Consider the following 226441-nt stretch of genomic DNA (forward strand, 5'->3'; position numbering starts at 1 on the left):
AATGTGTGTGTGTGATTGCATATCAGCCAAGAGTAGAGAAAGGACCCTTTTCCATTTCAAGAAAAGAAATTCTGATGACCAGAGTGTTGTGTTAAAGAAAGACCTTTAATTTCAAGCTTTGGCAGTGAGCACCTTAAAATGGTCCCTTTATGGTGAAAAACCCATTTATTGTTTTGTGAAAATACCGCCATGATTTGTAAATGAAGGAGCCCTTTAAGGAGTGTAAAGTTGAATCATTTTGTCTATGGCCAGCCACCATCATCCCCTGTAAAATAAGTTTTCTACTTGAGGAGCGTTTTTTGCTGACTTTACCCCAGAGTTTCTGTGCACTGTGTTCAAATAATTTGAAATCTGACCTTTCAAAGAACCTCTGTTCAGATTAAATGTTAAACTGACATATGTGGATAGTTTTAATGCTTTAACTTTAATTGAAGGATTACAAGTTCCTCCATTAATTGGGGTCATTTTCAGTCTTATGAAACCATTGTCTGTCATGTGAACCAGTTCAATTCTGAACAGTCAGACCCAAAATAGAAAGAAAAATGCATTTTTACACAAGTATTTTATGCAGCAAAATGGGTGAGGATATTGTGTTGGAGAGAGGGGAATTTTTTTACATTAAGGTCAATATTTTTATCCTTTAAGACTCTAAATCAGTTATTGTACACCAATAGTCTGTTGCAATTTACTCAATGTTGACCAAACAAAAGAGTGTTTGCAACAAGTACCGTGCAGTGTAAAAGCTAACCTTAAACTCAACTTATGAAGCCACTCAGTAGGAAATGTTAATTCAACTAGCCTGATCTTCAATGAAGGCAAACCTTTGGAGACATTTCAGATTTTATAATTTCCCAGGGAAGCAGGAGTGAAGAAGGACTCAGGCAATACATTTTAAAAAATGTAAAACATAACCTGCGGACTGGTCAAAGAAAAATCTGCACAGAGAAGAGAGGGAAAATGTTTTAATAGATATTGATATAGCACCACAAAACCTGCCACAATCCAAAAGAAACATGATGCTATGGCAACGGCGGTGCATGCAGATGCAAGAGGTGAAGACTCTGTGTTTACAACATTGATGCTTGGTGCTCACACGCAGTCAAAGATGATGGACAGTATTCCCCAGAAGTCGAATTTTGTTGTGTCAACATGCCGACCTACATTATCATCCCCGTCTTGTTGCTGCGATGATGCACTTTGTTGTTTAGGTTCCAGGACTTGTTGAGTACAACATATGCCTTGTCCTTGGTAAAACATCACTGTGACTGACACACACACACACACACACACACACACACACACACACACACACACACATACTCACAGTATTCACACATGCAACCAAAGAAAGGCCGCAAGAGAGATGAGATCGCTGCTTGGACCAGGCAGACATCAAAACAAGCATCAGTACAGAGCAGGAGGGGCAGCCAGATAGGATTGTGGGAAGGAAGATGAGAAGGCAAGGAGTAGAAAGGAGAACAGAGGGAGAGCATGCAGCAGAAGGAGGTGATGTGGCTCACAAGAGTCCAAAACTCCTCAGGGGGTTGTAACAATACAGACCCAGTTTCAGACGTAGACTCAGAACCTGTGGAATTGAAGTTTCATCTCACCAACAATTCAACACATGTGTATGTGTGTCTTTCATCAGGTCCAAAAGACGACCTGATGAAAGACAAAACTTTAGGTAAAAATTGGATTTTAATCACAAACACTGTAGTTTAACCATGTATGTATTTTAACTTATTTTAACGTAGAAGAATAATCTGCAGGTAATTTGTGTGTTTTTTTTTGTTGTTTTTAACCATTTTTGAAGAGCACATCTGGGATGACACAAATATTGAACATACTGCATTTTTTTCAGGGCTGAGTTTAGACTATACATCTTAGATTTTCCCAAAACAGAATACATTAGAATTAAAGGGATCTAGTGATAGAAGATGCAGCAGATCCTGTATAGATGGGATTGAAAGCATATTAAGACCAAAATGTCCTGAGATAACATTTCCACAAAATATTATTGGACAAGGAGATGAATAAATAATATTAGAATTTTTCTGATTGTGTTTTTAAATACCTAGAGAAGCCTTTATATTTCTCCTACCTCTGCATTCTTTTTAAAGTTTTTGTAAGTTTTATGACTTGCTTGAGCAGAAAAAAAGCTACAACTCACAGACCAACATGAAAGGCCTCGCTTGGTGACAGAAACACACACTTCTCCTTGTCCTTGCTTTCACAATCAAATCACCTCTGCTTGACTGTACAGTAGACATGTTCAAAGAAAAAAAACAGCTCCATAGTTTCAGCCGGTTTTACATTACAGGCTTTGTTTGTGCAATACATGCAGTAGATAGGGAGGAACAAAGAAAGATGTGAAATTGAGTGAGATCAAGGGAAACTCGGAGAAAGCAGCACAAATGAAAATAAAAAATAGGAGGGTGGAGCAGAGTGATATCTCATTATCGACAGAGGGGACATGCAGAGATAATTGGATACGGAGGAAGCGGACCGCCTCCAAGCCGCCTGTCCAGGGGTTCAGATGAAGTTGCATAACATCAGGAAAGAATAAAGAAAACAGAGAAAATGTGAAAAGAAAATACTTTCATGCTGTGATTTCCAAATCTCAAATATTTTAGGATATTTCTAGTAATGCTACAGTCGAATCTGTTCCATGTCTTCCAGAGAGACTAAAGGATGTTGGGGAGATAAATTAACCTTCTGCTTGGAGTTGAAGATGGGTTTTGTGCCATATTATACAGATGGTTTATTTAGCAGGTCATGAATATTCTGATTGTGATTGCAGTGATTCATGAACACAAGTCTTGCAGCTTCATTGCACCCTGATCTGCTGCCGCTGCCATTGGTGGAGAAAGTTTTATCTCAGTCGCTCATATGTGAAGTGTTGAATTTCAAAACAACAACAATGAGGTGGGAGGAGATTTTTTTGGCTTGCGGCGCTGATAAGAAAATTAGTGAGTAAACCTGGCTGCCCCTGTGGACAAAAACTGAATGAGCACCATCACCCTGTGTCTAAAATTCTTGATCTGGCTAGTGCATTTGTTTTTGAAGCAAGTGACGAAAATAAGAAAAATACTTTAATACTGTTTTTGTAAAACACAGCTGTTTGCAGGATACATGCCGATGATGTAACGTGGCTAAGTGTGGCTATGTAAGATTAATAACCGTTTTAGCTTTAGTTCTGTACCACCAGACTACAGAGCAGCTTCCTCAGGCTGTGAGATACCTCAATTCATCCTCAGCACTCCGCTATAAAAACTAGTTTTAATTTCATGACTGGATAGGTCAGAATCCAACTCTGTGACCGTCATTAAGAATAACCAAAGTCCTTTTAAGCAAGTCCGGCCACTCCGCAGTCATCTTGGCAACGCCCCCCAGGCAGTTACAGTTACTAACAAAAAAGGCCCAAGTGTAAATTAATGAGGAGAGAGCCATAACTTCACTTTTAAAGGTCAGTGGCACATAAAAACCGCATTACAGAATCACCAATCAAAAATGATAAAAAACACTTTAAAAAATAACAAATGCAAGTTTAATGTCTAATATTTGCACCTCACCTTTCCTGTGCATTAACCTGATATCCTCCTCTGCCATATGAGAAGTCTGTGTGCAGCGCATCAGATCGGTTGCAGCTGCCGAGAATCTCAACGGCACTGGCGTCAGTGCAACAACACGATTGGCTATGTTGGATACGTTTCCAGGTTGGCTGTGATAAAGCAGATGATTGGCTTCCAGAGGGAAGGGGACGGATATGCATCGTATAACTGCTATCTCTGACGTAACCAACAACGTAGGAGGGTGCTTTATGTTTGGTGTGATAAAGACACAGTCAGTGTTCAGATGCAGCGATGCATCATTTGTTGTATGCCATCTGGTCTGCTCAGAACCCTCCAGAACTATATATGAATCAACATATATGAACCTTGTTATTATCACTTCTTTATCTATTAGCATACAGTATCAGCATTGATCAGTTTTTTGGTATATGATCACTTTAAACAGGCTTTTTGCATTTCAATATGAAAAAACACACAATGAAAGCTTTCCTTTAGAGTTCGTAACTGTATTTTGGCCTTGTAACATGAACATACGGCTACAATATTTAGCAAGTACTGTACCGAGGTCCTACTTACCTACTTAGCCAGCAGATGGTGGCAGCAGGACGTGGACTATTAAATTACCTTACCATTTTGGCAGGCATGGCAAAGCCAGCACTTTGTGAACTAGAGTGGCAATCTTTTCAAATATTCAGCCAACGCCAATCTAACCAGGCAAGCCAACGTCAATATAGCCTATTATGCTGAGAGAAACATGTTTGTTAACCCTCCATAGATGCTAACGTTAATGCTCACTACTGCCCTTGTGAAACGGGAGGGAGGAAATGACGGTCAGCTCGCCAGACTTATCATATATCATGATATTCTAGTTTCAAATTATATTCAGATATAAGCATTCACAAGAGATACAAATATATATGTAGAAATACAATCACTGTGTTTTATGTTTGACATTTATGAGGAGCAGAAAAACACTGAAGCATGTACTGAAAACAATTAGTTTCGTTCATTGATAGATGGATTCCTTCGTCATTTAAAGACGAAATAACATTAATTAAATGCAACTTTTACATAAAACCACAAAAGCAGCATCAAAACAGGGGGTCAAATTAGCTCAGACTAATTTGGTTTCAATTAATTTTAAGACAAACACAGTTTTACAGGTGTCCTGCTTTGATGGTTTCATTCAGTACTGAGTGCTAGAGTGAGGGAACAACAGCAGAAAGAAAGAGACATAAAAGAAAAACGGGAATGGAATGAAGAGGAGAAGAAAGGATAAATAGATTAAAAGACAGACCAAGGGGAGTATCGCTTTGTATCTTTTAGTGACGACGACTCCATTCAGCATACTAACGACGCCGCCCCTCTGAGGGTCGGCGTCGTTAGCAGCGTGACATTGGCTGAAAGTCACCATGGAAATCAGGCCTGTGGGCGGTGTGTGTCTGTGTGTGTGCAGGTGTTTGTGTGTCTTACAGGGATTGCAGGGTCCTCATTTATGCCCTCCAGGCCACCAGTGTTAAATCAGATGTTTGGCCTCCCCTGAGCCGACTGTCAGCCCTGTGTTTACCACAGTGACAGAACCTGGCTTTAGATACAGAAGGTGAAGAAACACACATCCTCACACCTTCACACATACGCCCTTCATTTATGTTATTCAGCAGGTGGCTCAGTCTCAGTCTTTAAAAATAATAGAAATCAACCAGCAGAGGGGAAAGAAAGACAGTCTATAAATATTAAACTGTTCATCTGGATGTGGTAGATAAGAGTCTGAAGTGTCTGAGGAAAAATAAATATCTCTCAAAACGAAACAATTCTTTTACCTGTGTTCTTATAACATATACCACATTTTAAATGCTTCAGTGAATGATATTATTCTGGTCAACAGCAGGATGTCACATTTATTTGTCTGCTGTGCCAGCCCCTGTAGCAGATAACCATCAGTTTCTATCCTATTCGAAAAGGCCATTTGTGTATTCAGTATATGAAAGTGGCCGTTAAATTTTGCGTTTCATGGACAGTGCAGCTGGTGGATGAAAGGGTTCCTCTCCTGCTAACAACCAGTTTTGTGCGTGAGATGACTGTACTCAGAGGGATTTAACAGCTTTTTATATAGAAGCTGTAGTTCTGATATCTGTTCTTCATTATGTCTGTTGGAAAGATTCATGAAAGACCTGGGAATTGAAGAGGGAAACATTTAATCCCTTGTGTTTGCATTGTCGGAATGATCTTGTTAGCATCTAATCTTGTATCGTCTACAAAATGTTTACTTTTTAAATTTGTTTTAACATATTGGAAGTGTCCTCTCATGACCATGTTCATGAGCAACAGGGCAGAAAAGATTGCATGTTAATCAACCAATAACGTAATCAAGAATGTTCATTCATTTCCATTTACTGTCAGTCGAGCAGTTCTGGATATCTAACTAGTTGTCTGACTTGTTCAGCATAGCAGAGCTTTGTCTTCCTCGGAAGAAAAACAACTGTCTGATTGTTGTTTTGACCTTTTCTGTTTTCTTTCAGAAACATGAACATTTTTACAACTAGTATTAGCAGTTTAGATCAGGGGTTCTCAAACTAACTTGTAGGGTCTGCATCTCATTTTAACTTAAGGTCAGGAGTCTGAAACAATTAGCAATAATAAAACAACATTTAATTTTCTATTAATAAACGTTGCATCTGCAAGAATTTAAATATATTTTTTTTAATCTATGTAGAAATGAATAGGATATTATTATTATTGTAACATCTAATCATAAAAGTATTGTAGTAAAAGAACAAGAAAGATATACATATATATATATATATATATATATATATATATATATATATATATATATATATATATATATATATATATATATATATATATGTATGTATATATATATCATATAAAAGAAAAAAATTGAATCTTTTCCCAATTTAACATGACTTCTCTGTCGGCGCACCTTTGCCGCATGAAGTGCTGTAGATTTTTAAATAGGTATTTGTTAAAAGAAAGTCAGTGTTCTGTCTCAGTACAGAGCCTGTCATCAGACTGCACTGTCAGTGAAATGCTCTGCAGTACCATAATAGAGTTGCACCTGTATTTTTTAACAATTATGCCAATGTTGTTTCTAAAATATGGCAGTGGTGAAGACATTTTAAAACTGAATGTATGAAATTCATAAAAATGTGATCCCAGTGGCCTTGTTTCCTGTGTGCATATAAAAAAAGGGAGTGATGCTAGGGAGAAAATCCTAACCAATCGACACTTTTATAACCACAATGACCCGAAACATAAAGTGACTATTCTGCAACAAGTTACCTTCTGTTATGTAGGAGGAGGATTGTGGTGGGAGAGTGAGGTGATGCTTAATTGTTAAAAAAAAAACAAAAAAACAACTGTTTAAAACTGAAGTTCCTTGAAAGGACTGGAAGAATCACTAAACAAAATACTCCCAATACATATGTGCTAACATACCTGCTAAAGCTTAAATGCGTGCTGGCAGTGTCTCTTCAGGTAATCCACAGCTCTTGTGTGCTCTGGCTGAGCGCATGTTTACTCCTTCAAAGCATTGAACATTATGCAAAAAATGGTGGCACAAACATTCCAGCACTCAGAACAAAGGCCTGTCAGAGAACGTATAAGTAAAAAGTAGAAAGTATGGAGCTGTTTCCATGAGTTATGAGGGCCCTACCTCCATAGTGGATGAATGACAACCAAAGGTGTTATCGCCTCTCCCTCATTAATCCTTTTCCTCACTTTTCCAGCACAGTTTGAACACCCAGCCTCTGCAAAAGAAGTTTTTTGTCATCACATAGGAAAATGTGCTAATTATATGAGCTTCTGCCTATTTTCTTCATTGAAATGGTGTATTTTGATCACATCTGTGATCACTTTATAGCATGACGGCCCTTAATTTCATCTGTGGAATAGTATGTGATGTACAGTAGTCAATGTTAACAAGGATCAGTTGTGGCTTTGGTAGTTAAATGTGCTTAATGCTCGATGTTGTTCAATCATGCTTTTCCATGTCTCATTACAGCAGCATCATATTAGTTATTAGTACAATGGGTTTCGGCTGATGGCCTCGTCATGGCCCAAAGGCTGTGTAGCCACTGGCCTTGGCTTTGATCCTCTATTGTACTAATAGCTTTTTAATGAGCCATAAGTCACGTCCCAATCCAATTGCTCCAAAGCATTTTGTGCCTGCATCTCAGCCAAAACAAAGGGGAAGTCTTCATGCTTCAAAGCAGACGTTTCCACAGCATATAGACAGTAGAATACATTATCATAATATTGACAGGAAGTATTTTGTTATTTAGCAGATTGTGAAGATGAGCACTCACAGGCATTACGTTTGAGAGATACTGAAAGTGTGATATAGTACATTTATATCATTTCACCTCCACTGACATTCATTTAAAGCTGTTATGAACCATAGCAAGTAATTAGTTTAGTCTTTTCTCTACGTATACTTAACATTGTGTATACATGTATGTTTCAAATGCAGAGTGCTCTGTTTTCCAAAGGACCATATTAGTAATTTTGCATGTTTTAGCCCAATTACTGCACATACTTACAGACACACTGTACATCATCACTAACCATTTGGCCATGCTTGAAAAATGTTGGATCTGCTTCTGTCTTCTATTCCAGGCAGCCATCAGTTTCCATTCATTTCCAGCAGATCATTTATACTTAACATTTTTGCCAACGAACTACAAGGTTTTAGATTTTCTGGCTACTTCAAACAATTAGTAAATTAAACGAGTAGTCAATCAGTGGAAAGTTGATTGCCAACTATTTTCAGAATCAATCGATTAATCATTCCTAGTTCCAGCCTCTCAAACGCAAGGCTTTATTGTTTTCCTGTTAATGGAATTTCTAACACAGACTAAAAAATATATATATAAATAGAAAAAAATATAATGATCGCTAATGAAACTAATCATTAGTTGGAGAGTCATACTTCCAGCATAGCTACAACATAAAAACTGTTCACAAAACCAAAGCACGTTTCAATAATCAAGTTCAAGTTCTGCTTGATTTGCCCCCAAAAGGGCAAGCTGGTTTTTGGCAGCATAAAGTGCAACATTTAAAGAGACAAAACAAACATGAAGTAACAGCACTGCATTAATGAACACGCATATAATCATCAGGAGTGTAATTTGATTTTCATAGTTGCGAAGTAATAAATGAAAATCAATGGCTGCCTGGAATGGTACTACACCAAAACATCTATCAATCAATACATTAGTCAACCATTCAGAAATGAATTGATAATTTTGATAACTGGTCATTTTCAAGTTATTTTCCCTTTTACAAAATGTCATACCCTCAAAAAGGGTATTGTGTCATATCGTAATTTGAATATCTTTGATTTTTGGACTCTTGGACTCAAGATGTCACCTCTTCAAAATTGTGATGACAATTTTTCACTTAATTTGGCGAATTAAATGATATGTTGATAATGATTAATTGAAAAAAGATGGAATAATTACATGTACCCCCAGACAGGCTGCATTTCAAATTGGTCAGTAAAAATATTAAGTTAAAGCAGTAAAAACTGTACTCTATTAGCCCTAAAAATATCTTATGCACTGAGGGCATGTGCAGACTGTGCTGTAGCTGAATAGCATACGTGTGGCTGTTGGAGTACCGGAGTGTGTGAAAAGTGAAATAATGTGAGAAAGAGAGCGGCAGAGGTGGGTGATGAAGAGGGAGAGAGCGAGAGAGAGACAGAGAGAAGAGAAGAGTGAGCGCACGAGAAGTGGAGCGTCGGTGCCGCGCAACAAGCTGCGATCAGTAGAGATATTGGGAGGGAGGAGGGCAGAAGGAAAACCCTGGAAGGAATTAAGATCAACCAGGAGATGTGAGGATGTGAAATAGAGAGAGGCAGGAAGAAAGAGAGATGTAGTGAAAGAGAGGGAGAGAGGAGGAGGAGACTGTGGCGAGTAAAGGCTGAGAGGGGAAGTGGAATAGACCGCTGGGATGCGACTCAGTGAGCGCTCTGATCAAGACAGAGAGGAGTACAGGACATACAGGGAAAGTGACAGAGAGTGCTTTGATTGACACGCCGGTCATGAGAAAAGAAAAGAAGAACCTGGCAAATGTCATTCCTTTTTGATTCATGTTTGATCCGCTGATATCTTCTGATTTACTGTAGAGCTGAGTGAATTAATTGGTTTTCCTCGTCACTTCAAAGCTTTTTGTCTTGCATAGCTTAAAAAATGACGTAAAGAGGTGCAATCGATCTCTGAATGCTCTTTGGGGATTGTCAGTTGGATTGTGCCGTCAAACTTGTTGTTTTACCGCCTTGGCTCAGCTTCTTTGCTCCGTGAGGTAGGTTTTCTGTTTTCACTTGAGAAATCAGAATAGAGATATTGATAAGATGACAGATACATTGTTTTAAGTATGCTGTAAAAAGATGAAGACATTTGAGGAATTCTCTAGAGGTTGGAGTTGATAATGAAATCACGCGTATGCAATAAATCAGGGAATTTTTCCTCATGCGAGGAGCTCTAATGTGCTTATTGGCCCCTCGGGATCTGAGAGGACCCCGTGATGAACCTCTTATCTTTATGGTGTAAGATCCGATGTGTCTGTGTGATCTAAAGTGTCGGAGTAAGTGCTGAAAAAAGAAACACATTTCCTCTCTTTTCCCACATTGCACCGTCAGAAATGTCAGAAATTCTATTTTTAGACAGCTACTGAAACAATATCAGAGTAATTGTGCACTTTTCTCTCCTTCTTCCCCTTGAGCTTTCATTTTTATTCCATCTGCTGAGTGAGCATTTTTGTGCATACCATAAAATATATCTGCCTCTTGTTCCCTACCCCTGCCAATCTGGCCTGGCATATAAAAAACAAACAAAAAAAAAAACATACTTTATCCTCTAGCTCAGTGCATCCTCTCCAAAACAGCTGACTGTGTGGGTACACCAGTCGTGATCCCCACTCGTGGTGTGTGGAGGGTGTGAGTGTGTGGAGGTGTTGGAGCTCCTGGGCGTCTCCAGAAGCTCCACGCTGCAGCTCCAATCAGTAATAATTAATTAAGTAGCATCCTTGCATCATTACATTCATTCTCAATCTGCAAGTCAGAGACTCCAGTAGGTTGTGTGATAACACTGGAGGAGTGATTTATGTAATATGGATAATTATATTTATAATTTCAAAGTGTTTAATCATCCTTTTTAATCTTTGTGGTAAATGCATTTTTCATGTGAGATGCTAACTAGCCTTTAGGGTGTCTTTCATCAATTAAAAGTAAGTAAAAGTTTAATAAGCAGTAAAGGAAAGGCAGTAAAGTTCATCATCTTTATGTTTAAGGCTTCCTTTTGTAAAGAGTCACTGGGCTTCTAGTAATTGATTAAAAAGCTGGCATCTACAGATCAGAAATAGTGAGCTTGTGACTGAGGGGTTGAGTACAAATCCCAGCCCCCAGATGTGGGCAGAGGGATGTGAACAAGTATAGATGTAGGTCTGGGGATGGTGTGGGTAAAAAAGCATTAGGAATATATCATTGAAATGACGGAGAGAGGAGAAACATGCAGGGAAGAAGCTTCCTTGCTCTGTTGCCTACAGTGTGACACATCCCAAAACTCTTAACTGTGTTTTAACTGTTTTATCAACTTTATGTGAGTAGATCAGTCTGAATGGAATACATTCGCCTAATGCCAGCTGGGATCAGTTCCAGCTCCCTGCAACCCTTCAGACCATTAGTGGTTATAGATAATAGATGGATGGATGGATTATTGAGGTAGACTAAGATATCTATTGGATTTCATAATGTTGCTTTAAGTTTCTGTAGGTGGAGCTTTTTTTTCTTGTGTGCTCAATGTTGTTACATAATTTCATACGTGCCAGATGTTTTTTCTGGAAGGATCTTCAGGGAGTCAGCATAGACTGAATCACTATTTTTCTGTATCAATCAGCCCGCAGCCAGTTAAATGAGTATGGAAATGTCAGGGTTTAGGCTATTCTTTTAAACTCATGAACTCATAAACTCATCGTCAAGTTTGAGACCAGATTGCATACTTATAGATTGTGTACAATTTTTACTTGACATTTGACATTTCTGTCTGGCTGCTAAAACCCTCTGGGTCTTGACCTCTTCACATGCTCTCCTCTGACTGACAGATGATGAATATTATCTCCAGCTCGCACACCAATTCTGACCTCGCTAATTGTTTGTGGCCATGCATGAGGAGCTGCTGGCCTGGTGAAAGACCACAGTGATTTGGATGCTGTCAATCAAGCAACATGTGCTTGAACTGTAGGGCAGGCCGAGGGTTGTGGAGGTGGCAGGGTTTACCTTGCACGGGCATTTAAAGAGTGGACACATTGACATTTATGCATGCAAACGAGTAGAGACTGGTTTACAAAATCTGCATCCTGTGAGTGCCTCGCCTGTGGAGTTCATGTTCATCAAAACTTGTGAGAAACCATTCAACTTTCAGACATTTGGGAATGAAGACAGATTTGCAGAGTGTTATTAATTGAGCCAGAGGCTCTGAAGGTTGTAGAGCTGGATTCGAAGGTTGAAATGAGAATTCAGACTACAGGGGAGGGATTTAAGTAATGTTTTCCATCACAAACAAGCACTGCTTTTGTCTTGCATTGCTGCAGTGGGTGCTGGTGGGCTAGATGAATTTCAGTTTATTTTGACATTGTTGCATTTGACATCCCTCAGCTCTTTTCGAGACTACAGCCTGTGAAGATTCAGTCAGGCTGGTAAGGAACTCCGATGCATAACCTGGAGACATGTAGGTAAGGTGTCTCAATGATTCAAGACTTTTTAGAGCTGGACAGTCAGAACAGAAAAAGCAACGAAAAAAGGGCAAAGCAGAAAGTCCAAGAAGACGGAGAAAAGTGAGTGAAATCACTGGAGGCATTATATCAGATTGCATTTAGCTTCCTGTGGAGCCACAAAAGGCTTTTTACAACTTGTTTTCACATATGCAGTAGTACTTCCCAAGACCTGTAAACACACTTTAATGTGTCAAATGGTCGAGTTACCTTTTAAAGACTGAAACATTAGTAAGCACTGCAGGGTGAGAGGGAATAGCAGGCTCTAAAATGACAAAGAGAGTGATTGCCAGGAAAAACCTGAAGAAATGATGCAAACATAGTGAGTTGTAGCTATGACTCTGCGAGAAGTTAATGAAAGGTAGGAACTTTGTGCAGAACATGTACAAGAACTGCTGATAAAAGTTATGTCTGCTAACAAGATTCAATTGAAAGTCCTCGTAAAGATAGAAATAAAAGGAGGTGTGTTTTCAGTGGGAGAATATCTAGTCCTTCCCAGACATGACAGGTGATAAATGGGTTGGATGCTTTTGAAGCAGATACAGCAAGGAAATAGAGACAACAAGGGTCAGTGCGTACGGTGAGACCTTAGCATTAAATGAGATGAGGGATGGAGGGACGGCTCTGTTTCCTGTAGGGACAGAGGCAACGAGAATAAGAAGGAGGCAGAAGTGGTTGAGAAATGGCAGTATGGGACTACCTTTACATGTGAGGGGTGGTTTGACGCAAAAGATTACAGGTAGTATCGTCTGTATCCAGGCAACATTCAGTACAACTTCACATGTCTTCTATTACATGAAACGTTTAATGAAAAACATGGGATTTACAAAGTAATGTGAAACCCACAGCTCCTCAAGGAGACCTGTATGTATTTATGCATGTGCATATGAATACAAATGATATAATATTATAAATCAGTGCTATCAAATACAGGGAAGGATCAAGCATTTGATGCGAAGCTATAGCACAAAATCTTCTCTTTGGGAGGTCACGCTTTATTTTAGGTAGTAAATAGCTCTAAACTGATTTTCAATCAGTTACTGCCTCTGTGTTGGAATAGCATAATAATAATAATATCATGTGCAAATACATAAGAACTTGTGCGTGTCGAGCTTGAGATACAAGCAAAATGGGAAAAACAATAGCTGCGTTTACATGGGGCCTAATATTCAGATTAAAATCAGTTTAAAAGCCCTAACAGACTGAAATGCTTCAACACCTCAATCAGAATAAACAGGCCCTAGCTGAACTAAATTTCAAGCTGTAGCTGAGCTTAATTCTTTCATAAACCGAAATAAAATATTGAAATAGAAACTGTCCCATGTAAATAATATAACCTGATGATTTTTCTGGCATGCCCAGTGTCTTGTTGTAAATGTATAGTGACGTATATTCCTCCACTTACCAAAGATGCCAACGTCTGAAGTGTACTGCTGAGAGTTTGCTTTCAATACAAACTCTTATCTTAGAGAACTTAACATAGCCAATGATAGGAATGTATAGGAAATATTCTCCATGTAAACATAGCTAATGTCAAGCTGCTTCCCCCTTCAAATGCAAATGGCCACATGTCACTTTAATGCAAAATGTAAACACTCACCATTTCAGTTTCACTTTTTAACAAAGTTTATATTACATAGCTGCAGTGTTTATACCGATTCTTAATAGCTATATTTGAAGGCATGGCAGAAAGCCTGCTGTTAAGCCTCCTCCTGAAACTTTTTCAAAAACTCTATCCCTCTAGGCGATGATTCATACAAATAGGGATAACGGTTACCAGTCTCGGACAGTCTCATCATAGGTATTCATGTTTTTGCACTCAACTGTAGGAAATTCAAATCCTGCCTTCTTTCTCAACTTCCCACATTTGGCCAATGTGCCTTATGATTGTTAAACTGTCAGTTTCAGAAAGTTACAAAGATTGTCAGATGTAGCCTCCCAAAAATTTTGACTTCAGAAAGATGTGTTTTTCAGACGGGATCGCCAATCCGAGAAGCAGTTTAAATCATACTGAACCCTTAGAACAAACAACCACTGTTTTTCTTATGAAGACAATGTTTGATTGGTACAACAGAATTTAGTGCTAGTGTAGGCCTGATTGGCTTCAAGCAAAGGATGCTGTAAGTCAAAACAACTTCAATTTTAATCAAAAAACCAAAATGAAATACACAAAGACAAAGCAAACACTATGTGAAATAGGTTTGAAACATTGACTGAGCAGCAGCTGAAGCTGCAGGCAACATTCTCCAAAACCATCACTTTATCACAGCCAGCTGAAAAGAAAAAGCTTTCTGTTCAGAATGGAGGTTTTCTTCTGAAAGCCAAGGACAGCAAGCAGCATCATTGTTTGGGATCTCTGAAATGGCTGAGAGAAAGCTCAATCAATTAGCCTCAGGAGGACGCGCATTGTCATTCGCATCGGGTTACCGGTGGCGGGCAGCCAGCAGCGGCCCATGGAACTCGCTCAAGGAAACAGGGAGGAAAGGATGGAGATGGAACAGGCCCAGCTTATTGGATTTGCTCAGGAAAGTGATTACACCTTCCGCTTCGCAACAACCCTCCCTCCCTCTCTGCATGTTAGCTGCTAAGTGACAGTGACACACCTTGCCAGGGCGTTCCTCCTGGCTGCTTTTACAGCTTTGCTTGAGAGCCCCTGAGAGCCTTCAAGTGCAAACACTTTACCTTGTATAGCAATCTGTTTATGCTGCAAACTGGATTTCCTTGTAGTGCCTGTACTGAATATATACTGTACTGAATGTGTGTGTGTGTGAGAGAGAGAGAGCACATGTGTACAGTTTGAGCTGTGTGTTTGAGAAATGACTGACGGAATTGGATGGAGTTGGAGTGGCGATGATAAATCAATTAGAGCGGCAGGAGAATTAGTCTAATGAAGGTGACAGCAGGGCCAGAGTCCCACTCAGCCATGACTCCGTCCTTTGGATGGATGTGTGTACTGGTGCACATATGTGTTATACTGGATCCTACTCTGGAGTAATAGCACACTTTGCCTGTTTTCTGGGTAAAAAACCTTAAGCAGACAGTGGATAAAACACTACCATTCCCCTGGATTTCTTGGCAAGATGGTATACAACCTCCTTGAGACAAGGGAGAGCATTGGTCATTTGTTCAAATGCCTTATAACTTTGTTTATGTTTGCCTGACCAGGGTCTGTGATTTATGACTGTTGTGTCACAGAACCAAAGGTGGAAGTAGTTTGATGTTTTTTGTAGTACCTCAAACACTATTATGTAATAAGGTTACTTAATGGTTGAGCCAGGAAAGAAGGCAGCTCTGAAACTGGACACGTCTGTACAGTAGTGTCTCATTTCCTAAAGACATCTCTGATATGTCCTAATTTTAACCAAGTAGATCTTCTGTCTCCCTTCCTAGAAGCAGAGACATCACTACCATGCGGAAACTAATGGCCTAGCTTGAAAGACTTCTCGTCTTGGTCTGCTTTTCCTTTTCGTTTTATTTCCCTTTTCTTGTTTTTATCTTGCATATTAACCTGCTGTACCATGAAGCTGCTATGAACTGCTGTTTCATTGGCTTTAATGCCATTGGTTATTCAGCCCTGATTGCACTCTCTTAGACGTTGTTCGCCTGCGTAGTACAGACCCACTCGACCGAACTCACTTCTTTTCTTTTTTTTTTTACATTGTGGTCAATACCTAGCACCTGGCCCTTTTTTGTTATCAACTCGGACGAGATTCCAAGCAAGCTGAGCCGAAACTAAAAGGTTACATGAATATCAGTGGCGTGCAGTGATTGATTAATATCCTCTGTCATAAGAATAATTTAGATTCTTTGTGTGCTCAGTGAATGTGTAGCTGAGCCAGATAGAGAGTGAGCAGCAGAGAGTGATGGTGAATGCAAGAGGAGCAGAGGAAAAGGTTAGCAGTCTATGTGACAGTAAATGTACAGTGTAGGTTACAGTTTCTCAGTGAGTAACGGCTGCAGTTTCTCAAGTAATGTGCAGGAGAAAGGACACAATTAATACTGCTTAGAAGCCAGCTGAGGCTATATCCTTGCTAATGATTAGCCAGCGCTGGTAACTGAGAGGTCAGTACATTACAAAATAATAAAAGCTTTATAGTTATACCAATGTCGCTAGCCGAGGAACAGTATTTATTGTACCAGCCGAGGAAAGCTTATATCTAGTCGAGGCAGTAGCTGATCCAGTGGGTTGATAGGTTACACCACCTTAGTCGAATGCATAGCCAGATCCTTATTCCCCACTGCCAGCCTCTCAGTTACGAGCGCTGGCTTAACGTCGGCCAGATCAGTAGCTGGCTTTGGCAAGAATATAGCCTCTGCCGGCTTCTCAGTAGTAATAATTTTGTCCTTATCCTATCCTATCCTATCCCTATCCGGTGCCATATGTCTACTATGTAACGGTACTTTCTTCAGTGGAAGACAAAAAGCAGAGAAAAGTACCTGCTACAAATAGCGAGTACAGTCGACCCGTGACTCTTGTTGCAATACAGTTTATTTCATCCGGTTTTAAACCGCAGTTGCACTTGTGTATACTGTGAAATACATTAGTGTAAAGTTGGCCATATTGTGGATGGCGAATTGATGACCATGGAGGAATGTGGAAAGTTAGGTGAGATCAATAAACATGGTTAAAAAGAATTTGTGACCTGAGGATTGGAGCTTTTCCTGCTTTCCCCCTCATTTTCTTTTTTACATGAAATCATGAACAGTTCCACTCTCAAAACAATATTGCCTGGACATTATTGTCCTCTCATCTATTTACTCTCCAAAATTACCCCTGTCGTTGCTATCTGTTTTGTCGCTCTTTCAAACAGCTGTTATCCTGCTTTTCTTTTTGGCTCTTTCTCTTTCAAACTATCTCTCTTTCTCAGCCAGCTGCCCGCTATTCTTCCAGCTGTCATTCTTTTCTTCGGGATTCAAACCCCCCCCCCTAATAGTGGTATTTATTTTCTGTCAGCCACTCTTTGTCCTAGACAGAATAGCATGCTCATTACACACACGTTCACACTTTCAAGATGCCTGTGAGTATTTTCCTTCTTGCATAGAGACGCACTCAAATCCCCCTTTAAAAGTGTAACCAATCAGCTGTAGTTATGTACTTTTCTAGGTCCATTGTGTATTTTTCTTATACTTGTGGAGAAGTGGCTGGGTTCATATTATATATTTTATTGAACCATTTCCAGACAAGCTCGTAGAAGTTTCCAGTTTTCTTGACACTGAGCAGTGGTTTGCTATTTATCATGACATTCTTTGTAAATTACAATGGAGTCAATGTTTGTCATAGAATAAACATAATCAAGCAGCTCATTTTCAACATAAAGGGTAAGGTTGAAAAAGAAAAATGTTTTCAGGTCTTGCTACTGGTGAATTTATTTCTCGTGCTTCAGAGATAAAAAAAAAAAAAGAAAAAAAGAAAGAAAGAATCCTCTTTATTTATTTATTTGTTTTTGCTCAAGATGAAAAAACAGAAACTCTGATTATTCAGCATTGATAAGCAGTCTATAAACAATTAATTACTTGTTTATAACAGACTTTGTTAAGCAAAGGCTCAATTTATTTAATTATCTCTCCCCCCTTGAAGTATCAGTGACTGGTGGACACAGAGAATTAATAACTAATATAATCATTTTAATATGAATATTAAATATTAGGTATTTGTGTTAACATGGTCTCATTCTGAATCACCCATCTTTGAACTTGCCCTCATTTTGATCTCAACTACACACCTGTGAAATTCATGGCTGCATTATTATGAGAGAAAATTATCACGATGACAAAAATCTGTCCACAAACGGACATTTAAACACCTGGAAAACTGCTCAAAACTGCTTCTGCAGTAGTTCCTGCTATGAGTGTGTCTCTCCAGGACCATATTCCCCATAATGACACACACACACACAGACTTACCAGCTGTAGCCGTTGCAGCTGGTAATCAAGTATTTAGTTATCAGCATCTTCATTCACTAATACAGCTAAGCTTCATACATGCACACCAGCAGGCCATGAGATGCCTTTGAAAGGCAATCCAATTTGCTAAATTCCTTCAGAAATCCAACTCTTGACCTTCTGGATCTTCCAGAAGGTCAAGAGTCTTACTATAAAGGTAGATTTACATGAAACACTAAAGTTACAGACATGCCTCGAAGAGAAACAGTCATTCTGTCATGGTCAGAGGTCATGTTTATAATTGATTGTGTGCAGGTATATGCTGTTTTTATTATAAGCTTGTGCCCTTTGTGGCTGTTTTCTTCACGGTTGTAGTGCTTGTAATATTTATTAATAGATAGGTTTTTCTTTTGCAACATTATTTATTGGTGTTATGTGTGTCCCATTGTAAAACCTCCTCCATGCATCTATCCTACATTACGACTACAACTGACACAAGTGCTTATGAGTCGTAGAAAAACCAGACCAATCCTTCTAACTGTTAGCTGTATATGTCACTTGGTCATTTTCTGTAACTTGTAACTTCATGCAAGGTATCATGGAAACACATGTTGTTTGTTAATGCTGCTCTTTGATTGATCGTCTGCATGTGACATTGGCAGGAGGGCAGGACTGTTTGCCTGGTTACAGGAGAGCATTTAAGATGCTGATCAATAACTTTACAGCCTTTGAAAAGGAAACGTGCTGAGGAGCTTTTACAAGGCCCTCGGACCAGTCAAGAAGAAAGCCATTTACCAAGAGCTCTTTCACTAAACTGATGAGCTCAGTCAGATTCCTGGCAGAACAATAGCAGCGCCCATCATTCAGAATATAAATTCATTCAACTCTCGTCTGGCTGATAAGCCATGCTGACTGTTATGTGTCAATACAGGCGAGATAAACAAAGGAGCATTTTGACATTGTCAATGTAAAAGACAAATTATGGAAGAAAAGATTCACTTCACAAAATGATGTTATGCTTTCATTAGGATTACACTAAATGGAACAGATCAGGTTCTGTTCAAGTCTTTGTGCACATAGGGAGATTCTGGAGATTAATCGAGAATATGATTTTCTTTGGTTTTTAAGAAGGTAGATCATTACCCACCTAAGCTTTGTAAATAGTACCAAAGTGTATGTTTTTATGAATGGATGATGTTCCACATGGGTTTGTGTATTAAGGGATAAAGCATTTATCCACGCTTCGGGAAGTCTGGCATAACAAAATAAGAGACTATCCTCTTCAAATACACAACAGCATTGGTCATTTGTTAAGAAAAAAAAAAGAAAAAGAAAACCTGTAAATTACCTAAACTATTGTTTATCTCACAAGTGATGATGATGATGGTGGATGGTTGACATACAAGTAGGCATGGGACCATATGAAAATGTAATGTCGCGATTACTAATCGCGATTAATCACAAAAAATGCGATTCACAATATTATCATCAAATTATCATCAACATTATCATATATAGATAAGACATAGATGATTATCTGGATAATGAAAATTCACCAAGATCAACTTATTGTGGATGTTTTTATCGCAGCCTGCAATAAAATCTTTTATCATCCTATCACTACATACAAATGTGATTTTAACATCAGAAACCCTTTGTTCACGTCAACACAAGCTTCTTTAACAATGAAGACAATCTTTCTCTAACCATAATGAAGTATGTCCATTGCCTAAACTCAATCAAACATTAACCATTTAGCTGGGGGATCATTATATGTTCATGGGTCATTTGTAGAAGAGCTCCATGCATTGTTTGGCACTGACAAATTGCCTATTTAGTCTCTTATGTATGAGGACTTGTTTAAACATCAAATTGCACAAGCTAATATTCAGCTATGGGTTTCCATGTGTTATCGCTTCTGGAAGCACAGAATTGTTAAATTATAGCAAAATATGTCGCAAGGACATTGTGCTCAACTAAACCCATTCAAGTCTGTGTCATAATTAGTTTGAACACCTCTGTTAACCACGTAACAAACTCTGTAACATCACAGAATGACAGCATACTAAACCTTTGTCCAGTAAACAAAACTAAGGTCAGTCGGCAAACCAAATACAAAACTGCAGCTAGTCAAAATGGTCAACAATTTTTAGACCAAAAAAGTTAACTGTGGCTGTGTCCAGCTGCTGCTCAATCCTCAAATGGGAAGTTGTCCCAGAGCCAGGCAAATTTCTCTTCAATTTTAGCCATTTCATGGACTGAGGCGGGGAGGAAGAAGTCCAACAAACTTGGAAGCCAAATCTACGACTTGTTCCAAACTTTGCCCCTGATTTAATTTTCATATTACCCCAAATTTACTGCCACAAGCTTCAAATCATAAACTTTTAATGCACTTAGAAGTCACAGCAAGGTAACAGAGAAAGTAGTTTTATGTTCAAATGTGAGACACTGCTGTTTCATGCCTCAAATTTAGTGTGAAATATGAGGTGCTGACAGTTGAAAATCACCTTGTGGCTAATTGAGTCAAGGCATCCAATTCTTTTTTGAATATGTAAATCTCTCTGACTTGTGGGCCAATGCAGGTAACAAAATAGTGAATCAACCAATTCTGATGCCTTTCCCACTTATTTATCTTTCAGGAAAGCATAATGACATTGTTTTATTGAAAATTACCTTCTGAAAACAAGAAGTAATCAACCTTAACCACTGTCGTTTTAGGTGTGGCCATTCCAAAGACTTAGACATGGACATTTCGAAGTGGTATACAAGTTGACGTCCCATTCTTCAATTTTTTTTTCTGCTGTGACATGAATGCAAGCTGCAGCATTAATCACCAGAGAGGAAGAAGTAAATCTCTAAAGTAATCCTTGTCATTTGCTGGCACTGAAGCAGACACTCAGAAAATCTCCCCTTTTGGCTGGAGCATGAGTTTCTCCCTTGGGTCGTGTCCAATGTGAAATGACAGAGAAAGAAAGCAAGGGAGCGTTGCCAACAAGAAGACATAAATAATAAGAATGATCTAAAGGAGACCAAGGAGCAGGAGACAGGGAAATCAGTAAACTAAATAATATAAAGGAGCTATCTTGTGTACTGTGATTATATGTAAATTGTAGGTTTTGATAATAAGAGCTTTGACCATGAATGGGACGCACAAAGAAACAGAACAAGCATCATATTTATAGTCTTGACATGGTTAAGAGAGGCTTGCACCTGCCCAGAGCTTCCTCCGATCCTCCCCGCAGCTCACTAATCAGTAGGGCTGGATGGGGATGATGGGGCTTCCTAACCTGCCATCAGCCAGCTGCTCTCCACCAGGCTCCCAGGAAACAAAAAAACAACCAGTGTGAAGCAGTCGTGGTGATGCTGCCAGTAAGCAAAAACATCACCATATTTTTCTGCTGTAGGAAAAGTTTAAAGGAACGTCACTCTGTTCTCAGAGCAGCTTGTTGACAGTTTGTCAGGTGAAGCTCCTGAGAACATGGTTTCATATCAAACATTCATTATTAATGACCAAAATAAGCAATATTTAAGTTTACAAAAATAAACTACATAAAACCTCCAATGATCAGAATCAGAATCAGAATCAGAATCAGCTTTATTGGCCAAGTATGTGAAACACAAACAAGGAATTTGACTTGGTTTTTCTTCGCACACAATGTACATAGACATAAACATGAACATAAACAGACATAACAACATTCAACTAGAAGGAACAAGAACAACAAAGAACAATGATCTGCTTCTATACAACTGTGTGGGTGTGGTTTGGTCAGATTTGATTGACAGTGGCATCAACAAAGAGACAGAAGCCACACAAGTGTTCTTACTTTCCCATTTCAGTGCCCCTCCACATAGAAACACTCAGCAGCACTACTGCAGTGTTATATGACTTATGTTATGGTCATCGATTTGTGTCAGAGAAATACGTTGTTTTTTTTTCCCGTGTAACTGGTGTGATGAACAGCTCCAAATACTAAAATACCCATGAGCCTCAGTTGCTGTGCAGAAGAGACTAGAAGAAGCCAATAAGAGCATATTTTTGGATGCTCTGTCATTGGGATTTGGAACAAAAATATAGTTGCTAGACCTGATCCAGAATGTGAAAGTAAATTGATTTAAACTAATGAATGGTTTTTTCAATGCATAATCTTTATCTTCACAATTAACTGCCCATGTAACACAGTTTTCAACCCAATTGCTGGAATAATGTTATGTGTTGAAATCTTGTATGTTGAAGTAAACATGTATGTAACGCTGTGATCCTACCCTCTCACTGAAGTTACATAGTGCTGAGACAAGTGATAGACACCATTCACCCTCTTACAAGGCACTGTACCATCAACATGATTTCAAATCTGTTGTTTTGAGATAAAAAAAAGTTACATAATGTTGCTTTAAGATCAATGAGTGTCCCTTACAGAAATTATCCTTGAGGGTCCTACTAGACTCATGTTTTGTTTATGTCTACATGCTTGTACTTTTGACTTTGTATCAAAGGAGCAGATTTTTTTTTTGGACACAGTCTCAAGCAGGAGAGTTTCATGCCAATCCAAGTCTTGGAAGTGCGCCAACTTTCAGTCACATAACATTGCTTATGTAGAAAATTAATTAGACTTTCACATCCTAAACCAAGGGCACCCAAAAGAACTCCTTCAACTTTGCAACTGCATTGTTTTCAGATTCTCAATAGAGCACTGTCTGCTTCTTGTTTGACTGGTGCAGTGAAATATCTGACATCACCTTTTTCTTAAGTGAAATGATCAGTTAGTTTTAACTTTGGCAAATAATAGCATTCTCATACCTCTTTGTTAGAAGCAGATTGAGAAAACAGATTGTCAGGGCCTTTAATTTATTCATACTTCGAGAATAAGTAAGCGACAGCCTCATGTGTGCTTGTCTGCGGCTTCTGTACTTTAGTGCAAAAGTTTCTTCAGTGCAGGAACTTATGTAAGCTGAGTCAGAACAGATCTGCCTTAATGTAGCGGCTGGTTTGCCCTCAAGGCGGGATTGATTTAGGTTTGACTGCATTACAATTTCCATCCTACTTCCCTATTCACAACCCCCTATTCACTAGCTTTCCAAGCACTGAGTATCTCCAGTACAGCTCCCAAAGTCTTTTGTAATCTCCTTAAATGAAATAAAGAATACTTACTTTTTATTATTTCCTTTATTAGGACTTAGTAGGGTGCAGTGGCAGGGGGGGGTAAGGACTAAGACTGTATGTGATATATCCAAGCTCAACTACAGTATAAACTTTTTACAGCCCAAAGTATTAATTTTACGTATCTAGTATAAATAATTTACCATGCTGCGGCTTTTAATATTAAATAATACGGGAAAAAAATCCAGCCTCCTTTGTATTAAAAAAGTATAAAATCCTTTTATTCTACAAAGAGCAAGGGTCAGAGTTACAGTTCCTCTATGACTACAGAAAGATCACATTAAAATGAATTTAAAACATGAGCTCACGAAGGACAAAGTTACCATTTTTACAAGCAATAAGAACACAATAGAAAAGGGAGGGGAGAAGGTGATGTGAGCAGTTTCTCATATTGAGCTTACCTTGTGTGAGAAGATCCGTCGTCTGCATGAAGCCATTTAAGTTGTAGTCATTATTCATTCTGTATCAGTCCTCCCCTACTACAACGGGCTGTATATTCTTTAAGGTGGCACATTAGAGTCACAAACAGAATGTTATAAACATTTCACAGGATATTTAAAATCCATTTGTACAGTTCATGTAATTAACTAACTGTAGCGCTATGGTGCTGGGATTTCTCTTTCATTATAAAGCAGTCATCAGGCTCTAATGAGCCTAATAGTGACACCTTCAATTGAATCAGATGTGTTGGAGCAAGGAAACATCTAAAACATGCTGGGCAGGGGGCCACCAGAACCAGGACCAGGATTTAATGCCAATAGTAACCCTATCCTGTTGTACGTATTCACCTAACCCATGTCAAAATAAGTAGTTACACAAGGTATGTATTACTAGATTGAAAGCATTTTAGGCACAATTTGTTTCCACTGGTCTGCAGGTTTTTGAGTGTGACGCTCATTATGACAATTTTACACTGTCTGTAAACTCAAAGGATCTGTGCCAGTTGGCCTTTTCTAAATCCAGTCCTAGCTCCAGCAGAGAGGATTTTCTGCTGTGTGTTTATTGAGACTGAAATTGCCCATGTGTGTCCTCACATATTCAACCATAATGATCTCTAATTAAGCTGTAATGCTCTCTGAAGTTGATTTACTAGTTTAATTCAATGCTCTACATCATCACAGGAATTGTCCTTCTCCCTGAACACAAAGTTTTGTACAGGTCACTTATCTCGGCGTGCTTCTTGAGACCCTTGTTGGTGGTTGCGTCCAGTCATATTGTTGCTTGTTTAATAGAAAATGTATTGTTATCGGAATTTTTGACAATGTGCTCAAAGCTCCAATAAGGTTGCAACTGACTTATCAGGTAATAACCCTATACACCAGTATAGTCACAGGGAAAGACCATCATGGTCGAGTTATTTAATGAAAATAAATGTTTATAACTATGGTTAAATAACTCAACTTACATGTTTAAAGCAGGTAAACACTGACTCTTCTTTTCTTTCCAATGTGAATGAGATCACTGATATACAGTAGTGCTACTGGTCTACAATGAGAAGTCTACTAAGTGTACTTTTCACCCTGACATTGCTTTTGCCCCAGTTGCAGCTAATGGTTTTAGACATCACATCTGGTTCAAGAGGGTGTCAAACCGGTCAATAAGTAAATCAATGAGCATGATTTAGCCTATTGTGCGAGTGTAAGGGGTCCAAGTCTCTCTCGCTGTTTAAACCCACAAGACACAAACCGTTCATTCCTCCTCTCTTATTTTTTCCATGTGATTATAGATGTTAATGCATGTCGGTTTGTGACTTATGAAGTGCTGGCGTCAAATACTTCTTGACCTGATCAAATGTAAGAGAACGGTTAATCTGATTTCTCTCTCTCTCTCTGTGTGTGTGTGTGTGTGTGTGTGTGTGTGTGTGTGTGTGTGTGTGTGTGTGTGTGTGTGAGTGAAAGTGCATGATGTCCGGTTGTAGTGATTTAAAGAGATTAGGAAAGAGTGTCTAGTGTATCATCCACTGCAACCACATGCGCCATATGTATCCAAGAATCTTTACAGTTCTAAATTAACAGCAAAAAAATAATTTCATTATTGGATTTGATGAAACTCCTGAGAGCTACTTTGCCTTCTGATGAACTGGAACATGAGTCACTATGATGTGATCTCCATTTCCTGTTGAACCTCAAGATGCATGACATTCTCAGTATCTGGATATTCCTTTCATTAAGTATCAGTAAGTAAGCAACAAATAGAAACAGCCAGAATTCGGTTTATTCATTTGCAGTCACAGAATAAATAGTTCCTACCTAGAAATTGACATTAAAAATATACATTTAACATTTACTAACACAAACTTCAAGCTCTGCAAGATAAGTTTGGACAACAGCATATATTAATTTGTATGCTCATGTCATGTAATTATATACAAAATATATAACTTCTGCTTTCTGGGCAAGGAGAGGAAATGAGTTTGAGAACATGTACTCACTTTTCTGATCTATATTTATGTGAATGAGTGCTAGGGGTAGGTACTGTAAGTAGTACGGCTTCTTTGATGATTGCAAAAACGTTTATCCTTATTAAAGAGAGTGTAATTCCTCAAATGTCTTCTTCTTTTTCCCTGTTTTCAATTGACTTTGATGTAAACACTTACACACTGTGACAAGTATTTTATGTGTGTCTCCCCATTTTAGTCATGGACCAGTGACATTAAGTGGTTGAGTTGAAGTTGAGCTTTCATCAGGCTTGATTAATGAACTATGAAACCGAGGGCAATTTGATAGTAACTCCCACTGACGATGTGGGGAATTAGATGAGGACGGACTGCTCTCTTAAGAATATGTTCTCCAGGAATCGCTTCAATGGACAACATGGAGCAGGTGTTGCCCCTAAAGGAGGCACAAAGGCAAAAGTCCATTCGCCCAAAAAGAGGGCACCAAACCCCAGGGTAGCGCTGGTCATTCGGGGTAAAATACATCGTCTCTTGCAAGGTTCCGCAGACCATCATGTCCCAGATTCCCACCTCTACTATGCAGGTATTGAGGAGGAGGAGGGGGAAACACAGGAGGGCAGGAAGGAGCACAGAAGTGTCTATCCAAAGGTTATCCCCAGGGCTGAAGCCTATTCACCAAAAGTGTCAAATGGTAAAGGACATGGAGCCCCAACAGGGCCACCATGTGTGGGAGAGGTGGAGCTGAACAGAGAGGGATGTATAAGAATACCCTGCACCTTGCAACATAAAAGCCGCAGATCTCCAGCAAATGTTAAACGAATCTCCTTTGAGGGTGAAATTCGGGCAACTCCTGAGCAGATGGGACCACCCCAACACTACAGTCCAATAGGCTCAGACATGAATGGTACTAAATTTGCAGGAGAAGCTCGCAGGGATTTTGCTTCACCCTGTATTCGGCCAAAGAGACCCTACTCCACTGGGGACTGTGTTGACTACAACTTCAACAGAGCTCTCCCAGGTACTCTGCTGGAAGAGGATGAAGATAAAGAAGAGGAGTCAAGTGCTGTCATTGAGCACATTCTAAAAGAGCTGAGAGGGATCAACAAGATCCAGGAGGAAATCTCTGACCTCAGGGATTACCTGACCTCAGTTCGTGGGTCAGTTGAGGAAGTATCATCCTGTGTGGATGCTGTATTGATGGAGATTGAGGGCATTCGTTCCAGCAACAAGGCTGGTTCAGGGGTACATGCAGGTACCTGGTCAGGGGTAGGGTGCAAAGATGGACAATCCCCCCGCCGAAGGCCCGCTAGTGCTTATGGCAGTTTGGGGAGTGCAATGCCAAAGTCTCGTTCAAATTTTTTCCCCCAAGTCTCCAATGAGCGCCATAGCATCCACGGAGAATTACTGTTACCCAGGCCAGAAGAATCTACTGTGTCCCCAATAGCTGAATCAGTGGATCATCAGGAGCTGGAAGAACAAGAGGATACTTCTGACCATAGCTCAGATATTCCAGAAGGCGCCATGGCAAGAAAACTCAGCTTTGGCTACCTTGAAAGGCAGGATGGCCAAGACTGTCCAAGCACCAGCTCCTTGTCTTCTGGTCATAGTTCTAAGTCTGAGTCAGATCTAGAGAGACCATCATGTAGTCATGGAAGGAAGCAGCAAAGAGCTGATGATGGGGAGGAACATTGGACTAGCACTGGACCACCACACAGTGCCACTGGGGAATCTGTGTGGCATAGGGAAGCTGCTTACCTCAGCAGCAGAGGTCTAGGGGAGCATGAAGGTGAGAGCCCTCTTTGCTGTGAGGGAGCTGGTAGCTGGGATCATTACAGAGGCGCAGGAGGATATAGTACATCTGGGCAGTGCTCCACGGAAAGTTCAGAACATCTTTCTGTTCGTTCTGGGAAACATTACAACTCACCTGCCAGCACTTCTAGCAGGGACGAGTGGCAGTCACGGAGGAGAAGGCCTCAAACCAAATCTGGGATTCATGTTCCAACAGATACCAACCTTGAAAACCCTACTGTAGGATATGAGTGTGCTGCAGATTTTTCCTACCCTCAAAGCTCTGGTTACCATTCAGTTGATGGGCATGATGGAGATGCAGAGGAATTTGATTACAGGCAATCAAATGACCTGAGCTACAGGACAGACTGTCAAGTTGACAGTTATCAGGAAAATTACATAGCCTACGAAGAGTCATCAACAGTGACATGGACTGAGACATCTTTATATACCACTGTAGCTGATGTTGATCAACCATATATCCAAGAGACTGAAGCCAGTAACCAAAGCTTAGAAAACCGACTCCCTCTCTCTGACAATCCAGATGTCCAAGCTGGTGGATTCAATGTCAAGCGTATAGGCCGAGCTGTACTTGATTTTAGCTCTGCCCTGCGGGGAGCATTGCGCAAACTTGATGTACCTGGACCACAGAATCCTGGAGAGGAAACAGACTTTGAAATATCAATGCCTTCTGATCTGCCTACAGCTGAGTTTACTTCAAAACCTTTATGTTATGAACCACAATTTGAACAAACATCTGACAAAACACCAAAAGGTGATGTGGTAGATCATAGGAATGTTATAGGGGAATTGAGCAAAAACAATACTCTAGACAAGTTAGATCTTTTCTCTGTGGAACCTATGCTTGAAGAAGCCACCAACAGCCTTACATTGGAGTCCAAAGACACCTGCCACTATCCCACTTCTTCGGACAAGGTCCCCCCATGCACAGAAGAACCTTCAATCTGCCCTGACCCAATTTCCAGTCACACTGCGGCACTGCCTCCACCTGATGGCCTTACAGAACAACCTGCAGAAGGCCATGCAGATGTTCCTGCAGATCTGACCGTTGAAGCCCAGCTTTCGCAATTCACACCTGCAGAATCCCTCTCAGTGTCCCTCTTGGCTGGTGAACCTGCAGCACCAGAGGAGCAGGGAGAAAATGAGGTACCACAGCCACAACAATCCACCACAGACACTGTGGCCCTAGTGGGCAAAGCAGAAGGAGATGCAGCGGAGCAACCCACAGAGATAAGCCAGATGGATGAACGCAGACTAAAGTGCCTGAGGACCTTTCAGCAGATTCTGCGGGAGAAGAGGGAGACCAGGCGCAACCTCACCAGTATGACCATGTCCACCTTCTCTCAAGAAGACTTTGAACCAGGTAGTCATCATTGGATTTTGAGTCGGAATCATCTTTTGTTTCATTCTGCACATTTCGTCTTGTTTTATTCAAGTAAATGCGTTTTCATTCATTTTGAGTCACTGATTTTCCATTTTTTTTATTTTACTAATTCCCATTCACCTCATGCAACCATTAGGGTTAAACGACACTGCTATGTTATTTATTTTTTGTATACTTGAAGTTGAAGTTGAAGTTTTTGTAAACTTGAGTTATTTGAATTTCTTTTCATCATTGTATGTTGAAACTAATACATGCCATTTAACTTTTAATAATCATAAAGTATTGGCTTTGTTTACTTAAAAACTTTCCTTTTCAACCCCACCCTTTGGTCCTCACGGTGTCTCACTGTTGCCAAAACTCTTTGGTCTGTCATGGTTGCAGTGCAACGTGTACATTGATAAAAGGATATTTTCTTCCGGTATGTTCACTCAGCAAATTTAAATAAGCCCCTTTACCAAAAGGTCCCTTGGGTATTTACTATACCAAATGGTCTCTGCTGATACCATAATTTTTTACTCCCTTGAGAGTAATGTATCACCTGCCATTCACGAGTCCCTTAGTCTTTTCCAAGGCTCCAGCAGTAGCCATTTGCTGAATTAGAAAACATTAATTATCTCCTTGGAAAGCAAGCCTGACATTTAAGAGGAAGGAGAAGGGAAATATTAAGAGTCATTTTCACAATAAATTATACATGTTAATGAAACATTTATTACCTCAGACCCCCTTCTATCTGAAAACTCAATGGCGGCACTGCTTTTAACATTGCCCAAGCTTTTGTAACAGTATGAATAAACCAGGGTGTGTCTTGTTATTTCGCATGATAAGTCAGAACTGTCTGTGACTGTTTGTGTTTTCTGATTCTGTTTTCTTCTTATGCTGTTTTACAGACGGAAGTCAAGATGGAGATCAGGTTACCTTTTTTGTGGTTTCTCTCCCGTCAACATTATTTTCATGACATCTTAAAAGATGTTGTCCTTTCTGTATATACTTTTGACATTTTCTCATGTCCGTTTCTCTTGATTTAATTTTCCTTTTTGTTGTGTTTATATTGTGTTCTGTCAGTTTCTGGCAAATGCTAATGAAATTGTTTTAGGTTTTATTATATGTCAGCCTCGATGCATCTGAGCCCTATTAAGAATATGTGTTTTTTCAATCATAAATATAAGAATGCCGTACAGTAATAGGTCAGTATTGATTAGGACACAATATTGATGAAAAATAATTTTGATGTCAGGTCTGTCAAGCTATGGTGTTTGTATGTCACTGTGGTATTTTCTTTACTAGCTGTCAGACAAAAAAAACATGCTGTCAGGAAGCAAAAGTCAATATTCAGGGTGCGTTTACTGGGAGTATGTGTGGTTTGTTAGGTGTTTTCTTTATTAGGTGAAACCAGATTTATGAAGCTCATATATATAGGGGGACAACATGATTGATTGAATCATCCTATTTGGCATGCAGTACTGAAACTCAACCAACCCAGTTCAGTCCCAGTGCTTATCTCCTGTTTTTTCTTCTCACTTTGTTGTTTTTTCTCGTGCTTGCGAGTGTGCATGCTCCAGTGCCATGAAACCAATAACGTCTGTCAGCCTTCAAAAGGTTAATTTTGTGACCTTTGACTTTCTATTTCAGAGCCGAGATCAAGATAACGACCCCAGCAAGCACCCATGGGCCAAGCCAGGGTCAGTAAACACATTTTGATGTGTATGTGTGTGTGTGAACGAGAATAAGATTACCTGATGCAGTGTTTGCACCTGGACTTTCGTTATTCAAATACTGATCAGTGAAATGTGGTGTTTGTTTGTTTGTACAGGGGAAACGCGCCCTTTGGTATTGACAGCATGCCAGACCTCCGCAAGAGGAGGCCCATTCCCCTTGTTAGTGAACTGGTGAGTATGCATCACTCAATATCTGCCTCCTGATTGAGAATTTTTGACCTTCACAGAACTTTAACTTTTTCACGATTTAAACTTTGATAGCCTCAGAAATATTTTTCTTATTATTTTAGTAAATTGAACAGTATTTAAATTTAAAATAAGAAAATTAAGAAATAAGTAAAAGCAATAACAGAAGTGAGTATGTTGTTAACTGAGCCCAAAATAAATCCACTCACCATATCAAAAACAATCAAACCCTATATTGAGGATTAAACAGGCGCACTCAAGTTTCTGTGCATAACTAAAATGATCTTAAAGCAACATTATGTAACTATTTCACCTTAAAATAACAGGTTCAAAATCATTTTGATGGTACAGTGTCAGGGCGCGCCAAATTGCACAACATGCCAATTTCCACATAATGTTGCTTTAAGTTTCTGAAGCTGGAGCCTTTTTCTTGTCTCCTCAGTATCTTACCTAATATCTCGTGTGCCAGGTGTTAGTTTTCTGAGAGGATTTTCAGGGAGTCAGCCTAGAGTGAATCAATATTGTGCTGTATCATTCATTAACAGCAGCAAAATCAATGGATATGGACATGTCAGGGTTGCTTTAAGTCACCAATTCCTGATGGTGGTAGTGGTGCTAAAAAAAATTGTTACTTGGTAAACATATTTACCTAGCTACTGTGGCCACAGATACAGTCCATACAATACAATTGCTAATGTACTTTCAGTGAGGATGCCTGATTAGTTGATAATAACAAATTCAGAAATGACAGCTTAATTCAAGTTTCAAGTGTCTAGCTGCTGGTGACATGTGACGATCTGTCTAAGCCAAGTGATATTTTTTAATTTTGTCTCATCATACTTTAACAGAGAAAATCAAACCAAACCACTTAAAACTTTATATTGGAGGAAACATTTGAGTCATGGGCTCCTGGTTGTTGCTCTCAGAAGAGCTTCAATGTAAACATCTAGCTGGAAAGTTGCATATCATATCATATTAATTCTCCTATTTTCACATGTTTTTATCTTCAGCGATAAAGTCCTCCATAATATATACAGTAAACACTAATATCTCTAGAACAACCACCAACCAAATTATGGCTTTCATTTCATCTTAACATGATTCTTTTTTTTTTTTCATTTGTTTCATATAACAGTAACAATAGTGTACATGGTGTTGCTTTTGTTTGTCTTTGCAACTGCTTTCACCAGATGCTGTTTCACTTTTGGTTTTAATGACCGTTAGCTTTTTCTTTAGCATTGAAAGTAGCAGAGTAAAGTCATGTTAACAGGCTGTCTGATTGACACCATGTCACAAGATTTACAGAGCACTTTAAGAGCATTTTTTTGGAATAGCTGGATTAAAGGTGGAAGCTGCTGATCCCTTCAGCTGAGAACCTGTTTGTTTGTCTCTAACCTGTGTTTCTTTCTTGTTCTCTCTCCTTGCACATGTTGTCTCCCTCCCTTTGTTGGCCCTAAGGCTATGGTGAGTAAAATAGAGAGATTTCAGCTGCTGTGCTTTTGTTTGATGGGCTTGTTTCAAACTCTCAGATGGTCCTGATCGTAGGAAACAATTTTGTTCTGCTCTGTGTGAAGTTTTCTTTTGTGCGTTTGGAGAAAACTGTTGTGCACATGTACACGCATGCACGAGCACACCCTCGTACCAAAATCCGTGATTGTTCCCCAGTATTCCAAAAAGTTCTGACAAACGCAAGAAAAATCAATTCCTTCTTGTGAATGCTTTCAGCTTCCCCTCAGCTGATCGGTGCTCAGGGGGGCAAGAAGCTTTTCCTCTGATAGTTTTTTAACCACAGGTCCCTTAATTAACGGTTCTGTTTTGCAGCGATTCATCAAGTCAACAAATAAATAACACACCTGCCTCTCTAAACAAACAATGCTAATAAATGTTGTGGTAAATTGTGTCTTACTCTCTTCAGTCTCGCATTTACTTTGAAGTACTTGAGGGAGACATAACTAGAGTGGCAAGAGCTGCAAATATTCAGCCACTGAGATCTGAGAGAGTTGACTCATCTGATGAAAGAAACTTTGACTTGAAATGGATCCAGAGTGGAGGTCACAGCAGAAGTCTGAGAACAAAAGGACCCGTGAGGTTTGAAGAGATAAAAAGGCTCTGGGACAATCTAGTCTGACTTCATTTAGTTTAGCATGTCAACTTTCAAAAATCATGAAGAGAGAGACAAACAGACTGAAGAGAGATGAACAAACTTTATGCAGATGAGACCGACATATGTACATAAAAGTTCTTTGGGCTTGTTTTGCCTTTATTGTGCAGTGACAATGAAGAGGCAGACAGGAAACGAGGGAGAAACCAAACCGGCAACGGTTCACACTATGTAGCATTCGCTTTTTACCGCTCGGCTAATTTAGAGAAGAAAGAAGAAGAGAAAAGGGCAAACTAGAATGGCACCTCTGCAAAAGCCTAACAGTCTAAGTCTAACTCCTTAATTCAAGCCTTATCCAATATCAAACAAAATATATTTGAGTCCACTAGATCCACATTTTTATTCAGGGCTGCATCAAATTGGACTCACTCATAGATACCAACCACCTACATACGCCTGATTTTTTTTCATCAAGAATTTCCTGAGATACTATATAAATGAGTATGTGAAATACTCACCTGCGGTATGTCGCTTCAAAACTATCCTCCAATATGTGATTTTGCAACAAAAATGAAACTGACTGCGGAGCAAGCAGTGCGAATATTCACTCGAAAAAAAAATGCCTCCAGTGTGTAAAGGCCTTAAGGACTTTCGGATCATATGTCGTCACATAACTAAAAAATATGTGCATAGGGATTGTGGTATGACATTTCCAAAGTCCGTCTTTAATGTCACTTAAAGGAAACTAAACAAGGTACACCAGCGATCAAAAACGCCACCTTGCACATACTGCTGTAGCAAATAATGACAGTAATCAGTTAGACTTAATGATAACTGACAGCATGTGTCAGTGAGAAGGTGTAACCAGAGCCACTCTGGATTTGAAAAAAAAAACAGCTGTGCACCTATTTCAAGGACATTTCTCAGGTGTAGAACAGCTTGAAAATGTTACTGTAGGATGAAAACTGCATTTGATCTTCAGTATTTTGTTTAAGCTGGAGATGAAGGAAGACTTTCCAAATCCTGTCCAAACCATCCTCCTGCAGCACATCTACAGTGACACTCTTAAAGGGATATTTCAGCATTTTGGGAAATACACTTGCTCACTTTCTGACGGAGAGTTAGGTGAGTTGATTGATATCGCTCTCATATTTGTCCATTAAATTTAAGGCCGCAGCTAGCAGGTAATTAGCTTAGCTTAGCACAAAGACTGGAAACAGGGTAAAGTAAAAAAAGGATCCCCCTGATATAATTGTTGGCCACCCCCCTCATCGCAAGTGCCCACCCCCTTCAAGAGTGCCACCTCCTTCCCGAGTGAGATGCATATGCATAATATGCTTCTCAGTAAGTAGTACTGTATGCATAATAGGCTTCTATCTGATATTGAGTATTGAGTAAGAAATGCATAGCCCAAACCCCAACATTTTCAGTGGCTCCTTCTGGCCACCCCCAATAACAAAATTCTGGGGGCGTCTCTGAATCACAAAGCTTCTGCTAGTATTGCTCTAGTACTCAAGACTGCAAACACCAGCGTGTGTCTTTTATTAGAGCACTAGTCTGCTAATTGTCTCAATCGGCCACATGGTGTTTGCTGTGGGTTGCCATGAGAGCCAGGAGGAGGGAGAGTGCTGGTGATTGGGTACAAGCAGGTACTGAGATGAAACATTATTTCACTGTACCCCTTATAAAGTCGCCTAATTTGAAGAAGAAAAAAAAAACACGATGAGGAAAAAAAAGGGGGGCTAATACTGCGCACCATGCTGTTAGGAAACCCTGATTCACCTAAGGGGAAATTCCTTCACTCCGAAAGGAAATTATTTTGATTTCATTTATAGTTTTACGGTTTGTACAGATCAAGTAACAAGATATAAAATGTCACTTTATACACAGCCAGGCAAGCTGTTTCTCCCTATATTTGAGTTTTTGCTAACCAAAGCTAACCACCTGTTGCATCGTAATTAGCTTATAGATATGACAGCGGCACTGATCTTCTCATCAAACTCTCAGGAAGAGAGCAAATAAGCATATTTCCCAACAATATTGAACTGCTTATTTAGTGCAACATCTCTCTAATGAGCTTTAATTAGGATCAATTCAGATTTGAGTATTAAACTGTTTATGATTCTACAAAGGCTATTGAAGTATCCAAATCTGAAGCTGTGGCCAAAAAACTTGAATCATTGCTACATTCAGTGTAGATCCTCACAAATGTAGTAAACCAAACGTGTTACAGTCTGCCCTCAAGAAGTTAGTAGAGGAGAGTTGTGTGGCGTGTTTTCGAAAGTGTGTGGTCAAAAGTGTTTGTTCAAAGACAGGAGTTTCCACGACATTGAAAGTTGAAAGAGCCCAACATCACACAGAGAAATGATTTCCTCGCCTTCTTAACCGAAAACTTTCCTCGGCTTGTTCTTTTCTCTTTACCTTGTTTGTTTCTTCTCTCTGTGGCTGTTTATGACTGATCCTTTTTCTCTCTCTCTCTCTTGTTTCCAGTCTATGATACAGTCCAGGAAAGCTGGACTCGCCCACACACTGGCCACACGGACCTCCCTGAAAGACGAAGAGCTTGTGAGTGGCCAAATACATATGCCACACACACACACACACACACCCACACACACAAACCGCACACATTTTACAGTGATGTACAGGAAAACTCGCTGTCGACTCAGTGCCAGCTAACGGGCGTCCACACAACCACTCACACACACTTTTTTCACACTTTTTTCGCCAACTGAATTCCTGTTTTTTTGTTTGCTGAGGAGCCAATATACTCTATGCTCTGAATTTTGCTGAGTCAGCGTTAGGCAGTGTCAGGTTTTAATGGAGGTAAGAGAGCAGCAAGTCGTTACTGACTGGATGAGGTTATATTATTGTTTTATTATTGTTTGTTTTCTGCCTTTCCGGCTTCACTGTGTCGAGTCATGCTGGTTATTACAGTATATGAAGTGAAACATTAATTATTCAAGTGGATAAAGTAGGTCAGCGAAAAGTGATACAGAGTGAGAACAAGGCACCTGCCAATTTTAAAATAAAAAAAAGTTTTACTGTGTGATTACACAGTAGAAGCCATAGTGGAAATCTCACTATCTAGAATTTTTTTTTTTTTTTTAGTTACAGGATTCTTTACAGTGACAAGGAAGTAAATCAGATGTAATAGAACCTGGTAAAAGCACAGGACCAAAAAATAAATAAAAAAAGGCACAAACAATTCTAACAGGATAAATACATAAAGCTTGTTACAACAAGACTGAGTGAAACAAGGGGGAGGGGTGACAGAAGATTAAAGTAAGTGAAGACAAAAGCAATAAAACCCAAAAAGGAAGGATACCATTCATACTACTCTATTGCTATTTCTACTATATAATGATAAGAAGAATAACAATCAGCCTGATGATAAGGACTCACATACCCCACTATACAAATACTGTGTTTACCAAATCAAACTGGGCTCCCAGTCAAGGTGTCCTCTCATCCAGTGGAGATGTGTTCACCTCCTCCCACACTCCTCCTACACTGGACAACAGCAGAATTTAGTTCATCAGTAAAGAAGCCAAGAATTATAAAAACACAAATTAACACTGTCATACACAACCACACACTATTATTTCAGCGGTAGCCACCGTCTAATGACCCTTTTGTGAAATTTTCCATCATCTGTCCTGCATTGATGCTACACACAATTGTTTCACCAAATTAGCATGTCCAGGAGCAAACTACTGTAGCGTATATAGTTGCTAAGTCATTCTCTTTCCATTGTTGTTTTTCTCATTGTTGTTTTTGCTTCCTGTACCACCGATCTCTTGTGCCACCTCTCCTGCTGTCTACTGCCAACACTTTCTCCGTGCTTTGTTGTATTTGTGTCACTCACCTTGTTGTCCTTTGTCTTGCCTTTTTCACACTTCATCCCACGCTTCTGGTTTCCTTGCACAACTTCTTAAAAAATCTGGCATGCCCTTTTTCTCTTATCCTGCTTCTTTTCTTACACCCTCCTCCTCTGTCTCACCCCTCCTCCTCCTGCTTCAACAGAAGAACCATGTATACAAGAAGACCCTCCAAGCTCTGATCTACCCCATCTCCTGCACCACGCCTCACAATTTTGAGGTGTGGACGGCCACCACGCCCACCTACTGCTACGAGTGTGAGGGTCTGCTGTGGGGCATCGCCCGGCAGGGTATGCGTTGTGCGGAGTGCGGGGTCAAAGTGCATGAGAAATGCCAAGAGCTGCTGAACGCTGACTGTCTGCAGAGTGAGTAAAATTCTTAAACTACAGAAAAACAGAAACCCAAAAGAGATGAACCACAAACCAAAACATATATTTGTAGGTACCTATGGACAGTTGATTTTTGCATGAAACGTCGGAGCAAAATGTTGCTACAGGATACAAAGTAGACATTGCTGTGAGTGTGAGATGTGACGAAGGGTTATGCCAGAAAACCTAGTGAATCTGCAAAAAAACGATCATAAACCTAAAAGTAAAAACATGTAGAACTCTCTGGAACTCATCGTACGACCTTTTCTCTCCTCCGTTTCCTTCCACCTTCGTCCTCTTCAGGAGCGGCAGAGAAGAGCTCCAAGACTGGGGCAGAGGACCGGACGCAGCACATCATCATGGCTATGAAAGACAGGATGAAGATCCGCGAGAGGAACAAGCCCGAGATCTTTGAGGAGATACGGAAGCTGTTCAGCGTCACCAAGATGATTCACGTCCAGCACATGAAGAGCATCAAGCAGAGTGTCCTGGACGGCACCTCCAAGTGGTCGGCCAAGATCACCATCAACAGTACGTCCAGTGACTTTTTTACTTTAAAAAGAAAGACATGTATGCTGTTAAATACTCAATATGAAACATTTACCTTCTTGATATTGTTTAAGTGACAGAAAGCTTGAATGTACTGCAGTAGTCTTTACACTGTCCTTTCCTGAGCTTTCAGTACAAGGTCTCTTTTAATCTCTTCTGTCTCTCTTTGTCTACCAGCTATTGACACTTTAAGTACTTTTTCTTCTGGCCATTCAAAGACACACAAAATAGGAATAAAAACTAACTTTTCAGAACTCTTCAGTGAAACCCTGACATTTACGTTTAGATAAATGCCTTCACATACACAAATAATGAAGGAAAAACATTGTGTGATGATATAAACACTGAAGTACAGTGAGAGAGACAGGAAAAGCTTATCCAACCTGTCTGTCCTTTTCTTTTTCTCCTACCACGCTCTCTTCTCCAGTCTCTCCATTATTACTAATGCACCTACACAATCTGAACAGTGTCCACAAGGCAACAGGATACTGTGTGTACATGTATCCACACTTGTACGGTGTGGATGACACTCATATTTCTGTGTGAAGTCAATCTGCAGAGTGAACTCAAGGCTACATTCTCACCGTTGGTCAGTTTTCTGAGCCCGCTGGTGCATTCATTCTTTAGTGTACATTTCATGTCATGATTATTGTGGCCAGAATAATTGTCATTCATGACATTATTCTAATCATAATTTTTTTTTTTTATTTTACTTACATTTAGTTAATAAATAAATAATTTTAATTTTAGTGAACATCCTTTTTAGTGAAAAACAAACCTGCATAAATAAAGGATATGTGCATGGTAGGCACCTCATCTTTCTGTTGCATGGGCGCCCCCAGAAATGGGGGCCACTGAAAATCTTGGGGTGGCCACCAAAATGTATTTATTATTTTCATCTTATTTGTATTATTTATTTACTGTAAATAAATAGGACCAAATGTTAAATATCTGATAGAAACATTTTATTACGTATTCAGTTGTCATCACTGAGAAGCATATAATACATTTGCAACTCAGCAGGGGAAGGGGGGCACTTGCAAAGGGGCCCCCCCCCCCTCCTGCCCTTGTTAGGAAGTTGTTTGGTATTGGATGCAGTGGGCAAGCCGAAGTGTCAGCCATGGTGACAGGCATTGGATTTTAGAATGGCTGAAAATATCCAGGCTCCCCCTAGTGGAGGATTCAAAATACATGAGTAAATCAATTTACGACTGTATGTTAGTAAGTTAGGCAGCTTTTTTAAGTTACTCATGTGAGGACATTTTCTCTCATCCTAATTCATGAGCAAAATTCACCACATTCAACTCATCCTGAGTGTTTTTTATCGGGATCCATGATAAAATCATGAATTGTCGCATCCATATAAGTGAAGTTAACCAAGTTATTGCTTAACAGCTTTTTATAAATTGTTAATGGAAAGACAGGAGTTGAGACATTGACTGGAGCTGACCTCAAAACACTTCCCAGGCACAGTGTGTGACAGTGGTAGACAGTTAGGAAGGCTGTTTTGTGACGCATCCAAATCCCACGACAGTGTATGAAACCTGGATCGTAAAACTCATCAACAGTCTAAGTGTGCCCTCAAGAACCCTGAAGAACATGGCACAGACATCTGTGAAATGTGTGAATGTGAAACAGAGTGTCGCTGCACAAGAGCATGTCAGGTTTCCCCAGATAAATACCCAAAAAAAGAAACTACCCCACATTTATGAATGTTTTCATCTGTTATCTGACAGTCTTGTTCTGAACTGTGGAGAAACTTTGTTTATCTACAAGCTTCACTAATTTGAACAGACATGCCCCCCCACCCCCACCTCCTCCACTTCTCCTCCCCTTGCCAAACGTCATCTGGATTGCCGCTGTTACCAGAGCAACCAGACACATCACACCATATAGTGGCAGCAGTGTTGCCATGGCAGCCATCACACCTTGTCCTCCCAATCACCAGTGATGAGCTTCATTAAAGAGGAGATACAGGGACAGGCTTTTTTCTTTAAATTCATTCATGGTCAGGTGCTAATTGACATCACTCACTTTTATGCTGATCAAGGTCAGATCACATAATCACAGATTCTGAAAACTATCAGGGGCGTTTTGATATGCAAGTAAAAGATTTTTACAACATCCTAGAAACAGAATTACCATTGCTGCTTAAAGCATCAAACCTTTTTTATAATAGACAGAACATTTGCAAAGTTGTCTATCATCCAGTGTGGCTGCACATAACTCTAGTATCTACAGCAAAGATAAAATCCCTGATATGGTTCATATATAATGTTTGTATACTCGTCATATAGCTTTAGCCAATGCTGTCATCCCAGCCATAGTGGTGAAAAGTCTACAAACATTCTTTTAAACACATCTATAAATCATTCAGTTTTTTCATTTCACATTAATCAATCATGTCCTCAAAAAAACTCACTTTAACTCAAACTCAACCCAAGTTGTGATTGAACTTGATGGTGAACTGACAGGAGAGGCTCCACAGAGAGTTCTTTGAAGAATTCATCGATTTCATTAGGGAATATCTCAGCCAATTAATATTAAAAATTCCCTTTAGCGCAGATAAAAATGGATCAGTCGGTGACACTGAATGAATCGTTAGCAAAGGTATTTCAGGGACTGATGTGGACTGGGGGGATGTTGACTTTGAAGTGCAGTGGAAATCAAAACACTTGGTGTTGTTTCCAAATTATGAAAAAGATATAGATTTTGGGCTTGAGAATATGGTTTTCACTGGGACGATATTGGCCATAATTAACCAATCCACATGAAGCAGACCCTGACCTGCTGTTAACTTACACAATCAGTTCCGCTCAGTGTGGCACACACAGATTTAACATTTAGGATAAAGAAAGCACGGGTATTGAATGTGGAACTGGTATCTGGAGAGTAAAAAGTTCGGTTATTTAAAGAAGTATTTCAATATTTGGGGAAATGTGCTTTGTTGCTCTCTTATCTTTATTTTAATATCTTTCTTTCCTGGAAATGAGCTGTTGCCAGTCAGGCTCCCGATCAAGAAATAGTCCCACACATAACCCCCATTGAAATGGCCATGTCATTTTAACATAAGATACATATTAACTAGTGAGCTTTAAAGGTGCTGGGAGGCAAATGTTATTATCATTGGATGGAGCCAGAGTAACTATTTCCAGTATTTGTGCTAAGCTAAGCTAACTGGACAAAAAAGCCATTAACATGTGACTTATGTCTTCAATGTGAATGTGTATAATCGGCAGACCAGAGTGAACATGCTAATATTCACCCCTCTTAAGGCACAATGCTACGGCGTGTGTTGACGTTAAGGCCGTTGTTCATCCGTCTGTTGAAGCAGCAGTTGAACATCGTTCAGTCGGCACTGAGTTTGAAAGACAGACTGAAGTAAAAGATATTAAATACACAGTATATAGAAACGCACAGCACACAGTAGAAACACAGTAAAAATACACAGCACACAGTCGAAATACACAATGGAAATATAAAGCACACAGTAGAAATACACAGTTGAAATACACAGAAAACAGTAGAAATACACAGCATACAGTGGAAGTACACATTAGAAACACACAACACACAGTAGAAATACACAGTTGGAATACACAGCACACAGTAGAAATACACAGTAGAAATAAACAGAACACAGTAGAAATACACAGTTTAAATACACAGTAGAAACGCACAGCACATGGTCGAAATACACAGTTGGAATACACAGCACACAGTAGAAATACACAGTAGACATAAATAGCACACAGTATAGAAATACACAGCACACAGTAGAAATACACAGTAGAAATAAACAGAACACAGTAGAAATACACAGTAGAAATACACAGCAAACAGTAGAAATACACAGTAGAAATACATAGCACACAGTAAAAATATACTGTTGAAATACACAGTAGAAATACACAGCAGAAATACACAGTAGAAATACACAGCACACAGTAGAAATACACAGTAGAAATAAACAGAACACAGTAGAAATACACAGTAGAAATACACAGCAAACAGTAGAAATACACAGTAGAAATACACAGCACACAGTAGAAATATACTGTTTAAATACACAGTAGAAATAAACAGAACACAGTAGAAATATACAGTTTAAATACACAGTAGAAATACACAGCAGAAGTACACATCAGAAATACACAATAGAAATACACAGTACACGTAGAAATACAGAGCACACAGCAGAAATACACATCAGAAATACACATTAGCAATACACAGTAGTAATACACAGCAGAAATACACAGTAGAAATACACATACCACAGTAGAAATAGACAGTAGAAATACACATCACACAGTAGAAATACACAATAGAAATACACAGTACACAGTAGAAATACACAGCACACAGCAGAAATACACAGCACACAGTAGAAATACACTGTTGAAATACACAATAGAAATAAACAGAACACAGTAGAAATACACAGTAGAAATACACAGCACACAGTAGAAATACACAGTAGAAATACACTGTTGAAATACACAGTAGAAATAAACAGAACACAGTAGAAATACACAGTAGAAATACACAGTACACAGTAGAAATACACAGCACACAGCAGAAATACACATCAGAAATACACAGTAGCAATACACAGTAGAAATACACAGCACACAGTAGAAATACACAGTAGAAATACACATACCACAGTAGAAATAGACAGTAGAAATACACATCACACAGTAGAAATACATTATAGAAATACACAGTGCACAGTAGAAATACACAGCACACAGCAGAAATACACATCAGAAATGCACTTCAGAAATACACAGTAGCAATACACAGTAGAAATACACAGCACACAGTAGAAATACACTGTTGAAATACACAGTAGAAATAAACAGAACACAGTAGAAATACACAGTAGAAATACACAGCACACAGTAGAAATACACAGTTTAAATACACAGTAGAAATAAACAGAACACAGTAGAAATACACAGTAGAAATACACAGCAAACAGTAGAAATACACAGCACACAGTAGAAATACACTGTTGAAATACACAGTAGAAATAAACAGAACACAGTAGAAATACACAGTAGAAATATACAGTTTAAATACACAATAGAAATACACAATAGAAATACACAGTACACAGTAGAAATACACAGCACACAGCAGAAATACACAGTAGCAATACACAGTAGAAATACACAGCACACAGTAGACATACACATCACACAGTAGAAATAGACAGTAGAAATACACATCACACAATAGAAATACACAATAGAAATACACAGTACACAGTAGAAATACACAGCACACAGCAGAAATACACAGCACACAGTAGAAATACACTGTTGAAATACACAGTAGAAATAAACAAAACACAGTAGAAATACACTGTTGAAATACACAGTAGAAATAAACAGAACACAGTAGAAATACATAGTAGAAATACACAGCACACAGTAGAAATACACAGTAGAAATACACAGTAGAAATACACAGTTTAAATACACAGTAGAAATACAGAGTAGAAATAAACAGTAGAAATACACTGTTGAAATACACAGTAGAAATAAACAGAACACAGTAGAAATACACAGTAGAAATATACAGTTTAAATACACAATAGAAATACACAGCACACAGTAGAAATACACAGCAGAACTACACAATAGAAAGACACAGTACACAGTAGAAATACACAGCACACAGCAGAAATACACATCAGAAATACACAGTAGCAATACACAGTAGAAATACACAGCACACAGTAGAAATACACATCACACAGTAGAAATAGACAGTAGAAATACACATCACACAATAGAAATACACAATAAAAATACACAGTACACAGTAGAAATACACAGCACACAGCAGAAATACACAGCAGAACTACACAATAGAAAGACACAGTACACAGTAGAAATACACATCACACAGTAGAAATAGACAGTAGAAATACACATCACACAATAGAAATACACAATAAAAATACACAGTACACAGTAGAAATACACAGCACACAGCAGAAATACACAGCACACAGTAGAAATACACTATTGAAATACACAGTAGAAATACACAGCACACAGTAGAATACACTATTGAAATACACTATTGAAATACACAGTAGAAATACACAGCACACAGTAGAAATACACAGTAGAAATAAACAGAACACAGTAGAAATACACAGTAGAAATACACAGCAAACAGTAGAAATACACAGTAGAAATACACAGCACACAGTAGAAATACACTGTTGAAATACACAATAGAAATAAACAGAACACAGTAGAAATATACAGTTTAAATACACAATAGAAATACACAGCACACAGTAGAAATACACAGCAGAAATACACAATAGAAAGACAGTACACAGTAGAAATACACAGCAGAAATACACATCAGAAATACACAGTAGCAATACACAGTAGAAATACACAGCACACAGTAGAAATACACAGTAGAAATGCACATCACACAGTAGAAATAGACAGTAGAAATACACATCACACAGTAGAAATACACAATAGAAATACACAGTACACAGTAGAAATACACAGCACACAGTAGAAATACACTGTTGAAATACACAGTAGAAATAAACAGAACACAGTAGAAATACACAGCACACAGTAGAAATACACAGTAGAAATACACAGTTTAAAAAACTATCTTATCGGCTACCGTGCTTCTCAGCTTCCTAGTCGGTACTGGGCATGTGCAGCTCTCAACAGAGAAGCAAAATGTCTCACTCCTTCCCAACTTCCGTTGTCAGCTCCAGAAAAACGATGTGTCTAATTCAGAATTCTATTAAGATGACTTTTTCAAACACGTCTTTCTGGTTGTAGTGTTGTGAGGTATATGATCTGCTGCTTTCTACTGTTTTAGCAGTGCATTCTTGAGAACGAACATGATACACAAGGAATAACAATAGGGCAAACTCCTCTAATGGCAATGTCAAAAGTCAAACGCCTTTTTAGTTGGTTTATCTGCACTTAAAAAACCCTGCAAATACAACTTTGGTGTAAAATTGCAGGGGTATTTGACATAGAAGGGTAGATGAGGACGCTCCCACTCACTCTTCCTGGTTAAATCAGTCACCTTATGTTCTTCTAAGGGCAACACTCTTCAGTGGTGTAAAGCCTTGTTTACTGAGCAAGGCCAGAAAGCTCATGTCAACCGTCCTTCAGTTAAACAACCTCCTTGGTACCTGTTGACCTTTTACTTCAAAGAAATGTCTCCAGACTCGTTTCATGAGCCTTTAATCTCCATCTCTCAAACAGTTTTCTGTAACTTGGATACAAGTGAAGCCAGACAGACGGTCTTCAAGGCAAACACTTTGTATGGATTGTGTTGACGCTGTTCGAGCCAATGTGTCACAGACACTGCTTCTTATTGAATGTGCTGCTTTGTTATCTTGACAGCCTGGTACAGAAACAATATGCGCAATACAAAGGGCGATAATTAAATTGTAAATACAACAGATATGCATGTTGACATTACTCTCAAATCGAACTCTGTGTCTGCTCTGTGTTTGTTTTTCCTTGAAAGCCAGGAGTCTTAAACTTTTACAACTTGTTGCACAGAACAGCAGAACAGCGGGTGACAACAGTTGTTTAAGTAATATGGTGTGAAATGTTGTTACCCAACATCTGCCTGTGAGTCGTGAGTATTGTGTTACGAGGCTTTGCATAACTGTGTGGGTGATATCTTGTGTTTTGTTGTGTGTGTGTGAATGAGACAGAAAGATGAGGGTAACGAGTAGGTGTTTGTTGTTCTTATGCAATTTTCATAGTCATTCCCTCTGTTTATGTGTTTATCTGTGTGTGTTTTATCAGTTGTCAGTGCACAGGGTCTCCAGGCCAAGGACAGGACGGGCTCCAGTGACCCGTATGTCACGATCCAAGTTGGGAAGACCAAGAAGAGAACAAAGACCATCTACGGCAACCTGAACCCAGTCTGGGAGGAAAAGTTCAGCTTGTAAGTTCAGCCTGTTATTTTCCTTCCTGGTTGTAAAGCACAGCTGGAGCTCAGCTGTCTGGCAAAGTGCATGAAAACAACCCCACAGTGACAATCACCTTGCACTGGTAGAAAGGAGGTTTCAGATGGTAAACCCACTCAGGTTTTTTTTTTCTGATTTCACTTATTATTGTTTGTTAGAGCTCTTCTCAGCACTGACTCTTCTGTTAGCATTGGTGTGCCTGATTGTTACTCTTACGAGTCTTATGAACCAGCTGTGAGGTAGAAAACACCACACTGTAAAAAATGTATGTTATCAGCAAAAGTCGTGCATTCAAAATCATACCTAACTATCATATCATAAGTTATATAGTATGTTGTATTTGTGTTTTAGACCTTCACTTTTTAACCACATTTAGCCCAGATGCTGAAACATTTTTCCTCGCCAATCAACACATAATGATAATGAGGTGCCCAACTTTTTAAGTATTTTTGAACATATGTTTGTTAGCCCCTTGCATGCAAACCTTCGACCTTAGCCTTCTGCTTCTACATTTATTAAGGCAACACCCCAAACCCTCCTGTTCCCCCTGTCTCCACAGCGAGTGCCACAACTCATCAGATCGTATCAAGTTGCGAGTTTGGGACGAAGACGATGACATCAAGTCACGAGTGAAGCAGCGTCTGAAGAGGGAATCTGATGACTTCTTGGGTCAGAGCATCATCGAGGTCCGAACTCTTAGCGGAGAGATGGACGTCTGGTACAACTTGGGTATGTCGTCACTCACAGCCACTGAAATAGGGGAAACGTAATGTATGTGTGTGTGTACATTTCTGTGATTGTCCGTGTGTGTGTGTGTTTTGCTTATTGGCACAGATTTTGGAGCACTGAGTGTTTTAGTTGTCATCATAGATCCAAAGTTCAACTTAAGTTCAGCTGTGAGCGATGCATCATTGCAGAGTAACTGTGTGTATGTGTGTGCATGTGTGGGTCTGTGTGTGTTTGCATGTGTGTGTGTGTGTGTGTGTGTGTGTGTGCGTCTTTACAGAAAAGAGAACAGACAAGTCGGCGGTGTCTGGTGCCATTCGTCTTCAGATCAGCGTGGAGATCGAGGGAGAGGAGAAGGTGGCACCCTACCACGTACAGTACACGTGCCTTCATGAGGTAGCACACACACGCACACATAAATACACACAAAAACACACACAAATGTACCCTCATAATGAGGAAACTGACAGGAATAAGCTGAAGTAGGAAGTCTGGGTGTAACTGCAGTCATGCTCATGCTTGTCACTGCCAGCACTGTACATGTGCAATTCTCAACAGAGATGACAAGGAAGCCGCCGTCAGCTCCGGAAAAATCAACGTGTTTGATCAGAATATTTGGATTCAGACTTTTTTGTCTTCTTGATGCAGTCTGGTGATATAAGTATGTATGGTGACTTATATATACGTCACATCTACAAGCATATAATGTATGTGTAAGGCATACATAGCCATTATACATGGTGTTTACATATTTTGTCAAATATAATTTTTATTTTTTGAGATTGTCAAATTGTGCATCATGCAACTTGCACTACCAAGGCCGACCGCTGAGCCCTTACAGAAGACGTGAACATTTGTTTTATAAAGTCAATAAAATGCTCAATTAAAGGAGACCTATTATGTTTTTTCCTATTTTCCTCTCCTTCTCTGTTTAATGTAGGTTCTTGTGCATGTAAAAGATCTTGTAAGTTAAAAAGGTCAAAGTCAGCGCCAACAGGAGCTCCTCTCCCCCCCAGACAAACATTGCTCCTGAAGTGCCTGAAACGCCTCGTCAGTAGTCCAAGCTACGACGCTACGTTGCACAATCTTGTAATAATATGCCTTTATTCATGGTAGAAGTGAACCTAATTGGAAGCTGAATACAGGACAGTATGGGTGACAGTAGTGCTGGATCAGGCATGTGTGAGCTGACCAATCAGAGCGGACTGGATATTCAGGAGGGGTGGCCTTAAAGAGACAGGCACATCTCAGACAGAGGGAGATACAATGCTGCCGCCCTGGACAGTGTGAGAAAATTGATGGGGTTCTAAAGCATTAAAGCACATAAACCTATTCTAGTAGTAAACAAAAATAAAATTCTGAATCTGTATTTTCCGGAGATGATGATGTAAGTAGCCAACAATTGAGATATCTACTTTCTTCTCATCTCTGTTGAGAGACTTGTACGCACTCATTAATAATCAGGCAGGAAGGGTTAGGACTAATCTTTCAATAGCAAACTGTTAAGCACTAAACGAAATCAATAACAAAACAGGAAATGAATCATGTTAGGAGTTTATTATTAGAGACGTCGATCTGATGTTTGACTCAAAGGTTTTTCATTTTTGTCAAATCGTTTCTCATGCTCAAGGCTGCTCACATGAACAGGCAAATCATGTAAACTTTTAATAGCGCAAACTTTTAAAGAAGAAAAATGACTTCATCATGATCCCAAATTTCAAAATTGTGTCCGATTGTGATGATTTTTCAATAACTTTTAAAGCCACATCTCAGCTCACTACTGAACGTTAGTTGTTTCTGTAAATAACTGCTGACAGTTGTTTACTTTTTTGAGCACTGCTGATGTTTTCTTGGTTACTCAACCTTTTTCTTTGTAGAACATCTTCCACTACTCAACGGATGTGGAGGGAGGCGGCGTGGTGAAGATCCCGTCGGCTCAAGGAGACGATGCATGGAAGGTTTACTTTGATGAGCTGCAGCAGGACATCGTGGATGAGTTCGCCATGCGCTACGGCATTGAGTCCATATACCAAGCTATGACGTAAGTTCAGTGTAAAAATGTGTGTGTGTGTGTGTGCGTGTGTGTGTGTGTGTGTGAGTGTATTTATGAATATAAGTTTGCCAGGCACTTCCCATTCAATTTATCCAACGGGGCATGATGTCAGCTGATTGAGTGCATGTGTGGGTAAATCAAATCAGGAAATACTTGAAATTAGTGTGTGCGTGGACAGTATTTATAGTCCTGTGTGTGTGTGTGTGTGTGTGTGTGTGTGTGTGTGTGTGTGTGTGTGTGTGTGTGTGTGTGTGTGTGTGTGTGTGTTTGTGTGCGTTGATGTGATGAGCGGTGGGCGGGGTTGTCATGAACTATAAACAGCATGCAAATTAGTTTATCTCATCTAATGAGAAAAGATGACCTGTCACCTCAGACATTTCCAGGCTATTTGATTGGATCACTGCAGGCAGGTGGAGACTCAATGAGTGCAGACACACACACACACACACACACACACACACATTTACACACAGTTTTAATTACATTAATAATGTTATAATTTGACCTTAAAGGAACAGGGAGGGTCTATATGTTTGTTTAACGTCTCAAAGGAGCACCATCACATAACATAATAATCATACTGGGAAGCATTGAGTAAGTTGAAGTGGTATTGAGAAGGGGATATAAGCCAATCCAAAACACAGCCAAATGAAAATGGTGATTGAAATACACAGACGCACTGTTGCACATTATAGAAGAGTCTCACTTTTCACTGAAAGCTCACTTAACTTCAGCTATATGTTGGCTCCTTCACTAGAAAAAAAATAAATAAATAAAATGTATTCCCTTTCCTCCCTCCATCAATCTATCTATACATCTAATACAATATCCTCCTTCTCTGTAATTTATTTCTCTGGCCTCTATCTTCGTCTCAACCCCTCCTTTCTTCTGTCCCCACCTGTCTTATCCTCCTTCCCTCCCTCTCCATGTCCATCCTGCCCTTTTATTTAACCTCTCACTGCTTTTAAACCCTCAATCTTCCTCCTTTGAAACCTGCCAACCTCCCATAATCCCTACTTCCCTTTTCTCTGTCTCCCCTTCGTTTCTTTTCCTCCACAGCCATTTCTCTTGCCTGTCCTCCAAGTACATGCTGTCAGGGGTGCCGGCAGTGATGAGCACCCTGCTGGCCAACATCAATGCCTTCTACGCCCACCCCACCGCCTCCACCAACGTCTCTGCTCCAGCCAGATTTGCAGCCTCCAACTTCGGGGTAGGTGACCACACCACACAATAGAATAAACACAGATAAACACTGATCTTTTATTGCAGTGGACAGGGAACAGGTGATTTCATAATCATTGAGCTAAAAACAGCCTTGGACATCTACACACAAACTTTATCTTCTCTGACTAAAAACTTTTCTAAATTTATAGACATTGAATTATGTAAAATTAAGTTATACCTTAGCCATCTAGTGTAAAAACTACTGGTCTATAGCTGGACGGCTAATACTGCAGCGGTCATCTAAAATTTGCAGTTGAGTGGTTTCTCTATGCTTGTGGCTCATTATTGAATTGTTTTATCAATGGTATATTTAAATTAAAGGTACAACATTGTAGTCAGCAAACTCAGACTGATTTGAAATCAATACTCTACAACACCCTATACTTAACAGTGGCTCTTCGTTGCATGTTGCCAAATAGAAAAAATACTTGAATAATATGTGCACTAAAGAGAAGTCCTTAAAGAGGCAAACAGATACGAGATTAAAGATGACTTAGAGAAAGTATGAAAATAGTCACATCAACACATCCTCATGCCTAAACAGCTGAATAGGTCATTTACCAGTGACTCCCAAAACAACATATATCACTGCTGTGGCATACCAGTGGGACCTTTGGTGTACGCTCACTGTTTGGTTCAGTGGAGACACTAAAACTACTCGGTTATGTTTAGGAAAAGACATTGATTGGGCTTAAAAGAAGTACATTACTTTGGAAACTCAAGTAATGCACACATACATAATTTAGGTTACATTATGTAGGTGATATAACATACATTAAAATAAATCATGTTGACATTTGGTTTCTCACAGCACACGGTCTCCTTGGTGTAACCCATCCACCCCACCCTCCTCACTTTGCAGACCTTGTGGGTCTTTATTCTACGCCACCGGACTTCCTCCTTTGCTGCTGTAATAATCACTACGGCCACTAGAGGTTGCGTCCTAACAAATATTATGGATCGGAATAAGCTACTTGCACAGACAACCTATATGGTTGTTTTTCCATGAAGACTGGTTGTAACACCAGTTTTTTGAACTATCTTGTTGACTAACGTGCCTCTACAGCCAAGGTTTACAAAGCCAAAAACAACCTACCTGATCAAACTTCCACATTTACGCTAATTATTCTTTAGGGCACGGCTTATATAAGACTCAATATTGCAACATTTTTCACCTATCATTTTCTGACCTTGTAGCTGCCACATTGCTAACTTCTTCAGATTGTCTTAATGGTAGTGCATCTACATATGTCATACTTGTTATGGACTTTGGATGCTCAAATTCTAACATACATTACCGTTTGAAATCATCTTTGTATTGGTGTTTTTCTTCTTTCCTTCAATAATGGCTATTGGCTATATATTTGCTAGAGAAAAACAGTTAAATTAGTTCTGCCCACAAAAGAAGTAAATGGTTAAATTTAACCGATGTCCCAATCCCCCAAATACCCTTTAATTTGGATTTTTTTTCTCCAGTCCAGAAAAGAGTAAGTGACCCTAGATCATTATTGAACCACAATGGTGTAATTGGGCTATAAATATTTTTGAAACCCATTTTTCTTTTGGCCCTCTGCAGTCTACTTAGTGTTTAGATTGAATTGGTTTAAACAGCGATTTGTCAGTCCATGTTCAGCTGATATTTGATGCTCGATCCAATTCCAAGTTTGCTGACACTAGACTAACCTACTTTTATTTTGAAGTTTTAAGAGTAGCTTTGCTAAGCAACATATCTGTTATTTAAGCATTATTGTGCACTTGGCACTGAAACAGGAACCTGTTCCTATATAAACCTGAACAGATTTTGATGCTAAGTGTCCAATTTCCTCACCAGTGACTGGTGATTTCTTGTATTCTTATTTAACTGTTGCTCATCTCTGTGTCTGTCTGCCCGTTTAGTTGTCAGTCTGGTTGAACAATTGTACAGTGTTTGTTCTCCATGTACAAAACAAGACTTTTTTGCAAACCCATCATACAAAATCTATTTATAAAGAGGACTTTCTACAACCTTAAAGCTTGAAATACTATCCAAAGCTGTAGTCGTCTCAGCCATCTGACTGTACTGAATCTAACTTTTGTGGCAGGTGATTCCAAACTTTAGTGTACATCTGAGTGCCAAATATTGGCTTGCTAAAAGTAGAAGTCTCATGCTTTCCCAGTAATTCTCTGAAGGGTTATGGGCTGACTCGTTCTCCGTCTGTTTCTCTATTCACTGCATGTTTGTTTGATTTCTCAGACACTGATGTGATTCTGATGAAGCCTGGGAAATCATACATTCACAACAACAAGCAATCAGTCTTAAAAATGCCCTGACATGGGTATCGGTTGCACTGCAATTACAGGTCAAGACAATGACAGTGACACATGGTTGTTCGTCCTCCCAGAGCATTGTAGATACATAAAATCATTAGGATATTGAGGGCATGTTGAGATTCAGCTTTTGGCCCAAGCAGAAAACGTTTTTATTTTATTCTTCACTTAATTAATTCTACTTTCAAGATGCTTCCACCCAAACCCTCACCAAAAAACACAATCCTCTTTTCTTCTTGATATGATTATTTAGGATTATACAAATAGCCTTCAGCCGCTGTATTGACACTGATTTAAGAAACTGCTTTTCTCTACAAAGAGCTTTCAGGGCTGGGATCAAGTTTAAAACCGGACTGCCACAGCCACCAAAAAGAGTAAAAATACACAGTTACACAAAAAATCAACTTTTCTGAAAGAAAACCGAACTGACTTCTCTCCTCTCTCTCTGACCTTATTCCGCAAGTTAAGGCAACCAAAGGGAACATACCATTACCTGGAGTACACTAAGTGCAGAAGATCAAAACATAGCAATGGTCCAGTCGTTTATGGACATTTAATGCGGAAATCTTGCATATTATATCTCTTAAGCCACAGTTCTTTAGCTAAAGTAGGCATCTTTCTAAAGAAGGTGACCTGGTTTGTCAGTAATAATTTGCAATGACCTATAAAGAGCCAGTAGGTGGTGTTCCTTTATGCTGCTAATAATCTTCTTCATTAAAAGGTAATGTCTCATCACTGTGGGATCTTTGGAAAGACTCTGAACCTTGCAGTGACCCAAATTCAGCCCGCGGGCCCCACATGAGCCACAGATGCTGGGGACAATGACAGCTAGAGGCCGAGCTTAATGACTCCTGGGATCTTTGCCAACAGTGCTGGCTTGAGTTCTCCTACTGGTTGCACTCAGACTCCGGTGATATACGAGCGACTGCAAGCAGCATATTCTTGCCCTAATGGGTCACGGGATGCAGGCAGACTTACTCTCACCGTGGGCTACAAATGTGTTCGTCTGCTTCTTGGTTTGCCAGCTTGATAATAAGCCCTGTAGGATAGGTGGATAAGTGTATTTGATATGAATTATATCTAATTAAATTTCACTGAATTGAGGCATTTTTTATGTGGGTATCCGGGTAATTCATTCGTCTTAATTAAGCTGTTCTCTACTTCCCTGTTTGCTCGTAGAGAACATCGGTAACACTCGAGTGACTTCACAGTAATTAATGCATGAATTAATGAATGAGCCGATGCCTGTTATATCATACATTCTAGCATGGAGTACAATATTAGCTAATGTTGTGGCTTCACACATAAAAAGTAATGATCCTACACTGACTACGTTTTAATACATTGATTAACCTGTGACCACTACAACATTTATCGAGGTATTACTTACTAATAGAGAGTGCAAGGCAAGTTTATTTATCAACAAGGCAAAATGCTCTACGTAAGACCAACCACAGCTTAATTGAATACACTGTTGGTACCACAAACCTCTCTATTAAAGGTGAAGTAGCCTCTGAGAAACTACTTCCAAAGTATATTGGAAGCTAACTCCTCCAAGTCGAAGGCAATTACTCAGCCATAAACAATTGTAGAAAAAAACAAAGTTAGTTGGTTGAAACTGATTCGATAACCAAGATGAGCAATAGCTGGTTAGAATCCCATTCCAGTTGCAGTCTTTAGTTGCATGATAGTGATCAGTTATTTATCCATCAGTAAATATTAAATTGAAGCTAAATTGAATTGTATTGTATCAAGTTAGTAACACAGTACAACTACTGTGTATTACTCTAATCAATTACTGTGTAATTTTTTAATGTGAGTAACTAATTTGATTAAGTCCCATGAACCCCATTAATGACACTGCAAAGAGCAAAACAATAAAACCAATGACAATTGTTTGTTTGTAATAACTTACAGGTAGCAATCCCTGCATCACGCACTAGCATACATCAAATTGAATTGTCTTTTTTTGTGATGTAACTTCAAAGTATATCCATCTAATGAATCTACAATACAATATGTGACGCTTTAACATCTCATTAATAACACAACTTTAACCAACGGCCACAAACTAAGGAAGATGACAGCTTGAATTTACCCCCAAACTAGCAGTTAGTCCGTAAGATGTCACTGTTGTGTAGATATCAAAAATGCAAGCGAAGCAACACGAAAATTAGAAAACTGAAATTTCACATCTTCGCAATACAAATCAACTGCCAGTTGTTCACCTGGAGGAGACTGTGATTAAGTGATTGTTGTTATTAGGGCGACGTCATGGCGATTCGGTCTATAGAGCGCACAAATCTAACAGGGATTGTTTTTTTTGTAACAATTTCAAATAATTTGTCTCTTCTCTTTATTGATTTATCATTTTTGGTCTCAGACTGTACAACACACAGGCAGCAGGGAGGTTGTTTTTTACCCTCTGCTTGGCCACACTCTGTCTTTCTGTCTCTGTTCATTTGTCGGAGCTTTTTTCACTCTCTCTGTCTCTCTCTGCTGTGCATCCTCCCAGACAGACCAATCGAAGATCACACACATTATTTCCCTCCTTCCTCCCTTTTTCTGGTTGTTTGTTACTTTTTTTTGTTTTTGTTCAAATGTTCAGCCAAGCCAATTTCAGTGTACCTGTTCCCATGGTAATAAGGTGATTTTATAATCTGTAAAACATCAGCCTTTCCTTTCCTCCCTGTCCTCTGTCTCTGTCTTCTCTCACCCCCCTGCTCTGCCCAGCCCGGTGAAAGATGCTGTCATATCGATCTGCTCTTCCTCGCCTCTGCTCTTCATAATTCATGTCTGAAATCATGTCATCAGCTGACAGTTTTAGTGAAACTGTCTGTTGTGTTGTACAGGTGTGTGGGTGTATTTGTATGCCTGCAGCCTGTGTGTGTGTGTGTGTGTGTGTGTGTGTGTGTGTGTGTGTGTGTGTGTGTGTGTGTGTGTGTGTGTGTGTTTGTGTGTGTGTGTGTGTGTGTGTGTGTGTGTGTGTGTGTGTGTGTGTGTGTGTGTGTGTGTGTGTGTGTGTGTGAAAGAACAAGGAGACTACAGACATGCCAGCATCTCACACCTCCTGTGTTTTTTTTGCTGGGAAGCTGTGGATACTACAGTAAATTTCGCCAGTGGAAACAAACACTATTCACTTTTTGCTTGTTTTCATCATAAATTACCTTCCTGAGGAATAGTTTCTGAGTGAGTACAGTGTGCTGCAATGCCCATTATCCATTATACACCTTCACACCTGAGAGCTCTCTGGTTGTCAGCCATAGGCAGTAATGATGGCTGCTGTGAGAATGTCTAGTTGCTTAACTTTTCTTGAGCTGCTTATCTGAAAAACAATCTGAGCAGCAGCAACAGCTCTCATAGAGTTCTTTAAATGCTCCCTGTTCATGAGCAATGGCTGCTCTTTCGAAGTTTATTATTAAAAAGTTCACTGAAGATTTTGCAGCAGAGCAGGTCCGTAGGTTAACTTCATTACTGTTAATGTTTCATGCGTACGTTTTTTTTTTTTTTTCTAACATCAAAAACCAAATGTGCTCTTTTGAAGTGACACCTCCATCAGGGGTGCCTATTTTTCTGTCTCATCTTTGCCCATTTTGTACTTACGTGACTTGCCTTGAATGTGACTGCACCTGAGTGGGAGAAGAGGGACAGTAGCAGTGGGTGTCAATAATGACTAAGCTGCTCAGTGCAATTTTGCTATAAAGAATTTAAAAGGGTTTAAATTTACACTTGTTCTGGCTGCCTGCAGTCAAAAGCATAAGCCATTAGATTTAAACATTTTGTGCAGAAGGAAATGTGCTTAGAAGCTCACTGCAGTCTGTGCATGAAGTATAATTTATTTGCAGTTGTTCAAGTTGTATTGTGAAATATACCAGTTTAGGGGTTATGTCCTAATTTCATTGGCCTACTTGTGCTAATACAATTGTATTTTGAAGCCTGTGTTTCTCGTCTGTTCGCTGTCCTGTCTTCCCCTTGTGTTTGACTTCGATTTGGTTTGTACTTTAGTTTTTGCTCGATCATTATTTTTTGCCTGCCTTTTGTTGCTTGTGTTTTGTATGGTGGACTTTGGACATTAGCTTTCGTTGAAGCTCGCTTTTAGTTTTTTAACCTGACATGTATTGCTTTGAAGACAACTACTTGTAAAGTCAACCCAGCTTACTAAATGTAGGACTTTGTCTCTGTTTTTTCTTTAATTAGTACCCGATTAGATAGTTCTTTACAGGAAACCTCCTATGGGATTATAAAGAAATAACAGTACCTGTCAGAAAAATGGTTGCCTGTTTCCTTCCATGTTTCTGTTGTTAGTGATTTTCATCTAAAATTAAGTCATCAGAATCAACACTGAAACATATTAAAAGTGAGCTGAGACCTTGCCCTGTAGCTAAATTACCCCAACAGTTTGTCACCAGCTTCTGTTCCGCTCTAGGACTCGCTTATTGAATTGTTTCCTGCTTCGGGCAGCACTTCCTCTGGGACAAGAGCAAAACATGCTGTTTGATCCCAAGAGAATTTAATGTCACCTGCCCTCAGCAACTTATTTAAGGCAACTTTTATTAGCGTGTGGGGATTCAGCACCTGCTCCACAAGGAAAACTGAGTCGCTTTGGTGCTGAAACCAGCATCAGTTGTCAGTACTGTGACACAGAATTTGTTCCGGCTGGAGGGAAAATGTGATTTGGTTGGACTCAGTGCACCCACAATGGGATATTCCAGCCCTATTTACTGTGCTTCAGTGTCAGAAAAGAGGCATATTGTAGCTTGTTCTGAGCATCACTGAACAATTAGGTAATGTCTTGTGGATGAGGCTGCTTGTCATAGACGGTCTATAGGTCAGGACAAAAGAGAAATCAAGGACAGGAAGGCAGTAAAATTTAGTAATATTATATGAAATACAAAATAATCTAATTCAGTACAAAAATGAATGAATTAAAATATGCCAATAATAGCTGAATGATTTTAACGTATTAAAAACCCACAAAATACAGAAAAAGGCTACTGAAGGTGTATTTAATGGTGATGAAAACTGAGTTAGTAACTCAGCTCAGTTCTCTCTGAGAATAATGAACCTGATTGCAGACTTAGATGCAAAAAAGTTATTAAGTTCAGCTCCAAATTATCATTTTCATTTTCCCCTTCAGGCTACTTATTTCAATTGTGAGAAGAAACCTTTAGGCTTGTAATATGAATTATTCCCACATTTATCACAAATCTGATTAATCGAATTTGGCATATGCCAAATGATTTTATAGTCACATAAATTGTGTCACAACAGCAGAGGACAGCGATCTTCATGCACCCCGTGACGAGAGTCACTGCAGTAAACCTGAAGGGAGCAACCTGCCCATCAGTAACAAGGAGAGTGGAGAGCCAATTACAATTATTACCGGCTAGTGTGTGTGTGTGTGTGTGTGCGTGTGTGTGTGTGTGTGTGTGTGCGTGTGCGTGTGCGTGTGTGTGTGTGTGTGTGTGTGTGTGTGTGTGTGTGTGTGTGTGTGTGTGTGTGTGTGCGTGTGTGTGTGTGTGTGTGTGTGGCCTTGCTTTAGGGAAGGACAATGTGACAATGTGTTATTTTTTAAAGGTCAAATCTGATCTGTTATCCTTATCTCAGTCTTTTTAGGTCATGTGTGTGTGTGTGTGTGTGTGTGTGTGTGTGTGTGTGTGTGTGTGTGTGTGTGTGTGTGTGTGTGTGTTCTTGAGTTTTAAACATTGAGAATGAGGACAAGTTTTGAAAAGGGAGGACATTGTGTCTGGCTCTCACTTGTTCAAAGGGCTGTTTGAAGATTAAGGTTAAGACTTGGTTCTAGAGGTGAGGTTAAGGTTAGCCTGGCGATGTCGTATATTTTTCTTATTGTCAACAAATCCCATCAGAAGACCAAAACCTCACTGCCCTTCACTGCCATATCTATGACATTCAGACCCAAAGCAATTGGTTCCTACAAAAGACATAAAAAAGTAAGGATTAACAAAAACGATCCAGTGGATTGGTATCAGAACCGATACTGACTTTCAAAGCTGAATATGGATAATCGGATATTGGCTGAGTGATCCGACTGATGTTGATCCGTATTCATCAGTATCCTTAAATGCGATCTAATCTAATCTAATCGATATCGTAGAGAATAAGTCAGAAAGGTGCATCCCTTTCAACAAAAGGGTTACTAATGTCATGAAACAGCTGTGTGTGTTTGTGGTAATAAAGGAACATGTCACCCAATTACTCATTAAAGGTCCAAATTGTAAGAAAGTTGATTGTTGAGTCTCTTTCCCAACTTGTCAAATACAAAATGGCGTTGTGGTTTGGTAGGTCGGGTCAGCCACCAACACAAAGCTTCAGTATTTGATGAGTTGGGAAACAAAGTAAACCTTTAATATTTTGGTAATAGATTTTGGAGACTGAAAATAGTTTCTTCTTAGGGTTTGTTGACAATAAGTACGTAGAATAAAACTAGCCTCATCCTTTATGGTTAGAGCTGAGCTTTGGCATGTAGTTGTGCAGGTTAGTGTTTGGGGATTTCTCCTTCCCTCCACTTCATTTTCTCTCTTCCGAAACCAAACTCGCCCCTCAGTTTCTTAACTCTCACTACTCACATATGTAACACTATGTATTTCCACTTTCTCCCCCATAATTAATGGCTACTTGCATTGTCCCCACCACCATGAGATGCACAGATAGACACAAACAAAACAAGAGTTGAAAGAGTCTCTCAAGGGCTTATTAGAATTTGGCTTTTTTTTTTTGTTGTTGTTGCTTTTCAGTGCCAGTTAATGTTGGCCAGTGTTCATACTTTCATCCAAAGATAAAAACAAAGGGAAACCCTTTCCAACATACTAACAGTGCACAAACTAATTGCTATGCATTCATGACTGGCTACTTTTCTAAGGAAGTAAAAGGTATGGCAGATGTCCAACTGTTTAGCTTTTTAACTGTCATGTATCAAATTGCACCAATGTGGGATTCACCGGTGTTTTTGCCTACTAGATAAATGTATTTCTCCTGCAAGTTTTTGCAGACCGGTGAATGACATTTGCCAGTTTCTAGTGAGACTGGAAACCTTGCTTCTCTTTCTTCCTCCCCCTCGTTGTCTCTGTCAGACAAAACTCATTTTATCTTGTTAGTTTGTCAGCCATGTCGTGACTCCCACTACGCCAGAGTCCTCTCTTTCTCTCTTTCTCTTTCTGTGCTTCTCATTTTCTGTTGTTTTCTTGGCATGACATGTAAATACATTTGCGATGCCAAAACATATGAAGGAGAGTAGTGGATAAATGACAAAAATAAGCATTGGGGATACCGCTACTGGCTGGCAGCTCAGGTACTCGAGCTGTTTGGCCATTGATCATAGGGTGCTTCAGTCCCTTGCTCCTCCTGTCCATGTGTTTCCATGTATTTAAGCAAAACACAAATTGCTCCCAATGAGCAGGCCCCGCATGTTAGTGTCCAAGTCACTGCACAAAAGAATCTGTTATATGAATTTAACATAGAGAATTGTGAAAAGTGAACATTAAAGTTTTAATCAAATATTTCTGTCCTGGTTGGTTTGGCAACGCCTCTGGTTACTGCATTTAAAGTTGAAACAGACAATGCGTAACACTTGGTGGTATTAATAACCAGGCAGGTTTTGTTACTTACTGATCTAGTAGAGGGAATGCCAACTGAATGTCAGTTTTGAATCATCTCAAGTCAGACTAGTTGGGGGAAATACATATCAGCTTGTTTTACATTAGTGTCAATCACTCTTTCTCTTCGCCTTCTTTGCCTCCTCTATCAGCTGGGTCGACTTGAGCCAAGCTGAGACGTACCATGCAGTGGAAACAAGGCCTACAAACAACTAGTGTATGTTTATAGCACAGCCAAACAAACTGAAAGGAGGCTGAAAGGATTCATTGAAAATTCAAAAAAGAAGACAAAAGACAGTCAACAGTTACATCTGACATGTTAATACTGAACTTTCCACATGCACAGCCACATCTTTTACCTCACATCTACTACATGCATGCAGCGCTTCCTGGATACACAATGAGAATCAGCAAAACCAACGCATTGAATGGCTTCCAAATACAAAATGAATGCAGCGGCTGTGTTAGTTCCACATGCAGTCCTGGTCTACATTCAGCGTTTCTCACCAGAGCGTGTGTGTATCCTTGAGGTCTAACAAGAGTGTTCAGTGCATCTTCTTACTCATAAAACATTTGCAAAGCTGATCTTTTTTGTCACTAAGTGGATTATATGAAACTGACAGCAGATTGTGAAATTAAATCCACCCGTGTGGTTTCATGCATCCTCAATGGGGTTAGCAGCAGTCAAAATATACAAGAAAAGAAGAAGAAAGGAAGGAAGGAAGAAAGAAGGAAAGTAAGAAAGAAAGAAAGAAAGAAAGAAAGAAAGAAAGAAAGAAAGAAAGAAAGAAAGAGTTTCATCAACATCAATGGGAAGACTTCTGTCTACATTTTGATATACTCCTAACACAAAAGACATTCTGTCTTCCCTGGTAGTCTCCGTAGTGCCAGCCTACACACATATTCAGGCGGAGACATACACTCAGACATATTCAAACATGTACAGGCTGCAAATTGCTCATGTCTGTGTCTTCCCCGCTGTCTGAACTCTGAACAAGTGCAAGATTTTGAGAAAAAAAACCCTCTTTGCTCTTTCCAACAGAGAGATCGTTTTGTGAAGCTCCTCGATCAGCTGCACAACTCCCTGCGTATCGACCTCTCCATGTACAGAGTGAGTCTCAGCTCTCAGCTGCTGTTATTCTTTTCTTCATACACATACATATCTATAGCTGCAGTTCCATCCCAGTGACATTTAAATTTGTCCTCCTCATTCCCAAAAAAAAGGATGGTAGGTGTTTTGCCATCTTCTGCTGGCATTTGACTTAATAAACCAATAAGAAAAATATTTTCTTCACAGCTACTCAGACGTTGTTTATTTTTTCTATCTCTTGAGTTTATTCTGGGATCACAGCAGGTTTTTCATATAGTTTTTTGTCTGGATGGTGTGCTTCTGTCTTTTCAAATTAATTATGACTGCTTGTAATCAGTTATGCAGAGATAAATTGAAAGCTGAGTAAATTGGAAGCTCGATATTATGAACATTTTAAAGGCAAACAAAAAGAAATCAGTCATAGAAAAAAATGGAAGATTGACTTTGCAATGCAGAGAAATAAATGGTTAACTGAGCTCTATTACAAGTGTATGTGTGTGTGTTTTTTTCCACAGAACAACTTCCCAGCCAGCAACAAGGCTCGCCTCAATGACCTCAAGTCAACGGTGGACCTTCTCACGAGCATCACCTTCTTCAGGATGAAGGTAGAAACAAAATACCAGCTCAATAACCACCAAATGCTGAAACCAGACATCAGATACATGCAACGCTGCTTGACTGATTTCACTATGGAAGACATTATATATTTTTAAAACCTGTATTTTTTATTTTATGTTTTTTTTTGTTTCAAAACAGGTGAAAAAACTATAATAATAATAATAATGATAATGTCTCTCAGAGCTTTTGCTGTTGAATCCAGTCTGTTATGGGAAGATTGATCCCACAGTGGAGTACAGAGGAAAGATCATGGATCTCTGTGTGTTTGTGTGTTCATGTTTTCATGTATCCATGCATGCATATTTGTTTTCTATTCCGGCTTGAAATGAAGCAAAAAATGTGGAAAATTATATTTCTGTTTATAATATATTTCCATTTGTACATATTGGTAATGACCCTCCTACACCTTGGGATTATGTACATATTCTGGATATCAAAAGAAAACCATAAGCTTCAATTTTGAGGATGTTTGTGTTTTGACTTTTTATGCTTTCCTCAAAACCTCATATGAGACGCTCAAAAATATCTGGTGATCACAGCTTCTTGATTGTATGACTATCTTGAGTGTTTCTGTACAAGGTTTCTGACTTATCTTCCCACTCCAACGTCCGGTCTCGTGTAGGTCTTGGAGCTGCAGAGTCCCCCCAGGGCCGCCAACGTGGTGCGGGACTGCGTCAAGGCCTGCCTGAACTCCACCTACGAGTACATCTTCAACAACTGTCTGGAGCTCTTCAACCGGCAGTTCCAGCCAGCCGTGCAGCCAGTGAGTTGCTAAGCATCTGCATGTTTTGAGCTTTAGCCCTCTGGACAAATGGGTCTGAGAGAAATGATAATACTGGATATGTGTTTAAGATTGTATCTTCTTGCTTTGGGAATTTTATACTGTAAAAGTTGTTGATTCCCTCCCTACACAACGTTGGTCGATCTTCATACTGCATTTGTCCTTTAATTAATGGTACATATATGCTCACATATACATAACTTAACGTAACCATAAGCAAAACACTTATTTTAACCCAACACAATAATATTTTCCTTAACCTAACTAGGTAGTTTTGGTCCCTAAACTTAATCAACCTGTGACAATTTGACATCATTAGACGCCACTTATTGGAAAGAAAAGTTCACAAAAAAAAAAAAAAAAATTCAGTCATTATCTCCTCACTCCAATGCTGATGGACAGTCAGTGAAGTTTGGAGCGCCACAGCAAAACAGCATTGTAGCATTCTCCTACTGAAGTAAATGAGGACTTCTTTTAAAAGATTTTTTTAAAAGACGTTATTTACAGACATTTATTTAGTTAGATTACACAAAGCAGTTTTAGGGTCTTGGAATATTTCTGTAACCTGGAAAAAGACTGACTCAGTGGCTCATATTAATCTCAGTACCGCACATGCTGGCTTAGCCCTAATTGGTGCACTAATTAACTGAGTCTCCCTCAGCTGAAAAACACTGAATATTTTTAACCATGCTTGGAAAGATTCATGTCTTAATGTGTCTAAACTCATTAAACCAGCCTGTGCTCAGTATAAATTATCAATACTTTGCATTATAATCAAGTAAAGTCTCCTTTTCAACTTTATGGAGTGTGCAGAACCTTGTCACATAAACATGCAGCCAAAATATTTGATAATAAATGGTGTCAGAGCAGTGGAGGAATAATATTGTAATTATTGTTGTAAATTATTCAGGGCAGATAAATCATCGAAACACAACTGCTGAGCTCTCAAACTTGTTTTTGTTCTGTGTTGTGACTCTTCTCATAACAGCACGTGTTTCTTTTTGCATGTTCTGGAAATTTGGTTTTGGATTTTTCTTCTTCTCATAGGTGTATAAACAAATCATGTCAGCCAACTAAATACTTACATTTTTACATCTTCTGTCTTTTTCCCTCGCGCAGCCGGAGCCAGAGAAGAAAAAGAAGAAGAAGAAGAAGAAGGAAAAAGTGGAAGGAGAGGAGGGGGAGGGGGAGGAGGAGGAGGAGGATGAAGATGAAGACGAGGAGGAGGAAGAGGAAGAGGAGGAGAAGAAAGAGGAGAGCCAGCAGGAGGAGCAGGGTCCGAGCATCCAGAATCTGGACTTCTGGCCTAAACTCATCACGCTCATCGTGTCCATCATCGAGGAGGACAAGAACTCCTACACGCCCATCATTAACCAGTCAGTACTGAGCTTTGTTCTGTGTCCTATACCAATAAGTTGTTGTCTTTTTGAAATATTGCTCATACATGTAATGTAAATCCATCCAACTTACTTAACATGAGATGTGTTTACAGGTCTTTGGGAGTACTACTGCATACAGTATGTGGAAAAAGTAGCATAAAGCATTTTGTTGCTCCAGAAGAAGCTGCGTGTAATCTAATAAATTGCCTCCAGTGATGTCGCTCTGTGGCAGTTGCATTGTGGGTAATGTCAGCACCAGGTTTTAAAAAGCAGTCCACCAGTCTAGCATTGCAGTCCTATAACACTTATTTTGGATAGTTTAAAAAGGAAAGATCAGCAGAATCAGAAATCGCCTTTTTATTCCACACATTCTTCTTCCTTTTCAAAACCTGCCACCTACATTACCCACAATGCCACTGAGTAACATCACTGGAGGCAATTTATCAGACTAAATGCAGCTTCCTCTGGAGCCACAAACAACTTTATACTACTTTTTCCACATATGCAGTAGTACTCCCCAAGACCTGTAAACACACTTTAATGTGTAAAACTGGTGAAGTTGCCATTTAAAGATGCTCGGTTTATGTGTTTACCTGTTGTCGTACTTCTGATCAAATACACACAAAGCATCTGTTAGCAAGCCGAATGGCTAGCAGAATATTAACAAACAGACATAACTACGAAGAGGATAACTAAAGCTACTAACTGCTATTTGTCTTGTCCTGACTCCTGACTTCTTCTTCACTTCTAGGTTTCCTCAGGAACTTAATGTGGGTAAAGTCAGCGCTGAGGTCATGTGGATGCTGTTCGCTCAGGACATGAAATATGCCCTGGAGGGTAAGACTATGTGTGTCTGTATACAGTGTGTGTGTGTATCTAAGTGTGCGTGTGTGTGTGTGTGTGTGTGTGAGAAAGAGTAACAACTCAGACAGTCTTGCTGTTTTGCCATCAACTCTTTCCTCTCTTTGCCACCATGTCTTCCAGTTTTGCATAAAATCGACCACTACAGCTGGAACAATGGTGAGATCGTAGACACACATGATGTAGTGGATCACAAGATACAGTCAGAACAAACAGTAGAGGCACAGCTGCTTTATTTTTTGCCTGGTTGTCTATATTGGATCACAAATTAGAGTTATGGAGTCCAAAAAAGCACATTTGATCAAACGTCAGCAGGTGTCAATGGAAAGCAGACTCGCCTATAGGCAGAGTTATCGTAGTTTTGTGTTTTTCATTAGTTTTTATTTTTGTTTTAAGTGCAGTTTTGTCTCCAGAGTATTGTTAAAAATGATTTGTTTAGCTTAGTTTTCATTAGTTTAAGTATTAGCTTTAAGGGTTTTTTTTATATAATGGGGGATGTTGTGCAGGGGCAGGGGGTTTAGCTATTAGTTTGATTTGATAACAAACTTAAATAATGAATAACTTCAGCAGTGAGATGGGCCTCAGATATGAGGCTCTCCACATTATACTGTAAGCTGTTTTCAACATATATGCACATGCAACTGTTTCAAGTGAGCCATCAACATCAGATGACTGTGACACACTGTCTATCTGTCTCAATGGAAACCTGCTCAACTACTCAATATTCCAGCTTTTGAGTGTGTCTCGTAGAAACTGTAGTATCCTGAAACTCTCTCTAGCACACTGAGGCATGTCAAACCTAGCTCCCTCGATTTTAGATTTGTTTTTTAGTTTTAGTGAAAATGTCAAGTCTGCTCACAACAGAACACCAAAACCCGTAGAGATGCTGAGTTTTGTAGCCGAGTCAGTACACTGTCCAAAAAGTTTTTTCTAAGACGCTTTCTGACTGAAATCACAAGTTTGATCGCTGACAAGTCCTGCAGTGAGACCCATCTCGAGTGTCTACTCTACCTTCCAGCTGCACTAGTGTTGTCATCTAACTTGATTTTTATTTATGATCATTGCTTCATCAAACTTTCTTCTCTGTTTTCCCTTAACTTTTATTGGTTTGTTTTCCACCGCTGTCACCATCCCAGCTCCCACCACATTCCGCATCCGCAAAGTTGATTTCTATGCTGGTAAGACTGTGTGTGTATGTATGAGGATGTGTAGGCATGGTGTGTGTATTTCTAATATGTCATCCAAAGCAGAGATTCCCAACCTTTTGTGCACTGTAGAATGATTTCATATGGACCAGAGAACGGGAGGGCGGGTTCTCCAAACCCTGTCAGCAGGTCCACTGAAACATAAAGTTTTGACACAAAGTCTACCATTAGATTTTTGGGGGACTACTTTCCTGTTCACAAGATATTTATATTTGACCTCTGCATGTACTGCTACATGCTTAAATACAGCATATAAACAGATGTGGTGTGGCATCGGTTTACACTACATACTTGTCCCTATACAAATAAACATTAAATAAATAAATAGATACAAATATATACCTAACTATATTAATGAGCATGATAACAATCATATGGCAGTTATATTAAAATAGTTATTTTATTTGTTTACCAAATATCAAAATGCATTCTGTCCACTTGTATCTTTTTATGTAATCCGGCCCTGGTACTGGTACACTCATTACCATGTGAACTGATCATCCACTTTACTAAAATATCAGTATATTGTTGTCTGGGGCGTGACAGGCAAGAATGCAGCTGAGACAGGTGCACCGTGTTCTGTTTGCAAATCATCTCTGAGGGTTAGGAAACACTTTATAGTAACCATCTTAAATAAATTGACAATTTATACTTAATTAGATTTTAGTTAATAGTAGTTTTGCTGTTTAAAAACAGTGGAATGTTTTATAAACCATTGATTAAGCAATTGTAAAGGTTTATAAACATCAGTTGCAACTTTACAATATACAATTGCTTAGTAAATGGTTTATGAAGTATTTTATTGTTTGTTGACAGTAAACTAAAGTTTTTGAAAAGACATTCAAACACAGAAAGGTAATATTTACATTATTAATAATGTAATAATACAAACTCATATTTATTTGATGAATCTATGTCGATAACCTAAAAAAACTAGCTCTCTTCAGAAGATGATAAGGTCCCTATAAAGGTGGCTACTTAGAAGGATCCTGCAAATATAAACAAAGTAATACAGTATGAAATTGTGCTATCCATAACATTTCTTCCCCAAAACTACATAGTGCACCTTTACCTAAAGTTTAATTGACTATACATTTACCATTTATTAATGATAGTGTTACCAGAACCTTTGATCTGTAGGATTTTTTAATTATTTATTTATACTATTATTTATTGTAAGAAATGAAAAGGAAAAGGAAATACACACTTAGACATATTAGCTTCCTTATCACATATCATTCCTGTTTATCTGATATCACATATATGGTATTAATTATAGATTATAATGTTACAATTACATAAACACCTCCAATTTCCACTTGCTTTTCTGTCTTATAATATCATTTAAGGACTACAGAAATACTTTTGACAAATACTTGGTGCACTGTGGCGCTGACTCTTCGACTTCTTACTAGCTTTTCTTTGTAATGTGGGAGTGATCCAATAATTGAAGCCTGAAATGAAATCAGACTTGCTCTCCAGGATTGCTGTTATTCTTCCAATTGCTTCTTTGTTTGTTGGTTCATAGTACACAGAGAACACTGATTGGATCTCACTACTGTGTTGAACCTTTTCAAAATTACAACTGGCCCAAGCAGGTCACTGTGTTGCTCTACTGTAGGGGTATATTATTTGTCTGACTCCCTGTAAAGTCCAAAGAACCTTTGGATTCTTTCATATTCTTGTTGTTCCCCACAATGAATTTAAAGGGACATCAAAGATCGATTTATTTATCAGTTCGACCATCTGTTACCTTTGATAGATGATGTAATGCTACTTGGAAAGTAGTCCAAACTTGGATAACAGCTGTATCTCAGGCTGTGGTTTGATGTTATGCTCAATATATGAAGCATCTCTGATCAGAGTTTGATGAAAAGTGAGGAAACGACAGGCCCAAACAGGATGCAATCTGTTTCTTGTTAGGCAGGGACATGTATACATAATGATTAACTGGCTAAGAACATGTGCAGGAAATTTCACTACAATAGGGTGAAGATCTTTACCGAGTAACTGTACAGCAGCAGCTGATGCAACAGAACTCAAGAGATGAATTGTGTTGGTGTGTGTGTTCATTTCAGTGTGTTTATTTGTGTGCGTGGTCGTCATTTTTACAGAACACGAGAAGCACAAGCTCTGTAAGACTGCCGACTACATGAACCTGCACTTCAAGGTCAAGTGGCTTTACAACGAGTATGTTATGGACCTGCCCACCTTCACAGACGCTGTGCCTGAGTACCCTGCGTAAGACACACACACACACACACATCCAGTAGATATTGAAAAGATATGTTTTCGCAAGATGGTGTTAAAGGTTTCTGAATCTACAAGCTTTGGAACTAAAGAACAAAACATTTGGGTTCTTCTTTTTCTGTCGTGTTTCATGCATCGACGTCATGGTTCATGGAAGAGAAGGTTAACAATGTAGTTCTGCGTGTGTGTCTTTTTCTTTCTCCAGGTGGTTTCTTCAGTTTGTCCTGGCCTGGCTGGCTGAGAACGAGGAGGTGTCGATGGAGTTCATGCACGGAGCGCTGGAGAGAGACAAGAGAGAAGGGGTGAGTCAAAGAAACAAGAATGAGGAGGGCCTCGTGGTCGTCTGTGTCTTTCTGCTCAGCATGCACATCATTATTTAAGGCTCAAATGCCTGTTTATTTGCTTTAAAATTCTAGGATTTAATGAGTCCTTATTTAGTATAATACAAAAATCCAAGTGAAAAGGCGGTTTCAAAAAATGCCATTAGCAGCACAGACGATTTATTGGCCGTCGAAACTGTGAGACGAACCATTATGCTTTTCTTGTGGCAATGTTCAGCATCTCCCTGTTTCTAGGCAACACATCACAGCTGTTTCCTTGGGCGCCAGCAAACTACACAAAACTAACGGCAGTGGCTCAAAAAGAAAATGTGATTAAAGACAAACATTTCTCAAAACTTGCCAATTCCATCACTCATATAATCTTCCGGTTGTAAGGAAGGCATATGTTGCTATGGAGTTAGTTTGCTGTGGGCTACAAGTAGGACCTAATATTTGTGGCTTATATTTGTTTATATTTTGGCAAATCACCACCATTAAAAGTATGCTGAATAAACTGTTAGATGTTCCTGTTCGCAGTGGATGTACAGACATATATCACTGGATTCCTTTGATACTGAAGAAAACCTAAACATTTTATGATTCTCAGGCAAGTTCTGGAGTCATTTGGAGGGTTTATTTTTCTATGATCTCAACACGTATCTCGGATAAGAAATGATATTATCCTTGAGAAGTTACACTGAATTTCAAAATCATTGTATCATATCTGTGTGTTCAGATTTTTCTGAGTTATGACTCAGAGAAGATGGAGTGTGAAGGGTCAAACTACAGTAACTATCTCTTCTAGTTTTCAGAACATCTGTCCCTTTCACCTCACCCTTTATGTTTGCTTCACATCTCTCCTTCTGGTTTGAAATGCCACTGTTTAAGTGTTATTCACTTCAGTCAGTAACTATATAAAGCCTGCCTTTGTTTATCAATTTTACCAGTAATATCTTGTTGCAGAAGTCTCAGCAGTCTGCCTGTTGGAAGTAAACTGAATATTTCATTCTGCAGTTTCAATCATCTTATTTCCTGTAGACGGAAAAATTTAAACCATCAGGAACATTTTGCAGGCTTCTTAGTTTGTGTAGATGAGACAATGTGTTTGTGATCTAAGCTACTGTGGCTTGCATAAATATAATACATTCATATTTGTTCTATTTTTATTTACAAACTCTGAAGAACTGCGACTCGGGTCACAGTACTTATTACCAGGAGGAAATTGAAGAGAGGTGACTCACGTCCTAAAAATATTAGGAAACAAATGTAAAGGAACACAAAGCAATTCACTGTTCACTACTTGTGATGGAAAACTGACGGGAGTGTTTTGTTTTATGTTAAGCCTGCTTGGTAACGCAGCAGAAGTACATCTAGTGTCTTTCTACTTCCTGCCCATTTGCTGCTGCCAGCAGCTGAAAGCACAGTGAAACCGTATTTTTCTGAAAGATGAGAGAGAGTGAAACAGCAGTAGAAAAACTGAGCAGTAAAATGATAGCTTTCTACAGCACTGACATCCTCAACGGAATGAAAGACCACTTCAGCCTTGTGACCTTTTGTTCAACGACTTTTTGAGGCATGCTTCAATTCATTCAGGTGTAGCAGAGTTCCACTTCTGGCCAGCCAGTCTCAGATCATCAGAATGATGGACAAGAGTTGTCTCTTGACCTCCTGATGGTCCCCAAGGTGCACTTTATCTTCAGGGACCTGCTGCGCGGGGACTTTGAGAGGCTTGTAGGTCGGGGCTGGCACTGAACGCTGTTAAAAGTATGCTTTTGAGGCACTCCAAATATCATCATTGGTCGTGAGAGAAGAGCTGCTTTTTACTGTACAGTGGGGACACAAACTGATCTGGTTCTCCATCACTGAGAGCAATTAGACCAGCAATCCCTCAACAACAGACAATGACAATGAAATCTAATGAAAGGACTGCATTTTTTCAGGCTAACAGCGACGGAAACAATCAAATTTGGGACCTAAACAAACAATCCCAATAAATCCCAATCTTTAGTTGAAGTTAAGTAAGCTCACATGGAATTTATCAGTATGTTAATGTCTAATGAGTACAACACTCGCTCAGGAGGCAGCGGGGGGGGGGTTGAGTCAGAGCCGACAGGTGGATGCAGGGGTGGAAGTTGGGCTTTTTAAATTATATATGAACAACAGCAGCAGAGGTGGCAGCAAAAGTGTGAGCAAAGCACTGAGGGATATCTAATACATCCCAAATAATTCAGGAATGTCAGAGAATACTTCGGGCAGATATTATTTTAATCAGCACACATATTCTGTAACTCTTTACTCTCTTAAGTAGCCTGATGTCACAATTCTTTCAACTCCATTAGAGACAGATTTTATTGAGGAACTGTTAAGTGCTTATCGGCCCCTTTGGCTTTTAAAGAACCGGTTATGGATCCGTACACTGCAGGTTTCTGAGAGTAAGAGAGACGGACCACAGCGTACAACAGGACTCAGTCACTCAGGAAATATGTGGCATGGTTCTCTTGACAACTGCAAACTATCACACCAACCCTCTGGGCACCATTTCCATTTCTATTTTAACCATTTAGCTGATGAATTTATCTGCAGGAACGTATGATCAGTGCAAGAGTTCAATAAGCTCTCTATTCCCAGACCAGGCCCAACATTTCAACTGAATGATAATGATTGTAATGGGCAGAGAGCCCTGAAATCTGTGGTGTAATTACATAAGAACAGCTACGGTAGCTAGAAAAAGAAATAAGAATAGTTTCTAAGAGTAATTATTTGATCACAGGAGGGAAGAGAAGGAGAGGAAGTATGAGTCAGTAAGAAGGGACAGTACTTCTTGAAAAAAGCAGAGAGAAAATGGAGAGAGATTAAACATTAAACAACAAAATGCTCTAAAATTCTGTTTTTGTTCTTATCCCTCCACCTGCAGTTCCAGCAGACGTCTGAGCACGCTCTGTTCTCCAGCTCGGTGGTGGACATCTTCACTCAGCTCAACCAGAGCTTTGAGATCATCAAGAAGCTGGACTGCCCCGACCCAACCGTGGTGGGACATTATAACCGACGCTTCGCCAAGGTGAGACGCAGGCTGCTGCATGAACATAAACAACATGCGTCATGTCACCCGTATATATTATGAGCTCATAAAAAACTTGTTTCTTTCTAAAAAGTACTGTTGTTGTCAGGTCACCCAATTTACAGAAAGTATATATTCTCCTTTGGCTGTAGTGGTATCTACATTAACATGCAGATAGTTGTGGTCTTATTTGGCCATGTCTTAAAGAGTAACTCCACCAATTTTACACATTAAAGTGTGTTTAAGATGTATGTTTCTGTCTTGGCTCTACATCAGTACAATCAACATGAATAAAAACAGTTCCCCTAAGAAAGGATCGGACTAGGAACAAAATTCACTTCTGCCAATATTGGTCTGGGTAGGGGCTGATGCCACTTCCTGCACCAGCCTATTGACAAACAGAAGGGCTCTTTCTTCCAACAGCAGTGGGCTGCAGCCAGCAGGTCAATTTTTTCTCCTCAGTTCTTTTTCCTACATTGCACTAGGCGGGCTGTGCCCATCTGGCATTTTCCAGAGTTGCAAGATTGCCAGTCCGAACCTGCCTGTTGAGCTGGAGCAGAAACATTAGTTCACCAGTAGATTAATCATTTAAGGATTTTTACAGGCAAAAATGCCGTTTACATGTTCCAACTTGTCAAATCTGCTGCTTTTCCTCATATCATAGTCATTTTAATATCTTCCATTTTAGGCTGAGAGTTAATTTTTTTAAAAAAAGCTATTTTATGAAATTTTTAATGAACAGTTTTGAACTATTTTCTGATGTTTTTACAGCAAAAGACATGAATTAATTGAACAGTTAACCAGGGAACTAATCAGCAGACTAATCAATAATGAACATAACTGTTAGTTTCGGCCTTCCTCAGAACCCACAGGTGATGGTTTTTATTTAAGTATGTCTTTAGTATCCATTGGTTCCTGTCCTGTAACATGAATTCAGACTTTTAAACTTTCATCGTCTTTAAACTTTGGTTTTCAAGACATGACAGACTTCAGCCGTGGTTTGTGAGTTTGAACTCTTTCTCCACCAATTTGCTTGTGTGTTCGAAACAATATGTAGCAATTCATCGCTCCCTGCATACAAATAGAGTTTACTGTCTATGATGAAACTATAGCATAAATATGTGTTTGCTTCGTAAGAGAAGATAAAGTGTTTTTCATAACTGATCATTTTCCCTGGTGTAGCTTTAAATCATCTTAATCTTAAGAGCTTTGCTAACATGAGTCTCTTGAATCCTTTGTGCCTTTGAGGTGTAGACTGATGAGTTTCAGGTACAAAACGTACACAGCGTAGTGTTTCGTTGTTGGATCTCTGTGATCATATTTCTTCTACAAATTTAATGTAAGGCAGTTGCTTTTAGGCATAGCAATTAAACCTAACAAACCTTTCTCTGCAGAAGACTTGTGCATTTATATTTGAGTGTGTGTGTGTGTGTGTGTATGTGTGTGTGTGTGTGTGTGTGTGTGTGTGTGTGTGTGTGTGTGTGTGTGTGTGTGTGTGTGTGTTGTGTGCGTGTGGTTGGTGAAGTGTTATGGCTCAATCAATAAGGGACTCATTAAATAAAGAACGGCTAATGTAAGCCATCACTCTGTGCTGTCCATCTCTCCGTCCCCAAGCCTTGACTCCCTTTTCATTTTCTGCCACTCCACTCATGTTAATCTCTCTCCACCTTTTCATCTCCTCCCTGTCTTATCTTTAGTTTGTTTTTCATCTTCCCCTCTACCGTCCTTCCGCCTCAGTCATCTATGCACTCTCCATCTTGTCTTTTCGATCTATATTTTACCTCAATTTCTCCCCATATATCGACCATTTTCTCTCTATTCTGCTTCATCTATTCCCCTCTCTCACCTTTTTTTCTTTCTCTTCTCTACCAGTATAGTTCATTTTGGAAAGGTGTGAGATGACAGTAAAGGCAGAGACAGCAAGAGAAGAGGGTAAAAAGAGAGACAGAGTCATACAATATGAGGAAAATGTACTAAGTAATGCATCAGCCACAGGCTGCATGTTTAATGGATGAGTGTAAGAGGGCCGTCTGGCTGACTCAGCAGAAAGTAGGGAAATCTCTCACAGCAGGCCTGAGACGCTGTGAGCTAACAGGCACAGTTTTTGTCATTTAGACCGATGAATTAACTTGCTGATTATTTCAAAGTACCCCATGGGTTTTCTTATTGTAAACAAACATTACATTCATTGTTTCTCACCAAAAGGCATTGTGTGTGTCCTAACAAACGCGTCAGATAGGTGATTTGCTACCTTATTAATCATTTGAAAATACTTCTTCTTGGAATTTTTTGAGACCTGCATTTTTTCTGTCTTTTATTTGTGCATTGCTACATTACATTAAACTAAATAGTTTAAAGCTGAGGGATGTCATATAGATGCTATCTCTTTCATGAGTTTTTGAGGTAAACACCTCATATGATCAACATGGACACATTTGGATAGACCTACAACCAATCAGAGCACGAAACGTGTGATGTGGCACTTCTTGGTTGTCTAGAAAAAAACCTCAGCAGCACTCCTCTACAGTCGTCGCCCCATATTAGATACGGAGATTGGCTCAGCACAGGCCAGATCAGCTGGAAATCTGTCTGAACGAAAGGGACACCAGACACCAGATCTGCCAAAGCAAATAAAACATGAGCTTGGAGATGCATCTGACTCCCAGGCTAGCATGCAGGTGTTGTTAGCAACTGATGATATACAGTATCTCCTGCAGTGAGATAAGTCTAAGATATAATACAGTATACTGAGTGACAAAGCTCAGTCATTTTGCCTATTTCTGAGTTTAACTGCTTGATGAAGTGCTGGTCAGCCTGATTTATATCACACCACATCACAGTCACCAGTGTTGGGGAAGCTACTTAGAAAGCATAATTTCGTGAGTTTCCAATGACCTTACACTGGAAGCTACCCAAGGAAGAAATCTAGTTCGGTTAAAGGTCATATTGAACAGAGTAAACAAATCATTAAAAGTTTGTAGAAAGGTGCAGAATAAAAGTGTCTCTTTTCCTTAAAAACATCTTTATGATTGTGGATTACTAATTTTGAAATTTTTGTCAGGTCCAAAATTATTGTTTTGTTTATGTCTGTGTAAGACTTCTGTTAAGTGCCAAAAAATAAATATTAAATACCCTACAATTCAACTTCTAGTTTAATTAAATGTAGTTCACTACTCCCTAAACGCTGTCAGTCACATGTATGGCTTGTTATGTACAGAACAATTTGTGGAAGTTTGCCTACTGAACTGGAAACGACATACTGTGTGGAAAGTAAGGCAATGAATTGTTTTGGACGCTTCACAATTTAGAAAAAAAAATATGATCAGTTTTATTCTCCTGGCAACTAGAACAGTGCTTTATTTAAAATAGAAACAGAATTGGCTTGCTACATGTGAGGGCTAGTAGCCACCATGGCTGAACAAGCTGTGTAGACAGAGCCTAGAGATTGCTCATCAAGAGAGATCTGAGGGAAAAACATGTCCCTCGAGTGCCGCCTACAGTCTGTGATTGGCAGGAGGGTCACAGCAAAAACAAAAATTTTCACATAACACCTTAAATATGTTGCCAAATCAGAGAACACGTAATTCTCAGTGCATTCTGTAAACACTGTCACACAAACAAACCCAGTTTCATCCCTTGTCACTCTGGCTAAACACACTGGACACGGCTGCCAACTGGGAACACTGATTTGTTTGATTTGTTCTGCTACTTTTCTATCCATGAGGAATGTTTATCAGACATAAATATCCATTTCCTCATATGCATTGCTCCTTCACCTCAGTGGTAGCCAGCTGAGATTTGAAACCATAGCTGTATAGTTAAGAGATTGACTCCCCTAAGACTTGAAAAGAAAAACATCCAAGTCTCAAGAGTCAGACATGCAAAAGACAGACACACACACACAAACGGCCTCAGAGTTAATATTTGATGCCTGATGTTTGAACAGCATTGTCTTCACCTGACCGAACAAATCAAACATAGAAAACTGTGTTCAGATTCACTACCCACCACTAAACATGCCCTACATGTGTGTGATCTTGTTTCCACAGACGATCACCAAAGTGCTGCTGCAGTACTCTGCCCTGCTGGCCAAGAGCTTCCCCTCCTACTGTGAGAAGGAGAAGATAGTGAGTACTGCTGCGTCACCACTTCACTCTGAGCTCATCTCTGATTTAGAGAGAGACCCAGAGCTTTGAAAGCCTGTGAGCTTTCTGTGGACTGGATTCATATTTTAGATGCTGCTGCCCACTTCTGTAACTCTTTATCTTCTGTCTATCCCTGTGTTTGTGTTTGGTTCTTTCATCATTCTGTCATCGTCTTTTCTTTCTTTGCCTGACTTTCATTCGTTTGCTCTTGTATTTTTGCTTTCTGTGACTTTCTTGACTTTCCACTTGTCTCTCTGTCTCCCTCCTCTCATGTTCTCTTGTTCACTCGCGCCTGTTTTCTCCCTCATCCATCTTGCACCAGCCCTGCGTGCTGATGAACAACATCCAGCAGATGAGGGTCCTGTTGGAGAAGATGTTTGAGTCGATGGGAGCAAAACAGGTCAGCATTAACGGTTTCCCACACACACACACGCACATAGACGCACGCACACACTTCCGAACACTTTTCCTGCACCATTGGTTTTTAATCATCTGCCACAGAGACCTGAGAGTCTGACATTTCTCATTTCACCTCACTGTCAGTGATTTCTCTGATGAGGTGTTTCTTTGTGGTTCAAACTCAGAAAAACTTTAAATGAAAACTTGCAGCGTATAGGGGTCTTTATAGTACGAGACAGAAAACTGCAAGATTTCAACATTATCTTCTTTATTCACAAGGTGCTTTAACATAAAAGTTGTGGGAAAAGTCTGGTTGAAAGGATTTTTTTTACAGACCAGAGAAAGTTTTATAAAAAAAAAAAAAATCTGTTCTACATTGCTGCCACGTCAGAGAAAGAGAATGTATCAGTAGCACCTTATAACGTGAAATGTTTGATGTTACAACAAGATATTTCCAGTTATTACGTAATAAGAACTTATATAACGTTATAACAAGGAACTTCTACTTCTACAAAGTATTTTCACATTATGTTATTTACAGTTTACATTATAACAAGATATAGATACTATAGCCTATTGTATTAACAAGAAAAGTTTCTTTCTATGTCGTACATTTATACCAGAGAGAGGAAAACTAATGGGGGACACAAGTAGCTCTGCTGAGAAAACCATTTATTTCAAATGGAAACATGCTGTGAACCTCCTGTTCTAAAGACTTGATACGAGTGAAAGCAGAGAACATTGAGGATAAAGTTTTAACACATGTGTAATGCGGCAAAATGCACTGATGTTGTTTGGGACACTATAGTGTGTTTTCTACATCGTCGCTCACACTGTGGATGTTCCGATTTTCAACCCAACACACCCAACAAATGAAAGGAAACAGATCTTAGACGCTGTTCAACAAGTTGTGATCAGGAATGCAAACGGGTGACGAACGTTTTCGAGGTCAGTGCTTTTAAAAAATCTGAGCTAATCCAGAAAACTGCTTCTAGATTTTTAAATATCCAGTTGTCCAGATATTTATTTAGTGGATTGATTTGATTTAAACTTTATTTTACTCATCTGATGCAGAAAAAGCTGCTCTAGCCAATGAAATCACAGACACGAAGCGCATTTGTGCACGCAAAACTTCCCTGTCCACTCTTTTAGTGGCTGTCGGTATTGGACATAGACCTAAACTTATTTGGGTCAGCTCATTGCCCTCCAGGTGTGACCTAATTTTTGTGATAAAACCATTTTGTATGTATTTGGGTTCACTATGAGGAGAAGCAGCAGGTTTTTGTGTGGAAATAAATCGACAGTACATCTTCAGCCTTATAGCCTTCTAGCCACTAATTCTAGTGGAGAAATCTCTCTAACAAAAGCTCACCTTGTTTTGGTCATTTGTTTGCAGATGAAGGTGTAAAAGGTGCAGCAGGTGTTCAGAAAAAAATGTAACTTCCATGTGGCTGCAAGTTAATTTATGTAACATGACATTGAGTGTGTGTGCTTTTCTCTCTGCAGATAACTGCTGAGGAGGACAGGGTATGTCTAGGTTTCTGTTTTGCCCTCGCTCCTCTTTCCCCCGTAGAACACAAAAATCCATAATAAACAAGTTTATTAGAGCAACAAACACCACCCTGTACCTCTTGCCAACTGTCAAACCTTCTTTTTAACAAGTAGTGTGTCTGTGTGTGTGTGTCTATTTTTAGGTTGATCCCAATTCACCCATAAACAAGAGATAGACTTGATCTCTTTCTCCTCCTCCTCCTCCTCCTCCTCCTTAGTCGACTCCCAGTTTTCACTCCCAGAAACAAACTTTGCTTTTCTTTTCCACTGAATTTAATGTATTTGAAAACATACTGTGCTCTCTACCACGTTGCTGCTTCTCTCCAAAAGCTTGAGAACGAGGAGGAACCTGAGGATTTTGATGAGGAGGTGGGTCAACAACCACAGAGCTCATTGTTCAGTTTGGATAAGATAAAACGACTGGTTGTCACAGACGGCTGCACCTAATAGCAAAAGTCATGGCTGCTGAGCCTTGTTGTGTTGTTATTGGTTACACCGCTTTCCAAGTCCAAGTCCAAATATTTGCTGCAAGAAAAGGCTTGTTAGAGATTCTGAAAGCTTAAGAATTTACAAAAGACTCTTTGTGATCAATTGCTTTTCTCTTTAAATAGCAAATACATTGAATAGCAGAAAGTATGTGGACACCCACACATTACAACAGTATTTCAGACATTTAATCCCAAAATATGGGTACTAATCTGGATTAATAATTTTGGAACCTGGGGATCTGCTCCCAATTAGCACGAGAGTATCAGTGACGTCCAACACTGATGTTGACATGGCTCGTAATCTGCATTCCAGTTCATCCCAAAGATGTTGGATGGGGGTGAATTTGAGACTTTGTGCAGACCAGTCAAGTTCCTCCACACCAAACTGGGAAAAGCATTTCCTGATGAAGTTGGCTTTCAGCACAGGGGCATTGTCATGTTGAAACCAACCTCAGAATCCATCAGCTATAATTCGACAAAGATTTGGCCTCTGGGGCTAGCCAGCGGATCCTGATATCAGATATATGGGGCAGTATTTGCTTTGCCATGTGCCAGTCACTGTTTACAGACTGATTAGCAACTTGAGACTTGAGATTCAATTTGAAGTTGAGAGACGACTAATCTCTACAAACAAATATTTGCATATGAATCCAGATACATTTCTGAAAAGCTAATTAAAAGCTAAATCATTATCAGACGATAGCCGATGCGCTCCAGGATTGCATATCGGCCAATGCATTCTGCCTCTTTTGCTCTCCACACAGACTGTTTGCATGTAATCAAAGCCTGTTATGTTTGCCACACCAAAATATTGTCCTTTGTTGACGTATGCTGCATTTATATGCAAATATTTGTTTTCAGAGATCATGTTGAAACAGGAAATGGACAAATTATATTTGTGGTTCTTCCAGTTACTTTCAAAGTAAAATCTTTCAGGTCAGATAGTAAAAAATAATTTACTGGTTGATGTAATTCTGAGTGTGGTGTGATGGCAGATCACATTTAATTTTTCGGGTCTTGACTCAATGAAAGCTTGAGCTTGTAGCCAGCAGTATTATCATTATCATGAATTAGTGTCTCATTGAGTGAATTGTTTTATAATCTAACACTAAAACCTACATACTTTTGTCATGTCCTTACAAAATCTGAGCAGATTTCTTAAAACATTATAAGACTCTCTATCATGCAATTGTTATTTTTTTCTTTATACCATTGTTTTTTTGCCCTACATATTATATAATTTTCTTTTTTTAAATTTCCATATCATCTCCACCAGGCCGTCAGTGACAATGAAGGGGAGGATGACATGGTGGGTAGGCTGCATCAGCAAAAGCTGCCAGCAAAAACACAAAAATCACAAATATTTATGCTCACCACGTCTTTATGTTTTAATAACTGTCATTTGTTTTGGGGGTTGGGGACAATCTTTATGGCCACCAGTCAGAGGACTCCAAGGTGAGACAGGGATTCTAGGTCATTCCCACTGAGTTCTTATTCCATATATTTTCTTAAATCTCATTTATTATTTTTTTTCTAATTATTTTCTCATTGTTTTGTCCATTTCAACACCAGTCTGGTTGCTCAGACTCGGAGGGATCTGAGGTAAGAGTATTTTTAGGGGATATGTACATTCATTGTATTATAGTTAGTTTGGACTTCTGGCAAGTAGAAATTTACAAGTGAATCATCCATTATTATATATGAGTGTCTTGTTTAGTGAATATGGATTGGTCGCATGGATAGCAGTATAATCTGAGAATGTTTTTGAAACTGCCTGTGGCTGTGACCTTACCAAATGTCATTTCAACATTAAATGTCGATGTGAAGGGAGGGAAGAGGAAATCATTTTATAATCATAATCATTTTCCCTTTCAAGAGTTCTTTGATCACACATTTAGACATGTCCTACAAAAAGAAACAAATGATTTTGGACATGGATAATCACAGATTGGATAATAGTCAATGTGTTCTCAGCTTTTATTACAAGACTAAACAAAACAAAAATGTGCAGACTCAAAAAAAACAAAAAAACCCTGTGTGTTATGTAGCATGGAGGTTTAAACATTTGGTTGTCTAATTGTTCTGCTTTAGGAAAAGTGTCCAAAATCACAGGGAAGCATTTTATATACATTTCACATGATTTAAGATGAATTTAAAGTGACTCCCCATCTGCTCCGCCTTAAACTCTCTCCATGCCAAAGCGTCCATATAGCCTCTGGTACCACATGCTAGCATAGCCCTGAACACATTTACAGCTGGGTGCTAACACAGCCTCCCTCCTCTAGTGAGTGCTTAATAGACTAGACAGTGGGCTGCCAGATAATTGAATTTGATTGTGCATAAAAATGTTGTATTTAGCCGCCACTAAATGGCCTCTTGAAATGGCTTAGTTTGTTAGCTGACTGTGGGGGAGGAGGAGGAGGAGGAAAGACAGATTTGGAGCAGAGGATGAAGAAAGTGTGGCAGAGTTTCAACCATGCTGCTTAATGGCCAAAGTTACCGTTGTCTTAACAGATGTTGAATGGGATGTTAGAGTGAAAGTACACATAGTGTTACGGTGAGCTTAATGTGGTGCTCCTTTGCAGGAGAAGAGATTGTGTGTGTGTACTGTATATAGTGTGTGTAATTGGTCATAAAAATTGGCCTGAGAACAAACGTTTAAGCTCGAACCCGACAATGAATAATTTTAAACCTTTTATGCTCCTGAATTGATGCTGTCCTCTTGTGTTAGTTGAAAAAATTTAAATTAGCAGTGTGCGAAATTAGAGGTGTTTTTGATATATATTTCTTGGGGACTTTCTTCATAAAAAGGGAACCTCAAGTCACCTGAATGCACCCTGAGTTTTTGTGTTTTTATTCCTCTGCGCTGGCAACAGCCGTAGCTTGAGGCGTCACGTTTTCAGATTGTGCGAAGCTCATTAGTTTTGCGGATATTGAGCTGAGGTGATTATTGTTGCACCGTTTGACAAAGCTCTATATCAGTCGTCTGTACTGTAAATATAGTCTCTACTGTAAGTGAAGACAGCTTGTTTCTCACTGGTAATTATTCACGGGAATCATACATGTCATTATAGTGATGACTACCATTTCGCCTCAAAATAAACCAGAGGTGTCTCTCCACAGATGAATTAAATTAGTTTACATTTTAACAATACGTGCTATTTCACGTCCAGATTACATGTATGTGAGCTGACTTTCATGTGAGGAAGAGGGGTTGATGTTCAGCAGTACAGTTCCACCCATTAAGTTTGTTAAAAAATGATCTTCATACAACTTTTCACTGCTGGTTTTACCATCTGTGAAGTTCTGAAACATGTTGGATTTTAAGGGCTGCCTTGTAAGAAAACACAGTACTTTCTTATTTTGCTAATGCTGTCCTGTCCATTCCTATCTCTCCTATCCTCTCCCGTCTTGAATTGTCCCATATGCCCATAGGTTGACAACAAAGAGAAGGAGAAAAAGGTTGGTTGGTCAGGCCCAGTAATTAGGCATTTGTGCAACCAGGACTTGTGTTTTGTGTGCCGTGCTGTATTTGTGAACTAGACCCACCTGTGTATGTTTATGTTCTGTTTTTTTACCATAATTAAGTAGTGTCTAATAGAATATTAACAATTATGATGTAATATTATAGATTAAGATCAAACTTTACTGATCCTCAAGGGGAAAACAAGCTGCCAAGCAGACAAACGATAAAAAGTAGTGAAACCACCTTTACCAGCTTCAACGATGTAAGTGATGACCACATTAATCAATAATCTTAATCCAATATTATAATATTATTGCTGCATAATGAGTACTGTGGTACTCTAAGTATATTTTGATGCCAACAGTTTCTGTTCTTTTACTTAAAAATTAAAATGCAAAACTTGTAACTGAGTATTTCTACTCTGTGGCACTGCTGTTTTTTATTTAAGTACAAGATCTGAGTGCTTCTTCCACCTCTGGGGAAGAGTTCTGCATTTGTCGCCTTATGACAATAAAGATTAGCATCTCGTTAAATGCCTCCTTATACAGCTAGCAGCAGTAAAAGGATGCTCCAGGGAAATGCTGGGTGCTACATGGCTCCTGCTATTACTCTGAGAAGATTGGAAATGTAGTTGAAGTGAGGAACAAAAACATGATATATTTTTAACTTACGCTAAAAGAAAATGCTGAGCCCACACAGCTGTTGAGAACTCGCGACTCACAAAGAGACAACAAAGGGAGGTGTTGGGTAGACACACTGGCACAATCACATGGAGTATTCATCACTAACTGATATTTTCTCCTAAAACTTAGGATAAAAAATAGAGTTCTGTTATTGTGATGCTGAAGTTTAGTTTGTGCCCATGTTAAGCCGTTGTTTACCATCCGTCTTCCTGTAGGATGATTCCTCAGCCTATGATGACAGTGAGGATGAGCAGGAGAAGGTTTGCTCTCTACAATAGGTTCCTCCAACATTTCCATTACTAACCTCTCCTCTCCTGCTGGCTGCCACCTCAGAGCTGATAAAAACCTCATATTGTGGTTATCTAGATCTTCCATGAACTTTACTATTCTCTCGTGAGACAGTGTCTCAGTTTGTTTGTGTGTGTGTGTGTGTGTGAGCAGATATACTGTATGTGTGCACATTTCCACAGTTGTTTTCCGTCATTTCCATCAACATTTTCTTATTGTCTTCCTCATGCCTCCTATTTGTTGTTTTCTTTCTTTTAATACGTCTTTGTTTCGTTCCTTTTGTCGTCCAGAAGGTTGATAAGGAAAAGGTGAGCCAGAAGCCAAAGACTTCCATGTACACTTTTAATCTTAAGGATTACTTGTGTTGAACATTTATGTCATTTGTCTTTCTCTTTCTTGTTTTCACATCTTTCTTGTCTCAATCCAAGAAGGAGAAGGTGTGTTTGCATCTACACTGTATTTGCGCAGACACATTTTTTTAGCATTTAGAGAACATGTGTGTGTAGTATGAATGTATGAAATGACAATGTGAAAACGATCCCAGTGGGAAAGCTTTTGCTCATGTTGATGAACATACATGGAATAATCACCTGAATCTGCAGCTAACTTCAGCTTTATAGAGAGCATCAGCTCATTGTCTAGCTGTCCGACCCTCATCTTTACTTTCTTGGTTCACTCTTACTGCTCTTATTGTATTATTTTGGGCTGCAGCAGAAAGGTGGCCTTAACTGCTGGTTGTGTTAATAACAACACATGCTCATACCTAAATGACCTGACTTCCTCCTTTGCTCCTGTCATAATTACTCCTGCCACTAGAGGTTGCTAAACACAGTGTATGGCTCCTAATAAGCTGCTTGTACAGACTTATACAGTGACATCACTGGTGAGGACGGGCTTGTAAATAAGTAACTGTTTGCCATATCTACTAAAAAGGTGCTTTTTTAAAATTAGAAGAAAATGTATAATATAGTTTATAAATAATAGCGTTGGGTATGGCACTTAGCTTAAATTTGCAGTTACATTACAGTCACTTGAAAGAAGAGGCAGGAGCTTGTGTGTAATGACAAAGACCCCAGTGTGAGAGGTAATGAGTGTTTTAAATAGGGAAAACAAATGCTTTTGAAACTTACCATGCTCTAAATTATTGATACTGAAATGATCAGAGGTCCAACAGAGCGATAGCACTCTGGCTAAAGTGAAGGATGGACAGATAGATTTGCCTTTATCGCTGACAACATGAGGCCAAAGTGTAAACTGTCTCGCATCAATAAGTTGTTTTTGTCCAAAGGAGATCTCAGTCAACTAGCAGGGACAAGACTCCGCTGTTTTCCTTTCAGCTGTTTTCACGATATCATATCTTTGAGCACAGATGGAGCAAGTCATTAGTGACATGATTTGGTGGTAGAAAGGACAGACAGACTCTAAATAGCTTTTGACATTTAAGTGCGTTTAAATCCCAACTGTTAATGATCCTAATCCTGTTGAAAGTAGCTAAAATCATGCATCTTGTCTCATATCTGAAGGTGTAAATCCTGTGTGTGCTTTATGCAGAGAAAAACCTTGAACCCTTTAAATGTCAAAGCTTGTTTTAAGCTATGTTTTAATCATCCCTCAGAGGAGGGATGTGAACCTCCAAGCTTGATATAAAACCTGTGAATCAGCAAAACTGCTCCAATGAGGGTCTCACCTGAAAGCAACAATAAGCTTTATGAATATGTGAGTCACTGTCTGGAGGGAACGAAAGGCTAACAGGAAGGCTGAACTTAAAAGAAAGTGCTGAAAAGAGTGCGCCTGTTATGATGTGTGAATGTGAACATTTGTTCATACTAGTGCTTCTTGCATCTAAGCGTATAGCTCACTGACAAATGTGTGTCCTTGCAGGCTGAAAAGAAAGACAAGGAGAAGCAGGTTGGTTTGTAATCACTCTGCCTTTCACCTCCCCTCTCTGCTCAATTCAGCTTTTCGTATTTGCTCTCCTTCCTGTGTAATACTCCCTGAACCTCTGATCTTTTTAGTCATTTTGAATGCACTCATGTATTGACTTCATTGACGCGCCATAATTGCTGTTCAGATACATATTTTTTTAAAGCTAGCTCATTAGGAGGAGTTTGTTAGTGGAAAAAAAGGGATTAATGGTGCTGGATTTCTTTTTGAACATTTCTTTTCTTTTTTCCCCACAAGGAGGATAATAAGAGCAAACAGGTGGGTGCTTAAAACACACTTTACAAAGACAAATGGGGATTTGCAAATATTTGTTTTAAAAAAAAAGAAAAAAAAAAGGCCCTGCAATGCCCTGTAATATGCATCTTTCTCAAGTTTTTGTTCTGAAATTCATAATCTGCCCACTTTGACTGAAGGCTGAATGATCACTTTGGATGTACTGACTCATTTTTGAAAACATTGTCAAAGGAAGTTAAGGAAGCTTCACATCAGTCAGCATAGGCATCAAATATCAAAAGTAACAGTAAGAAGCTGATACAAACATTTTTTTAAAACTAAACAAAACACACTGACAAACTGCAGGCAAGAAAACTATCCGGCATGATTTGGAGCAAAGCCAGTGGCTGGTGCTGGCACGGTGTAAGCTAACAATACATCTGGGTTGTAAACAGCAGCAAGGGCACTTTATCACGTGTTAAAGCACTTCAGTTAAGTGTGTATGTGTGTGTATGACTTCCACTTTGTGTCTGCTGCCCCTGTTGACTCAGACTTTTCCCAGAATTCAATTCAAAGGATCATTTCTAATTGCCAAAACACTTGGATTTGGCCTTCGGCAGAGGCTGCACTGTTTGATTCAATTGAAGGCGATATTTGCCTGAGAATGAAGCTTATTCTCTCTGAACTTATAGGCATGCTGTTTTGTGTTGTATTGCAGTAAAATTGTTGGCTCATCGTTCCCTTTGGAATATTTTGTACTTGTGGGGAAGGTGAAAAACATGACTATAGACCGCTGCTGTCTAATGTTTTATTTTGTTTTGTTTTTTTCCTCACCAGTCAAAGGAGGAAGTAAACAAGGTTTGTTTTAGCAGTCACAGTCCTTTTTTTCCTTTGTAGAGTTTCTCCCTTTGATCCACCTCTTTCATGCCACTCCTGAATTTAGACTATTAAGCTGGTAGCCATGGTACAACAAACATCCCTGTCTTCCAGTTAACCTGATAAACATTATTACTGCAGGTTGTTATTGTAAAATGGTAGAATCAGTCTTATAAAACAGAGCTGGCCTCAAGAATAAGCAGACTAAGCAGCTGTTGAGGGGCCCTCAGCGACCCCAGACAAAATGAAAATGTGAAAAGAAAAAAGGGAGGGTGTTTTTTCTTTATGTCTATATATTTCATATATTTGTATGGGATGGGAAAGAGTGAGAAGTTCTTCTAAAGTATGCCTTGACTGACTTACTTTTAACTGAATGTTTGTATGTGCATGTGTGCAATCATCCATGGACAATTGATAGGAAATTGTGAGAATATACACTTACCCGCTCTGTAATGAACATGTACTCTGCTGGGACCAGAAACTCATTAGTCATTAGGATTTCTTTGCTGCCCCATTCTTTCTAGTTGAGGGAAATTGTGTGTGTGCTTTCAACAACCCAGTTGAGTGCCCAGCAATAGTCGCACTTCAATCAGGGCCGAGCTTAATTGTGCAAGTGTGTTGCTTACCTTACTGAACTGTACAGTATATATTTTTTGTTTATATTTTTATGTATGTTGGGGCTGGTTTGTAAGCATTTTACTGCCAGTACCGCCACATCACAAAATTGAGCGATTTTATAAGGGAGTCTGGGGAATTTCTTCCCCTCTTCATCTCCATGCTGTTCCAGACTGTAGTTGCTGTGGCTGCTTTGACCTATAGTATGTTGATGTTCCAGTTTACCCCCAGCTGTAGTCCAAAACGTCCTCAAATTGTTGTTAATAACTTTTAGATATATATTTTATCTTGGCCATTCAAATTAATTAAAAAAAAATGTTTAAATGAATGTTGTGCACCATTTACGGTGACGTCATTATATAGACTGAACCCTCAGCAGTAACTGACTTCCTGTATCCCTGCTACAGTCCATATTTATTTATTCCTCCAGGCACATTAAGTACCCAGGAGAGTATATGAACAGGTTTGCTTGCGTTGCTTAGATGCTTGTCTAAGCGTATATTCGCGACATTTACGCAAGTAGTCATTGACTAACCCCCAAAATTGCAGGTGATTCATCATGCTAAAACCACAGATGAATGATTAGTACAGCGATGCACAGTGAAGACTACTGGTTTAGATATTGGATCGTAAAAAAAGCTTTGGCCAGCATGAAACATCTGCTTCAATTACATCTGATCATTCGTTCTATACATGAGGCTATCTTCCAAATAATTCTTGTTTTGGATGACGTCAGCGTGCAGCAGTGTCATATCAGACAGCAGTGAAATGTTTTTCATCAGGTGATGTCAGTTTTCCCTTTTGTCTTGTATCATCTCAATAAACCTGGGGCAATAAACAAAAATCTTTTATTAAAATCACCCACTCACCATTACCCAATCCACCAGACAATATCACAGAAACTCCCCCAAAATAAACCCTGACGCTATTTTCACCTGCCGTATACCATAATGTACAACCCTGTGTGTGTGTGAGTGTGTGTGTATGTTACAATTTATTTAAATCATCAATGTTCCTCACAGTATTGTGTGACTTTACGTTCTCTTTTTACTTTTGTGTCTTTTCTCGTTTTTTCCTTTCTGTCTCTCCGGGAAGACTGAAGCCACAGCTGCCACAAAGAAGGTACAGTTGGGTGGTAGAGTGCGATAAGATAGTCGAACAAACACTTGTATTACTTATAAAGGACACTTCTAATTTCAGGCTGTGTTTCTAGTGAAGAGAGTGTGTACATGCAGGCTTGTGCGTGCGTGTCCTTTTGTTCTTAAAAGTACTTCTTTGTAGTCATTCCCACTCACATCACTTTCCTTCTCACAAGGTCTTGAAGAATTGCAGTCTGTAGTATCTCTACAGTTGGTGTTTTAAAGGCTTGGTAGTTTTAGCTATGAAAGAGATTATATTAAATCAAACATGATGTAAAATTGTAAGCTCATCTGTCACGAGCTTAGAACAAACACCAGAAGCTCGGGGACCAGGGGAGCGTTACTCCAATGTTTCCAGCCCGAGCACAGGAGCTTCAGACTAGGAGGGGCCAGGGCTAGCTGGTTAGCATGCTAACTTCAGTAGATATCACTGCAAGAAAAATTCATAGACATCATAATGTCAAAACTGATATTTATTCACATTCTGGTGAAATGATCAATGATCACTTACAGCAGCTTTCAGTTGCTGTTTTGGCTTACAGTGAGTAACATAGTTGCTGATTTGAATCTCAAATACAGAATTGTAAGTGCTGAATTAATCTATGTACTATTCCACTTTTAGGCTTGACTAGGTCTCAATACATCTACACTCACACTTCTCTTGATTCACCTTCCTTTCTAATACTGAAGAGGATGTCGTCTATTTTCACTCATTTCTCAAGGACACCTCACACACTCATGTGCGCACTCACCTCCAAATGCCTGTAAAGATGCTTGAATCTTGAACACTTGCAGCCCACATAAACACAGCTGTACATTTCATTTTTGGATCCAGACCAAGAGCAGACTTGGTCTGACGGTGCAGAGTGGACACTCCCGCCTCTCACTTCACTCATTGCAACATTTCCCAATTAAATTCCAAGATACTAAAACACTGTCACTTGAAAGTCATGGCCTCCTTTTAGTCCAATTATATGTTATGGCAGTTTGCCCAACGTCCTCTATCTAATAACACAGTTATCGATGGCACACTTTCTATGAAGACACTATAGGATGCCTTATCTTGCAATCGTCTAGCCACTTGGCTTGTGTAACATGTGATGCATACTTGAGGTCCAGCATACTCATGAGCTTCAGGCTTAATTTTACAGGTTTATCGAAGGTCTGCTACTAGACACTTTAAGGCCAATCTTTCCTGCTGGCTGCAGAACCACTAAAAGCTGCACTTTGCAGTGATAGTTTCTTAATAGTAGCTGACAAATGAAAAAAGACTGATTACTAGTGCCATGTTCAGCATCGTGGGCATTGCTTGGTGTGTCAAGCTGTCAAAACTGCAATTTGATATTTTTAATAATTGTTTTGTTTTTTATCTCTAGTGCTTAGATTCATGGCATGTATTGAAAAATCTTTAAAAGCCTGCTTTAGCATCACTCAAGATGTTGCCGACATTTCTTTGCACCTGAATTTACGTGAGTCTAAATGTGAAACATTCAAAAGGTATTGGAGAAACATTGATCACACACTAATATTAGCTAAAACATGTCATAAGGTATATGGGAAATTGACCAATCTAAACTCAAAAGTTGGATTTCCTTGCCTAAAACCACTTCGATGTGTAACAAAAACACAAAGCCCAACGTTGTGATTTCACTCAGTTGCAAAAGTGCTGTTTTCTGTGTCCATTGCATGTCATTTCCAAGTAAACTTAAACTTGTATTATTGGCTGAATCATCACGCCTGCAACTACAAACCTCCACTCCCTCCCACTTTACAAAAAATGACACCAAAATATCCTAGCTATACTACAGGTGCCGCCATCTTGTGCTGTCGACATCACTTGACCTATACTGCAGCCAGTCACCAGGAGGCAATTTGGATGTTTTGGCTTCACTTTTGGGGAGCTGTCATGTTGTCCATCTTAAATCATCAATGCCTGCAACACACAGGACTTACAACGCGATCAAGCCTTTAAAATTATACCACAAAGGTCAGAGGACTGTCTGTAGTGCATTTCAGCCCTGGGGTGATTGCAGTCAGGTGGATCTGGCAGCCATTTGGTGTCCTACTCAGGTTTACTTCCATCCTAGGTAGGACACCAAATGGCTGCCAGATCCAGGGCTGCTCTCAAGAATCCATATTGCACCTGTGGTTAAACCACAACCAGTCAGTGTCCAGTGAAAAACTACTGAGAACCACAAGCATGTTTTAGGTGTGACGACTGGTGGTAGAAGCGTTTTTGAAAAAACGGTTGTGGCTCTTCAAGAGGTTAGGGTAGATGTTGCTTTGTATCAGCTCAGTTATATCAGAACTGGAGAGTTTATTTTATTAAAGACAACCAAAGGAAGATGTTTTCGCTCTACCCTCAACTGGCTTCATAAGAGTTTGATTACCAACTGGCTCTGCCTGCAGTAGAAGCTGATAGAGAGATGGTTTGTCCAATCACCTGCCAAGTTTCCAGGACGAGGATGTGCGAGATGGTTCTGTGTAAAAAAAGTTATCTGAGCCTGACCTCTTGGCTTGAAGTTAACTTTTATTATTACAGCTATTTAGACTTAATCTGCCAAATTTTGCATCCAAAAATGAGTTCAGGTTTCCCTGGTTTGCAATATTTGCGAAGCACAGGTCTCATTTAAACATGAGCTACTGGTTGCTGAAAAAGCCTACAGAAACAAATCTCATGAAAATGTTTGTAAGAGTCAGCTAATTTTAGATCACTCTTTGAGTAGCTTCCTCCTTCTTCTTTCTACTCTGAACATCAGCCTCACTGTGCTTCCCACCAGTTTTATTATATGTCATTTTATTCACCAGATTCAGCTTTCTACTCTCAAGAAGTCTGTTAACTGAGGATAGAGTGACAGCCTCCTGTCGTCAAACGAGTTCCACTAAATGGACTCACTTCACCTCCTGTGGTATATTTTTGAAGGCCTTGAGTTTGTGCTTGTGTTCTTTATAACTTGAAGCGCGCTTTTCACACGCTGTTGAATGGTTTTGAAAAGGCATGAATGAACTCCTCATCTGTTTCTACCGTTACATCTACAAACTCCTCCCAGCTGAACTCGTCACAACCTTTTTCGATTTGTATCTGAGTCAGCATTTCTTTCCTGTTCTGTGTACATTCGTCATCCAGCTGCATCATTAAACACACAAAATATGCCCATACTGTAACTCCTGGTGCGTGTCTGACTGATACTCTCATTGTATTCACAATCGGTGACACTGAGAATTGAATGCGGTGTTATTCATCTCCTCTGCACACTCCAAATATATTCCTGCACTAGAATTTATATATACATACTGTACAATTTTCGAATCCGCTTCATACAAATTTATGTTGCTGCAAACTTTGTGCACAGTTCTGCTCAAACATCCAGAAAATCACAGAGGAGAAACCAACCAGATGTTCATATTGATTTTGGCACTTCAGAGTGAGTTTGTGGAAAAGTTTTCAACTCACAGCACAGAAATAGATCTTACACGAAAGACAACCACCTTTGGTTTTGGTTGTTTCATCTTACTGTTACTTCAAAGCGCTTCCATCACTTGATCCAGAACCGTAAATAGAGACATTACCTGAAGTCTTATTACACTTAAGTTGGACTGTAACCTTCTAATGTTCAATGGACGCAGCTGTCACATATTTTTGCTCAATGCTCCTGCTCCTGTCATACCTGCACTTCTTTTTCCCAAAATCTTTACAACCCTTCTGCCTTTATCAAACCATGTTCCTATGCACAAAAAATATGTTATTTATTAAACATGCGTACGCACACCTGCATGCAGTGAACAAGAATAAATCCTACCTATTCTGTGCATCCACAAGCTTATTCACCAAAACCTGCAGCCTCAAAGTGTTATACAGTAAACATCCCTTTCAGGCGGACTACTTGTTGTGGGGAAAATACTAAAATTAATAGTAAAAGCAACTCAGGAAGATCACTGACGAGGATGTTCAGCTAAACCAAAATGTTTTATTTGGCACTTTCAGAAGCGGTTTGTCAAAAAAATGCTGTAACAGCATTTTTGCATGTGTTAACGCCTGTATTTATTCACATTTGACATTACGCTTATGTTTAATGTCATTTTTCATTGGTTAGCCTCTATAAAGATAGAGAATTACAGTTTTCAATATTTTTTCCCATTCATACAAGCAGTCTTTCTTTGTCATGTTTATATTAAATGTAGTCTATTCACATTAGTGTACAAATACCTAAAACTACATTTCATTTTGGCTTGTTCTCACATTAAAATCATATCAGTGGGTGTCACTGAGCTACAGTTAGGTATTTTTGGTCTTCCTTATTGATAAATGATTGTTTTCAAAGGTGCAATATGTAAGACTTGGCCACTTGTTGAATTTATACAATTGGGGGCAGCATATCCCATCACCAGAGTAACTACTAACTTCTGCTTACTGTATTTTATACATACGTACATGGCTTCTGTTAGCTTTAAGCTCAGTTAGCCGTGCAGATAGTCGGACTACTGGGGGAGCTGGTTAGCATGCTAATTCATTACATATCTGCAACAAACGTCTTTGACATAGCGTCAAAACTGTTATTTCTTAAAATTCTGTTGCTGATTTTAGTCGATTTTTTAATGTTTAAAACTAAAATTTGATGGCTTTAATTTTAATTTATTTTAATTTAATGTGAAGTTTCTTTAATAGTGAGAGAGAAGGAGAGAAGAAAATACAAATACATACAGAAAGAGGAATAAAACTCACAAAAAGGGAGAACTGAACTCACTGAATCTGCCATAAGAATGCAGAATTTTGGGTTTTAACAATCTAGATGTGGCTGTATAACTCAGAAAAGACTTTAAGTCACCTGATCTCACCTGTCCACTGTTCATTTATATGTGTGTTGTAGCTGGATACAGAGGCAGCTGACATCCTCAATGAACTGCAGGTGAAGCTCAACACTGTCCTGGACAACTTCAGCACTGTATTTGCCAAGAGGTAACACACACACACACACACACACACACACACCCACACACAAATATAGTATTGCAATATGGCCCAGAAACACTCCTCCACCAGCGTTGCAGAGGTTTTCTTCTTTAAGTTTGTCTCTGTCTTCCTCTCCCTTCAGTTTCCAGGCTCGTATTAACGGCTGCATGCGTCAGATGGCTGAGATCCTCTACCAGATCAAAGGCCCACCCAACCACAACACTGCAGAGGCAGATGCTGACACCATGCTGAGGCCCCTCATGGAGTTCCTGGATGGAAAGTAAGAAAGCATGACACACACGGTGGCTCCTATTATATTTTTTATATTGCTTTTGGAATATTTACCGGCTATAAAACATGTATGTGGTATGTGTCACAGTCTGTTATTGTGAGAGATTGGTGTATCGGTTGCAGTTTTGAATGCGACATTGTTTAATTCCCCTAACAATACATTTGTGATTGGAAAAACTTAAGCTTTTAATGTGTAGCACATGACCATGATGTAGTTTGATCAAAGCCAAGAGTAATACATGAAAAAAAACACAAACTCCAGGTCAAAACATCCCCTTTTGAGCTGGGTAAAAGTGGTATATTAACCCAGACTGGATCAATTTTAGTGTGTAAATACTGAAATTCCTTAGATTCCACTTCTTCCTAATTGAGTTCAGGAGCACCGGAGGGCAATTTAATGAGGCACGCTAACACAGCATGAAGTTGACACTTATCCCAAAATCTTGTCCAATGTCGAGTTAACACTTGGCTGTTGAGGCTGTAGTTGTTGCAAATTTCATTATTAATAAGGTTAAAACATCAAAATTAATTTAATAATTCTACAGTCCTTGACAACTTTCTTGGGGCATTAAGGTGCAGCTGATTAGCAGCCCAAACTGAAACCGAACATAGCTGTGAATGAATCAGTGTGAAAAGCAAAAGACGAATGAAAATGGTCAAATGGATTAAAGGGGGGGGAAATAGTTTTTAAATTGCAGTACACACCTTGCTGCATCACAAAGGAGAGAAACATATTTTATCTAATCATGTCATTCACAATAATCATTTTGTCCTTCGAGCATTTTGTCCTGTTGTTAAGGTGCAGGAGGCTGTTATCTAGCAAAACCAAACAAAACCATCATCATAGTACTGGAAAGTACAGAAAGAGAGTTTTTTCTGTGGAAACAGACATTTTGTCTCGACTGTTACAAACAGCCATGTCTGGCCAAAAACTTCTCCTTCTCTCCCATGCAGATTTATTAAGATTTACGATGCTATGACCGCATGATATTCAAGAAAGAAGTATTATTATTTTAACTTGTTTATTTAGGACACACACTGAGGGTTCTCCTGTGAGCATGCAAACATATTTTATTTTGTATTCATCTAACTAGTATTAACACTGGCTTTAAAAAAAAAACATAATCACTGTTCTGTTTTGTTTTGTATGTATTCATTGTTCTGTATAACCCTTATCATGTCATTGACAAATCACTCTTTGTACAGTACTTAGGTCACAAACTGACCTCTACAGAGACAAGTTTGAGCTCACAGTTTTGGTGTTTGTTTGTGATTCAGCCTCAGTATCTTTGCTGACATCTGTGAGAAGACAGTGCTGAAGAGAATCCTGAAGGATCTGTGGAAGATCGTACTGAGCAGCCTGGAGAAGACCATCGTCCTGCCTCAGAGCAATGACAGCTTAGTAAGTACAATCCTAACTCTTGCTCCAACCCAAACTTCAACTACACAGCGTTGCACTCCTATAACACGTTTGGACTCACTCAGGACAGTGAGTATCAAACGTATCAAAATCAATGCAGCTATACTAGATAACGTCTTTTTGTTGCACATGTTCTTCCTTGTCAAAACCTGATTGCTTATATTACCCACAATGCAATAGTTCAGTCAGAGATTTAAGGGTTTTATGCTTGTAGCGGCTAATGTAGCCTAGAGCCGCTAGCCACTAGAGATGAGGAGTGGGCTGGTATGCTCACTTCTTTCTAACTCCAAACCTCAGATTCCTTCTGTTTTCCAACTGTTGGTTGGATCTAAAGACTACAAGTTCAATTTTATCACATCACATACAAATCACATACCACACTATACTTATTGCCAACAATGGATAATTGTAGGAACCCAGCTGAGATCAGCAGCTGTGCTCTGCTGCCACCTAGTGGTGTATCTCAGCAGGTGTGTTTCTATAATTCAAAACATTGGAATAATCTTTACATGAGTCTGTTCTAGTTAGATTTTCTTCTGTGAATCATGTTGAATTAATTCGTTTTGTCTTTTGTACTGATAATTATGACAATATCACATGAAGTCTCCCCCTCCTCTCCCTCTGCAGGGTGCCCAGCTCCTCACAGCCGCTAAAGGACTGTCTAATCTCAAGGTAACACACACAGGCTTTGTTTGTAAAGGAACATTTGAAACCCTGAATGTTGGTTGAAACATTCATAAAAAGAAGTCAAATTAGCTACAGAGAGCACAAGTTCTTGCAGATTTTCCTGGTGACTTTGAAGTTTCCCACAGCCACAGTCATAGATGTTTAAGTAATTGCATCTAAAAGCATTTGTACATGGATATCAAAAGTCGCTGGTGGATGCTTGTTAATGCAGCATGCAGGAGGTTGCATAAAGCTTGCAGTTTAAAGACTAAACAGGTAAATCAAACATTTTCCCCTACCTCAGCAGTTACTGTTGAGCACTCAACTACTGCTCACAGAGCTGAAGTCTCTGAAATTTGTTTGCCACTTAACTATTCAATCGATTAAAGAAAGAGGCTCATGATGATGTACACAGTCAGTGTAGACGTACTGATGAGGGTTCATTGGTCTGTTAAAATGATTCATATTCATATGGAATTAATATCCAACCGGATTTATGAGCAACACTTTTTAGTGAGACTAAATATCAACACTATGTGATACATAACAAAGGCCTGGATCTTCTGTTTTGTTTTTTATTCACTTTATAAAATGTGTCTAAATCTGTGAACTGTTGTTATTGTAGGGAGGTGGTGAAGCCAAAACCTTGACGCCCAAACAGTGTGTGATTATCGATGCAGGGCTGGAGTCCATCAAGGTAGGTGAAGAACATTCACATGTCTGAAAGTCACATGTCAAGCAAAAACTGGTCAATTTCAAACTAAAGAGAAATTGATACAATTTCTCGGCATTAAAAACATGCAAGATAATAGTAAAAAGTTAAGAAATGCTTTTCAGTACTATTTATTTCTGGTAGCCAACAACATTAGCCAAGACAAACGCAGACAATAACAAAAACAATAAAGGAACTCTGACAATCCCAAAATACACTGAAATATCTTTGTTACAAGTATTACAAAAGTACACAAAATTAACAAGAAATAAAAGATTAACACCTCCAGACAAAATAACATTATGTCAAAGAACTGAGTCTACCTATCAAGAAAAAAGGTCAATCATAAACAAGAACAAATTCTCAAAGTCATGAAAAGTAACTCAATCTGAGTGACTCTCTTTTACTTTTTTTATTTATTTCTTATCTATTTTTTTGGATGTCCTTATCTTAAGTGTGATTTGGCTACTGAAAGAGTGCAACTTCTTTAATGTTATCATGAATAAAGCACTCTGATGTAAAATGATATATTTCTCCCCTTAACCACGCTGCTCTCTCTTCCGTCAGCAATACTTCCACGCAGGAGGAAACGGGCTGAAGAAGGCGTTTGTCGAGAAAAGCCCTGAACTGGCTTCACTGCGTTACGCCCTCTCCCTCTACTCCCAGAGCACCGATGCTCTCATCAAGACCTTTGTCACCACACAACACTCTCAAGGTGGTCATACACACACACACACACACACAAGTACTGTAGACGCATTTACAGTATGGGCTTTGGGGGGTTGGATGTCGCTCATGTGGTTCAAATTAACTAAAATGTTCCTCTCTGCTCATCCCTGTCTTCTCAGTGCATGATGGGATGGGCATCAGAATCACTGGCAATGAGAAGATTCGACCTGACAGGGGTAAGTTCACCGCTCTCTGAAATAAGGGCTTTTCACAGGGAACCGTTGAGCTTCTTTGTAGACTTTCACACTTCAGTGAAACAATAGAGGTCAAAGAAATTGAACTGAAGCGCTTATTGGATCACCTGTCACCAAAAAGGTGCTTTACTCTATTAACTAATGAGTCACCATGTTGCATTATATTTCACGTCTCCTTGTTAATGAAAACGTGTGTCAAACTGTAATGTAATTAAAATGGAGAGCTATTTTAAGCACTACCTGCTGCAATGCTGAATTTCCATTGGCATGGCTGAGTACTCTCAGTCTGTGGGTTGTACAGTTTTTAAATGATGCTGAAAATTAGAAAATGATCACTTAATCAAAGACTAACCAAAAGTTTAAGATATGGTGGAGTGTCTTTAGTGTTACCTAGTTTTCTGATTATTATCATCACCCTCTATAGTCGTATAGTAAAAGCATTTTTTAACAAGTTTGACCAAAGCTGAACTGTAAGATAAGAAAGTCGGCGCAGCAGCAGTAATATCAAGATAAGACTAAAGAGGGAAAGGAAAACATTGGGAGTGAGCTTTAAAGATGTTAATCATGTTAATGTGCCATGTGGTGTTTGTGTCCTGCAGGCGCCGGGATAGAGAAGCCTATCGGAGAGGCTGTTCTTCAGATCGACATGATGCTCGGGAAGGAACGCAAAATCACTGTCAGAGGTGAGACCTCCTAAATTCAGAATACACAAACATTTAGAATTATATCCTGATGTTTTAACGACATCTTTAAATCTGTCAACTGCATAGACTACTATACCAAACCTGACCTCTTCCTCATTCAAATCTTAACTTTAATCCAGGACAAAATCCTGGATTAATATTGTTCTATAACAAATAGTGATGTAAATAGGGCACATCAAAACAAAACAAAATATATAAAATGGGAAAATCAAAATACAGTGTGTACAAACACACATGAATGTATCATCAACATTGAATCTCAGTCCGTTTCATGTGCTCTCCCTCTGTTTTCCACATTTCTCCATCCAGTCATCGCAGCAAACGATATGAAGTGGCAGACATCCGGGATGTTCCGGCCTTTCGTCGAAGTCTCCATGGTTGGTCCCTTCCTGGCCGACAAGAAGCGCAAGTTCACCACGAAGTCCAAGAACAACAGCTGGTCGGCAAAGTTCAACGAGGCTTTCCAATTGTGAGTTTGAAATCTGTACTCTGACACCTACAAATGAACTAAACGAGCAGTAAATTAGTGGCTGATGTTTTTTAATTCCCTTTTCTGCCATGTAGTGTCCTGGGTAAGGAGTCCCCAGACTGCTATGAGCTCCAGCTGACAGTGAAGGACTACTGTTTCGGCCGGGCGGACCGGGTGGTCGGCATGGCCGTGGTTCAGCTGCGTGACATCGCTGACCGCAAGACCTGCGTGTGCTGGTGTCCGCTGGGGCCGCGCATTCAAACTGACGAGACGGGCATGACGGTGATGCGTATCCTGTCCCAGCGGTCTGCTGACGAGGTGGCCAAGGAGTTTGTCAAGCTGAAATCTGAAACTCGTCCTGTGGAGGAGGGCAGATGAGCAGCAGAAACACAGTGACTCGAGATGGGAGATAGTTGGAAAAGGTGAAAATAAGAAATTGACATGGATAATAGTCAGAGTTTAGAGTCAGGGGAACGCGTTGATCACAGCTTTGTCTGATGTTTATGAGTACTGTCATCTTCATCCTGAGACTTTGAGATTCTGACTGATAGTATTCAACATGGATGAGATCCTCCAAAAGAAACCGTACAAACAAGCAAGCTGTCGTAGTTTGGTGAGAACGAAAGTACGTTTTGGAAGGACATGGTCTCTCAAAATGTTGAAAAAGAAGAACACATAGCATTACAATCAAGCAACATATGTGTTTAAATCACCAACTCTGTGGTCAAACATAGTTTTAGTTCATCTCTTGATCTTCTAAGGGAATGACTATGACTATTTTGGTCATCTGTAGCAAAATCGAACATATGTGTCACATGTTGGCCTTCAGAGCTGACCTCGCATCGCTAATCCACAGCTTTTTACCAAACATCCATTCACTGGAAAGAGTGGATTTGTGTCTCTGTCTAACAGACAGTGTGGGAAGATGTTGACAAGGTTAACAAGGTGTTAGTTTTTTAAAAGTGAATGGATCTTATTGCTAATAAACGACTGTTTACCGAATTAAAGTAACTATGACATGACATGATAAATTGGAGGAAGAAGTTATTAACCAGTTAATTTATGTCCCAAAAAACCCATTAAAATAAGAACATGTCATTCTCAAAAATTCAAAAACATGGGAATTTAGTAACCGACAATGATTCCCAAAACTGAGCAAAAGAACAAAAAAAAATAAGCTCATGGTTCGTTTGTCATGTAGCCGCACCATATGTAATTCCTGCCACTAGAGGTCTCCTCAACCAAAACACAATAACAGACATAAGTAGCATGGGATTGTGGGAGTTGTTGTCCGCAATTTTAAAAAACCATCGCAGATTAAACTCTTTTTAAGTCTTGTTCACTGGCTTCCTTCCTCACGCTCTGACTTTCTCCCGTGCATTTAGTGACAGGCGACCAAATGAAACTCATCAATAAAATGCTTTAAAGTCTGGTAAGTTTAGAAAATGACATCACTTTACTTAAATGCAGTCTTTAAAAACAGGAAAAGATAAAAACCTATGCCATGTCATGATAAATGACATCCAAATCTAAGATGATACAGAGTCTAATGTCACGGTAAAGATAGAATTTCGATATATTGCTCAGCACTAGACTGAATATACTTTATAAAACCTTGAAAAGACAGAAAATTATGAAATACATCGCCTTAAAATACGCTGGCTAGCTAACATAGCTAGCTCACACACTCAGTGGGATTCAGGGAGATTTGTGTAGTAAAAAGTATTGATTTTTTCAGGAGCAAAGAATTATGGGAATAATAGTTTAAAGTGTGCGACTGACTGACCTCTGGACTGTGGCCTGTCGAACAAAGCGCAGCTTCCCTGCACTGAGAAGAAACAGTGTCAGAGGTTTTTAATTTAGCTCTTCTGTTTTTGCCAAGTGTCAACCTGTGACTGTGAGCACTGTTTACCTGTCTCCCTGCTCTGAATGGAAACGACCAAAAGCTGACAACCTGTTTTGGTTAACACCTTTTATGCAGGACCAGAAATGGACCTCTATTTTTTTTCTGTCTACTTTTACAGTTTGAAATTGGATGAGAACAAAGGTTTTTAAAACGCCACAGCCTTGCCATGCATGCACAGTCACTGGACCAATCGTATGTTTCTGAATGCCAGATTGGTCTTTCGCATTAGGCGCACTACAAACTTGGACTATGATGGAAACGATATCATGCAGGCAGGTTGTTCATTTGACCGAAGTGAGACTGGGTTTGATCCACACTCTTGTCTGTTTACTACGTGCCAAGGAACGCAACTGTTCAGCCAGCCATGTTGAACTAGCTCCCTCCATGTATTTTGGGTTGTTCGCTGACAGATGTGGCCACTGTGGACGTCCCACTTTTTTGCTTACGATTTGCCAAAACTAGCTGCACTTAGGCTCTAAACTGAACAGGATTTGTTTTGTAGAATTTAGATGAGATGTCCGAAGTTGTGTTGTTGGTTCTGCTGTTGGAAAATGAACAAATATTGGTCTGCAGCAGGGAATATAAGTGCATAAAAGGGGATTTTTTTACAATGGCCACAGCTGTAGTGACGACTGAACTCTTGCACTCTGTTTAAAATAACTGTAAGTTTGTAAAAAAAATAATTAAATACAAATAAAAGCCTACGACCAGAGCATGTATTTATTGTATACAAAGTCAGCTAGAATTGTGATCTTTTTCATGTATGTAGTGTGAAATATGAAGACTGATCAAATGTATGTAAAGTAGTTATCATTATTCTAATGTGACATATGTTGAATATACTTGTAACAATATTTTGTATATAAAATATTTATGAATCAAAACAGTGGCTCCTGTTCTTCGTGAGTATGTGTGTGTGTGTGTGTGTGTGTGTGTGTGTGTGTGTGTGTGTCAGAAAAACTTGTAGCCTGCACTATAATGTTCTCTTCAGTGTCCTTGAGCAAGGAGCTAAACCCTGTTTACTCACTGTCATCTACATTAATTTAAGTTTTACAGTATAAACAATGAGTGGATATATTGTAGGCTGTCTTCCAATACTCATACAACCAGTAAAGTATTTAGTATGCAAGGAAAGCTCATTCATCTGTGCTCCAAATCACATATTTTTTTCCTTTTAATTAAAATTTTACAGACAGCGGCGGGTGTATGAGCAAGAGGGTCAAACTTTAAAGGCGCAATGTTATAACAAAGTAGTATGTCCCAATTACATGCATACTGCATGTAAAGAAAAAGAGAAATATCCATCAGAAACTGATAAGAGGTGGTGCTGTTGATCAACCTGTGCAGCTAACAATAATATTCATGTCAATAAGTGACAGAAAGTGGAAATAAAATGTTCAGAGTTCAAAATGAGCAGGCTGTGAACAAAATGTCTTCTTTGTCTCCATCTTGTGGCGTTTACAGGAAGTAAAATGTGTCCATGCACTCACATCCTGTCTACATACTGTACATTCAATAATGTTGATGACATCATGCACATGTGAGCATGTTGTCCCGGAAAACTGCATTTAGTCTGTTACAACATGAATCAAATGTAACAGTGAAACCGTTTCTTAAACTATGTTGTCTTCTTGTAAATGTTGATCATTTCTACAGCCTTCATACACTGTGTTAGCATCATACAGTCCTGCTGACTGACTCAACTTGTTTAAAGAAGCAAATCTTTAGTGACAATCTGAATTCTCCTTCAGAGCAAATAATGTCAGACACCATCACTACATCTGTGTCTGTACAAGCCTCAGTACTCCCTCTCTTCAATGAGGCTGTCTGTAACAGAGCTGAGGAGCAACACACTGTCACAACTTCACTTTACAAACTTTATCAACAACTGGAAAGTTTCTGCAGGTGTTTTTTTATTAACACAAAGTCTAAAAGGGAAATAAATATATATTTCATACGAAGATTGTTGTAAATTATTGTTATTTTTAAATGTTGAAATGCCATTTTTAGAGTTTATAATCCTGCAGTGAAGTTGTAGGAGAGTAAAGTTTAACCCTCTTTTAAATTAGGTGCTAACCAGCGTGACAATCAATAAAACTCCATCAGTATTAAACGAGCTGCACAACTCTTCTCCAGTATGACATGACAGATGTGTGTCAAGAAAATTAAAACAACCTCATTGACACAATTTTGTATCAAAGCTGTGATTTAATGTCACATCATGTGAAGCTGCATCCATCTGATTTACATTTTATAAACATGTAAATGATTAAGAAAGACACATTAAACTAAACTGCACTGTTGGTATTTCCTTTATGTTTAATCAAAAACTGAACATTTTCCATTTCCACTCATGTAATTGATCAAGTTTACACTACAACAGATGTCACATACAGCACAAAGAAGCACTGTGAGAGTTAGAGACTTAAATAAAACAAAATTAAATTAAAACAAGTTTCCTCAATAACTCATCAGAAATCCTGAAAATATCAAAAACTAAAACTGATGACATGACGCTGTTTGACTCAAAACAAGATAATAATGACAAGGCGTTTTAACGGCTTTGAGTTGTAAAGTTTGTCTCCTGATGATGTGACACAGTTTCAACATTTTGCAGTCACAATTTTTTTATGGTTTAAACATAAAAAAACGCAATAAATCTTCTTTTGTTTACGGCTTTTTTAATAAACAAATATTTTGTTGACATACATGAAAAGTAAACAGTTTATAAACAGCAGGAGTTACCACCTTTATACATGCAGGCTAAATAAAATATAATTAAACACTTAACAAATCAACATCTTTAAAATGATGATTTTCAGCTGAAACTAATGAATTAAGTGTGAATATTGTCACAGTGAGTTTCCATGGAAACGTTCAAAGAAGATCAAAACCACTTTTCATAGTTTGTTGCAAACAGTAGAGACACTTAAGACAAACATGTGACTCGACAACAGATGATAAAAATTTACAATCAATCAGAGTCAGAATGTGTGTTGATCCTCTGAACCACTGAGAGTCTGAGTGTAAAGAGTAAAAACTGAATTAAAACATGATCAGAACTAAAAGATCATCAGAAGATCCAGAAATCTGACAAACAAAAACTGATGTCTGATGATGATAAAAGTTAAAGAATCACACAACATATTTGGTTCAGTGGATACAGTTTATGTTATATTGTGATCTGATTTAAGACAAGATGCTTCTGAGCAGGATATCCAGTTATAATCTAAAATAATTAATTAGTATCATGTTTAAGAATGGATAATATAACACTGTCTCAGTATAGTTTTAATCTAATTCAAACTTTATTTACTCTGATTTTTTTATGTGATCTAGGTTGGCGTAAAATCTTAATTGTCTTTCAAAAGTGACAATTAACTTTTTAATTGAAAGCAGTGAGGTTAAAATGTTTTCAGTTTTGTGCATAAAAACCACTTTGGATCATTTATGTCAGACAACAGAAACAGTTAAAAAAAACATTTCTGTGACCTTCAACATCAAATCAGATCTGCTTCAGACTTAATAATAAGTGTGATGATGATTTTAGTGATGAATTAATTAATCTCAAACGATCATGATACAGTGACACTGAATGTAAAAGTTGGAACAATTAATTCACATTCCTGAACATCACAGAGAAATATCAGTCTGACAGATTTTGAGATCAGCAGTTTTAGCATCATCAGCATTTCCAATACTGAAATATGGGAAGAGTTTCTCAGTGAAAGTGTCTCTGTGAGTGTAGATGTGAGTCGTGTCTTCAGGGTCGTTGAAGGACACCTCCCCCCTGTCATAGTCCAGCTGGACTCTGATCCTCTGGAGACTCTTCTTCACTGTGACAGTCTCACCAGCACCATTAGTGTATTTTCCACTGCGATGCAATAAACACCAGATTCCATATTCTGGTGTCAAACATATCTCTCCCTTCCTGTCAACTGACTCTTTAACCACACCTACATTCCAGTCAGGATGATCTCCCACCTCCACCTCCCAGCTGTGTTTCCCTGAGCTGAAGCCCTCAGAGCCATGAACATCTGCAAAGAACTCACATCTCTCTGGATTGTCAGGAAGCTGCTGCTTTGTGTCTCCATATCTCACACTGATCAGATCATCAGACAGATGGAGCCAGGGGTATGCAGTGTTTGGGTCCAGAATGACAGGACTGAAGTGGACCCTGTCCTTCATCTTCTCCCAGACTCTGAAGGACAGGTTGCCCAGGTGTTTGGCCACATCTATCAGCGCTCCTGAGACCAGCTGTGGATCTGACAGTGAGCACTGGACTCTGGCTCTGGTCTGAGTGGCTTTATAACTGCTGAGGAATGGCACATTGTGTTTCTGCAGCTCTTCTTCAACAGCACAGATACTGTCTGACAGAGAGGAGATCTGCTCCTCCATCATCTTCATCTCTCTGCTGATAGTCTTCCCCTTCTGCTCCTCTTCCTCCCTCAGAGCTGCCAGTCTGGACTCCTCTTCGTCTTTCAGGAACTGGTGGAGCTTGTTGAACTCTGCTCTGATCTGCCTCTCTGTGGACGACAGCTGCTTCTTGGAGTGTTCAATCACTTCATTGTATGTTTTCTTCACATGTTTGTATTTGTTCCTCTTGTCCTGTAGAGACTTGAGGTCAGATGTCAGCTGCTCCTTCAGCTCACTGACTGCTTGTTCTACAGGAACCACCTTGTGACTCTGGTGGAGAGAAAACTCACAGACAGGACACACAGCTCTCTGCTCGTCCTCACAGTAGAGAAATGTCTCTTCTGGATGTTTACTACACACCACCTCCACCTTCTTCTCTCCTTTTTCTGCCTCAGATGATCCAGATTTCCGTCTCCCAGCAAAGGAGTCAGCCAGTTCCTTCAGAGCAAAGTTCAATGGTGGAAATTCCTTTGAGGATCTTCTTTCACAAATGGGACAGTTTTTGTTTTTAGCTTGTTCCCAGAATTTTTGCAGGCAGCTTGAACAGAAGCTGTGGTTGCAGCACAGAGACACAGGATCTCTGAAAGTCTCTGAACACACATGGCAGCTCAGGTAACTTTCAAGAAGAGCAGAACTTTTCTCAGCCATTTGTTACTGAAGTTATTTTTCACTGCAGGACTCACCAAGTTACTGTCTCTTCTCTTGATTGCTTCAAATACTCCGAACGAGTGTTTTTCAGCAGAGAACTCACACCCTGTAATGGCGTCTCAGCTCTGTTCAACAATGTCAAATCTACTTTCACTTTCTTTTACATGACTCACAGGTTAAATTATTAACAGAAGGAAATGCTGTCATGTCATGTTGTCACCAGCAGATGGAGGAGTCAGGATGTCATTCCTCTTGATTCAGAACAAATTTCACTGTATAGCATTTGCTTACCAGACAAAAACAAAAATGAAAGACAACATGTATAAAAAATGACAACCTTTCATGTTTTCTTTTTACTAAATAAAGAACAGAAATGATCACAAACAAGGAGAGGATTGAACATTTCAACAGGCTGACTGACACTAAACCAGTTTTACAACATTTTTATTTTTCAGCCACTGTAACAGGAAACATGTTCTGCTGATAAGTCTGAATGACTGTGTTCATTTCATCCTGTTGGACTAAATATAAAACACTCAGTTAACAAGCAGAGGGAAACTTTTATTTAAATGTATTTAGTTTATCTCTTTATGTCCCAGTTTGAATTATGCTTGTGAGATTCTCAACTACAACTGAAATAACAAATTATCAAGTTTTTGGTTTTAAAACATCATATAAATGTCAATGCTTTAAAGACGTTTTGAATTATAAATATGACAATGAAGCAGTCTGTGAAAGTTACTCTTCCTCAAGTGCAAACTAAACCTCAGAATCAAAGTTTATATGATGTTGATTCAGACACAAATCTATGACAAAACATTGTAAGAAAACATGTAACTCAGGCAGGAACAGATGTTGTTTAATAGTAACATTTTCCATAAACCTGCTCACTGAAAGACCGACTCCTACAAGATGTCCTGGATTCAGAAGCACTCCACTGATGTCATCACACCACTGCTGCTGTTGCACATGATGATGTCACTGATTTGTAGTTTAACAGTAAGATGTCTGTGTGTAAAGTGTTTGGTGGGAGGAAAGAAAAACTGGACTAATACAGATACTTCTGTTGATCAACCTGTGCAGCTAACAATAATATTCATGTCAATAAGTGACAGAAAGTGGAAATAAAATGTTCAGAGTTCAAAATAAGCAGGCTGTGAACAAAATGTCTTCTTTGTCTCCATCTTGTGGCGTTTACAGGAAGTAAAATGTGTCCATGCAGTCACATCCTGTATACATACTGTACATTCAATAATGTTGATGACATCGTGCACATGTGAGCATGTTGTCCCTGAAAACTGCATTAAGTCTGTTACAACATGAATCAAATGTAACAGTGAAACCGTTTCTTAAACTACGTTGTCTTCTTGTAAATGTTGATCATTTCTACAGCCTTCATACACTGTGTTAGCATCATACAGTCCTGCTGACTGACTCAACTTGTTTAAAGAAGCAAATCTTTAGTGACAATCTGAATTCTCCTTCAGAGCAAATAATGTCAGACACCATCACTACATCTGTGTGTGTACAAGCCTCAGTACTCCCTCTCTTCAATGAGGCTGTCTGTAAGAGAGCTGAGGAGCAACACACTGTCACAACTTCACTTTACAAACTTTATCAACAACTGGAAAGTTTCTGCTGCTGTTTGTTTTTTTATTAACACAAAGTCTGAGTTAAAATATATATATATTTCATGCAAAGATAGTTGCAAATCTTGTTGTTTTAAATGTTGAACTGCCATTTTTAGAGTTTATAATCCCGCAGTGAAGTTGTAGGAGGGTAAAGTTTAACCATCTTTTAAATTAGACACTAACCAGCATGACAATCAATAAAACTCCATCAGTATTAAACAAGCTGCACAACTCTTCTCCAGTATGACATGTTTTATTCCTCACATTTTCAGCTGTTCAGCTTCATCAGGGTGGTATGAGGCTGATTCAGGTTTCTTTATATACAATCAGTTCATGAGTCATGTGACTTTATAAAACAAATGTTAACTAAATGAGTTGGTCTGTCCATAAATGTTGATGTTGAAAGAGTTTCACTGAGGAATTTGTTGTTTTGAAGATTAAAAAATGGAGATTGAACCTTTAATGAGTTCAGATGAAACACTGGATTCTTGTAATAGTTGTTGTCTAATTTTCTTTTATGATTTGTGTTTATTGTAATTTGTAGTTTTTCACACGATCATTTGACAGATGTGTGTCAAGAAAATGGAAACAACCTCATTGACACAATTTTGTATCAAAGCTGTGATTTAATGTCACATCATGTTAAGCTGCATCCATCTGATTTACATTTTATAAACATGTAAATGATTAAAAAAGACACATTAAACTAAATTGGATGTCAGTATTTCCTTTATGTTTAATCAAAAACTGAACATTTTCCATTTCCACTCGTGTTATTGATCATGTTTACACTACAACAGATGTCACATACAGCATGAAGAAGCTCTGTGAGAGTTAGAGACTTAAATAAAACAACATTAAATTAAAACAAGTTTCCTCAATAACTCATCAGAAGATCTGAAAATATCAAAACTAAAACTGATGACATGATGCTGTTTGACTCAAAACAAGATAATAATGACAAGGAGAATTAACGGCTTTGATTTGTAAAGTTTGTCTCCTGAGGATGTGACACAGTTTCAACATTTTGGAGTCACATTTTTTTTACTGGTTTAAACGTTATTCTAAGAGCTGGCTCAATTTACACAATAAATCTTTTTTTTATAAACAAATATTTTGTTGACATCCATGAAAAGTAAACAGTTTATAAACAGCAGGAGTAACCACCTTTTTACATGCAGGCTGAATAAAATATAATTAAACACTTAATGAATCGACATCTTTAAAATTATGATTTTCAGCTGAAACTAATGAATTAAGTGTGAATATTGTCACAGTGAGTTTCCATGGAAACGTTCAAAGAAGATCAAAACCACTTTTCATAATTCACTGCAGACAGTAGAGACACTAAAGATAAACAACATGTGACTCGACAAGATGATAAAAATTTACAATCAATCAGAGTCAGAATGTGTGTTGATCCTCTGAACCACTGAGACTCTGAGTGTAAAGAGTAAAAACTGAAATTAAAACATGATCAAAACTAAAAGATCATCAGAAGATCCAGAAATCTGACAAACAAAAACTGATGTCTGATGATGATAAAAGTTAAAGTATCACACAACATATTTGGTTCAGTGGATACAGTTCATGTTATATTGTGATCTGATTAAAGACAAGATGCTTCTGAGCAGGATATCCAGTTATAATCTAAAATAATTAATTAGTATCATATTTAAGAATGGATAATATAACACTGTCTCAGTACATTTTTAATCTAATTCACTCTGATTTTTTTTATGTGATCTAGGTCGGCGTAAAATCTTAATTGTCTTTCAAAAGTGACAATTAAATTTTCAATTGAAAGCAGTGAGGTTTAAATGTTTTCAGTTTTGTGCATAAAAACCACTTTGGATCATTTACAACAGACAACAGAAACAGTTAAAAAAAAAACATTTCTGTGACCTTCAACATCAAGTCAGATCTGCCTCAGACTTAATAAGTGTGATGATGATTTTAGAGTCTAATTAATCTCAAACGATCATGATACAGTGACACTGAATGTAAAAGTTGGAACAATTAATTCACATTCCTGAACATCACAGAGAAATATCAGTCTGACATATTTTGATATCAGCAGTTTTAGCATCACCAGCCTTTGCAACACTGAAATATGGGAAGAGTTTCTCAGTGAAAGTGTCTCTGTGAGTGTAGATGTGAGTCATGTCTTCAGGGTCGTAGAAGGACACCTCCCCCCTGTCATAGTCCAGCTGGACTCTGAACCTCTGGAGACTCTTCTTCACTCTGATAGTCTTACCAAGACCATTAGAGTATTTTCCATTAGCATGCTTCAAACACCAGATTCCATATTCTTGTGCATCAAATATCTTTCCCTTCCTGTCAACTGACTCTTTAACCAAACCTACATTCCAGTCAGGATGATCTCCCACCTCCACCTCCCAGCTGTGTTTCCCTGAGCTGAAGCCCTCAGAGCCATGGACATCTGCAAAGAAGTCAAATCTCTCTGGATTGTCAGGAAGCTGCTGCTTTGTGTCTCCATGTCTCACACTGGTCAGATCATCAGACAGATGGAGCCAGCGGTTTGCAGTGTTTGGGTCCAGAATGACAGGACTGAAGTGGACCTTGTCCTTCATCTTCTCCCAGACTCTGAAGGACAGGTTGCCCAGGTGTTTGGCCACATCTATCAGCGCTCCTGAGACCAGCTGTGGATCTGGCAGTGAGCACTGGACTCTGGCTCTGGTCTGAGTGGCTTTATAACTGCTGAGGAATGGCACGTTGTGTTTCTGCAGCTCTTCTTCAACAGCACAGATACTGTCTGACAGAGAGGAGATCTGCTCCTCCATCATCTTCATCTCTCTGCTGATAGTCTTCCCCTTCTGCTCCTCTTCCTCCCTCAGAGCTGCCAGTCTGGACTCCTCTTCCTCTTTCAGGAACTGGTGGAGCTTGTTGAACTCTGCTCTGATCTGCCTCTCTGTGGACAACAGCTGCTTCTTGGAGTGTTGAATCACTTCATTGTATGTTTCCTCCACATGTTTGTATTTGTTCCTCTTGTCCTGTAGAGACTTGAGGTCAGATGTCAGCTGCTCCTTCAGCTCACTGACTGCTTGTTCTACAGGAACCACCTTGTGACCAACATGGTGAGGAAAGTCACACACATGACACACAGCTCTATCTTCATCCTCACAGAATAACTTAGGCTCTTCTTGATGTTTACTACACACCACCTCCACCTTCTTCTCTCCTTTTTCTGCCTCAGATGATCCAGATTTCTGTCTCCCAGCAAAGGAGTCAGCCAGTTCCTTCAGAGTAAAGTCCACTCCTGGATTTTCATTTGAGGATCTTCTTTTACAAATGGGACAGTTTTTGTTTGCAGCTTGTTCCCAGAATTTTTGCAGGCAGCTTGAACAGAATCTGTGGCTGCAGCTCAGAGACACAGGATCTCTGAAAGTCTCTGAACACACATGGCAGCTCAGGAAACTTTCAAGAAGAGCTCTCTCAGCCATTTGTTATTCAAGTTTTAGTTTTCACAGCAGGACTCACCGAGTTACTGTCTCTTCTCTTGATTACTTCAAATACTCCAAACAGGTGTTTTTCAGCAGAGATCTCACCCTGTAATGGCGTCTCAGCTCTGTTCAACAACGTAAAATCTACTTTCACTTTCTTTTATGACTCACAGGTTAAATTATTAACGGCATTAAATGCTGTCATGTCATGTTGTCACCAGCAGATGGAGGAGTCAGGATGTCATTCCTCCTGATTCAGAACAAAACTTTCACTGTATAGGAAATTGTTTTACAACACTACATTTTTATTTTTCAGTCACTTTAACAGGAAACATGTTCTGCTGATAAGTCTGAATGACTGTGTTCATTTCATCCAGTTGGATATAATATAAAACACTCAGTTAACAAGCAGAGGGAAACTTTTATTTAGATGTTATTAAGTTTATCTCTTTATGTCCCAGTTTGAATGATTCTTGTGAGATTAACAACTACAATTGAAATAAATGATCAAGTTTTTGGTTTTAAAACATCATATACATGTTCTGTCAATACTTTAAAGATGTTTTGAATTATAAATATGACAATGAAAGCAGTCTGTCAAAGATACTCTTCCTCAAGTGCAAACTAAATGTAAAAATCAAAGATTATATGAAGTTGATTCAGACACAAATCTTTGACAAAACATTGTAAGAAAACATGTAATTCAGGCAGGAACAGATGTTGTTTAATAGTAACATTTTCCATAAACCTGCTCACTGAAAGACCGACTCCTACAAGATGTCCTGGATTCAGAAGCACTCCACTGATGTCATCACACCGCTGCTGCTGTCGCTCATGATGATGTCACTGATTTGTAGTTTAACAGTGAGGTGTTTGTGTCTTTGACATCAACATCAAATCAGATCTGTTTCAGATACAAAAATAAGTGTGATGATGATTTTAGAGTCTATTTAGCCTCAAACGATCATGATACAGTGACACTGAAGGTAAAAGTTGGCACAATTAAATCACATTCCTGAACATCACAGAGAAATATCAGTCTGACAGATTTTGATATCAGCAGTTTTAGCATCACCAACATTTCCAATACTGAAATATGGGAAGAGTTTCTCAGTGAAAGTGTCTCTGTGAGTGTAGATGTGAGTCATGTCGTCAGGGTCGTAGAAGGACACCTCCCCCCTCTGAAAGTCTCTGAACACACATGGCTGCTCAGGAAACTTTCAAAGAGAGCTATTTTCTCAGCCATTTGTCATCACCCAGTTTCTGTCTCTTCTCTTGATTGCTTCAAATACTCCGAACGAGTGCTTTTCAGCAGAGATCTCACCCTGTAATGGCGTCTCAGCTCTCAGCACACAGCAGGAAATGCTGTCAAGTCATGTTATCACCAGCAGGGGGTTGGAACCTTCACTGTACAGGAAGTTGTTTAAAGACGGAGACAAAAAACAAAGAACAACGACCTTTGACCAGGAAGTTGCTCGGCAGTCAGTGTGACAACTAAAAGTGCACATCTGCTGCCGACTCTGAGACAAAAGCTGCACAGGCTGTTTATCTCCTGTACAACACCTTTCCACTGTCAGTACAACATGAATTATTGTAACTAAATCAAGACGTTGTCTCTCAACTTGCATCACATGTTGACAACAAGGTGTAAACTGAGCATGTTGATAAATGTTAATCTACAATAAGAGACTTTCCCAGGTGACCAGGGTTCGAGTTCTGTTGGAGCCAGAGAGATCACAGCTACCATATGAAGGGATCTGAGTTCCCATGAAAGCAGTAATATACTACACCTGTTGGGGTCATTAATATATTACCAAAAACCATTACTGTAATCACAAATAATGCATAGTTTTATTTATATATATTCCCATGGTAAGGCATAATTATGAGATAAAAGCTGAAATTATGACAAGAAAGTCACAAAAGGTACATTTTGAGTTTTATCTCAAAATTATTAAGATTGTAACTCAAACTCTGCAGGTGGCCACAAACTCCAATGAATACTAATTTCCTCTCTGTCTGTTTTGCTAACTTGTTAGCTATATTGTGAGTATATATTGTGCTAGTAATCGATAGGCAGGGCTGAGTGTAATGCTTCTATCAGGCACTTCAGATCTCTCCATGTAATGTGTTTGTAATTTGTGTAACACACCACACACACACACACACACACACACACACACACACACACTGCATGTCCTGATGAAACAAAGCTTTGACAGTTAAAATAAGACAGAGAGGTTGAAGAGACGTTTCATGCAAAACCTGCAATTAAAAAAAACATTCAGCTGGCACTCTGAGTACTTTTCAACAGATTTATTTACTTCTCTTATAACTGTTTCAAGTTTATGTCATCTTCATCACATGTGAAAAAGATTTTTATCAACACTGTTTGGACAATCCAGACAGCATGACCATGACAGCAGGCTTATTTTGTTTCACTCGTACTTATCAGGTTGTTGCAGAAGTCTCTCAATGCTGCTGCAATATAAATATGAAAATAACTTCTGCCTCAAGTCTACATTCAGTAATTGTCTGGTGAGTGAGTAACATACTTTATATTCACTGCAAATGAGTTGACATGACTATTGTTATTAACACTTGTTACTTAAATACTGAATATTTGTGAAAATCTGAAAATCTTTGCCATTATAAAATGACAATTGATTGAATGAATGAGGAAATAAATATTTAAAGATATGTTATCTGAATATGTCAAGGGGAAAGAGACAACCATGAGAGGCACATCCACTGAGTAATAAATGTAAATGGGGCATTAAAACTTAACTTTTTATAAAAAATTATTCGTTAAGCTTCCATGTGTAATTATGACATAAAGGAATGTTCAGTGTGGAAACCTGTGATCAAATTTGCATTAAGGCAGAAGAAGTGAGAGACGATTTCTTCTTTCCTTAAGTCTTGAAACGTATTCTATATAAATTAACTGAAATGCTTACACTGTTATTGACATGGCAAATTAATCTATAAAACATTTATCCTCTGTTTTGTACGTAGAGGATTAAAAACTCTGTCACTCTGTGCTACTTTTATTTGATTTTTAAAGTGTGGTGGCCTACTTTACATATCATACCATTAAAGCAGGCTACGGTAGCACTAACATAACTCATTTGGTGCCTATTTGAAACATTTTTACACGAGAGACATATACATATACATATACATATACATACATAAAACTGGAAAATGTCAACACATAAGTGAGGATAGTCCACCAATTTTAATGTGCGTTGCAATCCTATAACATTGACAGATATCGTTGTTTTTATTCCACACATTCTTCTTCCTTGGCCACCTCCAGATGTGGCTCAAACCTGACTCATGTGACATCACTTGAGGCAATTTCTCAGACTCCCATCCAACCCATATGTGAGCGGATTGTAACGTGGTGTGAAAAGTGTCTTACTTGGTTGCCTATACAAGCCTGTGGGCGATTAGTTTTATTTGTTTAATGCTCCTGGACTGTGGATTTCTTCGTGAAGGATGTGACTCTATGAACGTTCTCGAGTGCCTCTTGTCAGTGTCTCTCTATGTAGCTAACGTTAGCTTAGAAATGGAGTCCGCTAACATAAACAAACGACCGGCTACCAGCACAACACTGAAGTTCCACAGAGCCCCGTTAACATCTGTGTCCAGGGGTCCTCATGTCTCAAACATGTCAACCAAACATTAAATGTTAAGCTACACCATATGGACAGAAGTATGTGGACAACACTTGTGGACACTTATGATTGCCAAACATCTCATAGCAACAACTCGACTCGTTTCGATTTAGGCTTTCCACCAGATGTTGGAACCTGGCTGCAGGGAGTTGTCTTATATATCGCTGTATGTCATAGCATTAATATTTCTACTACTATTTAGACACTAAGACGCCTCGGACCAAAAGTGCACAAAATATGTCCACATACTTTTGGCCATGTTTCCAAATGGAACAGGTCATCCTTAGAGATGATTCAATGGTCAAACCATCCGATCTTTACACGAGTCAAATACTTTTAATTTTTGCTTTCTGACAGCATGTTGGGGTTCCTGTTCAAATCAAGTCTCTCAGGCTGTGCTTACTAATTACATTACAGATCCGACAACATGGAAGTGGCACATTGTGTCAACTTCTTGGTTATGATTGGCTGTTGCCCTCAGCTTGTACATGGTTTTTGGACCCCCCGTTGGTTTGTGGGGACTGTAAGTGGTCTGGGAGCAGGACCTCAACGGAGAAGCTGATTCTTTTGGCCTGGAAAATGCTGTAAGTGTTGTCAAATCTGAGAACATCTGTGGAAGACAAACAGAACAGAATATTTACTACACGGCTGAATTCGATCTAATGCTGCACTGACACTTCTGCATACTGAGCACGAGTCTATGCTGAGTGTTGTAGGTTACTCACAGACTCCTGGGCGCTCACAGGTCAGTGATCCGTCCTCGGGCACTAAGTGGGCGTTGTAGCGTTGGCTGGGCACGACCTCCTGCATCTGAGCTGCCTTCTTCCATTCGCCCTTTCTAGCCTTCAGAAACACCCCAAAGCCAATGTCTGCACTCTCAGTGGCAAATTGCCATCTGCCCACATTGAAGAAAAAATTTTTAAATTAGTTCAACTTTGCTTTTATAACTTTCAATAAATCTTATTTAAAAAACTACATTACTATGTGAAATGTATCTGTTAATGTGATTAGGCTACTGAGATTAGTGTTGAAACGGTTGGCCTTTAAATAAACCCTTACTTTTTTTATACTTTGATTAAAGTTAAAAAGGACATGGAATAAGTAACTTTGAGAGGGAAAAAAACTGAATTTAATCCTTAACAGACCTAATTATTGTTTATACTCCTTATTCTACTCTTATATTGATAATTAACAGTTTTAATAAATGTTTGGTTTTTGTTTATCACCTAAAACTTATTTTGTCACTTCATTTTAATTATGTCTGCAAATTATGGCCACAAACCTCCTTTTTTCTTTGTATGAAAAGAGCACTGTCCACAACTCAAAGATATACTCAATTAACAATGATATAAAACAGCGAATGAAACAAATCCTCACATCTAACAAGCTGGAATCAGTGAATCTTTCCTTGACTTTAAAATGACTTGATAACTTTATATTTCTGCCACTGTGAGAAAACTTGCGGTGCACCACTGACCTGAGAACGCAGCCCGGGAACAGGATATCATATTCCAGCTGTTGGGAGGAACCTCGGCTGACGCTCATACACTGCTCGTAGTCCACCTTAACATGGTCCCGCACGTAGTAGGAGGAGGGAACTGGGCCGACATGGTTTATCTGCAGCCGAGACCATGCATGAACAGAGTTAGGATATGGGTGTCAAAAACCTTAAAATATGAAATGTTGAAAGTTTGAGGGTAGGAGAAATGGGGAAAGACCCATCACTTACTGTGATTTTGTGACATGTCTGAGTGCTTGTTATTTTACAGGTTTTGCACAAAAGGGAGAAAATGTTTCTCTAGTTCCACTTTTCCTTTTATTCACATAAATAAAATAAATATAAGACCAATCAACTTCTGTGGTTTTCCAGTACTGTACAATGCAGCACATGATTCAACCAACAGAGGGTAGTAATGTGGACAAGTTTAATCCAGAGTGTCAGTTAAATCTAACATTATGTATACTACAGATGACAGACACACATACACACAAATAAACCGAAGAAAATGTAAGAACAGCCTGTCAGCTATCAAGAATAATTTCCTGGAAACATTCAGAAAGACCTATCTCGGAAATTAACATTATTATAAGGGCAGTCAAACTCATCTGAAACCACAAAATCTAGGAAGTGTGAGAAAAAACTCAAATGCAAAATGTATAAGGCTCAAAAGTTTTCCTCCTATGACATTAAAGGTGCAATGCGTAAGAATTTTAGTTTAAAACTGTACTTAAACTTTCAACAGAATGTGAATAAATTACAGTTTTGACATTATGTTGAGGACATATATGTATTGTGTTGCAGAGACATCTACTGAAGTTTGCATGCTAACCTGCTTGCCCCTAGCCAGATATCTACCTCTAGAGGTGACAGCCCAATAGAAAATAACACCAACAATGTCCCAGTGCTCCAAACTCCCAGTCAGAGTCTGATAGCAGCAGTTAACTGCTACCCTGGTGATATGCCGCCCCCTATTTTTTTGGATGAATTCGATGGGTGGGCAATTCTTACATATTGCACCTTTAACCGCTCAGAAAATGTAAAAACAATAAATCCAGTTTTTAGAAATGAATAAATTAAAATAATTTAACTCTCAGATTGAAATAATAACTGACTATAATGAGCCGTAATGATGCAGAAAACGCACACACACAGACTGGATCGACGTTTCTTTGAACTCTACCAAAAAGTTTTATTTACATACAATTTGTATAAAATTGTATGCTATAAGTGCATTATTTCAGCCCCATATATGATGCCCAATTCATAAAGGAATAGTTCAAAATTTTGGGGGATACACAATGTTACCTTAGCACGGAGACTGGAAACAGGGGGAAACTAACAAAATCCAACTACCAACAAACCAAAGTATCAAGATGATGAATTGTAGGAGGAGATATGGGCGTAGTTACTTCCTGACTAACAGGCTAGCTGTTTCCACCCACTTGCAGTCTTTATGCTAAGCTAAGCCAGTTATCTCCTGGAGTTAGCTTCATATTTATTGTACAGACATTATAGTGGTGTCAATCTTCTCATCTAACTCTTGGCAAGAAAGCAAATAAGTGTACTTCCGAAAATGTCAAACTATTCCTTTAATAAGATAATTCAGCTCCTATGACCTAATCAAAATAATACAGTACAATGTCAAGAACACACAGCTAGCTAACTAAAAAAGTGTATTTAAAAAAAAAAGTAGAAAAAAGAAAACACTTTGAGCCTGAGCATGATAATTCCTTGAATCTTGAACGTAGCCGAAATGAATTTCTCTCTTCCTGTTCCTCATCTTTCCTGGGCCCAATTATTTATCTACAGAAACAGTGACAAACTCACAGTCAGTCTAGAGTATTATCTATAAATGTGACTACTCAAGCTGCTTTTCTCTGTGCTTGCTGCTCGATACTACGCTGCCCACTAAAGCATGCTCACGTTTGACTGCATCTCTTGTGCTGAGGCTGTTTCTACGCAGCGAGGCAGGGTTGAAGCGTGGATGAAGTCGTATTTCTTGAGTCATTAAGTAATTCATTTCTTATTTGTAATTTCTTGTTGATTGTCTCTAATCGCAGAAACATTTCCTCTATTGTTACCTGTTATAATTCACATAGCACACCATCTGCTCGGTACAACCCACAAATTGCATCCTTTATGCGTCAGTTCCTTGTTACATTCAGTGGTCAAAATGGCCACGGCTTGCTAGGAGATTTGTTGGGGGGAGGGGGAAAACTTAAGATGTTTTTACATAGACAGAAACAAATAAATCTTACTCATTACCACTCATTACAAAAGTCTTCCCCTGACAGACTTGAAATGCAATTGCAAATCATAATTAATTTAGTTTTTTCTATTGAACCTTTAAGAAACACATTTGATGTTTCCCTTGTTTTTGTTTGTTTAGATAACATGTATAACATGTAGCAGCAAACAATGAGTAATGGCATCCTGACCAGAGAATATAGTCACACTTCCTGTTTATGTTGTGATCAAAGCTTCTCTGTTCTTTGTTTTGGTAGCCGGGCTGGTCAAGTTAGCTCATGTGAGTTATGTGCTACAAGCTGCTGAAGGGCTCCAACGTACATAACTTTACAGGCTAGAGAAGCATGAAAGTTAGCTGTGAATATGAATTTTAGTTTTGCAAATGTTGAAATGGCTAGATGTCGCTGAATGTTATATATAGCACCTTTAAGCTTGCTCTTTTTATATTTACTCACTTTATATTTTGAAATTATCATTTTACATTTTAAAATGTGCTTTTTCAGTTCCCTTTATCGTTTTAAGTTTAATTACAGCCCGAGTATTCCTCATAGTATACTCAAATATTAATCTTTTATTATATCTCTTTTCAATTTTCTATTTGGACTTTTCATTTTTAATAAAGATGAAAAATATCGTCACTACAGAGGCCCAAAGCACTCTGACTGAATTTATAAATGCACCCATATTTATAGCTAAATAATCAGTGGGCTCATGGTTTCCTTTAATCATTAACCTATGTTTAGTTAACTCCGCCACACACTCGATATGGATGGTGAAAGGAGAAATTAATGTCAAGCTTCTCCACCTGTATGCCTGTATGCCAGACACATATTGTCTGTGTCGACTCTAGTGAAGTTTAACCAGACGTCTGAGCTCATTTTCATCAGGGCAGGGTCTCTGTATCTGTGTCAGCTGTATTGATTCATTCTGCTGTGGACAGCCGGTCCAGAATAGCCCCTTGCATTGTCACTGACCCGCTGTGATCAAACTGGCTCGTTCATGTGTAACAGGAGCCTTCCTGTGCTGGTGTTAGCAGCATTTTATGATCCGGTGTTTTAGAAAATATCTTTTCTACTGTTTTCCCTTTGTGGCCTGGAGGTGGTATTGCATTTTTCCTGTTAAAGCAAACTATTTATTTATATTTCTAGGGGAAGGGGAACTCCAATAAAACATAGTTTGCCAGTCAAATTTCAGGTGCACAGTATGCATATTAGCCAGCCGGTCTCTCAGCAGAGCAAAGCTGTAAGCTGCCAAACTAAATGAGCACAGTATGCAAACCAGTGAAAGAACTACAGGGCAGGACTCACAACTCTATGAAAACAAAGTCGATATATGTTAGTAGTACACAGCAAGCAGACTGCAGTGGCTGTGATTGTACAGGAGGGCTGATCAGCTGCTGTTGGAAACAGACTCGGCTCTGTTGCAGGACTGTTGTGTAAGTTGCCTCATAGCCTGTTCCTCATATTAAACCGTCCATAGAACTGGGCAATAATAACTGTACATTGACCTTTGGTGTAATTGTACTGTGACAATAAAATCATCATTTTCTTTGACTGAAGTGACTGATTCCTAGAAAACTGTAACATAGTTTATTGCATTGAAGCTTAGTTTTATCATGTTATGTGATTTTCATTGACATTTATCAATACCAGATAATTATGTTTACACTCACAGACAGAGTTCACCGTGCAGGAGTTAAAAAATGATACCGAGTTAGGAAAAACTGCTTTCTGTAAACTTTAAGTTGACCTCTGAGTCAATTTAAAGGTTTAATTGTGACTTTTTCTAACTGTGAATGTTACTGTCTTTAATCTTTTAATTGTTTTAGTTATCAGTCTCATTATCAACATCTGCACCTTTACCTTTTTACATTTCTATCCTGTCTTAAACATGCATTCTTCCTTTATGGCTCCCTCCAAGGTTCTTTAATGATTTGAGCATTTGCTTTATAGTATGTGTTTTCTGAGTATTATAATATATAAATGGATGATGAAATAAACTGTTGGATTTGGTAAATATACATTTGTATAATACTACTGTATTATTACTTTGGTTCTCATTTTTGCTTTTGCTCAAAGTAATTTTAGGATTAATATCCTGACACCTTCCTCCATCTGAGAAATATTCATCAAGGTAGCACTTTAACAACACAATAACACTAAAAAATATTAACTAAATTAAAATAATAAAAAAATAGTATCAATCTAAGCACACACCAATTGCACAGTTAATGCAATCAGTGAATCAGTGTAACCGTAAAATGGTCGCTGTTAAAACCGGAGCAGCTGTTATTAACAGGGGAAAACTTTACAGTTTATCAGTCACATCATACTAAAAAGGGAATCAGTTTCTATAAAGAGGAAATTGGAAAACTCTTACTGGAGCATTTCCTGGTGAATTATTGTTTATTTAACAGCTTCGGTCTTCAGTTTTATTAATTACCTCAGAAACAAGTTGTTTGAGGCCACCTACAATAAATATAAGGGAATATATCCTGATGAATCTGCAACAGAGACTTGTCTCTTCCAACTCATCATCAGCCCACCTCAGTACCAAAAACACACATCACCCTTGGGTGTGGAGTTTGGCTTGTCAGTCACTGACTCACCCTGGTCCGACAGCGAGGATCTCCATCAGGATCTGTCAGTTTGCCCCCGTATATCGCCGGCAGCTCCTCTGCATCAATGTACTTCAGTAAAACCTCCTGCCAGTTAGCTGTCAAACCAGAGAAACAACAGCACTTGTATCATCAGGAAGTCAAAGTGTTTTGATTGGACTGAATGTGGTATTTGGGTGAAATATGACAAAGGTACAGTGTCTCACCCCCGAGGATATGGATCTTTTGTCTTGTGTTCTCACTCAGAAAGTGCTTGACGAGGTTGTAGGCCACAGGAAAGAGTTTGGGGGCTACAGGAGAAAAGCTTACAGGTGTTAAAACAAAAACGAGCAATGATAGAAAGTCTGGCTCTTCAAAAGCAGCATATAATAATAAAAAAGAACAAAGACAAATGATAAATCATTTGTTTACTGAAACATGCTTTCATGGAGGAAGAACAAATTCACCTTTAATGACAAACAGCCTTTTCAAGCCTTCTGGGTAGTTGTCTTCAAACATCTGGAGGATCTGGTGACACAGAGAAACATTATTTGGAGATGTCGACCAACCTAATAGTCAATAGTCTGCGACATCTATGATTAAACTGTATGTGTTTCTGTACCTCTCCGTATGTTTCTATAGCAGGTTTCCATAAGTGTTTCAGACCCAAGCCTTCAACATCATAGATCATGGTGATTGACTCCACGTTCCTCCCAAGCTGGTTGACAATAGAGACAAAAAGACAGGAAAACTTAAATCTGTGAAACTATAAAAAGGTTTACATACTGTTTATATACAAGGTGGTAGCGCAGGTTGATACAAAACTTTGATAGAAAATGTACATGTAATGACAAAAGTCATTGCTGTAGACATAATAAATAATACAGTTTTTCACTGTATTTCTCTGAGCTAAATAATCTCACTCTGTTCCGATATACACTGCTAAGTGTTGTCTCTGCTCGCCTCTCACCCTCTGTGACTGCAGGTTACACTCCTTCTGCAGGACCTCACAGTCTCTGATCTTGGACTTGATGAAGTCTTGCTTGGAGGCAGACAGGAAGAGGCCTTTAGGATCCACAGGTCCGATGACATCGTACCAGATGGGACTGCCTTCACGGTCATAACCACACATCCCACCTGACAGATACTTTTCTATCACCTGCAAACAGCAGTCATTTTAGATGTCAAACCACTGGTTTCTTTAGTCGTGTACAGGATTATTTGTCAAGAGGAGAATTCAGAGACATTTATTTGATTACACTGAACTTACAGTAAAATATGGTTTATAGGGTTGTTTTATTTTTACCTCTGGTGGACGCCAGTCGGTGATTATCATGTCTACTTTCATGTGTTTCCTGAACTCCAAATGCTGGAAGAAAAGATGGGTGCCTGTTAATCATTTGATTATTAATATACAGTAAGTAGGGGAACATTAAAACTTGTTTTTTACTTCCTCCGTGATAGACTGCTTGTACAGTGGCAGATCCGCCCAAGCACAATCTAGTGATTTAAGTGGATTATGAGGTTTCAGACAGTAGGCTAGGTGATGTAAAACTAGCCCCGTCAGCAGGAGGGGGATCAATTATGAAGCGCTGTGGAAACAGACACATGCCAACACATGATCACAAGCACAAGCACCACCAGCCACCAACTGAGGGGACAGAAATGAAAGAACATTTTCTAGATACCTTAAAAAGGTGGTTGTGGCGAAGGTGTAGTCCAAATACATTGTAAGCAAATCAGTTTGATAAGGTTTGTTCAAGAATATAAGCAACCACAACACAGTAAACGTTGTCTGTGAGAGGCAGCTCAGTAACCTGAGCAAACAACTACTGTAGCTGTCGGCTTTGGCTAACAAGCAGCCTTGTGCTAGTTCAGGAAAGTGACAATGTTATTGCTTACCACGTAGTTCGACTCATTTGTAGATTATTAGATTAATTTGTTATGTAGAAATTGGCATTTTGTGCAATTCAGCGCCCCCCCCCCCCCCCAGTTTTTGAGTGCAACACCACGGTCGTCAATACAAATCCCAGGTCTATAACAATTTGTCAGATGTAATGTAGGTGCTAACTACAAACATGGTTATTTTAAGGTAAAAAAGTTACATAATGTTGCTTTAAAAAATAGGGTGCGTGGCTACATCAATATGTTAATGCTTTGTCTGCCCCCTAGTGGACAGAAATCAGTTTGTGCAGCTTTAAGTGAGGTGATTGTAAATCGTACTCTGTCATCTTAAGTAATCATTTAATCCCTGCTATCTATATCTTATCTCCCCAGGCTGCCATGATGACTCAGTTTCACCACAGCGAACCTTTACAACACAGCCCCACTCTAATCTGCGGCCAGTACTGAGCTGATGGTCTGAACAGTCTTTCCTAGTGCTAACTGCACTTTCACACGCAACACCAATTAGTCACAGGAAGGGAGGACATTGTGGTTGTTGTACCTCGATTTTTAATCCAGTACATGATTTGTAATATATTGCATCTCTACAAGAGAATGACACATGTGGGGACTAAAAAAGAAAGTTCTGCTGAACGAGATACCTTTCGCAGCATGGCCTCAGACTTCTGGATATTGAAGTTTCTGGCTGAAAAAGAAAAAAGAAGGATGATAAATATCATTGTCATTAACATTAGTGTTAAATGATAAATGACATTTCACAAGAATGCATCTACTCATGGATGAAAGGCTCATGCTCATGACAACACGGGATGTAAACATTAACAGCGTCCTCTTTTCGCTGAACTGTACAGATATCTAGCTCACTGTAGCTAACTTAGCTAGCTAGCCTCTCATCCATGAGTAGGTGTTGTAGCAGATGGCTGGTGGTTGTAGTTCTGTCGAAAGAAAATAGTTGCCACGTGAAACTGCTCACAACAAGGTCTGGGGATTATCTTGAGTAACCGGTTGGTGATTTCTGGAAAAGAAACATTGCTGTTCAGTATTTCAAAAATGTATTTTTATTTTTGTGCTTTGAGCTTTGGCGTGAACTGTCCCTTTAAACTCTTTTAAACGGCTAAAACAGGTCAGTCATTCAGTCAGGAAAGCAGAGGAGGAGGTGTTGGGGAGATTTTTGGAAATCTCGCTGATTTTATATCCAAACCTGCTTAAAGAGAAAATGCCTGAAACGCCAATAACTACAAATAAAAGCAAGGTTTGAAGCACATCGTTTGAGTTTAAGGTTTTAGGTAAGTAATGCATCCTACCAGAGCCTGTCCTGTCACGGCTGTAGTTTGAGCCTACTTGGTCTAACAAGGGCAGCATCAAAAACATTATGTCAAAGTCTTAGACAACCAACAGAATAGGTGTCTATGGAAGCAACCAGTTATTGACTAAAATGTGGTCTTGTGTCTCTACAATTACACAAGAGATCTTCAAAGGTTTCTGTTCCATCCAATGACATGCATCAAACCAAGACTAAAATATGAAAGAATCTCTTAAACTGTAACCTTTTTATTGATGCCCTCTGGGAATAAACTTGTATAACCTCCTCCTCTTTAACACGGTCAGTATTAAAACCACTGTGTCAGTATGACGCTCCAGGAGAGAGTTGACACTCTATATAAGCTGCATCTAAGGTGATTAGCTCTGCTGCTGACAGTCTGGTGGAAAAGCACAACAGTTCTGCTGCGGACGAGAAGTGAGACTTACAACTTACTCCAACAGTGGATTACGCTGCACCTAATGCTCCATCCTGGCACCTTAACTAGGACATTGAGGGACTTAAATTTACAAAAGCACAAAGCAGATTCTGGCTCATGACCAGGCCATGTATCATTTTGAATTACTAATAAGTGTTATGCTCCGAATGCCTCAGGCTGCTGGATAATTACAGGGATTTTGCAACTTTTAACGACTAACATGCAGAGCCATGGATGGCGCCAAGGGTGGCTCTCCTGCAGCTTCTCAACATAGAAACGGATCTCCTATTAATTCTAATCAAAAAATGCCAGGTGATTTTCTTTAAGAGTGTGTGTGAAACAATCTGGGGGTGCAGAACAGGACAGTGCTATGTTTTTAAGGTGATGTCAGAGTCAGTGTTCCTCCTCAGATCTCTGAACGAACAGTGATGTTTTATGATCTGAAATAAGGTTATCTCAAGCTGTGATAGAGGCTCCTGGTACGAGTACAACCCATTCAGCTCATTGTCTGATAACATTTGATGATACTGCCATTATAAAATGGGATAGGAGGGACTTTGTGACCATGTTGTGGTCTGTTAATACATCACTCTAAAAGCCCTACTGGAGGAGGAGGAAGAAGAAGAAGAGGAAGAAGAGGAAGATTTTTTGTCATCACAACATTGAGACTGAGACAATCAGGGTCACAGTCTACTCATGTGACTTGTGACTAAAACTGGACAGCAGTGTTCAGAAGTTTCTGTCCATTTCACTGAACTCTGGTACAAAATGTAGCTTTAACTCCAGAGTAATACTTTGTCTTCACATACTGCAGTACAACTGATAAACTGACTGAACTATCATCTACCCCGGCTCCTTTATCTCTTAAGGTGGAGCTCCTCAGAGATAAATACTGCTCCACTCAAAGCTGTGAATCATCTGACAGCAGACACGGAAAACATGCATTTGGTTGGAAGAAGAGGAGGTGGGTTGTTTGGGGAGGGAGAAGCTGGGTCTGCCTGGATCTTTCACATAATTTACTGCCTTAATTTCCAGGAATATGGCATATATGTCATGATATTTTATGTACTAATTTCCTCTTTCCTTCCGTCAGCTAGTCTAAAAGCAGTTCCTGAAATCTTTTATGTTTTTGGTGTTACAAGCAGTTCTTTCATGGACAAAAAGTAGCTACTGTACAAGAAGTGATGGATTTTATATCTCTTGAAAAAAACAGAACAACTAAAGAGACCTTAGCTCTAACTGCGACCTATGTTTTACTGTGTGTAAACTGGTAAATTCTAACTTCAATCTCATTTTGAACTTGCAAAACCCCGCAAAAGCCCAGTTAGGCTCTATTCTATGATTCTGTTATAAGGTCAATCATTAGTGCTCACTGAGTGCCACCTCGGGCAATTTGCTTTAAATCAATGAACTAGACTGAGCTATCCTCACTCTTCCCACAGCTTGAATGGGATCATCTTTACATTCATATTAAAAGGGAAATAACTTGAATCATTCAGAGCGTATACAAACAGGCCAAACAGACCCTCATTGTCCGTGTTTGGAGCTGTGACGCTAATCTTCTGAGAGGCGTTTGGCAATGACCGTTTAGTAAGACTTCGTTAAAGAGGACGACGTGCCTCCTAGCTCTTGTTGTGAAACGACTTTGGAGGGAAATACGGCGGCAGAGTGTCTCCTGGCAGATGGGCTGTCGTCCATCGTAGTGCACCTTTAATGCGATTAGCCCTGGATTAGCCAGATACACGGAGTGCTAGACCTCTGCTCCAGAACTAATCAGCACAAGGGCTCCTTTAATCAATGCTTCCCATTTCTTCGAGTGTCTGAACATGAAACCACAGCGTGGGTTTCTGCAGGGTCCACCAAGTTACAAGACTTTTTAATACCACATTGCATTCAATTTAATACCTGTTGTATTGTTCATGCTGGCCATAGTATGAAAAAACGGAAAATATTTCACATGCCCTATCCACCAGTGTGTCCTGAAAGCCCGCAACCAAATACAAAAATATATTTCAAATTAAATTAAAGACTTTTTGATAACTTTTTCAAGGCTTTTTGTGAGGAAACTGAATTCTCTGACTTTTCAAGACCTGCAAATAAGATGTCTCAGCCTACCCGAGGAAAATCAGAGTCAAGGAATCGATTAACTTTAGTCTGAAAAGTTCAATCCTGGTTTGGTTTGGTTTAGCCGCTGCTGAATAGGAACCTTGGTTTGTCAGCTGTGGTTTGAGCATCGTGCGCTGGAGTGAAAATCACGTGAGTCTCTTTCTCAACCACTGCTAATAGGGATGCTTACATCATGTCATTTTATGTAATAAACCACTGCAGTTTCTGCTTGTTGCACAAGCACAACAGCTCCGTCAGATTTCACCCTCGAATAGGAATGATTACAGGCTAATTATCACAAATTTACCATAACAGCACAGGATTATGTGAGGGTTTTTTTCTGAGAGGTAGGCTTTGGTAAGGTTAAAGGAGCAGGTGCATCATGATTTTCAACTCACCTCTGAGCCAACGTAACAGGAAGTGGTCATGCTGTGCAGGAAGTTGAGGAAGAATGTCTTGTATCCTCTCTCGAAACTGTGACCAGAGGAAGGAGAGAAGAAGAGACACATGATCGACAAGTTTTCAGGGAAGCCTTTAACTAATATGTTATAGTTCTTACCCTGGAGGTAAAAAAACAGTCTTGAGAAATACAGTACTTTTCTTTGTTGAAAGGTATTTATAGTTTCACTCATTCATTTCAGATTAGTAGGTTTCATTTCCCAGTGCTGCTGAAACTTGTGACTCGGTGACTAATTATTTTACACACTTTAATGCCAACGTTCAACAATGAGTATCTGTAAACATGTTTTGCATGGGTAGAAAAACAGCCAGGACACAAAACGTGTGTTAGAATATTTTAGGTTTCAACTGGGATACATGGCCAATAGTATGTGGACACTTGAGCAAAAATCTATTTTCTTGATTGATCTACCTATTTGCTTATAAAATGTGAGAAAGTATTTCATAAATAAAGATTTTTTAAAAATCTAATTTGCTGATATAACAGTCTTCTCCACTCTTCTGGTTTCCACAAGATTTTGAAATATGTTTGCAGGGATTTTCTCCCAAGAACATTAGTGAGATGTTGTGCAGGAAAGCCTGGGTCTCCACCAACATTCAAATTTATCGCAAAGGTGTTGGATGAGGTTAAAGTCAGAGCTCCGTGCAGGACAGTCAAGCTCTCCAACCCCAAACTGGGAAAGCCAAACTTAAAATAAAAAGTGGCACTAACACTGAACATTTAGTTAAGTTTCATTGAAAGAAAACTGAGCCTGAGAGAAGTCCACCACAAAAACAAAATACAACAAATGAAAACAAATAAAGCATGTCAAGAAACTTTGACTGACGTATATCTTTACTCACCAAAAATCAGTTATTGTTTCAGGAACACTGTGCTTTGCTGCCTTAGCTTTGATTGATATAAAATTGGAGCATATTTATATTGGAATAATATAACTAGAGCTTCAAAAATGTATTAATCTATCCATTAGTCGACTGAAAGAAAAGTAATCAACAATTTTGATTATCTGCTGATCATTTAAATCATTAGCCAAGCAAAAGTGCCAAAATATCACTGGTTCGAATGTCTTGACGATTCACTTTCCTTACATCACAGTAAATATCTTTGGGTTTGTGCTCGGACATAATCAGAAATTTGGGGACATCATGTTGAATATTGTCACTTATAATTAAAGTATGACTACATCCCCCCTCCCCCTGACTTCTCACTGTGTGCTTCCTGGAAAATATTTCTGAGAAGGCAAAGCATTTATAGTTTTTACCGATGCTTTGCATAACAGTTATATGGTGTTAAAAATAACAGGTGAGAGTTGAGAGCTGCAGCATCTAACTAACTGGTTGATCATTTTGATAATTGATAAATCATTTTAGTAATTTTTCAAGTAAAAATGCCAAATATTTGTTGGTTCCAGCTACTCAAATGTCAGGTTGTGATGCTTCTCTTTGTCATATATGATAGAAATTGAACATTTTGGGAGGTTTGGGCTGTTGGTCTGGCAAAACAAGACATTGAAATAGATAATCTTGGGCTTTGGGACATTGTACTAATAGTTTTTTTTTCTCTCTCTTCATTTATTTATTCATTTTATTTATTTATTTCACATTTTATAGAGAAAATGAGTAACACATATATATATAATACATTTTTTCCCTTCATTTTTCATAACCTGGCAAGATAAATTGTTCTTAACAATGGCTGACAACTGATCTATAAAAAATAAATAAATGAGCAACACTTACCTGCTCCAGTGCTTCAGCCTGTTTAGGACTGAGGTCTCCTACTCTTCCGCTCATGTCTGCAACCACAAGAAGCGAGATAAAGACAGAGCTGCTTCAAAGTCAGATTAACAGACAGAGAGACAGAAACAGAAACAGAAACAGCACCGTCACCGTTAACCGTGACAGGCGGATTTCAGTCTCTGACGCCTCCCCGTGATGCTCATCCACGGCTTCAGTAGCCAGTTATCCTCGCTGTCAGCTGCCTGCAGCTGAAAAGGCAGCTAGGGGAAGAAAAAATGTAAACAGGAGAGTCGCACCGCCTGTTAGAGATCCAGTCCACCCAGCTGACTTGGCCAAAGATAAGAGAAAATGACAGGAGGATTACTCGCTTTAAGAAAGAGGAACGACACAGGAGCCCCCTTTGCCAAGCTAGCTCCTGTTCCACTAGCATCACCATTCTTACAGACTTGAACCAATATTTGTGAAAAATAAAGGGGAGACACATTCACTGCGTGTGAATCTACTATTTTAAGGGCTGAAAAGGTTTGTCATTTAAACAGAGACAAAAACAAACAAACAAACAAACAAAAAACACAGCACGCATGAAGCTTTGAAAGCACATAGAGGCCCCTGTCTAAGAAATATGAACCCCAGTGTATAGAGATAGTTGGTATGGTTGAAATCACAATATTAATAAAGGATATTTTCTAATATCAATGGGCTATATTTAGACCTATATGGAAAATGTACCAAATGTGTGCAGGGCCACATACAAGGTAATCATACAGATGTTCAAAGCACTGAACATTTGACTAAATGAACAAGTTGATTAACTTTGACAACAGAAATCTGATAAATGTTAAAATGATAATATGATCATAGCATCACAATATGATTTCGCTGAAGGCTGATTAACAAAGAACGTTTTGAAAAATGTTAATTTCCTGTCTTTATTTTTTGGGGGAAATCAGATTAAAACTTGCTGCAAAGTCGAACATGTGTGTTTTTGCACAAAAAATGTGGCAAAGGAGGTGGATCATGTTTTTAAAAAACTATTGAGTGACTCATCTCCAATTACATGGAATATACAATCTTTGGTGGTAATCCGAAAACCTCGAACGTGCGCACATACACAAGAAAAGATACTAAAAACTGTTTGTTTGTTTTTTCCTGCAGCGATTTAGTTAATCAAATCATTTAGGCTACTATTGCCATTATTTGAGAGTAAGACTGTTTTCCACATTTTAGCCAATTTTATTAAATACTAGACGCCACGATGACGTCACACTGCGCAAATGCAAAGTGGAACAGGTGCAGCTTCCTCGATTTCTGACTTTCAGAGCTCACTCACACAAAATGTCGGACTACGGCAATGAAAATAAAGTACCCATCGTGTTAACAGAAGTGAAACATCGGTCTGAGGTTTTGTACTAGTACTAGTTGTAGCGGTTTGGAGTCACGGCTTTAAAGCAAAGAAGGAAGTATGGGGATCTCACTCTCGACTTACTACATTCTTCTCTGGTTGTATAACCTCAATTGTCACAACACTGTAAATTAACGGAAGAACAGTTAAGTTTTTTTTTCAATCTCAGTACGGAGTCAAGTCATGGGTGAAGTTATAAAAAAAAAATCTTGTTCAGTTTAATTTCAACCTCTTAGCTGCCTTGTATACGTGGATACAAGATAATAATCCTCACGCCTCTTCCGGTCGGAGCCGGAAGCTGCCTTCGCTTGTTTACATTCTCCGAGGGGTCTAGCTAACTGGCGAACAAAACCGCTAGCAGCTTTTCCAACATAATGGGTAACAGGTGATTAGGCTTGTGTGTTTAGAGCAGTTTTCAGCTGTAGTTTCGCTCTGTGGTTCCTCGGGACATGGCTACAGCTCGCTGCTGGTGCTTTCTCCGGGTAACGTTACCGCTCCTCTTGCTGCGGTGGCCGGGGCTGCTGGTCGCGGCGGAGCAGGTCGCTCAGGTGGAGGTGTTCCTGGAGCAGCGGCCCGGTGTCAGCGCTGTGCTGCAAGGGGAGGTGGTGGAGCCCAGCAAGAGCTCCGAGCACCCGGACGAGGACCAAGAAGAGCTAGAGGGAGAGCTGGTCCTGGTGAGTCGGACACAGGGCTGTGAGTTTTGGTGAAAAGTATACGTTGATTTCTGTACCGTTAGAAAAATAGCAAATATGTGTGAAAACAGGAGATATGAGACTTCAAGAAAGTACCAGGGCTGTCGGGGTTGTCATAAACAGTTCATTTTTTAATCATCCAACAGTCACCAGAGCCCGAAGACCTCTGTTTAATTTGAACATTCGAGTCATATATGCATGTTAACCACAGTCACAGTTTGTTGCATGGTCATTACACTTTCGGAGGGATTTTAAAGAGGCACTATGTAGTTTTTAAGAAGGAATTCAAACTCAGAATTTTAATATTTATAATATAAATGAGCTAATAATGCAAACTCAGAAATATTTATCTTGTCCATAACTGAATAAACAAGCTGTTCTCAGAGGAAAATAAGGTCCCCAGAACACTGTTTGAGCTAGAAAGGTGGCAGGGTCCGCCACAGATAAACAAAGTAAAACAGTATGAAATTGTGTTGTCCTTTAAGGTCAGTGAAGTCAATGAAGATCTTTCTTTTCTGATTAAAATTTCTTTCCCAAAACCACAAAGTTAATCACATCCTTTAAGGAGAAGTTATGTCTGATAAAATCTAAGAATTTCCAACATGCAGTTCAAACTTCTAGCCTGGTTTTCTCCTCAGGTTCAGGATGAGGAGACGCAGGTGAGAGGAGGAAAAAGTGAGGACGACACCAAAGAGCAGGAGCTGTGGATTGGGGTGGTGCCTGTGGAGATGGACGACAGCAAAGCCACAACCGGAAACCAGGAGTCCTTTGCCGATGCAGTGGTCAATAAAGTAAGAAGCTGAATTCACTCTAAATATCTAGGGAATTTTGTTCGTTCTAGTATAGACTTGCGCGTGAAACTAAACATGCAACCTCTCTGTTAAAGATGAAGCGAGCATTGGTCCTCGGAGCGTCTGCGCTCATCATCCTGGCTCTCAACCAAAACACCGTCAGTGAGGTAAATCTTCACAAACTCACTATCCAACCTGGACCCTATTTCCTGGACCCAAAGTTGAGGCTGAAAATGAAAGCTCAAAAGACACTGTGTTGTATTTATCACCTAAAAAATCTGGCTCTTTCTGGTGTAGATGGATCTGTCTCAGGTGCTGTCAAAGCCCATCATTGTGATCCAGACGTCTGAAAATGTCACCAAGCTAATCGGAGCTCTGCTCAGGTACAGAACACCCTATTGGGGTCACATGCATCTCTCCCTGATATCATTGATAAAAGTTGCAAAACACAGTTTGTATTTGAATCAAATAACCTATGACATGTCATGCTTCCTCAGTTTGATGGCGGAAATTAGACAGTGCTTTCACATACAAGCAATCTATGATGGTAATTTAACTAAACCAGTTTAGACAAGCTCCAACCTCATTACTATATGAATAGTGTCCATATTGTCACAGAAATAAAACATGTAAGCATAATTTCATTCATTGTTTCCTTTAAGTGGATATTCACTGTTGTCTCTCTACAGGGGTCTTCAAGCGACAGCAAAAATCACATACAGGACGATCCTACAGGACAACCTGGTGAGCTCAATCTATCAGCTGACAGTGTGTTTCTCAGTTGTTAGCACCCTCCAGTGGTGTTTGAGTGATGGCAGGCTGAGCTGACAGTGAGCACATGCTGCTGTGTGTTCGGGCAGGGTGCCACGCTCACGCTGTGGTCCAGCTGCGGTCGATCGCGAGGAGGTCGCTACGGGGAGTGGCAGGGGGTCATCTGCACGGGAGAGACCAACTCTCAGGTCCAGGTGGGGGAGCAGAATGAACGCACTATTGGCCCTGTTGAAACATTTTTTTAAAGTTGCTGTAAGACATAAAGAACATAGTGTGTGAGAAGTACTACTGCATATGTGAAGCTGTCGAATGCTTTGATGAAGTCTGATAAATTACCTTATGTTAGTGACTTGAGTCAGCGTCAGTTAAAGAGTTTGAAAATAAGAAAAATCTGAGAGACATCAGATCTCTGGAGCCCACTCCTCATTCTCTCAAAATAACCCTTTTAGCTATAAATATACAACAAAATCACTATTATCACTTCAATTGGCTCATTTTTCAGTGTTTATTTTGATTATTACAGATATTACAAAAGCCAGTATTTAAACAATTTGCACTGCAAATATAGTTTAACTGTATTTTTAAGTCATGCATACTCAGAAGATCATTTGCATTTTCTCTTTTTCACTACTGCCGGAAGCATTTTCTGAGTTGCACAGTGTTATAGAAAGGAAACAGATAAAGTAAAGTGACTCTGCCCTGTCTGTTTGTAGAAGTACCTGCAGCAGCTGTGGGACACCGTCCTCCTGGTGGCTTTGATCCTCAGCACTGGAGTCATCGTTCAGGCTCGCTGGCAGTACCAGGACCACCAGTTGAATGACGACATGGAGGTACTTACAGGTCTTTACTGCTGACATTATCACAGGTTGTTCTTTGATTTTGCTTAACAGTTTTCACTTTTACAAACATATCCTTGGCAATGCTGCACTGCAGTTTCTTTTTTCTTATCAGCAGATATATGTGATGATAAAGATGTATTGGTTGGGTTGTATTTTTTTTTGTATGCCCGCCCTCACAGCTATTTTTCTCTGTTTTCTCCTTTGTTGTAGCCCTGATTTCAAAAATATTTGCATCTTTTTACTGCATGGACTGCTCAGTTCTATGAAAAGACCATATCACCAGCATTGTAATACTTCTTTAATAGTAACTTCATGAAAATCTGTAAAAGAAAATGTTGCACACATCAAACTCATCACATCTTCCATAAGAACAACGTGTCCTCTATGTATTGCCTCTGTCATGTGTTGTGTAGTTATTGTGTCCACCTGGAGACATGGTGGAAGGTCAAAAACTAAACAAAAACACAGTCAAACATGTTGCTTGATGTTCTGCTGTGTTGCATTCTTCAGCTCCTACCTAAACAGGATGTCCTCAAGAGAATGTCGTCCCTCAAGACCAAAACATATCGTCAGCCCAAACCGTGGTGTGACCCGTCCCAACCAGTCGAGACAGACAACTGTGCTGTCTGTCTGGAGCCGTTCAACAACAACCAGGTCAGACAATACACCTACACTCTCTTAGCTGAAATTTTAAGGATTTAGAAAAGTTAGAAATGCAGCTGATTCTGCAGCAGTTTGTTAGAAACTGTCGGTGTGTGGTGTGTTTTTCTCTCAGTGTCTGCGGGTGCTGCCGTGTCTTCATGAGTACCACAGAGATTGTGTTGACCCATGGCTGCTGCTGCAGCACACCTGTCCCCTGTGCAAACGCAGCATCCTCAGTGAGTTCCCATTACAGTATCAGGCACAGTTGCACAACACTATCTGTTGGCGTTTGACTTGTGCAGGTTTTTAAATAGTCAATAAACAGCAGGCTGCAACGCAAGTGTTTTCAGCTCGCTCTGGTTTTCAGCCACTGTCACTGACGGGTGTGGTCAGAGATATGCTCTTTTGCATTTGTAACCACACACACCAGTGATGTCACCATGTCCTGTGTACACCTGTACATCACTGCAACAAGGTGAGACATTAAATAATTTGAGGCCAGCATAAACGCCAACATCAAGAGTTCTGTGTTGAAGCTCTGTTGTATCTGTATGTGGTGACTTCATGTAAATGTTAATAATAGGTAACCCTTATTCACTTCAAGGCCATTTAGGAGAGATGCTTTATAGCATTGCTTCAGAAAATGTAATTGTGTACTTTCACTGATTTTAGCACTAAGGTTTTATTCTCATGTTTAATGACTGTAACTGCCTGCCAAGAAAAAGTGTGGCTTTTGACAATTTTAATCCCTCCAATCCCACCCTCACCTTTTTTTAATATACAGTCTTTCAGCTGTAATATAGACACTTCTTTGAACAAAGTAGGTGTTGATCAAAGCCTGAGCCTCACAAGGGTTGAAGGTGTGATATATAAGAATTTGGCATCTGTGGAATTCATACTCCACCAGAAAGTTGTTTTTTTTTTTTTTTCTTTTCTTTTTCAACAAACAACTTAGCAAACTTATTAACACCGTCAGTAATGTTGTACGATTAGCTACCTTTATAAGCTAGTTCAAAATAGCAAACATTAGCAACTGGTGCTTACCAGTCTAGAAGAAACATTGCCAATGTTAGCTGGTAAGCATGCTTATTTATGTGGATATCTCCGCAAAACAGTAGACATCCTTGATATAATATCAAAACTGTTATTTCTTCACATTCTGTAGATACTTTTAGGTAATTGTTACATGCTCCCCCTCTGCTGGCCAGGATGTGCCACTGTGGCTGACGCTTGGCCTCCTGCCTTTCCAGGTGATAGCGGTCTGGCTGATTATGAATAACCAATAAAAGGGGGTAAGGTAGATATTTAGTGTTATATTTGACTCTAAAAAAGTCAGTGGCTGTTCACCTCTATACAATCGGCTTTCCAATATAAGGTTTAAAAAAACAATCTACACTAATCCAGTAAATCATTCATTGTTTCTGCTCTTGATTCAAATGTTTCTCTTTTCCAACCCTCTCCAGGCAGCGTCTGCAAGGACAGTTAACGGTCACCTCACCTCCACCGCTGCCACCATCGCAGCAGCTCTGGGAATCAAGTCTCTTCTCTTCCTCGGTGACACTCCAGTAGCCGTTTTTTTTTCCACTGACCTCAAGCTCCCTCCTTCCCAAGGTGGATCGTGGGAGCAAATACAAACTTTTTAGAGCAACTAGCCGTCCGTCTGGACTGTGGAGCAGTCCAATTTTGACGTCTGACCCTCGGGTGGGTGCAGCAGGTCTCACAGACATGCAGTCGCAGTGTAAACACAATACTATGAAGTACTTTACCGGTACTGTTGTGTGTGAACAGTACTTCCTGGGATCATGTTACTGTACATTTGTTGAAATATTTGTTTGTATGTGTGATATACACCAGTGAAGATTTGGCTCATGAGGGAGTTTGTGCTCAATGTGACTCTTCACATAAACACCTTCTGCTCTGTATTGGTACAAACAGCTGAAGAACAATACAGAGAGAATTTGTGAGTCAGTAGTAGCTGCATGGACATTCAATGCTTTATGGTTTTTAGCATGGAGTCCAAATGATGTCAATAACTCACTTATTAAGTGGACTAACAAGAGTTTAAACGTGACTGATTTCATCTAGTGTCCAAACTCCTAATTTGCTATTACATGTTAGTAGTAGAGGTTCTGTAGTTGTAGTCCAGTAGTTACTGTGCTACAGTCGGTAGACATTGAAAAAGTGTTTGCACTTGTCCTTAACATGCCTTATGACTTCACTGCAGAGTGAGAGAAACCCAAACCACAAACACACTTCCTGAATTATGCTTTAAAACTTGAACTGTGTATGCTATAGTATCTGATTTTGACCCTTATTTGGTCATTTTCATTCCTTTTAGGTCTGTGTGAAGAGGTCAAAGTCAGTTCTGCCCACCAAACTCAAACAGACATAACTATCCTAACAGAAGTTCATCTCATACATTATGTTAAAAACATGTCATTACTACGTATAGCTGCACAGTTAAATCCTAATGAATGCAGTTACAATATTGTACTTGAACACAACATCTTGGATCTGCTGCAGTGATAATTGTGTTAAGAAAAGTGTCTAATTTCAGTGTTATTTGAAGGATTAGTTCAACACTTTGGGTAGTGTTTATTTGCCTTGTTGTTGAGCTAGACCACAAGATACCACTCTTGGTAAATATGGAGCTACAGCTGGCAGCTGATCAGTGTAGCTTTGCATAAAGAATGACAACAGGCGGAAACAGCAAGCCTGGTAACAAAATCTGTCTACCGGCACCTCTTAAGCTCACAAATTACTGTGTTGTATCTTTGTTGTTTAATCTGTACTAAAACCAAAGTTTAAAACTGACAAGTTGTGGCTTTAATGGGGATATGTGCTGAACTATTTCTTGATCGGGACCATTAACTTCCTGAAGTCTCCACTGGTACAGACATACAAGTGATAATAATCTTCTCACCTAACTCTTGGCAAGAAATAAAAAAATTCTTCTCACAATGTCAAACCATCTCTTACAGATCTAAGAAATTACGGAAAATTGTACCGTAAAAACAAAATTTAACTGTACAGCCATACTCTGCAACATCTCCAACACATTGTACTGTGAAAGAAAAAAGTCAAATCCAATCGATGTTGGCATTTTTTCAGTGACGACTCAAACTCGAAGGATGTTGAAAACAGTATTATTGTATTTATTTTATGTTTATTTGCAATGTCAACTCCAAAAAGCGATTACATGTGCTTTTTTGTTACAAAATGCTCTTATAGATCTGTTCTCTTTATAGAAAATAGTGTGTGCATGGCAACATCTAGGAGGCTTCTCCACAGCTAGTGTGAGAGATGCGAGGCCTCTCTGTACAGCACGTGCTTCCAAAACACATCAGCATCACTATGAGATGGTCATAGAGTTGATTTTTTTTTTTTACTAGACTTATTTGTTATAATTTTACAAAGGCTGGACAACAGTGGTGTGAACTGGGTGGATGACATTGCATGCATGCACTTGAACGTTACATGCAAGCAGCTTTCACACAAGCTTCTCGTACAGGACGAGAGGTGAGAGCAACACAGTCTGCCACTGATGTCCAGACTTGATCACCGGGTCAGTAAATTGTTCTCCCAGCTACAGAAGGGACCACAGTCTCTCCAAAACGCTGGATGTCGCTTCCTTTTATTCCTATGTTGTCTATTTCATAATGATGATGTCAAAGATCAATCACTCTGGATCTTAATAAACTGATTTGTTACTTGGCAAAAATGAAGGTCTTATTCTTTGTCCTCGGTCTCTGGCTCACACTCGGGACTTTGGTATTTAATGAGCTATAAAAGAAAATCATTTGGGCCAAAGAGCTGAACGTCCTTTAGGCTCAAACACTAAAAGAAGATGTTCATATTCTCAAACATTTCAGCAAGCTGCTTGGCAACTTCTGATCACAAGAGGCCAAAATGTGGCCAAAGAAAGTCGGTAAACTAAAGCAACTTTTCAACCTTTCATCTGTCAGCAACTGAAAAACCTTCTGTGGCTTTCCCTTTGAGCAAAGACAGCGACTTCATGGCTAAGGTGTGATTGTGGGGACACATTGTGGGTACTACATTCACAACTTTTAACCCAGAACAACAATTAGGCCCCAGTTTCTCTTTCCCTTCACTGACTCACACCTCAGTCGCCTCCCTGCCGTCCATCCTGCCCTCCTATCATCTGTCTGTTTGGTTCCAGCAGCAGGTCGTCATCACAGGGGTCAGGAAGGGATCATGCCTTTGTTCCTCTTGCGGTCGGCCATTGTGCGCCGGTTGTGGTTTGACGTGCGGCTCTTATTGGCCTCCTTTTTGCGTCGGTCCAGGAATGTCTCCATGGTTTGTCCTTGGCCTTTGGGTTTGCCCACCACGTTACTGGTACGCTCCGGTCGGAAACTGGAAGAGAAGGATGAAGGTAGGTCAACAGAGGTTTTATCAGGGCTTAAGTGTGAGACAGGGCGGTGTTAAGCATGTTTAAAAGGAACATTTTAGCAAGATGTTTTTTTTTCTTCGGAAATTTCTCTGACTTAATCATTTGATAGTCAACTTTATTTATGTTATACATTTGTATGAAACAAATCCCATAATTTTCTCAGAGCTTTACAATCTGAACTAAATACAATACTTTCTATCCAGAGGAGGAAAAACATCTTTACGAAGAGAAAAAAGGGTAGAAAAGAAGAAAATCCTTGGAGGGAAACTTTGGAGAGCGAGTTGACAAAGTGAATCGACCTTACCCTTTCCTTTGCTGCGTGGTGGCTCTCCTAGCTTCAGCCCTCTCCCTCAGCAGAGCCGGGTCCTGCACAAACTGGTCCCTGTTAACGTTATTCTGAAATAAGATGGATTCACATGTAAACACACAGTTCGAAAGTCACAAAAGAAAGGAAATAACAAAACATACAAATGTGGTGACGACACATTTGCAGCTAAATATCTAATTTCAAGAGACTAAAACATTTAGGAATATAAAGCAAAAATATACATTTGACGTTAGGAATAAAATACCGGTAAAGTCTCCTCCTCCTCTTCGTCTTCACCCTCCTCATCATCCTGTGCTTTGTTTCCTTTTCTCAGTACCTGTGGGACCGTGAACGGCCTGTAGAAAAATCACAAAGTGAATTTGACTGCAACCTATTTCCAATTTAGAAAGCATCCTGTCAAAATTAAAAGGTGCTTTTTAGATTTTTGACTCTGTATCTACTCCATTGTGACCAAAAAACAACTCTACATTACCTTCTGTTGAGTAAACTGTCTCCATCAAGGTCATTAGCTCCCACTTGGTTCATGTCGTAGGTGTCGTCGTACTCATCGTCGTAATCATCCAGGCCGTAGGTTTCTGCACTTTCACCAGGTTCGATGACGACCTCATCCACCACCGTCTCGTAGGCCTGATAACGAGCTCTTTGCTCCGCTACATGCTGCTTGTCGTTTAGCATCTCTCGAGCGCTCTCGCCTTTCCTGCAAGAGTGAGAAAACACAACTAGATGAACTTGACCTCAGGCAGTCTGAGTTTTTAAGTGCAGCCTTACAAAAAGAGGCAGTAACGTCTGGGTCAGGTAAAAGGCTCAGTATAAATTAGCAGTTTTAATTATTCAAATTACTACATATATAAGGAGTACAGGGATTTTTAACTTTTGATTAGCCAGCGTCTCACCTCCTGCCCTTCCAGATACGGGACATGTCCACCTTGTCCCTGCGGAAGACGTCAAACTCGTCATCATCAAACACGTTGGATCTGCTGTCCACAACATTTGGAAGCGCCTCCTTCACTGGCCTGAAAGGACAGAAGCGGATCGAGGTCAAACACGACAAATATTCTGAACTCTTCAACTATTTTTGGATTTCTACAGTATATTGTAAACAAGCATCAACAACACTCTTGATTATGGATTAACTGAATATATAATTAATAAAGCTAAAAAGCCAAACATTCACACATTTTAGCTTCTGAAGTGAGAGAAAGTGCTGCTTTTCTCCATTTCATATATTTATTCAATTAATGTATTTGTAAAATGGCTTTCTTTGAGTTTTGGACTTGTAGTCAGCCAAAACAAACTGTTTTAAAGCGTCACGTTGTGCTCTGGGTTACTGGGAAAGCCATTATTAAATTTTTCTTTGAACAATTAGTACATACTAAACAGTAATCTATCAGTAAATCCATAAAGATAATAATCATTATATAGCAGCCATTTAGCAGATACTGCTAATCATGCACATTGTACTGATTATATTAGAATACATTTATTATACATTACAAAGAGGCTAACATACTCAAATACTGATCCTTAAAATCTAACACAAACCTTCTTTTGGTTTTGAACAACATATGACAATCTCAGCAGCATGACCCACATGGTAGAAACATGTTAGATGTAAAGGCCGTCCCAGTGTGTGGTGTTACCTTGGCATGGCTCGGTCCAGTATGTCCAGGTTGGGGGCCAAGCGGTCCTCCAGGATGTTGTTGATGACCAGCTCTGAGTTGTAGTCGTACTCTTGCAGGCAGGCCAGCAGGAAGCCTTCGCCCAAATCAGGCAGCAGGTCCCTGATACACGACAGCAGAGACTCCAGCTCCGCCTCGCTCACCGGACACACTGCACCCTGATGACACACAGACAATCGCGAATATAAGAAAATACACTAAGTCAGGTCGGGTCATCGCTCTGTTTTTCCCCCCAGATTTGTAGCCATTTAGAAATCCAGACTTTTATCATGCAGCTGCAATTAATGGCTATTTATTTCTACACTGTAATACACTGAAACTCCACTTTAACTTGTATTTTTAATCACTTTTTGCTTCGTGTTTGAAAAATGCTCCACAAAGAAACTTGCCTGAATTACACACCAGTGCTCACAGTGGTCCCATTTGTTTTATTCCTTTAATCAATTTTGTCTCCTCGCCTAATAGCAACTTAAATTACTTGTTTGCTTGTTTAATTTCGTTCTGAATTAAAACCAAGTCTGCAGCTATCTTGATGACCGAATAATAGTTTAAGATAACATTTTCCTCCTTTAGCTTCTCAAATATCAGGATGCTTTTATGCTGTTGACGCTTTTCATTGTCATATATGATAGTTGACTGAATTTCATGGGTTTTTGGACTGTAGCTCATATAATAAGACATTTGAAGACATCACCTTGTGCTGTAGGGATCAAGTTTTTCACTATTTTGTGATTTATGGACAAACGATGAATCAAGGAAGCAATGGTATAACAATTCTTGAGATATTACATTAACTGTGAACACTCCTTAAGATGGTTACCGGTGATGATGAAGTACTAAGCTGTAATAATAACACAACTCACATTGTTTCCTTTCAGGGGAACATCCAACATGGCCTCTGCTCCCCTCATGCTGTTTCCTTCTCCTCCCTCTGCATCTCTGTCCTCCTGAAGTCTAAAGCCAGCACCGCCCGCTGCTCCCTGATAGGCTGAAGCTGACGGTATTTTGTGCTGAATCTGGCTCTGTGGTTTCCGTCGTCCCACACTTTCCCAGGCACTCTCCACCCCCTGGAGCAGGTAGGACATCCGGGTCTCATCACTGGGAGAAGCGGGCAGTCAAGGAAATGAAATAACCTGAGGCAACTAGCTGTTAAATCAATGAGGGCTGCACCTAGTGACTGATATTGTTATTGATTAATCTGCTCATTGTTTTGTGAATTAATCTATTAACCATTTAGTTTATTAAAAAAAGGAAAAAAAGTGAAAAATGCTCATCACAATAGATGATTTGGAAATTGTAGTTCCAACCGACTTTCCCAATATTTAATTTAGTATAATGTAAGGCCAAGAAAAGCAATTGAAATCTTAAAAAAATCTGAAATTACTGATTTTTAAAATAGATATTTGTAACTGTAAAATCAATTGCTCTGAGGTATAAAGCTGATAAGGATACATGACAGGGAGGGCCTGTTGTAGGAGGCTGACGTCGTCTGCGATGGGGAACTGCTCATCATAGTCCGACAAGAACCTGAAAGGACAAAGAAATAAAATGGCAAACCTTTTCATACACTTTGTCACCATACCTAAAGAGAAAAAAAGTGAAAAAAACAACCACATCTGAGATTTAATGGGAACTAACTAAGCCTGCTTTGAAGGTGACCCCTGATCTCAACCAGTAATTTTACCTTTTCTCAGTTAAAAAAGATGTGAAATGTTGTAGGAGCTCCTCTGCAAATGTTAGCATGTTTTCTCCCCTGTAAGGCAACAAATATCAGCAGAATTAATATGTGCTTCTGTAATGCTAATTCTGCCAAGATGCATTTTGAGAGTTTGGACGTCTCACCCCTCCAGGATTGGCTGTAAACAGGTGTGGTGAAGCAGCAGGTGAGCCGTCTCCACCATCTTACGACAAGAGTGGGACAACCTTTTCCACAAGTCCTCCTGAAGACTAAAGCAGAGGACATAATTCATGACTTTCATTGACTTATTCAGTACGTTGGTCTCAGTCTTTTGGCTTAACTCACCTTTTATCATCAAAGTTTCTCTTCCTAACTGCCTTCTCAAGGTCAGGCACAGCGGTCTCATAAAATGAGGTCAGTCTGCCAGGAGAGAAAACAAAATGATCTTGAAAACTTTTGCAAAGGTGTGGCTCGCCATGAGCAGAGAAACCACCAGGCTACTCCATTCGTCTACCTGCTGAGGAAACTGTGGGAGTGGAAGCTGGAGCAGGCGGCAGGGAAGATGTCCAGGAAGGCATGGATGGTGGTGGTGGAGTCACACAGGTACAGAATAAGATCTACAAGTTCCTAAAACAGAAAAGCTAACAGATTATCAATAGCGTGTAGCAGTAGTGTCACTCTCTGCATGTCTAATCTGTCATACTCAGGTTGAAGTCTTATCCCAGTTAACATTGTTAACATGAAACACCTGCTGCTTCTGACTAAGCCTTGCTGTCCCCATTGGTAAACCACTTAACTGAACATTGAACAGTCCAATTTTCCTCAACACCAATTTTTGTGTCAGTTAAAACTGAAGTCTGTATGACTGATATATATGTCATCAGCACAAGTAACCTACAACCACTAATTTCAATTAAATCAAATATCAGACATACAAATGCCAGATTCAACTGTATTCAAACACTTGCAGACAAACTATACTTCTAATACAGAGAAATAAGATTATTATCTTTGGAGTAAAAGATAGTACTGCTGTCTGCCATATTATCTTGTTGACAGGTTTTGAATGTAAAAACAGTTTTCCCAATCAGACTAATTTGCCTAGCTTGTAAGGAGTGCCGGATTTATCTACTGAGGCTTTCAGCAGTTGAAGTATCTTCAGCATTTTGTAAAAAAGTACAACTAAAGATGTTTAATCAATTTATATGTTCCTATGCCAGAACAGCCATTTAAGTGCTGTATGATGTTTATATTAGAGAATGTTAGAACTTAAAGTAGTAGTAGTTAGTTAAAGTGCCACATGCAGTGTTGAGATGAGATGTGATTGTCTGACCTGCTGGCTCATGGTCATGGCAGTGGGCTGTTTGTGTGCACCTAGCTTCATTGGCTCCATGGCTGTGGCTCCTTCACAGTGGAGGCCACACTTACCCAGGATGGTGTCAAACACCTGAAGGTGACAGAGAGTGAAAAAGGTGAGAAGGTTTTATTTTTGCAACAGAGTTATCTTGAATTCAGCTTTTTGGAAAACCTAAAGAAACTAAAACATTTTTGTACCGATCTTACACTTTCCATATAATTTAAAAATATATTTTATCTTACCTGTAACACAGTGGGCACCGTCTCATCCAGGTCACTGTAGTAAGATGGCTGCTGTGTAAAGATGTTCTCTGAAGAAAGAAAAAAGACATCACAATAAAGTTAAGAAAGACTGACAAATGGATTCAAACTGCAAAACTCAATTACAAATCTTAATCTAATGGAAACATTCTCCATCTAAATGCAGGTAGATTTTCTAAGATGACCCTTAAAAAACAGCTCACCTATCATCTTATGCAGCAGCTGGCTGTTGCCCTTCCCAAAGAGCACACATAGATCCAGAATTTTGGGAATGTCAAACAGGAAGTTCTCATAGATAATTTCTCCAAACACAGCCGGGGTGATGAAGTTCTCCTGTGGAAGAGGAGCGCAAGGCAAACACAAGGAAACAGGTTAAATAGTATGACAAGGCTTTGATATGGCAGCGTACAGAATTGTGACTAGTTTACTAATCAAGCTATAATCTCTATTTCTACTGATGTTTATATCATTATTCCCTCTCTGGAGTTCATATATGGGTGCTGCTCTTACCTTGGACTCTTTATGTGTGGCCATCCTCAGGAAGGTCAAGAAGACCGCCCTGTGGACAGAGCGCTGCATGTCGGCCACCGCTGGGGAGGAGGGCAGTGTTGCAGGGTCGAGGCCGCGAGGAGCGTGATGCAGGTATGAATCTAGGCACCTCTGCAGAGACTCATCAAACACCACCTGATGGAGGAGACAGACCACAGCAGAAGAAGGAGAGGAAATTTAAGAGACAGAAAAATCTCAGCTGCTGTCACTTAATCAACAGTGTACTTTACATTGTTTCCAGCTGCTATACACCTTTGTGGCTAAGTGAATAAAAAGAGAGATGTTTACATGTTAGCAGTCAATCACCTGACACCAGAACTTGTCATGGGGCAGTGCGAGCAGCCACTCAAGGTCCTCTGTGATGAATTTGGCATGTTCCAAAAACTCCTCCACCTCAGCAGGAGAGCCGTCTTCTGGCGGAGACTTGTAAGGCACAAAACAGCGCTCCTCCTTCCTGACCGGGTGCTGACGTGGAACAGGAAGCACAGGGTTAGATTCCTGACAGCATTTTGAGTGGATGTCTGTATAAAATGAGGCAATATGACTCACCAGTGCAGGCAGTGTATGCTCTTTTCCCAGCGGGCCAGGCTCAGTCACCTGTTGCTCATCTAGTGGCACTCGGGCACAGGCCATGGCTTTTCCCTCTCTAGTTTTTTCTATCAAACCAACATAAAGAAATAATAGTTTTTGCTTGTGCCTTTCTGTCATTTCACATACTTGTAGGTATACTACTGTATATTTACAGTTTAATACTCAAGTGCTTTACCTGTTCAATTTATAGGATTGTTGCATTAATATAATAAGAGTATGATTTGATTTTGAAGGTATACTGCTCATCAGGTTAGTCAAAAACAGACACTGCCATCCAATTATTACTTTCATAGTTTCTCAATTGAATACCCATGAAGTATGCTATATACCCAAGAAGTAGACTGTAATGTACTGTAAAAATACATGTAGTAATTGAAGATTTAATTCACAACACATTCACCTAAAAGGCTATCAAGTTGAACTGTCTCTCATAACTTTCGTGTTCCCTTGTATCAAAAACTGTGCAAGTCACTTTACCATCCTTTATTAATTACCACCTAATTAGCCTTTGCCTGTACTGAAATACTCAATCTTCCAACATGAATAGGGATGCACGATATATATCGTCCTGAACACTTATCAACCCAATATTGGTAAATTTATATTGTTGGCTAGATATCGTGTCGGTAAAATTAAAGCCAATAAATGGAGTGGGTAATATGAAGTGTAGACTCGAGAGCCAAACATGTTGTTGTCTGAGTGGACTTTTTTTTGTAGTTTCAGAAGAAGACAACAGGATTGCAAATGTGCAACACATGTTCTGCAGGGGTTGAGAGAGGAGGGGTAAAGTCTCCGAGCTTTAACACAGCAAATCTTATTAGACTTGTGAGATATTATATATTCCATCTTTGCCTTTCTTACCCCCACTTGTGACTAACTAGACTATAAATTATTATCTTCTTCTTTTTTTAAATCAGCCAGGAGAAGAAGGTAATTTATTAGTTATTGACATAGGGTGGAAAAAAAACATATTGTACAACTCTAAATATAAACCATTACAACATAAAGCTGTGCAGAGAAGTGTTGAATCTAGATCAAAAGACATATGCACAAAATGACGAGTCATGAAGAATATGAACATCTCATTCAATGCTGTAGCTATTAAATAAAATACTGCCTTTGTAAGTGCAGTATTTGCTTTTGTCTATAAAAGGTCAAACAAACAGACGGATGGTGAACACAGCAAAAGGAGCATCTATAAAATATATTGTTAAAACACAGCTGTTATGGTGAACAAGTGTAGCTGTTAGCTGTTGTGTTTACTATATATGTGTGTACTGTTGACAGTGTGAGAAAACTATCAATATGGAAACATTAAGATTTATGTTTGTGTTTATCAACGCTTCTAATCGCCAAAGATGTAGCTCTAAATTAGCTTATTATAGCAGGCTACTTCTCACACCCTTTACGCCCTGCTGACAGATGTCATTTAAAAAGCAAAGGCACCTAAGTTACTGTTAAATAGCTCACATCAGCACTAAATTCAGCGAACCAGCCAGTAAAACTACAGCTACAACACTAACAGTAACTAAGCTAGCTAAGTTGACGTTAACGGGTTAAATTAACGTAAATGACCACTGCCAATGAAAAATATTGACCTGTTAACCACTAAGCTAACCCTACAGCACCACAGCTACCACTCGATGTATTTAATTAGCTAACTTCTGACTGATGAACGACACAGTCCGGTTAGGTAACTTGCTAGCTGTCTGCTATTTACCAAGTTTAACAGAACTGACAGCACGTCAATGAATGGAGAGAGGCTAACATTATTGTAACGTGGCTAACCAGCCGGTGACTTTATAACCTTCCTCTTGTGGCTCGTACTGTAATAATTGTACACGGAACACGTTAATAACTCTGCTCACCTCTTAACGTGACTGTCCGTGACTCTTTTCAAGCCATTTCATCAAAGTCGTCACGGCTTTCGACAGTTTCAGTTTCCAAACGCGTTGTAATCACCTGTGTTGGGCCAGGAAGTGACATACTTTGTTATTTTAGTATGACGCATGCGCAATAAAAAAATAAAAAAACTATACGTGGCCGTCTTTACCGCCCCCTTGTGGGCCCCAGAGTGAAGCGCATAGAGATAAAACACTGACGTCATCTAGTGCACGCTTCAATAAATAATTGTCTCTCCTTACTGAACTGTGGATGGTCCAACAGTGTTATAGGAGTGCAATATTAGACAAGTGGACTGCTTTTGAAAAACCTACATTACCCATCATGCAACTTAGCCACTGAGTGATATCACTGGAGGCAATGTGTAAAATGGTGGGGTCATACTTATAGTACTACAAAGAACAAAAAACCCTGAATATTTAAGCTTGGCGTTAACCAAGCACTGTGGTAAAAGCACTTTATTTCAACGAATGCATATAATAAACATCTAATCTGCATTTAAGTGACGAGTAAGATGATTAACAAAGACAATATCATTCAAAAAAGGACCCAACACATGACTTTCTTGGAAAAAGATGTTTATAAAAAAAAAAAGGAGAAAAAAAAAAACTATGATACAGAGCGAAGGCGGATGAGGATTCTCATTAACCACATCTGGTACAATATTTTTCATAATGATGCAATAAAAGTCTGAAAGCACATCCATAAATTATTTAAATCTCCAGAAAGTCGATCATTGGTTGGTTTGTTGTGTGACTTTTTTTGAAGAGTTTTTACACAAATAAAGCTTCTTGTTGTTTGTGTGCTCCTGAAGTTATTGGTTTGTGTTTGACCTTAACACCATCACGTTTAGATTACCATAACTGACCATAAATACCAGACTATATGCTCTGGCATACAGTTCAAATGTGCAACGCAATAAGAGTTTATGTATTCCAGCAGGTGTCCCATTTATAACATAAAATATTAAAGCAAAGATAAACAAACAAACAGACAAACAAACAAAGAGACTGCTTTCATGGCTTGTGGTGTAAAGCTCAACGGAATATGTTATCTTGGGTGTAAACATGAAATAAACATTTATGGCTCAAACAACAATAAATAATCTTCATCTTACATTTCAAGCAGCAGTAATACTGTACCTTATGGTACCCGTTTTAATGGCTTGCCCTCTCCATCCAGGATTAACACATTATTTATAGCAGACCTACAGTATAAAATGTGACATACGATAATGGCTTCCTGTTTCTATCTCTAATAAATAATAAACTACAGCTCTATTCTACAGTAATATAGAATTACAAAAAAGTATGCTTCTGGTAATGGATCATTATTCTGCGTTGAATTTGAAATATTTTATGGAGAATAATCTGTGCACTGCTGCACTCTGAATACCACTGTAAGATCTCAGTAAATATGGATCAACAGAGACCCACTGAACTCGCACAGATTTGTAGAGTACACAGTAGCACATAGGATCGTGTTACAGTATGAACTGAATTGTCCTTAACAATACTACAGTTTGTTCAAGTGAAACCAGTCAAATTACAGTATGACAAACTGGTCCCCTGAACCCTCTGATAAATAATTAACATTACAGATCATAAACCATTTTTCGCTGGTTCCCCTCACATTTGAATTACTCTACATGGTCAAAAGTATGTGGAAACCCAACATTGCACTTATAGGTCAGTGTTAAACATCTTGTCATTTGAGAGGCTGGAACCAGTGACTTTTTGCTTACAAAAACATTACATAAACATTTAATCCATTACCAAAATAGCAGTTGTTAAATTTAATGTCGATCTGCTTATGGATTCATCAAATAATTGTCACAGCTCTTAAGATTATTCTTCATTGGAACCTGGGCCCCAGTTCAGCTGCAACTTGGGAAACTGGTTAATAACCTTTTTATTTTCTTCATTAAATCTTGCAGCAGACAATATTTTTTATGTAGCTGGTTAGAAGAGTCTTTCAGGAGAGCTTAAGAACAGCGGTAAGTGTTGATCAGTTATCCTCTTGGTCTTTCAAAGATGTCTCTATTTGAGAGGGAGCATCGCGAACGATGAAAATAAGAATGGAAACAAGCCTGTCCAAATACTTTTGACCATATGATGTAACTCAGACAAAGGTTTTTTTTTTATAACCTAAGTAGACACAGTATATTATTTAATTATGTGTGATTAATATGGATAAGGTCACAGACCGGTAGGCAAAGTGTGCATGTTTATATGATTCAGCTTACAGTATGCTGTTAAAACCGTTACTGTGCAGTAAAAGAATAATTCATTCTGGGAAAAATAGTCTATGGGATGTGTGAAGACCAGAGATTTGCACTTTGTTTTCAAGACATTAAAAAAAACAACTATTGAATGCAATATTAATGAAGGGCACAGATGGTAAACTATGTGGAGAAATGCAGCTGTGCATGTTGAGTGTTGATGCGTCTAATCTGGATAAAGCCACTATTATCAAATTCTGCACGTTACACAACTGACCCAGGATCAATGAGGAAATTCTAACTGCCTGTCAAGGATGCAGACTCGAGTCCTTGCTGAGGAAAAAAAACTGTTTCCTTTCCAAACACCACCATGTAGCCCTTCACCGTTCTCAATGGTCGGCCCGTATTTGGTCTGATCATTTTTCATGTTTTTTCCACGTATAAAAAAATAGAACATCGACACACAAACACCAAAGTCCAGCTGGAAGTCAGTTTGATGTCGACACTTGATTAAAGTTCCAGTTCAGGTCCGAGTTGTTTTTGGTATGGAATGAAAAAAGGGAAGAGAGGGAGTGGGGTATATTCTCAATGGTGTCGATAATACAGCTGCTGCTACCTGATTGTGCTTCTCCGACCTCCTGAGGGAGGGTTGCAGGCATAGAGGATTAGTGATATAAATACTCTGTATCCACTAAATCTCAACAGTTGAGGCTCAATAACATTCACTGAGGGAAGGACAAGAGGAGAAAAAAATAAGAGCAATGAGTCAAAATGGCTGATCAGTAGTCTGGGGAATAGAGAAATGTTTGAGCGACTGGGTGAGTATTGCACGTCAGTTCATGTTCAGCCAGGGAGTCACACTTCTTTAACTCGTCTCTGAAGACTGAACGCTGCTTCTGTTGATATTTCTAGACTTAGAGGGAGCAGCTGTAAGAAAAAGTTTAATAAAACTTAAAAAAGAAGGCTGCCACCCCTTCTGCCTGGGATCTACTGCATCTGGGAACTGCGCTACTCAAATATTTTTGACAGAGGACTGTGCGTACCTGCCGCACAACAGCAAAACTCCCAAAACTCCAGGGTCCTACAAACTGACGATGGGAGGACGATAAAGAGAAAAAAATAGTTCTCCTTTTGGGTCAGTTTACACCAGCTGACTGAGATCTCAGTTTCATTTCACACTGGTCATACAGCTGGGTGTCGGTCCAGAGGAGTCTGGTGCTAGCCCAGCTGTATCTGTCCAGAGTAGGTGGTGAGGAGGAGCATGATGGAGAAGCCCGTCAGCAGGCCAGCATTCTGGATGGCAAAGGTAAGGAGGAAGCTGCTGCCGCCTGCGTCCTCTTCCTCACGACTCACCTCATTCATCTCTGGAAACTGAGACACAAAAAACAGAGAGTAAGGTCTTTATTAACTGGTATTAGCTGCAATTATTATTATTATTTTTTTTATATATCTTATGTTTTGGATTGTACTCAATATTATTCCCAGCTTTTACACCTTTTCCATAGTCAAATGCAGCATAAAAGCATTTTTAAGGTGAATATTCAAGCTTTTGCAACAACTTAAATCTGTGGTATATACACTCACTCAAAATGATTACCATCTTTCATTCGCCATACTCCAATGAGGCATTGGGTTATAAAAACACCTGTTCTAGTAAATCAGTTCTTTTAATCTTGTGAATAAATGGATTTCCAATACATGTTAATAATAAATATAGTAACTTCTGATTAATCTATATCAATTTCAGGCTTTTTTAACAACTACAATTGTTTTAGATTAAATTGAAGATCTTCTTGTAATATCATCTTCAAAAGGAGTCTGTCCCTTACAAGGACACATCCACCCTTACAACACATGGATGTACGTTGACCTCCTCTCTTTGTGCCGAACACTGACCATGTCTGCCAAAGCGATGTAGAGGAACATTCCCCCTGCCAGGGCAAAGATCCAGTTGGGGGAGAAGCTGTTGCCCGCCAGGATGCCAAAGCCCATACCCAGGTAACAGCAGCAAGCTGACAGGAAATTAAAGAACAGTGCCTGCTGTATGCTCATGCCAGCGTTCAGCAGGATCACAAAGTCTCCTAGTAACAGAAAGAGAAGGAGAACGACAAAAAGAGACGATGTAGAGTCGAAGAAATCGAAGAAGACCAATTTCTCATACTAAAAACACACTATGAAAGTAACTTGAATGATTAAGAAGGTTGACTTCAGGTGAGACTTGCAGCCTGGTAGAGGTTCAAACAGGCAACATGACATTAGGGAAACATCTGGTGGCTCAAAATCCCATCCCAACTCACCCAGCTCGTGGGGGAACTCCTCACACAGGATGGCCACGGAGGTGCTGATGCCCTGGAAGACGGAGGCGGTGAAGGAGGCGCCGATGGCCAAGCCGTCGATGAAGTTGTGCAGGCCATCGCTCAACGTGATCATCCAGGCCAGCGTGCCGATGTCAGAGTAGGATGTCCCCTTCAGCCAATAGCAGCCCCCGCCACTGCTGCCGGACCGCCCCGCGCTGTCTGGGCTCTGGGAGTCCTGGGAGGAACAGAGTGAGGGACAAGTGGATTGAAGTGGAACTATAAGTAAGCTTCTTAACAAAAAAGTTATTTTTTAAAGTAAGTACTTTTAAATTTTTTAAATTCATAAATGCATCATTTTGTGGCCGTTGGAAACAACTGTCTGAAAAAAACATTAAAATAGTTGCACCAACTTACAGTTACACTTTTAAAATCTATGGATGAACCACTTTTTAACTTCTTCTGTATTCTCCTCCTTCCTCAGCCTCCACCCTCACCTGTGGTGTCTGTGCAGGACTGAGCATGAGTTCACCCTCCCCTGCGTCCACCTTGCCCAGAGCCAGACTGCTGGCTTCTCCGTTCTGCTGCAGCTTCTCCTTCTCCCCCTCCTCCACATCCCCGTCGGGTGTTGAGTAACGATCTACACCGGGGTAATGGCTGTGACCGTGGCTCTGAGAGAACAAAGAGAAAACAGATATCGTGATCAATAAAGAAGAGATTTTGACAAACAAAATAACCTTGAAGTTTGGTCAATTAATGGCTCAACTTGACATTTAAGAATATGAGTGTAAATGTAACCAATCAGAACCACAGAGCCCAGGCCAAGTGAAATATCTGGTTGAACTTTCGCTCCTTAGGGATTTTATCGCCCTGAACAGAGCCCCTCAGGCAGCATTTACTCCAAGACTTATTTCTTGCAACAAAAACTCAAGAGATTCTCTGTGACATTTCATTAAAGTTTGCAAGGACAGCTAAGGGTCTGTTGGAAACAACACTCCTGGAATCAGAACAAATTCAGTGTTTGCTCAAGGACACTACACTGACATTCTAGTGGACAAAATTACACCCCGCCCTCCAAAACAATTTAATAATGAGTTCACACCGACAGACTTTGGAGTTTTTAATGGGCTTTTTTGACTATTTCCTTGCAGTGAAAAGAAAAACCTGTCAGCAGCATCGCAGGTACCAATTTAGGTCAAAGTGCTTCTGTAATTGGATCAGCAGGTCGATGTGTTAGTTGTTAATTAGGTTGGCTGGACCATATGGCTCCAAGCGGAGCAACCACACGGTGGAGCAACTGTCCCACAATCATCCCCCTACATGTCCTGATGCTTTCTGAGAATTAAATCAGCAGCAGTAGGAAGCATACGAACTTCAGCAGCTCATCATTTGGTTTTAGAATTTGATTTTAATTTTGCAATTTGGAACAGGGCTGTATGTTTCCCAAACTGACCTATAGGTCTGTATTTCAGAGGTAAACTGTGAAAACAACTGCCACATACATGACTACTGTACTTCAGCAAATAATCAGGGAAGGAGCAGTTGCCAAGTGGCCGAGAGCCAAACCCAAGCCACATCTGCACCGTTCACAGTCAACACCAACATATGTCAACTAACCACATCACATAACAATCGTGAATGCAATACTCCGGGTATACGGAGGAGTCAGGACTTTTTAAAATCTCTTGTATTTTTTAGCAGGTTAACTGTGTAGCATTATCATGAATTGATAATGAGACAAAGGAGCATAATGAAGCTTAGTGATAATTTAGTATTATCATTTATTGATTGGGAAGAGTCATTTTGTTATTAACTGATCATTTAAAAAAATGTTTTATAAAACTCTGTTGTCCCAACAATTCCAAGCAAAATGCAATTAAAAGTTGAGATACTGAAGATTTTATTTTACATCTAGGGGGAGTTTTGTCTGATGTAATACACAACAGTGGAAAACTGTTTGTTGCAATAAACACCAATCTGTTTTAAACACCGACTTGTCTTGACTTTATGTGTGATTCTTGTGCATATTTACGATATTCATGACATATACTGATATCTGAAAGATATTCTCAGCAAAATCTTTTTCTGCTTCCTGCTTTGACAGTTTTTTCAAGAAACAATTAAAAACAGTCTTCTCACTTAACTTCTCCATGATCTGACAAACTAGTGAGTTTAGAATGCGATTTTATCATATTTCTTCATGATCACAGGAGAATGATGCAAAAGTCAAGAAACCAAACTACTTTCTCTTTTGCTTTGGACTCCTGGTTTTTTGCTCGTCATGCTAGGTTGTGTCTTTGTGTGCTGACCTCGGATAATTGTAACCCTCCATAAATAGCAGCTCAAAAACTGCTTTGTTGAGAATGCTTCATAGCTGTTGATTCAGTGCTACTCCTCTTCATTTCTTCTGTCTCAGTCCATCAGTATTTGTCAGATTTTCTTCATGACTTTCGAGTATGTCGCCTTCTCATTTTAAAGAGTTTTTGGGACTTGGGCACATAAATTTGGGTTTGATCACCAATTTTTTGGCTTCTTTGGTCTTAAGCTGCCTCCTGCTTTGACAACTTAGATTTAAAAAGTAATCATTTCTCAATTTCCCACCACCCTTATATAACAAAAAAAACAATATAAAAAGGGAATTCCAGGTCATTCTTGCTTTGTACTCACACTGTGTCTCTGTTTGAGAAGCACTCTGAGGACCTTTTCAGTGAAGAAGAAGAGGTAAAAGCCTCCGAACACCACCGCAGACTTGGACACGTACAAATCCACCATGGGGTCAAAACCAAAGGCCTACCATGAAGGGGAGAGAAGATGATGTTAGCTTGTGATAAATATTCATAGTAGCTGTTGTGACATCATTACTGCCTGACCTCACTCACTGTGCATATCTTTGAAATGAGGTGTTGTTTGAAACAAGTATCACATATAACGAGTATGATCTAGCAGGGCTCTTGTGTGGAACTCTGAGTGAGTCTATGCTGTGTAGTCAGCTGTCTGAAGACGAGAGTGAAATTTCGTTTCTGGCAAACGGTGAAATAACCTTTTTCCTTTTATAGTCGCCATCAGAGCCAGCTGCTTTTATCTCTGTGATCACCTTCACATTGCTACATGTCTTTGGATGGCTCTACTTTTGTCCACCGTTATATGAACATGTGAACAATTACATGACCTTGAGCTTTTAAGATATTGCAAAGATATTTCACAGCAGCCTCTGATCAGAGAGACAGGTTGAATTATGTAAGCAGTTGTCTCCCCTTTCAATAGACACAAACTTCTCATAAATCAAACCACTTCAGCTCTGAGGTAAACACATGTATTTTTTATTACTTTTCATTCAGTTTGGCACATCAGCTGTAAATTGGGCCATGATGGGTGTGTGCACTGTCTAGACGGGATTTAAAAACGTAATGGAAAATTGCTCATGGTTGTGGGTTATGCCACTCTGACTTTGACACTGGATTATAGCCATATTTACTTTGAAACAGGCAAGGGTATACAAAGACTTCAGAGACACTTACTGCCACATATCTCTTATGTGCATGTAAATGTAGTCAGTGTTTCTATTTTGACCCTTGTCTCTATTCTGTGGGTTTGGACTCAAGTATTCATCGTGGCTGATGAATGAAACATTGCTGTTTTAGCTATTGTTGGAGATGGACAGTCCTTCCAGAATTACAGTATGCTTTACTCCTATATAAGCGCTAGATTTAGGACATCCCTTTGGATTGTGGCATTGATCAACAGCTGGAATTCAATCAACTGATTATTTAGTCCAAGAAATCCTATGAGTGGTACTATTGGGCAATATGATGATGTTTATTTGTGTACTGACTGAGATCTTGCTTCAGCGTTTCTAAAACTATCCCTTTAATATCTGGTTGTTATCAATATTACATGCAATGCTGCGAATAGTATTGAGCATCTTTATGGAGTTTATCAGTGTTTAGATTGATGCATTATTACTATTATTACTTTGATTTGTCAGGTATTTTGTTTAGTTATTTTACATATTATCATTATCTTTCATAATCTTGAAAATTTACACTGAGCTAAAACTATTGCAGTGTATTATAACAGTGCAGGCAAAAATCCTCCCGTCAAGAGGTTATTCAGTTTTTTTGAAACTGTTTTAGAGAGGCGTTGATTCAACTTCATGATCATTCTTGGAACTACAGTTTGTGCTGCTGTTGAATTGTATTGCATTATATTGACTATATTATACTATAACCTTCATGAAGGTAAGAGTTATGGCAGGGCTGCTGTATCAGACTGCATCACTTTTAGATAGTATTTTATTTCATTTCACCAAAGATACTTTACTAATTTTAACAATAAATGTGAAATAATTTTAATTTCTCGTGCATTTGCTTTGTAAATACTTCTTTTAAAAATAATCTGATTTGACATGTAAAGAGTAGAGTGGTTAGTCTATAGGTTACGTACGTTTCATCAGTCCAAAATATAATCTTCTTCCAGAGAGAAGGATTACTGCAGTTCCCATTTCAAAATTTAAACATCTCTTTTTTAATTTTGTGCGTTGGTGAATCCAAGATGGTGGCCGGGCAAGACGACTGCCGAATAATATCATACTCAACAACAACTCATCCTATTTACTGTAATATTTACATTACATTAAGTGAAATAAGAGAACTACAGTGATGGAGGTATTGTGACAATTAAATCAAATATTCTATGGAATATTCTACGTAAAATTCATATTCGATGCTCTTTCCTGACTCTATATAGCAACCCTGCACTGAGGCTCTGAAGGAGCTGCAGCTAAGTGAGTCACAGCAGCATCAACACTACCTCTGGGATGAGCTGAAACAGGGCGTTGGAGTAGAGCGTGCCAATGGCCAGGGCTATGAAGTAGAGCAGCAGTCGCTTGTAAAAGGTTTTCTTCATGAAGGGCACCACGCTGGCCCCGACCAGCGAACACAGAGAGATCAGTGTCACACACAGGATCCCATAACCCCACACTGATCATTGGAGAGGAGGCAGAGGAAAGAAGGGGGAAGGTGAGAAGAAAAAGAGAGGGAGGTAGTTAGTTGAGGACGAATTTTATCAGATTAATCACCAGGGTAAGGGCATAAAATAATTAGAGAACACCAACCAGTTAAAACCCTGAAAGACAGAAGGAATTGAATGAAATCAACCTGAGGGAAAAAAAAGAGATTTCAAAGATACTTGCAAGTCTTCCCAGAGACAGCAGGATCATTTGTCCATTGAAAACAGATCAACAGAAGTAACACCACCGTTCATTTGCATTTTGAAGACAGTAGTTGTTTTGTCCTTTGAAGAAGTCCTCAAACCCCCATGCATTTCTTTTGATTGAGAAGAGGAGGTAATTAAGGTAAAATTACAGGAAACCTTGTGCACACACACACAGACACACACACAGACACACACACGTACTTTGTCCTCGTCCACTCAGGTGCATCTCTACCACTGTCCTAGCCTCAGGGTACATACAAGCTATCACTGCAGACACAAAAGGGGGCAAATGAACTTTAAATAGCCCGACAGCAGCAGAAGAAGCACTGCTAACAAGGGGTCACATTTCAATTTGAGGGACACTTAAAGGATGTCGTGCTCCCATTTCTCCAGTATTGTCTTACACAAACTGAATTTTATGATTCTCAAAGCCAAAAAACAGAGTGAGTGAAACACTGATATCAAGTCTGTTTTGCGGTTCTACATGCTGCAGTGTTGAAGAGAGAGCTGAACTATCTATCCAAGAAAAGCCTCATAGCTGGCCTAGATCTCAATGCAAGGGAAGGTGCAGACACAGATACAAACACACAGTGCAAACAAATATAAAAAGTCACCCCCAGATGACCGGTGATGCAGTGAGGGCAGAGTAAAAACAACAAGCTTTCCAGAGTGCTTATTAGAACCCAAGAAAACAAAGACAGGAAGGAAAGGAAACCAGAGTACTGACAAAGGAGCGCTTGGCCAAAGGTGCACTAGTTTTGCAAAACAGCCAGTGAACTTAAGAGCATTTGGCGTTTGTGTTTTTGAAAAGCAAAAAAGGTTTATTTCATGTGAAAAAAAACGTATAGATAAAAAGGTGTGGACAGAAGAATGTATGGATGGATGGCAAACCTCTGGCAGGAGCTGCAGGATGGCAGTGGAGTACAGCGTGCCAATGGCAAGAGCGACGAAAAAGACCAGCACGTACTTCATATAGCGAGTCTTCATGAGAGGCACGATGAAGACTCCAGTGAGGGAGAAGGCATTGATCACTGTCACACTCAGGAAAGAAAAGCCCCACACTGGCAGTTCGAGTGATGGGAGGATTGGATAGAAGAGGAAGGTGTAACATTAAAAACACACTGCATAATGTGTGGTAATGCAGCTGTAAATTCAGCTTAAGCTCTGCATCATCAATCAAACAATTTCTTTTTAAATACAATCATGATGTTATCAAATGTATGCAATGCAATTACTTTAAATCATGTTGGAAATCAAATATTGAGCTCACATTTTATCTGTCTGCTGTATCGAAATGCAAGTAAATAAAATTGCATTTCCCTGCATTTTAATGCAACAAATCTACTAGTAGTTGATATCATAATAATTTGATTTATACAGTGTAACTCAGTTCTGTTGATTAAAAAACATTGTGTGAAGACACACTTTGGGAGTGGACAAGTACCCCAACTCAGTGGTTCTGAAACTAGGTTTTGGGACCCTGGACCCTTAACTAGATAGAAAATAATTTTATTTTACTGTAAAATACTGGATCGTTTTACCTTGTCCAGCCTCCAACCATAATTCAAATGAAGCAATTTAGAAAGGAAATATAATTTCTTGGTTGAACTGGCGGTCCAGTCTGGCGGTCCAGTCAGGCTGGCAGCCTGGGACCATTTCGATCTACGTCTCCATTATTGACTAAACAAATGAAAGCACTGACATTTTGTCCAGAGTCGTTGACATTTACTAATCTGAGGAAAGGAAAGCAATCGTTGTCTTTGCAACAGCAACATCAACATCAATAATACAACTTGGAAACACTAGGGGGGAGGGAGGTGTCTGTAACCACTTTAAGTCAGCTTTTAGGCTAGGCATCAAGGGTACAAGTAGCAGACTTGAGAAAATACTACTATTAGCATGAATGATTTTAAAACTGGTAAGAAAAAAAAAAGGTTCTGGTTAGGAGAGGAATAAGTGTGACTTCAATATGCCTAGTGATGTGTTTTGATATTTATGATGTTTATTTGATTCAAATAGAGACATTCACTCTCTGAAAAAAGCTAAATGGCATCAAAATTAGACAATGAGAAAAAGATCAGCGTATATCAGTCAGTGAAATCAGCAGTAGAGATGAATTTCCATGGCATCTGCCTCCCTGCTGCTGGCAGATCTCCACAGCCTAGGCAAAGAAAAACAGCTCTCAAGCCAAAATAAGCTGCCTACAGGGGCAAGTGTGAGGCGAGCGGAGGCCATATGAGTGGATGATAAGGGAAAACAAATTTGTCAGTGGAGAGGGAGAGATAGAGCTAGAGGCCACTAAACCATTTCTCCTCTACTTGCCAAGGATAAGTTAAACTGGGTTAAAGGTATGAACTGGAATTTGTGAGCTGGCTCAGCAAGGCTACAGCACAATGTGATAATGAAAGCTGTCATTTCTCTTTTAGCTGAAAATAAGGAAGCACTATGAAAATTCCTGAAGCGTTGCTGCTATCGGGCGTGAGTTCTGTTGCAGACTTGAGGGCAGAACATCACACAAGTTGACCAAATTCTCCAAGTCTGTCATTAGCTAGCTTTTTATACCAGCCACACATTCCCATGCCAATTTAGCTTCATTCAGCAAGGACTCAAAATTTTTTTTAATCATCAGCCTACGCTGCACTCCGCATTTCTGAGTACTTCAGATTGCATGCAGAAGCCAAAATGACTTCCAGGGCTCTCAAGGACGTCCTCGTGGGTGTGTACAGTCTGTAGCCTGTATGGAGCTACAGTGGGTCAGCAGCCAAGGAAAAGAGAGGAGTTTGTAGCTTTGATGCTTTCCCTGTCTGACTGTCTTTACCTGGATGAGATCTGGTTATGCTGACTGTGGCAAGTGAGAAGTCTAACGGATCTGTGGGTTTTTAAGCCAAACTGAGAAATGCAATCTGAGCCTTGGCTAACTGCGCATGCTTATTTTGGCTTTCATCTCCTTTGAGGACATCACGATATCACTATCTCTAGGCAACAAAACACACATTGGGATCTCAGATCTGATGAAGAAACGTGGTTATTCGAGGTCTCACTGCATTGGGTTGTCATCGGTTATATTTTTACTGGAAACACAGTTGTAAAAAAAAGTAACAGAGCAGAAGAATGAGCTTGTAATGGAGTTAGTCATTGACAGAGATGATGATGTACACACTCAGTAAAATACGTATAGACAGATAAAGTAAAACAGCCAACTGCAAAGTTTGACCAACATGCACAAAACAATACATACGAAATAGGTAGAGGTAAATGATAAGGCTGGTGATGTTCTATATTTTTGTTATTGTAGTTCAACCTTCTATAACTAACTAAATAACCACTATTATTAGGTTGGAAGGAACCAAACACTGAACTACTACAGTGGCCAAATTCATTGTATTAAAACATCCGATGTAACCGTGTGGCTCAATAAAGTGTTTTACTAGTCATGACAGTTTTTGACTTTAAAATAGAGTGAAACCTGATGGTCATTAAAGGGGAATTTGAAGAATATTCAGTGTTACGACAAATGGACTGGTAGCTAACAGTTTATATTATTGATCCGTAACAAGTGCTCACCTTCAGCATCCGAGGGCCTGGGGGAAGGGTCACCGCTCTGCTCCTCCTTATTTTGCGCCTTGCAGGTGCCAGCGTCCAACTGCTGCAGCATGGTTGGGCACAGCTCCTGTAAGCCCTGCCCATCCAGCCGTGACTGCTCACTGATGCTGTAAATAGCCAGCGTGTCTGCAGGCAAGCACTGGAAATGAAAATATACCTGTCAGTCAGTTGGCCAATGAAGTTACAATTTCACGTTAAGCAACTAAATTGGCTAGGATGTATATTCAGTGACAGGTCAGGATGCTCTCCTTTTTAACCAAAAACATGGAGGGCTGCCACACAGTGGCTTTAAAAAAAGTGGATATAGGAAAGAGATGTAGACTTAATTGGATTTAGAGTGATTTTGTGCCAATGTGACAAATAGCTTGTTTAAGCTAGAACAAACCAGTGAAACATGCTCCACTGAATCCACAATAATGAATTTGTCGCAAAATGAACAGCTCTTTCAGACAAGGGGACCAGCCTCACATATTCATTTCAGAAGAAACTCTGTCATATATCACTGCATATGAGATTGCATTGCATTTTAAATACAGACACTAGACCAAGTTACCATTGATTGAAGTGATTTGTTACAGGAAAAAAAAAGTTAAGGACATTATTAGTTGTCATTTCAGCTTCTCAGATGTTTGCTGCTATTCTCTGTTTAATATCTTAAGTTGAATATCTTTTGGTTTTGGACTGTTTGTTGGACAAAAGAAAGACATGTGAACATGTCACCTTAGGATTTATTAAATTTTGGTAATTTTTGACAAATTTACGTTTTATTTTATCAATCTTTATTCCCTTACCATCCAGTATTTTACAGAAAAACAGAATTACTTTCTATCTAGTTCATAATCTCTCCAATCTTTATTAAGCTTTTTTTTAATCAAATCATTCAATAATACTGCAAAGATTTGTAACTTACTGCCCAAAACCTTCTACGAAAAATATACGGTCTAAAGGTGTCTAAATACAGTGATTAAGATCAAGGCCATTACCATTAGGGCTTTATCCTTTCTAATAAAATTACTGACCCTACAATTAGACGCGATTTGAAAGAGATATGAAATATATATGTATGAATAGGTTTGCCATGAGATTGCTTGGGATTAAAACCAAAATGATAATCATAGGGCATCAAAAAGTTAACAATGTAGAACAGGACAAATGCAGACAGTGGGATGCCTGGCAGCCGATAAAAGCCTAACAGGAGACATGCAGTAATGTCAACTTGTGAAATCTAACCGAGGTATCAAACTTCAAAAGTCACATTGAAAAGTCAAGAAACTGAATCTATGGTAAATATTTCATTTCTATACTGGGTGACAGACGTCACTTGGAATTTTAATCTGAGTGGATACTAAAATGAAGCTGAATCAAACACAAGTGGGCTTCTGGTCGTGACTCACAACATAATTAAAGTGCATGAATCACTTTCGAGTTCATCATAACAGCAGGAAATACATTCAGTATTCCATTCAATGATCGTCTAAACTCTTCTCAGCACAAACAACAAATCACTCTTCCCATTGTGGCAGCCGAGAACATTTGAATGCAACGTGTTCAGTGACGAAGAGGTGCCTCTGAAAGGTGTTTAACACCATGCAGGTGACATGTGACTAAACACGTTACTGAGAGGCATGCACTTCAATGACTGGAGAGAGCAGTGACAGTCATTTACCAAGGCTTCCAGCTTTACTTTTGTCCTCTGAGTCACACACGTGTACAAGACAGGCCCGTTTCTATTGCTATATCAAAATGCTGCGTTGCCTGTCTGACATCTGAAGTTCGTCTAACCAGAATCTCTTGTTGGTTTAATTTCTCACGTGGTTGTTGATAACTTTGTCACCATTAGTCAGGGTAAATCTATTCGAAAGCAGATCAGCAGGTGAGTCAATCATCCACAACACTAAGCATGGGAAATATGCTAAATATTTCAGCTATGTGGCACCGGTGGCTCCTGCTTCTCCCAGACAGGACTAAAGCTGGATTTACCCTTTGGAGTGTCTGAGGCTCTGCCAGAGGCATTGCTACCACCGATGTGAACCTCCTCAAAAGGGCTGAGGTGAGACTACAGGGAGACCACAACACCACTCCTACATGATTGTGTTGCTGGTAGAAAGGGAGCCACTTGGCACTCATGCTTGATTTCTTTGGTTGGTAATGGTTGGTTTACCCACTGTTAGTACGACGTGTGTTAGCACATACAGTTCACTTAACAGCTCACTGACAAGTTATTACACACACCCATGACGTGCAAATGGTGAACCTCCCTTGTTTGTTAACACCTGAAGGAGCCAGGTGTAACAGTAGCAACACCCATTTTTACTGTAAGTCCTCTTTGATCCACTTAAGTATAGGCCTGCAACTAAGGATTATCTTCATTATTGATAAATTTGCTGATTATTTTTACACTTAATGAATAAATCATGTCAAGTTTCTTAAAATGTTCATCCCAATTTCTAAAAGTGATGCGTTCTTTTGTCCAACAAACTGTTTAAAACCCAAAGGCTCTTCATTTACTATCATAAAAGACAAAGAAAAAAAGCAAATCCTTTCATTTAGAGAGGCTGGAACCAGCAAATGTTTGACATTTCTGCTTGAAAAATGACTGAAACGATAAATTCATTATCAAAATAGTTGGTGGCCAATTTTCTTTGAACTGACTAATCAATTTATCATCGCAGATTTGCTCAAGTTATTGCTGGTTTTCAAATGTAATGATGTGGTGCTTTTCTCTCTTATAATAGTGTATAAAATTTCTGGGTTTGGACTGCTGGTCAGGAAAAACTTGAAATTTCAGACAAGACGTCAACTTGATTGACAGGATATGAGGGATGGGGAATGGCATTCAATAAAAGGTTCCCAACTGGACTCAAACAAAGGATGTTGTGATATGAGGTAAATGACTTAAAGTAAAGTACATTATTTTCCACAGTGGTGACTGCAAAATACTTCCTTTATGGATTTACATTGAACATAAATAGTCATCAGATGTTACAAGCCAATCACCTACAGTATATCATCCTTTCAGAGTTTCCCAAATCCTCTACATCATTTATGTCACAATACAGTAGCTGTGCATCAAGTCTACAGTAACATATTATTTTGTATCCTTAATAACACTTGTAGCACAAACATAACCTAAGGTCATAGCAAAATGTGGTTGCTACATGTGCAATTGCCACCTGTCATACAAACCACAATTGAGAAACCTATCAACTCAAAGAGCTAACACAAGATAAGAAAATGTTTTTGTTCTCACCTTGGAGCTGTTGGATTTTGGAGGTGTAGTTGTAGTCGTCTCCGACCCTTTGCTGCTGTCGCCGTCACCTTCACCCTGACCCTTGCTAAGGAGTGCCAACAGGGCACGAAGCTGGGGGACCGTGATAGTGCTGTTGTCTCCATGGCGGGCCAGCAGGTCCTGGAGCACCTGGGCTGGGGACTGTGTCTCACTGTCCCCCTGTGCTATCACTCGGCCCAAGGGGCAGAGAAGCACAGCCAGGGCCAGAACAAACATCAGCTGGGACTGGAGGAGGGTGATGGTCATAGTGGCACGGCCATGAGGGTCGCCGATAAGCATGGCTTGTTCACTGGCTGGCGGACGTTAATCTGTGGGGGAAAACGAGAATAAAATAAATATTTGAACCAAACTTTTTAAACTATGACAAAAACACTGCTATTTAAACTATGTACTCTGCCATATAACTAACTGTTGACTCCAAAAGGCAGAGACATGTATCTGTTGTCACAAACAGTGCTCCAAATGTGTGACATTAAAAGGAAGACAGGTCAAGATCAAGTGCAAATAAATGCTTTATCTTAAAAGAAACAAATTTAAGCTATCTATGGACTACTTAAAAAGGAGAAAGGTGTCATTTTTATGTTTGTAATGTGATTAATCACAATACGTCTGTACAACATACCTAATTTTACCAGCCTGGCTGATAAATCACAACTTACTACTTTTAACAAAAGTATGTCAAAATGGAAAAGAAAGGGCGAAGATCTTAAAAGGGCCAGTGTGTACTATTTAGGGTGATCTATTGGCGGATATGGAATATAATATTCATAATTGTTTTCATTAGTGGAGAATCACCTGAAACTAATAACTGTTGTTTTACAATGAACCATTTATATCTACAGAGGGAGCAGGCCCTTCTCTATGGAGCCACGTTGCACTGCCATGTTTCTACAGTAGCCCAGAACTGACAAACCAAACACTGATTTTACAGAGGGCCGTTTGTTAATGTTTTAACAGCCACCATAGGAGAGGGTGAGGTGAGGGGTTTTTAGTTGGTTGCAATCTATAAACCACAATGCTAGATGCCACTAAATCCTGCATGCTGGACCTCAGGACTTAGGACTTAGAAAAGTTTGTATTTATGTATGAAACTACTCAGCAACGTGACAAATATAAAGATGTTCAAAATAGTTAATGTTGATTGTAAGATTTTGCGGAATTTACCAAGATAAAATCTGCTTGTGTATGTGATTTACAAAATCCAAAAATCAAGAATCTCAACTTAAATAGGATTTGTCCATTTCCTCTAAATAAGATTCATATGATTGCGCTGTTAAATGAATAAGTTAAATGAATGCGCCATGCGTGTGACACAATACACACTCCGGACAATGTTTTTACGCGATTCCACTCAACAGGCGGTGACAGGAAAAGAAGCAATGTACCAGAACAGACATCCATGTTTGCTCGCAGGCAAATGCAGGCAAATGTTCTACAAGGAAAGAAATGCACGTAACATGTTTATTAGGCCTTGAGGACACAACACAATGTGTTTGGGTGACAAGCACTAAGTGTACGCATAACTGTGGTACAAAATTAAAAATACAAGTACCTTGAAAAAGCCAAACATTTCAAAATTGAAATTAAAATGCAAAAAAAGAGGACTGATATTGAAACCTAGTGGGGACTGAACTTCTTTTGCATGCCGCAGCTTTAGGTATGTGAATACCTTATTGTTTAGGAGGCAAGAAACCAAACCCTAATGGCAAATGAAGCACTGAACACACAAGGAAACCAAAGGGCCTGCTGTTAGCACCAAGCACCAGGAGGGAGCAGGAAACCAGTAGGATAAACACAGCCTCCAATTATATACAATTACAGACAATATAGCACATGTCCACCACATACACCTCACACACACACATATCAATGACAGTGTCACCAGTGTAACAAACCAGCAAATGAATAAAGTAACACTCACAACCCAAACATGCACTGATTAATCAAAAACTACTCTTTAAGTCTCAGCATTAGTATCAGCTTATAGCATAATGTGCTGCCTGTTTTCAGCCAATGGTGCGATTTGATGATATTTTTCCTTGTGGAAGTATCCCTTTTAACTCAACCCATGATGTGTGTGGACAAAAAAGTATATAAGCATTTTGACTACATAATTTCAGAGTGTATCTACTTTTTCCATCCCTGATTCAAACTTTCTTACACACACGCACAAACAGGGCAAACTGTAATGTCCCGTCCCCCTGCTCCAACACACAGACCACTGATTCATTTCCATGCACCCTACAGGTCCACATGCACAGTTGGGCTGAATACACAGACCCATTCATTTTTTGCAAAGAAACCCTCACCTTTTCCCACAGAGCCTCTAATGATAGCTGGTGCGTGAAAGCGCCTGAGTCAGTCTGTCCGTCCTGAGGCTCCGAACGTGCTGAGTGATGCCCACAGGTTACAGAGATGGAGTCGGGGGAAGGCAGAAACGCCTGAAGAGAGCAGCGGGCTGCTCGGGAATGCAGCAGGCTGTGGAGGAGAGAGATAAAATGAAGGTTACGACTCACCGGTGAGGAAGAAAGAAACAGGAAAAGATGGAAAGGTAGAAAAGAGGCAGTGAAGAAGAAAAGAAACCAGCTTCAATTTTTTTTGCTATTCGCTCTACACATCAACTTGCCTTCTTCAAATTCCAAACAAACACTCTGTGCCACAAAGGCCAGCACCGAGCCAAACCCACATCATTCCTTTTTTGAAGCTGCAATGAGCATTCCTTGTTGATTGCTATTCTGCTATATGAATATGATTCAGTCCTTCAGCCCTGTTAGAATCGGCGAGGGAAATACATCCAATCCAGCCACTGTGGAGTAACTCAGCACACTGCCAGCCAATTGAGTTTCTTTCACTAACAGACGACCAGAAAACTTAAAACGCCACAGGCCAAGAGAGACAAAATAAAGAGACAATCTCCCCTCTCTTTATATATACACTGCTGAGATGCCCTTGAGCAAAAGCACTACACACTACAGTGTATATCTGTATCCCTGCTGGGCAGCTGTAGAAATGTGAGCCTCTATGAATGTAAAGCAGAACATTTGTCAAAAAGTGCAACCATGCTTGGTCGACTTCCCCCAGATAAAATACAACTTTTCCAAAAAGGTCAGTCTGTCTGCTTTCTCCTACTTCTAATTTGCGTTCCGTCACCAACTTTTTCACTTCATGTCTCTCTCCCTTGGTCGCTGAGCTGAAGAGGCAAAGAGAAGACTCTCCTCTTCTATAAGTCACCCCCTTCCTGATGAGCTGCACCCTCTCTCCCAAGTCTTCCTCCATGAATTTCTCTAATGAGGCCTCATTCTGAAGTGGTGGGGGAAAAGAGGAGGAAACAAGGTGCGGAAAATCAGACACTCTTTCATAAGTCTCTTTAGCTCCAATTTTTCATTTCTCTCACCAGCACTTCTCTCTTACACAATGCTTGTAAAAGCTGTAGGAGCTCTGAACCTTGCCCTCCTTATTGCTGGCTGCTATTGTAAGTGAAACTCTGGTTGAAACCAGGAGTGGGAAATAGTTCTGAAAGGATTAGCTGAGTGACAGAAAGTAGACTGCCAACAATTCTGATTTTCGCTGATTCTAATATTTCTGACTTTGTCTTATATGATTGAAAATTAAACATCTTTGGGCTTTTAACTGTTTGTTGGAACAAACCAGGAATCTGTCTGGGCGCAAGGAAAATGTGATGGACATAGCTCTCTATTTTTTGGACTTTTGATTCGCAGGATTTGACAGGTGAAATGAAACAATGTACAAAAAGGTACATAAAGTCTGACATAGTGCCTCTGTAGCACATTGACTGCAACTTCTCCATGTCCGCCTGTGCCATCATTCAAATGTTAAAAAGTCATAAATTGGCTGAACTGCCACAGTTCAAGATACAACTATGCAACAACTATCTGATACAACTATACTTACTAAATTCTTTTCAACTTATAAATCAAGTCTACACGACAAGGGTTTGTGAAGTTGGGACTCTGGAAAGTCAAATTGTCAGGGGAATATATTCAGAGCACTTTGCATGCTTTGATAAAAACTACTGATATTTGGCACTACATAAGGTATAACAAGAGGAAGCAATAAAGTGTATTTCCGTATTAATAAGGCCTGCTCTTCTCAGTTGCAGGAACTATGCAGGTAAGCAGCCTGAGGTAAACTGATACCTCTCTCCTCTTCCACATTTATTTTTTATCAAGAGAGAGGGAAAAGGCACGCTGTGTGAAGAAATGTTTAGGAGTGGCTAAGGGCAGCAGCACATGGGTGAAAGACAAAAACAGACATGCCCTAGATGAACATTAGCATTCTTAATGTGTTTACATTTGGGAACAACTATGTTGCAATCTTATTTCTGGCAACGCACACGGGTTAAGTGCAGAACACATGTGGTATTTAAGTGTCAACAAATAAGCACTACATCATTTTAATGACTTTTAAACAATGGATGTTAATAACTAAGACAATGGCGCATTAGGAGTGCAATCAATTTGCATTTGGAAACGACAGCTTTATAGGAAATGTGTTCTTCATTTTGGGAAAATAAAGCAATTACAATAGCAGTGGGAAGAAGCAATAAACAATACGCCATCTGATTATAATCTCCCTAGATTCAGTTTATGACTCCACCCTAAGAGTTGTTACTGGTGACAGTTATTCTACTCATCATTGCATCATGTATGAGAGGGTTGGATGGGCATCTCTAGCAGTAAGACATGCACTAGTTTCTATTTATACAAAACTTCCTTATTAAACTGGTCTCATAGTCATTATATGACCTGTTCAAGTGATTGGCTAATGCTAGAAGACCCGTGTGCAAACACAACATTTGGGAAAGCTGCTTTTAGTTTTTGTGCTGCACACACTGAACATTTTTAAACATACGTACATTAAAACTTAACACAATTGTACCGGTAGGTCAATTTAAAACCATGATTTTAAAATACTCCTAAATGCAACTGTTTTTTAACTTTGATCTGTTTGTTTCATGTTCGTGCATCTACTCTGATTTCAGAGTACTCTTGACATCACTGAATTAGATTTTAAACCAGATTTAAATTCAAGGTTGAATGAATGAATTGATAAATGTTATTACATGATTCATTACATGAATGCGCCACAATAAGTCTACCACTGATATGTCAGTGGTAGACGAATATGTCAGTTAGGTGTGCAAATAAAATACTAAGTAATGGACATCTCCCATATGTTAATCCACTAAGCTAACTTTGTGGGCCAAGAAAGGGTTATACAGTGACACACAGGTATTTAAATATACACTGTATATCCCAGTTATTCCCATCAATAATGCCAAGACATCCTCGTGGCTGAATTTTCATATATTTCACTATTATCAATGAACTCAAGTGTTTATTGATATTGTATAATTGGTGTTTATGCCAATATGAATTATAATTTGATTGAAGTTTCCAATTGTAAAATATTAGTACTCAGTACGTGTCTTTTCAAAAGGACAAAAAAAGTTAAGTGAAAGTTTCATTCTTATGCGTTCGCTCAAAATGAAACTTAAAACTCTCAAATAATGATACCATCCTCAAAACTCCTCTTTCAGCTGTGTTCTATCTGAAATATAGCATGATAACCAATGACGCAGAATAGCTGTCACCTTGTTTGCCTATGATAATAACTTAAATATACACATGCGCTCCTGCCCTTACACTTGTGCTCTTTTTGCTCCGGAGAGCATACAGGTCCAAACAGCTAGGTTACAATAAACACTGTAGGAGCAGAAGGTTTCTTTGCTGGCAGGCCTTCGCCTTGGTCTGAGTGTGGCTACAGTCCAATCTAAACAACACAAAAGCTGCTTTAAAATGTCAGCATGTCGGGTCGGACCAATGTCACTGCACACTCACAGAATCACCACATCTGTTCTTGTGGTACGTGTGCATTTAGAGTCCAAGGCCTATTTGGAGCTGTGGAGATAAAGGGTGGTGTGGGAACAGACAGGAAGTCTGCAGCAGAGACTTTAGTCCTTCAACGGGACTCTGAATGCCTCTGCCTTGATGTTAAATACGAGTTTTACGAGACATCCAGCAGCAGAGGAGAAAGGAGGAAAGAGCAGGATGGCAAAATGTTTAGTCACAGTCTGCTGGACTCAAATCCCAAAGGCATGCAGCTGATTCTAGTCTGCTCATCCTTTAAAATCTTTCTCTCTTCTAAGAAAGTCACCAGTTTGTCCTGCCTGGTATTTCACTTCCCTCTCATGGAGTTTTCTTGTCAGATTAGAAACCAAAAACAAATTGGCACAAACAAGCGGCTAACAGTCAAGCTACATGCAAACATGTAATAAATAAAGAAAACGGATAAAGTGCTAAATACAAACAAATATCTCGATATGAGACTATATATCCTCTTAGATGTTGGATATCGTAATGTAATGAGTGCTGTCATTTCGTGAATGTACAAATATTCATCTCTACAACATTGTGATCTTTCATTTTGTCACCCAGTCTTAGCATTTATAAAGTGCTTTTGAGAAGATTTCTAAATATCAAGATATATATTGTGTATTGCGATACAGCAATTTATAGGTAAAATATTGCAATAGTACTTTTAAATAATTTTCATTACCTTTGCAACTTGACAATCTAAGAACTGGGAGTGAGTAAATGAGCACATATGGTGATCAGACTTCATCAGCCAACCACATTAAACAGTCGTATCAGCTCCTAGGGCCATGTGTAAACACAGCTTGGTGAGAAGTTTCCCTTGTCATCATCAATTTCACCAGCTGACTAAGAAGTAATGAAATCTCCGGCTGGTCTAACAAGAGGAGACGCAGCCAATTCAAACACCTTATCTACCAACTGCACTCGGAAAGAGCGACGTCTGAACGCAGAATGGCACATGAGCGTTCCCTTACTGTTTTGCCAGGATTCATATAACCGAGCAAACTATTCGAATGGAAAAGTGTTGCTTTAATCAGTGTTGGTTATCAGCAAACCATACTTCTTCAAGAGGAACAACAAACTCAACCAAGGTTGATTAATATCATGACTGATAAAAGTGCTGATGGAAACTTTATGTTTGCATTTGTCCCACCCAAATTTTCGCAACAATGCAAGGGCATACTTCCTACTTTCAACTATGGTTACATATTTTCACAATTACTTGTGTACTCCACTCTCCTGAAATTAAATAGTCAATCTTCCGTATAATTAAGTGGCAACTACAACTGGATGCAGAGGTACACACAGCTGTATTGTCACATCACATACTGTAGTAATATTGTTTTGATCCAAGATTTTTAAGTGGACTGTGTGTACATCTCCAACAGTTTTGCTTGTATTCAAAAGCAGTTATTGTACTGCAGTCCATCGATTCTAGAAACTGCTGTATGTTCTGGCTACTTAATAATCCCTTTTTGCTGCAAGAAAAGAAAAGGACTGGTGCAAGGCAGATACTGTACAGTAACACTAACAAATAAACAAGAAGTCCTTCGGGGACACGAATTGCATCAAATAGCATACCACATAGTAATTTAATTTATGTAAATACTCAGCACAGTAAAATATTATTGACATTTTGATTTATTCACAAATCAGTGAAATCAATCATAAGCTAAGAAACAATTCACCTTGGCGTTGCTCTCAGTTTAAAAAAACCTCAACTCTGCTAATCCTAAAGCATAAAACACACAGTACCTTTTGTGAATGAATGGCGACACAAAGACAGCCACTGCCCCTCGCCAGTTCCTTCTTAATTCAAAGCAGGTTGTTCCTCAAAGCAGACTCTGGTTTGTTCTGTGTCATCCTCGGTCACTTTATATACTGTTGGAGCGAAGGGCAGGTTAAGGTGTACATCAGCTCATCAACCTTTGCCCATGCCCGTAATTACTGTTTCGCTCCATCTTCAGGCTGATATCATCAACCAAGACTGTCATTAGATGAGAGAGTGAAGGCTGTGGGCAGGATGTTGGTCCACTGAACACATTGTATGTGTGCTCCACTCATCCAACAAAGGACCATTCACCTTAAAATTAAAGGGTTTGGAGATGACCTGGTCAGGCTCAAACCGTCACATTAACCCAGAGGCAAGCTTAGAGGTCAGAGATTGCGAGGTAGAAAGCCACAGAGCACATACAGCAAGTCCTGCACCTGTGGACAACTTTTAGGGGTCATCGTCAATATTTTTCTATTTTTAAGAGAAATTTCAAGAATACATGCCGGTCGTACAGGCTACATTTATTTAACAGCTGCAGTTCCAGTTACATAGCACAATACTATCTTTGAGGGAAAACATAAGATATTCAGCTTTTTGCGATTATGCTGACAAAATAATCTAATTTAAAAATGTGCTAATGCAGCATCCTCTCAAACAAAGTCCTGTCTACAACAGTATCTGGTTGATAACATGTCACAATTAATAGCTTATAAACACTGAATAAACTGAATCTGCAAAGTAACTAGTAACTAACTGTATCAAATAAATGCAGTGGAGACAAAGTATAAAGTAGCAGAAAAAGGAAATACTCAAGTAAAGTACTTGAGTATATTGTACTTAAGAACAATACTTGGGTATATTGTACTTAAGAACAACAATACTTATTAAGATTTTCATTTTTACTGCAAATGAATATCAGTCCCACATATCATTTCTTTCCCAGTGTCCTTTTCATTGGCCCTGAAAAAGCCATATCGGTCGACCCATAAATAACATGCTGACATGCCTATATTATTTAGTATTTAGAAGAGTTACTGCATTAAAAAAACAACCTTTTAAAGATTAACTCAGAACTGATTTAACACCCTTAACGTCTTGAAATGTGAGCACTTTTGCATGTGCAGCACCTACTTTTCATTAAGTTGTCTATTTCCATTAGAGCATTGATGAGTTTACACACCACTGAATGAATTTCAATGGTTCTTCCATGACCACTAAACACAGAAGGATGCTGAAAGAAACCAAAAGTAAAAAAGTCATCTAGTCATTCTATGCTACGACTGGACGATCGCACCATTTCCTATATCTACGTTTACATTCAAGCTCTTTACACCCATCTCCTTGATTCTGAGATGAATGAACAAGTCAACGACTCACAGCATTTAGTCCAACTTGATCTAGCTAAATTAGGTTAGCTTCTCTAGCAGCCCCTTGATTCAACTACTCTGCCGTACTTGTAAGCTCACCCGGTACGTGAAATCCTTAACGCGTAAATTAAAGTCTTCAGGGTTAATTGTGAGCCGGTTTCAGTGGCTAGCTAATGTATAGTCGGGTGTATTAGCCAGCTTCTTATTAGCCTTGACAGTTAGCTTACCCGGTGATGCTGTTGGGGGCTTTGACGTCAACTCCTCTCAACAGCGTCCCTTCGGATCCTCTGACATACAGGAGGTATCACGGTCGGGCAAAGAAAATGTCAGATGTGGGCGGCGGGTTGTCTGCGGCGAGTCCAGTCATTCACAGAAGGTGAGGGGGGGTATTTTCCTACGTTGTCCACCCATTCAAACAAATCGTACAGCAGCGGCAGCAGCGCGTGGCGGTGGAGGATCTGGTGGGGTAGCTGTCAGCGGTGACGTCGACGTCGACGTTTTTCAAGATGGCCGTGTCTCCCTCGTGCGGTCAGAAGCGGGTACTGCAGGACTACACACACACTGATGTGATGAGGCTGTGGGGTGGATATATACTTTAATCATTTAATCATTTTGTTAGTAGTCTAATTAGCCCATTCATTAGTTATGTCTGTTGCTAAGCAAAAAAATACTTTTTTCTTAAAAAGGTTTTAACCCAGGCTTTTAAAGCAGAGGGATATATAGACGAAAATGTAGCTGACAGCCTACGTCTATGATTAAAAAGGTGCTTTGTTTTTTGTTTTTCTGTACTTTTTTTCTTTTTCGATTGTGAAAACCAAGAAAGTGCATTGTTTTAACACATTTAAATTACAAGCTTTAAAGGGCAGATACAGGGAATGTAAAAGTCCGGGCCCTCAGCACTTCACTTTTTTCAGATCTGGCCCTTCTGCAAAAGAAGTTGAATAGGCCTGCTGTATACTAAATATGCTGTGAATTGAAAGAGGAGTTTAAGTTTAAGTTTAAGTATCTACTTTGTGAGAATAGGCAGTACGCCCAGACTATATGAAATCTCACAGTTTCTAATAACAGAATTCCTAAAATATCAGGAAGAACGTCTGGAAAGGAATAAAAGATTTTGTACTTTATGTGGCGATAATTGCCTGGGGGATGAATCATGTTTTGTCTGAGTGTGAAAAACACTCACTACTCAGAAGTGGTAAGTACTTATAAGTGCTTAAGAGCAATAAAAAAAAAAAATTAAATCTGAAATCTGGAAGTATTCAGGTCATTTAACTCAAGTAGAACTAAAATACTTAAGTACTAATACCATATTATACAATAAGATATTATATCATTACATTATTATTACTCATTCATTAATGCAGTAACAGGATTTTACAGTTGTAGTTGGTTGAGGAAGCTCATATTTAACTACTTTGTATAGGACTCCAACTAATGATTATTTTCATTTTGTGTTATTTGCTGATTATTTACTCCATTAATAGATCGATTGTTTGGTTCCTAACAGTTCTGAGAATGGTGACTGAGACATTGAATCACAAGAGAACAAAGTGACACCTTGACAATGCTCCATTGTCCAAACCTCAAAAATATCCCTTTTTTTCATGTATTTGTTTTTTGCCAAGCCTACTACAATGACATGACTTTGGTGTCCATATTTTGCAGCGATGGCCCTGTAAACATTGGTCTTTTTACATTTGTTTGACAGGAAAATAGTTCAAATTAGCTCTGCCTTGAACAGTTTCAAGTTTCGAGTTTCAATGCTGCTATAAATAACAGCAATCTAAGAGGGTTGACGTTAACATTAGCAGGATCAAACTGTTTTCTTACTTTGCATTGTATTAATGTTAATGTAAGTGTTTTAACGTAATTAACTTCCTCTGAGATTACGAACCATGCTTTTAGGCCAGAGATGTTTTTACACAGATGTCTGCCTGTCTGTTTAGCTCTCTACATAATGAATACACAGATAGAAAAGACTGACAGGCTCATACTTCCCAATGCAAATCACTGACACATACAGTAGCACGGGGAATGTTCAGCACTCGCTTGAGCCTTGGACAGGTACTACCAGTTTTACTTCTGCTGTCACTGTATGAACTCAGCTTTGTTATTACCGCGTGATGAATGGTATTAACAAATACTATGTAAATAACAGATATGTTGACATTTTTACATAATTTCTGCGAAAGAGAGGGCTCGTCCGGGATTTGAACCCGGGACCTCTCGCACCCAAAGCGAGAATCATACCCCTAGACCAACGAGCCGCTTGGTAATGAAGTTTACGTTTGGTATATTGTCACAGATCGCGTTTATCCATCTCAATAATCGACGCTGGTTTATAAAATCAAATATTCAAATAATCAAATAAAATATTCCATGACGTCACAGACACCAGACTTGAAAAGCCCCCGGCAGAGATCGTATATGAAGATGATAACTCACCGAACGTAAAAGAAGACAGCGCATGCTTCCTGCTCGAAACAAAATGCCTAATGTCTAAAACACTTAAAGCTTGTGTTTCAGACCAGATGTAATGCGTAAAACGCATAGAAACTTAATGAACTAGCTGGATAAATAAGTAATTTTAAAAAAAATCACCCCCACATCAAAGCAAAACCAGATCATTGAATAAGAAATCTTGTTTTGTGCAAATGTACCTACCTATGATTATTTATTTTCTCATTGATAACGTGTTGCAGATATAATAATATAAGGATAGGATAATATAATAATATCCTATCGATTTGACAGATATCCTTCTGTGCTGGCGTGATGCTTCGTCAGGCGGAAGTTGTTTTGATTGCGGAAGTGTACAGATGCTGTAGGCGCAGCCCACCGAAGCAGTCTGGTCTATAGGACCTTAATAATTTGATCGTGTTTTGATCTGGCTGTATGTAGGCCTCTGAGGGCGTCGGTTTACAGCTCGATCAGGTAAGGATGAAGATAAAGTTCCTCGATGGTTTTCAGCTGCTGAACCATTTTAAACTCCTCCTGTAAACAGCCCTGGCTTTGCTAAGTTAGCTAAGTCAGCGCGGCTAACGCGACGTACGTTGGGAGACGTCGATCACTTTGGTGACAGGACGAGCGAGATATCAAGAGCCCGTGGAGGGAAAACATGTCTTTATTACACCCAGAGCATGCCGGTCGAGTAATTAGCCAAGGACTGTGTTAATGAGGTGAAACGTAATGTAGTGTCTCTTACTACTTGAGCTAAAAAGGGCCCACATTTTCGGCGTTTTGTTTTTTCTGCACCATGAATGTTACTGAGTGCCAGGACGAAGCCTCGATGGTTTTCATGTTAATACTGACACGAAATGTTCAGTCAGTTTATAGATGTACACGAGTTCATGTGATCAGCTGTGGTTTACGACAGTCGTACGGTTAATTTCCCCTTTGTTTACATTTTTTTAAACACTCATAAGCAGCTATAGAGTAAGTGCTAACATGCTTTACATTAGTGAAATAAGCAATGTAGTCAAGCATTTTCAATCTTACTCGAGTAAAAGTAAATGAATGTTTTTAGAGTTTCTGAATTAAATTGATCTTTACATCCAATGGCTCCTTTTAGACTGCTATACTATTATATTTTGGATTATCATTATCGAGATGCATTCATGTGTAAGCAGCATTTAAATGTTATAACTACATTATATTCTGTATCAGTGGATCATGTTCTGAGTATAAAATCTTGATCCTCAAAAAAAACAACTAACAACCTAATGTAACCTTTCCCACGTTTAACAAACTACTTTACCTTGGCAGCAGCAGTGACATTAATTAGATTAATGTTACAAGCATTGCTGGCTTATTTTTTCCTAAACATAGCGCCATAGATGTCCAGTTTCTGATCATTTCATTCGCTGGACTGATGGTACAGCACTTTAGACTAAAATCACTTGCATACAAGTGAAATTAGTTTATCTACATTTCCAGATCTTAAGCTTCTAAGTGCCTCCTCCTCTCTTCTTATCAAAGCTGCACCTCTTTAGCTGAACTGTTAACACTTGGTCCTCTACTGACAGGCTAGCCAAGAAGCCTTCATGACTGAATCAATACAGGCCGCCTGACTGTTAGTCAGCATGCTGATGAAGTGATCCCACGTTTTTTATTTGATCAATAAGGAATAGAAAAACCTCAAGTCATACAAACTGGACTCTCCCAGCAGAGTCATTGCTTCTTTTCTAAATATACTTGTGTATAATTGTGGCCTCAGTACAGGGTGTGAGAAGGGGAAACACTGCTTCTTTGTGCTAGTTTATACAGGATATTGTGTGATCTTGCACACTTGCTGAATGGATTTACTAAAAGCACACGTGCATACTTAAGAATCAGTAAAGAAGTCAGATGAGATCATCAATCACATCGTGCCCATATTGAGATTGCTATTTTTAAACACCAGTATTTGTCAGGTTTTCAACAATAAAAGTGAGAATTCAAAATAAATACCGTGTGTTGAAGAAAATAACCAAAATCCAACTGGAAACACCCTCAACTATTGTGCTATGTTTTGAAGAATTGGAGTATTAACTTCTCATAAAGCATCAGAGGACTGGAGTGCTTTCTCATTCATATGTCATCCTTACATGTCACGAAGGAAGGAAAATGTTTGTTCACAACAGAGGAAATGCAAGCTATTATTATTTAAAGGAACTACAATAGCCTTACAGAGAATGCAAATATTCTGTAGCACTGTGGCTCATGGAAAATGGAAGAAAAAGTGTCTGTCCACAGTGTGTACAGTGTACATAACTAACGTACTTGTTTCATGTTCATCAGCACAGTGGTTTACACTGAACAGAGTAATAAGTCTTCATCGTGTCCTCTCAGCGTTCCAGGTTGAGCTGTCGGGATGGCAGACCACAATGACGTCAGTCTGCCGCCGGAGGAGAGAGTCCGCGCTCTGACCAAGAAGGGAAGCTCAGTGGAAGTTAATGATGATGTGCCCCCGCGCCGCTACTTCCGCTCTGGCATGGAGATGGTCCGCATGGCGAACGTCTACACAGAGGAGGGCAACATCGAGCACGCCTTCGTCCTTTACAATAAATACATCACGTGAGTGTTGACAGCGATGGGCTGGACTGACTGAGCTTGTAGTGAGCTTTTATTTGTTTGATTGTTTTTACATTAATTTAAGCAGCTTGAGTGGAAATGCGCAGGAAGGAGAAGAAAATTAAAACAGAGATCTTTCTCAGGATATGGTTCAATTCTTTCCCAAACAAGGCTGATGAATTTCACCACATAACTCAGAACAGAGTGACTGTAACATGTCCTCTCGTGTAAATTTATTCTACATACTTCAGATGACCGATGAGTAGTTTTGTGATGATGTTGTTGTCAGAAAGCCAACCAGAGTCTACAAAGTCTGTCATTTGGGTCACAATTTCTAGTTGATTGACTGTTTAATGCAATTATTCCAAATATTCATCAATTAATAACATCTTTTTTTTTCGTTTAACTCAGACTCTTCATAGAAAAACTTCCCAAGCATCGGGATTACAAGACAGCTAACATTCCTGAGAAGAAGGACACACTAAAAGTATGCATACAATATTTATACTGGCTTATATAACAGATTTGAAATGTTTTTAAGAAATTGTTTAAGCTTTTAAAACTCAATTGTAAAACATTTTGGGAAATTTTCTTTCTTCTCCAGAAACTGAAGGATGTTGCCTTTCCTCAAGCAGAGATTCTGAAAAAAGCTCTTTTGAGGAGATTTGACCAGGAGTATGCCCAGTATCTTGTCAAAAAGGTAAACTCTTTGTAAACTCCTTTCACTCCAAAATGTGTTAATTGCGTTTTTTGAGATTAAAATATTCGTATTACTATTCTATAACATAATAAACAAAATTATCCAATACACATTTACAATATAACAAGGACGGATTTTACAATGGGTTGTGTAAACCCTGAATGGAGTTAATCATTAATCAGCTACACAGCAGCTACAAGCCATGGTTGTAATAAAAGAAGGCATTTGTTGATTAACAAAGGCAAAACAATGATATTGACCTTGAATAATCACATTTAGTTTCACAGTTATTGAGACTGATATGATCTCATGATCAGAAAATCACAAGTCAGATTTTTTACAAAAAAGTCAAAAAAAAGACTGCCTGCTGAATCTTTGCTGTATGTTCAGAAAGCGGAGGAGGAGGCCTTGGCGCGGGAGCAGTCCAAGCAGCGGGCGCTCGACGCCGAGCGAGAGCGTGTGGCCCAGATGCAGCGGCGGCAGCGGGAGCAGGAGCAGTTCAGTGCCTTTGAGGAGATGATCCGCCGCCAGGAGCTGGAGAAGGAACGCCAGCGCGTGCTCCTGGAGTTCGCCACGCCTGCTACACCTTCCCCCGACACTCCCCTCATTCCAGGCATCCAAGGCCCCTCACCTGTCTCCCCCACCGCCCCGCAGAGCCCAGGGGACATGTCCGGCGGCATCAACCACCAACACAATCGCCCCCCTGCAACCATTGGCACACCTGCCACAGGCCTGCCCTCCTTCGACCGCTCGCTCAAGCCTGGATCTTTGGTCAGCCCCGGGAACAACAGTGAGTTAATCTTTCTCTGACACGAGGGGCCGGCCTTCAGAGGATTTAAATACTGCCCTACTCCTGCTTTAAAGTATTTGTTCTTCTGAGCTGAATTCTTTCCCCCTGACCTACTTCATTTGCTGTCAACACCATGCCTTGTTTCAGAACATCACAAGAATCAAACTTTTGCGTTCAGCTTTGGTTTATTCCTCTGCATGGTTTTGGCAGATACGATGGTGGATGCCCTTCGGCAGTTGGCCGTGCCTGCTGAGCTGTGCCGGAGCTTTCTGAGGTTGGCCGAGGCCAACACAAGCCGAGCTGTAGAAACTTGTGGCATCCTGTGTGGCAAACTGGTAAGACTGGAACAGGACGGCCGTGTTGAAGCCCATTGTGAATAGATCGGTTACAGGAAGCACAAAAGCTTGTTTGAATAACATGTTAATAAATGTTTTTTCTTTAAATTATCATAGAGGTAGTTAAACTAAGAAACTCCCTATTTCCGGTCCATTCTCCAGTGATTGTGTAACAAATGTGGGGTTTTTTATATTTTAAATGACACCGAGACATCAGCTGACCTCCCACAGATCTGCTGTGGCTTTTCTTTGAATTGTGTCATTCGCTGTTCGGGTTAACTTCAAGCTCTTTTTTGACAAGCATGACCGAGCCTTTTTGCCAGCAGCAAACCAATCAACGCTCTGTTAATTTTATCCAGACAGAGTCCTTGGATAGCTTTTTGGCAGACAGTGGCTGACTTTGCATAATTCAAAAGAATATAATAGCAGGACGCTTTTTTGTGTTTGTTCCAGACCAGGAATGCGTTTACCGTGACCCACGTCATCGTACCAAAACAATGTGGCGGGCCAGACTATTGTGACACGGAAAATGAGGAGGAACTCTTCCTCATACAGGACCAGTACGATCTCATCACCCTGGGCTGGATACATGTGAGTAAAGATAGGCAAATTCTGACCAGTGCTGTCAATAATCACCGTCCCACTGTGAGTAAAGTATGAGGTAACCCTGCTGTACCTTAAGCCGACATACACACATTTTCTGCAATGATCCCAAAGATGTGATTATCAAACACTTGTGACAAAGATATGTAATGGAAGCAGGATATTTTACAGTTAAACAATATCATTTAGTGCACTGAAACAGTTAACTTCACCTGGAATTTGGTCATTATAAATCACTCCAGGTGTATTTTTCTGCAGAAAAATATTACATTATAATTGGTGGATAATATCGGCCAACTGATACTGTATATCGGTCCGGCTCTAATATCGCGATAGGGCAGATGCCAACAACTTAAATAGTAGTGGTGAGTAAATCATACTGTCTACAGAGCACAAAAAAGACAAACTTGTGTAATTTATGGTTTGGTAATTCAGCAGCTCACAAGAATTAGAAGTCACAGTGATTTGTCCAGTGAATGAATCATACAGTATGTGTGTGTGTGTACACTCACAACATGGTTAAACTGACTTGTGTGACTCACTGTGTTTCCAAGACTCACCCCACACAGACGGCCTTCCTGTCCAGCGTCGACCTCCACACACACTGCTCCTACCAGATGATGATGCCCGAGGCCATTGCCATCGTCTGCTCGCCTAAGTTCAATGAGTGAGTCTGAAAAGTGCCAGTGTCCTGTCATTACATGTTGGAGGGAAGATTTTTAAAAGCAGCTGATTTTAGCTGGATCTCATTATATTGTTACGAGTTAATCAGCATACAGCCAGTGTATTTCCCTATGTCTCTCCACGCTGAGGTGTGACTGTGTGTGTTTGTATTCGTCCCAGAATCGGCTACTTCAGGTTGACAGATCGAGGAACGGAGGAGATCTCAACATGTAAACAGAAAGGCTTTCACCCTCACAGCAAAGACCCCCCTCTATTTACAGTGAGTCAACCTCTACTGTGAGGCCACAAGTGCAAATACATATTTGTTTCTTACAACAAGTGCGAAATACATATGTCATTATTAAGAGTGTTCACTGTTTCTAATAGAAATGTGATTATTTAAACAATTTACTAGAGTCAAGTTTCATTTTCTTGATAATAGTGCACAGTTTGCCTGATCCAGTCTGGTTTCAAGGAAATTTCAGAGACATTGCTCTAGATGTGGTCCAAGTTTGGAGATAGTACAATATAACGACGGTGTATTAAAATTAAAAATGCCTTTTTAACCCTTTTCAGATCACATCCCTGGTCATTTTGTGCACCTATTTAACAATGTATGCCAAAAAAAATCAATGTCTTTGGTCTTCTCTATCAAAATACATCCATTTTCCCTTTCTGGACAAATAAATATGACGTGTTTATGTAGGCTTTACCCAACCAATAATATCCTGGCATCCATCCATTAACCTGCAACTTTTAGAGGCACAGAACTACGATTCAGAGTTAGCTAGCTAGCAACAGCATTGTACACCAGTGTGCCTTTGGGTGTTTCACTACCTCAGTCCTTGTTCTGTTTCCCCAAAATACCGTGGTTACAGACCAGCTGGCTAAAATGTATTTACTTTGGGGAAAGTGGTATCCGTAGCAGCATTTTACAATGGACTGCTGAATCAACTACATGGGGCATATAATGGGCTTTGTCCCTCTTATGACACACTTAATTTTTAAGTCATTTAATCTGTTGTTAAACAGCTTGTCCTAATGTCACCAAAAAAAACAGTCTGTTTGTTAGGTAGTTTCTTACTAAAAAAATGTGGATTTAATTTTTTTCTATATTTTCTATTTCTGTTTCTAAGGTATCATTTCAATAATGGATTGTGTTAATTGTAAAAAATGTTCTTTTTTGTAAGCAGCACTGCATTGAAGCTTGTTTTCTTGATCATGTGAGCAGACTCTAACTCAAATCTGTTTCTCCCTGTCAGCACGCGGGACATGTCACTATCACCGATGACACTGTGTCCATGGTGGATTTGCGGTGATTTTCCTTTTTCACCACAACACTCACAGACTGTTTTATCAGACTGTAGACATTTTACCGAAGGAAACACTCATCTTACTTTCAGGACGGTACTGAGCAAATGCCGGCCACGAGTTTACCATTGACAGAGACTTCAATTGTTCTCAAAGGGAACATCGTTGTGAACTGTTTTTTTTTTTCTTTCTTTTTTTTTCTTTTGCTCTTTGAGAAAAAATCTGCATATTATTGCACTTTCCAAGCAAACAACTACTATCCGCTTACTGGACTGAAAAACCTCTGGCTCGTCATCCCATCTGTTTTTGTCAGTACGTGCTCTAGCTCCTTACTGTTTGACTTTTGTTTATTTGCCATGAATAAAAATGTCTGTTTGTCAGTGAAGTGTCCAGAAACCCAGCCTTTGTTTCATAATTGTAATCAAAGTTTGGTTCTGTCTGACAGATAAAGTGCCAAGGACGAGAACATTCACTAGTTGAGCTGTTCATTGTGCATCGTGAAGTTCAGTGTGGAGTCTGTACTTTGTAGTCGCGTCTTTGTTCTTCTGACTTGGGTTTCCTTCACAAGCTGTTGAAGTGCTATTAGTGATGAGAGAAAGGAAAGCCAGTCGTAACTCAGGTATGCAGGCAGCATTGCTGTTGCTGCTCTGTATTATATTTTTATATACAAACACTATCACTCCACAGTATCCTTTATCTATCAAGGGTTTTGTTTGCTATTTGATTCATGCTTATAATGGATCCACCTTCTACCACTTTTATTTCCTCATCCTATGTATTTTTGTTCTGTGGAAAGGGGTTGGTCGTCCCTGTATAATGTGTCCAAGATTTAGAGGACATGCGTGCAACAGGCAATCTGAATGTACCTTCTGCTACACATTACTACGCAAGACTAACCACCTGGCCATGGTTCATGCCTCTAACCGTTTGTGTTTGCTCCCTTCTCTTGTTAGAAGAAGTAAATGATTAGCCATAATTGTGAGAATACCTTCAATGAATTAAATGCCAAGGTAAAATAAACTCATTGTAGATGAATTCAGTCTGCATTGTTTTGTTTGTCATTTTTGATCATGGTACAAATTTAAAGCATATTCCAGAACAGAAAAATGTATTACTTTGCACCCAGTGTAGAAGATTAGGGTGAAAATTGATTTAATAACATATCCCACATCTGTTTTCAGTATAATTTGCATACTTGAAAATGAACAAGAGAAAGAGCCAAGAGTTTTTCATGAAGTGAATGGATTCCTTCAGATGATCGATGGTAAATGTGCATGTCATATGGTGTATAAGATTGATTTTATGATTTACAGTGATCATAACTCATTTTAAGGATGTAGAAATGAGAGCTGCAAAAGTTCTGATTTATGATTTTGGTTTGGCTGGAGAGGAAACATAACTCTGAGGCACTCAGTTTCAGGAAAACTGTCAAAAAATGATTGGAATATTTTAGTGTTCCATTTTTTGTTTATTCTGTGACATATCTGAAATTTTGTGAATATTTCCCCCCCAAAATAGTGCAACACCTTCCATTTGACTTGTATTGCATATCCATGCACATGCATATATGCACCCTTATCACAATATCCCTGACTAATTTTGAGTAGTTGATTTGTTTTTGGAAAATATATATCATTTTAGAAAGCATGAAATACAAAATAAGGCGAGGACACACAACGTGTTCTGAGTTTTTTCACTGGTGGTTACATGCACATTCATACAGATGGTTAGACTGGACCAGTTTAAGCTTAAACGTTTTGGGATATTTTTCTGTATCAGAATTTTAAAAAATGTAGAATACTTAACACTTATTAAACTTTTTTCTTTATATAATGATGACACACCTAAGAAACGTGCGGTTTAAATAAATAACAGTGTTGGAGGAGTGACGATGTAGTGTTGTTGTCCTTTCTTCCAGTGGGGGCGGTAGAGGGCCGCTCTTATAAGCGCTATGCCGTCAATAACGACGACGAACAAGAACATAAACAGGAAGCCACAAAAGGCGAGCAGGTTGTGTGTTTCTTATTTGGCGAAGTCTGTCGTTTTCTCTTAAATAGTCTTTCAGACCCAAACAAAACCTCAAAATGGGGAAGCGACAGCACCAAAAAGACAAAATGTAAGTATTAAAATGATCGTGAACAATACAACACACTTCTGAACCGTGCTTGTTGTTGTTAGCTTAGCTAGCTGCTGATAGTGATCGCTAACGAGCTTATGTGAGCTACCTAACTTATCGTAGTTTTAGCTTTTTCCTACATTTATTTAATTATTTGTGTGTGTTTTCTCCTCACAGGTACATCACGTGTACAGAGTACACACACTTTTACGGAGGAAAGCGAGCAGGTAAGTTGTATTCAATTCAACTATAACGTTACCTGGTTAAACAAACGCTAGTAGTTATAGATATGAACTTAGTGTTTTTTACACACTGCTACACTGAAGGCTGTAATGAGTCCATATTTAGTTGGCACTTTATTAGTTCTACCTAACTTAAACTTAAGAAAGTAGGTATGTTCACAGGCTTTGAAAAAGTCTATAATAATCAAGTATATGTATGGAAACGAATGTTATTTGATGTTTTATTTTAATTGTGCTTTATGTTTTCACGTTTCAGAAATCCCAAAGGCAAATTTCAGACGACTTCCATTTGACCACTGCAGGTTTTTACAGCAATATATTTCATCTAAGCAGTAAAATCTGTCAGAATCTGGCTAGTCATTTGTTTTTGTCGTTGTCTCTTTAAGACTAAACTGTTCTCTGATATTTCAGCTTGTCCCTTCAACCATTTGAGTATCCCATGTGTACCGAGGAGGGAGTGGTCTTTGACCTGCTGTAAGTAGATGATGTTGATGCACACTTAAAAAAAAAAATAAAAAAAAGAATAGGCATGTTTTACAACATGTAAAATAGTTAAATAACAGGGGGGCAAAAGCCATTATCAGATAATACAGGCGGATTGAAATAGCATCAGTATTCAGTGTTTATTGTTGGTGTAATACTGAACACAATAATAGAACAGATTGCTGAGGGCCAAGAATATGATGAGGATGAGGGATGTTTGTTGTTGAAAACACATTGTAGCTTGTATTGCGTTTATTGTGGCAGCTACATGTGTCTGGTTTGACCTTCAGTAAAGATCACTTCCTTTCTACCTCGCGTTTCAGGAGCATTGTCCCATGGATCAAGAAATATGGTACTAATCCGGCCACTGGAGAGGTAAGCAACAAACACGTATCATGTTAAACAGCATTTTTAGTCAGCACGCTGCTCCCCCTGCTATTTTCAGTATCATCTCCCTGGTGGTTGAAATATTAACCTTCATATTTGAGTTTATTTGGGTACATTTACATGTCAGTGACCATGTACAAAGCATTAAATCTCATATAAAGAGAAGAGAGGCATTGTACTAGATTCAGCTACTAGCTACTTCTTATCTGCAGGTAGACACAAACGCTACTACTACCAGGACAATTACTACAGCTACAAGTAATAAATGTAATATACCAAATTCAGTCATATATCCAAACATACAGTACATACAAAATTCAGTACATCCCACAAAATGAAACCATAGGCAATATAAATGTTCATTCCCAGTCAGCCCTCCTCCCTCTCAGTGTAGCTTTGGAGCGCTGCAACAATTTGTGATCTGGGAAATAATCATCAACAGTTCTGATAATTGATCAAGTCATTTATCAAACAAAAAATGTAACATTTGCCACCTTGAATGCTGGGAAATCGTAACAGTCATTTTTCACCATTTCTTGACATTTTATAAACTAATCAACTGATTAAATGAACAATTCGATAGTATTGCCAAATATTTTTCTTTTGCAAAAGCTACAAAAATTAAACGAGACTTGTTGTCAGATATGTGTCAAAACGTGAATTTTAGATGCCCCACAGAACTTTCTGTTTACTACAAGTGTTTGTTATGTGTTGTTCCAGTGAGGAGCTTGTCTTCCTAATTCATTGTCTTTAGTAGTGTAGTTGTATGTACAGTTATTGTGCTTTAATTGTTGAATAACTGAAAATAAAAGCTGAAAATTGCTTGAAAAACATATCAGTACTTGTTCACAGTAAATACTTGAATAATTCCACAAAGATGATATCCCTGAGAGTTTTGTAAAAATGTCTTCATCACCTTTTAAAGAAATTGATTGTACATAATTTTTTATGATTTCTCACTGACATCTCAGTTTTTCTTCTGTCCCACAGAAGCTGGAGGCAAAGTCCCTCATCAAACTGAACTTTGCCAAGAACAGCGATGGTAAATATGCATGTGTTCAATGTGCTTTAACCTTAAAGGATTCATGTAGAAACTAGGGGCTAAATAGACTGATGCTGTCCTTTTTAGAGCTGAATAAACGCAGCTGTTTGCATGATGCACTGTGATGAGATAATGTATCTGTTTGTGGCTTTGTAAGGTTGATAACTGTAATATGATGATGGTGAAACAAAGTATACTTTTACTTGTTTTGTGCTGGTCATCATACATCAAGGTTACATGTAGGCTTACAGCCAACAGATTCATTTGCCCGGTATTAGTAATTTTGTTGAGAAAACTAAAGTAATCAACATACCCCAGTAATGTTCGGGGTTTTCCCCTACCATTATAAGGCTTAGACATGGCACCCAAGCTGTTTTGGGCACCATCTAAGCAATACATTTAAAATCATTGTGGAGAGTTTCAAAACTAACTAAATTAATTTTTCCCAGAACTTATAGTTGTAGTTATTCCCCAGTGGACTTTATTAGCAAGCTTTATCATAAAGCTTTTTGGGTGTTTTGTTTATTTATTATCTGCTCTTGCTTTTCAAACTCTTTATACACAAATATGTTTAATAATGGCCCAAATTGAATTTTGCAGGGAATCCGAAATAAGTAAAATAACACTAAAGAAATAGTCTATCTTCTCACTGATGGTCGCTTATACTTATATAGGTCATATAAAGGTGCTAGTATTACATTAAGACTGTTTCATAACCAGTTAAAAGTTCCTTGTAGCTGCTTTAATTTCCCGATTCTAATCACCAAACTCAGCCAGTAGTTAGGAATAAAAGGGTCAAAGCCACACTTGTCTTATTGCACTGCTGTGTGTGTGTGTGAGGGCAGCTTGAAAAAGAAAATTTAACTTAAAGAGTGTTAAAGGGTAATTTCTGGGAAGGGGATAAGAGCAAATTAAAGCAAGTGGAATAGGACGGTGTGGTAGAGATGATATAATTCAGTGGGGAGAACATTACATGAGGTACTTCTTGACTTCTGGAGGAGACGAGTTTTCAGCCTGTGGCAGCAGATTGAGAGTGACTCTACTGCTCGGCCTCCTGCTGACTTTTCTTTTCATTTGGTTCCAGGAAAATATCACTGCCCTGTTCTGTACAACGTCTTCACAAATAATTCTCACATCGTTGCCAACAAGGTCACCGGCAACGTGTTTTCTAATGAGGTAGGTGAACTCGCACACTCTCCCTGCATTGATTCTCATACAAAAGGCAGCAGCTCAACCCACAAGGTCTCACAAGATGTGGCCTTACATCACACCGAATGAGCTCCGTGCAACAATTGTTTTTCCAAACACTATTGAAGAGTTCTCACTGAACAGGACAAGAGTTGACAACGTAGAATCTGCCTTTTTTCAGCGTGTTTTTCACATTTGTCCAATCAAGAGGAAACAAGCATGGCATATTGATATTGAATGACGATTTAAAAATAAAAAAAATATTTTTCCCTTCACTCAAATCACTAACTTTAGTGTGTGCCAAGAGAGGCTTTTGTTTTCTTAAAGGAGACCTACTTTGCTGTTTTTTCTTTTCCTTTCCTTTCAGTGTTTTATATATATTCTTGTGCATGTACAAGATGTTGAAAATTAAAAAAGGTCAAAGTCCACACCAACAGAAGCTCCTCTCTCCCACAGAAAACACTGCTTCTGAAACACCTTGTCAGTAGTCCCACCTTTAATTCTGTGACTTTGTGACATCACACTATGTCACCATGTCACACAATTGCATAATTTTATACCAAGTGGCTAGTTTGGCTCATAAGAATTGATTTCGCACAGCTGCTCTGTTTGTGTTTAGCGGTGCTGGCTCAGGAGTGTGGGAGCTGACCAATCAGAGCAGACTGGGTAATCGGAGGGGGGACCTTAAAGAGACAGGAGCTAAAACAGAGCGTTTCAGACAGGGGGAATACAGAGCTGCAGCACTGGACAGTATGAGAGAACTGATGTGTTTTTTGAGCATTAAAGCATGTAAACCTATTCAAGTGTTAACCCAAAATAAAATTATGACCTAGAAAATGAGTGTAACATGTCCTCTTTAAATATTTCTGTTTCCACTCAGGCTGTTGAGCAACTAAACATTAAGACCAAAAGTTTTAAAGATCTGCTAACCGATGAACCCTTCACCAGAAAGGACATCATAACTCTTCAGGTTGGTTGTTGCTTTATTTTTGCTTTGCAGAGTTGAAAGCACATTGTTTTGGGAAAAAAAGTAATCTGACGGTGTTTTTACATTTTTAATTTTTTTTTATCATTATTAATGTCTCTGTAGGACCCTACAAACCTTGATAAATTCAACGTTTCCAACTTCTTCCACGTAAAAAACAACTTGAAAGTGTTGGATCCAGGTGAGTTGTCAAACTGTTACCTGTCATTTGTAAATGAACTATTTGTGAGGGGGAATTGTGCTTTTTTTGTTCGGTTGTAATCGAGAATCATCTTAAACTTCTGTGTGTTTTGGTCAAACCATTTCCCCCCAATCTTGCTCTCCTTTCCCCGGCATGGTTCAGATGAGGAAAAGGCCAAGTTGGACCCAGCTTACCACCTGAAGAGCACTAACCTCGAGACCAGGGAGACCTTAGCTGAGCTCTACAAAGACTATAAGGGGGATCAGCTCCTGGCTTCCACTTCGAAAGAGCCACAGGCCAAGAAGACAGACAAATTAAATGCTGTAAGCAAAAACATAAAGCTAAGTAAAATAAATGGTGAACATCTCCTATGAAAACCACCAAAGACCATGAAGACATTAGTCTTTGTATCTAAAATCCTTACTTATGAAATATTTCAATTAACAAATCCAATTACAATTTCATGGGAGCCTAACGCTCAACAGCTGCTTGTTGAAATCCCCAGACTGTCTGGGATAATCAATTAGCTACAGATAGTAAAAATTTCCAGCTTGGATACTGCACATTTAAATGATTGTGATTATCTGTGTCCGGCAGAAAATAAGAGCTTCCTGGCATGCAAAGGTGAAGTCTTTACAGAGAGCTCATCATTAATCTCATCTTTATCATCTTTAATCCAACGATTACTCAAAACTATCAGCTCCTTTTGGCTTTGATGAGATGCTAGCTTAGTAGCTGTTATGGTGTCATCAACAGCACTTCCTAGTTCATGTTGGTTTAAAACTTAAGCATTTAAAGTCCATCTCGCTCTCACTTTTGACAAAACAGTCCCAACTTAAGGTCCACTTACTGTCTTTTTCTGGAGCATTCGGTCATACCACACAGGGTCCGGGCTTCTTATATGTAGAACCTGAAAAAATATGGGAAAGTTCCAGCATTTAGACAGTTTCCAAGGTTAATGTGATCTTTAATACAAAGAAATTGTAGACTCTTTTTTATTTATTTGCTTATTTTAGGAATAATTGATCAAATGTGGTTAATCAGATTATCAATTAATGCTCCTGTTGTGTCGCCAAAGCCTTTCAAGATGGCATTAATTTGATCAGGCAGGTGTAATTTTTGCTTTGTACACTGGGGGGCGTCAAAAACACAGTAATGCAGCACCAGGACAGTGGGCAGTAAGATAAACAACTGCATCCAGAAACGGAACAAAGCGTGTTTAAAGAGCTGTGAAGAAAGATAATATTTTATACTTATATTACTGGAATTTCAGCAAATATTAAAAAGACTCAGCCAGTACAAACATGTGAAGGTGTAAAATATTAACCTGAGTGAGACATCAAATTGGCACAAAAGCCTCTTTAGATATGCAGCTTGTTTATTGTCTTCATTTTAAAATACCGTCTGGATACTTTCTGTAACCTTCCTACTGCTATACCCTCTGTTATTACGAACTAGGTTTTACTGCCTGGGAATTAAACGCACAGATGTGTAACAAAAAAGGTCAAATGCGGTCACCACTGTAAACCGTGTCCTTGAATAACCAGGGGGATGAAGCCTGATTCAATTTGAACAGCATCAACACCTCGTCATCAGTCATCCTTTGATACCACGCCATGTCTCGTTTTTACGCCAGAGCTTCTCCTTGGTTGCTCTTCGTCTCGAGTTCACAGTCGAGGTGATGCTCTGACAGCATCTGAGAGAACAGGGAATATAGGTCAGACGGAGCACACAAGGTAAAGTCTGTGCTTTCATGCGCCTTCACAAGAACTAGAGCAGAAGAATGCTAAGCCAGGACTATAGAGTCGGCTTACACTTCTGAAATCCATTTTCACTTCTCTGCCTTCATCTTCCTGAGTTGTTATTCCACTGACTTAAATAACTCCTTCAACCTCACTGCATTGTTTGTGGTATTTTTGGATGTTCAGATATTCAGCAAATGTATTCTACTATAATTTAAGCTCAAATAACCTCAAAGCATCTCCAGTGCCACGTTTAATTGTGACACTTTAGACATCTCTCATAGATGAGGAGGTGGTGCTCTTAATCATACAGAAGCTGCAGAGGCTGTCATTAAGCTAGTTTGCACTTGATGCGCCACTTAACGCAAAAGAGGGAAGAGGCAGGGCAGGAAAAAGGGGTGGGAACAATTATTATTCTACTGAAGGATGAAGGTTCAAACTCCTTAATGAGAAAGCGTCTGCCGTGATGGAGTTCCTTTGTGCATTTCAACATTACATACAGCTGTTTTTTACATACTTATCCCTGGATATGTAATATGTAATGTGTGTCATTATTGGTTTAGCTATCAATTTGTCAATCAAATGTTATAAAATAGTGAAACATATCCATCACATTTTCCTGGAGCCACAGGGTGTGACGTCTTTTAGATTGTAGTCCAAAACCCAAAGTTGTTGAATTTATAGTGATAGAAGACTAAGAAAAACAACATTCTTCACAATTAAGAAGTTGCAATCTGTCAATGTTGACCTTAACAATTAAATGTCTGATTATCTCTAAATAATTTTATTTTCTTTACCAATCAATTTAAGACTCCTGGACCCTGATTTGAGATTTTTTTTCCCGTCACTAAATGCTGGATATCCATTTTGGTGTTGATGCTGATTCGCAAAAAGTCCTTCATGGATCTTTATTGTCCAAGAGGCTTTTTTGTGGAGTATTTCAAGTCAATCGATGTACGGTACAAGGTGCGTGGCCTTTCCAAAATTGCATTCTTGGGCCTTTATTATAGCGCCACCATCTGGCCGATTGGGCTCATATATCTTAGGAAGCACTTGCAAATTATTTAATTCATTAATCATCATTATTGGGCCATATTTCAGGTTGCGAACTCATTCCAGCTCACTGCAGTTTGAGCCGATACAGCAGAAAAATAATAACAATAATAAACAGCATGTGAACAATAAAGATCTGAAGATAAAGATCAAGTTGACAAACAATATTATAGTAGTATAAGTATACATAAACAGGAGAAGTAGTTTTCAAAGAATAGTGTTGTAAAAACATGACATAATAGCTTTTATTTATTTATTTTTTTAATCATTTGTCTCTTTTTTTTCCCCAGGCCCACTATTCCACAGGCAGAGTCTGCGCTTCCTTCACATCCACGGCCATGACTCCTGTAACAACACACGAAGCAGGCAAGTGAACATCTCGCACACAAAACAAAAAAAACACTGCAGATTCCCAGCAGACAGAAACATTCACCCCGTCTGTCTTTTGTTACTTTAATCTTTATTTATCCAGGGAAGACTGGCTAGTCACGCCTGGCCTTGTGCAGCAAAGTGCAGCTTCATGCTTACACAGTTGAACGTAGCTGCAAGTGAGAGCTGCTCAGTTTGACTGTGTTTTCTTCTCCTGTCAGCCTCTGAGCTGCTCCATGGGAGAGATTTGCTGTTATGCAACTGTATAGTAGGTTCAGTACACTTCAGAAGAGGAGAACAATGTTTGGATTTTGTGACCTAGTTCAGGATTCTGAAAAAGGTTGACATGCAATGTATTTTTATGGATGTGTGCCTTAGTCTAACTTGCAATGAAGACTGAGACGTGATTTATTTTATTTTTTACATTTTTTATTTTTCAGTGTATATGTATATCGAAGCGTGGTCGTCGTGTTTAATGCTGGAAAGGATTTACATTTCAGGACCCATGTTGCTGTTTTACTTTTTGCCACTTCTTTGTACAGGAGTGTCTTTTGAGAGACTGAAGTTAATGTCTTGTATATGGGCTATGTATATTGTTCGTAAGAGAATAGCACTTGCATCTAAATAACAACCTGCACTGCAGAGAGTCTGAGGGTTTTTAAAGGTCAGAGATCTTAGCTACAGCAACATCAAGCTGAGACCCATAACATAACAATTTTGTAATTTTATGTTACAGATGCCATCGCAGACGACACCGTGCGTTACCAGTATGTGAAGAAAAAAGGCTACGTCCGTCTGCACACAAACAAGGGAGACCTGAATGTCGAGTTGCATTGTGATAAGGTAATAAGATGCATTTTCACACATACACACCAAACATAAAATCACAAACCAAACAATTGGGAGCAACAGTGCTACATTTTGTTGTGTTATTCAGGAAAAATGCTTCCAGAGCCTTGGTTTCTGTGTCCTCACAACTAAAGAAAAGATAAAGAAAGAATTCTTGTCAGGAACCTTCTTTGTTACTGAAATGACTGAGCTCTCATAGTTACTCGATACTTCCCATCCTTTGCAGGTAGTGTTGGAGGCATATTGAAAAGATAAAATGTATAAATGTATCATTATCATGTATCCAATACTTCAAGACCTAAGGAGCTGATATAGTGTTTATTGAAAAGGTAAATGTTTGAGATTATCATGTATGGTTTTATAAATGAGGCCTGATGTTTTTGATACTGAGGATTTGACCCAGGCTTTGTTGTTTTGAATTTTCTAAATAATGTTGTCGTGACGCAGGTTTGGCCTAAGCAGGTGGTTTGGTCGTATTTAAGGTGACTCATTCAAAACACAGGAATCAGCCTTCTGCAGAGTCTCTCCCTCGGGTTGCCAAGTTTACATCTTGGCAAAAATGTGTTTCTTGTGTGTCTCGTTTTTAAGGTTAGGTGTGGGGCTCCAGAGAGACAGCATGAGTTCCAGGAATGCATTTCTGCCCCGGTAACCAGGCGCTCCATGTGCTTGGTTTTTATTGGCTTCTGAGCTGTCGAATCAGAATAATGAGGGGAAAGTTGCAGCGGTTAGACAACCTGCCCCCGGTGCCCCACATCCTCCTCCTCCCTACCTTCCTCCCCAGTGGTTTTCACACAAGATTGCAGCTCTATTCGTGGCCTGCTGTTTATGAATTAATGAGTGCTGTTTCCCTGTCACATACACTCAGTCACACAGATCCAAAGCCCTCCTCCCTGTAAAGTTCCCATTTGCTCACCCAGCTTTGGATGTTTCGGTTCCCCTTGCCCTTGTTGTCTCCATCTTAGGTGAAATGTGAACGGGCAGAGTTTGGAGACACAGCTTTCTTATATTCAAGAGCACTGTTGATGTGGTTGATAGGCTTCGCCTGAGTGGGATAAAATTGGATGACTGTTCGATTTAAAAATAGTTGTGGATGACTAAAATGTAAATTTAGATGCAGACATAAATCCAAATAAACCAGTCATTTTCTTTGAGTCGAGTTTCAGGTTCAAATCAAACAAAAATTCCTCAAAAGAGCCCATTTAGTACCACTACCTAAATGATACAAAAGAAATTCATACTGTTGTATGTTATGACATAGAAAGGTTAAGGAATAAAACATGAACTTTAAGTTACTAAATAGGCTGTTAGAATGCTGATTACATTCACCCAATTCTGTCAGAAAAATAGTGTAGAAAAAGTTATAAGAAAGTTATGTAATTGAAATTAATGAAATTAGATATTTTAAGTTGATTGCCTGGGAACTACTTTAAAAAGCCTGTGAGCATACATGATTTAGGTTTTTTATTTTTTCTGTCTGCGTCAGCAAACATTGTTTCCATGCTGACATCAGTGATTGCTGACAATTTTAGGCACCTAAGCATGTTTCTAAATTGGGTTGCATTTTAAACATTCCCAGGCTCAAACGAACACAAAAGAATGCATGCAGACACGCTAAATTAACCCCCATTACAGGGCAGCGCCAGTGTCTAGAGGCAGAAGAAGCCAAGCGTTACAGATACAGATCTCTGACGTGAATGTGTGTGCTTAAAACTCCATAAAAAGGAAATGCGTGTATATATTGACCATGGATTTCATACATGTACTTGTAATCTGTAACAGTTATCTGTTTTTAGGTCTTCTTTTCCATTGCAAAAATCAATTTTGTGGCTAAAATGTTTAAAGTCACTCCACTTTTTTTTATCTAGTGGTTTAAAACAATAAGCCTCTTTGTACCAGAGAGCTTTGAAAATCTGGGATTTAAAATAGAGGGAAAAAGAGGCAGAGCTTTGAACCCCAGCAGCAAAATTGAGACATGGGGGAAATAAGACCAGTAGGGCGTAGAAGTACCTGTTGCACTGAGAAAGCCCAATGAATAAAAATAGGTTTTTGCGAAAGCATCTGTTGATTCTTGGAAACCACCAACCATTGTTGCCAAGGGGAAAAAGTTTCTCATGCAAGGACACACACGCATGCGCGTGCACACACACACACACACACACACACACACACACACACACACACAAATTGTACCTCAAGGCTGTTGATGTTAATAACAGTAGACCTGACCAGTATCACAGTCAAAACCACGCCTCCCAATTTAGGGAATGCCAGCATTATTTCACAGAGTGCCAATCAGTCAAAGTTTGCTCCTGTCAGTGAGTGTTTGTAATGATTACAAGATCCCCAGAAGTTTTTATGACCCATGATGTACCTTTTTAGCCACAGGAAAAATCCAGATGTCAGTTTTTTTAACCCCAACAAAATAGAGCTTTGTGGGAGAGAACTGAGCCTGGCTTCTAGCTATATAGATACGCCTCAGGCAACAGTTGAACTCCACTTTTCTGCAGATTTATGTGTAAAACAAACACTTTCAAACAGGTCAGACTGAGTTATGACTTTGTTTGTTTATGTGGATGCAAAGCTTTGTGCTGTCTGACAGCTTTACCTTGTAGTTGAAATATAACCTGCCTCTGTAGCTCGACACCTGTCCACTGTCCTCTGACACTCCCGTCGCTACAGACAGCTATACAAAGACAGTGGAGTCAAATTGCTTTGTCCTCCCTCCTTCGTGTGGGTACATGTGTTCTGTGATTATGTGCAGTGGTTCCCTGTTTAATTTTTATACATGTTGTTAATTATGTGAGTGAGAAATTACTTGGAGATTTAATCGGGTATGAAGAATTGTCATGATATTAATGCCTCTGGCCATCATACGGCCTTGTTTACCCAGCGTTTGTTTATCAGGGGTAGGTTGAAAGCAGTCAGGAAGACAAATTATGTTAATTTGTTAGAATTGCTGTAATGCTGATGGTAAGTTGTCCCCAGCAGTGGGAATGGATAAAGTGTCAGGCTGCTTTGTGTGTGTTCCAGGTCACTTTGCTTAGTTGATATTACTGAACAAACAGCACTTAGGCTTGTTGAACATATAAACATGTCAAATGTAGGGTGGAAATTCTGTTACAATGTGATTATAAAACATCTGTTAATGCATCAAAACGTTTTAATTCTACACTATTTATTTTTTGTCAATTTGTGACTATGTGCTACGTTTAAAACATAGCATATTTGTAATGATCCATTATGTAAATAAACAGATAAATATGTTTTTATTCTCTTTGATCATGCTCATTCTTCCTCACCAAAATGCAAGAAGTAGTTAACTTAGAATGTAAACACGACCACATTTATGTCCATTGCATTTCACAGTCATGCCAGTCTTACAAAACTGACAGGCGAAAATAAGGTCAATAATTTGATTTTAAATTTCCGATTATGACTCTTGGGCTTCGATACATTCTCTTTTAAGAGAATGCATCCCCACCACAGTTGAATGACAACAACCCATTCCTGAGGTTAGAGGTTTGGATAGTATCTTGCATGTATATTGAATTGGCATATAGGATCAGATTAGGCTGTTTTAAATGTAAACAGGCATTAGACATCCACCATCCAGTGTATATGTTACATGGTTGAATGTGGGTGTGTTACTGGGTTTATCAAAAGGTCTCCTCCTGTCACAGACATTTGATTGATTCTTGACACACAGCACTTTCTGAAGGCTCAACAGTGATTTCTGATAACACTGTGGTTCTGCACTGTGCTGCCTGTGTCTGTTTTACTAATTTTACAACTCACTAGTGGTTTTTTAATGAAACAATCTCTGCATAATCTTTCCTCCAGATTCCCAAAGCTGGAGAGAATTTCATCCGTCTGTGTAAAAAAGGCTACTATGATGGGACAGTCTTCCACAGGTCCATCCGGAATTTCATGGTAAGGTCGCTTTCCTCCACTACAGGCACCACTGTACTTACCAGTGTACTGTGAATTACTTTGGCACATTTGCATATGCACAGTGGCAGGTTTACGACCAAAACTAAGTGCCTAAATGTGTCCACTAATTAGGACTGAACGATTTGGGAAAAAATCGAATTGTAATTTTTATGACCAATTTGGGCCCTGGATTTTATTTTATTTTATTATATATATATTTTTTTAAAGTCGATCTTCAGTTCAATATTCACTGTGTAATAGATTTAAAACGTGATGCAGCATTACCACATTGATATACTGTTACAATATTAACTGATCTATATTCAAATGAAAAGATGAGAATTGCTGTGTTATTATTTTTTTTCAATTGGCATGGAACATATAACAATCAAACATACAGTTATCACAGAAGTTGTGACTTAAGTTATATAAATAAACTAATAATAATACAAATAACAAAGAAATTCCAATAAGAGAATAATAGAACATATCTGTAAACAATTTCTGACACTGAAATGTGTCAGGCAGCTCAGGAGCAGTGTCTAAATATTGCACATTCTGCAATCAAGTTAAATAAAGTACTAATGAAACATTTATAGAAAATTCCAATAAGAAAATTCCATATCACGGAAGTGCCGCCTTTCTTTGTTACTAAGTCGTCAAAGGTTGCTGCTGGATCAGAGGACGCCATTTTTCGGCACCACAAATCTAAAGTTTTACTTGGGTTTCACGTGTTGTTTGTAGGCATATATGCAGTCGCCTTGGGCCATGTCTGATTGGTTAGCATGACTGCCACACTAGGAAGACAGCATGAATTTGAAAAACCATTGACACATGTTTAAACATGGGTCAGACGCGCATCCTGCAGCGAAATTAATCACTGCTAATCGCATTGTTTCAGTTGCGATTTCGATTTAAAATTGATTAATAATTCAGCGCCACCACTAAATGTGAGGGTACTTAAATTGAGGGTCTATGCAGCTCCCTGTGGGAGCTTTTATAAAATCTGACTGCACTGTTTGGACAGATTAAATTGGATTAAATATGAATACAGACATTAAGGAGTGCAAGTCACTCACTGTCTGAACATCTGTAACCCAAAATATAAATTAATAACAATTCTGCACGGTTTTATTAGCATGTCTTTTCATTGAAATATGAATATATTTTAGTGTAGAGTACTGCTTTAGAGATGAGTGAACACTTTTTCCACAACCTTTTTATCCCTACTTGTTCTCCAACTGCAGTGTCTCAAACCCAGACTGAGAATTTGAAAGGACAGGTCTCTGATCAGCCGCTTGTCTGTTTATTTCAAAGCTGCCGCTCCCATAATTAAAGTGGCTCTGAGTGGGCATCTGGTCTCAAGAGGACCCTTACCTGTTTCATTCAGTCCCTTGGCTTTCATACACAGTGGCAATCTATGAATTGTTTATCCATAATTACTGTGCCACTTCAGCTTATCCTCCGCAGCTTAAAAGAAGAGGAGGGTGGCCTCGGAGAGAGTAATGTCATAGCAACAAACCCTTTTAAAGCAGTGTGTTAATGGGAACAGAATTTTGGGCCTCACTTCCTTTAAAGCAGTTGATCAGATCTTTGCGAGTGTACTGAACATCTTGAGATTATACTTTTTGCTTTCACATGTGAGATGCCCACCAGGCTGCTTACCTTCAGGCTCAAACAGTGAGAAGAATTGTTCAACACCGATATGATGCAGGTGTTACACACGTGAGTCTGCCATAGTACATGGGACTCTGACACATTATACTGCAACGTTGCAGTTTCCATATATATGCCGTCTCCACTCAGTCAGGGAACATAAATGCAGTGATGGGCTTTGAAAAGTGTTCGCCGCAACAATCTAAAAATATCATCAAAGCACATTTTTGTGAAAATGAAAGAATTGGACTGCCATTCATTTAAGTATGTGAAACACAACTATATAGACATAAAAGTGTTGTACCCTCCTGTTCTATTGATGGTAGGCTGTAGAGTTTTTGTAGTAACTAGCTACGATGTACTATAAGTAATAATCAACTTTTCAGCTTTTATGGCTATTTGTCTTCCTCTTCTTATTCTTATTCTTTGTCTTCTTCTTCCTCAAGTCAACCAGTGGAGTACTGTACAGTATTTTACCTTCCCTCCTGGACTGTTGTTGCACAGAAACAGTACAGGGACACACTCATGAAAACTTTACTCCACAGCAGCACTATAGTCAAACCCCCTAGTGTATATTTAAACAAGACGTCTAAAGAAATCCACACAGCATATATATTTTACTCTGCAATATAAACAATAATAGGAAAGTTGAGCCTTAACAATGAACAATAGAGGCCTGTATCCTGGAAAGCTTTGCCAGTGGCCTCTAGTGTTTACCGGGAACAAGCCTGCAGGTTGAGATGTGACAAATTAAAGTATTTTAAAGTTACTTGAAAGTCTCATTTGAACACTTCACAGACATTTTCTTATGCTAAGTATTTGACTTTCAGTATGTAGCAGCTAAGGTCAGCCACACTCAAGTTTTTTTTATTTTTTTTGTTGTTGTTTCCAGATTCAAGGAGGGGACCCCACTGGCACAGGCACAGGTAAGATGAGCACTGCACTTCAACCACATTTTCAATTACATAACTCCTCTCTGTTGAATTATTAATAGTTCCTTTTTGGAAGCTTTGCGTAAATACGGCTTGCAACTCAAGATGCAAGTCAAGAGTGTTACTAAATATAATCTATGAAGGCACATGGGAGCACTGAAGACGCTTACGTGCGCACACACACAAATGACAGAGAAATGATGTAGATGGAAGAGGGCTGAGTGTAGGGTACAGACCGGGGGTGTGGTGAGCAACCAGTCAACCAGCATTTGGTGTAATTTTCCTGTTTTGAAAAGGCAGTTTAAAAGGCAGCACAGTGTAATTGACTGCTAGGCCTCATGCAGTTAATTTCCTGCTTACATGTCATCTGTGCTGCTCTGAGAGTTTGCAGCACAAAGTGTGCTTTGTATCTGTGGGCGTCTCTGAACACTACGCAAAATGCGTCCACCATGACAGATTTATGAAGGTGCAGAATTCCTGGCCTGTGGGTAAAATTCTCCTCATCACCTGGACTGACCGTGTGCTCACAACCCTTGAACAGACCCCTAAATGGCTTTTAAAGGAGGATTTCTCCCAAGTGTTTAACAGTCCTAGCATGTAATTAAGTGTATGTTTAAGAACTCTGCACAGGCAGCTGCTGTGATGCTTTGTCAGACCAAAGCAGGGGTTACCTATTTAATCTTTTGTTTGATTGTTTTGTCTTTTTAAGAGGTAATATGTCTGCTCCAGTTTTTGTGTTGATTGTAGCAACAGCAAAATGAGAGATTTAGCCATGATGTGCTATATTTTTAACACTTGGACTTTGAGAAACACGTGTCAAGAAAACCCTACAGAAATTGCCCATACCTTTTTGAGCAAATCCCTCTATTTCACTGCCAGTACATAAATTGGAAAGAGACAAATCCGGCAAACTGCTCACTGTAGCGTTAACTCTTTCCACAAGTTCAGAAAAGCCTCATTAAACTAAAACCCTTCAGAACCAGATGCTTTGGAGAAGGAAATCTTTTAAACATTGACTTGTAGATGAAATCCTAGACATGTATTCAGGATATGATATGAGAAGAACATGCTCCTGTATTTTGAAATGCCCAAATAATGCTTTCATTAGTGTAGATGCTTCACAGCTGTCAGTCAGTGGGGGATATTTTCATATACCTCTTTTCTGTCCTGTTAAACCTTTTCAGTAAGTTTGAGGTTGTACTGTTGATGTAAATTAGGGGAATTTTCGTATTAACATGAGGGGGAATGCTGTTCGATTTATTGGTTAACTCTTTGGTGAGAATGAATTTCTCTCCTCATCCTGCCCTCTCGCTCTCCATTCATTTATGAACCAGTCGTACTGAGGTAAAATGTCAGCTACTTGATAAATTATGTAAAAATGTCACTAGGGGTAGTTGGCGGCTGCATCAAGCCTCAGAAGAGTTGATTGGATGGTAGTATGCATTTGAACTCCAGTATAAACGCACACCCCTACAGTACATTCTGTACCTATATATGCACACACTGTTTTATGCACGTACACCAGCTGGCAGGTCGCAGGATAGTGAAACACACCTCAGGGCGACAGATCCTCTGCCCCTGTTGGGAGCCAATAAGCTCCTGCAGTGTGTATTCCTGTATGCTCATCATGATGATTCTTAATGATGAAGTCAGTCTGAATAATGATTCACAGCTGAAGGCTCTCGACATGGCTCCATGTTCAAGGGCAAACAGGTCTTTTGCATCTTATGAAAATACATGGTGCCTCATTTCTGTTTGTCTAGTGCTGCAGTAATCTTAATAAATGGTACAGATAAAGCCAGGTATTAGTGTCATACAAACGTAAAACATTTTAAGAGGTTAACACTTTTTACGATATAAAAATGACATATGCATTTTGGAGTTGAAAATTTAAACGCTATCGTCTTATCAGTTTCACTCCCCAAAGTGTATTAATTTGTGTTTGGTTATATTACACTCAGTTTGTAATTTCTGTTGCTCGGGGTCTCGCATTCAAAACAATGACAAAAGACGTAGTTTGGTGTTGTTTTGGAGTAGCATGGGATCATGGGAGTTGTTGTCTTCCTCGTTAAACAACCAATTTGCCGGTGAAAGTATATCTGCTGATAAATGTTCATGGACAAGGTTATGTAATATGCACATTATGTTTAGTCATGTTGCCAACTTCCCTCCTGACTCTCTGAGGTTAAAGCAACTGGCAGTGGTGAAGGGGATATGATGCCATTGACGGGCAAATTAATGAAACGCACCATTACCTCAAATAAAACAGAAATGTTACAATCCCAGATGGTGCAAGTAAGAGACACATTAACAATGCACTGTTGTCCTGCCAGCAACATTAACTCAGTTTCTCAGATGATGTTTGATCTGCGTTTCATTGGTAACAATTGCGAAGAGTTTTTCAAACCTAGTTTCAGGTTTTCCTTTTTCTTAAAAAGGATGTTTTTGTTTCATACATTGTTGGTACCCTGTGGAGGTTTTTAGTTATTTTTACATTCAGTGTTTCTCACCAAAACACATTTTGTTGCCTCGAGGCCTGACATGTTTAATACATTTCCTTCTGTTATAAACATTTGCTCAGCATCACATTTTAGGATTTTTTAAATCTACATTCTCTTCAGTCATGTTTGTATGGTCTAGTAGCCCATAACCAGCATGCATAATACCAGGGCTCTGAAACCAAAATGGACTGCAGCCATTATTAATGCAATTAATTACACCTATACTTTCAAAATGTCTTTTGGGCAAGCTTCATCTGTAGATCTTATTAAGTGTATTAAGATCATGACAAAAACATGTGATGTTTCCGAGGATGTTGATATGCCTGTCTGCAGTCATACCTGCAGTAATAATTGGATAAAATGTTTTCACTTTCTTGTCTTCCCCTGTGTCTTTGTCTGTCTCTCCCCCATTGTGTTTTTCCTTCCCCCCTCACCCACTTTCTCCATTCCCAGGAGGGGAATCCTTCTGGGGAAAACCTTTCAAGGATGAGTTTAAGCCTAACCTGTCTCATACTGGCCGTGGGGTTCTGAGCATGGCAAACTCGGGCCCAAACACCAACAAATCCCAGTTGTAAGAAATGTTTCTTAAAAGCAGTCTTTCTTAAACTTTGAACAGTTGTTCTATGCTGGAAAGTCAGCCAACAGAGGATTATATTTTGTTTCTTTTTGCCTCTTCCTCCTTTTGATTTTTTTGCTGAGCCCCCACAGGTGAATAATACAGGAAAAATGCAGTGCTGTTAGAATAAAATGCCATTTATTAAAAGCACAATAGTTTATGTACGAAACTGTCGGAGATTGTTTTTTTATTGTTTTTTTAGTTGATTTTGTCCTTGGTAGAACTTTATTTCCCCCCCTTATTTTGCATTTCTAAGTGTTTATTGATGTAGTTGTCAGTTTAATGCCTCCTTTTGATTCTGACGTTACATAAAAAATAATTGTCAATTTAATAACAGTTGTAATAATATAAATGCCTTCATAGAAGCTGAAATTGCTGAAAAACAGTTTGTTAGTAAAGACTCAAAATGTCCTTTAAGTTTATGCTTAAAACCACATTATAATATTGTTTTAATGTAATTTGTTATGTAGGGCTGAACGATATGAAAAAGATCATATTGTGATTCTTTTGACAAATGTTGCAATTGCGATATAAGTCATTGTTTTTGTGGGAGTGATCATTTTTGCGTTTCTTATTGTTTCTGAAGGTTATTCTGTATATTTGGTAAAAGTAAAGTAGTTCTGTGAACACACATGGCTTCTGCATTGACCGTAAAGGCAAAGCTCTCTCTCTTAGATTTCTTGTTTTGTTTCCAATACTTTTCACATTTTTATTTACTAAACCTTAAATCTTTTGGAGGTTTTTACTAATGTTTGTCATTTTTTATCTGCTTTCTCTCAGCTTCATCACATTCCGATCGTGCACCTACCTCGACAGGAAGCACACAGTTTTTGGAAGGTAAACCTTTTATTTTTTAAGTGTGTGTACACTTGATTGTTTTTTTATAGAGGTGTGGAAATTTCTCAATTTGACATGTCGCCATGCAGACATGGAAGATTCTACATTGATGAGGTGGCGAAACATAATCGAGAATAGGCAGCCGACACAAAATTATACCTTCTAATGGTGATCGTAGATTTTGCTGCGTCATCTAGACAATTAAGTTGTTAAGTGACATTGCACTGTTGCTCTCATGCATTGAATTCTCTGCAATTATTCTCTGCTTATTGTAATGTTGGGAGATATCACAGATGGAGGCAGTGATAAAACATGCACTCCGTATTTTGAAGGTGACGTCTGGGCACATTTGGTATTTTATGATCTCACTAAGAGCACAAAATAGGCAAGATGCACGCTGTGTATAACTTCTGCCTCACAATTACAGCTACATTAGCCAGTTTCACCCTGTACTAACTCTGAGGGGTATGCACAGCAGAGTCATGTTTGTGATGTTTGCCACATTCAGGAAATACCCTTTCTTAGAGCTGCTATGTGAATATGATGTTTTTGTAGATTACAGCCCACTTGCTACAGATTGACTTTTGTTTTGTTTTTTATGTTTCTGTGCTGAGGTGGGTGATACAGATGCTGGTATTGAAAAGATGCAGCTTTTTTACATTGTAGAGTCTGTTGAAGTCTGACTTTTGAAAGGGGTTTCAAATAAAACGAGGTTAGATTTAGGTAACTGCTTGTATTAATTGATGAAAAAGTAGCTATGTCCAATAATATGACATAGGAATCATGAGGCCAGTGAAGATATACCTCTAATGTTAATCATGTTTTTATAAATTGACTCCACTGTGCCATCGTGACAGTGTTGGCTTTGAAAGGTGACAACCTTGATAGACACTTGCCTAATGCTCAGTCATTTACGCAAACAGCAAATAGCAAACAGCCACATCTTCTTTATCTCTTCTTTACCTTTCTTGTCCTCTTCGTCTTAGACTTCTCCTCCTCACCCTCTGTCTCTCTTAGTCACACAGTCATTCTTTAATGCATATGTGGGTCCTTTGGAGCTCCAGACAGTACAGACAGTATTGTGTCTTCCAGTCTGACTCCTGGCCGACAGCAGTGAAAAATTTAGTAGATGCTGAATCTAATCTAAGGCTCTCTCTCCCTCTGCTGAGCTGAGCATGATCTTAAATGGTTGTCTTTTTTGGAGAAAGCCCTGGCTGTTGTCTAAAAATATGCAGACTGCTTTCAACTGGCTGATTCTTCACATGGTCAACTCACTTAAAAAGCTTTTGCTTTAACCAGACGTCTAGCTTTTTATCCTTTCCAGACTGCTGTCTTCGCACATTTAATGGCATTGGCAGTGTGAGTCCTGATCTATACATTATAAGAAGACTTTGAAATAGGAAATGCAAATGAAACTGGAGTCTTTTCTTTTTATTTTCTTCTGGTTGTTTGACTGTGGACCTATAAGTTTAAATGCTCTCTCAGGACCTGGGGTCTTAGAGACGTTCTTCTGTTACCATTTTATGAGGCTTAAAGACTGATTTTAACAACAACTGATTACACATTTAGTCTATAAAATGTCAGAAAATCAATTGCCTTGTTTTGACCATGTAACAGTCAAAAAAACAATACGATATTTATGATATAAAACAGAGAAAAGCAACAAATTCTCCACTGTGAGAAGGAGCTAATATTTGGCATTTTTGCTTGCTCAACTATTGATTGACTATCAGTTGAATAACCAATCATTTCAACCTTTTGTATGTGTATTTTCTACCTATTTTCTTCTGTATTTGTGTGAGTATTCTTCATCTTTACCTGAGAACTGAGAGTAGGTGGCTGACAGTGACGGAAGTGAAATAGGACAGAGAGGGTAAATGTCATATAACTAAGGTCCCTGGCCTGACTCGAACCACGGATGTTGTGTTTCATGGTCAGCACCTTAAACCGTCATGCTCCACAGAATCTATTTTTACAAGACGATTTTTATCCATCCCACTGTTTCCACAATTCTGGTTACAAATATCAAAATGTAGGTTTTCAGACAGCGTGTCCATGTCCATCCTCTTCCTGTATGACTTGACCTTTCCTTGACCTCAAATGTTGGCTGTCTTTCTTTCTTTCATCTCAAGTGGCAGCACCATAAAGGGCATTCTTAATCCGGACACAGGCCATTTTAATGATTTATTTTTGTATGTATTATTATCTAGTTGTATGACTGTTTATCCTGTTGGCTTGGCTGATGTGTTAATCCCCTCAGAATACCTTCAAAGGATAGATGCAATGCTGTATGTTCACTGACTGCCTTTTCCCTACAATTTTCAAAAAGTGTTATGGATCACCCATTATCTAGTAGTGGTGGGCAATATGCTGAATACCATAAGATGGAGATTTGACCATTTGAACTGTGGTAGCTATCTCTTTTACATTCCTGGTTATAACAGGCCATTGTGGTAATCCTGCAAAACAAAGAGAAGGGCTACTTTATGCCAATATGGGATTTTTATATACTTTTTGCACCGATGTAAGTGATTGAATACTTTGATTTGTCAGGTATTTAATTCACTGGATGAGCCAAAACTGTTATTTTATCCAGCAGAAATTTCTCAAATGATTTTCCTACAAATGTCTAATACCACCATTAATCGTTATGATCATATATAATCATAAATACCAGTAGAGAGACAAAGCTGTATTGGTATTTATTTAAAAGTGAAATACTTTTGGTAACAGTTCTGTTGTGGTGTTCACGTGAGAATATTGCTGCTTTTGTTTCAACTAGATCTGTGATGAAAGGAGATTTTACCTTTTCCTGATCCGAGAACTGCTTGAATATCTTTTACATGATGTCTGAAAATTGCCAGATCATTTAGGCGTTAATGTGAATGTGTGAAAGAGGCTTGAGATGAGTTATTGAGACTGTTTTGGAACCCTCATAATTTTGTCAGATATTGCGAGGTCAGTGAGTCATTGAGTGTGGGAGCTCCCCTGCCCATCATGTGAACATGTGAAAGCGAAGCACATGTGGCCTTAGAAACACCCCCTGCTAGCTGTTGGGTGTACTGTGTTTGATGTCTTCTGACTCCACACATGGTAACAGGGAGCCCCCACAGGAGCAGCTGGATAAAGAGTTTGCAGTTAAAAGAGTAAAGTGAGAGCAACTTCTTAAAGTGCTCTGCACCCAGGGAGTCGCTAACAGATCGCCTCTTGGCCCTCAGCATTTTGACAGACTCTATATCCTCAGCGGTTGTTTTTTTCTTCTCTGTTTATACCATGAGGCTGATAACAAAGACAGTAAACATTTGCCTTTAGCAGCCACTCATGTTCACTTTTGTGTGAGGAGTATAATGAGGTCTGCACAGATCCCTCAGCCACGAGATGATATACGGAAACATTACAGGTTGAAATGGCTCAAGGGCACGTCAGCAGGATGGATGGTGTCACAAGGATTTGAACTTAGCTTCACCCTACTCCTCAAACTCCCCCCTACAGCCTTCTTGTCATTATTGAGCACATCAGTCTTTACACAGGACTGTGTAGATAGATGATACAGTGATACATTTTGTTGTGAGGGGTATGCTGCCCTTGTTTTATCTTCCCTGTCAAAGATCAAAGTGATCTGGGACCTTTTGTGTGGAGCCCAGGTGTCGTCTTGCTCTTGCCTATAGTCGTCATGATAAATGATTTACAGTGACATGTTTTGTGTTTTTGTCTTCTTCAGGATTGTTGGTGGATTTGAGACACTCACAGCCATGGAGAATGTGGAGAGTGATCCCAAATCAGACAAACCAAAGGTAAGAATTAGTGATGTTTAAGTTCATATTATGCTTCATTTTGCCATCTTGAATTCAGCTGACACCGCATGTCCAGTGCAAATTACAGAGAGCGACTGTGGGATCAGTTCAAGTTCCTAGATCACTAACATTAATAGCAGCTGAGGAGTACAAGACTCTGCTATCATGCCACTGTTACCCTTACATGGATCATCTAAAGGTCAGGTGCTGAGACGGGAATAAAGTGAAGGCCAGTGAGAGATGAGATTGAAATGACAATGAGGGGCTAAATTCAGTCAAAAAATTAACAAATGCAGCTACAATATTTTAAGTTTATGTTGGTATCTCATTTTCCTCTTAAACAAACATGAATGGCAGTTCCCAGAAGTTTGTCATTCAACATTACTGTATTTTCAACTAGTAGATATTTTAGAGACTGTTTTAATAGTACAGTCTATAATAGTAAAGCTTAATATAATTTATAAATGAAGAGAATAGAGCAAACCATTTCTGGATCCACATTTTTTCTGTTTGACTCTGTTTTACAGTCGGAGATCAAGATCATAAGTGCGACTGTGTTCGTGGACCCGTACGAAGAGGCTGATGCTCAGGTGTGTATCCTTCTCTCTGTTTGCACACATGAACAATACTGACTTTATGATTAAACTAGATCAAACTAGAAACCCTATCTGCTGAGTGTTCGATTTTTATTTTATTTTTTATTTTTTACAAATAATAAGGGTGTGTAGTGTGTACCGACAGTGTGAATTTAGTACTGTTTATCGATATACATTTTTCATTATTATGGTTCTGCACACCAGAATACTGAAACAAAGGTTAAACTAAGAAAAAAACATTCAGCTTTAAGGGTTTTTTAAAGCTGTCACTCAGGGGCTATGTTGCATTGTGGTTAATGTAGGCAGCAGGTTTTGAAAAGCACTCCACTGGTCTAGCATTGCACTCCAATAACACTGTTGGACTCATGATACAGTTTTTAAAAACAAAGCGCCTACATTACCCATAATGCAACTTAGCCACTGATTGACATCACTCGAAGCAATTTCTCGGATTACATGCAGCTTCCTCTGGAGCCACAAAAGGCTTTTATTCCTCTTTTTCACATATGCATTAGTACTCCCCAAGACCTGTTAACACACTTTAATGTGGAAAAATCGTGGAGTTACCCTTAAACGCAGGAGGTCAGCACTTTACCTTTAATAGTCATTGTCCTTTGAAGACACTCCACTTGCAACAACACTCAGTGGTTCCTCCCCCTGATCTGGTACGTACAGTAGTTGTGAGGACTTGCATGATTTGTGTTTTCCAGATTGCAGCCGAACGAGAAAAGGAGCTTCAGAAGCAGGAGGAGGAGAGGCAGCAGACCAGCATTGCCCAGAAGAAAGCAAAAGAAGAACAGGCGCCAAAGACCTTCAAAGCAGGCGTGGGGAAATACATCAACCCTGCCACAATGTAAGGAGACACACACACACACACACACACACACACACACACACACACACACACACACACACACACACACACACACACACACACACATGCATACTGATTTACTATTCATCAGACACTATTCCCCCTTCTTCTGCTTTTAGTGGTGACTCATCCACAGGCATCGCTGTATATAAAAGCTGCATATCCACAAAACAGACGTTAAAGGTTTTATGCGTCACTCTCCAGGCAGAATTTGGATTAAAAAGTTAACCTGGCCTCCACATTTCTTCTCACAGTCTGATGGTTGTAACTTGAGAAACAGGATAGTAGTGAATGGACAATAAAACATGATGATTTCTTAGCGACGTAGATTGAGTTGAAACATAATGTGTAAAATTGCCAATTATGGAGAAGGATGCCCATTTTCCCCGCGGGGATACTTCAGTTTTATTATCCAGATCATACTTTTGCTGAGTTCTGTTATATAGAAACATTAGATTATTGTCCCCTTGTCCTATTAAACTTGTAATGGCCACATAAAGTTTTTAAGTTCTTGTTTTTGGGTTTTTTTTGTTAAATTTGTTTGTGCCATTTTTCGAATCCCCCTCATCTCCCACTTTTTTTATTTATTGAAGCAGAATCCTGTCAGTAAAAAGAAAAATATAGACGTTAGACATTTGAGACACTCCACTGGATGTACAACCATGTAGCATTTGTGGGAAAACTGAAATTACCAAAATGTAAGGTGATTTAATGGAACTGAAAATGTTGCACTTAAGCTAAAGTGCACATTAAGAGATAATTAGGCTCATGATTTTTTTCTGTCTGTGATGACATTTTATTTTCAGATTTTACACGTATTATCTTTCTCCTGTCATCACATCACATATATTTAGATTTATGCAGAGCATGTCAGCACTAATGCTCCCAAATAACAGTTGGTCCCTTTCCCTAGACAGTTAAATGTAAAAGTGACGTGGGGTGTTTCAGCAGTCGGTAATGTGCTTTTTAGAGGAAATGCCTGTTCATTTGTGCCTTTGCAGGATGATTCTGATCAATAGAGATGTAGAAGATGAGAATGAGCTATAAGATGGCATGACTTGAAATGGTCTACTGATTTTAAAATAATACAGTGGAAGATAAGATGTCTGGCTGTATATTACAGTAATTGGAACCCTTGATTGTGGATTTAAAGTGTGGAATTAGATGATTTTTCGATTTGACATGTAATTGAAAAGTAACGAATCTATGAACTAGTTTAGTTTTCAAACTGCACATTGACTCTCAGATTGCATCTCACCTCTTGCAACAACCCCCAACATGAAACCATATGCAGCTGTTTACACCAAACAAGCTCAAACAAGCCAAGTGTAGATACTTGCTCGGCACCAAACAGCTGAGGGCAGAGGAAACTGTGGCAGCTAAAGGCGAAGGGGTTTTAGAAGCTGATTTTAGTTGATTGAGGAAGAGATACTTGCAGAACAGACGCTGTTTATCCAGTTCGATATAGGTTTGAGACCTCCAGGGAGGTGAAATGATGTTAGCTATGACATTTGATCTATTTTTCATATAAAAATATGAACATATAATCATTAAGTTTGAAAATGACATATTTACAGCTGAGATGGTTAAAGAAAGCTGTCTAACTATGACTATGTCATAGTTCTTTAGTCCATACTCAGATTCATTGACAGAAATTCTTTAGTTGCAGCTCTAAAGGTCACATTCATAAGATAAATAATTAATTCTGCCCCGTTCATGGTGATGTTTGATCGTAGGAAACAACTGTTGTTATACAGACTGTTCGAAACAGCCTCTGTTTCATGCAAATGTATCCACGACCTTGTCAGACCACAAAGATCAGCAAAAATTTTGATGCCCTGCCCAGACTACAGTTTTATGCCAGTAAGAGGAGAAGAAACCTGAAAGGCCTGTATAGTGTATATACAACAGCACAGACAACACCATCTACAAAGAGAAAAGAGATGAGTGGACCTCAGGTGAAATAAAAACCTACCTCTACAAAAAAGTGGAGGCTCACATCTGTGACAAAATGGCTGTTTATGATATTATTTTCTCGTTCAGAAAACGTTCAGCTCCTGACGATGAAAGCGGGCCGTCCACCAGCGGAGTGGTGGCCAAGAAGTCCAAAGCAAAGACGAGCTTCGGAGACTTCAGCTCCTGGTAGCACAGACACATCCAGCATTTACCAGTCTGTATTTTTACTGGTCATGTTGATAAAAAATGTATTTCACTTTCATACTTGTCTAATTGTGTATTATCTCGCAGTCGTGTTGTTCGTTTTGTGAAACGAGAAATTAAAGTGACTTTTTTCAAATTAAGTTTCAGTATCTCATTTAACACGTCTTCTTTCAAAGACACTGAATATTGATTTTAAGGCAGGGTATTCAAACAGTCATATCAGCACTTTAGAGGAAACACTACTCGGTATAGAAAAGTAATGAGTCTTGTATCCATAATCCAGGATGGTGAAGACGGGCTAAAACCATCTGATCGATATCTTTTGTCCTGGACAGTTTAATCAATGATTTGGTCCAGAACAGTCTCATCACTATTTGTGAACATGATTAACTCCCAACATCAGACTGCGGTGGCTGTGAAGAGAGGTTTTAGGATATCACGGTTCACTTTCCGGTGAAGAATGACGGCATGCGGCAGTTTCAGCTCCGAGCTGGCTGCTTTGGCTCGAGTCCCGAGCGTTTAAATGGATTTACTCGTCACGTTTCCATAATCATTTAGCACCACTCTCCGCAGAAAGCTCGAGCTATAGATTACATCACAGTCGAGGTGGCCCACACATAAAAGATTCATCTCAAGCTTGGTCACTTTATGTCCACACTGGTGCTCTGGTTATTTTAGACCGCACTCTCACTCTCCTCACCTAAGATAAACCCTTGAAAGTTGAGATTTTGTTTCTAACTCTTGTGCTTTCTCAAAACCCTCTGTAAGTCTAAAAAAAATCTTTCTGTGGAGAGCGTCAGGGTTTGATTGTTTCACCAACACAAAAAACAATTTCTTGAATATTTGTATCTTCTTTGACGTCACAGAGCTTAAAAAGCGTCTCAAAATTTTCTGAAAATGCTTTCAATTCTCCCGATTCAATAAACAACAATGCAAGAAATTACACCATTGTTGTTGCTGACTGTTGCATGCAGTTGGGGGTGTAATTTTGGCATTGGATTGTTTTCCTGTTTTTAACAGCCATTTTCAGATTTATGCTCATGTTGAATTGACATCATGCCTTTTTATAAAATCTAATCTTATTTGTGGTGATGGCAGCTTTTGTTCCTGTCAACACTTTTTTTTTTGCCAGGAATATCATCCAGAAAATATTAATTGAGTAAACCAAAGACGGCAGAAAAACATAAACTTTACTGTCTGTGTTGACCTCCGTGACAGTTTCAAGCTTGGAGGTCCCAGCCAGTGTTTTCCCTTTGTTTAGGTGTTTTAATCCAGAAGGAGATCTTTACAAAAACAAACAGAAAATGCCTGAATCTTATTTTTATTCATCTTATTTTGGACCGCAAACAACAAAACTGAACTGTACAGCCAACATCAGTCTGATACCCGCACTGTCATGTTTACAATTGGGTTGTTCTCATTTACATATATTTCTGTGCTCACTCATATATACCTGCCACCTAAATACAACATATTTCTAAAGTCAAGATCCATACATTATTCCCTGAGAAATTAACAAAAATGTCAAAAACAATCAATCAACGAACAATCTCATGATGTTAAAGAAAGTGAGAGAAAATCCCTCGATCATAATCCGTTCAGTAGTTTTTGTGTACTAGGTGAAAACAAAACCTCCTTGGTGAATGTAATGGGTGATTATAGTTTAAAGCCTCTCAACATTACAGCCACACAGCCTCGACCATGTTTTCCACAAGCTCTGTTTCTCCATCAATTAGTTGATAAATTGATCGAAAAAAATAAGTGCCAGCTATTTCAGTAATCTATTAATAATTAATAAATAAATTATTGTTAATTATTAATTCATTCATAGGTCATTTTTCAACATTTCTGGCTACAGCTTCTTGAATATAAGCATTTATTGCTTTTCTTTGTCACTAATGATAGTAAATGAAGAGACTTTGGGTTTTAGATTTTTTAAAATTGTTTTATATAACTCAGTCGTTTAAATAATATTAAGGCTTAAAGTTATGCATAATTAAAGGTGTGGGTGCTTTTGAGTCTTCATTCAACCAGCCTCAGATCCGCGGGAGTTAGACACACACTGAGCTTCACAATGGCCCTGCACAAAGCTATTGGTCACATCATGTAGACTATGTCCATGTTTTATACAGTCTATGGTACTTGTAGAGTGCCTCCAACATAATGACAGTTTTGTCTTGAGTTGAGGTGTTCATGTTTTACCAGACACCACAGCAGTATCGATCTATTTCACTGGTCATTCAGCTGTTTTTTTGTTTGTTTTATTACCACTGGATTATGTTTATTGGGAGTGCACACTGGACTGTACGTGTTGTTCTGAGGAGCTCAAAACCCTGAAAATCTAAAATGGCCACCATGGCCATGAAGTACTTTTTTAAAAAAAACATGTTTGTCTTGGAAAAGCACACTTTGGTATACACTATATTTTTTTCCTAGAAGCAGATGTGCAGAACAGCAAATGTAAAAACTTTCAAGGTCTGAGAGTTGAATCTGCAAAAACAAGCTGCCTGAAGCTGTGTGGGATCATTCCTTTCAGATCCTTGTTGCGCTGGTGAAACGGCGGTATTTGTGATAGCACCCTTGCGTCACATAACACATAATTTATTGGATGCTTGGTTATCGCCCTAATGCTGCTCCACTCGAGCCTCATTATTTAGCTGTGCTCTTGGCAGCAGCTGCCGAGCTTTGGGCTTTTACCTGAATGAATACACCCTTGTGTGTCCTCAGTGTCTCCCCCCGCCTCAGCATGCTGAAGCTTTGTAAATACAGGAGGTGGAAAATTAGAGTTGGTGCCCTCCAAAACTCAAGTTTCAGTCCTACACGATTATGCTTTTCACACATGGAGTGCTAAAACTGAGCCGCAGTGTGGTGGGAAAGTCATTCGTTTTCCCAATTGTCCCGTCAGCACAGCACACATAAAATGACTCTCAGCAGGTTGTAAGTCACTAATTGAATGAATAATTGAGGTCTGTGCTTCTTAGACCGGGGAGTGACAAGCAAACTGTAACTTTATGCAGTAAGTTGGTCACATAACTGTTCAAGACATGGCTAAAAATATACCGAGGGTTAGTATTGATGTAGTTGTTGTTTAGAGCCAAACAAAACAACCAACATATTTCAAATCTGAAAGTTGTCTTGACCTTGGATGTATCTGAATTCAACTCAACTAGCCTCCGAAGGCTCGACCACATCTGGTCTTTCTCCGATGATGGAGTTTGCTCAACTGTCCGTGTAATCAGAAATGAGTTTGTCCGTCACCCTCCTCGTGCTGTTTGGACACCAAGAGGAAGCCACACTGGCACATTTTTGTTGATCCTAAAGACACATAAGACACATTTTTGAAGTAAATTGCCTCATTATGCTCTTGTACCGTGAGATTGGATAGCTGAGGTTTAAATTGATCACCAAATGTGTAAGATTTTGACCTAGTTACAGTGCAGGTAATGCAGTGAAGTTTACTGTTCAAGCTTGGACTGTAATTTAAACATTGTTTGACAGTTATCTTGTTAAAGCAGAACTGAGTGATTGAACGTAAATGAGTTTGTTTCAGTCTTAACTTTACCCACACAATTGTCAGACTTCGCCAAATGTGATACCAGTGTAATCAAATTCATTTTATGGCTGTAATGTATCGGTAATACTTTATATTCAGGTCTTTGTAATAAATAATTCACAATGAACATGTTTATTATGCTTTCATTAACACGTATATAGTCTCAATAATGTTTATACGCATCCAACAAGGACTTGTTAGGGTCTTATTACCTATTAACTAACATTTATTACAAGGATTTTAATACAAATATAGGCATGTTGTGTTTTTAACATTTATATAAAAACAAATTATGTCCAATTTCACAGTATCTTTAAAGCAGCCTTTTGTTCTTCCTGTTCTGCTCTGTGCACCTTCATATGACTTAGATTCTTTGTCCTTTATATACAGAGAGCAGTGCTGTCTGATTGGATTACCATTTCAAGTACCAGATGTTATTGTATTTCCACAGATAGATGTGGTTGTAGTGGTTGTCCAGATGCTGTTGTCTGAAAGCTAAGTTTGTCCTTATTTATTTGTCCATATATTCTCAGTCGTAGAAGACTTTTGACATTTGCTTAACATTTGTTGGATAAATCAGCCCAGTGGCAATTAACAACTGTTAATGCGGTGAAGTGGATCTGAGATTTTTGGCAGTGGAACAGTTATTGATTTTGGAAACTAATAGTCTTATGTGTATGTTTGTAAGGTAAAGAAAATGTTTAAATTTGAAGGAATAGTTTGATGTTTTGCAAATTGATCAATGTACAGCTTGTAAAGTTTGTTTGTAACTAAAGTTGGCCTGTAAAGACGGACTAGTGAGTAGATGAGTCTCCGTGTTCGCTGTGATGACGTTTAATGTCCCCGACAACTTCTGTAGTCTCATTTAGCCACTTGACAATGGCAGACAACGATGTATTTTATGCCGTAGAACAAAACGTGTAAATATCTTTAGCCTGCGGAAACTACAGACCTTATTTAAGTCATTTAACCGAAAACTAATTAAAAACCTCATAAGACGAGGGAACCAGATGTGCAAACATGCTAACCGATTTCCGGGTTTTAGGACTACAAACTACACCGCTCTATATAACATCATGTAGTCTTTGCAAAACTTCAAGGTTTTGTAGGTTTTTCTTGTTGTAATTTTAAACTTATGGTGTATAATATGTTTATTACGGAGCTTTAGAGAATCTGGTAGGTAAATTTTACAATCGTAATGTTAAGCTAGCTGGCTAAAAAAAAGAGAGTAGTGTCTCTCTTACTAACCTCTGTAAGAAGGTAAAAAAAAAAAAAGCATTTTACCCCATTAAAGACCAATGATTCCCTCTAAAATCTTTGTTGAGAGGGATCCTGTTTTTGGCAAACAAGAAAATTGTTTAGCATTTGCCCTCCAGACAACTTGTAGTTTCTGTAGAGATAAGCTAACTTTAATAGGCAGGAACAGCTTGCTACAATAAACGCAGTTATTAGGTATCATGCACACAGATGTTAGACGGGATACTTATAATCATCGGTCCTGCTTGGATCCAGTTTTATCTCATATAAAAGGCCAAGTAGAGGACACAGTCTTTATAAAGTTAAGTCCTCACGCTGCCTCTTCAGTACTGTAATACAAATTGACCAGAAATCTTTTAGTGTACGTGCATTAAATTGTAATGCGAGTCTGTGCACATCATCATCATCATCATCATCTCTCCCCTCTCATTCTCACTTTTTTATCTCCAAACCTCCTTTTGAAGTCGACCATTGAGAATAGACATCAGCAGAGAGACTGAGGGGGAAGAGAGTGGGTGTATGATGTGTAGAGTAACTCAGCAGTCAGTTTCTTACTCCCTATTTAGTTCAGGAGCATCATCCTCCAGATTTTTAGACATTCTAATAATATCATTTCGGTTTTAACTCGATGCCTCCACAGTGGCATTAGCCGCAGCTGGAGGGCGTTATGTTTTCAGGTTGTCCGTCTGTACACATATCCATCCCATCTTTGTGGACACATTCTCAGGAACGCCTTGAGGGAATTTCTTCAAATTTGGTACAAATGTTCATCTATCTGACTCAAGAAGGAACTGATTACAATCTGGTGGTCAAAGTTCAAAAGGTCAAAGGTCAACTTCACAGTGCCATCATAATATTCTGCAAAAAAACACTTTTCTGGCCATCATTCAACTCCATCACTCAGGAACAGAAGAGGAGATTGGCGGCACTAATCATAGGTGGCCACCTTGAAACTGCGCTGATTGTAAAGATCTTTTGAGTGGCCAGGTTGAAGATGTGTGTGAAGCAGCCACATTTTAGAAAAGTGTAGCTTCTTTGCAGAAACATCCATATTTGAAGCGTTGTCTGCTGTCACGTGTTCTGTTAATAGATGCTCGGCTCTGTTGGCTGAGCGTATGAACACAATGAATGATTTTTGACATGCAGCAGAGCAAGAACAACAAAGCTTAACAAAGTAAAGTCAATATTATTCATATATCCCTAAATCACAAATCACATTTTTGCCTCAAGGGGCTTCATAGTCTGCACAGCAAACAGCATCCTCTATCCTTAGATCCTCGACTTAGATGAGGAACAACTCCCTAAAATTGGCAAAATGTGAGAAATCTCAGGAAGAACAGTCTGCTCTGTCTCTTCCTGAAGAGGGCTTCAGTGTTGTGCGTTCAGCAGCGGCTCAAGCTCATTGGTTTTGCTGATATTGAGCTTCAGATGATGTGACAAAGCTCTCTATCAGTCCTCTGTACTCCTCAGAATTAGGTACAGAATTTTAACCGTGGGGTGTTTTTTCTATTTAAATCACAGTCATGCTATTACAATTTGAAACATTTTATGTCTTCATTCTCATTTTTCTTTTTCTAATGTTACGCTCACTGGCCCTGATGTACGACTACGTATACTATGTTTAAGGGCTATATTTAAAATCATGCAGCTTCTTGTCTGCCAGTCTGTCCACCATGTTGGTCCAGACTGAAATATCTCAACAAATACTGAACGAATTACCATTAAATTTATGGTTTTCCAGTGGATGAATGCTACTGATGAAGATGATTCCCTGGCGTTTCATCTAGTGCCACCACGAGGTTGACATTTGTGGTTTTGAGTTAAATGTCTTGACAACCACTGGATGGGTTATGTGTAGACATTAGGGGCTGAATTAAAATGTCCAGACTTCACCACTCTTGCAGACTCTGAACTTTGCGGGCGCGTTCCCGGGAAGTCTGTGAGTGCTAAGGGCCGTCCAAACCCACAACTCACCCAGTCCACAAGGGACCTCAAGCAGGCTTTCTGAGGGTCCACTTGGGGTGCAGACATCACAGATTTAAAGCAACATTATGTAAGTATTTTATCTTGAAATAACATATTCAAAATCTTTTTGATTGTAAAGTGACTTGTAATGGGGTGAATGGTGTGTTTGTCTCTGCCACTCTGCCTCTTTCTTGCTTTCAGTGAGCGATAAGATCACGGTGCTTAACGCTTTATAGCAGTACATCACACACAGCACCAACTATGAATAGTAAGTCACATTAGCTGGCTTGCTAAGTTATATGCCTTGTGTTGTTGCATGCACAGTAGCATGATACAGCTAGTTGATATTGTCTCTGGTTCATGTTACGTCCGCTTGGCTTGCTGTTAATGTTCTGGGTTGTGTGCAGCGCCTGTGCAAACTTTAACTGTCACATGGCAAAAAATGCCTGAGCTGCATGTTCACTTCAAGACATAAGCTTTCAAGACATAACATTGTCCTGACCTGTCAAGTTTTGTTTGTAGTTAGCATGTAACGTTACATTTCATCTGATTTTTACAGCAACCTGGGATTTTTTTTTACGACAGTTGTGTTGCTCTCAGAAATGGTGGGGGTGCCAAATCACACAAAATATTAATTTCCACGTAATGTTTTTCCAATTGCCAGCAAAAAATGTATTTATAAAAGAATTACTTTATTACCTTTTTCCACTTAAATCATGTAGGCCAGAAATCATATTCAACACATCGTGATACAGAATTATATAGACACATAGGCTCAGCATACAAGTCCGGAGGGTGGACATTTGGATTCAGCCAGGATGAGTTGAAATAACTGAGGCACTCGTATGGCTGTAGACTCCTAGTCTTGTTTCATACCTACTATGAGGAAATATGGACAGGTTTTTCCATAAAGCCCTTTTTTTAATTCAACAAAACTCTGCAAAGTTTTCAAACTCGCCTAAATAAAAGTAACAAAGTTCAGATTTACATCAACAAATATCTGTATTAAAAAGGAAGTAAACAAGAATCTGACAAAGAATCTAATATCAGCATTATAGTTGAACATTTTCAGATCTTAATACTACTATACACATTTCAGTACTAGTTCAACAGTTCGATATCCTCCTGCCCTAAATACAGCATTGTACTGAGATGCAGTTTTAACAGCCTTTGATTAGACATCAAATTCATTTTCATTTGGATTGTACTGCCAGTTTCAAACAGGGGCTTTAACAGTGACTAACATAATTTCTCTCAGCTGTGTGTTTGGGCAAAAACAGCTGGCTTTTATAGAGCTGTTCCCTCAAGAGCCCAAATAAACCTCCAACCTTGAGTCCTACCAGCCCTGGAGGGACCTGCTGTCAACACCATTGTTCATGCCTTTTTATATCTTACCTTTCAAAATTACAACCATCAGCTGTCTGTCTGCTTTCATTTCACAGGGCAGCTCTCCATTTTACACACAGCGCCCATTTCATTGAATCTGTTTTGAAAGAAGTGGAGATCACTCGTTACTTTTTAAGACAAGGAAATGAATCACCCATCCTGGAAAAGGAGGTAATCCGTGACTCTCAACACTCCCTTCCTCTCTGCACAGCAGCAGCAGGGGCAAAGGGTTTATTTGAGCGACATCGCAGCTGTAGCTTTTTAATCTAAAACATTTATGATGTTACACAGTCCAGAGAGAGATGTTAAAGTGAGCCACTGAAACTCTCCACTATCAGAAACGCTCCAATACAGACACTTTTGTGGATTATGTGCTTGTGACAAATCTCTACTGAGTCATATGCAGAAGCAGTTAAAAGCAATTTAGAGCTTTTAACTGAATATCATTAAGCGATACATTACATGTAACTGCCTTATTAACTCTGCTTCTGTGCTGTCAAGTGATAAAACTAATGCTGTGCTTTTTAGGAAAGGGATAAAAGTAGCATTTAGTTTCTGTAACAAAGTGTTTGGAGGAGCAATGTTGAATTAAACTCCTAATTCTTTGTAAATGTAAATATAGATTACTTTTACATGAATACACTAGGAATTGTGTGTTTCATAGTATTGATGCGCTTCAGAATAAGTGGGAAATATTATTACACTAGATAGATTACACTAACCTAAAAAAATGTCGTTAGCAAGCTAATCTTAGTGTTGTTGGTTTAGTTAGCTACACAACTGACAGTAGGCTAAAAATATCAAGTAACAAGTAGGCTAATCTGTTTTTAGCATAGCCTAAATGAGAAATGTATCAGTGAATTTCAGAGTTTTCATACAGTAAAGAATTAATTGGAAATATCCAACTAGCTTACCTTACCATTCTGTCTAATATATTAGACAGCATTTTAATGTCAGTAAGAGGTGTCAAGCACAGCCCATTAGCCTGCCTTCCACTCCTCAATGTAAACATGCTAACGTTAGCTTTTATTTCGCAGTTTGTTCAGAGCATGTCGACATTATCCCAGGTAAATGTGTAAAGGCATCTTTTTCTACCAGTTTCACCCCTCTGTCCAGACTAAATTGTCGTTTTTCTCTCGCCAGATTGGAGCTTTTCCAAAGCAAAACAATTCATCTTCACCATGCTAATTCCTACAAACGGCACCTTTAAGTCCTCCTATTTAACATTTATAAGCAGCTCAAAAACATTTAATAACTGGTTTATATTACACACTATCAGGTAGCTGTGAGCAGATTAGTGTTTAGTGTACTTGTCAACAACTAACTCTTCCTATGGGCACCTATAAATTGTAAAATGTCTTCACTGGATAATTTATAGGCTAACTGGGGACAAATACTGTACTTGAATGAGAAATCCTTTAAAATGTCCTTGTATCTGCTACAAATACATTACAGTGTGTTTTAACACTGGTTTTAAATATTCATATTTTGCTAAATAGGGGACTGTAATGAAAGTGTCTCCTTGGTTATAACTTGGCTGAGTTTGAAGTTTTTGAGCTGGTGTAACTGCCTCCAACTTGAACATCTGTAATGAGGCAGCGCAGATTGTCTAAATCATTTTTATGGTTTTTAGCCACAGTATAAAGCACGTTGTATCATTTCACAACACATTTCACTGATGCTACAAGCTGTTTAAAAGGTGTGACTGAATCATAAGCAGCTTCACGGGGACTCGTCTCCCAAATGAACTGTAACGGCAGTTTGTATTCGGGATAACGTTCTTGTTTGCTTCAGTGTGCCTTCAAGTGAATTCCTCTTTACTTCTGCTGAAAGCAGGAAAAGTTTGTCTTGGTGTTTCGCCTGTGTTGCCGAGCAACACGTGCAGCGGCTGACTTTGCGTGTGAAAGGAACGATCCAGGCAATTTGATGGCTTTCAAGGGACATCATGAAAGGGTTTGAAATCGACAATGCTGCCTTTCCAAATATGATATTTCACGGGCTTTTCTTTGCGAAAGTGGCTGCAGGGAATTATCAGAATGGCCTCTAAATGCTTTTAACATAATTCACCAAACCTTTCAACACATCATACACAGGGAGATCAAACGAAACATCATGATTACTGCGGGAAAATTTGGCAGCTGCAGCAGCAAATGGAAATCATGGAAATAAAAAAAGAAGCAAATGGAAGTTTCCTTTGGGTCTGTTCATCCCAAACAGAAATCTGCCATTATGAACACAAGGTCAGCCTGAAAAATGGAGTGAACTTAAGTGGCAATTTCATCTTGTGAATGTCAAAATCAGCAACAACAGAAATAAGGTCTAAATACAATATCAACATATCATCATCCTTTAAGAGCGTGTTAGCAAACAGTGGCTCTCCAGCAGTTACAAAGCAACATTAGCTCATTCATTTCGAGTTCTGTTTGTTTACACCTGATGAATATAAGTTCAACACTGACTTGGTCTCTAGCTCCGGTTTGGTGTCCACAAACATCCGTCTCTTCGGCTGCTAAATGTTCCAGTATGTCCACCAGCTCGTCTCTAACATTGTCTGCCATCTGGTGCTGGGCAGGTGGTTGTTTCACTAAAAACATGTGCGTGCCTGCTGGAAATGACGTTAATGAGAGCACTTTGAGCAAACGATACAATAAAGGCGTGGGCTGAACTACCACAACAATGATCTTAAAGACACTAAAGTGCTTCGTGGAGTTGAGGGGAGCTGAAGAGTCACATGTGGGTTTGTGACACCTTTCACATCCACTTTTAATGCAAAAACATCATATATCATAAAATGCAGTAAAACATTGCAGACATATACTACTGTTAAGTCTTAACAGGTACTTTTTTTCTTTCATTTGAGTGATTTTGTCATCAAATGTAGTCCTGTGCATGTCTGTTTGTGTGGGTGGAAGGGGTATCTGTGCCAGATCACAGTGGAAAATGCCCCACATTGTGATGAGCCTTGGGTTAATTGGTTACGTAAGTACTAAAAGAGGACTGGCAGCACCTCCAGACGGCTGTAAAACATCTCTGAGCCTGACGTCCACCCTCACCTGTTCCTTTCAAAGAGATAACTGCTAATGTGACAGCTTCCCTTGTTAAGTTGGTGCGTCAGCAGAAGATCTCTGACACTCTGCCTTTGGATACACATCTCTGCTTCAGTCCCATCCTCTCAATGACATCACTCACTTCCTTCCTCATTGGACAAAGTGCCAGTCAGCATGACACACTGACCAATGGCGGCCTGTGTGGCGCCTGGTGGTTCGGGGAGTGGTTCAGCGCAGGAGAGTATGGCAGATGCAGAGCTGTAGCCATGGCGACAGTGGATGCTTAGCGCTGCCACGACTCTGTGTAGGCAGAGTCTGAATGGGGATGACATCACTCAGGGAGACAGGAGAAAAACAACATCTCCTTCAGTTCCTGTGTCTGTTTTCCTGCCCATGACGATAACACCAAATGTTATTTGGAGGCTGATGCAAAACCAAAGACGTTTGTTTCGTTGGACTGAAATACCTGGAAATGAAATTAGATTCACTGCAAAGCAGACAGAGACTGTTTATGTACTTATGATGTAGTGAGTTAAAACATTTAACCAGTGACTGTTTATGAAAAACAGCAGTTTCTTTGTGTGTAGCCATCAAAATCCAGCATTTTGCCAATTTTTTTAATGACATTCGAGTATTGTTTTTCATGTCTTTCCCAGAATTATAATTCTGCCAAAAATATTTAGAAATGTCAGGAAAAAAAACTCAATTTAAAACATCAAAAATCACAAATAAATAGTTTTATAACAAAATAGTTTTGACATATTAATTATTGGCAGTCAAATGTTGATTTTAATATCACAAACTACTGTTAAACATCTAGATTAAATGAGCAAACTGCAGCATTCATGCAGCTCCAGGAGGAAACATAATCAACAAAACTGACTGATATTCACTTTTTAACAAAAGTCTAATTTCAGCCCAGTTACACTAGTTTGTAGTTACTGGTTGTCACATGTGTTGCTGTTTTCTACTGCATGTACACTTTTGCCATTTCCCAGGTGACAACATGGAGAGCAAACATTGTACCACCATTGTTGTTTTTGATGCTCTGTACCTCTTCCTCACTGAATCTCCTCTCATCCTCCCTCCCTCCCTCCCTCCCTCTCTCTCTCCCTGGCTCTGACTCACCGCTCCAGGGATGAGGGCCAGCCCCTCCTTCAGATGACATCAGAGGGCTTGAAATAGCTGCAACATTAAAGCTTCCAGTCATGGGAGCCTGCTGCGAGGCCTGCAACCCAGGGCAGCCACTTCCAGCTGAGAGGGAGTGAGAGCAGGAGGGACAGAGAGATGGACGGGGGTGAGAAAAAAAAAAGTGACAGAGAAGATAATGAAGTGACAGTAGCAACAAGTCAAAGGGGGTCATCAGCTTGACATCCTCTGAGAGCTGATATCACACGCAGAGGGGGTGCAAAATGTGAGAGCAGCGATTATGTTCTGTCAAATTAAGTACTTGTGCCTGAATAATTTTTCTCTTTGTCTCGGATATTTCCTTAATGTACAATCGAATCATAAAATATAAACGGTAAAGATTTAATTGTTACCAGCTGCCTCCTTAATCCTCAGTGCTGAACTTAATGGGTCTCATGTCTATCGTAACTACTTTAACTGACTTAAGAAGACATTACATTCCTTTAGTTATTTGTTGAATCTTATTTTAGCTAGTAATCTTGACATTGTTTTTCTCCTTTAAAAACTTTTTTAAAAGTTTGAGGTGCTTAGCACATCGTCATAGCATTTCTGCACGACAGCCTTCAGACGACACCTGTTCATCAAACAATGCAGGTCCTTTTATTTGGGATTTCAGTTGGACAAGTTTCAGACAAAAGCACAACCTTGAAACACAGTCATACACAATGGCAGCCGCTGCCAGTGTTGCATTCTGGTAAAAACTGTCTCTGCCTCCTGACATGAAAGACAGGTAGTTAGCATGTACAGTGATATCTATAGATCAGATCAATAAACACTCATAAAACTATTCGAATTTCAATATGAGCACCATCTAGTGTAAACGATAAAGTTAGTCACTCTTATTTTAAATCAATAGAGAACAATCAAACTAAAATATATGTATAAATTACTTTACATAAGACCAGTTGTAAGGAGAGGCTCCTCTTCCCCTCCCTTTCTCAGTTTCCTCCTCAGTCTTCTCGATTCCCTCACACCCAAACACTTACTGTTTATCCTTATCTGTCTCCTTCCTGTCTCGTACACAGGACCTGTCTGTGCTGATGGAGTGTGAACAAAAGAAAAAAAGACGATATGGTCAGCCAACCACTAGATGCCTGAACCGTGGCACCACCACCTCCCAGTGTGAAACCCGCCCCACACAGAGACCCTCCTGTTGAAGAGCTTGAACTGTGTGACCAGGCGTCGCAGAGAAGTAGGTCAGTAGACATGAGAGGACTGAGAGCATGAGAATAACACGCGCCGACATAAACATCCCCCATAACTACATCCTGTCTATCTTCAGCCTTCACAACAACAACAAACCCACTCCTACTCTCCCTGCTCTCCTTCTCTGTCCGTGCATCCAGGATATGTTCCCTAAAGGTTAGATTTGATTCACACTGGGGCCTGCCGCTCTGAAATATGCATGCACTAAAGGAATAAAAAGCATCCACCAAGTGGAATATGCTCTGCCTCTCACGTCTGCACTCAGTTGTCTGCACCTGCATGACTGTCCGAGAGGAATATTTTCTTAAAGATGCAATATCAGTTGTGCACTTCAAGATACAAGTTGTCAACACATACAGTAACATTGTTATGACGTAATGAGTTTTGTTTGTAGTTAGCACCTACATTATGTCTGGCAATTTGTTACAGACCTCTGACATCTGATAAATGTGGGGACAATATTCGTTCTCCTTTTAACTCTGTTTTGGTCCCCTCCAGCCCCAACCTTTTTTTAATGAAACAATTACTTGTCATTAACAATGTTGATGGATTTATCAGCAAGAGTCTCAGCCTTATTGAGATTTTAACAAAACGTAAATTATGAATGATTATAAGGCCAGCACAGATCCTGATCGCTCCCACTTTGTGACACAACATTTTTAACTTTACTGTTCTTTCTCTCTTACTGCCGGTCAAGTATGTACACACAAGGTCACAGTCAAGAACATGGACTGATAGGAAATGAAATATGCTGTCAATTTATTGTATTCACATGAAAATGCTGCATGTTGCAGCTTTAAAGTACAAGGCAGGGAGTGTGAGATAAATTAGAGGCTGACAGGCTGCTTTGTGCTTGAAGACAAGCCAGTCACCTCAAGGACATCAAAACAGGAGGCTGTGTGGGCATCAGAATCACAAGTAAGGAGACCCATAGAAAGCACTGCGCAGGAAGAATCATCGTAGTGCGTACTGCCATAGCAACTCCAGTCCATACAACAAACTTACAGGCTGTACTTCAACACATTCACTTCAAATGATTCATTTTCCAATTAGCTGTGCTGCAGCAGATCTGATAATGTTGCAGGAAAATTGGCTTCCTTCTGAGTTTACTGATGACCACAGAGCTCCAGATTAATTTACAGTTATGCATGTGATGTGATACTGTGCATTGTATTTAGGTCCAGAGCTGTAAACATGTTTGCAGCCATGAGAAGATAAATCTGTCATGAGAACAGCTGCAGAGCTTAGTTACAGTGACACCTTTTAAAGGGTCAGAGCACCCAAATTACCAAAAAAGATGTGTCACTTACCATCAGTAGTATCCAGCAATGCATATATATATATATGTATATATATATATATATATATATAAAATGAGTATGTTAGCGTTAGTATATGTTAGTATGCTAGCGATTAGCTCAAAGCACCACAGCCTAATACAGCCTCTGAATGTGTCTGGATGTGAACTTGCACTTTGGATAATCCACAGCCCTCCCTGAAAAACAGTTTCCTTTTGGAGCTACTTTCTACTTAAAATCATTGATGAATAAAGACATAAAATAGGAAATTATATCAAGTTACCACCTCCTGTGATCAAAGTAGCGATATTTCTGTGCGACAGCCTTTTTTGTAAGATTCTCACATCTCAGATCAATTTCAGTGTGACAGTCTGATGCATTTGCTGATGCAAAAAATGTATGTTTCTGTTTCTTCCATTGCTCTCAGGCTGGTGAAGTGGCCGAGGTGAAGCTGGTCCAAGCAAGCAGCAACTAAGGAGACTGATGAAGGAAAGATAAACAAGCTCAGGGAAATACGAAAACCAACAACCATACATGAAAAAGAAGATTTGAGATTGGCTTCTTTTTGGGTTGTTATTCCACACATGACTCATAAAACAACGAAAAAGTTATTTTAATAACACAGACATTAATATTCAATCTACCTCTTAACTTACAGCAACTGCAGGTTAAACAGTGCGAGAACAGACTCAGATGCCAGCACCTCGGGCCTTTACACTCACTGCATGAGATAAAAATATAAAGCTGAACATTTATATGAGGTAGGAGAGAAATATTTACTCAATGTTATGTTTAGCCTCATGTTCCAGCCCTGATTTATCTGTATTATAGATGATATGATACCATCAAACTAGGCTAACTAGGAATAGCCATCTTACACTGCCTGCTTGACGCTGCAGATCAGTACATTATGACTGACCATGTTAGGGTCACTGGAGGAAGTAAAAAGGCTGTATAAGATCAGTTTATGAAAGAGGAAGTTCTCTATTTGATTTTTGGGTTGTGTGTCTTACTAGTCTATTCAAATGCAGAATCATTAACCAGTAAGATAAACAAAAATGGTGCAATGAAAGAAAAACGGACAATAAAACCTTGTGAAAGTACATGAGATAAAAGCCTCATTGTACCTTAGTATGTATTAAAAGCACCATGGGGAAATGGTTAAATCTAGCTAAGTTTATTTAACTGAATCCTGTCAGGATTAGTGTGAACATATGAGATACAACAGCAACTTCCAGTATTTCCCAACATGAAGGTCTGCTGGTATGCTGTTTCTTCTAGCTTCATGGAAAAGTTATCTGGTGAGGAAATTATGAATCCTTTATTGGTTCATTTATTTGTTGGCCTTAAAGTAATCTAATCTCTAAAATTAGCTGGAATCCCCCTAAAAAGTATTTATTCATCATGTGTTTTAACTGTAGAATAAAAAGCTCGCTAAAATCCCACATTTTCGGAAGAAATTCCGATAAACAGTGTCACACATTTGTTTTCTGAGGATGTAGACCCAATTGATAATGACCAAACACAAGATGTCCAAATTTGTTAGATATGTTTTGGTCAGTTTAATCAGCGAGATGTTTTATCTTCCACTAACGCAGAGTTAAAATGAGAGAAACAGTTGAGTGTCAGTTTTATCAGCGAGGCAGAGATGTTTTATCTTCCACTAACGCAGTTAAAGTGAGAGAAACAGTTGAGTGTCATCAGCATAGAAGAAAAAAAAAAAAATAAGCTAAGACACAGCGCTTATAATTTAAAAAGCTGAGAAACAATGCAGACTGACTTTTTTAAATTTGAAGAGCAAGATGAGAATCACAGAACTGCTCTAATGTTGAATTATTATGGAAACATTTTGAGAACATTGTTCAGGTAGGAGCAGACACCGAAAACAATTTAGTTGGATTAAAACTTAGAGATAATCTTAAACAATGAAACAAGAAGTATACCTTCAGTGATCTCTTGGCACACATTTCCTCACATTTGATAAAGAAAATCCTTGAATGACAGAAATCAAGTGGTTCAGTATCGAACCGTAAAGCAACATTATTTAACTTATTTTTTCCTCAAAATAAGAGCTTCAAAATAACTCGCACACAGATAACTTGGCTAAGCCCAGGCCAATATATTAAGTTTAAGAGGAAACCAAGAGGAGGTCGCTGGACCACATTACAACTGACTTCTAGGTCAGTCAAAAAAAAAAACAACAAAAAAAATCAAAGAAAAAGAAAATCAGCATCAGTAGAAACTGCAGGTTTCTCACTTTTAAACTAATTACCTGACAGTCTGCCAGCCTGACACTCCACTTTCTGTCCACTTTCTGTCTAAGACTCGCATATCAGTAGGGCAGCCAGTGAATTTCATGCTTCAGTAATTGTTTTAAATTTAAAGGGCATTTTCTGACATATTTTCTGCCAGGCCTGTAATATTTAATCACAGTTTCAGCTTCTGTGGTAAAATGTTGAAGTTAATTCTATCACCTTTTTCACACATATCACAACCTCCACAGACAAGTTCCTTTTTCTCAGCTCTGTGTTCCTGCAACATGCTGATGTTTTATTTTCATTATGTATAATGTTCTTGTGGCTTTGCACATGATTTATGGCTCTCAGAATGGAAAATTATATAACCGGTTTTCATTTCGATTGTACACGACAACAATGTATGACCTCAGCAAAACAAATTCCTCTGTATATACAAAAACTGATAAAAATGAGTTTAACAATTTAAACGCATACTGATTTGTTATGCACTGA

At 39.1% G+C, this 226441-nt stretch overlaps 9 protein-coding genes and 1 non-coding gene across 11 annotated transcripts; 4 read left to right on the forward strand and 6 right to left on the reverse strand.

The window, feature by feature from the left end:
• Positions 1 to 30832: 30832 nt before the first annotated feature.
• On the forward strand, positions 30833 to 97655 carry LOC140995917 (protein unc-13 homolog B-like). The gene is made up of 30 exons (XM_073466077.1): positions 30833 to 30880; positions 32354 to 32359; positions 35487 to 35561; positions 37023 to 37242; positions 37549 to 37776; positions 45624 to 45765; positions 46347 to 46516; positions 46794 to 46909; positions 48391 to 48554; positions 49626 to 49776; positions 60753 to 60821; positions 61316 to 61405; positions 62041 to 62169; positions 63448 to 63575; positions 64330 to 64415; positions 67759 to 67885; positions 68100 to 68196; positions 71129 to 71272; positions 75322 to 75399; positions 75740 to 75817; positions 91948 to 92036; positions 92173 to 92310; positions 93600 to 93723; positions 94369 to 94435; positions 95037 to 95104; positions 95687 to 95834; positions 95968 to 96024; positions 96642 to 96725; positions 97056 to 97215; positions 97311 to 97655. Exons 1-30 carry the CDS (start codon positions 30833 to 30835, stop codon positions 97591 to 97593), a joined length of 3564 nt encoding a protein of 1187 aa, XP_073322178.1. The 3' UTR covers positions 97594 to 97655.
• A 3762-nt stretch (positions 97656 to 101417) lies between these two features.
• LOC140995349 (nuclear factor 7, brain-like) lies at positions 101418 to 104285 on the reverse strand. The gene has a single exon (XM_073465316.1). The coding sequence runs from the start codon at positions 104183 to 104185 to the stop codon at positions 102755 to 102757; it is 1431 nt and encodes a 476-aa protein (XP_073321417.1). The 5' UTR covers positions 104186 to 104285; the 3' UTR covers positions 101418 to 102754.
• A 2247-nt stretch (positions 104286 to 106532) lies between these two features.
• Positions 106533 to 109345, reverse strand: LOC140996030 (nuclear factor 7, brain-like). The gene has a single exon (XM_073466238.1). The coding sequence runs from the start codon at positions 109278 to 109280 to the stop codon at positions 107856 to 107858; it is 1425 nt and encodes a 474-aa protein (XP_073322339.1). The 5' UTR covers positions 109281 to 109345; the 3' UTR covers positions 106533 to 107855.
• A 3154-nt stretch (positions 109346 to 112499) lies between these two features.
• sec14l8 (SEC14-like lipid binding 8) lies at positions 112500 to 127509 on the reverse strand. The gene is made up of 12 exons (XM_073465764.1): positions 127254 to 127509; positions 125453 to 125528; positions 121851 to 121894; positions 120611 to 120673; positions 120275 to 120463; positions 119927 to 120022; positions 119772 to 119832; positions 119532 to 119615; positions 119317 to 119423; positions 114438 to 114577; positions 113686 to 113855; positions 112500 to 113570 (listed from the first exon to the last, which is right to left on the reverse strand). The coding sequence occupies exons 1-12, from the start codon at positions 127305 to 127307 to the stop codon at positions 113419 to 113421; spliced, it is 1236 nt and encodes a 411-aa protein (XP_073321865.1). The 5' UTR covers positions 127308 to 127509; the 3' UTR covers positions 112500 to 113418.
• A 1440-nt stretch (positions 127510 to 128949) lies between these two features.
• Positions 128950 to 135358, forward strand: rnf215 (ring finger protein 215). Of its 2 annotated transcripts, XM_073465767.1 has the most exons (10): positions 128950 to 129329; positions 129986 to 130138; positions 130234 to 130305; positions 130436 to 130521; positions 130828 to 130882; positions 130999 to 131103; positions 131623 to 131739; positions 132259 to 132402; positions 132524 to 132626; positions 133854 to 135358. In XM_073465767.1, exons 1-10 carry the CDS (start codon positions 129105 to 129107, stop codon positions 133874 to 133876), a joined length of 1083 nt encoding a protein of 360 aa, XP_073321868.1. In that variant the 5' UTR covers positions 128950 to 129104; the 3' UTR covers positions 133877 to 135358. The 2 variants fall into 2 exon arrangements, with proteins under 2 accessions (XP_073321868.1, XP_073321867.1); XM_073465766.1 differs by lacking the exon at positions 133854 to 135358 and having other exon boundaries at positions 129023 to 129329; positions 132524 to 132792.
• A 164-nt stretch (positions 135359 to 135522) lies between these two features.
• ascc2 (activating signal cointegrator 1 complex subunit 2) lies at positions 135523 to 145224 on the reverse strand. The gene is made up of 19 exons (XM_073465765.1): positions 145112 to 145224; positions 143202 to 143308; positions 142959 to 143117; positions 142614 to 142787; positions 142307 to 142436; positions 142086 to 142153; positions 141820 to 141933; positions 141001 to 141113; positions 140832 to 140906; positions 140651 to 140755; positions 140493 to 140561; positions 140261 to 140335; positions 139672 to 139906; positions 138770 to 138966; positions 138023 to 138142; positions 137602 to 137826; positions 137374 to 137464; positions 137106 to 137197; positions 135523 to 136764 (listed from the first exon to the last, which is right to left on the reverse strand). Exons 2-19 carry the CDS (start codon positions 143283 to 143285, stop codon positions 136593 to 136595), a joined length of 2298 nt encoding a protein of 765 aa, XP_073321866.1. The 5' UTR covers positions 143286 to 143308; positions 145112 to 145224; the 3' UTR covers positions 135523 to 136592.
• A 491-nt stretch (positions 145225 to 145715) lies between these two features.
• On the reverse strand, positions 145716 to 171191 carry slc39a14 (solute carrier family 39 member 14). Its single transcript, XM_073466590.1, has 10 exons — positions 171032 to 171191; positions 164076 to 164244; positions 161728 to 162074; positions 158439 to 158616; positions 155766 to 155935; positions 152328 to 152450; positions 150158 to 150331; positions 149664 to 149898; positions 149263 to 149447; positions 145716 to 148737 (listed from the first exon to the last, which is right to left on the reverse strand). Exons 3-10 carry the CDS (start codon positions 162043 to 162045, stop codon positions 148585 to 148587), a joined length of 1536 nt encoding a protein of 511 aa, XP_073322691.1. The 5' UTR covers positions 162046 to 162074; positions 164076 to 164244; positions 171032 to 171191; the 3' UTR covers positions 145716 to 148584.
• Positions 171192 to 172999: 1808 nt separating this feature from the next.
• On the reverse strand, positions 173000 to 173071 carry trnap-ugg (transfer RNA proline (anticodon UGG)). Its single transcript has one exon. It is a non-coding gene; the product is annotated as a tRNA-Pro (tRNA).
• Positions 173072 to 173610: 539 nt separating this feature from the next.
• LOC140996753 (STAM-binding protein-like A) lies at positions 173611 to 181293 on the forward strand. Its single transcript, XM_073467235.1, has 10 exons — positions 173611 to 173738; positions 175635 to 175859; positions 176268 to 176343; positions 176461 to 176556; positions 176947 to 177346; positions 177557 to 177681; positions 178135 to 178272; positions 178839 to 178951; positions 179128 to 179227; positions 180210 to 181293. The coding sequence occupies exons 2-10, from the start codon at positions 175657 to 175659 to the stop codon at positions 180264 to 180266; spliced, it is 1308 nt and encodes a 435-aa protein (XP_073323336.1). The 5' UTR covers positions 173611 to 173738; positions 175635 to 175656; the 3' UTR covers positions 180267 to 181293.
• A 959-nt stretch (positions 181294 to 182252) lies between these two features.
• ppil2 (peptidylprolyl isomerase (cyclophilin)-like 2) lies at positions 182253 to 208927 on the forward strand. The gene is made up of 20 exons (XM_073466998.1): positions 182253 to 182374; positions 182552 to 182601; positions 182873 to 182918; positions 183028 to 183090; positions 183423 to 183474; positions 184477 to 184528; positions 185613 to 185704; positions 186597 to 186686; positions 186807 to 186882; positions 187045 to 187205; positions 189968 to 190043; positions 190783 to 190889; positions 194736 to 194825; positions 197374 to 197407; positions 200368 to 200485; positions 201311 to 201367; positions 205089 to 205161; positions 205689 to 205751; positions 206468 to 206610; positions 208675 to 208927. The coding sequence occupies exons 1-20, from the start codon at positions 182343 to 182345 to the stop codon at positions 208775 to 208777; spliced, it is 1578 nt and encodes a 525-aa protein (XP_073323099.1). The 5' UTR covers positions 182253 to 182342; the 3' UTR covers positions 208778 to 208927.
• The last annotated feature ends 17514 nt before the right edge of the window (positions 208928 to 226441 follow it).

This window comes from Pagrus major, chromosome 5 (assembly GCF_040436345.1).
Source record: "Pagrus major chromosome 5, Pma_NU_1.0".
Classification (NCBI taxonomy): domain Eukaryota; kingdom Metazoa; phylum Chordata; class Actinopteri; order Spariformes; family Sparidae; genus Pagrus; species Pagrus major.

Bases quoted from the DNA above. Each gene is read 5' to 3' on its own strand.
- LOC140995917 (XM_073466077.1), top strand. From the start codon at position 30,833: ATGCCAGACCTCCGCAAGAGGAGGCCCATTCCCCTTGTTAGTGAACTG. The intron at 62,170-63,447 runs GCCGTGCAGCCA...GAGGAGGAGAAG, and splicing joins TCAACCGGCAGTTCCAGCCA to AAAGAGGAGAGCCAGCAGGA. The intron at 95,835-95,967 runs GTGGTCATACAC...CTGTCTTCTCAG, and splicing joins CACCACACAACACTCTCAAG to TGCATGATGGGATGGGCATC.
- LOC140995349 (XM_073465316.1), bottom strand. From the start codon at position 104,185: ATGGCTGAGAAAAGTTCTGCTCTTCTTGAAAGTTACCTGAGCTGCCAT.
- LOC140996030 (XM_073466238.1), bottom strand. From the start codon at position 109,280: ATGGCTGAGAGAGCTCTTCTTGAAAGTTTCCTGAGCTGCCATGTGTGT.
- sec14l8 (XM_073465764.1), bottom strand. From the start codon at position 127,307: ATGAGCGGAAGAGTAGGAGACCTCAGTCCTAAACAGGCTGAAGCACTG. The intron at 120,464-120,610 runs GTAAAAATAAAA...TGCTGTTTGCAG, and splicing joins CCGACTGGCGTCCACCAGAG to GTGATAGAAAAGTATCTGTC. The intron at 113,856-114,437 runs GTCAGTGGTGCA...CAATGTGGGCAG, and splicing joins TTCCCGGGCTGCGTTCTCAG to ATGGCAATTTGCCACTGAGA.
- rnf215 (XM_073465766.1), top strand. From the start codon at position 129,105: ATGGCTACAGCTCGCTGCTGGTGCTTTCTCCGGGTAACGTTACCGCTC. The intron at 130,883-130,998 runs GTGAGCTCAATC...GTGTTCGGGCAG, and splicing joins CGATCCTACAGGACAACCTG to GGTGCCACGCTCACGCTGTG. The intron at 131,104-131,622 runs GTGGGGGAGCAG...GTCTGTTTGTAG, and splicing joins AGACCAACTCTCAGGTCCAG to AAGTACCTGCAGCAGCTGTG.
- ascc2 (XM_073465765.1), bottom strand. From the start codon at position 143,285: ATGGCCTGTGCCCGAGTGCCACTAGATGAGCAACAGGTGACTGAGCCT. The intron at 140,756-140,831 runs GTGAGTTAAGCC...CCTCTGCTTTAG, and splicing joins AGAAACTTTGATGATAAAAG to TCTTCAGGAGGACTTGTGGA. The intron at 137,827-138,022 runs GTGAGACGCTGG...TCACTCTTGCAG, and splicing joins CGTATCTGGAAGGGCAGGAG to GAAAGGCGAGAGCGCTCGAG.
- slc39a14 (XM_073466590.1), bottom strand. From the start codon at position 162,045: ATGCTTATCGGCGACCCTCATGGCCGTGCCACTATGACCATCACCCTC. The intron at 150,332-152,327 runs GTGAGTACAAAG...TTGTTCTCTCAG, and splicing joins TTCTCAAACAGAGACACAGT to AGCCACGGTCACAGCCATTA. The intron at 149,899-150,157 runs GTGAGGGTGGAG...TGTTCCTCCCAG, and splicing joins GTCCTGCACAGACACCACAG to GACTCCCAGAGCCCAGACAG.
- LOC140996753 (XM_073467235.1), top strand. From the start codon at position 175,657: ATGGCAGACCACAATGACGTCAGTCTGCCGCCGGAGGAGAGAGTCCGC. The intron at 176,557-176,946 runs GTAAACTCTTTG...CTGTATGTTCAG, and splicing joins CCCAGTATCTTGTCAAAAAG to AAAGCGGAGGAGGAGGCCTT. The intron at 178,952-179,127 runs GTGAGTCTGAAA...TATTCGTCCCAG, and splicing joins TGCTCGCCTAAGTTCAATGA to AATCGGCTACTTCAGGTTGA.
- ppil2 (XM_073466998.1), top strand. From the start codon at position 182,343: ATGGGGAAGCGACAGCACCAAAAAGACAAAAT. The intron at 184,529-185,612 runs GTAAATATGCAT...ATTTGGTTCCAG, and splicing joins CTTTGCCAAGAACAGCGATG to GAAAATATCACTGCCCTGTT. The intron at 205,752-206,467 runs GTGTGTATCCTT...TGTGTTTTCCAG, and splicing joins ACGAAGAGGCTGATGCTCAG to ATTGCAGCCGAACGAGAAAA.